General features: G+C 43.5%; 3 protein-coding genes across 4 annotated transcripts; 1 reads left to right on the plus strand and 2 right to left on the minus strand.

The window, feature by feature from the left end:
• Positions 1-14,765: 14,765 nt before the first annotated feature.
• RELL1 (RELT like 1) lies at positions 14,766-40,149 on the minus strand. Of its 2 annotated transcripts, none has more exons than XM_075260905.1 (8): positions 39,957-40,149; positions 29,607-29,828; positions 26,049-26,123; positions 23,405-23,480; positions 20,553-20,792; positions 18,521-18,614; positions 17,432-17,464; positions 14,766-15,926 (listed from the first exon to the last, which is right to left on the minus strand). In XM_075260905.1, exons 1-7 carry the CDS (start codon positions 40,021-40,023, stop codon positions 17,441-17,443), a joined length of 798 nt encoding a protein of 265 aa, XP_075117006.1. In that variant the 5' UTR covers positions 40,024-40,149; the 3' UTR covers positions 14,766-15,926; positions 17,432-17,440. The 2 variants fall into 2 exon arrangements, with proteins under 2 accessions (XP_075117006.1, XP_075116999.1); XM_075260898.1 differs by having other exon boundaries at positions 18,479-18,614.
• A 67,103-nt stretch (positions 40,150-107,252) lies between these two features.
• Positions 107,253-126,118, plus strand: PGM2 (phosphoglucomutase 2). The gene is made up of 14 exons (XM_075260631.1): positions 107,253-107,388; positions 108,745-108,912; positions 111,859-111,965; positions 113,089-113,173; positions 115,974-116,057; positions 117,182-117,375; positions 118,551-118,740; positions 119,646-119,743; positions 120,836-121,016; positions 121,110-121,203; positions 122,045-122,174; positions 122,547-122,736; positions 125,504-125,637; positions 125,798-126,118. The coding sequence occupies exons 1-14, from the start codon at positions 107,314-107,316 to the stop codon at positions 125,898-125,900; spliced, it is 1,833 nt and encodes a 610-aa protein (XP_075116732.1). The 5' UTR covers positions 107,253-107,313; the 3' UTR covers positions 125,901-126,118.
• A 13,418-nt stretch (positions 126,119-139,536) lies between these two features.
• On the minus strand, positions 139,537-210,107 carry EVC (EvC ciliary complex subunit 1). Its single transcript, XM_075260425.1, has 20 exons — positions 209,943-210,107; positions 200,498-200,623; positions 197,345-197,428; positions 193,962-194,194; positions 187,899-187,983; positions 182,429-182,527; positions 179,842-179,979; positions 179,321-179,479; positions 177,781-177,997; positions 170,928-171,076; positions 169,177-169,275; positions 167,624-167,836; positions 151,234-151,343; positions 148,898-149,108; positions 145,718-145,924; positions 143,421-143,565; positions 142,600-142,696; positions 142,220-142,346; positions 141,991-142,084; positions 139,537-139,647 (listed from the first exon to the last, which is right to left on the minus strand). The coding sequence occupies exons 1-20, from the start codon at positions 210,105-210,107 to the stop codon at positions 139,607-139,609; spliced, it is 2,799 nt and encodes a 932-aa protein (XP_075116526.1). The 3' UTR covers positions 139,537-139,606.
• Between the last annotated feature and the right edge of the window lie 13,898 nt (positions 210,108-224,005).

The raw sequence follows: 224,005 nt of genomic DNA on the forward strand, positions 1-224,005 counted from the left end.
TTTGGACTAAAGAATCTGGACTTTTGTGTCTATGCCACCCCACCTAGCAACCCCAGACCCTGACAATATACACACAGTACATAATACATACATAATATGTAAACCACAAAAAATAGTCCATCATAGTTTTATTTTTACACAGAAGGGGCCCGTGCACACGTGTAAAAAACGCATCAACATACGCGTCGCATTTTTTGGCGCGTATTTTGACGCGTTTTTTTACCCGTGTAAAAAATTTCATTGAATTCTATGGGAGTGTTATTTTTACATGTGTATTCTATACACATGTATTATGCTAAAATGTGCTTGCGTTAATCCGTGTGCACGGGCCCAAAGACAAGAGAAAAAAAAAGCAGACCTGTAGACCTGAAGACACATCTTCCTGATAGCTGAGATATCAGGTGCAGATTATTTCTTGCAGACAGGTATTACAGTATATTAGGCTATCTCCAGTAGGATCACTTAAAAAAATAAATAAATAACACACTATATACGGGTTGTTTTTTTTACTTTAACCCTTTACATATCACATAATGTATAGCGTTCCACTGCATTGTTCTATATAGAAACAGAAGTGCTACTGACCCATATGGTAAATAACACCTGGTAATTTGGGACCCTATGGAGACTTTTTGTATAAGCATCAGACATAGTTGACAGAGTCCAGGGCTTGCAAACATGCAAAGCTTATGTGGAGAGCTGGGCTTTCTTTTAAGTGTCTTGTAGTATTAAAACTAACAGCATTAAGTACAATTTCTAAGCAAATAAGGAAGGAGGCAGCTGAAATCCTGAAATAACCTCCAGGTTATACACAATGGAGACTTGCAGGGAAAGCTCCAGCAGGTGTAAGTAGAGATATTAATAGCTCACAAGACTTTAGTACACAGGACTGGAGGAGCGGCTCGCACAATCACTTGGCTGCTACTTGTGACCCTGTGAAAGTGCTCACTTATTAAACCACAAAAACACCATTTACATACTAGATACAATACTGCACGGCTGGAAGCGGACACACGGCTGTAAAAATGCCAGGCTCTACATTGAATTACTATGACATTTCTAGACTACGACCAATGTAGAATTTTATATTGTATGAAGTACAGTACTAGGTTTTCATATCAGGCCACATATATCAGGCAGATGTCTGATTACTGAGCTGTGACAATAACGATCTGTGCACCTGCGTGTAGATCATATGACCATGGACTGTATATCACATGACCATGGACTGTATATCACATGATCATGGACTGTATATCACATGATCATGGACTGTATATCACATGATCATGGACTGTATATCACATGACCATGGACTGTATATCACATGATCATGGACTGTACATTACAAGACCATGGATTGTATATCACATGACCATGTACTTTATATCACATGATCATGGACTGTATATCACAAGACCATGGACTGTATATCACATGACCATGTACTTTATATTACATGATCATGGACTGTATATCACAAGACCATGGACTGTATATCACATGACCATGTGCTTTATATCACATGATCATGGACTGTATATCACAAGACCATGGACTGTATATCACAGTACCATGGACTGTATATCACATTACCATGGACTGTATATCACATGACCATGTACTTTATATCACATGATCATGGACTGTATATCACAAGACCATGGACTGTATATCACATTACCATGGACTGTATATTACATGACCATGGACTGTATATCACATGACCATGGACTGTATATCACATGACCATGGACTGTATATCACATGACCATGGACTGTATATCACATGACCTTGGACTGTACAACACATGACCATGGACTGTACATCACATGACCATGTACTTTATATCACATGATCATGGACTGTATATCACAAGACCATGGACTGTATATCACATGACTATGCATTGTACATTACATGACCATGGGCTGATTTTTATTCACTGGAAGTAAGCAGAATGAATGACACAGGCAGAGATCTAGAAAACTGTGAGGAATTGATACAGAATTATATTGGAGAATTGTACAACTTTTCAGCATACAAACAATAACATTTGTTTCTCAATATTGGTCTGAAAGTGGACAACCCCTGTACTCCATCACTGTACTGTAATCCTGATTTATTCTTGGCTATGACCGTACTGATATCACGCTTCATTCTTGGTCATTACATCACTGTGCATTTGACTTCTGTTCTTTATTATCCCTTTACGGTGACATGACTGTGTGCTTTATACCTATATTACAAGTTGAGTTGACTGTATACACAGTAGGGAATAATCCAAGCAATATATAGAAAGCGTGAGCTGCATGAATAACTTGCAGCAGTAAAATCTTCTAGAATGTCATGCATCTGTAATTCACATATTATATTACATTGTACACATGGATGTTTAAATCCTACAATTATGGAAAAATGAGTCGTAAAGCAATGGCAAATCCATTATATTCTATTCTATTTCACAATAACATAAAGACTACAAACTGCAAGAATGTGAGATAGCTCTATGAATTTATTGGTACCTATAAATCTAATCCAATACATCAAAAGCCCTCAAAATCATCATGGCTGTCACTGGGCTGTTTAGTAAACATAACTTATGTTGGGGTACAGGGGCGTAATTGCAAAGACTGAGCCTCATAACAAATGTTTAACTTGGGCCACCTGAACCACACACAGGTCCTCACACGGTATAACACCTCATTTACAAACACTATAAAGTCCCAAAATAGTCTTCAGACAGTATAATATCACAGGATATCACACATGGTAATATTAATATAATATCACATAGGAGGAAAATAATAATAATAATAATAATAATAATAATAATAATAATAATAATAATAATAATAATAATATAATATCACACAGGATAATGTCACATTCTGGCCCATCCACACAGTATAAAGTACACCCAGGAACTTACCTATATCCGTGGTGGACATGCCCACTCATTGTTCCCTTTTGGAGTGAAGTACTAGAATGTATACAGAATATCACTAACTCAAGGCTATTCCTCACCCCAGCAACTATCTTCTTGTCACTTCCAAAATATACCTATTCCCCTTCCAAGGACCGACTCGCTACACATATGCTGTCTGCAGCTAAACTACTGCTACACCTATATAACTAAGATACCCTATATTCAGCCAGGCTGAATTCCAAGTGGGGGGAAAAAAACCCAGTCCTCAAGCTCAGGGAAGGGGCAGACAGACAACCAAAACACCCCCTCCCCTTCCCCAGCACCCAGCAACTACAGTACAAGCACCCAAAAACTCTGACCCTTTTAATTTTTGAAATTTTCCAGTAGCTGCTGCATTTCCCCCCTCGGCTTATACTCGAGTCAATAAGTTTTCCCAGTTTTTTGTGGTAAAATTAGGGGCCTCGGCTTATATTCAGGTCGGCTTATACTCGAGTATATACGATATATCATATTAACCATCAGAGATAAACAGCCAGGAGTTTAAAAAAAAAAAAAAAAAATTACAGGTATACCTCAACATATGCACATTGTCATGGAGAAAAAGCTAGAAAAATAAAACCTGAACCTTGTACAGTATTTTTCAGTGTCAAAAACTGCTCTTTCTCCAATGTGGATGTAAGTACAGTCCCATTCATTTCTGTGGGCCCAGACACAACTGCAGTTTTTGCAGCAATGTGTCCATGCTGTCAAGGACTGCAAATTATGAAGCGTGTCCTATATTTGGCGGTATTTGCAGCCCAGACCAGGGTAGGGAATTATACAGGATCTGTAATGGTGGATGACATACTGATGCAATGCGGACATGTTTTTGATCAGACTGTGGATCAGTATTTGCGCATCGTAAATCCCCTACGGTGGTCTCCAGGAGGACACAATTTTGCCATGAATAAAGAATGGGATCTAAACATCCTTCAAAAGCAACTTCTCCCAACCATCCAGGAACAATTTGATGATGAACAATGCAGAAGAGATAACAAGGTGGCTCGGTGAACAACACATTGACATTTTGAGTCCATGGCCAAGAAACTCCTCAAATCTCAATCCCATTAAGAATTTGTGGACAAAAAGCGGATGGAGAAACAAATCACAAAAATTCTGATAAACTCCAAGCACTAGCTAGACAAGAATGGGTTGTCTCTAGAGATGAGCGAGTAGTACTCGATCGAGTAGGTATTCGATCGTATACTACGGTATTCGAAATACTCGTACTCGATCGAGTACCACTCGCTGTTCGAATGTAAAAGTTCGATGCAGAACCAGCATTGATTGGCCGAATGCTATACAGTCGGCCAATCAACGCTGGTTCTTCTCCTACCTTTAGAAGTCTTCTCCGTGTAGCTTCCCCGTGGCGTCTTCCGGCTCTTCATTCACTCTGCCAGGCATCGGGCCTGGGCAGAGCCGACTGCGCATGTCTGCTTGTAGTGCGGGCATGCGCAGTCGGCTCTGCCCAGGCCCGATGCCTGGCAGAGTGAATGAAGAGCCGGAAGAGCCGGAAGATGCCGCGGGGACGTTGCACGGAGAAGACTGCACGGAGGATCCAGCCCAACCCTCACTCGTGGACTTGGTAAGTATAATTTGATCAAACGTTGCCTACCCCTGAAACGAGCATTTTTCCCCCCATAGACTATAATAGGGTTCGATATTCGATTCGAGTAGTCGAATATTGAGGGACTACTCGAAACGAATATCGAATCTCGAACATTTTAGGGGGCGTTCACACTACCGTTGGTGTCTGTTATGAAGGTGTCCGTTTAAAAGAAAAAAAACGGACACCTATCATAATGGACATTAACGGACATTAAGAGCTCGTTCACATCTGCGTTGTGAACTCCGTAGTTCAGATTTCCGTTTCCTGCCTAAAACAGAGGCAGGAGACGGAAACCTGCAGGAGTCTCTCTCACCTATTCATTTGAATGGGTGAGAGAGATGTCCGGCCGTGAGCTGCGGTGAGCGTTTTAGGCTCTCCGCCGCGAAACCGGGTTTTATAATCCGGACACAGAGTCGGACATGCAGTACTCTGTGTCCGGATAAAAAAATCCGGTTTCGCGGCGGAGAGCCTAAAACGCTCACCGCCCCTACGGCCGGACCCGGTCTGAGCTTTCCGACTTCTGGCATGCAGAAGACGGAAAGCTCAGAACGGACAGATGAACGCAGGTGTGAACCTAGCGTCACTGATGTTAATGTGTCCGTTTTTTTAACTGATCCATTTAATGGATCAGTTAAAAAAAACGGACACATTAGTATCAGTTAGCATCAGTTAGTGTCCGTTTTTTATACTGTCCGTTTTTTTTTTCTTTTTTGCTGTTTATGCTTTCTGAGCATGTGCAGAAAATAAACGGACAGAAAATAACGGACTGTAACTGATGGCCATCAGTTACTGTCCGTTATATGTCCTTGGCCCATAGACCTCAATGTTAAAAAAAAACAGACACTTTTTCAAACGGACAAAAAAATCCTGCATGTGTGATTTCTCTGTCCGCTTGAAAAAACGGACATGGTTGTTAACGGACCCTTAAGGACACAAACGGACACAAACTGACAACAGATGAAATCCCATTGAAATGAATGGAAATTGTAACGGACACAGCTAAATCTTGAACGGACAGTAGCAACGGACACTGCAATCGGACACCAACGGTAGTGTGAACGCCCCCTTACTGTTCGCTCATCTGTAGTTGTCTCCAGTCAGAATAGGCCAGAACCAATATCCATCATGTCAGGGGGAATTGTAGAAGTCTTCAAAAATAAGGGTCAATACTGTAAATGTGGAGTTTTTGCATAAACGTAATGTATTTGTCAATACAAGTGTAAAAACTTATGAAATGCTTAGAATTGTACGTCAGTAATAAGAGAAACATCTCACAGTGAAGCAGCAAACTTTGCAAAATTTGTACCCATATCCAAATTGTGGGCCATGACTGTACACCAGGCTGTGCGAATAAAATGCAAGCGACTAGCAAGAAGGAATGGGAATAGGCCAGATCAGGGTGTGGATATAGGCTGTGGATATGGAGCGACGGCCTAGGAACTGTATACACAAAATAGTGGGACATATAGGGTCAGGAAGGATGATTTGCAAAGACAATTCCTGTCCATATGCCTTATAAACACCCACTGCGCACTCTTGTGGACCCAACCCGACAACAATGAAAGATCTATATTAGCTGAACATAAGTAAAGCTCCAAGTATCATAGACATGTGAAATACACTTATACTTAGTACATCACCAAAATGTACAGACTCCCACACAACCTTGGAAGGAAGAGGGAGTAAAGTATGTGCACCATACAATGTATGGGAGATAGAACAGCTGCGGAGGTAGGAAGAGACATACAGCATAAGAGACAAGCAGAGGATCTGATGACAACTTGGAAAGAAATGACAAAAGCAACGGATGGTAGTAAAGCTAAAAAAAAAACATTAATTTATTCAAATACCATCCTGAAGCTTCTTTGCTTAAATTGATAACTTGAGGGTTAAAAAAATATATATTTTCTGTCAAGATAATGAGACTTTTCAAGGGCTTTAAGATCTTTGTACATACTGAAGACTCAATTCATTTTGTTGTTCATGAATTTGTCTCCCTCTGCTGGACATCAGGCTTATTACAGTCATTCTTCGTGTTTTAGAAGGTTCTGGACAATTAAAGTAGATTATAAAATCACATTCATATAATTTTTATAAAATATTAGGCTCTTCATTGTAAACAAAGACATATTCACATCTTTCTATGTCCTCCGGGTCAATAGCAGGCAGATATAGTAAGAGCTGATATCTATGGGGGTCAGCACTGCAGCAAGGTTGTATTTTGCTACCCATAGTACCAATAGTGCCATTTTTATAAAACCACGTCTACATTTTCCCTGTCTCCTTCCTCCACTACCAATAGCCTGGGGCTACACAGTGATTTTGGCCATGATATACATCACGTGACCAAAAATCACCAAGTTGCCTGCAATACGACAAGTAGTGTAAGTAGATACCAAAAAAATTGATCGATACTGGATTTGTTTGAGAGATTCACAGTCATGGCAACCTTTGTGCAACACAGTGATCTTGGCCATAGGACAGGAGAAGCAGCCAAAATTGTTGTATATTCCTAACACTACATGAAAGCAGCCAAACAATGGTTATTGCAAGTTAATTCCTCTTCTGGGGTCAATGCACCCCCATATTGTACATTTATGGCCATGCTGAAAGGTGCTGGGGGTTAGCTAGGGTGCTGCTCCTATAAGCATACCTCCCAACTTTTGAAAAGTAGAAAGAGGGACAAAATGTGTGGTGCGCACATTTGGCTCCGCCCACTTTATGTTGACTCCGCCCACATTTATGTTGACTCTGCCTATTCTCATTCATTTTTCATGTGCTCCCACACAGTATAATCCTCCTACAGTTACCCGTAAATTATATGTCCCCCCTCTATCTCTCCCCCAGTTTCATGTCCCCTCCATCTCTGCCCCCAGATTCATGTCCCCCCCATCTCTGCCCCCAGATTCATGCCCCCACATCTCTGCCCCCAGATTCATATCCCCTCCATCTCTGTCCCGTTTCATGTCCCCTCCATCTCTGCCCCCAGATTCATGTCCTCTCCATCTCTGCCCCCAGATTCATTTCCTCACATCTCTGCCCCCAGTTTCATGTCCCCCCAATCTCTGCCCCCAGATTCATGTCCTCTCCATCTCTGCCCCCAGATTCATGTCCCCACATCTCTGCCCCCAGTTTCATGTCCCCCCATCTCTGCCCCCAGATTCATGTCCCTCCATCTCTGCCCACAGTGTCATGCCGTCCCCCCGTTCATCTGCCCCCAGTTTCATGTTCCACCTCAATGTGTACATACATTAAACTCACCTTCCAATGCCCCCCCGACGCTCTCTTTGCAGTCTCGCTAATACTGTTGTAGGCGCGATGTGACATCATCACATTGCGTCTACACAGCCACTAGCTGGAGCAACGTGGCAAAGCAAGGAGAGCTCTGACAGCTCCTTGCTGCAATCGCCTGTATTCCTCCGGACGCAGATCTGAGTTGAAATCGGGACATACCTCCCTCCAACCGGGACCGCGGGACATGTCACCGAAATCGTGAATGTTCCGCGGAAATCGGAACAGTTGGGAGGTATGTATAAGCAGCAAGAAAACCTACATAAAACATACCTGAAATATACATCAGTATAGATTTCAGTTTTTGGCATAGGGTTGGACCAGAGGTGCGACTCATAAAGGGATTTCTGGAACAGAACAGGTCATTACTATGTGATCCCCGGGGGTCCAACAACCAAGACCTCCCCATCAGCCGATTGAGGATGCCACAGTGTTTCATTGAGCACCGTGATCTGCAGGTCAGCCCCATTGCACCATGTGACAGTGAATGTGACATAATTGACAAAGGGTAGAGACCCCAATTTCCCAATACCCCTGTGTATCAGAACCCTACCAATCACTTATCAATCCTATTCTAAGCATAGGCCATGGATTTTCTGTGTTTGTTGCATTGTGCTTTTGGTGGCTGACCCCTATTTTGTTTTGCCCAGTAGAAGGACCAAATCACACATCCAACATGGATGTCAATTTAAAGGGATACTGTACTCACCCAGGATCAGTTAAAAATAACAAATTTATTGTACCCACCGTCATAAAACACACTACGCGTTTCGTGGTCCCCTGCCCCTTTATCAACTGTGGAATTGCTAACATATGGGTGCACTACACTCCCTATTCACTCAGAGGCCACAAGTCCACAGAGAGGAGGACATGATATAGCCAAAATACACATTTGCCCTTAATTTCTAGGAGACCAAGGCCTTAAGAGAGGCAAGTCATTTTAGTGTAGGGACCCACCTAAGAGAGCTCGCCTTGTCGTGGCAGGTGGGCTTACAATTAGGCTAGAGGTACAAACCAGCTATAAAAAAAAATGGATGTTGTCTTGCACCTGTTTTCATTGATCCCCTTTGCATTTCAGTGTATGGAGGTATCCTTGAAAATGGCCATAAACAGGACAGGACATATTTTGATGGTCATAATAACAGTTATGTGAATAACTCCCATTAATGGTGCCAGGTAAAGTCTGTTAAAAAAAAAAAAAAAAAAAAAGCCACCACACGACCATCATTCGCTTGTGTGAATATAGCCTAACAATTTGATCAAAATGTAAAAAGTACCAAGAACCTCATTGTCCTGTATCCTCATATACATAGCCACACTATGTACTTATACAGTAGTTCATAAACTCCAAATAAAAATAATCTCTTCTTATACAACCCTTTGGAAAAATTCTAGAATCACTAGAGGATGGACACTCGTTTATTGTGATACATATATATATACTCTGATGCAAATTCACAAATCACAGCTCTGATGTCTATCAACACTTGTCACATGGCTGAACGTTCTGGATTCATGACAAATAAGTCAAGCACATGAAAGAAAATTATTTTAATTAATGGTATAAGCGATTACACATGAAGTCATTAATGGGAATAATGTTATCACTCAATCTTGAAAAAGTAAATTATTCCGTCACCTTGTTATTTGAATTTCTAAAATATGAAAAATAATCAAATTTAGTTTACAGTTTAACCCCTTCCTGCAGCAGCTATGTATAATTTTTTTTTTAGTTTTTTCTACTCCCTGCCTTCTAAAAGACATAGATGGAAAAAAAAATGGGTGAAATTAGTTTATAATATACTTGAGTATAAGCCGACTTTTTCAGCACATTTGTCATGCTCTCCTCGGCTTATACACGAGTCAGGGTCCATGGAGCACAGAAAACTGGTCATGACATCATCAGAGGTCCTTTAGCACACTAGGATTTAGCATCTACCCTGCAGATGAGTGGCCAGGAGTCATTGTGTTTTATGGAAGATGCCTGTTGTATGGAGGAGAGGAAGCTACAGTAACGTGACACACAGGGACCTTCCTTTAGTTACTCTGCCTATTAATGTCAGGCATTTGGGGTTATTAATTTAGTTTCAGTAACTCCATGTGCCTCACATGAATAGCAATTAACCCCATCATGTCCCTCATATTAACCCCTGTGTGCCCCATATAAGGGTTACTAATATGTGAGACACATGAGGGTACTAATGAAGGACCTTAATTATGAAGATACCTAATTATTACCTCCATATGTCCCACATATCAGTAACTCTTATGTGAGGCACACAGGGGGTTAATGTGAGGGACATGATGGGGTTAACTGCTATTACTATGATCCCCATGGAGTTACTAAGCTGCAATGCACATGACCAGGCTTTTTATCTGCAATGGTGTCATTCCCCCCTCGGCTTATACTCGGGTCAATAAGTTTTCCCAGTTTTTTGTGGTAAAATTAGGGGCCTCGGCTTATATTCGGGTCGGCTTATACTCGAGTATATACGATAGGCATTCTTTTCACTTTTGTTATTAGACCCTACAGGGTGAGATCACCTGTATAATATACTGCCTATGGCAGCCTGTATTAGAAGAACAGCAATGGCAAGAGGCTCCTCCCTGCCACCCATGGATCTCATTCTGGGGGACAGTGATCCAGAATAACATGACGGCACTGGTAATCTGATGCTATGGTCACATTTGCTAGAGGAATCTGAAAAGTCAATGGCCACAACCAGAGAGCACTTTGATCACGGGCATTGCGGCTAGGTGTATACTGAGCTTCCGAGCAGGCGCCATTTTTAAAGCCCCACAATCTGCCATACTGTTATGGAAGATTTGGGAAAGGGTTTTTCCCTTCTCAACAAAGTCACTACTTTAATGGGAATATGTTCATACCTACAGCTCCAGGAGAATGCAATAGGGGATAGCCTATGCCCCCTCATACCCTAATTTACAACACGAAAGGAACCTCACACTCTTACATTGGGTCAAACACTGATTAGATTCTTTAATGGGATCTGTTTGCAGAAAAAGCAATGTTTTTATAAAGGATTTTCATCAGACACAAATACTGCCAAGAATCGGGAGCGCTAGGTAAAGATACCAAACAGGATTTGAATTATTGTGAGAGTGAGTTCTTTTCTTGTTGATTATCAGGTTGGGACCCTATGTCAGCACTTTCATTACTGAGTATGCTGCTATCCTCTGTGGACACTCGTATGCTAATATATCCCTGGGGCTATTGAAGAGGGACTTCTTCCTGGGTGATTGGGATGTCGCAGCGGGCCATATTATTATTTTTTTTTTAGATGTGGTACATTGATGACATCCTGGTCATCCTAACAGTTGGAAGTGTCCATGCAAGAGCTCAACAATAATAATATGAATATTGAGGTAAGATAATGTAGTAAAGACCAACATGGAGTTCATTAATTTTATTTATTTATTTATTCAATGACCAAACATGGGACCCTGCAAAAAGTTTTTTTTTTTTTTTTTTGTTTGTTTTTTTAGGAGTGGGGAGGGAAAATGAGTGATTTGACCCAAACAGTACATACCGCACGCATGGGACAATTTTTACAAATTAGACAAATCTTTTTCAACTAATGAAGGATTAAAAAAGATAAGCCCTGGATTACAAATGCTATTTCTTGGATCAGGGAACAGTCGCGATCAGGGTATCTGGGCAGACCAAGTCAAAGTCATCTTGTACAATGCAAGCCAAAATAAATGTGGACACTTGAGACAATGAGTCCAGTTGGTTAACTGAATTCTTTAATTTTGGTAATTTCCTCTGGTCACTGACTTCTTGTGTTGTCTTGTTTTTACTTTTAGTGCTTTGTATCCAACACACCATTTCAGGCTTCCATGCTAGATTGCAGCATTACTCAGCTCCTGGCCCCTGTATCTTTTGGAAGCAAATGCCAGGGATACCATGATATCGTCATAGGTCACCTATGACATGGTGGGTATAGCTAAGTTTCTGGGTGATTTAGGTTAGCTATAAAAAGGGAGGGGCAATAATGATTGGTCCAGGGGACTGATATATAATGTGCACTCTCTACCTGGATTAGTTGCTCCCCTGATATATAATGTCTTCATTAAACTAACTAAATGATTGATTGATTGATTTAATACAATGGTGTATATGCATACTGATCAGCCCAAAGGAAACATCCCTGGATGGATGTAGGGTGTCCTTTCGATAAACATATCACTCCAGGGTAGGAGATAAATAGGTCAATAAATAAAAGTAGTTTAAAAAAAATATATATATATTACAGCACCTACATATTCCACAGCATTTTGCAGACTCTTACAGTTTGAGGCTAAAACCCCACATAGTGTGTCACAGCCAAAAAACTCCAGCGGAAACGCCTCAGTTTTTTTCTTCAGCACTTTTCAGAGTCTGCAGAGTTTTCCTCTGCAGACTCTCTGCTCCGATACCTATATGGAAAAGAACAGTTTTCTGTAGGTATTAAAGACATGTTAAGACTTTAAAAAAAGAAAAAAAAAAACAAGTTTTTTTTTTTTTTTTTAAAAAAAAAACATTTTCCACTGCAGATTTTTTTCTGCAGCGTGTGGATGGGATTAGCCAGAATCCCATTCACTTTGCATATACTGTACAATACAGCAGTTTTTGCTGTGGTGTTTCCACAACATAGATCCCAAGCCTGAAACAGATTTACAAGCTAAATTCCCTATCAGTCTGTCTTTGCAGGGGTTTCCTCTCACTATTCAAAGAGGAGAACATTTAGGGTCCCATTCACCCAGGTGAAAATGACGCTGGGGAAAAAAAAAAAAAAAGCCTCCCATTGACTTCAATGGATACCGCTAGCCTTTTTTTCCCGCTTGTGTAAAAAAAAAAAAAAAAGCTAGCAGAACCCATTGAAATCAATGGGAGGCTATATGGCTATATCAACTATCCAGTGCAATTGCTGACACACTGAGGGCAAGTTCAAACAGAGTTTTTAGGTGCGGAACCTAAGGCGGAGGCTGCCTCAGGTTCCGGACCAAAATACAGTTAGCTGTGACTGGATGCTGATGCAGTGCACCGGTATCCAGTTGCGAACTCCGCTCCGAATTAGGGTCAAATGAATGGGCCTAGTCAGGAGGGAGTGTCTTCAGGCATATGATGGTAGGCGAATCCGCCTGAAAGAATGAGCATGTTGCTTTTTTTTTTCCGGGAGCCAGAACAAGCGTCTCCCAGAAACAAAGAAAGGACCTGGTTCCTATTGATTTCAATGGGAGCCATCTTTTTACTCAGAATTTTGAGGTGGATACGGCCTCAAAATCCTGCCTAAAATACTCCGTGTGAACTTACCCTTAACTTTTTGGGTTTGGTCATACTTTTTGCAAAGTGAAGCTCTTATTTTTTACCATTATAAAATGTATGCACATTGGATGTGTACAATTCATATACATATACTTTACCACAGCATGATACAAAAATCCACATTCACCAGGTGAGAGTGAAGCTAGAATCCATTTTTTTCCCCTGATACTTTTACAAAAATACCCCTAACGCTAGCTTCACATTAGTGCTTGGGTTTCCATTCTTTGGGTCTGCTTGGGGACCCAAAAAACTGTATATCCTACCTGCTTAAAAAGTGGTTACCCACGGACCCCATAGACTAACCACTGGGTTTCCTACTATTTTATATTGAAATTTGTGAAGAGAAAAGTCGGGCTTGCAGGACTTCTCTCTGCGTATTTTAAACAGAATCTGGGACGTAATGCCTGAACACGAGTGTGAACCTAGAGTAAGGCCAAGTTCACATCTGCATCAGAGTCGCCACCAAAAATCAGTGGAGAGAAGACCTGAATGGAGGAGTTTTCTCTCCCTCAGATTCAGTATAAACAGTGGAAATCCAGCAGACCCCATTATAGACTTCGGGATTCGCAGGTAACCTGTTTTGGTGTAGGGGGCTTTCCGTTGTTTGGGTCCACCGGATGAAATAATGTGAACCTAGCTTAAAGAGGAGCTTTCACTTCCCGGGGCACATGCAGTTTAATACACCTCTAGAAAGCCAACAGTATGCTGAATTCAGTGCACTATCGGCTTTCCCATTCTGTGCCCCTGGTGAGAGCGATCGGTGCCAGTACCGTAGCTCTTCACTGTCAGAAGGGCGTTTCTGAGAGTCAATCAGGGACGCCCTTCCTCACAGTAGCACCTATAGCGCTGTACTGTGAGACGGGTCATTGCTTACCGCCCAGTGGTGACGCTGAGCAACGCGTCCCGCGTCTTCGCCCCCCAGTTCCTCACTGCTCTCACAGTACAGCACTATAGACGTTACTGTGAGGAAGGGCATTCCTGACAGACTGTCAGAAACCCCCTTCTGACAGCGAAGCGCTACGGTACCGTCACCAATAGCTCTTCACCGGGGCACAGACCTGAACAGAGGAAGTGGCGAAACGCGCGTCGGGCGCTCCATAGCTGGGTAGGCTCATTATATTGTGGATTATACTCTGTTCTGGGTCCTTATACATTTCACTATTGGGGTGTATTTTTTACTGTGGTTATATGTTATGTGCTTCACTTTATCACTGGTATTTTTATGGTACTTTGGCTTATTTAGCTGATTGCATGTTGTTTGCACAGTTCTTTATATATGACCCAGCTCAGTCTTACCACCATTATATTATATCATACTAGTCTCCCATACTATGGTTTATATTTTATATTGGTCCTTCCCATATTTAATATATCATTGAATATTGTGTGTTATTGTCTCTATTTCAATAAATATTTGTACTTTATTTACAAGTGATCCTGTCTTTTTGACATTGTTTTTCTATATTGTATAGTGGATTTACTTCTTCAGCCTTATTTGCATTTGTGTTTTGACTCTTTGTAGTGTAAATACACACAAAAACAGCAAAAAAAAAAAAAAAAAAGGCACGGTTATCAAAGTTAATTTATTTTGGGGCAATTCAGTAATGTAAACCAAAAGCAGATAGAATGTAGATTGTTACATATTTTCACCCATCACCAGTCCTTAAAAGGGTTGTCACATTACAGATGCTTGCCCAGTATCCTGTGGATGAGTGATAAGGGCCACATTGCTGCAGGTCTGACAAGTCTCTGTGCACAATTGTTGTGAATGAAGCACTTGTGCAGCAGATGATCCATTCATGGCTATGGAACTGCAATCTCTGTCTGCCCCATAGAAGTGAATGAAGTGCTGGTCATGCAAGCGCACTGGAGCCAGTGGTCAGACCCCCAAAGATATGACACTATGGATAGGGTAAAAGTGTCTAAGAGGGCAACCACTTTAAGGGATAAATAGCAATAGAATGATGCTACATGCTCTGGACATGTTCAAAGAGTGGATTTTTCTGCTACAAAAACCTACCATAGATCTATGGGACAATCCAAAGTTGATAGATTTTCAGCGTAACATATCAAGGATTCACATGTGGATTTAGACCTGTTAAAAGAGGATCTTGTCTCCGTGTGGTCACCCATAGAAAGAATTGAGACGTTACCTTTTTATTTTTTGCAATGTGCTTCTCAAGTCCACGTTGCAAAAAAAAAAAAAAAAAAATCCTGGACAGTAACATGGATTCCCACTGAAAACAAGTCACAGATTTTGGCACTGAAACCTGCATTAAAATTCTACATCCTGAGCATGTCCTCATATTAAATAGCAGCTTTATTCCATAGTTTTCCCGATGAGTGAAATAAAGTCTAACAGCAGTCATTTCACATTGAGAAATTTATTATTGGGAACTGCTGTGTGAATTATACCCACTATATAGAAAAATACTGCACTACACCTTTGTATTAGTACACACTAGTTCAGAGTAATATATTTACATGTAGTGTAGTATATCAATATACAGCTTTTATTTACATACATAAAAATGCCTTCCTCTACAGAAGTATCTTGCTAAAAAACATACAAAAAATTTTTTTCCCCCCCATCATTTTTGTATGTGTAAAAAAGACAAAGGACGCATTTTGAAGGCAAGCCGTGTACCAGGACAACTCTGCTGGAATATGCTAAAATTTCTGCTCCATCGTCTTCTCAGATGAATCGAATGCCGCTGCTCATACGGAAAGACTGTAAGACAAACAAGAGCCATGTTAGCCACAGCACAGCCTGCACATCACATATAAGGCTTCCCACATGTAAAATAAAACATTTCCCCCGGAGCCGCTATCCTACGTACAATAAAATGACACACTATACATTTTCATTACACGCTCACACGAGACCACTGGCATTATTTGCCTCCTGTGAAATTGCTGTAAGAAGTGTCGCAAGCTGCGTGACATATGGGGAATTTGCAGTTTTAGGAGACTGCGGTGCCCGGCTGTGTGCTGTCATATTAACATGCTGTAAACTGCTATGGCTGATAGCGGGATGTGTGAAATGGCCAGACTGCCCAGCACCTATGGGACCAGTTAGATTAACTAGAGCAAAGAAAAGCATGTCAATTCATTTCACAGATGGAAGGGCTCAGACATTCTGCTGACACCAGATGAAGATGTACAAGGAAATAAAGATAAAGATACAGTAGTGCCAATGTACGGAAGGTCAGCGGGCAGCAATACCATGCACTTCTAACCATTGAAAGGTGAAAAGTTTTGGCCTCAAAAGGACACAGCAATTTAATTTTTTTTTACATTTACTTAAAAGGGTTGTTCAGTTTCTGAAAATAAAAGTTAGTTTGTATAATGAAAAGTTGAATAATTTTCTAATATACTTCCTGTATCAAGCAGAGAACTGACGAATTGCCATCATTCATGGTTAACTCCCAGTGGTAAAAACCAGTCCACGGTCGTGTGTCTCCTACAGTCCACGGTTGTGTGTCTCCATCTCATGACCATGGACTGATTTTTATCCACTGGGAGTGTCACACTTGGCTGCAGCCAGGTCGAATATGCAGCAAGGGAAAGGAATCTCCCATTCTTCCCATTTTGCATAAACCCTTTAAATTTATCTTGAATTTAAGTCATGCAATTCTTTTTTATTAACCCAATTCAATACAATGCAGTGATAAGTTAGCAAAACACTTGACAGGCTGTAATTCACAATACCACCACTGGGTGGCACATAGACATGTAGGATATTATAGTGATACATCAAAATAATACAGGCCTAAAGAGTAAGTCATTTTGTGAGGCAAGTCTCTTGTCATGTCTACTAGCTGAAAGAAAATAGAAGGGATGTAGCCTCATGAAAGCTTGTAATACATATATGTTTCCCGACAGGTGGCAGTAGAGGCACAACTTTTTTGGAAAGGGAGCTGATCCGCATATATTTTCTCGTGGAGGAGCATTATATGGCATCTACAACGCCATGCCTACTCCGTGCTTTTCCCAAAGAACCCCTAAGATTTTCCTCATATGGACAAGAGATGTAACAGACGGCTTTAAAAGCATACTTCCCAAGGTTTCTGCCGCACAGGAGGTCTGGTAATGGGATTATATATCAAGAAGATGACTAAGTAGTTCTGATGGTGTCATGAACCTACAGAAGTAGGAAGGAAACTGCCACAGATCTACAAAGCATGGAAGTCTATGTAAGGAGGAGCTAAAGCTGAGGCAGAAAACATCACGTACCCTCACACTTCAGGTATCCACTGTATTCTGAATCTGTAATAAAGACACAAATGTAGTTTATTTTACAGGATCACCACAACAAGAAAACTGATTGCAGAAAATAGGCAAAAAATGGTTCTTTAGGCTACAAGGCCTTATGTACAGGAAATACGGCTCTAGGAAATTTCTCTCTAAAGTGTGTTAAAGATGACCTGCCAGCGGGTTTAAAAAGCCCAATAACAAAAAAAACAAACAAAAAAAAAAAAACAACTTACATCTGAGGTGTCACCCTGAGCAATTTGGCAATTTGTTCAGCCATTCTAAAGATATAAGACCTTTCACTGTTGATGTCCATTAGCCAAATGAGTGGAAACACTGTAGTTTCTCTTGGGGCGGGCTCTCTGTCATGTAGTGTTACCGCCCACTTGGCTAGTACATCCTAAATTGCACCAGTAGTACAAGGGCTTATACCTTTGGAATGACTGAACAGATTTGGATAAACAAAACACCAAAATGCAAGATCAGTGAGTGAAATCTGATGGGCACCATTCTAGCCAAGAGGGTCAGTCAGGCACTATTCAGTAACCGGACACTTCCATTATTTTCACTGCACAGATGTGAATAGAACCTTAAAATGTAGAATCCTGGTCTAATGTATCTGACATCTGCCTGGTCTGATATAGGTGTGATACGATTTACATTGTCTTATCCATGGAAGGCTAGATATAAAGAGTGTAGAGAGCTTATGCGCTGGGAGACAGACCTACATATACATGTTTTTGCATTGCAGCGTGAGGCTAAGAGCACATCCGGGCCAGGTTGTCCACAGTTCTACAGACTATCAGAGAACCAGAACAACCTACAGATGGGCCACTACAAAAGCGGTCATATAAAGAAACCCAAAGGACCCCATTGATTATAAAAGGGTTCCGCTGGGTGTCCATAGTCTTTAATCTGAAAGCAGGAGATGAAAAAGCTGTGTGTGCAGGACTTTTTCCTATGGAGAGTCAGATGCAGATGTGACCGTAGCCTTAGAGTACACTTTATCAGGGCACAGTGTTTCCATACCTCTGTCTCTGTGTTGCTTCGTTGCCTGGTATCCACACTTACTGATGTATGGGGAACTTCATTTGTTGCTTCTCTACCATCTGACATTAAACGTTTCCTTTCTTTAGACTTTGGCTCAACCTTTGTGACTCTGAACCTGCATGTACAGTGAATAAAAACCATAGATTTAGCAAAAAACAAAAACAGCTATATGGATGCAGACAGCATATCTAGTGTTCACCACACACAGGCCTGTACAAGACAATACCATGTGACCTACAGGGCACACTCTGGCCTACCGTATTTTCCGGACTATAAGGCGCACATAAAATCCTACGATTTCCTCAGAAATCGTAAGTGCGCCTCATAGTCCGGTGCACCTTATATATGGAAGCGGCGGCACACGAGGAGTTAAGCGGCGGCCGCCGGCAAAGTCTGCGTGCCGCTTCCATATATTGCAATGGGAGCGCGCTATTCAAATAATTTGCAATGTATGGAAGCGGCAGGCAGACTTTGCCGGCGGCCGCCGCTTCAAACGATTCTACCATTAAAATAAGTTCTTTCCTCAGACCACGTCGGAATAGCCTTAAAGGCTATTCGTCTCCTGTTACCATGGCCAGCCGCCGCCTTCTTCCCGAGCTGCGTCCTCCCCTTCTGCGTTGTCTTCTATGGGCCTCATGGATGACGCATGCGCAGTCGGCTCTGGCTGCGAGAGCCTGTTAGAGCCGACTGCGCATGCGTCATCCATGAGGCCCAAAGAAGACAACACAGAAGGGGCGGACGCAGCTCGGGAAGAAGGCGGCGCTGGTAAAGGTAGGAGACGAATAGCCTTTAAGGCTATTCCGACGTGGTCAAGAGGACAGAACTTTTTAATGGTAGAATCCCTTTAACTCCTCGTGTGCCGAGCGCTTCCATTCATTTCAATGGAAGCGTGCCATTGAAATGAATAGAAGCGGCTGGCACGCGGGGGGTTAAGCGGCCGCCGGCAAAATCGGCGTGCCGCCTCTTTCCATCACATATAAGGCGCACCGGACAGCGCTGCTCATGGGCAATGCGCCTTATAGTCCGGTGCGCCTTATAGTCCGCAAAATACGGTACTTGATCAGAAGGTCTATTACATTACACCCCAATGACTAACAGAACATTTTCTTCTGAATGTCATCTGCTCTGGATTTGCATTTTTTTCTGGCAATGTTCATAGCGACTAATTTGATTAGTATCATCCATAATATATTCACCATTGAATTTGCTCAAAGTAATTGCACACTATACAAATAAAGTTTCACCAAAATTTGCATCTATACATTTATGTTTTCACTGTATGCAGGGCAAGGAGCTTCAAGGGCAACTAGGCATGGGTAGCAGCAGTTTCTGCTGCCGTGAAGCCTCCTTGTACCAACTCTCAACTCTGTCAATATAGGCATAAGCTACAAACCTGAATATAAGGATGCAGACTGTTTTAGGTGACCGCATGACTTGAGGAATCCAATATGTATTATAGGGATTCTACCATTAAAATCAAATTTTGTGTCGATCACACATAGGAATAACCTTAAGAAAGGCTATTCTTCCCCTACCTTTCGTTGTCTTCTCCGCGCCGCCGTTCGGTAGAAATCCCGGTTTTTGTCTGTATGCAAATGAGTTCTCGCGCAGCACTGGGGGCGGTTCCCAATGCTGCGAGAGAACTCTAGCGACGCCTCCATCTTCTTCAGGAACAGCCTCTCTGTACATCTTCTTCCGGCGCTGGGGGTCAAACTTCTAGGCCTCCGGCAGAGCAGACTGCGCATGCCCAAAGGCCACAAGAAAATGGCCGCTTACACAGTAAGTGGCCATTTTCTTCTGGCTCTGTCCGGTTCACATAACCAGTGGTCTATCCTTACTTAAGACCATCAATATCAGATAGGGAGTAAACTTTCCACACCCCTCCCCTTCATTGCTGACATCAGCCTTTGCCGTCTTTACCTGGGCCAAAACCCTTTCAGGACAATATCCCTGCATGTTCCATTGTACACAAATGAATGGCATTGGGTAAAAAGATCCATAACATAGATGTATATATATATAGCATTATTATAGCAGATTATGATCGGATTACCTTCCCACAGAAAGGACTGTGACGGCTCCTGGTTTACTCTTCTTAGGTTCTTTTAGTTTCGGTGGTGACCTCATCAGATTCCAGCGTTTGTTGCTGCATCGACTGCACGCGTTTTTCTCAGCCACTCCCCCGATAGTGTGAAGATGGTGCCCACGACAAGAATGCTTAGACGGTGTGCCACCAGGAGTAGTTGGACTGACCGGAGATGTTGGGCTAAGAGGAGTGTTTGGTGTTGTTGGACTACAAGACAATGAAATGATTGTTGTCTCAGCTATTGTCAACAACTTCACCATTTTTTACTCTTAGTTTACATCTGTGCTGTGTGTCTGCTCCTCTAGTCTGCAAATGAACTACAAAAATAATGAGCACCACCAGGGCAGGTCCAGAAGAACACCATTGACTATAATGGGGTAAGGCAATTTTTTTTTTCCAAGATGAAAAAGGTTAGTGCAAATCAATCATAAATTGCTGAACGGACACCCTGGAGCACATGTGAACCCGGCCTTAGTAAGTACAGTGTAGAATAATGTATGGAAGATTACATATAGGGGAAACAGAGCCAATAGGAGAGACAGTCATCAGATATGGGGACAGAGGCAAGCAATAAAAGTAACCAACACCTATATATTAGGGAACTTTATATACAGAAAGAAATCCAAGTCTTACTGTTTGAGACCATTTTCCACCACCCTGACAATGCAAACCAAATGAACTGGAATGCCAATTTCTAATAAAATTCCCAAACTTTCCACTAGGGGGCAGCAGCTGCTGTTCATTTTCTGTCTGTGCCATGAAGCAGTCCTCCACAATACAACAATATGAGCAACGCTGTACATGGAGCTGGTTACAGACAGAACAAAGTACAATACCATATAGAAACTCAACCCATTTGTATCCCCAGGTTGTTGAAATAAGCATGTTCTATGATACAAGTGTCCTCATGACTCCTTCCCATCCCCTCCAGAAATGAAAGACACTTACCAAGTCTTCCAAAGGAAAAGCAAAGAAAGAACAATCCAAGATTAAAATGTGTTATAATAACCGATACAAATCAATGTACATGCAGCTTGGTTGTACAGTGTATAAATTATATAGATTTGTAATCATCATCACTATGAAACACTCTACACCACTTAGGGAGTGTTCACAAGTTGAAATTTGACACTGAAATTGAGGCAGATTCCGTCTCAAACTTCTCCTGAAATCTGCGCCTTGTTCACTTCTATGGAAGGCAGAAGCCGATTTTTTTTCCAACAGCTGATTCCCCCCCCCCTTTTCCAGCTAGCCACAAAAAGAAGCACCCCACTCGTTTTTCAGCCAGATTCCACAAGAGAACTCCCACTGAAATGAATGGGAGGCAGAAAATACAACTTTTCCATCGGCACAGAATTTAACACTGAAATTCTGCCAAATTCCTCCATGTGAACATACCCTTACTCTAAAGACATAATATAACACAAGCAATTTACAATGGAGAAAAAATAGAGCATCATGTGGTGCAATTTGTGGAAAATCTGAGACAATAACCATTCCAGTTGAAGATTTTTGTTATGGGGCTTCACTTAGTTAAAAGGGTTTTCCATGTTTTTTTAAACAGCGAGGGACAAGCCCTGGTCCCCTACCAATGCCAACAATCAAGGGGTCCTAGCACAAGTATAGTTTACACTGTCAAAACTTTCACCGAGAAGTGCCTGGCTGTAGTGTTCCAAGGCTCCATGCCCAAGTCCGAGTGTGCCATCCAAGGTGGACCACTCCGTTATAAATAGAGCAGGTCCTATGCTACTCCATTTAATCGGAAAAAAATCCCCCATAGGGTTAAGTGCAAGAGAATGTCCTCAGATGTCACGACAAGTCTCATCTAACTGCATTCTGCTGCAAAGTCCACCACAACTCAGATGCACACTCTGCCCTATCCATGGGGTCTAGGAACAAGTCCACATGTGGCAAAATGTTCCACCATGGATTAATGTATTGAAAGGGATCCCATCATTGGATATCCTTTTCTTCTGACCAACACGTAGGAATAGCCGCCTTAGGAAAGATTATTCTTCTCCTACCTTTAGATGTCTTCTCCGCGTCGCCGTTCCCAGGTTTCTTCAGTATGCAAATGAGTTTTCGCGCAGCACTGGAGGCGTTCCCAATGCTGCGAGAGAACTCTCCAGCGGCGACTCCATCTTCTTCTGGAACGCCTCTCGCTGTGTCTTCTTCCGTCCTGGCTTTCAATCGTCTAGGCCTTGGGCAGAGCTGACTGGCATGTCCGGGCCACAAGAAAATGGCCGCTTACACCAGCTTACTGTGTAAGCAGCCATTTTCTTGTGGCCCAGGCATGCAGTCGGTTCTGCCCGAGGCCTGATGGCAGAGCTGACTGCCCATGGCTAGAAGATTGAAACCCAGGACAGAAGAAGACACAAATAGAGGTGTTCCAGAAAAAGATGGAGGCGGCGCTGGAGAGTTCTCTCTCAGCATTGGGGACACCCCCAGTGCTGTGAGAAAACTCGTTTGCGTACCGAAGAAAACCCGGATTTCTATCAAACGGCAGGACAGAGAAGACATCTAAAGGTAGGAGAGGAATAACCTTTAAAGGCTATTCCTACATGTTATCGAGGGAAAAAAAAAAAAAAAAAAAAAACAGAATCCAATGATAGGATCCCTTTAAACCCATACACTGAAATCCATAAGACACCTCAGTAAGCCGGGATTGTCCCCATGTCCTGATGTTAATACTGCCAAACCTTTAGAGTTGTTCAGTCATTTGTATAGCATGGATTCCCTGACCAACCCGAAAAGTCATTTATTTTAATAAAATGTCATTCCGCAGCAAATATACAATGTATATCACATTGGGTAATTACCTTTCTGGATCAAACAGGCTGTTATCTCCCACCACTGAGTTATCTGCGACCATGGCTTTCAGAACATCAGCATTCGCTGCAGAGACAAGTCAGAGTAAAATATAGACAGATAAGTCAGTGTCCAGAACAAACTCCAATATACAGTATGTGTCAGCGGCCATCATGGTGCTAGGAGCACATAATCACATACCAGTCTCTGCTGTAAATGTTGCACACGTGTTCACAGAGTTGACCACAGTGCCTTATAAAGAGCCAGCACATCCAACTATAGATGGCGGGAACATAATTTGTGTGTGGGGCTTCTTTGCTCTATTATAAGATCCAACCACACACAGAAGGGAGAGGCTTCAATAACACACTGGAGAAAGGCTGTAAATGCAGCTACTAAAGCAAATGTTTCCCACATGCCTAAAGGGTTGGACAGACACAGGACAATGTGTCCATATCACTGAGTACACAACAGAGGCAGGGGCGTTCCTCTGGCACATGCCCTCTGCTGTGGGCGCCTTTAAAAATTATTTAGACATGCTGGATGACTGGCAGCGTGGGTGAGGAATCTGCACATCAATGGGCACCCTTCAGCCGTCACATCTCTAGGATTTCTCCTCATCAGAAGTTCAAGCTGCAAAGTTACTCCAGGTACAAAACTTACAGAACAGTTCTCTGGAGCAAAAGGAGCCGCAAAGACTTCAATAGGGGAAGTAGCTAAACTTTGTACAGCGAGTGAGCAGCACAGCTCCGGGCATATACACATTAGTGACCAGGGTCACAGTCTGCGGGGCTCCCAGGTTTCGTATTCTCGCAGATCTAATATTGATGACCTATCCTATAGGATAGGCCATCGATATTAGAAGTGGATAATTCCTTTAAAGAGGACCTTTCACCACCTCCAACAAGTCCAGCTCTTTACATCAATTAACAGCCGCTGCTCCACTGAATCTGGCACAGTTGGAATTTTTTCTCTAGCCCCCGCCGTTCCTGAGCAATCATTGCTGTTAGTTGTGGTGTCTGTATGAGGGGGGAGTCAGGCAGGATCAGACAAGGGGGTGTGATTCTGAGCTCTGACACTGGCTGCCTGTAACTGAAGATCTGAATCACACCCCCTGCCTGACAGGTTTTAGAGATAATCCATCCTCAGCATCTTTGCTATTCTGAAGGGTCTTCGGTTTGAGTCCAGCCTACTGTTTTCTCTGGGGAGTTCTCTACATAGACTATGGACCAATATAATATATCATAAATATAATGTAGGAATCAGAATAAGATGATGTATAACAGCTGGGGCATCATTTTAGCATGATTGCCCCTGTAGTAGCAGAGGTGACGTCCCTGTTTCATAGAGAGTTGAGGCAAATCTGTGCCCTCAGGGAATCCAATAGGACAGTCTCAAGGGTGACTATCCAGAGACTGGCGGGGTATAACATGGAATACTGCACATTCTTCAGTCTCCCTTTAATACTTGGAAACTTAGCCCTCAGTGCTGAAAACTGGGTCTATGGACTCTACCTCCTTCAATAGTGAGATCTGAATGGTCCCTGGCTTTTCAAAGGACAGTGTCCCATCTTTAAAAGAGGATAGCAAACCCACTCTCCCAGCCCTTCAGCACCCTGTGAAATCTAACCATTGGGGACCAGAGGTTTGCATAGACTAATCTCCCCCAGGTATAGTAGTAATGTGAGGATCCATGCGATTGCAGAGGATAAATGGAGAGCGGGGGACCCTGGTCAAAGAGTCTTCCTCACATGGTGGTCAGACCACAGCTCCATCTTTGGACATTTAACCCAATAAAAGATCATTTTTACATGTGAAAATCCTCTCACTATTGGAAATGTTTAACGCTTTCCTGTACTTCGTGCTAAATTATCTCAGAATACAACCGAACATGAAGCTGCGGCTGTCGCTATACTGACCTGTTCATTTCATATTGTATAGTCTCTGCAAAATTTGACCGCCCAGGACCCCTAGCCACACATTTACCCTACTGCATGGAAAATTCAGTATAACAAGGAAGCCAGTGAGAAGAATGGCTGTCATTATACTATGAATGCCTTAAGGCTTCCAGAACAGGAACAGCTATTCATCTGGCTCAAAGGTGGGAAGGGAAGGGGGGTGGAATTGGGAATCACGAGAGACATGAGAGGCTGCCAGATTCATGTCTTTATGGTACTGATGTACCTTATCTAGCACTATATTGTGACACCACCTATTTCTGATGGAACTCTATTGTAGTAATGCAGGATTACATAATTTAATACTGGATGGCAATTTAAGAATCAGCGAGGGGGAGTGATGGGGTTCATCAGGTAATACTGCATTGGGCATTGCATGGCAGAAGTAGATGGGCAGCCATGTCCTGAGAGGTATTAGGATTCATGATACGGTAGGAGCACAGTGGCTGCAGTCCCGGGTTTGCATCCAGCCGAGGACAAAACTGCATGGAGTTTGTATGTCCTAGGCATGTTTGCTTGGGTTTCCTATTTGGGACTGAGTATGATAATATCTGTTAAGACACTATAGAATATATTGGGGCTATAAGCAAAAATATATACCCAAAGGAAAAAAAAAAATTAAAAATGAAATAAAGAAACCTAGTCATAACGCACTGCCATGTACATGTCTGCTTTAACCTGTGTGAAGTGGAGCATACCTTCATTATTCATTATAAAGCTCACAATCTGCCCAACAGTATCATTGTTCGTGTCCACTGCACCTTCTTGCATCTCTGAAAAGAAAGAAAAAAAAAAAAAAAAAAATACGGTCAGGTTGACAAACACAAAAATTTATTGAACACAATTTCTTTAAGGATATATTCCCTCTGAGTTGTCTGTGCCGAAATCGATGAGGACCCAATCCTTTGTTTTCAGTGAGTCCGTTGTTTCAATGACACATTCCCTTTATACCTCACATTAGATATATTGTACATAAAAAAAATTTTTTAATCCCCTTAACAGCAGATCCACCTTGTGATGGCAACAGTTCAGGGTCCTAATTCTATAGCGCAAGACAACACCATACAGAAATATTGCAGTTTTAAAGGGATCCTATCAATCAATTAAACACATTTTTTCCTGGTTGACACGTAGGAATAGCCTTACTAGAAAGAAAGGCTTACTGTGTAAGCGGCTATTTTCTTGTAGCCAGCGGGCATGCGCAGTCGACTTTGCCCTAGGCCTAGAAGTTTGAAGCCAAATCCTGGAAGAAGACACGTCAAAACCCCGTTCCTGTAGAAGATGGAGGTGGCGCTGGAGAGTTCTGTCGCAGCATTGGGGACGTCCCCAGTGCTGCGAGAGAACTCATTTGCATACCGGCGAAAATGGGGATTTCAAGCGAACGGTGGCCCAGAGAAGACATCTAAAAGTAGGAGACTAACATCCTTTCCTAAGGCTATTCCTGCGTGTCAACCAGAAAAAAATAAAATAAGTTTAAATGATAAAATCCCTTTAAAGAAGAAATATCATCCCATAGTAAGAAGAAAAAAAAAAAAAAAAAAAAAAAAAAAAAGAAAAGAATACACTTCTGTATCAACTTCTGGCTGCTTGTGTTAGAGTTGATGGGATGTTAGAGAGAAACATTTTAAAGTTTAAGACTTTGTCAGGGATCTGTTTAGCTGCATCATGCCCTGTATTTGCAGTCCAGTGTCCCTAATCTCCTATATTATGGTCACTTGGGACACCTACTTTACAGTAGTAGTAGTAGTAGTAGTAGTAGTAGTAGTAGTAGTAGTAGTAGTAGTAGTAATGTATACAGGAGGGCAAACTGCTCCTTATTGTACACACCCATAGCCTGAGAGAGAAATGCAAAATTTTTTGCAGTCATAGTGTGGTTATTAACAGCAGAAAAACTCATCAGATGCCAAGTATAAAGATGTATAGACCCCAAGAACAGACAGTCCAGTAACCCTACAGATATTTCACCCTTAAATGGCTGATAATGTTCAGACAAAAGAAGAAAAGCGCCTCTAAGCCAGGAAAACTTCGAATCTATTGCTGTTTCTCTCCCTTGAATAACCAAGTATTATACAATACATAATAATGGACCCTAAAACAGAGTAAATAGCATACAGGTGGTCCCACAAATAACAAGCCCCCATATGTTACAGTTATTGAAAGAAAACAAAACATTTATCAATATAATTGATAACGCCATCAGGGAAAGAGGCTAGCCTACTTATAAGTGAGTCACAAACAAACAAACCCGCTTTCTATATTGAATAAGATGAAGTTGTTTGTTTTTTAAAATATCAGCAGCCATGTGATCACACTAGTTACACAGCAACAAGCAGGAAAGAGCGTAAACGCCAAAAGCTACAACACATCCTCTAATACGTAAAATACTGTGTCACAGGCAAAACACGCTGAACACTGACAAACGTGATAAGAACCAGGTTGCACTATCATTTAAACATACCCCATAGCCACAGGGTAGGTAAAAAGAGTCCATCATTGCTGTGACCCTTACTGATCATGAGAACAGGGGCCGCTTCCTTCAATGAACTGGCGGTTGTACTTACTTCAAAGCTCAAGTCCTTTATACACCAGAACTGCAGTGACTTCCACCTATCTCAGGAGGTCCAAGAAAGATAAACAGCTAAGATGTATTGTATACATTACAGCAAGTCTGTACATACTAGGAGAAGTCTATCAACACCGGCGGGTAGGGTATGGACACATGTAACACGACTCAAAGATGTGACTTTCTCTTGAAATATGGCTCTCAATTCTCATTTTTAACTAAGCACATCCTTGCATCGCCTTTAGAAATGCTATTCCACACCCACCTTTTGTATGTAAATTGCCTCAGTAGTTTTTGAATGAGCCCGTTTATTCATATGCTAATTAGCCTCTTGGTGCACCCTGGAAGTTTCATTGTGCACTCCTCTCTGCTATTCTTTCCTATGTATGTGTACTGCACAGGCTGCTGCTGACTTCCTGCTTGCACACACAGATAGGAAAGAATGGCAGAGACGAGTGCTGCTGGGAACTTCCTGTGCTGGCTGGAAGCTCATTAGCATATGAATAAAAACGGTCTTATTCAAAAACCACTGAGGCAATCTACATACTAAAGGTAAGTGTGAAATAGCCTTTCTAAAGGCTATGCAAGGATGTGATTAGTTAAAAATGACTTTTCCTAATGATAGACCCCCTTTAAGTTTTTTTCTTGGGTCAGAAGGGGTAAGGCCTCCAAACAGGGAGAGGCGGTACAGGGACTTATTAAACCATTAAAACAATTTGGGCTATGGAGTCATGAGGCCCTTCAGTTAGCAGATAAAGTCTTTTATAAGACATCGGCGCTGTTTTCACCATCAGAACTGGAGCATATGATGTGATCATTGCTGGTACCTTGGTCATGAAAACGAAGACACAAGAGGGCTGGCCGGGCTTACAGAATTTGTTATTATTTCTAGTAAAGACATACACTTTGCACAGAAAACACCATGCTGATCTTAAAAATATTATATATATATAAAAAAAAAAAAAAAACACTATATACAGTAAGTTATGAGCTTGGTGAACATTATTTTGTTGCCCTTTAATCTTTCTGGCTCGTGTTTTCTGATTCCCAGCCCACAATTTCATTTCTGTATACAGACCACCTCAGTATAAACCATTCCCACTGTGCTTTCGTAGTATGAGAGACTCCTCCTGCTCTCAGCCGGTCTATCCAAGAGCAGACGGGAGGGTCTCAAAGCACAGGGTACATAGAGATAGCCAGTGAGGTTGGGGCCATATTACAGAAATGAAGTGGGAGCTTAAATTGGGAAGATACACACTAAAAAGAAGAGCACCATGTATTTAACTAAGCAATATAGTGCATAATAGTTTGCATTTGGGTTTTGTTTTGTTTTTATTGTGAACCCATGAGTTATTTGCCATCTGACTGTGCCTGTCCCAGCATAGGCACTGAATTACAGGTCTCACCCCTAAGGAACCAGGTTTGTGAAAGGAAAGATTCCTTTTTACACACCTTAGTCTGAATATCTGGACATTTCTTATTTGTCACATGGAACCCATAAATGCACACAATGTTGTATTTCCTTATGCATCAGATTTCATAAGGCCGAGCTCAGTGCAGGATATCTGGTCTATACACTGACTGTTTTCACACACTGAACTCTGTTGTGTGCATGAGGCCTTAGTCCGAGCACTTCTGAAAGATTAGTGAATAGCTGTCAGATCTAACCAGGCCCTTCTACAGGCCTACGTACCGATTTTCTCTGCAGATACTTTCTCCTCTGGCTCTGCTTCTGTAGTGCACCGATAGCCTTTCTTCTTAAGGATGTGGCAGATGAGTACTCCAAGGAGTCCCATGATAAAGAAGACAGGAACCAAGATGAAGGCAACATATTCAGGATGGCCACCAGAAGAGGAGTCGACCTTGTTAGCTGAACTTGGCAACACAGACAAAGGGTCGCTAGATGGCTGAGACTCTGGCACAAAAAGAATAAGTAAATTAAAAAAAATATATATAAACTGTATATAAATTTTAATTTTATTAAGTAATAATAAAAAACTATATTAATAAATAATAATAATGATGATGATGAAGACACTAAAGATGCCCCCCTTCCAACCAACTTAACCCATTGTGAAAACAACCACCAGCTAATAGCCACCAGGTCTGCTCCAGAACTCCCTATTCAATACCCTCCGGGAGAAATGTTATGCAAGGACACGTTTCCCTTAGAGCACTGGAGGAAATGTAGAATTTCAAGGTGTCCATTAGAATAACTTAGCAGCCACATAAATCACTGATGAAGTTTGCTTATATTCATGTGGATAGAACATCCAATAATGAAACCGCCCACAGATCAGGAATGAATATGAGATAGTATAGCACATGAATTAACAAAAGTGAGAACTGCATAGACACACATTGATGTGTGTGTAAAATAAAGATATAAAATTATATCTAATATCTATCTATCTAATACCCATCTATCTATCGCTGTAGGCCAACTCAGACTATGTTAAATAAGCATCCCTCCCAGGTGGGTTCACCTTCCCCTACCCATAGACAATGTGTACAGAGGCAATATTTCACCAGCATACCATATAAAATATAAAACTTCTACTAAATCATGCTAAAATTCATATCAACATGGATCCATAGTAAAAATATCAGCAGACAAGCTTACACGCGTCGGGCAATACTGCCGATCCCTTACTCATAGCTAAGTAAGCTTCCTACCGATCGGTAGGATTGCCTGAAGCGTGTAAGCTTGTCTGCTGAGGTTTTTACTATGGATCCATGTTGGTATGAATTTTAGCATGATCTAGTAAAAGTTATATTTTATATGGCATGCTGGTGAAGTATTGCCTCTGTTCACATGCAGTCCGGAGTGTCACCTTGGCAGCCCGTTTTTTTCATGCTCATATTTATCTATTCATCTATATAGACTACAGGTAGAGCAACTCGGATGTCTGGAATTTTGCCTAATCTAGCCATAGACAAACCAGTCACGGCCCTGCTTCTTGAGTGCGCCTAGTGTGGCTGCCAGAAAATAAAATCACCTGCATTTACTAAGGTAGACAACATTCGGTACAATGCAGAAAAACACCTATTGCTCAACACAACACTGACGGCAACAGGTTCTTAGGCACACAATAGAGTCACCACACCAGCCTTAGGAAACAATAGGCGCAACTGTGAATGTAGTCCAGATGAAGGAACAAAGGTACGGGACAACTTCCCCTTTAAGAGAGTCTGACCGCCAGGTGTGGCCACAAGGTATATGCCTGTAGCTCATGAATACTATATGTTGAGAGGTACTAAAAGGGACAGCACATTTTGTAAAACCATTGCCTCCTTCTTTCCATAAAGTACCAGAGCGACATAGAAGCAGCAAATACATATCACAGTGTAAGGGTATGTACACACGTGCGGCAGAGTCTCTAACACGGATCTGTCAAACTGCTGATCGAAAAACCTCCGCAGCCCAACTTTTATTTCCCAGTAAAAATAAAATAAAACAAAGATCTGATGGCTATGTAACAGGCCCTTTATAGTCACTGATGTCTCATACTGCGCCCATTACAGGATGCATCTATTTTTTCCGTTCTTCTAGGACGCCAATGATCGCCAAACATATGTGATGATGTGAACGTACAATAACATTGCGCGGTGCGGTGAGTGATCGGTATATTCAATACAATATACATGTCACATACATCAGTCACGTGACTGCTGGAGCCAACCACTGACCTCGGTAATAATCCTATTGGTGATGCCTATACAGTGCTATAGTGTTCAGGAAATAGTCATGACATATACTTTTAAAGAAAGACTCAAATGCTAACTAAGAGTATTTAGGTTATGTTCACACAACAGAATTTTCACGTAGATTTTGACACATACTCTGTAACCCCATACACACAAACTTTTGGGCAGAAGTTTCCAGGTCTGTCACTTATTTGACGTGAGTAATGCACAACAGAGAAACTTGTGCAGGACTGCAAACTGAAAATCCAGGGCGCATAGGCTTAGGAGCCAGGGAGATAACCCGCTGCAGACACTAGTGCGGTGTATTTCAGAGGACGTCCATCACAACACCTTCGGCACTCACTTGTGGGTAAATGGGGCCGTGTGACCTCTTCACCCATTCCCAGATTCTCCCAGAGCCCCAGTAAAGAAGTGTTCACAGACATGTAACTATAGTGTTATAGTGGTGACGCTGATACTTAGAATAATGTGACCTTGCCATATGACAACTCCGAAAGTGTAATGGAAAAGGAGATCCTGTGAATAGTCAGAGGAGGAGGGTGGTGAATCATTCATCATATGTGCATGTGTTGTGCTGCGGAGATTCCTACAGTGTGTAATGGGGTAAAGCCTCCCCTGCTGGTCACTTCCCATCTATACAGCTCAGGATATCTGTTACTTACTGATAAAGCCTCTGATCTAGAGAAAGTCAGTCCAATGAAATATATTGTGCCTGAGTGGGGAATCGGTTTACATTACCCTGGCTGTGGGGCCATCTCCTTACCTATGTGGTGCTTCTCTTTTGTGCCCATTGTTACAGCAGGGAGGGAATTCTCCAGCATTTTGTAAGAAAAGGGAATAATTGAATAACCGGAAAGATATTTCTCAATGTGAAGGAAATTCTCTACTCTCTTCTGTCGGGTACATTCCCCTGTTGTAACAAAATGCGCCTGAATAAAACTAAAAATACAACCACATGAATGCTCCCCAAGGCTGGGTTCACAACTTTGGCACAGTTTTTGTTGCAGTGACCATTGGAGAGAGGAGGTGGGGGAGGATTAAAAAAAAAAAAAAAAAAAAAAACCCGCTGGACAAGAAAAGTGCCGCAAGTCTGACACTATTGTCCAGAGGTTTCGGTTTAAAAGAACGGACACCCAACAAACCCCATTATAATCAATGGAACCTGTAGGGCTTTATCCTGTTGCTGAAGTCTTGACTAAAAGTGACAGAATACCAGGAGCAGCCTATGATGGCGGCACTATCAGGATAACCCTTGTGTAGTGTGAGGTGTGATAGCACGCTGCCATATCTGCACTAGTGTGATAGCAGTCCTCGCACCAATGCCAGAGACAACCAGGACACCAAGTAACCAAAAACATACCATGCAGTGTGCGCCTGGGGTGGTTTTCACTATTTTAGTCCCAAGCAAAAACAAACAATTGGGATTCTGACATAATTGGTACACTATTTAGCCTCATTAAATGTGACCACAAGCCGCGGTTTTCGCAGCGTTTCCATTGCTGAAACCACATCAAGAAAATGCAGGCCATGTCAATACACACTGAAAAATTAGGTGTATATCACAGATTCCCATTAGAAGTGATTGAGGAGATTTCCACACTGATTCTGAGATATACTTGTGTTCAAATGAACGCTATTTTTTTTAATAAAATGTTTTTTGGTTTGGGATAGAGGGATGGGATAGATAGATGGGAGGGATAGATAGATGGGAGGGATAGATAGATGGGAGGGATAGATAGATGGGAGGGATAGATAGATGGGAGGGATAGATAGATGGGAGGGATAGATAGATGGGAGGGATAGATAGATGGGAGGGATAGATAGATGGGAGGGATAGATAGATGGGAGGGATAGATAGATGGGAGGGATAGATAGATGGGAGGGATAGATAGATGGGAGGGATAGATAGATGGGAGGGATAGATAGATGGGAGGGATAGATAGATGGGAGGGATAGATAGATGGGAGGGATAGATAGATGGGAGGGATAGATAGATGGGAGGGATAGATAGATGGGATGGATAGATAGATGGGATGGATAGATAGATGGGATGGATAGATAGATGGGATGGATAGATAGATGGGATGGATAGATAGCCATCAGGCTAAGGCCACTTGTAGCCACCATGATGCATTCGATCTCCCTTGATATGGGTTTGTAGTTACTAATGGTTAGACAACGTACACTAACAGCCTTACAATACAGCCCATGTATGACAGTGGCTGAGGCCAGGCGATAACCGGGGTAACTTTACACTATGTCGTCTACATTTTCATTGAGCCAGAATTTTACGAGACTTTTTGGCACATCATGGTGCATGTAAATCATGTTTTTATTTTTTACAAGAGTCCACACCCACATGTCTAGCAAGCCATAAAATTTCAGCCCATACTAGACACACCACACTACGCCACGTGTTACATCAGTACTGTATCTAGTTGTAACCACAATAGTACATCTGGATCAATGTGTTCACATGAGTCACAATGAAGGAGAACTGCCGAATAACTCCTATCTTGAGGATTAAAAGGGTTGTCCACTTGTATATACTGAGTACAGGTTGTATATAACTACGGTATATAGCTCTGCACATATTTCTCTATAAGAAGCAACATCGCGAAAAACGATGAGGAATTTATTCTCTATTTTCCGCCACCGTATATTCGGCCGCGGTCTAGCCATGATGGGATGTTGATGCAGGGAATACAGTGGCCATTTTTCCGCCGATGATTAGACTAAGGAGAATGGGCCTGATCCGTAGGGAGTCTCAAGCTGTGGACTCCGCAGCAAGATCGAGCAGGACACTTATCGCCATGTCTTGCTGCAGTATCTGCTTCCCATTGAAAAGCATAGGAGGCGGACCCCAGGGAGGGTCTGTCCCAAACTGCTGCACATTCTGCCATGTGAACATACCCTTAGTCTTCTGTGAAGACCGTTCCCTTCCCGAGGCTGGCATAGGCATGTGTAATTGGGAGGTGCTGATGGACAGGCAGGTCACACGGCCCCTCCATAGGTAGTGAAGACGGGGTTGTTGTGACTTTGTAATGCTGTGCAGAACTTCTTCTGCTTATATCCAATTACTGTACATTACAGACCATTAGGGAAATATATGCCAGACGTATGGGTCAGAAGGACTCCCAGATGTATATGTATCTATCATGTTAGCATGTCACCTGTAGAACCTATGGTTAAAAAAACAAAACAAAAACCATTTACCATGTTCTATACAGTTTTCTTTGAGTTGCATCTAAATGCAATAGCACAAAAGAACGCGCTAATTCATAATGCGGAGAAAAAACAAAAAAAGACAAAACAGAAAATGTACATCTATGGATACGAATGACGTCCGCTTCCCTGGGAGGCAACACACACAACTGCACAGGAATTTCCCAAAGACAATGCACACAGAAAGCTACAAGTCACAGACTGCACAGCCAGGTACAGGGGGATCAATACCATTACCAGGGCCTATACTGTGCTGTACATGTATACATCCAGAAGAGCTCGAGGAGGATATACAGGACTGAAGTACGCAGTAGTATATACACAATGGGAGCACGGGTCCTTTCTGCCTTATACACCACGTCTCTGCTCCTCACTGTAGCTGCAGTTGGCAGGAACAGACGACATAATAGGCCGAGCCTACTCCCAAAATGTTCCCAAATAATAGAAGCTGCAAGAAACGAGAGCGTATGAGGACAAGGGAGCTGACAAGCATGGAGGTCAGCAAACTATCAGAGTGTGCTGGAGTCCTGTACACTGGATGGGACAGAGGCGGATTACTACATTACACATACAGGAGTACAGAGGCCACTGAGGACCATATTTAACAATTCCAAGATGGGGTGAAAACTTGCTGTTTGTGATGGTAACTTTGGTCATTTACTGTGTAGCACCCTAGGGCCCCATTCATACTTGGCATCAGTGATATGAACGGTGGGCCCGGCCTAGGGCTTATTCACAGGTCAGTATTTTGTATCAGTGTGATAGACTACACAGAGGTAATGTAGAGTGGACAGATTTGCCCCGTTCTGTGTTTACCGCCGGCTCCTGGTTTCAGGTCACAATCACTAATGCAAAATACTCAGCAAAGCACTTGTGTGAATAAGGACTAAAGCAGCTTTAATCTTGACATTTTTGCTCTGGCCACTGAGCTTGACAATTGTATAATAGTAATGACACACATTCTAAGAGCCATGTATGGTTTCATCTCCTTCCCCCATGGTGACATGGGTGCACAATTCAGAAAGTAAGAATTCAGATTTGCATGTGACATAGCAGGCAGAGATATGACAGGTAAGACCTAGTATAAAGCTGGAGGCAGATGACATGGGATGTGACATTGACAATAGGCGATTGACACTTCCTCCCCCTCCCTCTCCACATGTGACAGAGATACATTTCCGTGTAGTATCTGAGGGTTACAGATACTTTTAGCACTCTTCTATTGACTATGATAGGTGTCTGTGCTCTGATGCAAAGCAAAAAGGTCTCCTCCACCTGAGGCAAAACAAGGAGAAACTCACTTTTGGCCAAGTGTTACCTAAAAGTATAACGTGTATTTGTTATATTCACATGCAATACCCAGCCTTCCTTCTAGTAAGGACCAGATAACAGGTCTAGCAGGCCCAGGTCACAAACATACCACAATGCAATGAGGGCTTGGGGTTGTATAGGATTACACACAAAGATCAATGTCCACACCCTGACTAGAAAGCCGCCAAACCTGAGATAAGCCTGTAAGTACAACGGATGTGCCCATTAGTTTATGGCTCTATGGACATAAGGACCACTCACAGATACGACGACAATCGGCAGCATTAACCAATGATTGACTGCAGAGCCGTACATCAAGAATGATATGTGACATATCCCTGAACACAATGCAGCTCCCGAAATATCAAAGTGTACCAAATGTAGCTCAACTTCCAGCTTGTTGTATCTTCATGTGCAACATGGAAACTATGTTACTTTTAGATGCAGAATTGCTGAGAACTTGCCCTATACTATTTACTAGTGGAAGAAAACAGAGAGAAACGCAGGAAGAGTTCAATGAAAAACTGGCTATTTTTGGGCTGCATTTTGCTACATTGGGATTAAGCCTTAGGCCCCTTGCACATTACCATGCGCAAGCCATTATTCTGCAACCCGATTCAATGAATGGGAGCTGTAGTAGAACGGTCGCAAAAACGGACAGGAATAGGCCCTGTGCTCAGTTGTGCGGCCCAGATAGTACATTGTATAGTACATGGTCGTCTACAATAAGCCTTAAAGGGGTTGTCCCATCACAAGGATCCTATCTCTATTGCTTGTTAATGTGGATGTAAGACTTTTCCTAAATACATTGCTTCAGCAAAACTGCTTTGTTTGTCCACTATTTTACTTTATTCAATTCTTTGTGGCCACAGCCCTGACTTAGCTGCTCATGAGTCAAGTGATGTATCTGCTGCTCTCAGGGGGAGGGAGGAGGGGCTAAGTGCAGGGAGCCAGCCTGTGTTTCTAGCTATTCCTGTGTCTACATCACGTGACCAAGCTCCCTGCTATCAGATAGGGGAGAGGAGCTGCTCTCATTTCTTCTGTTCTCCCAGTTATCAGGCTAGCTAATTCAATTGTGTTCATTATGGCAGAGACAGGCAGTCTCTGTATGTAACACAGAATGGAGTTGCAGCTGCCTGTACTTCATAGTCCAATATGGGTGGGCAGAGCTACACACAAATTTGTGGGCAGAGCTAAACGGCAGGTTGCATGTGAAACCCCGCCCACCAAATGATGCAAGAAACCAGGAAGAAAGAAGATTTTACAGCAGTGAAGACTGGTGAGTATGTGAGGTGGGAATACCCCTTTAAGTAGCTTTTATGTTCTATGCATCGCCATACTCTGATAATATAATGTTGTCTCCCATATAAACCTTGACAGTCACAAAGCACGGGATGAAGAGACAGCCATACATCATGCACCGATACTACTAGAGTGCACAATACTTACTGGGTGACTATGGCGGCCTCCGCAGCACCCAGCATGCAGATAAGTATGTACATGCCTAATGTCAGGTAACAGAGTTCGCCTGCGGGGGACATTTTAAAGAAAAATAGGCAGACAAAGCATCATAGTGATAAAAAAGGTGATGGTAGCTGTAAACTACATATTATGTGTGTGTCACAAGAGTTCCTTCGGGGTCCTGTACATTATATACAGTGTACCCGAAACATAACATGGAACAGCCACAACCTGGGGTCAAATGGATCAGGTCATCCTAGCACAGGCGCAGCAATAGAGGACATGTAGTGCCACACTGTACTGTAGGGTGGCGCTACTACACAGCCAATCAGCACGGGCACTACAGGTAGTGTACCACTCACATATCCATATTGATTAGGGGCCACACAGTGGCTCAGTGGTTAGCACTGCAGCCTTGCAGCACTGGAGTCCTGGTGTTCAAATCCCGCCAAGGGCAAACAACATCTGCAAGGATTTTGTATGTTCTCCCGTGTTTGCATGGATTTCCAGCCCATATTCCAAAAAAGATATACTGATAGGAAAAAAGTACATTGTGAGCTGTATGTGGGGCTCAGAATCTACATAAAAAAAAAAAAACATATCCATATATTGATTCACTGCATAGACTGTCTGTATATACAATGTGCTCTCACATTACAATGATCAGGAAAGACTGGCAATATTGTAACCCAAGGGACCAAAAATAACTTCAGTGGGAAAGTACCAAGGAGACAGAAGACATAGGATGTACATATAGATAGCAATTTATTAAGTCTGTTGCCCTTATCCACCATCGGATGAAAACAATGGACTTAAAGGGGTTGTGCTGTTGGATGGATGAATTTAAAGCAGGGAGATTTAGGACACGAAACCCCTTGTCTATAAGGACCTGAGAGTGGCTCTGTGCCCCAAATCAACCTGACAGCTTCCCTCGGGAGGGGGTTTGCGCTGCCCACGGGACAGAAACCCTGAATGGAAATCAAGTGCTAGTGTGAATCCAGCCTTACAAGACAAGAATGTAGAGAGAAAGACGTGAGACAAACAGAATCAAAACCAGGACACAATAGTGGTCCAACAGAAGTCCCATCCCCTTTTTCCTAGGGGACATTAGAAGATGGGACCCAGAAACTTCAGTCTGAGAGTAAGAGAGACAACTAAGATAGACAGAGCCAAGAAAAACAGACCTCAGGCATATATTGGATAAACAGAGACACCAGAGCTACACACGAGACCGACAGACAGACCTGAGAAAGACATGAGACAGACACCTGAGAAAGACAAGAGACAGACATGAGAGACAGCCAGTTCACACACAGAGCACGTGTTTACATTGGCACCAAACATACCCTCAGTCCTATTCACCTGCCGCAGGGTAATACAGCCTCCTTTTGTCCCCAAACAGGCTGCTGTAACTTTAACTACATAGAAAAGTGCAAAAGTAGAAATGTCTCCTGTAGAGTCGGCCACAGCAATAAAACCGGAACAGTCAGGACACAACTTTGTAGCCAAGGAGCAATGTAGTGTATACAGCGACAAACATCAGAGGGTTGTATGGAATACCCCTGACATTGATCTAAGAAGAGGTGTGAACAGGGTCACGCTAAGTTCACACTAGCGCTTGGGTTTTCATCATTCAGGTCCCAAAAAAGGAGACCCTGTGTGCTTAGAAAGCGGTTACATAGTAGACTAGAATGGGATCCACCATATTTCCACCAATTTTAAGTGGATTTTGTGGTGAGAACTCAATAAGGCGAGATTCACATCTTCTTATAAAAGTTCTCATGTGCAGGAGACTTCTCTCTCCGCTGGTTTCAATATAAAAATGGCAGAAACCTAGCGTAGCCATCCTTACCCATCCATTGGATCACCCATCAGACCTGGAAGACTGAGAGGCCAACACAGGTGTGCGCCAAGCCTATGCCAGCTATGAGGTGTGTACTGAGGTATGTACTGTGCTGTATGATATATAGATTCCACCGCCATGGAATGAGATGTGCTGCTGCTGCTGTGTATATAACCCTGCACAGTCACAGGTAATACTATGACCCCTATGTATATACCCCACATAGCCTTAGAATACACAACTATGGCTATACTGCTGTATATAGAGAACAGCATAGACCGCCCCGGAGCTCCTTCCTCACACCACGCCCTGACCTCAGCCTGTGTACACGTTATCACACCGCACAGATGGGAAGGCTAAGGACGGGTATATACATTATACAGGTGCCCGGGCACAGACCCGGCGCGCATATACAGATGCTCAGCTCCAGCCCGCCCGGGAAGTTTACAGAGTTGCAGCTAAGTACCAGTGGCCGCGGCGGGGCAGTCCACTCACCGACACTGCGGACTATCCTCCATAGTAAGTGCTCGGGGTACGGAGCAGGCTTCTCTACCGGAGACATCTCTGCTCTGCCGCCAGCTGCAAGCAACTTGTCAGTCAGAGCGGCCACCGGGGCAGAAGGTGGGCGGGGTGTGGCTCCGAGGTGGGCGGGGCCGTATACATACACCAACGTCCTGTGTGATCCCGCCCGCCATCTTGTCAGAAGACAGCTGTGGCTGAGAGGAAGGGGGCGGGGCTTGTGAGACGCGTCACTGGATGTGCAGGAGAGGGGGGCTCAGCTGTAGTCACCACAGTGGTTGCTATGGGCAAAGGCGTGCATTTACTTATAAGAAAACGACACAACCTTTATATATATATATATATATATATATATATATATATATATATATATATATAAACATCTTTCAGATGAACACCCAAAATTGCACCAAAAAAGTGTTCTTGTACCATCCTCTTTGTACTGAAGGTTGAAGGGAGTCTGTCAGCAGTTTGGAGCTCGCGTATATTTCCCTCCAGCTGCATATAAATGAAGTGCACCCTCCGCCAGCTAAAGTGTTAGAAGACGGGACTTAGAAACCTCAGTCTTCATATACTTTCCCAATTGAGGTCACTTTTAATGAAAGGACCGATGTAAAAAATCACTTTGGTCCTCACAGGTGCCCTGGAGGCGGAGCCTCATCCTTAAGTGCTCTGGAGATCTAATGACGGGTCCTTATGGATAACCCCTTTAATAATAACTTTATATGGCGCCAATATATTCCGCAGCACTTTACAGAACAGACCATATGAGACATTACAATATGACAAAGAAATAACACTAGATCACATAACTACTATACAATATTACCGAGTAACTTCTTGTCATGACACGCCAGAATTCATTCCAGGAACAGCTAATTATTTTTTTATTGCACTTTTGCTTTTTTTAGTTCGCAGAGATTAAGATATTTGGGAGAGTTCCAATATTTTTCATGTATCATACAATAGCATTACACATCACTACATAAAATACAACCCATACAGTATAGTAGTTACATGTAGGAAACAGGACAATAAGGAACAGGAAGCGCAGCAAACCCCTGGAACAATGCTAATAGTTTTGTTTGTATTTCTGCACTTTGTTCCATATTTTATGCTGCTTTAAGATATTTAATGTGACTTTAAGATGGGCTGGGAGCCCATGTTAGGGAGCTTTCATATTATTTTTCTGCTCTGTCCTGGGAACAGAATATTGGATTAAACAATAAAGATGGATCGGTTTTATAACAGAGAACAACCAATCCCAAGAAACCCCATTGACTATAAGAGGGGCCTTTGGGTATGAATTGCTTTCTACCTGACTTTTCCAGACAAAAAAGTTGTGCCTACCGAAACTTTTTATGTGCAATTTAAGACGAGCTGTGTGCTTACGCTGGGTTCACACTAGCTGTCACTGCACGTCCGACTCTGTGTCCAATTTTAAAAAAACGGTTTCGCGGCAGAGAACATAAAACGCTCACCGGCGCTCATAGCCAGACATCTTTTAAACCCATTCAAATGAATGGGTATGAAAGAGTCCTGCAGGTTTCCGTCTCCTGCTCAGTTTTGTGCATGAACGGAGGCCGGGTGCAGGTGTGAACGAGCCTTTAGTGTCAGTAGGACGGTGATATTTGCGTGGAGATGAGCTCTTCCTGAGCTCTGCTTATTTTTTGACGTCTGTGTGGAGAATTTTCCAAGGGCTTCATAGCCACGACTAACGCCTGGCTCACATCTGTGTTTGATAATCCGTTCGGGGAGTCCGCATGGGGACCCCCCAAACGGACTACTGAACCCACTGGCAAGCGGTGCACAGTGAAAGCACACAGACCCCATCCTATCCTACTAATCCTATCCTTCCTACTAATATTATAAATGTGGAAGTTTGGATGTTTGTTCCTCAATCATGCAAAAAACGGCTGAATGGATTTGCATGAAATCTGCCACATATATAGATAGGAACCCTGATTAAAATATAGGTTACTTTTTATCTCGGTAAACGACGTCACTACACGACCGCAGTGAAGGAATTTAGGTTCACACAATACTAAAGGACCTGTGATAACTTCATCACAGGTCCTTGAGCCATTCTCAGATAGGATTATTCTAGTCAGTGGGCGGAGCTACATGCTATTTTGTGGGCGGAGGTATATAGGATGAAGCTGGACAGTGTGAAAGCTGAAGAAAATGGAGTCTCATAGAAGATCAGGAGACTACAGAACATGCAAGCTGTGTGTGGGCAAGAGGAGTATATCGGGTGTAGAGTTTCAGTGAGTACTACAAGGAATGTGTTGTTCTGCCTCTGATGGGGGAGAACTTTGGCAGATTTCAGCAACATCCGTTCAGCCCTTTCTAACACAGAAGCTGCTCAGACAGTCACATAACAAAACCCCTGAAATCACAATTGCCCAATGTAGCAGAGTTTAGGCAGTGCTGTAGCACACCTCTATAGGCTCTCCATATGCAAACATGTACATACAGCTGGGTATCCTATGCATATGCAGCGATGTAGCAGAGACGCAGGAGCAGGCTGATCGAACTGTGGCAAATTTCTGCAACATCCATTCAACCATTTCCAACACAGAAGCTGCTCAGTCACTGACATTAGAACACCCCTCTAATCCAAATAACCAGATGTAGCAGAGCTTAGGCAGCAGTTTAGCATAGCTGAGTACGCTCTCCTTATGCAGAGATGTAGCAGAACTGAGACGAGGAAGCAGGCTGATGATGCACAACAGCAATTGGCTAAATATAAGCGGCTCAGTGCCAACACCAACCCGCAGACAAAGTCGTGGGCAGATGCTACTAGACTATAATGGGGTCTGTGTGCTTTCCGCACGCTGCCCACATGAATCATGCGGACATGAAAGTAGATCACAAAGTACTTTTCTGTCCGCATGTTCTGTGCGGACACCGCATGGAGAGCACACTGACCCATTTATAGTCTATGGGGTCCATGTGCTTTCACTGCACACCGTTTGACAATGCGGATTACCAAACGCAGATGTGAACCAGGCATAAGGCTTGACCTTTAGGTCAGACTTAGCATCGCCACAGCTGAGCATTGTAAGTAGTTTTGTAGAATTTAGAGGAAGGGAAAATAGAAACTTCAGAACTGGGAACAAGACCTTCTGACTCTTGGATCTTGATCTCTGCCTCTCTGTTCCACTTTTAAAGGGAGTCTATAATTTCATATATCGGTTTTCAACTGACACCACATTGGAATAGCCATTACAAAGGCTATTCATCTCCTACCTTTATTTTCTATGTCCTCGCTGCTGTTATGCCCTTTTTTCCAGTTATGTAAATGATACTCAGGGAGCACGGGGGCATTCCCCCTATACTCTGAGCATAGCCTTGTCATCCCTCACATGTGCTGCGCTCCTGTAGTAATCAAATAAACATGGCAGGCGGAGGCTGGAAACAGAAGCAGGGGGTGAGATAAATACCACACATAGGCTGAGGCCTGACATTGCGGAAACACAGCTTCTTTTGTTGCAGATTTTGATGTGTTTTTTTGAGCCAAACGTAGGAGTGGCTACAAAAGGAATGGGAAATATATATTAAGTACTTATACTTCTAGCCTCTGATTAATCCACTCCTGAATTTGGCTCAAAAAACTGCAACAAAAAAAGCTGTGTTTCCTCAACATGGTGCTTCTGCCATAGGCAGCATACAGGGGCATGTGTAGTAGATACAGCTGAACCATAAACCAAAGGGGGGGGGGGAGTCAATTCAAACAGCTGTATCTCCAGTTTTATACCACCTGTTTTACTGGTATCATAAGAAAGGTGAGAATTTCTGCTTTTATATGATACCAAGCTTTAAAGGGATTCTACCACTAAATATCTATTAAGGTCTGTACAGCCCTCCGACGCGTGAGTGAAGTCATCCGGGCTTCGGAGGCCTGTACAGACCTTACTGAGCATGCGCAGTACACTCTGTTCGGCGAAGACTTCGAGGAGCGTACTGCACATGCGCGCAATTGCAGCCTTGAAAATATGGCCGCCGACCGGCATGCTCAGTCGGCCCTACGAGAGTCTCGTTGGCAGAGCCAACTGCGTAGGCGTCGGAGATGACGCAGATGAAAGACGACGAGAGAAGGGGAAGATGCAGCTGAAGATGGAGGCATCGCTGGAGATAGTTCTCGGGCAGCAGTGGGGACGCCACCATCGCCGTTTGAGCGCTGGGGCCGGCCCTCATTGCTGCAAGAGAACTCATTAGCATACCGGTCAAAACCGGGATTTCTAAGGAACGGCGCCGCGGAGACCATGTCTAAAGGTAAGAGACGAATAACCTTTCTAAAGCTTATTTTGATGTCTAAACCAGAAAAAAAAATAGCTATTTAGTGGTAGAATCCCTTTAAGAACTAGCTATGACAGAATCTGAGATATTACTAGTAAAATATGTACAGTTCATTCTGCATATAAAATCACATTCCCAACTGTGTTTTGAATTAGTGATATCTCAGATTCCGGTATAATTAGTATTTAAAGAGTGAGAATCTCATCTTTCTTATGATACCAGAACCATTTTTCTAGGTGTTATAAAACCAGAGATACAGCCATTTGCAGTGATCATCATCCCCTTTGGTAAATGCTTCAGCTCTACATATTTACAATATAGAGTAACTGTGTACGGACTTTCCCTAGTAACAGCTCAGTTAGATGGAGAATATTACTGCCTGTTTTATAATAAAAAGGAATTTAGAAAATGGAATAAAGTATATTAGAAAATTGGTCACCAAACACCCCTGAAACAATAGCGGAAAGAAAGTGAGAGCTACACTAATGGAACTCATTGAAAATCAGTCTATGGAGGAGTCTTAGTCAAGGGTCTAAAATTACTGTCTAAATCTTAGATAGTAGTTTATCTGTCCCAGTGTGCTAGTTCCTGATGCTTCTGCAGAGACTATAGGAGTAGAGATAGTTTGTAATCTTCTGCATCCTTTGCAGGACTCAATGCATACATGCCAGTATTTTTCTCCTTTACAAATATTTGTTCACATTCATTGCTGGGCAATGTGGGATAGATTATAATAAGTGCTGACAGTTTTCTTTGGTGCCTGTATCCTAAGAAGTAATAACCGAGAACTAACAATAGACCAGAACTTTCTGCACATACCTGCTGTTCAGACCAGCAGAAATAACGTCAGCCTTTTTATGTGCAATTACATTTCTCGTCTCCATTCAAGACAAGGCCCACGCCTTGCATTGCCTAAATTTATCAGCTTTATATTGTGTGTGTAAAATAGTCAAGTCACAATTTTACATCATACACAAACGGTTTGTCTAGTACACCCTACTTACTGTACCTGGCCTTCGGTCCTCAGAACCAGGATATGCTTATATGGTTGCAATATCAAGGTTCCATATACACAGATCACCTCTGTGACCAATCACTTACCTCAGTAGTATACGGCATCATCGCTGGGCTGTCTAAGTCTATGGAATGTGAGAAGGTGATAGGACAGGCAGAGTACTGGAGTCACGGCATATCTCCCCCAGATTCCTGACATATGTGTGGTCCAGGGTGGATCTTGAATAAGCTGAAGCCCCAGGTGTCGGTTCCAGGCTCATTACTGGGCCATAAAAGGCTACAGAGCCCTGCATTTGAGGGCAGCTCCTGGGAGGAGAGGAAGTGCCTGGGTCTGTCCTGATACACTGAGAGTCTGGTGAGACAATACCATGGTACTTTGTTTTGTTCATGTGGTTGGTTGTAAGCCACACTTATAGCTAGTTTTTATTACTGTTTAGTTAGAGCTCGGACGAGCAGGGTTTTCTTTTGCCTGAAGTTAAGGCTGTATTTTATTTTGCTTATCCTGTGCTTGATGTAAAGGTTTATTTATTTTGCTGTTTTTTGTTTTGTTTTTTTAAATAAACTGTTTTTTGCTGCAAGATTTGTGTCCCTGTCTCTGACTGGTTGGGTCTGCATCACTGCTTCTACCAAGCTACCTTCCCCACAGGAAGAATACTGGGGAAAGGGGGTGTTCCTCCTCATCACTGGGCTGTAAGGCCCGCCCTTCTGACAGTGGGGAGACATCGGTGCTGAAATTAGTGGGCCGCACGCTGGGAAAGCTGAAAGATATATTCCCACAGAATAGTTATCACTCTTTTTTTTATATATAAGCAACATATTCCATAGTGCTTTACAAACATTTGACCCAAATTCACAAAAAATTAGCGCAATCTTAGACAGGCCGTCTAAAAATACCCCAGATTTATCACAGTGACTGATGCTGGATAATAAATCTGGGGTATCTTCTGTCTAGTTTTCATTTATTCCACCCTTTAGTTGGCTTTGTGCCAGAAGTGTTTGGCACTGTTTTAGTGCATTTTTGACGCATTTAAGCCATGCACCCTTCTTCTGACAATCCACACCCACATGTCGAAAAATTCTAGCTCATATTAGATGCACCAAGTTACAGTGTTGGTCAAAAGTATTGGCACCCCTGCAATTCTGTCAGATAATACTCAGTTTCTTCCAGAAAATGATTGCAAGCACAAACTCTTTGGTATTAATATCTTCATTTATTTTGCTTGCAATGAAAAAACACAAAAGAGAATGAAAAAAAAAAGTCAAATCATTGATCATTTTACACAAAACTCCAAAAATGGGCCGGACAGAAGTATTGGCACCCTCAGCCTAATACTTGGTAGCACAACCTTTAGACAAAATAACTGCGAACAACCGCTTCCGGTAACCATCAATGAGTTTCTTACAAGGCTCTGCTGGAATTTTAGACCATTCTTCTTTGGCAAACTGCTCCAGGTCCCTGAGATGTGAAGGGGGCCTTCTCCAAACTGCCATCAAGAGATCCCTCCACAGGTGTTCTATGAGATTCAGGGCTGGACTCATTGCTGGCCACTTTAGAAGTCTCCAGTGCTTTCTCTCAAACCATTTTCTAGTACTTTTTGAAGTGTGTTTTGGGTCATTGTCCTGCTGGAAGACCCATGACCTCTGAGGGAGATCCAGCTTTCTCACACTGGGCCCTACATTATGCTGCAAAATTTGTTGATAGTCTTCAGCCTTCATAATGCCATGCACACGGTCAAGCAGTCCAGTGCCAAAGGCAGCAAAGCAACCCCAAAACATCAGGGAACCTCCGCCATGTTTGACTGTAGGGACCGTGTTCTTTTCTTTGAAGACCTCTTTTTTTCCTGTAAACTCTATGTTGATGCCTTTTCCTACTTTTGTCTCATCTGACCAGAGAACATTCTTCCAAAACGTTTTTGGCTTTCTCAGGTAAGTTTTACCAAACTCCAGCCTGGCTTTTGTTTATGTCTCTGGGTAAGAAGTGGGGTCTTTCTGGGTATCCTACCATACAGTCCCTTTTCATTCAGCCACCGACGGATAGTACAGGGTGACACTGTTGTACCCTCGGACTGCAGGGCAGCTTGAACTTGTTTGGATGTTAGTCGAGGATATTTATCCACCATCCGCACAATCTTGCATTGAAATCTCTCGTCAATTTTTCTTTTCCGTCCACATCTAGGGAGGTTAGCCACAGTGCCATGGGCTTTAAACTTCTTGATGACACTGCGCACGGTAGACACAGGAACATTCAGGACTTTGGAGATGGACTTGTAGCCTTGAGATTGCTCATGCTTCCTCACAATTTTGCTTCTCAAGTCCTCAGACAGTTCTTTGGTCTTCTTTATTTTCTCCATGCTCAATGTGATACACACAAGGACACAGGACAGAGGTTGAGTTAACTTTAATCCATTTCAACTGGCTGCAAGTGTGATTTAGTTATTGCCACCACCTGTTAGGTGCCTCAGGTAAGTAACAGGTGCTGTTAATTACACAAATTAGAGAAGCATCACATGATTTTTCAAACAGTGCCAATACTTTTTTTCCACCCCCTTTTTTATGTTTGGTGTGGAATTATATCCAATTTGGCTTTTTGACAATTTTTTTTGTGGTTTTCCTTTGAAGACAAATTAAATGAAGATAATAAAACCAAAGAATTTGTGATTGCAATCATTTTCTGGAAGAACATGAGTATTATCTGACAGAATTGCAGGGGTGCCAATACTTTTGGCCAACACTGTACATCACAGTGTATCAATGTCTATTCTTATCCACAATAGTAAATCTGGGCCATTGTCACTACTGTCCAAAGTAGGGCTCACAATTTATATTTTCTGTCAGTATGTCTTTGGAGTGTGGGAAGAAACCGGAGCACCCAGAGCATATCCACCACCATATCATAACCATTGTCTAATATATCATAATATGAGTCTCTTTTTGGGACTCGCATCTTTCCCAAGAACAGTGGTCCCTGACTCCCGTCTCGTAGCAGCAGTGATTGGAGAGTAGGTAGCGCATGCACAGCTCCTTACTGCGCGACAAATTTTAAGACTCTTCACATATCTCATACATTTTAGGGCCTGTTCAAATCTGGCATAAGCCCTATGCTTATTATATGCCAATACAGGAATACATCGCAGCCTTCCATTGGTGGTAAACATTGGAATATCTCTCAGAAGGCTCTTACCATGGTGTGTACTGTACTATTAGCTTGCCCGTAGCTGTACCATACATTGTTCTTACACCTCTGGATATCTAATAGCTACATAATAAGTAGTCTTACTATGGGTTACATAATAGAATAACCACATGTCTACTACTAAGTGCTAACGAAAATAGACTCCTTCATTCACAAGCCTTATCTGATTATTTATAAGTATTCCAATGGCTGCACCTTCAGACACACCTATATAAAAGAAAGCACATGAGCTGTGAACCGCTTCAACTCAGTTTTTGCAATGTGAACTTAATGGCCAGCTGTCCTAGGATCATTTAAACAACACTGTGGTATATTTTTTGTTTTACATTATGCACGTATTTGCCCAATAAATAGGGTATCATTCAGCTAGTATACCATATTTATATAATTATAAACTTATAATAAATATAATTTTATAATTCAACTAGTATTAGTTATTGCATTTTATCTAAATATTCATGTGATCCTTCTCATCAGGCAAATCATGTGATCTCATTCTGCCTTGCTAAAATTTACTTGGGTTTAGGCTACATGCACGTAGCTGGGTCATGACTGAATGGCACGGCTGGCACATAGATGACATCTGTATGTCGCCCATGCCTCCAAGGCTCCATTCACTTCTATCATAACCCCAGGCTGCAAAATACACAGGAATAGGAATTAGTTTTGCCTCACTGCCACATACATGGGCCTTTGATGATACATGGGGCTATGTATATGGCCATAGAATGAATGGGTCTGTGGTAGCACAGTAATGTGCATGGAACCTGTTACTGTTTAGCCTTAACCCCTGGGTCGCTCCGCACGCTCCTTCCCTGATCTCACAGGTAACTCCACGTGCTATGGGGGGCTCGCTTTACTATAGTCAGTGAGTCCCTATAGCACACATACCTGAGACAATCTACCAGCACCCTATTGAATCACTATCAGCCCATGTAGGTGCTATCTGTGCTGTACACGGTGGTTACTCTGGATATTAGGTGGTGGCCATAATAATATGACTAGACTGTGTAGTATATAAATAAATGATTATTTACTATACAAATATCTTCTAAGCCATCAGCCCCTCCTCCAGGATCTTCAGCGATCCACCATGACTCTCCAGCCAAACTTCCTACTCTGAAACCTCCAGCTCTGACTCTGTTTGTTAAAAAATATGTTCACGTTTAATACTTAGTAATAAACACATTTTTGTACTGAACTGGTAACATCAGGCTTTTCATCACCATAAAATTAATAAACAAATCTATTTTGTTTGGAAGCGGGAGGTGAACTCGGTACAGTTTGATACTCCACCCAAAAACTGTTCCAATTCCCCAGCCCTGAGGCATAGAGCCGCCACTGTGTGGGTGTCTGTGCCTAGCACTGGTACTCTTAATCCCTATGCATCCATGAATTATGCACTTTAATTATTTTAAGGAGTACATGATTGATTTATTTTTATAAGGAATCTGTGTCTTTGTGACGTCAACATAACACGATGGCTGCCAGAAATGGCAAATACAACCTAGCTACTTCTTGGATCTAGTTAAAACATGTCAATAGGCAAGTCTAAGGTTAGATATTCAGTCAACTGTGTGTTATTTCTGTGCCCAGAGTGACAGGACCATGGACCATAGAATTAAAGAATGCTAAGGCTCCACATTGTGGAAATGCAGCTTTTTTGTTGCAGATTTTGCTGTGGTTTTTTCAGCCAAAGCCAGGGGTGGATTGAGCAGAAGGGAGATGTATACATTCAGTACTTCCTATATATTTCCCCTTCCTTCCGTAGCCATCTTGACTTTGGCTCAAAAAACTGCAGCAGTCTACAACAACAAAAAAAAAATTGCATTTCCTAAAGGAATTTTCCAGGACTTTTTATTGGTGGCCTATCGTTTTGATACTTCATCAATTGAAGTTCTCTGGGGGTCCCTCACCTAGGACCCCTGCGGATCAGCTGATTAAAGAGGTAGCAGCACTACCTAAGCTCTGCTTCTTAGGCCATGTGATGTCTTATTTATTGGTCACATAGTCTCATCACAACTCATATGGTTGAATGGGCTGGGCTGTGATACTAAGCACAGTGTTGTGCTTGGTAAGCAGTGAAGAGGCTGCAGTGCTCACACAAATGCTGAAACCTCTACAAACAGCTGATCGGCTGTCAGCCTTGGTGTCAGACCTGCTCATCTTTAATTGTTGACTTATCCTAAGAATAGATCATGAATTAATAAGTCCTGGAAACTTTTTTGTGGCAGGAAACTTTGGGTGTTTCTTTGATTATAGGAAACCTGTTGGGTTCATTTGGGACACTAAATGACCCGAATGTCCTTATAGACCGGGAGTTTAGAATCTCAAGGTGCCCTATTTTAAATCCCTCCATGCCTGTATTTAAAAAAAAATTAAAAAATTCTACACACCTACCTAGAGATGTCATCGGACTCATCTCTGGTGCTCCCAGGGACTGCGCAGTTCTTCAGTAAAGCCAAGGACGTGCACTCTGGCTTCACTTTGCAAGTGCCAGAGGTACGCCGCATGTGTGCTGAAGCCGAGGTGTATTCCTCTGACTTTAGCTGTGAGGAGTAAAGTGGTAGGGTGAGTAAGAAGTGAAAAAGGCCCATCAAATCCTACCTATAACCTTACAGTGTTGACTTTAAGGGGCAGAGAGTTCATAGGCTGATGGACGCTCTTCTACTCCTGACACAAAGCTGATATGAGTAAAGCACTGTTGTGTTGGTTTAGGATGCCGCACAATGGGGTTTGTTTTCTAGTATCTTTTACACACTTCTTATCCAGATGACATTCTTTTGTACTGTTTACTTGAGATACACATAACACTAGCTATGGTCAGGTGGAAAGAATTTGAATCTGAAGTGGCCATATGTCCAAGAATACGGTAAATTCACAATAAAAGGAATATCCAGCACGGCCGAAGTTGTAATATAAAACTTCGTCTTTATTGCAAACTTTCCAAATAAAAGTCAAATCATCACACGTGTCACAGGAAAAAATCACGCCAGACTGATGCGTTTTGGAAACCTTCCTTTTTCAAAGTCTGATTGCAAGTAAGAAAGACCTCATCCATTTGTAGTCCCACTAATTAACAATGCACATGGTGTCAATTGCCAACTACATAATCCTTTTTAGTAGGGAATACAAATGGTGTGAGGTCTACAAACATATTCAAATTACACATGAAAAAACACACTGATTAAAAACCAAAATTACAATGAAAGTTTCATTGTAATTTTGGTTTTTAATCAGTGTGTTTTTTCATGTGTAATGAGGTCTTTCTTACTTGTGATCAGACTTTGAAAAAGGAAGGTTTCCGAAACGCGTCACTCTGGCGTGATTTTTTTCTGTGACACGTGTGATGATTTGACTTTTATTTGGAAAGTTTGCAATAAAGAAGACGTTTTATAATACAACCCGGCTGTGCTGGATAGTCCTTTTATTGTGAATTCATTGTTTTTTGCTCCAGACCGTGAGAGTTCCTATCCGAGCAAGGCCTAACAAAAGAGACATGTCAAGGAGTGAATTTGTGAACATGTGTCTACAAGTGGGCTGAGTAATTTTTCCATTTCCCCTTTACTCAACAATGCAAGAATACGGTAGTTCCCTTAGGGTAAGTTCACATGGGGAGTGGAAGGGCGGATTTTGGCACCGAGAGTGACACGGGGAGCCAAAATTCGCCTGCCACAACTTCCGACAGTTGCGGCTTCCCCCGCCGGAGTAGGCTCAAATGAATGGGCCAACTCCGGAGGTTGCTGCCGCTGATTCAGCCACGGAATCCGTCTGAAGAAAGGGCAGCTCGCTTCTTTTTTCTGCTCTAGCGGAAAAAAGAACGCTAGCGGTCTCCATAGACCACCATTGTGAGGGGGCGGATTATGACGTGGATTCTGTGCCATAATCTGCCCCCTCTGTGCCCCTGTGAACTAGCCCTTACACTAGGTAGTAGAGGTCAGGACTATGAGTTGATGGAAATACAATAGGTAGATGGTTGAACAGCCACTGAACAAATCATCATCTGGTGACCAACCATTACGTAGACTCATACACATTGTAGTCCATATTGGCCATTACAGTTGTTCAAATTGGTCACATGTGTTCAATGACATCAAGAATCTTTCTGGAAAAGCTAGCTTACCGAAAGATCTTTCGTGAGGCCAGCAAACATTCACCCAAATTTCACTGTGCCATTTTCTAGAAGGACTTAAATAACCGTCTAGATACATGTCCTCCCACTCGCCCTGCCATTTTCCTGTCAACATTAGACTAGAGCTCTAGAAATAACAGAAATAATACATGTTATCGTATAACTCAGGTAACAGATACCTTTGTATTGTATAGGCACGATACAATGGGTTTTTTTAATTAAAAAAATATATGATTTAAAAATAATTAAACAAAATGTTCAAAAAAATAAAAAACCTAAGTCAAAGGAGAAAAACTGAGTAACACAATTTTTGATGAACTATTTTTATTGAATAAAAATTGAGGATAAAAAACATAGAATTTGATATAAATGTATTATAGAAGGTGAACAGCAAAATGGTGTAAAATTATAAAATCTTTAAAAAATACTACATATTTAATAGAGATGAGTGAACAGTAAACTGTTCGAGGTTCGATATTCGTTTCGAGTAGCCCCCTCAATATCCGACTACTCGAATCGAATATCGAACCCTATTATAGTCTATGGAGGGAAAATGCTTGTTTCAGGGGTAGGCAACGTTCGATCAAATTATACTTACCAAGTCCACGAGTGAGGGTGGGGCTGGATCCTCCGAGAGGTCTTCCCCGTGCAGCTTCCCTGCGGCATCTTCTGGCTCTGAATTCACTCTGCCAGGCATCGGGCCTGGGCAGAGCCGACTGCGCATGCGCAGTCGGCTCTGCCCAGATCTGATGCCTGGCAGAGTGAATGAAGAGCCGGAAGAAGCTGCGGGGAAGCTGCACGGGGAAGACTTCTAAAGGTAGGAGAAGAACCAGCGTTGATTGGCCGACTGTATAGCATTTGGCCAATCAATGCTGGTTCTGCATCGAACTTTTCCGTTCGAATAGCGAGTGGTACTCGATCGAGTACGAGTATTTCGAATAACGTAGTATTCGATCGAATACCTACTCGATCGAATACTACTCGCTCATCTCTAATATTTAACACTTACTTACATGCACCTTAAAACTATGTATAAAAGCACAAGCTTGTCACATAAGAAACAAGATCTTAACTAGTCAAGCAGCAAAAAGTAGAACAGTCATGGTTGTGGTCCTTATGGGGTATTCCTAAGATAGTCAAAAACTTGGGAAAGGAGGGGAAATGTGATCAAATAAGAAAACACCTGTAGATACATTATTAAGAATGATGTTATACAATGATTAGTTGACGAATATATTATATTTCCAAGAAGAGGGATCTTAGGTCACTTCTGGAGAAATAATGTGACACAATATTAGAGTCAGAGTCATTCAGTTCATGACTTTTTTTATTTTGGGACAGCCACACATCATTTAGGGGAATAAATAGTGTCTGGTTAATGACTTCTTATGGAATATAACAGTGCTATTATCTTCATAATTGTGTATGCTGATTGTAATGTATATAATTACCAAGAATATGTCACCAGGTTCATGCTACGCTATCTGAAGTAGCAATGTGCCTGTTATTTATTTATTTTTTTGTAGATTGTGAGCCCCACATAGAGCTCACAATGTACATTTTTTTTCCCTATCAGTATGCAAAAACGGGGAGAACATACAAACTCCTGGCAGATGGTTTTTTGTGTCAGCGGGATTTGAACACCATGACCCCAGTGCTGCAAGGCTGCAGTGCTAACCACTGAGCCACCGTGTGGCCCCCCAATGTGCCTGTTATTTGTGAAGATGCAGTCACTTAGTAGGTTATCTGGTACTATGATATTGCAAACACCTAAACTCCCTCACCAGCTATGAAGCCAAATGGACTTATGTTGGATTTAGGACCCAAGTTATCACCACAGAAACTGATATAATAAATATACGCTCCACAAACTGACATCAATCCAGAACCCATGATAAACTCATAAGGTAGAGCAAAAGAAGGGGGAGTGAACATGTCCAAGCCAAAAGTCAGTCCAAGAGGTAACATCAGAAACAAAATCAGGAGACAAGCGAAATTCCAGTAACAATCCAAAGGTCAGTTCGAAAGGTAACGTCAGACCCAAAATCAGAAGACAAGCAGATTTCCAATAATAAGCCAAAGGTCAATACAGAGCATTCCAGCACAAATGATCAATATACGACAGCCAAACTAGATACAACCAAATATCAGGCACTTGGCTGAGCAGGAAGAGGGTTGAAATATCCCCCCTCAGCTGCCAATTGAATAAGCCTAGGAGAAATCTGAACACTGCAGAAGCTTCACAGGTCGGCAAGGTAACCTTAAGGGAGCCTTCACACGGAGTTACGCTCCGCTCATTCTGATCGTAAAACTCGTTCAGAATGAGCGCGTAAAAACTAGATCCCATTGATTTCTATGGGTGCCGGCATACGCGCGCTACCCAATGAAATCAATGGGAGGCTTTTTTACCTATTGCTGTCAATGTGATACGCGCGTATGCCAGCACCCATATAAATCAACGGGATCTGTTTTTTACGCGCTCATTCTGAACGAGTTTTACGTTCAGAATGAGCAGAGCGTAACTCCGAGTGAAAGCTCCCTAAGACAACAAATTTCTAACAGATATATGTTGAGTACTGCCATCTCTTCACTACTACCGTATATACTCGATTATAAGCCGACCCGAATATAAGCCGAGGCCCATAATTTTACCACAAAAAAACTGGGAAAACTTATTGTCTCGAGTATAAGCCTGGGGGGGGGGGGGGGGGAATGCAGCAGCTACTGGAAAAATTCAAAAATTAAAATGGTCGGAGTTTTGGGGTCCAGTAGATGCTGGGTACTGGGGAAGGGGAGGGGGTGTTTTGGTTGTCTGTCTGCCCCTTCCCTGAGCTTGAGGACTGAGTTTCTTTCCCCCACTTGGAATTCAGTCTGGCTGAATATAGGGTATGTGCAGTGCTCCTATTAACCCCTTCCCGACGGAACAGGACACTGCAGATACCCTATATTCAGTAGACCGGGCACTTTCAGACACAGGGATACCTAATGTGTTTGTGTTTCGTAGTAATTTTCTACTTTTGTATGTATTCTAGGGAAAGGAGGGATTTAAAACTTTTTATTTTAAAAAAAAAATCTTTCTTTTTTTTTTTTGCACTATTTTATGGGAGATTCTATACATTAATATTGTGGCTGGTCATAGACCCCCCCCCCCCCCCCTAAAAAAAAAATATTTTGTTCTTGGTTACTCGAGTATAAGCCCGCCTCGGTTTATACTCGAGTAACCAAAACTGGGCTGAAAAACTGGGCTGAGAACTGGGCTGAAAAATTCGGCTTATACTCGAGTATATACGGTACTTTTCAAGCACAGCAATGTATATTGTATTGTAGTTGTGTTTAATATTGCAGCTTAGCCCTATTCTTTTGAATATTAAGCTTCCCATACAATTAGTCCAGCACATAAGATTAATGAAACATATTTTGGAGAGTTTGGCTGGTCTTCTAATGTGTATGGCATTACACCCACAAGGAAACAAATGCTTTCTCTCCGCTCCTGATTCTTCTCTCTGGCACGATGCTGCCATTTCTGCTGGAGGGTTACTGTGCGGGAAGTGCTTTGGTGACAGTGGATTTAAAAGGAACAGCGGCTAATCTGGAACCGTCTTGATTGATATTTTCACACTTGCTTCCACCATTTTTGACCAATCTGTGAGCTCAAGTGCCATCCGACTGCAGAGTATCACATTTCATATGAACCGTCACTAGCTGTACCAATCTAGCCACTTGCTATTATCTAGCCACCTGGGGTACATCAGTGTCAATATAGGGATGTGAGTAGGGAGTGATCAAAAAGCACATAGTAGATCAAGCGATATATTCATGTTAACCAATGCAATCCTACCCAACCAAGACACCGTCAAGGTATCCCAATGGCATGGGTTGTCATAAAACTGAGGAGAGAAATGACAGAATAGCCTCATAAAGGGTGGTCACTGATAGGGCCATATAGATACCCAAATAGAGTAATCTTGACTGATTCCACTAAAATTCAACGTTCAGTTTCAAGAGTTTGAGCACCTGTGTAGGTTGAGTAAGAGCTTTAGATTATACAGCATTGAGCTCTAAGACAGATATTGGAGAGCTTTGATATCAGATAGAACAAGTTGGAAAACAAAGTTAGAGAACCTCAACAATAAATTGTCAGCAAACAGAGCACATTTATGTTTGTTCCTTCCCACTATAAAACCTTTAACATTATGGCTGCTACTAGTGGCTCCATTACCAACATGAGTAAAACAGAGAACAGTAGGCATCCATGCCTGGTCCCTCTAGCTATGGGAATAGTAAAATGTGGTCCAAAGCCCCATCTTCTCAGAATGTACCTCCATAGCATTGCATAGGGGCCTTCCCAGTTTAATGTCACCCTCCATCTGCCCCCCTCCATCTGCCCCCCAGTTTAATGTCCCCCCCTTCATCTGCCTTCAGTTTAATTGCTGCCTACATCTGCCCCCAGTTCCATCCTCTTGCTCACACATACTCTCTTCTCTCATCCTTATCTTCCATCAGTCTCCATTCCCGGCAGCTTGCTCTTTTCTGTGTAACACCTACCACACTGTCCTGTACAATCAAGAATAGCTCCGCCCACTAAAGGGTACATCCTAGTGAGCTAAAGGACCTTTGATGACGTAATCAAAGGTCCTTTAGCTGACTTGTCATTCATCATCTACCTTTATCCTGCACTATATGTGGGCCGGTCAGAGGCAGTTACAGAGCTGGATGTGGCCTGTGGGCCGTACAATGCCCAGGTCTGTTCTAAATTATACAAGATAGTGACCCTAACCAATTAATATCTCCCTAACCAGGAAATTGGAATGGGAAACTTCTTTGTGAACTTAGTTATCTGAGGAGGTGCTAGTAACTGTTATAAATAACAGAGATACAAGGAGCAGCAAGTAACAAAGCCAAACATAACCTGAGCAAGGGAACAGTGAGTATTTTGCACTCCTGTGGATGTATTTGCAGATAATTTTTGGAACCTGGATAACCCCTTTAATGCATGGTTTTCAATGAAACCTAAAGCATACTCTGAGAATAATAGCCAAGCCACAATAAGTGACTCCTGTGGTGTAGACCAGGGCCGCACCTCTAATGAAGCGAGGTGAGGCGACGGTATTTTGGAGGGGGCTACAGCTGGACCAATTAGATTTTTTATGTTTTTCTAAACTAGTGTAGGAAAGGGCTGCTCTGAAAACAAACTGAGCAGCCGGGCAGCCCTCTCCTGGGCTGGTTTAGACCTCTGCGGTTCTACTGACCGGTCTCTGCACTCACAGACGGATCCACCGTATTCTCCTCCTTCTGAGGCTCCAGTACCAGATAGATGCAAACATCGCCATGAGTATCACAGCACCAGAACTGGCCACATGCTGCAGTGTGATCCGGACACTTGCTTATGTATATGTATAGATGTGTATATGTGTTTACATTATGTGTTTTATATACTGTGTGAGTCCTGTATGTGTGTAGATAGGTGTGTGTGTCTATGTTGTATATGAATGTACGTGTGTGAATACATGGGTATATGTGTAGGTATATACATCATATCAATGTCTATCTATCTATCTATCTATCTATCTATCTATCTCCTATCTATCTATCTATCTATCTATCTATCTATCTATCTATCTATCGCCTATCTATCTATCTATCTATCTATCGCCTATCTATCTATCTATCTATCTATCTATCTATCTAGTGGCGGATCTAGGCTTTGTGGGGCCCTGGGCAATTGACTTTGGCGGGGCCCTATTTACTGGGGGGGTCTGGGGTTCCCCCCCAGGATTTTTTGTAAAAATTAGCCCTAAAAATGCGTTTTTGAGGCTTTTTTTTTAAATAGTTAGCTGTGTTTGACCAACTTATAAAACTGACCTTTTTGTATACTATTATAGTCGTTTCTGATGTGCATACATGTGCATCGGGAGCGCGCACGCAAGGCCAGCGGCATAGAAGCGACGTCATCTTGCCGCTGGCTTTGCATATGAAACCCCGCCCACCAATTGACGCAAGAAAACCAGGGAGAAAGAAGAGTTTACAGGGCTGGCTCCAGGTTTTTATGGGCCCTTGGGTGACAGAGCCTCAGTGGGCCCCCTTGTGGAGCAAATCATGTAGCGACAGTAAAACAGCAGGTACCACAGAGACCCAAATATTTTACGCTATACACAGATACGCTATATTCAGCCAGGCTGAATTCTAAGTGTGGGGAAAAAACCCCAGTCCTCAAACTCAGGGAAGGGGCAGACAGACAACGAAAACAGGCTGAATATAGCATATCTGCAGTGCTCCTATTAACCCCTTCCCGACAGAATAGGAGCACTGCAGATACGCTATATTCAGTAGACTGGGCACTTTCAGACACAGGGATACCTATTGTATAGTGTATGTATTGTATAGTGTATGTGTTTCACGATAATTTTCTACTTCTAATTTTCACACCAGCGCCCGATCTCTGTTATGCAGGTTTCCGTTTCCTGCCCGAGAAACTCGGCAGGAGACGGAAACCGGCACAGGCAGATTTCAAAGCCATTCATGGGTTTGAAAAGTGTCCGCCGATGTGCCTCTCCTACTCTCTGCAGCGAAACCATTTTTTTTTTTAACCAGACACAAAGCCGGACATGCAAAACTTTGTGTCCCGTAAAAAAACAAAAAAAAAACGGTTTCTCCGCGGAGAGTAGAAGACGCTCATTGGCGCTCACTGGCGGACACTGAATGATGGTTTCTGTCTTCTGCAGACAGAAAACGGAAACCTGCATAACGGAGATCGGGTGCTGATGTGAACCTGCCCTTATATGTATTCTAGGGAAAGGAGTGATTTACAGCTTTTATTTATTTTAAAACTTTTTTTTTTCACTATTTTAATAGCCCCCCCCCCAGGGTACTTGAACATGCAATCATTTGATTAGAAGTCCCATTTCGTCCCACTTTGATTAGAAGTGTATTGCCGAGAGATTCTATACATTACTATTGCGGCTGGTCATAGACCAACCGAAATAGTAATATAGCAGTGACAGGCCTGGGAGCCTTCATTAGGCTCTCGACTGTCATCGGAACAGGTCGGGTGGGGGGGGAAGAGGACATCTCCTGAGGGCATCTCTGCTGTTAACTCTTACAGCGGAGATGATCGACGAAGCTCGTGCCTGCACCGTGGCGGGTGCCGGGGCCTGCAGAACGGCTGCCAGGCATCAGCACAGAACGCTGCACCTGCGTTCTGTGCTGGGGCGGGCAAGTGCTGGGGGGCCGCCAGAGGCTCTGTGTGCCCCGGCACTTGCCCGACTATGCCGTGTGATGACGTTGGCCCTGGGTCCGTGCCGCACCACGGGGGCCCTGCTGGGCGCGGGGCCCCGGGCGTTTGCCCGGCCCTAGATCCGCCCCTGTATCTATCTATCTCCTATCTATCTATCTATCTATCTATCTATCTATGAAGTGGAAAAAATGGCAGCACTCCAACATTTAGAAAAAGGTTGGATTTATTCCAAGCATCGACGTTTCGGTTCTTATCTGAACCTTTTTCAAGCAAAGAAATGAGGAAAACCACCAGTTTAAGTAACAACCACATCATATTAATTACAATTAATTACTCAGCATGTGGAAACAATGTATCACAACATCAAAACACACTTAGGTGGAGTGAAAGATGCAGTGTAACAAAGTGCTATAAATGTACGATGATCTAGTAACAATTTTTAGATCAATATAAGTGACACATATATATAAAAAAATCACACCATATAAAAATATTTATAAATATGAGGAGTAGGAACATCCACTTATTTTCACTAGTATTATGGGCGTTTATTCATACATGGCAGTGTCCACAAGTGACTACTGCGCAAAATCAGAAAAAAACATGCCTTCCCAGGCTGAATATATCAATCATAGTATATCCCTGCACGCACAGAGTAAACTAAAGTCATGTGCGGCATACCAAATGCGAGCATCCACCCAGACTACCCAGTGCGCATGTGTAAACCTGCATGTTGATAAACAAACAGCAGAGACAGCGCATCTACATAGTCAGGTGTTACTATATCCACTAAATAAATAAATAAAATAAATAAATAAATAAATAAATGAGTAAATAAATCAAAAACATATATAGTTTAATCTAAACCATAAATTATAAATATAAATGATAATAGCATTGCCCAAAATCAAAGAAATATTTTTTTTTTAAAACATTTTTTTTAACTATAGTCTAATTAAAGGGTATATTATGGCAGACCTACATCGGCGTTGCACAAACAACCCGAATATATTACTGCTCAAGATTTCATTGTACACCTCGATAGATCATTGTAGAGGTATGGCGGGCGGTGTGGAAAAAATTGGGTTCTTCCAATTATCCCCCAGAGATAAGTGACTTGATCTTGAGATTACTTGAATTGGTATTGACGCACAATTATTTTCTTTTTAGAGATGATTATTTTTTACAGTTAAAAGGGACAGCGATGGGCACTAATATGGCGCCCACGTACGCTAACATTGTTATGTCCGTCCTGGAGGAGGACTTTGCCTATGTGTCCCACCACTTCACACATGTGCTTGGGTGGTGGCGATACATAGACAACGTCTTCCTCCTTTGGACTGGTACAGTATTACAACGATGCATTTCATCAATATCTTAATACTATTGATCCAGACATTAAATTTACGGTGACATATGCAAGAGATCAGTTACAATTTTTGGTTGTGTTAATTGGCTATGATAATGGGAGTTTCTCTACCCATGTCAAAAACCTACAGATAGGAATAACTTATTGAGATACAAAAGTGGCCACCCTCGATCAATGGTCAGGAGCCTTCCCCTGTCACAATTTTTACGTGTGAAGAGGATTGATAGTCAGGTTGAACAACTGCAGGGTGATTTGGATAATATGGCAGTTAAATTCAAAAATAGAGGATATCCCATTGATGTTATTTCTAGAAACAGATGTAGGGCTGAGCAATACAGTAGGGAACTGTCAGGATACGGAGTCGCCGCGGTCTCCTTGCTGCGCAGCGTCTCTCTGGGAGACGTGTTAGGAGTTCTATTGGGTGTGCTTAGGTCATTAAGGGTTAATCTTTTCCTTGCCTTCAGTCTCCATGCCATTAGCCGTCAGGTGTGTTCTCTGCTGCTATTTAAACCCCACCCAGGCATGGATCCTTGCCAGCCATTCACTTTGTGTTTCCTGGTCCCCCTGCTCAGTCAGATTCCCTGTCTGTTCGTCTTCTGTCTGTTTTCTTGGTTTATTTACCCGGCTTGTATTTTTGACTATCCCTTGTCTTTTGATTTGGTACCTTTATTATATCTCCTGGCTCGACCTCTTGCTCGTCTGACCTCGCCTTCTCTTCTGTGTCTTGCTGGGACTTGTGGTCCTCCCTGGTTCCATGCTGTTTAGTCTTTTGTTTTGCATTGCAGTTACACTGTGCTTTCTGTTTAGGTGTGACCTCGTGACTCCAGTCCCTAGGACTTTCAGGGCCTCCTCTCCCCTTATCCTAGCCGCCGGGATAGAAGCGTAAGGAGCCGTGGTAGGCGCACTTCAATTAGGAAGTGCATTGGTCTGCCTCATCTCAGATATTACAGCATAGACATAGCTGCAGGGCCTGCGACCCCTTTTGTCATTAGCTGCACAGTGTTGCTTTCCCAGCTGTGTCACTTTGCACTGCCTGCCCCTGACTCCAATCCTTACATAAAATACAAGCCGGGTAAATAAACCAAGAAAACAGATAGAAGACGAACAGACAGGAATCTGACTGAGCAGAGGACCAGGAAACACAAAGTGAATGGCTGGCAAGGATCCATGCCTGGGTGGGGTTTAAATAGCAGCAGAGAACACACCTGATGGCTAATGACATGGAGACTGAAGGCAAGGAAAAGATTAACCCTTAATGACCTAAGCACACCCAATACAACTCCTAACACGTCTCCCAGGGAGACGCCGCGCAGCAAGGAGACCGCGGCAACTCCGTATCCTGACAGGAACAATTATTAAGGGGATGAGCACTCAGATTTCAGACATTGTACGCAAACATTGGGGAGTCTTACGTATGTGTGCAGTCAATTTGCCAGAATTTCGTGCCCCTCCACTTTTTTCTTATAGGCGAGTGTTAGGATTGTGCAGAAGCTGTGGCCATGAGATGGGCGTCGCTGCCTGTTCTTCTGTACAGTCCAGGGTTGCAGGGGTTAACCTGCCTTGCAACAGCCGGGTGTGGTTGAGTCTTTGATGGACTTATGTGTCAACCAATGGACGCTCGGATTGGGCAGCTGGGCTATTTGCTGGTGATCGCCCCTTGTCTATGTAAGGGGGCTGATCTGGACGCCCGGCGCTCTATGATCACATTCTGAAACCTGAAATAATGTGTGTGTGTGTGAGTGTGTGTGTGTATGTATGGGTTCCAGCCTGTAAACCTTAGTTGCCCTAGCTAGCTAATCTTCCCTGAGTCAGCAATGTCACTATTAGTCAGGCAGCATGCTGCCATGTATGTTGTGTTATAGTACTCAGTGGCTTTAGCTAGCATCCCTTCTCAGTCTGGGGTCACTGGAAGTGGGCTTAGCAGTAGTTGCCTTGGTGGTTGGGTGGAACAACATCACACTGGGTTTAGTTGGTCTCTGGCTAGTCCAGGAGTTCTGGCTAGCCAGTTAGTTTATATGGGCGGCTGCTCTGACTGCACAGGACTTTGTGAATTGTTAACAGAGCACACCTGGTCCTTTAATTTAGCTGGCAGTGACATCAACTGTCAGACAGTGTTCACACTAGGTGTTGGCAGTTCAGAAGCCCAGAGGGCTCCGCAGGGTTTTCATTTGTTTAGTTTTTTTTAAATAAACCCTGCTGACCATAACAGCCAGCTAGAAATCTGAAAGACCAATTGGTCTGTTCAGATGTAGGCAGTTTTAAGAGCAGCAGACAAACAACTTTAACAGGAGTAGTAAGGAAGGGTTGCTACCCTTGCTGTGGGTGTGTGAATTGTTCCCTTATGATTAAGGGGAATAATTTTATACACAATGTGATTCAGACCATGTCATATATATGCTTTCCTGCCATGCGGGTTGGTATATATAGGTGAAACGACTCGATGCAAAGACCAGATTGAATCAACACCGATATACTATTCGGAAACAAAAACAAGACCTGCCAGTTTCCAAACATTTTTCAGATCTTAAACATTCTGAATCTCAACTTAGATTTAGGATCATTGATTGTGTCCCCCCTCTCAGGAGAGGAGGTGATAGAGAAAAGATACTCAAAAGAAAAGAGAACGAGTGGATCTTCAAATTAAAAACTTTAAAACCTCTGTGGAGTTTCTGCAAAAAGTGTTGCAAGAAAAACTGATGTGTGGGCGCCGGGGGTTTTCCCGCAGCGCTTTTTTGCTGTGGGACGCTGTGTTAGGCTTTATCCTTATAGTGTGATGTACAGTATATTGAGATGTTAAAGAGGAGCTTTCACCTCCTGAGACACATGTTTAATACACTGCTAGAGAGCTGACAGTGCGATGATTTCAGTGCACTTTCGGCTTTCCCATTCTGTGCCCCCATAGAGAGCTATTGGTGCTGGTACCGTAGCTCTTCACTGTCAGAAAGGCGTTTCTGACAGTCAGTCGGGAATGCCCTTCCTCACAGCAGCGCCTATAGCCCTGTACTGTGAGAGCGCTATAGGCGCTCAGCGTCTTCGCTGGCTGGTAAGCAACAACCCCTCTCACAGTACAGTGCTATAGACGCTACCGTGAGGAAGGGCGTTCCTGACTGACTGTCTGAAACGCCCTTCTGACGATGAAGATCTACAGTACCGGCACAGAACGTGAAAGCCAATACTGCGCTGAATTCACCGCACTGTTGGCATTCTAGCGGTGTATTAAACCTCATGTGCCCCAGATGGTGAAAGGTCTTCTTTAAGGATTAGGCGCAACAGCGAGATGCAGCTAAAAAAACCATTGTGGGAAAAAAATTGCAGTGAATCTCAATATATTTTTTCCACAGTGTTTTTCATTGAGCTTTTGTCCCCAGCACTCCGTTGTCAGCCTGCATGTGTCTGTTAGGTCTCATGGCCTCATTTCTGGAAATCCTTTATCTAATTGGTTTCAGTGGTCCCATGAGGTGCAGGACTCCCAGCAAGGAGGCGCCGGCGCGAGACTGAATAGACACTGGCAGCAACAGGAACAGGTGAAGGCGCTTTTTATTTATTTTTGTATTTTACACCTCCCTCCCAGCACATGGGTCGCTCCAATTCCTGGACAAATTTTTTAAAGTGTTTATCCATCTTTGTAATATTGATGGTCTGTCCTTGGGATAGACCATCAATATTACATCTGTGATGACACAACAGCCAGGACCTCTGCAGATCAGCTGTTCCAGGACAGCGCGGCTATAGGTAATGGTAACATTTCTAGGAGCCACGCTGTTCCCTTTCCATACAGTGTGTAGCAATAGGTTTACGTAGTGCATTGTTGCATATCGTATGGCGGGTGAGCAGCATGGCTCCTGATATGTTATTACCTTCAGCCGCCCTGTCTTGGTATCGCTGGTTTGCAGGGATCCTGATGGTGGGCCCCTAGAAATAATTCCACTGGTGGGCTCTAGACACCCCAGTCCGACGCTGTCTGTGTTTGTTTCCATACATGTCTACCATTATACATACTATTTTATAATGTGATGTTTCACATCTGCGTTCAGGTTTCCATTCGTGGAGTCTGCTTGAGGACCCCCCCAAACGAAAACCTATATGCATTAAAAAGTGGTAACCTTCAGGAAACCCGCAGACCCCATAGAATATAATGGGGTCTGTGTGGTTTCCGCACAAAAAATGAGGAGAGAAAAGTGTTGCTTGCAGGATTTTCTCTCCACATTTTTCATGCAGATAGGGGAACAGAATGGCCCAAATGCAGATGTGACCCAGGCCTTTGTATATTGAGATGTTAAAGGGGTTAGCCAGGAATTACAGTTTTCTGCAAGAAGGTCAGGGAAGGTGCAAAATAAGAAAGAAAAAACCCGTACTCACCTGTTCCCAATGTCTCCCGCGGCTGTCTGGTCCAGCGGCGGGGTCTTTGTCTGGCAGAAGTCCTTGCTACACGTGACTGCTGAGGCCGATCAGCAGTCAAAGGAAAGGACACGTGACATCACAGGTGACTTATGTGAGACATCCCAGTTCCTTTCTTTAGGCTGCTGTGGCCCCTGATTGGCCTCATTGGTTACGTGTGTCGAGGACTGCCGCTGGAACAAGCCCTCGGGCGCCATTGGACCAGACAGGGGTGGAAGGACCAGGGACAGGTGAGTGTGGGTTTTATTTTTCACCTTCCCCGGCCTCCTTGCTGAAACCTGTAGTTCCTGAACAACCTCTTTAAAGAGAACCTTTCATCAAATCGGGCCCATGCAGTTTTATATACTGCTGGAAAGCTGACAGTGCGCTGAATTCAGCGCACTGTCGGCTTTCCTGATCCGTGCCCGGTGTAAAGCGCTATCGGTCCCGGGACCGTAGCGCTTTAGTGTCAGAACGGCGTTTCTGACTGTTAGCCAGAGACGTCCTTCTGCCTCGCGGCGCCTATCGCGCTGTACTGTGGAGCGGGGAGGAACACCCCCTCCCTCTGCTCACACAGCTGGTCCATAGACGAGTATTATCAGGAGAGGGAGGGGGCGTTCCTCCCGGCTCCACTGTACAGCGCGATAGGCGCCGCGAGGCAGAAGGACGTCTCTGGCTAAGTGTCAGAAACGCCCTTCTGACCATAGAAGAGCTACGGTACCGGGCCGTAAGCTCTTCACACCGGGCACAGATCGGGAAAGCCGACAGTGCGCTGAATTCAGCGCACTGTCAGCTTTCCGGCAGTATATAGAACTGCCTTTGGGAAAAATAGTGAAAGGTCCTCTTTAAGGCCGGGGCCCCACAGGAAAAATCTTGGCATTTTACAGTCAGGGAAAAGTGGATGGAATTCAGAGTCAAGTCACAGCTGGAAGAAGTGGTCATGGCGGTCCAAAGGGAAGAGACGGGAAATGTGGGAAGACGTCTCCTGTGAGTATTACTGCACCAAATATTACTGCATTGTATTTACTGTAATGTTACCACTAGCACTCCCCCCTCTCCCACTGCCTGAGGTGGATGATCAAAAGATGAACACCCCCCCCACACACGGTATTCAGTCCTGGGGGGGGGGCAGGGGGGCGTCTTTTGATCGTCCGCCTCAGGCAGCAGAAAGGCTAGGTTCACCACTGGTGTAGATTATAGAACATCTGCTGCTTATTGACGAAATAATGAGCATGACGTCAATGTGAAAATGCTGATCAGTGCTGATTATTTTCCCTGCTACGTGTTGATGGCATTTTGAAAGCCCCATCCACATGTATTACTTTATATGTACTGTATATTGCCACAAGGTACCAATTCCACATATACAGTACATATGGACCAGGCCTAAGATATCACACTATTATAGAAGGAAGAAGCCTTATAGTGAGAAATGTACTGAAGTACACAAAACATAAAGCAGAGTGACATGTGTAACTGCGCCCAACTATCATGTGCTATTTATAATATACGCTAATCACTTTAGTGTATCAATTTAGTATCACTGCTACCCCTGAATACCCTATAGATAGAAATCTGCCATACAGTGCAGTTTAGTTGTATTGTAGATATGAAAAGTTGTGGCCGACTGTAACTGCTCTATTAACTTTATTTGGGAGTCAGAAAGAACCTAACGAATAAAATGGGACTCCCGTTACACAACCCTCACTCACATCATCTACATTCTGGGTTTAGTTTTAAAATATTTTCACACACACATTTTTCACAAACAAAAATAGAATAAATAATGCAGACACAATAAAGAAAGTTAATGGAAAGTTTATTCTATGTATTTTATTCTATCTATTTTTATATGTGCTGGTTACCTCCCATCACTCACAAAGAGCGTACAGCAACACTCAGGGCAGGAAAAACCCCCAGTGGAGGAAACCTGCAGGGAAACCATGGCCACTGTATTGCCCCTCCTCTGGGCATACTAAGGGAGGCGACCGCTAGAGCATGTATCAGTGTATATGTGTATGCATGTGTGTGATGATTGTGTGTATGTGCAGTGACTGTGTATAGTGATGTAACAAGTATGTGTGTGTGACCATGGAGGATACTTCTCTCCTTGGTTTAGGTCTTCATCCATCCCGTGTTGTTCTTCTCTTTGGACGTGTCCATCGTGTCTTCTTAGTTCTTCTTCTTCTTCTTCTTGTTCTGGTTGCTGTACATTTAAGTAGAAATGATAGAAAACTTTAGTAACACATTTATTATAGAATAGAAGCAGAGCAATGTTACCAAGCTCTTCTACATCAACTTCTTATTGAAAAGGTATTTCAGGTCCTACAATATGCCATAACAATCCCATAGATGTGGTTACCACCCTCCAGTATGAAGAATAAAGGGGTAGGGGTCTCTGCAACATTGCCACAGAACCTCATTCAACTGTTAGGGTTTGGCTTCTAAGATTTGTATGTTAGGATACATTTACATCACATTTTTTTCTTTCAGTTGTGCAGACACGTTTGAATCCAAAAAAAGTAAAAATGTGCTGTTCAACATCCCCATAGACTTCTGTTTGTAAAACAAATGTCGAAAGTGTATACTACTGACTCAATTATAGCTCCAGTACGTCATATTCTGTTGCATTTAATGGACAGAAAAGTGCGGCATACCTCACTTTTCATCATCCTTCAAAATGAACAACGGATAGAAATATATACTGTGTGGACCTCTCAGACCCTAGAGTATAATATGTGGAGCCCAGGGGAGGTGAATGAAAATAACAATCAGCTATTCCTCACTTCTCCAGCAGCCTCCTGGCATATTTGTTGGTGTCTTTTGGTCCCTGGATGATATTATGCACCTCCAGGTCACCACTGAGGCCTGTGATTGGCCCTCATCGGTCACATGGTGTGTGATGTCAGAATGCCCCAAGTCACCACTGAGGCCAAAACACAAGTCTCATCTGGGACCCAGGGGCACGTAATGTCATCCAGCGACCGGATGAGGCCAGAATAAGATGCAAATGGACTGTTTGTTATTTTCATTCACCCCCTTGGTCTTATTATATTTTGGGGTCTGAGGTGACCCAAGAGTATAATAATAGCACTTTTGGAAACCATGTGGGGGAGGGGTGACCCTCACAAATATTTGTCAAAAGAAATCTTTTGAGATTTGTCCATGTCTACACACCAGTATTCATGGCTCTGTTCAATCAAACTGATATGTTTTTTAATGTAAAAACAGATGAATATTTGTATTTCTATCCATTTTTACTATTTAAAAATCATATTTGTTGAACAGATCTGCTGAACGGACAGCAGAAACGTCATGTGAATGGCCCCTTACTTGAAGTTCTCTATCACACAATGGATACACTTACCTGAGATGATTCTAGCTGATGTTCCGGGTTCCTCCTCTGCGTCTGTCTGATGGTGAGTGTCTTCTGCCTCTTCTTCCTTGCTCGAATCTAGAATGGGGTTACAAAGAGAGCAGGTTGGAAGGGCGGTCCATGGGCCTCTTATGCTGAATTCACTAAAATCCCTCCTGAACCAGCGTATAGCCAGGCTGTGATGGTCTTCTCTCTGTCTCTTCCATGCCCAGTGGTCGGGGTCTTGTGCCATGATCTAGAATTTAACATAATATAGAATTATTATAATCATCACAAGCTTTAGTTCAAAGTTTACATCTTTCTGTTTTATGCTACACACCAGATCGCAGGTTTCCTTTTCTACCCAAGCTCTGAAGTCCATCTTGATGAGCATTAGGTCACGAAGGTGAAGCAGCTGGATCCTCTTCATCTCCAATGTCCGTCCAGGGGTCCAGGCGTAGATCTCCTCTCGAAATTCCAGATCCTCTTCAAATTGGTTGGCTAAAAACCTGGAAGGAATAAAAAGTAGGGCAAAGAATATATCATAATAATAATAATATTATGTAAATAATAATGATATAAGTAATGTTAAAGGGGTTCCCAGGCAATTAAAATAATTTTAAAAACAGCTCAGTTTTGTAACAAATAACACAAGACGTACTTACCTTATCGATCCCCTCCTGCTCCAGTTGCAATGCTGCTATGGACCCCACTGGTCTCTGCTGTGCTGCAGCAATGATGTCCTAACACAGGAAGATGTGACCACTGCAGCCAGTCACTGGCCAGAGATAGGGTGTGGTGACATGTTCTGGTGTCCGGATGTCATTGCTAATATACTGCTGTTATGTAGTAGTGTATGAATGGCATGCTATGTTATTAGCATACAGTGCTGTGGTGCGCTACATTAACAGCATGCCGAGTTATGGTTGTACAATTAATGGCTGTTATAAGCCTATAAAGGGAATCTGACGACTGTCTTCTCTGAGACACATACCATAGGTACAGATTGGGCTAATAATAATAGATACTTACAGAGAAGGAAAGAAATACTGGTGATATTCCTCTACACGTAGCTTGGCTCTTCTGAAGTAGGTCAGGACCATCGCCAGGAGATACTAGTGGGATAAAAGGAGAGTTAGAAGTTTGTCATATATTTCCTAATACATAATAGTATGCAGTACAGATATATGAGCTCAGTATATTCTTGTATTTAGTGATATCTAGTTACAACCTGACTGCCGCATAGATTAGGGTTATACTGTATTTCTTTGTATAGCATCTACTACTGACATCAGGTCATAGTTTGCAGAGCTCAGGAATATTTTCTATTCTTTCCCTCTATATAATAATACCTTGTCCGAGATCTTAAGACATCTGTCCCTGTTTAGAAATAACTTGATGTCCTCGTCGTCTATCAAAGTAACAAAAATAAGATAATAGGTTAATGTATTTCATCAATACCTTCTGATATGTTCAGAACACCTTTATATCTACAACAAAGGAACAAACTGCTTTATCATTGTGTATACTTTTACTGATACATTGTATTCTATATACTACACTATATTCTGTATATAAGTATACTAAATCTCTATAATATAACACATTGTAATAATAATAAACTTAATAAATAAACATAATAAACTCCACAGCAGTTCTGCAGGGTGAACAGTAACTTTCCTGAAGAACAGCGGGGGATTTGGCTTCAAATGATATTTATTACAATACGTCAATAAGAGAAATTGTAGAAAAAAGAACAACCTCAATATAATCCTCGGAAATACTCATGTGCAAAATAAGATTTTTTAAAGAGAACCTTTCATGTCCTCAGAGATGTGCGGTAGTACATACCGCTAAAAAGCCGACAGCTGAAATCAGTACACTGCTGGCCTTCTCGGTATGTGCCAGGTACTGGAGATATTAGATATTAGTCATGAGTTTTGGCACCAATATCTCTTTACTGTCAGAAAGTTGGGCCTTACAGCCTATCATCATAGCTGGTCAGTGAGGAACGTCCACCCCCCACCTCCCCGACAGTACAAGGCTACTAAAGAATACCTACCCCGTGTCATTGTTGAAAAAATAAACAAATATTTAATTGAATTAATAATTAATATAAATGACATGGGGGTCCAAGCAGTTTTTCAGCCAGATATGACAAGTAGCAGAAGCCTGAAATTATCAGGGTGGGAAAGGTCATGGTTCAGTACTTCCCAGCCTTATAATAGTAGCCTGCAGCTGTCCCACTATCCAATAGTCTCTTTAGACCAGGGGTTGGCAGCTTTTTTGTATGGTGTGTCGTTTTAGATTAAAAATACAAAGATGAGGTACTTTGGGTGCCGCATAGAGATGAGCGAACACCAAAATGTTCGAAGTTCGAAATCCGATTCGAACAGTCGCTCACTGTTCGACTGGGTTTCGAACCCCATTATAGTCTATGGGGAACATATACTCGTTAAGGGGGAAACCCAAATCCGTCTCTGGAGGGTCACCAAGTCCACTATCACACCACAGGAAATGATGCTTTCACCCTGGAATGACACTGGGACAGCAGGGGAAGCATGTCTGGGGGCATATAAATCACTTTATTTCATGGAAATCCCTGTCAGCTTGCGATTTTCACAAGCTAACTTTTTCCAATAGGAATGCATTGGCCAGCACTGATTGGCCAGTTTACAGAATTCGGCCAATCAACGCTGGCTCTGCCAGAGGAGGCGGAGTCTAAGATCGCTCTACACCAGACTCCATTCAGTTCCGATATTAGACTCCGCCTCCTCCAACAGAGCCAGCGTTGATTGGCCGAATTCTGTAAACTGGCCAATCAGCGCTGGCCAATGCATTCTATTGGCGTGATGAAGCAGAGCTGAATGTGTGTGCTGAGCTCAACTACGCCGGTGGCGTAGCCGGGAGTTCAGTGCACGGCCAGCTCTACTATGCCGGAGATTGAACTCTCAACTACGCCGGTGGTGTAGCCAAGGGTTCAGTGCACGGCCAGCTCTGCTATGCCAGAGATTGAGCAGAGTTGGCTGTGCGCTTCGGTGGTGTAGCAGAGCCGAGGGTGCAGAAGAGTTCAAGTGCACCCTCGGCTCTGATGTAGCAGAGCCGAGTGTGCAGAAGGGTTCAAGTGCACCCTCGGCTCTGATGTAGCAGAGCCGAGAGTGCAGAAGGGTTCAAGTGCACCCTCGGCTCTGATGTAGCAGAGCCGAGGGTGCAGAAGGGTTCAAGTGCACCCGCGGCTCTGATGTAGCAGAGCCGAGGGTGCAGAAGGGTTCAAGTGCACCCTCGGCTCTGATGTAGCAGAGCCGAGGGTGCAGAAGGTTTAAAGCGCACACTCGGCTCTGATATAGCAGAGCCGAGTGTGCACAAGGGTTCAAGTGCACACTCCATCCGGAGATGTAGCCGTGCTGATGCGGTCAACACTGCTACATCTGATATCGGAGCACAATGGAGACTGCTGTGGACTCCACAGCAGTCTCCATTGTGGTCCGATCTGAGATGTAGCAGTGTTGACCGCATCAGCACGGCTACATCTCCGGACGGAGTGTGCGCTTGAATCCTTGTGCACACTCAGCTCTGCTACATCAGAGCCGAGTGTGCGCTTGAACCCTTGTGCAAACTCGGCTCTGCTATATCAGAGCCGAGTGTGCGCTTTAAACCTTCTGCACCCTCGGCTCTGCTACATCAGAGCCGAGGGTGCACTTGAACCCTTCTGCACTCTCGGCTCTGCTACACCACCGGAGCGCACGGCCAACTCTGCTCAATCTCCGGCATAGCAGAGCTGGCCGTGCACTAAACTCTTGGCTACGCCACCAGCGTACTTGAGAGTTCAATCTCCGGCATAGCAGAGCTGGCCGTGCACTGAACTCCCGGCTACGCCACCGGCGTAGTTGAGCTCAGCACACACATTCAGCTCTGCTTCATCACGCCAATAGAATGCATTGGCCAGCGCTGATTGGCCAGTTTACAGAATTCGGCCAATCAACGCTGGCTCTGTCGGAGGAGGCGGAGTCTAAGGTCGGACCTGAATGGAGACTGGTGTGGAGCGATCTTAGACTCCGCCTCCTCCGGCAGAGCCAGCGCTGATTGGCCGAATTCCGTAGACTGGCCAATCAACGCTGCTCAATGCAATCCTATGGGAAAAAGTTTATCTCACAAAAAACACAATTACACACCCGATAGAACCCCAAAAAGTTATTTTTAATAACATTCTCACATAAATAAAGGTTATCCCTAGCTATCCCTGCCTGTACATCTATCCCTGTCTCATAGTCACAAAGTTCACAGTCTCATATGACCCGGAGCTGAAATCCACTATTCGTCTAAAATGGGGGTCACCTGATTTCGGCAGCTAATGACTTTTTCCGATTTTTTTCAATGCCTCCATTGTCGTAGTTCCTGTCCCACCTCCCCTGCGCTATTGGTGCAAAAAAAGCGCCAGGGAAGGTGGGAGGGGAATCAATTTTTTTTGGAGTTTGCCACATGATGTTCGATTCGAATCAAACACATCGAACACCCTGATATCCGATCGAACATGTGTTCGATAGAACACTGTTCGCTCATCTCTAGTGCCGCACAATAATTGTAAGGCTGACGACCCCTATACTAAAGTCATATACCACAATCCATAACACAGAAGTGCTGCCATGAGATGCTTCTGGACGCATGTGCTTTCTGCTATTTCCCGGGATGCACCTGTACTTTCCCATTATAAGCAATGAAAGTCCATGTATAGCCCCCAATTGGTAGTAAATGTATGTGTCCAGGAGCACCGTGTGGCAGCATCCTTAGAGTGGTGACATACTATGTATCTGAATGTAGCTATAGCTGCATACAGTCTTAGGCCACTGGTACTTTCACCTCACTGTAAAGTTGCGTTCACATGGTGCGGTTTTGCACAAAAAATACATGCATTTTTTACTGGAAAACTGTCTGTGTTTTTCTGAGAAAACAAACTGTCATAATCAATAATGTTCCATAGTGGCCCCTCCACACAGAATAATGTTCCATAGTGGCCCCTCCACAGAGAATAATGTTCCATCGTGGCCCCTCCACACAGAATAATGTTCCATAGTGGCCCCTCCACACAGAATAATGTTCCATAGTGGCCCCTCCACACAGAATAATGTTCCATAGTGGCCCCTCCACACAGAATAATGTTCCATAGTGGCCCTTCCACGCAGTATAATGTGATATAGCGGCCTCTTCACACAGTATAATTTTCCATAGTGGCCTCCATACACATTATAATGAACCATAGTGGTCCTTTCACACAGTATAATGTCCCATAGTGGCCGTCTACATGGTATATTGTCCCATAGTGCTCCCCTATATGTTATAATGTCTCATAGTGGCCCCTCCTCACAGTATAATGTCCCATAGTGTCTCCACCACACACTATAATGCCCCATAGTGGCCTCTCCTCACAGAATAATGTCCCATAGTGGCCCTCCCCAACATAGAATAATGTCCCATAGCGGCCTCTCCACACGGTATAATGTCCCATAGTGACCTCACCACACACTATAATGTCCCATAGTGGCCCCCTCATATGGTATAATGTCCCATAGTTGCCTCGCCCACATAGTATAATGTCCCATAGCGGACCTTCCACGTGGTATAATGAACTATAGTAGCCCTTCCACACAGTATAATGTTAAGTAGTGGCCCCTTCACATAGTATAATATCCATTATTGGCCCCCTCCACACAGTATAGAACCCCCTTGTGGCCCCAACAAATTTTCCAAAAATTTCAGGTTCAACTGAACTGGAAATTTTTGGGGTTTGTCACAGGCTGGAAGGAGTATCTTACCCAGGAGTTTGAAGAAAGCAGTCTGTTCTCTCTGCAAGCTGTCATCCATCTTCTGCTTCTTGGATTCCTCCTCGGGGTCAGGCCGTGAACTGTGAGAGAAGAAACAGATATTAATTCCCATATGACCCATTACGGTTTATCCAAGTTGCATAATATGGTAAAAAAGGACATGTATGGGACTATAGTGGGCCACAACATGGCTATGAATTAATATTATGGCATATAGAGGCTTTTACTATTTATTCTTATCATATCTGAGAGATTGTATACAGAGCCATGTGTCATCAGATGCAATATTAAGATTTCTTTCTCTTAAATACACTGCATTCATCTAGGAGAATAATCTCCCATTGTATAAAGGGCCTATTCATAGGTACAAGGAGTGCATATGGCTCTGTAGTTTAGAACCCTACAAACCCCAAGTGACAAAATAGGTGAATCTGTACATAAGTCTGGTTTTTGCAGTATAGTATGTGTAAGGTGCAGACACTTAATAACAAAGGGCAACATTCACCCTGGTCTCCTCATGGGTAAATCTTGTATAAAGTGGCTGTCCAAGATTAGATATTGACGTGCTATCCTTAGGTTAGGTCATTAATATTAAATCAGTAGCTCCAACATCTGACTGCCCCCCTTCCTACATGGATCAGATGATATGGGGACAGAGTTGGCTCCTTAGATGGCTCCTTAAACTGTGTAAGAAAAAATGTCTTTGTACCATGTTAGTCAGTGGATATGAAAAATTTCTTTGAGAGAAGTCCTCAGTAGTTGATACCTTTATTAATGACTAACTTAAAAAAAGATGACAAATAGACAAAGCTCGCAATTTGTCATCTTTTTTTAAACTGTGTAGTGTCTGTGCTATAAGTGAATGGGAGCTGAGCTGCCATAGAACTACAAGGCCACTACATAGTGGATGAAGCCATCTTCTACTGGCTCTGTGTGGAAATTAGATGATAGGTGGTGGTGTCAGTTGGCGGACTCTTACTGATCTGATATTGATGACCTATTCTAAGGACAGGCCACCATTGACAGATCTTTGTAATACAGTGATAAACACTATTGTACTTACGTCTCCTCTTCATACTTCATACGTTGTCTCTTCCTCTTCCGCTTCATCTTCTCTTCCTCCAGGGAAATGTGAAGAAAAAGAAAATTGTACACAAATACTTGGTAATATGACTTAACAAGACCTTACAGAGAAGTTTAAGCATAAACTTAGGAAAATCTGACACCACAACACCGGTCAGTTCACCAATATGGAGGTAGTAGCTTGGTGAGGGGGATGGGACCTACAAGGTCCTGTGGTAGCGTAACATTGATTATTCAGATGACAGACTCCCTTTAAAGATGTCTCATAAACAATATAAGCTTTTATTAGTGACAGACATGAAATGTTAACCAAAAGGATCTGCCTTTTTGGAAACAATATCAGCTAATGGTTTGTCTGTTATCTCAGCTCAGCTCCATGTAGTGGATAGGGAGTAACAGCGTGTCTAATAAAAGAGACTTTTCCTAATCCCATACAATCTCTGTAACAGTTATTATGTCAGGAATGACTGGAATGATCCTCCATGTTTCTCTATATCATCAATAAGCCTCCAATATTCCCCACATTACACTATGAGCACCCAATTCAGTTATGTTTCCCTGTAGTCTCCCAGGCTTATCCATGTACATCCAAGCCATCTACTATATCTCACACAGTGTAAACCATTGCTATTATCTAATTACAGGGGGCCCCTCACTGTCACATTCCAGGGGACATAAATCCGGATTTCACAATAAAGTGATGCTATCTTACCTCTGGTGACTCGCTATTAGCGGTTTTCTTCTTAATCTGCAGGTATCGATCAGGTCTCTGTAGTAAAAAAAACTGTCGCTTTCTCGCAAGTAGGAGCAATAGGGAGCAATAGGGAGCCGGTCTAATCTCTATAAGAGCAATCGCTGACTGGCACCAACTGACGTTTCTTTTCCAGGTTTGTAGCCGCATGCTGGGATTCTATTGCGGCACATGCCAGGATAAGTCATGCGGCATATGCCAGTGCCAGTTATACTGCAGTAAAATATATTACATGTATTCTGTATCATGAGATCTTGCTAATTAATAGAAAAAAACTCAGCATTGAAAGTCACATATAAAAAACAGATCAAAAACATTAATATTAAGGTCATGTCAGAAGAGAAATGTAAAGAGCCTAAAGTATAAATATGTTACACATGGCCGATAGTGTGTGCATCTCCATTCTTATTATACAGTAAGGCTTCATGCACACAACCAGGTGCACAGTCAATGTGCTAGCCGTGTTTTTCATGACCCATTCATTTCTATGGCGCCATAGGCACAACACAGTATTTTCATGGCCTGGTTTTTGGGGTCACAAGTCATGAGCAAAACTCAAGATAGGCCTTATTCCTGTCCATTTTGTGGACTGTGGTCACTGGTCCTAATGAACGGAGCCGTGGAAGTATGGGTGGTGCACATGCACCGTCGTGTTTAAGTTGCCTACAGCTCTGTTCACATTTCCAGCATATTGGGTGCCCCGACTAATACCGGTTGACGCAACGATGTATAATTGATCCATCAATTTGTTCTTTTGGAGACTTTCATTTAGTATGCAGGCCTGGGAGGCTTGACACACCAAAGTATTTATGACTCTATTTTTTCATTGTTAGATTATATTTATTTTTTTATTATTCTTTTATTTTTTATTTTTTCATTATTATTATTATTATTATTTTTTTTTTGTCCGGTCCCTTTATTCATCTAGTTTCATTATATAGCTCTATACTAAGTGTTTTCCCTCTAACTAATAAACTATGGAGTTTTTTAATCATATATAATATACCTTGCTATTTTTTTTAGAGATACAACATCAATTTTAATTTAGTGCTAGTAACTGGCAGTCATCTGCCATTAGTTGGTTATCTATAATTAAAGCACTTACTCAAGCTCTGCCGGCAGGACAATCTGCTCAACTAATTGCAGTTTGCTGATAAATCTATCGCTCTATGTAAACACATAGATAACAGATTACAGTCAGTCAGGTACGTCCTTCTTCACAGCAGCGCCTATCTCGCTGTACAGTGTGTACAGTGTGAGTGGGGAGGAACGCCCCCTCTCTCTATTCACAGTGCTGGTCCATAGACGAGTATTATCAGGAGGGGAGGGGGCGTTCCTCGCCGCTCACATTGTACAGCGCGATAGGCGCTGCTGTGGAGAAGGACGTACCTGACTGACTGTCAAGAGCACCCTTCTGACTGTAAAGAGCTACGGTACCGGCAAAGCCAACAGTGCGCTGAATTCAGCACACTGTCGGCTTTCCAGGAGTATATAGAACTGCCTGTGTCCAAATCGGTGAAAGGTCCTCTTTAAGGTTTTGGACCTCCGTCTCTGTTCCAAGATTAAAAAAAGAATAGAAAGATGATAATAAAGGGCTTGTACATGGACAAATTATTTAGCTTTATCTATAGTTTTAGTTCTCTTTTGTGGAAAGGTTAGCACCATGTGAATTAGAATATATTGAGTTTGTACCCAAACCAGAAGTCCACCTTAAAAATGAAAAAAATGTCAGCATTCCAATGACTGTAATAAAAAAAAAAAAAAAATCTGTTATCATTCAGTGCCGCACGTTGACTATATTATTAAATATATTATCTCTATAGTTATGTTGTCAAATTCATAGTCTTAACTTCAGCATGGCCATATGACCAATGGATGTGATATCACTGAACAGAGAAGATAAAGTGAAGCTCAACTCATAGTCATGGACAACCACACAGTTGAGTCATTGCAGAATGTTACTAGTGCAGGATTCTGATGTATTTGTAATATGTGGATGCCCCTGTCCTTCAACCACTGATAGACAGCCTTCTCACTATGCACAGTAATAAGCAGAATACTATTCAAATAGGGCAGCATAAACTTGGTGACGGATTCCCTTGGAATACATGATGTATTCAAATCAGAAGTTTTATTTGTCACGGTTTATTTTATGGCACCAAAACAACCAATAGTTATCCTAAAACCTCCATAACTGTATCATGAAATGGTCACAAGGGTCTAACAAAAAGCTAACTAAACATTTCAAGGTACACCAATATTGTAGGAAAAAGACATGGTTAAGGTTCCCATTCCTCTGCAACTATGACATCCCACTAGTATGTGATCAATGAAGCCAGGGATTGGCTGCAGCAGCCACATGGGGAGTAAGACACATGACCGGGATATTCCCATGTCATTAAGTTACTGAAATTGAATTAACATGTAACAAAACATCCCACCCAACGGAAAAACAAACTGGACGCACACACCAAAGTACGATGGGATAAAGCGGCCACAACAGCCAATTTATTGATTAATTACACATATCATGAACAACAACACTTTATTAGAGGAAGGTCGAGCAGGGTCAGCATAGTAAAACGGGCAGTCCGTCCGCAATCTCCCAGCCGCAACGCGCCGACACGGGATAGGACAAAACCTGGTACTGCCTTGTACTCCATCTTAAACATTAATAACTTTATTATCGTGATAAACAAAGACATGGCAGAGGTACCCTTCACCATGGGTCCCCCATATTTTACACCGGAACTCGGAATTACAGCATGCCCTGCCTGACCTTCCCACCGCCGGCTGTCGTGACAGAAATGACGGTTGACCTGAAAAAGAAAGAAAAAACAACAAGACACCAAACCAAGACACCAGGGTACAAGAAAGAAAAAACGCCAAAAAGGGAGGGAGGGAGGGAAAGTTCCAGGTGAGGAGTGAACAAGGGGCTGGGAAGGGACAAACACTAAATAGCCCCCCTTATAGTAAACAAACCCACCCCCTGACCGGCCACTAACCCCAAACAAACCCACTCCCGCCAAAATATTAACCCCTGTTGTAAAAAACCTCTACCTGCATGACTTGACAAATCCCTGTCATGCGGGCCTATGCTGAATTCTCCAGCTCCGGCCCTTCCTTGACCGGGATATTCCCATGTCATTAAGTTACTGAAATTGAATTAACATGTAACAAAACATCCCACCCAACGGAAAAACAAACTGGACGCACACACCAAAGTACGATGGGATAAAGCGGCCACAACAGCCAATTTATTGATTAATTACACATATCATGAACAACAACACTTTATTAGAGGAAGGTCGAGCAGGGTCAGCATAGTAAAACGGGCAGTCCGTCCGCAATCTCCCAGCCGCAACGCGCCGACACGGGATAGGACAAAACCTGGTACTGCCTTGTACTCCATCTTAAACATTAATAACTTTATTATCGTGATAAACAAAGACATGGCAGAGGTACCCTTCACCATGGGTCCCCCATATTTTACACCGGAACTCGGAATTACAGCATGCCCTGCCTGACCTTCCCACCGCCAACACTATCATGTGTGATCCCTTACACATGAGAGTCCGCCCAAACGCGCAGAGCTTTTTCGACACCCTCCTGCAAGGCTAAGATCCAAATGTCATACCCCACATCATTGAGGTGAACCCCATCTCGACTCAAGTGGCCGCTGTGTGGAACCTCTAAATCCCTATGGCGAACAATTATACCGCCATTGCGAGCCACAAAGGCCGAAACAGAGGTGTTAACTTTCCGCCTGGCCTTATTCAATTTAGCAACAGATCGCGCATGGCGCCAAGACAATCGTGCGACTATTTCGGACCACACTATCACGACACCCGGGTACATGGACCATATGCGAAGCAGATCATATTTAATATCTCTGATGAGCTCACGGGAGGAACGAACGCCAAGATCATTACCACCCGTATGAATCACCAGGACGTTTGGGGGTCGATCCATCAGGGAATGAAAATGCAAAATAGGTAACAATGCTTGCCACAACATGCCCCTCCTACCTATCCATCTCACTACAGCTTGCGTACGGGGAAAACCCAGTTGCCTACCATTAGGCCTAACTGCGGCTCTGAGGGCTCCCCAATGCACATAAGAGTGCCCCACTATCCAGACCAGGCACGGGGCAGCATCTGAAAGAAAATGCAGGAAAAAGGAACAAGAGTAATACAACAGAAATAATAGGCAACCGAAATACTAAAAAACAAGCAAATCAATCAGCAGAAGCAGACGGGGGGCAGGTCTGCAGCAAATGAGGACGAATGTACAGGCGATAGCGTGTAGAAGCCCAACGGCCAATGCGCATGACCGCAGCTTCCGGCAATCCGCATCTGGCGGCCTCGGTGGCCGCCCCAATGCGAAAAGAATGAGTATTATATTGATCAGGCGACATGCCTAAACTGCTCAAGACTTTACGAAAAAGTGCAACAAATTGAAAGCGAGAAAGGGCTTTACCCGACTCGTGAATCAAAAAGGCCCCGCCGAGGGCGGGCCGCACGGACAAAAACCTCTTAACCGAAGCAACTGGACAAGAAGAGGCACAAGGGACAGGGAACAAACGGACGACGACACCTCTACCCTCCTGATCCGTTTTGCTACGCGAGATCTGACAAGAGACGGAATCCCCGTCCACCGAAACGTGAGACCACAACAAACCATCATGAGCTAGGGTAGAAGAACTGACCAATTCACTAATACGAAACGCCCCAAAAAATGCTAAAGAAAACGCAACCCCAAACAACTGAGCTTCGTAAACATCCCTACATACAACCAACAGTTTGGAAAAAATGGCTTCCAGCAAATCAAAGGACACCGGGCGCCTCGCGTCCGGGGGGTGCGAGGAACGTCTGAAACCCACAAGAGCCCGTCGGACCAAGAAATGCTTGGTGGTATCGGGCAAGCCAAAAAATTTTAGCCAAAAAGAAAGTGCCGACAGGCTCCTGCAAGCGACAGACTTCGACCTACCCTGAGAAAAATAAGAACCCAGCCATGAAAGTACTAATGAAACCGGGGCACCCGAGTAACAGTCATGCCCTACCGTACTGCAAACACACGACCACTCCTGCCAGATCCGGGAATAGGCATTCCACGTGGACGGACAAAGGGAGCGACCCACCAAGGTCAGGGCTGTCCGAACGCCAGATCCCAGAGGTGACCCGGGCAAGGGATTCCATGAAGTTCTGCCTCCGGTGCCAAGGCCCGAAAACGATCCCACTGAAAGCGAGAAAGAGCGTCAGCGATAGAATTAGTCACCCCTGGGACATGCCGAGCGGACAGCCAAACATTAAAAGATAAACAAGTAAGGACCAAGCGACGAACAAGACGAATGACAGGAGGAGAAGAAGCAGTTAAATGGTTCAACACATTCACCACGGAGAGATTGTCGCACCAAAAACGAACACGCTTATTGCAAAACAATGGACCCCAAACTTCTACTGCAGCGACAATAGGAAAGAGTTCGAGTAATGTGAGGTTACGGGTCAAACCGGCCTGTTTCCAAGAAATGGGCCACTCGCCAGCAAACCATTGACCCTGAAAATAAGCTCCAAAGCCAAGACTGCCAGAGGCGTCGGTATGTAAAGAAAGGTCAACATTGTCACACCAGTCTTCTTGCCACACCGACTTGCCATTGAACTGAGCGAGAAAGGAAGACCAAACCCGCAAATCAGACCTGTGTTCGGCCGTAATCCTCACGAAATGGGCAGGGCTAGAAATTCCCTCCGTCGCTTGCGCCAAGCGCCGACAAAATATTCTCCCCATAGGGATGATGCGACATGCGAAATTAAGCTTACCGAGGACAGACTGCAATTGGCGCAACCGAACTTTCCTGTAAGCTACCAACTGATCCACCTCCTTGCGTAACACCTCAACCTTATCCATAGGCAATCTGCATTCCATAGCAATGGAATCGATCTCTATGCCCAGGAATTTAAGGTTGGTGGTCGGTCCCTCCGTCTTTTCAGGAGACAGAGGTATGCCAAAACGTTGGGCTATGTGCTGTAATGTAGAAAGAAGGACCGAGCACACCGGAGAACCTGCCGGACCAATACACAAAAAATCGTCTAGGTAATGTAAAATAGAGTGTAACCTGGACTCCTCCCTGACGACCCACTCAACAAATGTGGCAAAACGCTCAAAATAAGAACACGATATTGCGCAACCCATCGGGAGGCACCTATCTACATAGTAAGAGCCCTCCCAATGGAAACCCAGCAAAAATAAACTGTCAGGGTGAATAGGAAGGAGGCGAAATGCAGATTCCACGTCCGCTTTGGCCAGAAGGGCCCCAGGGCCGCAGCGTCTCACCCAATCCACCGCCCTGTCAAATGACACATATGACACAGAGCACAACTCCTCGTCAATACCGTCATTAACGGACAATCCCTTAGGGAACGACAGGTGGTGGATCAGGCGAAATTTATTCGCCTCCTTCTTGGGAACGACACCTAAAGGTGAAATATGAAGATTACATAAAGGAGGAACAGCAAAAGGCCCTGCAATCCTACCAAGTGACAGCTCTTTATCTAGCTTATCAGACACCACTTCAGGACGCATGCGAGCCGACTTCAGATTACGATAACATGGTACAGAAAACGGAACCTCAGAGGGGATGACAAAACCGTCCCTAAAACCGTCCAACAAAAACTGAGCCGTGCATCGATCAGGATAACTATTTAGATAGGGAAGCATCGGGTCTAGCTGAAGCGGTGTCATCCCTTTTTGTAGCGGCATCAGACTGCTTTGCTCTAAGTTTTTTAAAACAGTGTGACCCTGCATGCGATCCCCCGCAATGAGAGCATTCGTGTTTGAAGCGGCAGGTGCTGCCGAATCTGCACTGACCTTCATTGAATTGCCAACAATAACCGGGACGTTGCACCGTGGAGGACGCCTGTCCCGAAGAAGGCACCCCTGCACCGGATCGAAATGGCTGCGGCGGTAACCTGGCAGCCACCATGAGACTCATCCACAAATTAATGTCTTTGTGATCCCACCGAATTGATGGCCGGACCGCCTTCCTCTGACGAAACTGCTCGTCATATCGAATCCATGCGGTCCCGCCATAAACCCGGTAGGCCTCACCTATAGATTCCTCATAGCAGAATAAAGCCGAACAGTGCTGGGGGGCCTTCTCACCTATGATACTAGCCAATATGTGAAATGCCTGTAACCAATTTGCGAAAGTACGCGGTATCAAGCGATACCGGCGTCTTTCTTCCTCTTCTTTCTTGGACTCAGTGAGTTTGACTCTGTCTAAATTGAACTTCTCAAGAGGCAAAAGAGAAAATATCTCCACATATTCGTCCTTCCATATCTTCTCTCTAACCTCCAGCTTAACATGCGCCCCCAAGGGGCCACTGAAACAAAGGTAGATCTCGCCCTTCGCTGCATCATCTAATCTGACCGGATCAACCGCCACCTCACCCTGCGACGTCCCCGCCGTCTCAGCGCCAGCAACAAACGGCACAAGAGGCGAAGGTGCAGGAACAGCCGCAGGAGGAGGGGCCGAGGCCGGAGTAACCCAAGCAGCAGCAGGAGATGGAGAACTAACTGTTGGTACATAACTATCAATAAACTGCCTCACACTAGCAAATAGGGTAGACAAAGGGTCTGGGGAGGGGGAATAATTAGCTGAAGGGCAAGAAGGGTTCAGGGAGGGGAGAAGCCCTGACCGCAAAGAAGGAAGGGGGTGTCGTGACTCACCAGGCTGGCTCCGGTGGAGCGCCGAGGCAGCCGCAGCTCCGGATTCGTCTGGAACGTGGTCCAAATCCCGGTAGTCGACCTCCTCATCAGAGGAGGAAGGAGGAGACCTGGTGTGATGATGGTGGGAAGCATGGCGGCCGCCGCGGACAGGTCTGCGAAGATCTAGCTCCTGGAGCGTGGCTGTAGTGGACCGCTGTGGGTGACGATGCTGAAGCTCAGACGCCGGATCCTGATGGGCAGCAGGCAGTGCAGAGGAGCGCCGTTCAGCTGGCACTGGGGACAATGCAGGACGAGACTCCGCCCCCCGTGGGCGAGCCGCTGCACGAGACTTCTTTGCAACCCTTCTTTTAATCCTGTGGCTTGGGCCTGCAGAGGGTCGGGATGTGGAGGGAGAGCGCTCTGGAAGGCGGAGCTCGTGATCCTGAGACTCCGCCTCCGTAGCCATGGCGTCAGATCGGCGTCTTCCGGTGGGCGGGGCCATAATTGCAGAGGGCCCGGCTGCATCGCGAGATCCCGACGCAGCCGCTGATGTCACCGCGCCGGGAGTAGGAGGGGCTGGAGCAGCTAGGCCGGAGACAACCGTGGAGGTAGGGGAGCCATGGCGCCATGCGGATGGATTCCGCCGTCTCCGCACTGTCTCACCTCGGGAGGTCTGCGCATCGGAGACAGCTGCAGGAGGCGGCGGGTCCCTTGGGGGGCTCCGGGCACGGCGCCGACGCTTCGGAGAGGCTGATGGGCTGAGGCGCTGCGGCGGTCGTGACGGCCTGGCAGGTCTGGATGAAGCAGCCGGAGGGGGCACCGCTGGAGGGGAAGAGTCATCTGGAGGTGAATCAGGCAAGGCCGCTAACAAAGTGCTGCGCAGCCAAGCCGCTCCATGAATGGCAGAGAGACGCCGGATGGAGTCCTGCAGGATTTGTTCGTCCGACATGACAGCTCTGGGGAAAGTTCCAGGTGAGGAGTGAACAAGGGGCTGGGAAGGGACAAACACTAAATAGCCCCCCTTATAGTAAACAAACCCACCCCCTGACCGGCCACTAACCCCAAACAAACCCACTCCCGCCAAAATATTAACCCCTGTTGTAAAAAACCTCTACCTGCATGACTTGACAAATCCCTGTCATGCGGGCCTATGCTGAATTCTCCAGCTCCGGCCCTTCCTTCATTGGTGTAGCGCCACAACAGAAGACCCCACCCGGGACCTGAGAGCTGCACCTGGGACAGTTATAGGAGAAGTATAGCTTTTTTACTCTTTTAACCCATTCCCTGCCCTCCTTTGACTTTCACTTCTAGTCCAGAAAGCCCCTTAATTATTTTGGCAGTGCTGAATACAACACAAAACAACCAAAAATGTGTAATCTTTATAATGGAAGCTCATGACAGATGTATTCAACTGCTTAGGTCCGGTTCACATCTGCGTTCAGGCCATTTTATTCCCCTGCAAGCAGAGCTTTTCTCTCCGCATTTTTCATGCAGAAACCACACAGACCCCATTATAGTCTATGGGGTCCACGGGTTTCCTAAGGTAACTGCTTTTTTATGTGGATTAGGTTTCTGTTTGGAGCGTCCCCAAGCGGACTCACTGAACGGAAACCCATGCGCAGATGTGAACCGGGTCTTAGTCTTATTCTTGCATATGTGTGTTACTAAAATTCCTTTTTTTTAAAATACTTTTTCTTTTAACAAATGACTACTGTAAAAAACATAGACAAACATAAGCGGTCAGGTCGGTGTAATGTATATCAAACTGACCTTGTTTCGATTGAAGCTTTATTGTAACATGTTTCACAATTTCCTTGCAGGCTTTTATATCTGCCAGAGGGATAGATGCCAAGATTCCTTCCTTTATATTCACTGTAGACAAAAATACAACGTAGTCTAATGCCTCTAACAAAGAAAGAAGCAAAATGTGATATTTTATTCTCAGATCCGTGACACCGTGAATGTGGCAACTGAATACAGCTAAAATCCTGGACGGTGACTAAAAAAGGAGTGAATTTTATTTTGTGAATCTTGTTCAACCTCATTCTGTTTCGTATCATCCATGCCACTTTTTCTAGAAGGCCAGAATTCTGATTATTTGCTCTACAAGCAGGCGTACATGTTAGTGCTGGCTCATTGCATGAAGGAGGTGCACCTGATTTATAACAAAATATGTTCTTCGCCTTTCCATGGTGCAGGAGATATGAACACTGGATGTGAAAGCGCCATTCTTCATAAATCTGCCTCTATATACAGATGTAGCAGAGTTAGGCCTGGTTCACATCGGAGTTCGATATTCCGTTCAGGGAGTTCGCTTGGGGACCTCGTCCGATTAGAACACCGAACGCATTAAAAAGCAGTTAGCTAAGAAACCACACGGACCCCACATGAAACGCGGTGTCCACATGAATCACGCGGAGAGAAAAGTACTTGAAGCATCACCTTTCTCTCCACAAGATACGTGCGGACACCTTTGCAGAAAACACACAAACCCCATTATAGTCTATGTGGTCCTTGTGGTTTCTTAGCTAAACGCTTTTTAATGCGTTCAGTATTCCGTTCGAGGAGTCCCCAAGCTGAATACCAAATGCAGATGTGAACCAGGCCTTAACCTGAACTTCTGCAATTGGCTAACTTGTTGCAATGTGATATCTTATCAAAGATGGCAACAAAAACCAATGAAAAGTCATTGGAAAAACATCTTTCAATGACTTTTCCTTGTTTTTGTTGTATTCTGAGATAAGATATCACACTGCAACAATGTAACCAATTTGAGGAGATTGGGTTAACACTGCTACATCTGTATTCATATTGCACTATGTGTTGAAGGACACAAAAAACTAGTGGAGTTTATAGTGTCCTTCAATTAAAATTGTCTGCAATTGGCTGTCACACAACTATTTAATAGATATGAATTGGTTAGTATAAAAATACAAAATCTATAAATATTGCAATTTGTAGTCATATGATGTCTGAGATGTGTGCTGGCAAAATCACATGCGATTTGAGATCTGCAATAAAAATACAACTGGTCCAGGTTTTTTGTGACGGCCATGTCGCAGTCGCCGTATGTCGCCTCATATTAACAATCATTAGATGCAATGAGGCATTGCGATCTTTATGTTGTGTGACTAAAGTTGCCATGTAGCCCTAGCCTTATGCTTATTTTATTCTGAAACCCATTTTAAGCTCACTCTTCCCCTTTAACAATACTGTGTAAGCGGCCATTTTTTTTTGTGGCCTGTGGGAATATACAGTCGGCTTTGGCCTAGGCCCGAGGCCTAGAAGTTTGAAGCTAACCTCCAGAAGAAGACGCGGTGAAGACCTCGTTGCTGAAGAAGATGGAGGCGGTGCTGGAGAGTTCTCTTAGAGCATTGGGGACACCCCCAGTGTTGTTTGAGCGCTGGGGCCCGCCCCCAGTGCTGCGGGAGAACTCATTTACATACCGACAGAGAAAGGGATTTTAACCAACGGCAGCCCAGAGAAGACATCTAAAGATAGGAGAAGAATAAGCTATTAAGGCTTAAGGCTATTCCATCGTGTCAATGAGAAAAAACAGGTTTTTAATGGTAGAATCCCTTTAATGTAATTTTCTGTAAACTCATTGGCATGACACAAGTCTACCCTAGCACCTCTCTCCATGGCACTTGTGTCATGTTTTTCTCCTTTGTTGCTGTAACTCACATATAATACTGCTGCAAAGTGCTGCAGTAAAATAAATCTGCTGAGTGTGTGTTCTGCTGAGGAATACCAAAAATGCAAACTGGTTTTCTTTGTAATCTTAGCACATAGTTGCTGTCTGGGAATAGGACATGGATTTTCTATTGGTGAGGTTATGGAAAACTATGTACTTAGTTCACTGGAGGACAGAATGACCAGAACTATGTAAGGTCTGATGTTCACACTTAGAAGACTGACTACATGACTCATATACGAAGGGATTATATGACCATATAAAAGTGAATCATGAATAACCTGTGACACTGGTTTATACAGAATACTAAAGTTCACTAACCAAACTATCAAGGCAAAGGTTCAACAACAGGGCTGGGAGTGTTACACTAAATATTCATTGTCCTCCCATAATCCAAAACTAGTAATACATAGAAACGTCATGCATCACCAGTCACGTACTGTCCAGATAAGGATAAGCTCAAAATCTAGCTATTATTGATATATAGCACATAGAAATATTACAAGCACGGGGTGTTATATAGAGATTTTGTGAATGTGGCCTCTTTCAGGAAAGTAACATAAAAACACCATTTGTGACAAATATTTTTCTATGTGGCATTTAAAAAGTTGCAAATCATAGGCTGTAGTGCACCAAACATGGCATAGGGCCGTAATAAATGTGCATCACCCAGTATATCATATAGGAAGGAATCCACATGGGATTATAAGCATCCTTGCAAGTTTTGGTAGGAGTTTTCCTGCTTAGAGTTAGGGCCCCACATTGTGGAAACTCAGCTTTTTTTTTTTTTTTTTACAGATTTTGCTGTGGATTTTTTTTTTAGCTAAATCCAGTGTATTGAGCAGAAGGAAGAAGTATAAGAAGCACCAATTCTGTAGAAATTCTTGCCTTTGGCTCAAAAACACAGAGCAAAATCTGCAACAAAAAAAGCTGCGTTTCCTTAACGTGGGACTTTGGCCTGAGGCAACACTTTGTACGTAAAGTCTGCAAAACCTCTGCTCACAGTGCTCGTCCATAGACGAGTATTATCAGGAGGGGAGGGGGCGTTCCTCCCCACTCACACTGTACAGTGTGATAGGTGCTGCTGTGAAGAAGGACGTTCCTGACTGACTGTCAGAAACGCCCTTCTGACTGTAAAGCGCTACGGTACCGGGACCGATAGCACTTTACCCGGGGCACGGATCGGGAAAGCCGATAGTGCGCTGAATTCAGCATGCTGTCGGCTTTCCAGCAGTATATGGAACTTCCTGTGCCCAATCTGATGAAAGGTCTTCTTTAAGCCGGCCATACATTACATCACAGTCAGCCAAAACAACTGGTATATCACAGAGATGGAATGCGCAGCAGTGGCTTTCTCCCCTTACCCAGTCCAGCACACGTGCACTGCACATGCATTGGCCATATGATAGCGCGGCCAATAGCTGTCTTGGTGTATGACATGCTTTACACTTGCATCCATCCAAGGATTGCAATTGGGGTCTTAAAAGTCAGTCCCCTCCTCATTAACAAGGGATGGTGGCGGCAATACCATTTCTGCAGCTTGGTAAAATCGTGTGTGTGTATAATGCAGTTTTTGCTGGTGCAGCTCTCTGTAGGTGCACCCTTACTAGTATGAGCCACTTACACGCATTTTGCCAATACTGAGCTATGTAAGGCGAAGGCCCACGTAGCGAACCGCAGCCAAAAATAATGAGTTTTTCACAGAAAGTCCGCAGAGTTTTCCTCTACCTCTACTGTATATTACCTATAGGGAAATTGTCAGTGTCTCAGTAAGTATAATTGACCTGCTGCCATTTACAAACACGCAACCATGTTTGAAAACACAGCTTTGGATAGGATTAGCCTAAATCTCATCCACTTTGCAGGTACTGTAAAACACAGCATTTTTTGCAACATGGGGCTCCAGTCTAAACATGTTTTAATTGAATACTACCGTACAGTGTCTTCTTACCTTCACGACTGTATACTTTGAAATAAGCAAAGGAAAACCTGCACTTCAGGAATGTTCACACTATATAAAAATGTACATAATATTTCTACAAATATGTGCACCAGAAGATATGACAAGACACCTGCGCATTCTTGTCTCATAGCATAAACAGGAGCTTAAAAGTGGTCTACAACATTACTAACTCTAGGAATGATCATAGATGGTGCGGTTACTGAAGAGGATTCTTACAGAAGACTTTTCACCACCTCCACCAACATCTACTCTTTGCATCATTCTCCAGGCTCCGCTCCACTGTTCCGACATTGTTGGAATTTTATTCAATCTTCTACCGTTCCTGAGCACCCAATATGCGAATTAGGCTCTCTCTGTCAGGTGGGTGGTCCTGGGCTGGAGAAGACAATGTAGCACCACCTACCTGACAAGAGAGAGCCTAAATGACATATCACCTGCTGAAAGTAACAGAAACTGTGAGAACTACAGAAAAAACTCCAGAGCGGCAGAAATAGAAGAACGGCATCTACTGAAAGATACAAAGGGTTGGTGAAATTGGTGAAAGGTCTTCTTTAATATAATCTAGAGAAGGCAAGAAGGAAAAGGAGAACTGCAGACTGTTGGAAGATGCGCATTATTTGACATGTCTACGTAGTGTATATTCATAAGTACTATAAGTATATGATACACCATATGACACATTTTTACATATCTCGTGAAAAATACATTTCTTGTGTCTTGTGTATTTAGTATTTTTTTCACTTGTGGTTATGTACATAGAGAATATATTAATGGAATACTGACAAAGGACCTTTCACCACCTCCACCAATTCAAGTTCTTAGTATCTGTTAACAGGCGCTGCTGCACTGATTTTGGTGCCTGATGTGCTGATATCAGCTCTGTAATGTCAGGTGGGCGGTGTCAGGCAGGGGATGTGACTCAGAGCTCCAATCAGAGGCAGTCAATGTCAGAGCTCATAGCCACACCCTTTGTCTGCCCCGCCTGGCAGTACAGAGCCTAAGTAATATATCAGGCACCAAAACTAACACCAATGATAGCTCAGGAATGGTAGGGGCTAGAGAACAAATTCCAACTGGTGCTGAAAAGAACATATAAAATACAATACTTCCTTCATATGTGCCATACTCACTTCACAAAACTTCACAAAAACGAGATCTCCCAGCTGTCCCAAATACTCACCTTACCCCTTTCTTGCGGTTCTAGATGCCAGTATTAATAAAGTCCCCAACTGGCCATAACTGTGCCTGAAATATCAAGAGACCCCCAACCTTTTATTATTCAGGAGCTCTGCCCTGCACCAGAATAGAAATCTATACCAGTCAAATGCGCTGATTTTGCTATAGTCGCAGCTTTTTCTTTCCCTCTTCGGAATCTCTATTCCTTCTGATAAGTTAGTAAGTATGATATATCCAGTATGCTGTCTTATAGCTACACACACCTATGCTTGTTTCTACTGTATAATGTTTCTTTCCATACAGTGCCCAGCCTCTATACAGTGGACTTCAGTCATAGTATGTATAGCAATCTGCTGTCATTTCCTTGTGTCTGTGATTCTGGGAACTGTAATGCTCTGCTATGAAACATGAAAATCCCCAGACAATAAATGATTGTGTTGTCATTGTCACAGGGATGAGAATTAGATTCGATTTAATATTAAATTGGTGGATTTGGCACAAATCCTGTACAAAAAAATAGCCAGCTTAACTAAATACCAAATTACATCCAGGCCTCAGCGTCTATCCTTCATGATTATCTGTACCTTCTTGCTGCAGAAAACTCTGCAAATCTAGGGGTGAAGTCACACTGCATTCAGAATAGTGAGGAGCACTGCCATCTAGTGTCCATGTGTTGTACAGACAGGCAAACTTGTAGGTCAGTATTTCCCAACCTCTTCAGGGCACCCCGAGAAAAAATATTTCCTTCATTGCATTACCACTACCAAAAGAGAAAAAAACTACAGTTTTGATATTTGTTTAGCACGGTTTTTGAACTTACAGCTGGAACATAAATTTGTTTCTCTTCACCAAACCACATCAAACCTGTATGCATTTTTGCACTGGAGCTTTGATGGAATTGTTGCTACATCACAACTGCACCATGTGAATGCATCCTCAAAACTACACCATCCAATACTTTCCACCCAGCATATGCAAACATTTACCTTTTACCATCATCAAGTTCCCTTAGTGGTCCTACACGCAGTACATGCTTCCCAGTGCCCCCCCAGACACATAATACTCCCCAGTCAGGGGCGTAACTTGAAGGGTACAGAGGGTGCAATCGCACAGGGGCCCTGGAACCTTAGGAGGCCCATAAGCACTGGCATCAGTATTGAGATTGCAGCTTCCATCTGGCCCATAAACCAAGGAGACCCACAGATTACTCTAACCACACTAAGGTGGATTAAACTCCTTGGCACCGGTAACCATCACTATTAAGAATTTGCTGTAGGGATGAGGAAGGGGGCCCCGGACAAAATATTGCATCGGGGCCCACAAGATTTTAGTTACACCACTTTCCCCACTGCCCCCCAGACACAAAATAACGCTCCCCAGGGTCACTGAAACACATAACACTCTCCAGTGGCCTATAAACACCTAATAATACTCCCCAATGACCCTCAGACACTTAATAATGTACCCCAGTGGCCCCTTCCAGGAGATGTGTTGAAAAGTGATTATCTGTATTTATAAGGGCTCATTTACATCTGCGCCCGGGCCTCCGTTCTGCAGGTTTCCGTTTCCTGCACAAAACTGGGCAGGAGACGGAAACCTGCCGGCATCTTTTCAATCCCATTCATTTGAATGAGATTGAGAAGTGTCTGGTCGTGAGCGCCGGTGAGCGTTTAATGCTCTCCGCGGCGAAACTATTTTTTTTAAACTGGACACAGAGTCGGACATGCAGTACTCTGTGTCCGGTTTAAAAAAAAAAAAAACGGTTTAGTTGCGGAGAGCATAAAACGCTCACCGCCTCTCATGGCCGGACTCTGCATGACAGGTTTCCGTCTTCTGCATGCAGAAGACGGAAACCTGAGAACGGAGTCTGGGCGCTGGTGTGAACCCAGCGTAAGTTAGTACACACCTCCTCTGCGCCTTCATTTATTATACTCTGGGGTCTGAAGAGATACAGAATATAATAACAATTCATTGGTGACAAAACCTAAAAATTTTGGGTATGACTAAAAAATTCATGATGATTTAAGACTCAGTTTGCTGATCTCTATTCAAGAAGGACCTGTATGTCTTTCTAGCAGCCTTTATGTCTGTCTGAAAGGAAACATATTGTATTACAGGTTATAGGTGTTTGATTTTTGGAGGTGACAAGTTGATCCAGAGTTTTATAGTCATTTCTGCATTTGGAGATGGGAAGGATTTTCCCCCCTGACATGGGGCAATTGGCACCAGCGTCATGGGTTTTTACCAGAAGTGGCAAACCTTGTGTCACAATTTAAGGTAACAAGTATCCTGGTACCAATAACCTCGGAACAAAATCGCTACTTGTAACTATTGTAGTCGCAAGTGACGTTACATAGTTGCCACTTTTGAGGCGCAGAGGATTCATTGAATCCCCTCAACAGTGCTTTGAAAAACACGCATGCAGTTTTAACAAAGCAGGTTATTTTAACTGTGAAAATGCTGCATTTTCCTGATAGACTCATTATGGGAGCAAAAATGCATAATATCATGGGATTGCGCTTTCTGTTGTCTTCATGCTCCATTTTTTTCTGCAGCATTTTTTGGCTGTTTCACTCTGTGTGGCCTTAGCTTAAAGAGGACCTTTCATGTCTTCTGACACTAGTGGGGGTATATACTGCATGAAAGCTGACCTACCGCTGATATCAGAGGACATGAAAGATCTTCTTTAACAGTTCTAGTATTCCGGCTCTAAGTTGTGAGCCTATTACAGGGCTGCGTAAGGTAATAGAGTAATGTCAGCTGGGCAGATATGTGTAGCAAACACTGGTCAGATATAGCTCACTGGGAAAAACCTGCAGTAATATTAGTCTACTAGACTAGTACTGAGAACTCCAGGGCTATATATCTCGTAATATCACATATAATCTCACCTTTGGAACGTGACACATGTCTGATAATAGCAAGACTGGAAGTGGCTATCGATTGTATGGAAACTATGTATTCCTCATATTTTATGTAGCTGTCATGTGAGTTGTGAAATTATTATTCCCGCCAGATGTCTGATGATGTTTTATACTCAGTCCAAACATATCAAGTTTTTTATTTTTTGTGCATAGAACATACAGTACATCATAAGAGCTAATGATTCCCATCTAAGACATTATGTTCTCCTCTAGAAACAAAGGCATAAAGAAAGATGCATGTTTCTGCCTTTGTTTCCTACAGAACCTGTGTATATTTGTAAAACTAGGTGTAACGCATATGCCCACAGCAGTACCATATTATGGATACATACAGTACAACATGACTCAATGAGAGACTTTAGCATGCGCCCTAAAATAAGTGAGATATAACTGCTGCCAGCTTTGCTTATATTGAAGATACAAAATAAAAGATATGTAGTGTAGTATTTCCCACTGACTATAATGAATAGTGACCCAGTGGTCCCTTGGTACTAGCTGGCATGTAATACACTGCTCTCCTACCATCTCAAGATTTTATATGTCTTGTAATTGGTTACTTTAGATATTCTTAAAATTTATTATATTCATTATTTTTTTACATTAACATTATTCATATACATAGATATATTGTAAGCCGATGGCTGGTCAGGTAATGGAGGGGGTGTACATCTCACCCAGACTACTCAGGTGAGTGAGATGAGAAAACTCCAGGAATGATTGTTCTCGGTGGACAACTTTCGTCTGCTGAGCATTTTGGCAAATGCTCAGTACTGGGCTGAATTTTTAGGAATGGCAGGTAGGTTGGTAGTGGGACCTGTTATTCCACCCCCCTCCAGTCCACACTTTGGGGATGTTCCGGCAGCGACTCATCTGCATAGAGTCTGCTCATCAAGGAGGTTTAAGAAGCCAGCTCCAGCAGCAACACTTTGGCAGAGTTTGGCTGGACAGCTGACAGAGAGGTCATATTTTTGGAGCTGTGTCCTGAATGATTCTACTGGCTTTTGGATTTCTGTTATTCTAGGTGAGGTAACCTATTCTATGTTTAGTTAGAGCCTAGCCGGGCAGGGATTTATTTTTGTATTGTTTCCTTTTGTTGCTGCACTACTTTTTTGAGTGAAAATAAACTCAAAAACCTTTTTTTTGGACTAAAGAAACTGGACTTGTGTGTCTATGCCACCCCACCTATCAACCCCAGACCTTGACTATATATATATACTATGGGAAGAATATACAAATCTGCCTTCCATGATGTAATTAGGAAGACAGTTGCTGCCTCATTGTTGCAAACCAATAGAGGGCGCTCACTGGAATGTGCAAGCCTGTCTTAAGACAGGATTCCAGTGAAATAACCCAATAATGGCTGCTCCCTTTAGCCTCATGCCCGACCTTCCAAGAGGCCTTTGTTTAGCAATGACACTGGGATTAATGCCAGGTATAGTCTCTCAATCGAGGACAGCTGTTTCGATCTGGTTGGATCTCATCAGCCCGATGTAGAGAGGACTATAACCTGGTAGAGGTGAGAGGCTTAGACAGGGTTCGGGGGATATTGTCACTCCTTAGGGAGAGACCACCATATAGGTGTGTGGAGACTTGTTAAGCCTTTAGCACTCCACTTTGCAAGGAACTATGGGAAGAATATGCAAATCTGCCTTCCATGATGTAATTAGGAAGACAGTTGCTGCCTCATTGTTGCAAACCAATAGAGGGTGCTCACTGGAATGTGCAAGCCTGTCTTAAGACAGGATTCCAGTAAAATAACCCAATAATGGCTGCTCCCTTTAGCCTCATGCCCGACCTTCCAAGAGGCCTTTGTTTAGCAATGACGCTGGGATTAATGCCAGGTATAGTCTCTCAATCGAGGACAGCTGTTTCGATCTGGTTGGATCTCATCAGCCCGATGTAGAGAGGACTATAACCTGGTAGAGGTGAGAGGCTTAGGGTGCATTCACACTAGCTTATTTTGTAGAGTAAAATTACACTTGTAAATTTTGCTATCCCATTGACTTCAATGATATTTTTTTACAAGTGTAAAAATACGCCTGTAAAAAATACACTTGTAAAAATACGCCTGTAAAATGTCATTGAAGTCAATGGGATAGCAAAATTTACAAGTGTAATTTTACTCTACAAAATAAGCTAGCGTTTACTCAGGGTGAATGCACCCTTAGACAGGGTTCGGGGGATATTGTCACTCCTTAGGGAGAGACCACCATATAGGCATATTCTTCCCATAGTTCCTTGCAAAGTGGAGTGCTAAAGGCTTAACAAGTCTCCACACACCTACAGTCCTATGAAAAAGTTTGGGCACCCCTATTAATCTTAATCATTTTTAGTTCTAAATATTTTGGTGTTTGCAGCAGCCATTTCAGTTTGATATATCTAATAACTGATGGACACAGTAATATTTCAGGATTGAAATGAGGTTTATTGTACTAACAGGAAATGTGCAATATGTATTAAATCAAAATTTGACCGGTGCAAAAGTATGGGCACCTCAACAGAAAAGTGACATTAATATTTAGTAGATCCTCCTTTTGCAAAGATAACAGCCTCTAGTCACTTCCTGTAGCTTTTAATCAGTTCCTGGATCCTGGATGAAGATATTTTGGACCATTCCTCTCTACAAAACAATTCAAGTTCAGTTAAGTTTGATGGTCGCCGAGCATGGACAGACTGCTCTCAAATGAACTGAAAACCAAGATTGTTCAACATAGTTGTTCAGAGGAAGGAGACAAAAAGTTGTCTCAGAGATTTAACCTGTCAGTTTCCACTGTGAGGAACATAGTAAGGAAATGGAAGACCACGGGGACAGTTCTTGGTAAGCCCAGAAGTGGCAGGCCAAGAAAAATATCAGAAAGGCAGAGAAGAAGAATGGTGAGAACAGTCAAGGACAATCCACAGACCACCTCCAAAGAGCTGCAGCATCATCTTGCTGCAGATGGTGTCACTGTGCATCGGTCAACTATACAGCGCACTTTGCACAAGAAGAAGCTGTATGGGAGAGTGATGAGAAAGAAGCAGTTTCTGCAAGCACGCCACAAACAGAGGTATGCAAAAGCACATTTGGACAAGCCAGCTTCATTTTGGAAGAAGCTCCTAAACTGATGAAACAAAGATTGAGTTGTTTGGTCATACAAAAAGGCGTTATGCATGGCGTCCAAAAAAAAACTGCATTCCAAGAAAAACACTTGCTACCCACTGTGAAATTTGGTGGAGGTTCCATCATGCTTTGGGGCTGTGTGGCCAATGCCGGCACCGGGAATCTTGTTAAAGTTGAGGGTCGCATGGATTCCACTCAGTATCAGCAGATTCTTGAGAATAATGTTCAAGAATCAGTGACGAAGTTGAAGTTACGCCGGGGATGGATATTTCAGCAAGACAATGATCCAAAACACCGCTCCAAATCGACTCAGGCATTCATGCAGAGGAACAATTACAATGTCCTGGAATGGCCATCCCAGTCCCCAGACCTGAATATCATTGAACATCTGTGGGATGATTTGAAGCGGGCTGTCCATGCTTGGCGAACATCAAACTTAACTGAACTTGAATTGTTTTGTAAAGAGGAATGGTCCAAAATACCTTCATCCAGGATCCAGGAACTGATTAAAAGCTACAGAAAGCAACTAGAGGCTGTTATCTTTGCAAATGGAGGATCTACTAAATATTAATGTCACTTTTCTGTTGAGGTGCCCATACTTTTGCACCGGTCAAATTTTGGTTTAATGCACATTGCACATTTTCTATTAGTACAATAAACCTCATTTCAATCCTGAAATATTACTGTGTCCATCAGTTATTAGGTATCTGAAACTGAAATGGCTGCTGCAAACACCTAAATATTTAGAACTAAAAATGATTAAGATTAATAGGGGTGCCCAAACTTTTTCATAGGACTGTATATGGTGGTCTCTCCCTAAGGAGTGACAATATCCCCCGAACCCTGTCTAAGCCTCTCACCTCTACCAGGTTATAGTCCTCTCTACATCGGGCTGATGAGATCCAACCAGATCGAAACAGCTGTCCTCGATTGAGAGACTATACCTGGCATTAATCCCAGCGTCATTGCTAAACAAAGGCCTCTTGGAAGGTCGGGCATGAGGCTAAAGGGAGCAGCCATTATTGGGTTATTTCACTGGAATCCTGTCTTAAGACAGGCTTGCACATTCCAGTGAGCGCCCTCTATTGGTTTGCAACAATGAGGCAGCAACTGTCTTCCTAATTACATCATGGAAGGCGGATTTGCATATTCTTCCCATAGTTCCTTGCAAAGTGGAGTGCTAAAGGCTTAACAAGTCTCCACACACCTATATGGTGGTCTCTCCCTAAGGAGTGACAATATCCCCCGAACCCTGTCTAAGCCTCTCACCTCTACCAGGTTATAGTCCTCTCTACATCGGGCTGATGAGATCCAATCAGATCGAAACAGCTGTCCTCGATTGAGAGACTATAACCTGGTAATAATCCCAGCGTCATTGCTAAACAAAGGCCTCTTGGAAGGTCGGGCATGAGGCTAAAGGGACCAGCCATTATTGGGTTATTTCACTGGAATCCTGTCTTAAGACAGGCTTGCACATTCCAGTGAGCGCCCTCTATTGGTTTGCAACAATGAGGCAGCAACTGTCTTCCTAATTACATCATGGAAGGCGGATTTGCATATTCTTCCCATAGTTCCTTGCAAAGTGGAGTGCTAAAGGCTTAACAAGTCTCCACACACCTATATGGTGGTCTCTCCGTAAGGAGTGACAATATCCCCCGAACCCTAATTACATCATGGAAGGCAGATTTGCATATTCTTCCCATAGTTCCTTACAAAGTGGAGTGCTAAAGGCTTAACAAGTCTCCACACACCTATATGGTGGTCTCTCCCTAAGGAGTGACAATATCCCCCGAACCCTATATATATATATACATACAGTTAGGGCCAGAAATATTTGGACAGTGACACAATTTTCGCGAGTTGGGCTCTGCATGCCACCACATTGGTTTTGAAATGAAACCTCTACAACAGAATTCAAGTGCAGATTGTAACGTTTAATTTGAAGGGTTGAACAAAAATATCTGATAGAAAATGTAGGAATTGTACACATTTCTTTACAAACACTCCACATTTTAGGAGCTCAAAAGTAATTGGACAAATAAACATAACCCAAACAAAATATTTTTATTTTCAATATTTTGTTGCGAATCCTTTGGAGGCAATCACTGCCTTAAGTCTGGAACCCATGGACATCACCAAACGCTGGGTTTCCTTCTTAATGCTTTGCCAGGCCTTTACAGCCGCAGCCTTCAGGTCTTGCTTGTTTGTGGGTCTTTCCGCCTTAAGTCTGGATTTGAGCAAGTGAAATGCATGCTCAATTGGGTTAAGATCTGGTGATTGACTTGGCCATTGCAGAATGTTCCACTTTTTTGCACTCATGAACTCCTGGGTAGCTTTGGCTGTATGCTTGGGGTCATTGTCCATCTGTACTATGAAGCGCCGTCCGATCAACTTGGCAGCATTTGGCTGAATCTGGGCTGAAAGTATATCCCGGTACACTTCAGAATTCATCCGGCTACTCTTGTCTGCTGTTATGTCATCAATAAACACAAGTGACCCAGTGCCATTGAAAGCCATGCATGCCTATGCCATCACGTTGCCTCCACCATGTTTTACAGAGGATGTGGTGTGCCTTGGATCATGTGCCGTTCCCTTTCTTCTCCAAACTTTTTTCTTCCCATCATTCTGTTACAGGTTGATCTTTGTCTCATCTGTCCATAGAATACTTTTCCAGAACTGAGCTGGCTTCTTGAGGTGTTTTTCAGCAAATTTAATTCTGGCCTGTCTATTTTTGGAATTGATGAATGGTTTGCATCTAGATGTGAACCCTTTGTATTTACTTTCATGGAGTCTTCTCTTTACTGTTGACTTAGAGACAGATACACCTACTTCACTGAGAGTGTTCTGGACTTCAGTTGATGCTGTGAATGGGTTCTTCTTGACCAAAGAAAGTATGCGGCGATCATCCACCACTGTTGTCATCCGTGGACGCCCAGGCCTTTTTGAGTTCCCAAGCTCACCAGTCAATTCCTTTTTTCTTAGAATGTACCCGACTGTTGATTTTGCTACTCCAAGCATGTCTGCTATCTCTCTGATGGATTTTTTCTTTTTTTTCAGCCTCAGGATGTTCTGCTTCACCTCAATTGAGAGTTCCTTTGACCGCATGTTGTCTGGTCACAGCAACAGCTTCCAAATGCAAAACCACACACCTGGAATCAACCCCAGACCTTTTAACTACTTCATTGATTACAGGTTTACGAGGGAGACGCCTTCAGAGTTAATTGCAGCCCTTAGAGTCCATTGTCCAATTACTTTTGGTCCCTTGAAAAAGAGGAGGCTATGCATTACAGAGCTATGATTCCTAAACCCTTTCTCCGATTTGGATGTGGAAACTCTCATATTGCAGCTGGGAGTGTGCACTTTCAGCCCATATTATATATATAATTGTATTTCTGAACAGGTTTTAGTAAACAGCTAAAATAACAAAACTTGTGTCACTGTCCAAATATTTCTGGCCCTAACTGTATATATATATATATATATATATATATATATATATATATATGTCACCTGTGTGTGTGTGCATAAGCGTCATGTGATCATGTGTATCTCAGTTGAAACACCTGCTATCGGCTGTTATAGATACTTGGAGTAAAGCTGTGTGAATGTGACCTTGAGTAACAGTGTTATCTACAGCGCCCTGCTCCTTTAAAGCTGACCTACAGCAATGAAGAAAAATGGCTGGGTTGCTATGGAAACCTGGAGTAAATCTCTGATGTATAATACTGTGTGCTGAGCTGTAAATCTAATCCTCTGATGTGTGATACTGTGTGCTGAGCTGTGTATCTAATCCTCCAGCATGTGATACTGTGCACTGAGCTGTGTATCTATTCCTTTAGCGTGTGATACTGTGCACTGAGCTGTGTATCTAATCCTCTAATGCATGTATCTCAGTTTGGATTTCAGTGTTGGATATACCTGGAGTAATGCTGTGCGCATGTGGAGTAACCGTGTGTATGGCAGTTGGAATATGAGTGAAAGACCTGCAATCTTGTATTGGCTAATGGAGGTCATTGTTTTGGGAATACTGTATCTCAGGAATTGTACATCCGAGAGAGTTGAGGCCCGATCTAAAACCTTCCCAGACACCTGATGAATCTGTGTGCCAAATTTGGTGAAGATCGGTTCAGTCGTTTGGTCACACATAGAGGACAGACAAACAGAAGCTCATTTTTATATATATAAGAGAAATATACTGTACATGTTGGTTATGGAAAACACCCTAAATATTAGCTAGATAGATTGATATGATATGATATAGAGGTAGATAGATAGATAGATAGATAGATAGATAGATAGATAGATAGATGAATTGTAAATGATCTAGATAAGATCTGCACCAGCATTTTTAATATTCCTGTTGCAGGGACTTCCCAATTTGTTTGACATGTAACCTAAGGATATCCAAAAGTGACAAACCCCTATGAACATATCTTTACAACATCCAATACCCTTGTGAACTGATGTGAATATGTATGACATTTATCTGTCAGTTTCACCTCTAGAGACCCCCACCCTGTCCTGTGTATATAGCTTTACATTGGACATTTCCAGTCCCCCAGAGCTGCCAGCCTCATTGGATGTTATAGGATATATAAGATGAATTATTCTTTTACCCCTATGTATGTGCAATCTGAACCTGTCCAGCTACCATGAGCTTTATCAAAGTATGTGTGTTTCTTTATATCTATCGGTAACATCAATGTAAGCCTTATCCGGTGTAACAGGATGAATTACTGTGAAGGGGGTGCATTTATGTACTTGTCAGAAGGGTATGTGAATGATAAACTGGCGACTGGGTGTTGCACTGCTGGGATGTGCAGCAATGAGCTGTAATCTGCATTGGAATCCCGTAGAAAGTGCTCCAAGCCTCTACAGCTCCCCCATGTGTAGTACTGAAGCGTTACACCATTCTCATAGCAATCTATAGGCTATCCATGTCATGTATGTGTAAGGTGGTGCGTAGCTTTTACACAGTACAGTAGTTAAACCTCTGTCCAGACTGCGCCGTAGAGTATAGTGAGAGCACTGTGTTATTGGACTTTATTGCACCACAACATGGTGTAGTGTGGCTCATTGGTTGCATTTTATTATGAAGTCCTTGCACTGTGTATGATGTGTTATACGCATGCTCCTGTTTCCTTGCCCCCACTATGTCTCCTTTGAGGAAAAGCCATGTTGTGTGCAGAATTTAGAAGTCGCAATTTTGGGGCAAAACAATATGACTTGCAAAAAAGGTTGTGACTTTATCATGGCTTGTACGAAATATTTTCTGGAACATAAATCAGACACTGTTTGTCTTCACTTATGGCTTAAGATGAATTTCCTAAATCCTTCCTGGCTGGAAATCATTTTCCTGACACATGAGGGGTTCCTCCCTGTTCATACCAGTCATTGATGTCACTTTGCTGAAATTGTGACTCCCCATTGGTCTTAGTGGATATCTGTCCTGAACGAAGAACCACAAAGTAGCACACTTGTCTCAGGTCTGTTCTCTGCTTATTAAAGTGAGCCAAAAATTGTGAACTCTCAAGATCCTGAATCCTTTAGTAATGAAAATGGTTAATAAGATAAAATTAGAACATCACAGTCAATGGCTCATGATGCATTTAATTCTATTATAACCCATAATAGTATACATGGAGCTAGTAAATGAATCGGATCCATTGCACCATGCAGGTCACATTATGGTGCCTATCAAGGAAACCACTCTGTATTTGTGTAGCTTCAGTGTGTGGCACATGACCCGCTTAAGTAAGAACATGTCCCCAATTTAGTAAGAGATGACCGTGTCTCCAAGATAACTGAATTACCCCATGCGTCCTCTCACAAATTATCTACTGTCGGGGCCAAAAGCTTTAAAACTGAAAAATTTTGGTTTTCACAAAGTTTGCTGCATCAGTGTTTTTAGAATAATTCTAAGAATTTTATAAGTTTTTACACTTTTATTGACGGGTTTATGGAAAGACTCCATATCGAATGTGCTGACCCTAATTTGTCAAGACTTCTGTCACCCAAGCAAACAAACATCATGTACAGACGGACATTCCCTAGTAAGTACAGGGGTTAGACGGCAGAGGACTGGGGTAAAGTTATTTTTTCTGATGAAGCCTCCTTCAGATTGTTTGGGACACCTGCAAAAATGGCTGTGCTGAAACAAATAGGTCAGAGCCAACATGGTTATTCCCCTAAATACATGTAGCTCCTGGGGTGTAGAGGTACATATAGGGGTGGGTGAACATTCAGTTTCTCTGCAGGCTCCTAAGTAGACACTCTAAAGTCCACTCATACAGGCTGTTGTAAGTTATAGCTAGAGATGGGAAAACCTCTCAGGATTCACATACATTTGGATGGCTCAGGTCCAAGTTACTGGTAGACCCCTCCATGTATTATAAATCTTACTAACCTGTCACCTTACTGACTTAGCCACAAGCTCCATCAGATTTAAAGTGAGTTTTTTTTTTCTCACGTCTTCACTTTTCTCTCTCAGTAGTATATTGTTTGTAGATGTATATAGAGAAATATCTTTATTTAAATATATAATTAAGCACACAATGTACTGACAAATAGAGATAAACAGGGAAAGACATATACACTTGCGGCTCAGTCAGTATGGTGATTGGTTAGCATGCTCTATATGCACGATACCTGGGTTCAATCAATAAATCAACCGTGAGGAATTGATAAAGAAAGTATATAGGAATATTGTATATCTTTTTATTGTACATTTGTTTGTCAATACTGATCTGAAACTGGCCAACCCCTTTAAGGCTAAGACCCCACGTTGTGGAAACGCAGCTTTTTTTGTTGCAGATTTTGCTGCAGTTTTTTGAGCCAAAGACAGGTATAGATTGATCAGAATGTAGAAGAACTTCATACTGTATATATTTCCCATTAGTGTCTGCCCGCGACTTCATCTGCGTTTTGTTGGCATCTACAGTGTTGGCCAAAAGTATTGGTACCCCTGCAAGTCTGTCAGATAATACTCATTTTCTTCCAGAAAATGATTGCAATCACAAATTCTTTGGTATTATCTTCATTTAATTTGTCTTCAATGGAAAACCACAAAAAGAATTGTCAAAAAGCCAAATTGGATATAATTCCACAGCAAACATAAAAAGGGGGTGGACAAAAGTATTGGCACTGTTTGAAAAATCATGTGATGCTTCTCTAATTTGCGTAATTAACAGCACCTGTTACTTACCTGAGGCACCTAACAGGTGGTGGCAATAACTAAATCACGCTTGCAGCCAGTTGAAATGGATTAAAGTTGACTCAACCTCTGTCCTGTGTCCTTGTGTGTACCACATTGAGCATGGAGAAAAGAAAGAAGAACAAAGAACTGTCTGAGGACTTGAGAAGCAAAATTGTGAGGAAGCATGAGCAATCTCAAGGCTACAAGTCCATCTCCAAAGACCTGAATGTTCCTGTGTCTACCGTGCGCAGTGTCATCAAGAAGTTTAAAGCCCATGGCACTGTGGCTAACCTCTCTAGATGTGGACGGAAAAGAAAAGTTGACGAGAGATTTCAACGCAAGATTGTGCGGATGGTGGATAAAGAACCCCGACTAACATCCAAACAAGTTCAAGCTGCCCTGCAGTTCGAGGGTACAACAGTGTCACCCCGTACTATCCGCCGGCGTCTGAATGAAAAGAGACTGTATGGTAGGAGACCCAGGAAGACCCCACTTCTTACCCAGAGACATAAAAAAGCCAGGCTGGAGTTTGCCAAAACTTACCTGAGAAAGCCAAAAACGTTTTGGAAGAATGTTCTCTGGTCAGATGAGACAAACGTAGGAAAAGGCATCAACATAGAGTTTACAGGAAAAAAAAGAGGCCTTCAGAGAAAAGAACACGGTCCCTACAGTCAGACATGGCGGAGGTTCCCTAATGTTTTGCCCTTGCTTTGCTGCCTCTGGCACTGGACTGCTTGACCGTGTGCATGGCATTATGAAGTCTGAAGAAGACCAACACATTTTGCACCATAATGTAGGGCCCAGTGTGAGAAAGCTGGGTCTCCCTCAGAGGTCATGGGTCTTCCAGCAGGACAATGACCCAAAACACACTTCAGGTCAGCACTAGAAAATGGTTTTGAGAGAAAGCACTGGAGACTTGTAAAGTGGCCAGCAATGAGTCCAGACCTGAATCCCATAGAACACCTGTGGAGGGATCTCTTGATGGCAGTTTGGAGAAGGCCCCCTTCACATCTCAGGGACCTGGAGCAGTTTGCCAAAGAAGAATGGTCTAAAATTCCAGCAGAGCACTGTCAGAAACTCATTGATGGTTACCGGAAGCGGTTGTTCGCAGTTATTTTGTATATAGGTTGTGCTACCAAGTATTAGGCTGAGGGGGCCAATACTTTTGTCCGGCCCATTTTTGGAGTTTTGTGTAAAATGATCAATGATTTGACTTTTTTTTCATTCTCTTTTGTGTTTTTTCATTGCAAGCAAAATAAATGAAGATATTAATACCAAAGAGTTTGTGCTTGCAATCATTTTCTGGAAGAAACTGAGTATTTTATGACAGAATTGCAGGGGTGCCAATACTTTTGGCCAACACTGTATGATCCGCCAATATTCAGCAAATTGCTGCCGTCGATGCTCTGCCTGCTCCCGCATTTTGGCAGCTCTTGAGCTGTCCTGGTGCTGAACTCGTTCCTCACGCTGTGCCTGTGATTATTCCGGTATCTCAGCAGCTCGCTGGGACACCATATAATGAGTTTGTTGTTGGCGTCGATGATCCCCGTCAGCTCCGCTTGAGAACTCTGTTGACTTATAGCTACCTTCATAGCCGTAATTATTTTAGAATTTTGCGACAAATTCGATTTTCAATTTCCAGGCATGTTTAAAGAGGACCTTTCATCAGATCGGGCACATGCAGTTTTATATACTGCTGGAAAGCTGACAGTGCGCTGAATTCAGCGCACTATCGGCTTTCCCGATCTGTGCCCCGGGTAACGGGCTATCGGTCCCAGTACCATAGTGTCAGAAGGGCGTTTCTGACAGTTAGCCAGGGACGCCCTTCTGCCCAGCAGCGCCTATCGCGCTGTACAGTGGAGCGGGGAGGAACTCCCCCCTCCCTCTGCTCACACAGCTCGTCCATAGATAAGTATTATCAGGAGGGGAGGGGGGAGTTACTCCCCGCTCACATTCTACAGCGCGATAGGCGCTGCTGGGTAGAAGGGCGTCCCTGGCTAAGTGTCAGAAACGCCCTTCTGACTGTAAAGCGCTACTTTACCGGGACCGATAGCGCTTTAAACCGGGCACAGATTGGGAAAGCCGACAGTGCGCTGAATTCAGCACACTGTCAGCTTTCCAGCAGTATATAGAACTGCATGTGACCGATCTGATGAAAGGTCCTCTTTAAAAGTAGCAAACTACCAATTTGGATTAAAGGTGTTTGCCCATGTCAGGTTGTCAGCACTGCCTGGAGCAGATCAGATAATATGCAAATGTTTGTACAGAATGCACTGAGGGTTAGCGGAGTGTTTACACAGAGAGATAACTGACCTGGCTTTATCAGAAGCTGAGATAAGCTGCTGCCAAGAGCAGTATAATATAGTATGTGAACATAGATTCATAACAGTCGTGAAGCCATGTCATTTATTGGGATAAAAAATAGCCTATGTGTTAATCGAGGTTACAATCTATCTATGTGCCAAATTTCATCCAAATCTGTTCAGCCATTTTTGTGTGATTGATAATATTACCGTAGTAGAATAGGTTACTATTAATAGGATAGGATAGGATTCCTTTTGTAACCATTTTTGGCTTTTGCTCAAAAAAACTGCAAAATCTGCAATAAAACAAAAAAGCTGCGTTTCCACAACATGGGGATAAGGATACCGCAGGCGGTAGCTTACATGACAGCAGGTGTGTACAGATGCATACGCATTTTAGTCAGTGGACCGTACACCATCCTCACTGAGTGGCATATGATCGCTCTGGTGTCTCTTCCTATTACATTGAGCATAGTGGGGACACCACTAGTGACACCACACCGCCTGCACGTCACACCTCCTGTTCAGCCTCCTCCTACCGCAGGACAAGGCACTGGTCACGTGGAGCGGTGACGTCACTCTGCCGGAAGTGTCCCCTGGTGATGAGTACGGCGGAGCGGAGAGACGTGACCTGAGAACCGTGACATGGCCGGGAAGGAGGAGAGCTCCGCGGGAGATGTGCTGGACAGAGCCGCGGCCACATGGCTGAGCTGGGATAAGGTGAGGAGGCTGCACTACTGCACACCTACTGGCTGTCCTCATTCATTCCTCCTGGCAGCGCTGAGGGATAGACTCGGGGTACAACAGGACATTGTAAGCAGCAGCCAGCTGTGTCTGCAATCACTATCGGACGATGAGATCGGTGAGAGCAGGAGCACATTCATTCAGTCTATGGCCATTACCCCTGTGCAGTCTGGTGCAGTGCTTGGCTGTGTACTATACTCGTTTTGCAATGCTATTTTTTGCCTGAAGGGAGACTACACCCCTGAATTACAGGAAATGCCTTCCATCACATCCATAGTGTACAGTATACAGAGGTCTATGTGATCCTACAGTGTGACGTGCAGGCTATATACATGTATACAGGACAGATATGGACACATGCCCCATGGTCAGCCCTGTCATGTAGAATATGACTGATGCTTTATGACTCTGTCTCTGGTTCCAGGAAGGTGATCCCCTCACAGATGGCCTGTGTCAGTCACCGACCGATACATAGAGACAAGGTTGTTACTGTATATACCGCCATGTACGCAGGGTGTCCAGGCTGTAACATGGCAGATCTGCACTATGTTATAGGACTGGTCCAATATAAGGCAGCGTTCAGACTGGTCTGTTAGCTACAATCATGATATCTACGATGCAGTTCCAGCAAGACAATGGCTCTACTGTCCTGTACATAAAGAGGACCTTTCATCACCTCTGCCAGATCCAGTACTTTACATCCTTTAATAGACGCCCCTCCACTGATTCTTTCACAGATATAATTTTTTTTTTCTTCTAGCCCCCACCATTCCTGAGCAATCAGTGCTGTCAAGCAGGAGCAGACAAGGGATGTGATTCTGACACTAGCTGCCTGTTTGGAGATCTGAGATCTGGTGGGGGCTAAAGAAACATTTCCAACTGTGCTGGAATCATTGAAGTAGCGCCTATTAAAGGATGCAAAGAGTTGGCGTAAACGGGGATAGATCCTCTGTAAATGATGCTGTGATGCAGAACAGTAGAGCAGCAGTGAAGATAAAAATCAAAGCGTCATAGATCACTCTGTAGTGAGTTTGGCAGTCCAGGAATTAGGAATTGCAGCCACCATTTGAGCCGTTTCCCAGCCCTCACATGGCTGTCTGAATTTGGCCTTAGAAAATAGGGTCAGATATAGAAACTGCGCCACTAGTGTGCTTTGATTCAGACTTACTTGGCAGAGGAAAGCCAGGGGTCCCGGGTGTTAGACCCTCGCAGATCTAAGGATAGGCCATCAGTATTACAAAGTGGATAACCATTTAAAGCAATGTAGTGTCAGTGTATACTGATACATTTCGGATGCGGTACCCTGGATGAGGCTTGCTTGTTTCTTTGCAGAACCCAAAAACATCTGAGCTGGTCAAGAAGCTGGTGTCCGAGGGGAACAAAGAAGAGCTGGAGAAATGTTTTGGTTCCAGAATGGAGTTTGGCACAGCAGGGCTCCGAGCCGCCATGGGTCCTGGTGTATCTCAGATGAACGACCTGACCATTATTCAGACTACTCAGGTAGTGACTCTTTTAGAACCCATTTATCAGATATGTCTGTATGTAGCGTGTGCGTGGAGAGCTGCTACATATGATCACTCACCTCTCCATTTACTTCTGTGGTACCATAAGCTCCAGTATTTCCATACAAGTGGATAGAGCAATGGATGAGCATGCACCCCATCATTCTGTTCACACAGGGCACCTGCAGACTTGAATTTTCATGAATGCTGAGGGTTGGAACCCCAGTGATCATAAAATGTGGGTTTCAAAGCAAGTTTCGCTGTCAGAACCTGTACAATGGTACTTTCTGAACTTGATAGATCTATGGAGCAGCATAGCACCTATACACCTGGTGCAAACTTCGGAATAAGCACTTGAGTATACGGATAACCTGTAATTGTCCATCAGGGAGGTGGCTGGGGGTCCGCTGGGTGCACAACAAGGTGCTACTATTTCACATTGACTTGACAGGGATAGAGGTGGTCTTCTGGAGATAGATAAGTAGGGGGTCTTCTCGTAGAGGTGGTCTTCTGGAGATAGATAAGTAGGGGGTCTTCTCGTAGAGGTGGTCTTCTGGAGATAGATAAGTAGGTGGTCTTCTCGTAGAGGTGGTCTTCTGGAGATAGATAAGTAGGTGGTCTTCTCGTAGAGGTGGTCTTCTGGAGATAGATAAGTAGGTGGTCTTCTCGTAGAGGTGGTCTTCTGGAGATAGATAAGTAGGGGGTCTTCTCGTAGAGGTGGTCTTCTGGAGATACATAAGTAGGGGGTCTTCTCGTAGAGGTGGTCTTCTGGAGATACATAAGTAGGGGGTCTTCTCGTAGAGGTGGTCTTCTGGAGATAGATAAATAGGTGGTCCTTTGGAGAGGCTTCACTGCATTTCCTAATTGTTAGTGAATACCATTAGATCATCTTAGTTACTAGAAATTGTGGTAATACTGGAAATGCGTTTCCTAATCTTATGTAATGAAGTAAAGCTGATGTAATAACAGTCTTAGACAGTGTGAATAAATATCCCGCTCACCAGTCCTTACAGCCAGGAAACCCACACGAGCTTAGACAGGCCAGAGATGAAGTGTGACCGCAATGTGAAACAAGAAGGATCCAAGACTGGGACAGACCCCTAATAATATCCAGAGGTCTATATGCACAATTGTTAAAATCGATAATGGGACCCCCTACAGTGAGGGCTGTAGACACCGTGCTCAGTCATGGTGGGATATGGTGTGTATATGTCTGCGCTCTCAGAGAATAAGGCAGGAAATTGCAAAATTCCTTCAACATTAACTCTTTACATTCTGATAATTTCTATTATGACTAAGACAATCTTTTCTGAGAACAAAAGGAGCAGACATGGAGAAATCCAATAGTTCAATCCATCCAAAAATGGGGAGGCTCCTATTCACATTAGATGGTTAGCAGGTACGACTGACATTTAGAGGGAATCTGTCAGGGTGATTTGGGAAACAAAACCACTTACAGGCGCTTATGGACTGGGGACTTAATGTCTCAAATAGCCTTTATGTAGAGTCATCTGTGCCCACAATAAAATGGAAAAAAACCTTGATTATACTTACCCTGCTGCTGTACTCCTCACGCCGGTGCAGATCTTCCCTGAAGTAAGAGGAGTATACCTCAGTGCACGTACCCCGCACCTCCTGCTCTTACGCAGTGAAGCTGGGATGTACGTCCTTGGCTTCAGGAAAGAACTGTGCAGGTGCTAGAAGCACCAGAGAGGAGTCCGATAATCTCTAGATAAGATTAAAGGAATATTTTTTTTTAAATGTGGATGGATTTAAAACAAGGTGATTTGGGACACTAAACCCCCAGTCTATAAGGACCTGTGGGTGGTTTAGTGTCTTGATTCGACCTGACATGTCCTCTTTAATTTAATGTACATGGGCATTTTTAGTTACAGGTCTAGCATAGCCCATTACTACTATGTGCTGGTTTAGTTATTGGTCACTGACCTTCTACCAAAAAAAAATTAACTGAACTTCACCTCTACAATCCTTTGCTACAATCTCTAAACAGTGATTTATTACCTGCGCTAAGGCATTTTTCAGGCCTTAAGTAAACTGATTGATAGGTCAGAAGCTTAGTGGCCAAAGAAGGTGCATTGCATGTGACACATCCGAAAAAGGTTCTGACCGTGCACAGATCTGTCTGTCCTCAACTTCTATCGGATATAAAAAAAAAAAAAAAAAAAAGGTTTGGGCCATTAAAGAGGACCTTTCATGTCCTCGGGCACTTGCAGTTTTATATACCGCTAGAAAGCCGACAGTGCACTGAATTCAACGCACTGTCGGCTTCCCCATTATGTTCCCTAGGGGAAGAGTTGTCGGTGCAGTTACTAATAGCTCTTCACTGTCAGAAGGGCATTTCTGACAGTCTAGCTGGGAACGCTCCTCCTGACAGTACTGTGTGTAGCGCTATACTGTGAGGGGGCGATACTTGCACCCAGCCATGATGCCCCTTCCCTCTTGACAGTACTCGTCCATAGACTAGTACTGTGGGGCCATTCCTCTCAGCGTCATGGCTGGGCAGTAAGGAACGCCCCCTCTGACAGTAGAGGACATTACTGTCAGGAGGGGCGTTCCCAGCTAGACTGTCAGGAGCGCCATTCTGACAGTGAAGAGCTATCGGTAAATGCACTGATATCTCTTGCTGAATTTAGCGCACTTTCGGCTTTCTAGCGGTATATAAAACTGCATATGCCCGAGGACATGAAAGGTTCTCTTTAAAGGAAGAGGCCAGTGGTCTCCACCACTGATAATGTTTGTTACCACTCTAAACCTCTATTCATATCTGAACAATGGAGGTCCATCGTTCTGCTCCAGTATAGAACAACAAAAATCCTGATCTTGCAGAAACTGGCACAGTGCGGACACACATTTGTGATGCATGCCTCTGACGTTGATGTGAACAGAGTCTAATGAGTTTGTGTCTTTTCTTCTTCTCGCCTAGGGGTTCTGCCAATACCTGGAGAAGAACATCAGTGACCTGAAGGAAAGAGGTGTAGTCATTGGCTATGATGCCCGAGCTCACCCAGCAAGTGGAGGTAGCAGTAAGAGGTGAATGATATGTTAAATTATATTACTTATCAGGGAATAAGATTGGTGGGGGTCCGACTGCTGAGATCCCCATCCATCATGAGAACCGAGCTGCATTATACCAGAATGGAGCAGTGACTGTGCAGGCACTCTACTCATATCTTTGTTCATGCAGCACAATACCACCACACCATAAGAGTAACACTACTTCAATATAGTGTGAGATAGCATTGGAAATAATACAGCCACATAGTGCCCACAGCCAAATAGAACAGTGCTTCCAAACCTAGTCAGTAACTATATAATCCGGAGAATGGCAGCATGGCACGTTTCAGGGCATAGAATTGCCTTGACTGGGAGGTTTTTTTCCGTGCACTTAGGTGATCTGTGGCACAAATGTACAAGCAATCTAGGTTGTGGACAGTTCTGTGTCTTTTTGGAATTGAGTACAAATGGGACCTGCATCTAGCAGATATTAAAGGGATCCTATCATTCAAACACAATTTTTTCTAGGTACCACATCGGAATAGCCATAAGAAAGGCTATTCTGCTCCTACCTTTCGTTGTCTTCTCTGTGCCGCCGTTCGCCTGTTATCCCGTTTTGAAAACCCAGAACGGAAGAAGACGCGCAGAAAGGTGGGTTCCTGAAGAAGATGGAGGCGTCGCCCCCAGTGTTGTTTGAGCACTGGGACCCGCCCCCAGTGCTGCTAGAGAACTCATTTGCATACTGACAAAAACCGGGATTACAGGCGAACGGCGGTGCAGAGAAGACAACGCAAAGGTAGAAGAATAGCCTTTCTTAAGGCTATTCCGATGTGGTACCTAGAAAAAATTGCGTTTGAATGATAGGATCCCTTTAAAGGGGTCCAGTCTAACTTATTCTTAGGATGGTAATAAATTACAGATCAGCAGCGATCTGACACCTGGGCCCTGGCCAAAGAGGTCAGCATTCAGGTAAGGTTGTGAGGTATAGGTTGCATAGTTTTTGCACCTTTTCAGAAGATAGTTGAACTTTAAGTGTATTCATTAACACCATTCCCCATTACCAATCCATCATTTATGACGTGACGTCCCCATTTGTAGACAATGCACATTGTGTTGTCACCAGGTTCTTAGAGATTGAATTCAGCATTTTATTTGTCAGGTTTGCAAGACTTGCTGCTACAACCTTTGTCAGTCGGGGTGTTCCAGTCTACCTCTTCTCCGGCATCACTCCAACACCATTTGTGGTAAGTTTCAGGTTACATTTATAGTTGTTTTCTGCCTGGACAAGCTTTCTTCACCTCTGTCCAAGCTGTCTGCTGTAGTACTTTACCACATCCGACATGTATTTGAAAAGACTTATTGAGTCTACAAGACTTGGCGGATAATGGAGATAAGTATTAGGCTGCCTTCACACGGAGTAACGCCGGGCTTGTAAAAATACAGGTGTAAAATCACTGTCTATAGACTGCAATGGATTTCTTTGGTTTCGTTTTACGCCTGTATTTTTACGGCCGTAAAGTTAATTGCAATGTATTTCAATGGGATGAGTGTGTTTACGCGGCGTATACGCAATGTAAACACACTTAACCCATTGAAATATATTGCAATTAACTTTACGGCCGTAAAAATACAGGCGTAAAATTGCCCTGTTATAATGCTCTCGACGACTGCGATATTCTTCAGTGAAGCAGTAGATGTACACCCCCGTTTATTGCGCATGCACCCAGTGATCAGAACACATGCACTGATGCCAAGCTGCTTCTAAGGTCAGCAAGATATTATCATATATTAAAAGGGGCATGGACTTACAGCACAGAGATGTAATATTACCACTTTATAAGTCTTTGCTGCTGCACAATCTGGATTATACAGTTCAGTTCTGGGCATCCGTTCATAGAAAGGATGTTCTAGAGTTGGAGAAGTTTCAACAGAGGACCACAAAACTGATTTGGGGAATGGAGGACCTCAGTTATGAGCAGAGACTAAAGGAGTTAAATCTGTTTAGTCTGGAGAAGAGGTGTTTAAGAGGAGAGATAAGAAACCTGCAAAAATAATAGGTATTGCATGCCCTAGATCAGTGATGGGGAACCTATGGCACAGGTGCCAGAAGTGGCACTCAGAGCCCTCTCTGTGGGCACCCATCTATGGAGCAGATTGTACTGTGTGGTGGTCCCTGTGGAGCAGAATGGACTAAGTGTGAACTCTTCACGATTTATATCACACAGTATCTGTTTTATAGCAGATATGTGATATTATTACAGGTCATAATAACATTGCATGATCCTATCATTGAAAGCTCTGTAAAGCCCTATTCACACGACTCTATTTTGCGGGTCCATAATTGTCTGTAATTGTGGATCCACACAGTATTAAGGTTAAATTGCCGTGTTGGCACTTTGTGATAATTTAGTGGGTTTTGGGTTGCAGATTGGGCACTCGGTCTCTAAAAGGTTCACCATCACTGCCCTAGATTCATCTGAAATTAAGTAGGTGAGTAACCCTAAATATTGGACGCATTAAAATTACTTCTTTATTAAGAACTATTTAAAACGCCAAACTCCCAAAAACAAATACAAGAGAAGTGTATAGAAAATATAGTGCAAAAAAATACCACCCTCCAATAAGGAGAAATATTTCAAAATTTAGCATAAAAGCTTGCCAACCTTGTGTTACTAATATCGCCCTGTGTGAATACTAATCAGTATGGTACGATACATATGCCCCTGCGTGTATTGTGGTTATATAGTAACACAAGGTTGACAGGCTTTTATGCTAAATTTTAAAATATTTGTATCTGTTTTTAGGACTTTGGAGTTTTAAAGAGTTCTCATTAAAGAAGTAATTTTAATGCGTCCAATATTTAGGGTTACTCACTTAATTTGAGATAAGAAACCTGTATAAATTGATCAACGCCGCTAGGGCTTGTATTCTGGCGCTCTGAAAATCGTTTTGTCCGCCTTCTCTCTGCCACTGGGTCAGATGACATCCAGTTTATAGAACACCATACGGCGTCCCTGAGGGACGCGTGTGAGGCCTTTATGGAGGCTTAGATGCCATGGTTTCTCTTCCAGGGTACTCGACCCTACCGAGGTTTGGTGGGCTGAGGCCGTGCTGTTGACCTTATTCCCACGTCTGAACGCTCATTGACTTCTGTACACCCCTCCCCTAACCCCCTCGACCCCCCCCCCCCCATTTGGTACAATTCTATTTTTGTCTTGGACCCCTTTTTGTCTTGAGGGTCTTGTTTTGTTGTTTGTATATTTTGTTTTGTTGTAAATGAACAGTTTACTTAAGAGGAACCTATATAAATGGACCATACAAGAAATATGGAGAAAAGCCGGAGAAAAAAAGTGTTTAATCTCCAGCTGTGACCAGGTTTCTTCACTGTAAGGACTGTGAATCTGTGGAATAGCCTACCCCAGGAGCTGGTCACAGCAGTCACAACTGGCAGCTTCGAAAAAGAGCAAATTAGCATTGATGCTTATGGACTGTATAGAATGTCATGCACTTTCCTATCCCCTGGGTGAAGTTGATGGACTTATGTCTTTATTCAGCTGTACTAACTATATAAGTATGGCTGCTGCGGATTACAACAGGACATTTATGAACCCCTTCTCCCTTTTCTGACGCAAAAGTGGAATATTTCTGCTGCATAGCCTCTTGTGCCAAAAATGTGCCACTTTGCCCACTTTTTAACCTGCATGGTGGGGATGAAGGCAGGGCGGGGACAGCTTGTCCATACCGATTTACTACAATTCACTCCACTTTATTTTGTGTAGCTACAGCTTATTCCATTGTGTACACTACGTGCAGGATTTATGCAGGACAAGAGGAGACTCGGTGGGTAAGGGTACAGGCTTCTTACTCCAAGAAGGGTCATTTTTGGGCGTACATTTTCTTGTGCTTTTGAAAGTTTGGATGGCAGGAAGGCATTTGATGAATTTGGGGTAGCAAGTTTCAGCTTTAGTAAACTATCCATGAATCTCTTGCTTCCATCTTTTTATCTGTACAGTCAGGTAACCTAAATATTTCTTTGTTTTCTAGCCATATGCCGTGATTCACCTTAATCTATGCGCAGGGATTATGGTTACTGCCTCCCACAATCCAAAACAAGACAATGGGTACAAGGTATGTTCACATTTTATAAACTCACTATACACCTCTGGCTTAATGTCTTGGGGCTACAGAATCCTACAACGCTGGCTTCAACAACCTCTGACCAGTCATATTATAATGCCAGGGACGCAGAAGTCTGTAACCTCTATATTCCATCGAATTATGCCTTAAATCCTATGGTCACCATTGATAAGAAAAAAGTGATTTTTACACTTGTTAGAGGTTACTGTAACCGCTTGGAGAACTTCTGACAAATAATGATTATAGGCTGACCGACAAGCCTTCTCCTCTATGCTGACACTATCTGTATGTGATCTCTTCTCCTCTATGCTGACACTGTCTGTATGTGATCTCCTCTCCTCTGTCCTGACACTGTCTGTATGTGATCTCTTGTCCTCTATGCTGACACTGTCTGTGTGTGATCTCTCCTCCTCTGTCCTGACGCTGTCTGTGTGATCTCTTCTCCTCTGTCCTGACGCTGTCTGTATGTGATCTCTTCTCCTCTGTTCTGACACTGTCTGTGTGTGATCTCTTCTCCTCTGTCCTGACGCTGTCTGTATGTGATCTCCTCTCCTCTGTGCTGACACTGTCTGTGTGTGATCTCCTCTCCTCTGTGCTGACACTGTCTGTGTGTGATCCCCCCCCCCCCCCCTCATCCTCTCAGATTCTGCCGCAGCTGCTGTACTCTACCTCCATTACTACAGCATGTGTGATCTCCTGATCTCCCACACACCCCTGTAGACTTTGCTGTGGGTACTCTTCTTATTGATACCCAGATTCAGCTAGCTCGTCCTGTCCCCATCCCTCCTAGTATATCTTACACTATACTCTGGGGATAGCAGAGAAAGATGGTTGTTAGGAAAGCAGATAAATGACGTTGAGCTGACAGGGTTGTGACCTACGGAGCTTGGCATGGCTCAGTGCAGGGCATAGCTGTTCAGTGCTGCCATGGTGTACCAATAATAATGCAGCAGTCTTAACGTATTCATTATATGCCATGCCTGTTTTCAAAACCAAATCATTGATCTGGAGCTTCAAGTGCGATGACCTCAACACTCCTGTGACAGCTACTTATATGACAAGCTTCAGTTTGCTGATACCAATGCCCTCTAATTTGCTTTTTCTTTTTAATACAGGTTTATTGGGAGAATGGAGCTCAGATCATTCCTCCACATGACAAGGGTATTGCTCTTGCAATTGAAGAGAATCTGGAGCCCTGGTCACAAGCCTGGGATGACTCTCTTATTGATGACAGTCCCCTTCTTAAAGACCCTTACAGCTCAATAAACAAAGATTACTTTTCTGACATACAGACGCTTTGCTACCACAGGTGAGCGGGGAAGAGATTTCTTGCCGGATACGTTATTGTACTTAAAGAGTTTTCCCTCTCATTTGTATGGATGATCTATCCTCTGGATGGGTCATGAGATAGCATGGTAGTTGGCTGGAGTGGACGGGTCAAGGGATGGTCCCTTAGGGTATAGGTGTGTTTAAAAGCAGAAGGGAAGACACCTCTGGTTAGAGAGAGGGTGAAGAGATGGGTTAGGGCAGGAATAAAGACTTCAGTAAGGTTGAGGATCAGGTGCGACTGGATTGGGTCAAGCGCACAGCTGGGGAGGTGGGATTTTGAAAAAGGGGTGGAGAGCTTCTTGGTGGAGAAACAGGTTAAGGATGAAAAATGCTGAAGCGGAGGACAGAAGGGGTGCTGTCATTTATTTCTGAAGTGCATTTAAAGGGATTCTACCACTAAAACCCTTTTTTTTCTAGTTACCACGTCGTAATAGCCTTTAAAAAGGCTATTCGTCTCTTACCTGTGGAAGTGCTCTCCGCCGCGCCGTTCGTTCAAAATACCGGTTTGTACCGGTATGCTAATGAGTTCTCTCGCAGAGATGGGGGCGTCCCCATCGCAGGAGCAGCGATGGGGGCGTCCCCATTGCAGCTCGAAAACTCACCACAGCGCCGCCTCTCTGGTCTTCGGTGTCCTCCCCTTGCCTCTTCAGGGTCTGTCGGACGCCTGCGCAGTATGCTCTCTGTTCGGCGAAGATTGCCGAACGTACTGCGCATGCGCGAAAGTCCGGTGCCCGCACTATGGCTGGGACCGCAATTTCGCGCATGCGCAGTACGTTCGGCAATCTTCGTCGAACAGAGCGTACTGCGCAGGCGTCCGACAGTACGCTGAAGAAGCAAGGGGAGGACACCGAAGACCAGAGAGGCGGCGCTGCGGTGAGTTTTCGAGCTGCAATGGGGACGCCCCCATCGCTGCTCCTGCGATGGGGACGCCCCCATCTCTGCGAGAGAACTCATTAGCATACCGGTACAAACCGGTATTTTGAACGAACGGCGCGGCGGAGAGCACTTCCACAGGTAAGAGACGAATAGCCTTTTTAAAGGCTATTCCGACGTGGTAACTAGAAAAAAAAGGGTTTTAGTGGTAGAATCCCTTTAAAGGAAGCTTGGGACAGGGAGAAGAGGCAGCTATCCGACATGATTTCTTCTTTTTTTTAGGGACTTAAACAAGAAGTCCAAGCTGAAGTTTGTGCACACATCCGTGCACGGCGTGGGCCATGAGTTTGTGCAGTCTGCATTCCTAGCGTTCAGCTTTAACCCCCCACTCGCTGTGGCAGAACAGAAGGACCCAGATCCCGAATTTCCTACAGTCAAATACCCCAATCCTGAAGAGGGCAAAGGAGTTTTGGTACAAGCACTTACTTTATGTCCACACCCTTCTCAATCTGTTCTGTCTATTGTCAACATAAAATGGACAGGTCCTGTGTGTATCAGCCCTCTCGGTCCCATGCACACGAGTGTGCCATTCAAGGAGGGCAGTTTTACAGTGGAATGCACTAGATGACACTTGGATTGACATCTAAGGGCCTTCTGTGATGCATTCACTTCTATAGGGGCTTCCGATCCATTCTGTTCAGTCCAGCCCTCGGCCTCAGCACCTGAAACCCACCAATCACAATATCTGACATGCCATTATATTATGTAGAAAACAATAGGTAAATTGTAAAGACAAATCTGCCATTCTTCCTTGACCTGATCATGTAGCAAAAGTCCTGGTAGGTGATTAAAAAAAAAAAAATATATATATATATATATATATATATATATATATATAATTTCCAGGTCAAAAGGAAAACTAACCTGAAGTAAGAAATAGAAAACGATGTAATAAACAGTCTCTTAGTACCAGTGGATTCAGCTTTCTGAGTATTTTTCACCTGATGTGTTAGAAGGACATAAGATTGGATTCAACTTGATTTTGGCTTGCTGTGTGTCTATTGTAGTCAGAGCAGTGTAGGGCGACTTCTACTTTGTCCTAACCAGATACACAGCATCAGTCCTTCAATGTAGGCAGTGCATGTACAGTATATGTCCACTAGATGGCAGTGTGGAATAGCAGTAAAACCAGCCAATACAGTACATGCACATGCCAATTCATATATACATATACCCATATATACGTATTCCATATGTATATATATGGGTAATCTGATAATTGATCTCAAATGGGCCTTTATTATGGGCCTTTTAAAATCTGATGGTAGTGTTTTGTTTTATTGTAAGCAGTAATTCTCACATTCCGTATTTTTGCAGAAATTATCCTTTGAGTTGGCTGATAAAGAAGGGGCCAGGATTGTCCTGGCAAATGATCCTGATGCTGACCGGCTTGCTGTTGCGGAGAAACAGGAGAGGTGAGAGCATAAATGGCAACTAACTGTGACACTGTAAGGGTGCCTTCACACGATGTAACGTGCAGCGTGATCTGGCACATATACGTCGTGTCAGAGTTTGCGCGCCGTAAAAGCTCCCACTCATTTCAATGGGAGTTAGGATCGTATACGCCACGTTATTTTGCAGCCGTGATTTTGTGGCCGCAAAATAACGCGGCGTATACGATCCTAACTCCCATTGAAATGAGTGGGAGCTTTTACGGCGCGCAAACTCTGACACGACATATACGTGCCAGATCACGCTGCACGTTACATCATGTGAAGGCACCCTAAGGATTTCAGATCATAGTCATTAAGTGAATGAAAGCTGATCTGCAGGATCCTGGTCTGGCCACTACACAGAGAACAGCGCTGTCTGCTTCCTACTCCATTCTTTGTGTATCGGCTGCTGAGAAAAGCCGATTGGTGTGGTTATGCCCAGAAAACCCCTTTATATGTAATCTACATTCCCTACTACTTGTCCGTGGTAAATCACTGGTTCTGCTGTGTATTCCCAGCGCCATCCATTTCTTTCACAGTTTAGAATACACTTCATATAATGTTATGTGATTCATTCCCCTGCCGTTGTTACAGTGATGCCACATTGCAGATGTATCCACTTATGGGGATGAATTATGGGATTCAGCCCCCAGTAGGTGCATGACGCATCAAGTAGTAATGGGATCCTGTTAGTACATCTGAGCCGTAGTCACCAGCTGTAATAGAGGCGAATGCAACCCACTATAAAGCTACAATCCACAGTTTAACACTTGTTTAATACACAACTAGCTCTCCAATATTAGTGCGAGTTATCTAATTCTATGGCTGACAACTTCCCATATTAGGATAAGTTCACTTTTTTGTACAGTTACTGTTTTTACCAGCTCTTCCCTTATGGTCTCTTTACATGCGGTGACAGAAAATCACATTGATGCTAGGTTCACACCTGCGTTCGGGTTTCCGTTCATGGGGTCCAACAAACGGAAACCTAATCTGTGGAAACCCACACAATACAGAAGCAAGTGTGAACCTAGGCTAAGTCCTCAGAGACTGATGCGTATTTTTTGCTTTTAGCGGTGATTGGAAAGTCTTCTCTGGCAATGAGCTTGGTGCACTTCTAGGCTGGTGGATCTTTACCTGCTGGAAAGAGCAGAACCCAGAGCCAAGCGCAGTGAAGAACGTCTACATGCTTGCGAGCACTGTCTCCTCGAAGATACTGCGGGCCATTGCCGTACAGGAAGGCTTTCACTTTGAGGTACTCTATACCCGGCCTTATATCTAGGCCTTATACCTTATATGTAACTACTGTATACTAGTAGACCATATCATACTCTGATCTTCTCTACAGGAAACACTCACCGGGTTCAAATGGATGGGAAACAGAGCTAAAGAACTCATTGACCAAGGGAAGACTGTATTGTTTGCATTTGAGGAGGCAATAGGTAAGAGACCGATATGTGGTATACTGATAAATGGCAGGTCGTGAGTAGTATGGGGTGTAGGGGTGCAGAGAGACCTTGCAGCAAATGTAATAACGCAGCAATACCAGGCAGTCACTGTAAAACGTACCGCACCTCCTGTACTGGGTTCAGGGAACCCCCTGGACCCAGTACAGGTGGTGGGTGACAGAAGGATACTGTCCGTGGTCACTTCCATGCGGGAGAACAAATCCCACCCCATGTATGAGAACTTGATGGCACTTGGCAGCACTGTAAGTGACCGTCTGCTTCACCCGAAGTGTGAGAAGGAGCTTTCGCAGGTCCTTCCTTCCAACCGCGACCAGGCTGTATAATCTACATCAGACCAAGCGAAGATCACTCCGCACAGAGAACTAATGATTATGATTATGAAGTCTTCCTTCTTTCTTCTTCTGTTCCTTAGCTGCTATGGACTCCTAGTATATCTTCTCTTCTCAGTATATGTGTGTCCTGTAATTTATTACTGTATATTATCCTGTATCTGTATTACTATGCTGCTGTAACATGCTGAAATTTCCCCACTGTGGGACTATTAAAGGATTATCTTATCTGATATGATATGTCTGTAGTATAACCTGTGCTTTATTACATATTTCCTGCGTTATGTCTTTTATATAGTTTAGGTGCATATATTGTACTATAGGGGTAACAGGAATTGCCAGGCATAGAAAGGTTCGCAGGTCAGTGGGACATTAGAGAAGATGCGGGCTTAGTAGGGTCTACTAAAGTGACAGGGTGAATGTAATGCAAAAGCCGAGAGCAAGCTCATGTCTGACTATTGATCAGTACACATGTTGTGTTCCAGGTTACATGTGCTGCCCTTTAGTATTGGACAAAGATGGAGTAAGCGCTGCCGTCATCGCTGCAGAAATGGCCAGTTACTTAGCCACAAAAAACCTCACCCTGTCTCAGCAGCTCGAAGCCATTTTTAAAAAGTAAGACTTTATAACCTGATTCCTATATAGCACCAACATATGTGACAGCGCTGTACAAATTATAATCTCTCCCGTCAGTCCTTATGCCTTGTGGAGATAACAATGTAATGTTCCTGTCATCACACACTTTGCCTTTATGGATCCTTTTATCAGTATGTTTTTGGAGTGTAGGAGAGACTATGCATATATGGGGAGAACATACAGTCTCCATCGCTTCTTGGGCCTTTTGGCTAAGATCAAGTGTATCTGTTCTCATCATTGGTTAGTAAATACCACACACACACGGACACTTATATATCTGTCTGTTTCCTGCATTCCTTTTTGGACTGTACATTTATTATCCATTACTACTATTATTGTGCTTGTTGACAGGTATGGCTATCACATAAGCAGGAATTCCTATTTTCTATGCTATGACCAAACTACTATCAAAAACCTGTTTGAAAACCTTCGAAACTACGATGGAGACTCCAAGTACCCCAAACTCTGTGGGAAATTCAAGGTCACCGGTGTACGTGACTTAACCACAGGGTTTGATAACAACCAGCCGGATAACAAAGCTGTGAGTTTCTCTGTGATACAGATGTCTCGTCTTTATTCTCTTTGTATCTAATGTTAATTTTATAGAGTCTTGATCTGTTCTGTGAATTTGTACATAATGCATCTCAAGGGCGCCTTAAGGACGATGTTCATTAGAATACAAGAGGCTAGAGTTCCTGTGTTGTATACAAGCGCTTGCCCTTGTGCTTTCAAGTACATCTCTGTTCCTTGGACGTATTTCTTCTGTCTGATTTGTATATACTGTTTTTTTTCTTCCTTGTAACAAGCAGTGTCAAATATGAACATCAGCATAAGAGAACTGAAGCTTAACCCTTTCACTGCCAAGCACGTAGCTCTACGTCCTCCCAAGGTGGCACATCAGTAGCGGAGGACGTAGCTACTACGTCCTCCCTACTAATGCCGATATCTCTGGCCTGCATCAATATATCTTGATGCTTTCAAATGCGTTTTAAAGAGGAGAATCTTATCTTTAAAATATCAAGAACTTAATGATACAACTTACAGTTGTGGAGCGATTCACTATTGAAAATGCTATTTGGCATTGAGATCCAACTGCAGATTTCAATTCCCGACAGCATTTCAACAGTGAATCGCTCCAAAACTATAAGTTCTATCATCAAGTTCTCCTCTTTAAAATGCATTTTAAAGCATCAAGATATGTTGATGCAGTCCAAAGATATAGGGCTCTAAAGTGTCCCCCCCTCCCCCTCCTGTCTAAGCAAGCAATTTGCGAACTGTAACAGGAAAGGGAGGGGGTACAAGCAGTCCAGCAGCGTGCATAGAGACAGAGAAACAATCTGACTCTGTCCATAACTTGTATGTGACAGCAGGAGGGGGGTGGCAGGGACTCTATTGTTCCTATTAACCCTTCTCCTGCTAATCAGAGAGCATACTATACTTTTGTTTCTGATTGTCACATACAGGTATAATATAATTCCCCCTGAGCCTTACTAGTGGGGTATTCTTATGTAATACCCTCTAAACATAACCAGGAAGTTTATTGGTGCTGTGACCCTGGCATTTACCATTGTTCAGGTCGCAGCGCCAAAAAAAAGTCGCACCAAACACTTATACAACATATACACAAAGTGATGAGTAAGGTTTACATTTCACCCAATCCCTGTCCTGTCCATACCTGAGCTTTCTAGAGTAAAATGCGTCTCTAGTGATGTCCGTTACATACTAAAATAATAGTAATAACGATTATCACTAGAGATGAACGTATAGATTGCTAAAATTTGTATAGGGGAATGGAAAATAAAATTTTTATGTAAAGTCCTATTTAATTTTCATGCCCAAAATGGGATGGCGCATTTCTGCGATTTTTGCGAATCTTTAACACCCGCCCCTGTAAATATATACATGTGTGGTATGTATGAACTCCTCACATATTGCAGTTTTATGTACAGTACATTATGTTTGCAGAAAGGGATTGCTTGAGCCGCACTTTAGTGGCAATTTTGAATTTTTGTGCAATTTTTGCTTGCAATCTCTGTTTGCCGCAACTTTACATGAAGGTGGCTGTATATATGAACTATTAAATTATGTTTTTATATACGGTATGCTGTGTAATCTGAAGAAAGTTAGATTTTGGTGTCACAGTCACAGTTTGCTATGTGTGGTATAGATTTTTAACATATTAGTGAATAACAGAAAAATCCTGCCTGTCTTCTGTATTAGGGTTTTTTGGAGTCCGAGCTCTTGTTGTAGTTGATGTTTGCGGTACATATAGTATATATACACAATGTCTACACCATAAGCTATTATTTTAAATGTATTTTGTATATGAATGTGAGATTGAACATGAATTTTAGGTGCAAATGTGTTTTAGCGCATTTTTTTCAAAAAAATTATGTTTGTCACAAAGTTGCATGAAGGTGGATGTGGCTATTGATGACCCATTAAGACATTTGTAATCTTCAGGTTGTCTACTTTCAAAAAATATATAGGGTTTAGGGGTTCACTTACTTTTCATGGTGTGTAATCCCTACATTTTATAGGATGATACTTTTTTAACATTTCCAGCTTCAAAGCAGATTTTTATTCCTTCCAGTTCTGGTGATTTTCTGAAGACACGTGCATGCGGGTTCAGGCTATAGTGATATGAATGAACGCTGCACATGTTGATCTCTTATTTTTAGGAGGTTTGGTGCATTTAATTTTATGTTTGGTTTCCGCTTTTAGTAACTAATATACATTTATTTGCATTTTTTCATAAAACATTCACTTTAAATCAAAATTGCATGAAGGTGCCTGTTCGTATACAGTACCAAGTGGCATTCTGACAATGCTGCAGGTGTCTACTTTAAGTAAATATATAGGTATGGGGGGGGGGGGGGGGTTGGCTGCTTTTTTAATGTTGCAATTTAGGTTTGATTTGTCCATCTCAAAACTGTGAAAATTGCTCTGGCTACTGGAGGTGCAAAATTTCCAGAGACCCTTGGCAGTGAAAGGGTTAAAGGTGACCTGTCATCTCTCCTGACATGTCTGTTATTATTACCTGTATTTTCCATATTCTCCATGACATAGCAATGCCGGGGCATCATCTCGTTGTGTCTTTCATCTGCAGCCCTCTGTTATTCCTCCATGAAACTGATAAATATATTCATAGCAGGGTGTTACAAGGGGGGTGTCCTTACATGTTCTGATGGCATCCAGTTGCCAGCGCAGGGAAACACCCCTTTAACACGGCCACTAGTAATACCAAATTCAGCATCAAATTCCTACATGTGAACACTCCCTTAACCCGGTTTCTTTCTTCCCTGCAGATTCTCCCTACTAGTAAAAGCAGCCAGATGATCACATTCACATATGCCAATGGTGGAGTGGCAACCATGAGGACCAGCGGCACTGAGCCGAAAATTAAATACTATGCAGAGCTGTGTGCTGCCCCAGGAAACAGGTATATTATGTCCTTGGGTTTTTTTTTTTTATTTCTTGCCGATATGTATATTCTTTTATTATACTGTTTAGATATTTTATCTTGGTAACCAGCAATGACTGCTTTGCTCTGTTTTCGGTGAAGACTTTCTTTAACCCAGGCACTGTTTGTGTGTTTGCAGTGACTACAACCAGCTGAAGAAGGAACTGAACAATCTCGCGGACGCCATCGAAGAACATTTCTTTCAGCCAGAAAAAAATAAATTGCAAAGAAAAGCAGATTAAAAACTCACAATCCCGAGCCTCATCTATCTGGCCTAGAGCAACCAGTCAGAGCTCAGCTTGGAAATATAAGTCTGTACTGTGATTGGTTGCTATATTACAGGTCTGATAGATTTGATAAATGAGGCCAGCTATTTGTGGCCCTAGTAAACTGCTACAAGTGATAGTATATTATTACATCGTAGACCTGTTTTATTACATGGCACAGTTCCATATTTTATTTCTATTAATATGCTTTAATATATTATTATATATGATTTTATATGTATTCTAACATTAAACACAGATGTGAACCAAGGGAAAGCACCGTGACCCCTTAACTGTCGGCCATGTAATGTAACTACAGCCTGGTCCTATACGTGTCTATGTGACAAGACTATAACTACATGATATGGTCACTATAGACAGACAGTGTGTGATATAAACCGACGTCATAGCCCTTTCATACAGCTGATCAGGGGTCACTTATCTCTTATTGAAGATTTATTCTGAGGATAGATCATCAATAAAAATGAGCTAGAAAACTCTTTAAGCCTAAAGCCCACGTGGTGTCCTGCAGCAAAAAAGAGCTGCGGAAAAAACGCAGCTGTGACGTATTGCGTTTCTTCCTGCAGCCCTTGGCACAGATAGTTTGTAGAGCTTTCCTCTGCTTAATTTCTGCTTCAATTATATCTACACCGCTAGCATTTCCATAGGTATGCTGCCATTTCCAAAACTGAGAAATTTTTGGAAATTACAGTGTGTATCTTATTTTACTGCAAAGTGCGGATGGGGCCTCACATATCGAAAACACCATGAGAAAACCCGACATTTTACAATTCTTGCAAATTGAATGGGATTCTAGCAAATCCCATCCACACATTGTGCAAAAGTATGTGCAGTGGACACACTGCAATTACCAAAACCGCTGGGGTTTTGGAAATCGAAGCATATCAACTAAAACACCAGCGGTTTCCCTATACAGTCCTATGAAAAAGTTTGGGCACCCCTATTAATCTTAATCATTTTTAGTTCTAAATATTTTGGTGTTTGCAACAGCCATTTCAGTTTGATATATCTAATAACTGATGGACACAGTAATATTTCAGGATTGAAATGAGGTTTATTGTACTAACAGAAAATGTGCAATATGCATTAAACCAAAATTTGACCGGTGCAAAAGTATGGGCACCTCAACAGAAAAGTGACATTAATATTTAGTAGATCCTCCTTTTGCTTCTAGTCGCTTCCTGTAGCTTTTAATCAGTTCCTGGATCCTGGATGAAGGTATTTTGGACCAATACTCTTTACAAAACAATTCAAGTTCAGTTAAGTTAGATGGTCGCCGAGCATGGACAGCCCGCTCTCAAATCATCCCACAGATGTTCAATGATATTCGGGTCTGTGGACTGGGATGGCCATTCCAGAACATTGTAATTGTTCCTCTGCATGAATGCCTGAGGATTTGGAGCGGTGTTTTGGATCATTGTCTTGCTGAAATATCCATCCCCGGCGTAACTTCAACTTTGTCACTGATTCTTGAACATTATTCTCAAGAACCTGCTGATACTGAGTGGAATCCATGCGACCCTCAACTTTAACAAGATTCCCAGTGCTGGCATTGGCCACACAGCCCCAAAGCATGATGGAACCTCCACCAAATTTTACAGTGGGTAGCAAGTATTTTTCTTGGAATGCTGTTTTTTTGGACGCCATGCATAACGACTTTTTGTATGACCAAACAACTCAATTTTTGTTTCATCAGTCCACAGGACCTTCTTCCAAAATGAAGCTGGCTTCTCCAAATGTGCTTTTGCATACCTCAGGCAACTCTATTTGTGGCGTACGTGCAGAAACGGCTTCTTTCTCATCTCTCTCCCATACAGCTTCTCCTTGTGCAAAGTGCGCTGTATTGTTGACTGATGCACAGTGACACCATCTGCAGCAAGATGATGCTGCAGCTCTTTGGAGGTGGTCTGTGGATTGTCCTTGACTGTTCTCACCATTCTTCTTCTCTGCCTTTCTGATATTTTTCTTGGCCTGCCACTTCTGGGCTTAACAAGAACTGTCCCTGTGGTCTTCCATTTCCTTACTATGTTCCTTACAGTGGAAACTGACAGGTCAAATCTCTGAGACAACTTTTTGTATCCTTCCCCTGAACAACTATGTTGAACAATCTTTGTTTTCAGATCATTTGAGAGCGGGCTGTCCATGTTCGGCGACCATCAAACTTAACTGAACTTGAATTGTTTTGTAAAGAGGAATGGTCCAAAATCCCTTCATCCAGGAACTGATTAAAAGCTGCAGGAAGCGACTAGAGGCAAAAGGAGGATCTACTAAATATTAATGTCACTTTTCTGTTGAGGTGCCCATACTTTTGCACCAGTCAAATTTTGGTTTAATGCATATTGCACATTTTCTGTTACTACAATAAACCTCATTTCAATCCTGAAATATTACTGTGTCCATCAGTTATTAGATATATCAGACTGAAATGGCTGTTGCAAACACCAAAATATTTAGAACTAAAAATGATTAAGATTAATAGGGGTGCCCAAACTTTTTCATAGGACTGTAGGTGTAATGGAAGTAGAAAGTGAAAAGCACTGCAGGAAAAAACCACAATGCGTTACTGCCGCGTTTTTTCTTGCAGCGCTATCTTGTTGCAGATCGCTACATGGGGCCCTAGTGCCACTTTCATTAAATTAATTGCCCCCTTTATAGTATGCCCTTGATTCCCCCTGACATAAATACTGCACCCCTAATGACCCCTTTTTTTAAATTACCCACCCCCTTATGTTCATAATTAGAGATGAGCGAACAGCATTCGATCGAATATCAGGCTATTCGAGATATTTGATTAGAATCAAATATCAAAGGGACGAGGCCAGGGGCGTGGAAATGCAGCTGAGGAGCAAGGTTGCAGTCAAGCTACAGCGCATCCCGTGTCTACTCCTCTGCGGCAGCAAGCATTGCGCTTCCCCACAGTCCCTGGCTTGATGGCGACATTAAGTAGGGTGCAGGGTACAACCCTAACCAGGCCCGAGCACCAGGAACAGGTGTTACAATGGCTAGCGGATAATGCTTGCAGCACATTCTCCACCAGCCAGTCAGCCTCTACCTCAACTCCTCCTCCTACCCAACAGTCTGGTCCTCCTTCCTCACAACATGCCCAATCTTCCCAGCAGAGTAATCCCACCTTTCCCACCTCCTAGGAGCTGTTTTTGGGTCCTTTCACTGTCCCTCTCTCTGTCCCACCACTTCCGAATCCTGGGAGCTAACAGATGAGTTTCTGTGTCCTGATGCCCAAAACACTGAAGCATCCGCCATCTCCTGTTGATTTAGTTGTTGTTGACCAGCAATCGGCCCTCAGTGACGATGAGGAGACACAGTTGCCATCAGGGCAGCCTGTTACCATGGGCGGTGTGCAGGAGGAGGAGCCGAGAGAGGAATTAGAAGATGAGGTGGTGGGCGACGAGGACACTGACCCGACCTGGACAGGGGGGGATATCAAGCGGGGAGAGCAGTGTAGATGTGGAGGGAAGTGCAGCACCAAAGAGGGTGGCTAGAGGCAGAGGTTAGCTGCTTCATCAAAGCCAGGCCACAGCCAGCAAGGCCTAAGATGTTCCCTCTTGTACCCAGCCTAGAAAAACTCCATCGAGGCCACGGTCTTCGGTGGTATGGAGATTTTTCAATGTATGCGCAGAGGACAAATATACTGTGGTTTTGCACACTTTGCAACTTGAAACTGAGTAGGGCCTCTGAAAAGAACAACCTTACGACCACTGCCATGTGCCGTCATTTGGAATGTAAGCACTGGGCTCAGTGGGAGAGAGCAAACGCAGGACAATCGTCTTCCGGCGATGCCACCACTGCCTCTCCCACTGTTGCCAGTGCTGGCGCTGCAGTCCAGACCAGCAGCCAGGACACCCCCACATCTGCCTCCACCACTTTGGAGACTTCTCCCTCATCCTCCCCTTCTCCTGCCTCCGCTCCTTCTCCTGCCTTACCTCCTTCTCCTGTATCATCATGCACCTCTTCCCAGCAACCCACCATCTCCCAGACGTTTGAGCGCAGGCAAAAATACAGCACTACCCACCCACATGCACAAGCCTTAAAAGGGCGCATCTCTAAACTCCAGGCCTAGGAGATGTTGCCGTTTTGGCTTGTGGAAACTCAGGCCTTCCGTGACCTGATGACAAGTGCGGCACCTCGCTATGCCGTCCCTAGCCGTCACTACTTCTCGCGGTGTGCCATCCTCGCCTTGCACCAGCACGTGTCACGCAACATCAGGCGGGCCCTAAGTAGCGCGCTTTGCACAAAAGTCCACTTGGCCACCGACGCATGGACAAGTGCATGCGGCAGGGACGCTACATTTCAGTGACGGCACACTGGGTGAATGTAGTTGAGGCTGGGACTGGGTTACAAACTGAGGCGGTCTACCTCGTCTCCCCGCCCAACATTCCTGGCAGGGGCACCACCCCCTCCTCCTCCTCCACCATCACATTGACCCCAGCTACCTGCTGGAAATGCTGCAGCACTGGCGTGGGGAGACGTCAGAAGGCCATGCTGAAGCTCATCAGCTTGGGGCAAAGACAGCACACTGCCTCCGAGGTGAGGGATGCCCTCCTCGATGAGATGTCAATATGGTTTTCGCCACTGCATCTGGGCCCAGGCATGGTCGTGTCTGATAATGGCCGGAACCTGGTAGCGGCTCTGGAGCTTGCCAACCTCCAACACGTTCCATGCCTGGCCCACAATTTCAATTTAGAGGTGCAACGGTTTTTAAAAATGTGCCCCAATTTACCTGAGCTACTGGTGAAAGTGCGGCACTTGTGCGCCCACTTTCGCAAGTCTACAGTAGCCGCTGCTAGCCTCAAAACACTCCAGCAACACTTCCATCTGCCAGAACACCGGCTGTTAGGTGACGTCCCCACACGCTTTAACTCGACATACCACATGTTGAGTAGAGTGTGTGAGCAGCAGAGACCCTTGATGGAGTATCATCTCCAAAACCCAAGGGTTCCTCAGAGTCAGCTCCCGCAGTTTCTGTACCATGAGTGGCCATGGATGGCAGACTTATGCGAGATCTTGCGTGTCTTTCAGGAGTCAACCATGAGGGTCAGTTGTGACGACGCACTAGTGAGTGTAACAATCCCGCTCCTGTGTGTGATGCGAGAATCCCTCATCGCCATTAGAGATAACACATTGGATGCTGAGGAGTCGGGCATAGGATCACAACCATCCCAGCAGGATAGTCCGTGCACACTCCTGTCCGCTTCACAGCGTATATTGAGGGAGGAGGATGACGAAGTGGCAGATGATCTCATTGTCACACAGGAGGCTAGCGGGGAAGTTCAGTGCGTCCTATTACTGCAGCACGGATGGGGCGAAATGGAAGAGGAGGAAATGGAGAGTGACCATTCCGGTGGGGGCAGTGAAGTCATGCCAAGTAACACTGGCACACATGGCTGAATTCATGTTGGGGCGCTTTTCAAGTGATAAACGCATTATCAAAATCTTGGAGAGCAACCAATACTGGATTTTTGCAATCCTTGACCCCCGGTATAAAAATAATATTTCTACTTTAATTCCGGTAGAGGGGAGGCCCAATTGCATTAATGATTGCCACAAGCAACTGGTGCAGAATATGATGATGTTTCCATCAACTCTCATTGGCAGCAGAGAGGAGAGTTCCTCTAAGAGGCTAACAACTGCCATCCGGTCCATACCCACCAGGGGCACACTCTCCAAGGTCTGGGACACGTTAATGGCACCTCCTCGCCAAACTGCCACCACTGAGGGGCCTAGTGTCACTAGGAGGGACAGGTATAGGCGCATGTTGCGGGAGTACCTGGCCGACCACAGCCCTATCCTCTCTGATCCCTCTGCACCCTATACTTATTGGGTCTCCAAGTTGGATTTGTGGCTGGAGCTTGCACTGTACGCCTTGTATGTCCTTTCCTGCCCTGCTGCCAGCGTGCTATCGGAAAGTGTCTTAAGCGCAGCCAGTGGCATCATCACGGATAAGCGCAGCCGGCTGTCAGCTGACAGTGCTGACCAGCTGACTTTCATCAAAATGAACAGCCACTGGATAGACCCATCATTTTCATGTCCACCAGTGTCAAGCACCCCGACATGAAGTTTCATGTGTGTGCTCAACCTCTACAATTCCTCCTCCTCCTCCATCATCAGCGCTGCACAATTCTGCTCCTACTAGGCTCAATCCACCCTGATTCCCCAAACTCTGCCGATTTCTTAAGTATAGGAGTGACAGTGGCATGTTTGAAGGCGGAAGGGAAGGATCCATTGGTTAGGGATAGGTTGAAGAGATGAGTTAGGGCTGGGGTGATTTATTTAGTGACTTTGGGGATGAGATGTCACTGGATCGGGTCAAGCGCGCTGGAGGTGAGGTAGAATTTAGAGATTAGGGGGGAGAGTTTTTTGCCAGAGATGGTGGAGATCCAGGTTAAGGATGAGCAGTGAGCAGTTGGGTAGAGTGGTTGCTGGGGCTGTAGGGTGAGACTCTCTATGATGGTGTCAATTTTACTTTTGATGTAAGAGGCAAAGTTGTCAGCTAAGATAAGTGATGTCAGAGGGTTTACAGGAGGCCGGAGGAGGGAGTTGAAGGTGGTGAATAGCTGTTTAGGGTTGCAGGATAGGGCACATATGAGTATGGCGAAATAGAGCTGCTTAGCAGAGGTGAGTGCGTTCTTGAATACGAGAACTGCCGCTTTGTAACTGACGAAGTCCTGTCCTCTTGGGAGTGGCTTTTCTTCCAGAGGCGTTCTGCAACCCACGAGGCACCTCTCAGTTTTTTAGTCAGGTCAGTGTGCCTATTGATTAGTTGGGCTCTGATGTTTGTAAAGGGGGCCACAGAGTCCAGGGCTGAAGTAATTGTGGTATTATAGGAGGCAGCAGCGGCATCTGTGTCCTGGAGTGAGGATATGTCAGCGAGTGGTAGGAGAGAGTCAGAGAGCGTGCGGATGTCAAGGCAGTTAAGGTTCCTGCGGGGGTGTGGTGGTTTAGGAGTTGGGTCTATTACAGAGGAGGGGGCAGAGAATGTCTGCAGGTTATGGTCAAGAACTGTGGATGGAGAGTTAGAGAGGCTGCATATGGAACAGAGGCGGTTGAATATGAGGTCTAAGGTGTGTCCTCTTATGTGAGTGGCAGAGGAAGACCATTGCGAGAGACCAAAGGAGGCGGTGAGGGACGGGGGTGGGTCTGTGTTAATGGGGATGTTGCAATCGCCCATGATGATGTTGGGGGTGTCTGTGGATAGGAAGTGTGTGAGCCAGGTGGTGAAATGGTCGATGAAGGTTGGAGGATGATTAGACATGAACAGAGTTCACTTCAAAGGAGTAGGGAGAGGGCAGGTAGTGCTTGGATAGGGGCGAATGAGCAATTGTCTGACAGGAGGATGCCTAAACCTCCACTGGGTTTATTGGGGGGGGGGGGGATTGCAGACCTCCATAGGAGAGGGCATCAGGGGAGGCAGTGTCTGAGGGTGTCAGCCATGTTTCTGTGATGCCGAGAAATGTAAATTCATTAGAAGTGATAAGGTTGTGGTCGAGTTTATTGCATGTGGAGCGAGCGTTCCATAGTGCACCGGAGAGGACAGGGGGAGAAGCAGGAGCAAGTGAGATAGGTTTAAGATTTAAGGGGTTCCGTGCGCTGAAGCCAGGTGTGGGGAGCAAGCCGAAAGTAGGGATTTGCTGGGGGGTTCAGGATTAGGAGACATGTCATCAGAATTAAGTAGTAACAGCGAGAGGGACGGCAGGTGTAGGTAGGATGGGGGGGGGGGTGGCTGGGGCAGAAAGCCTGCAGGATTATGAGAAGCTGTACAGAGAAGGTCAGATGGTGGGGTAGGAGAGATGAGGATTTTGTTACTGACATGACTGGTTTAGGTTGGAAAAGTGTTTTTTTTTTTATAGGAAGAACAAAAGTGATAATAGTGAGAAGCATTTCTGTTAGACAAATGATAACTTTGAAGTAGTTGGCTTGTGTTACCTTCTGTTCCCTTCTGGTCCAATTCTGGCCTAATTCTGAATGCACACTTAGATTTCACACTTTAATTGCTCGCTTGGATTGCACAATGACCTAAGCACTTCCATTAATACAAACTAAGGTTTGTAAAATGATCATCAGGTTTAAATTGGGGTGTAGATACATGCAGATAGACTCAGGGCACAATCAGAGAAAGGGAAGTGCGAAAAGGAGGAGGGGGGGCAGGGTATAGAGATGCAGATATCAAAGCTAATATAATTGCTACAAAGTGGTTAACAACATACCAAACAGAAATATTGATAAAAAGCAGAGATGGAGCAGAGCGGAGTTATGTTGGGAGCAGAAGTGATTGTAGAAGGAGTGCCTTTAGATGAGGAGTTCAGGTGGTGGGAACATACCAACAGAAATACTGATAACAGCAAGCAGAGATGGAGCAGAACTCCAGTTAAAATTTCCCCCTCCAAACAATCCCTTATACTACTAAAATACCCACAATTAAAAAAAAACAAAAAACCCAAAATAAGTTATACTTACCTACCTGGGATCCTGCTGAACGGAGCCACCCCCTCCTTTACTTCCAAGCTCAGGACGTCTGTATATCAGCACAGGGGGCATGATGCTATAACGTGCTCCACAGTGGTCTCCAAACAGTATTATGTGCTCACCAATGACCCTCACACAGTATTATATGCTATCGCCTTAGTAGTTTTTTAGTGAGTCCATTTTTTTATCCATATGCTAATTAGCCTCCAGCGAGCACAGGAAGTGTCTGCTATTAAATAGACAATTGATATTTCCTTTCAGCCAAAATAGCAATTTCTGAAGATTCCACTAGAGAGCGCTGCAGATCTTTCAAACAAATTCTTTTACTTTGAGTATATGAAGTTTTTTTTGACATTTGTTATATGGCCATACAGTATTGCTTCAGATAAATGAAGTTAGGATTCCCATAATCCAGGGCAAAGACTAGTGTATATTGTATATACAGGAATTTGTAGCTCAGCGGCCTAGTCACTAGACTATTCTGTGATGGAGTCCAGTCACTGGGGTGCATTGGGAAAGAATAAAAGGGATAGTATAACATGAGATCGCTGCAGGGTAAGGAAGAATCCACTTATAGGTTTATTTGTATGCTTTTATATTATATAATTATGTCAGTCCGTTCTCTTGGCAAAAAGTTTGCAAATTCCAGAAACCCTTTAAGGCTGTGGTCATACAGGCAGTAATGGCAGCAGAAACAGAGGGGACAGCACTGAGCGGATCCTCGTGTATTACCACTTGTAACAAGGGAAATGTTTGTTCTCATACCGTGTTAGCCAGTGGGTAGGAAATATAAAAAAAACTTGATAGTCTTCAGTAGTTGATACCTTTTTAATGGCTAACTAATAATGATGACAGATTACAACGTTTCGGAACTGTAGGCTCCTAAATTTAAAACCATTTCTGAAGGATGCATATTTATGTACAAAAGGACACATAGGGATAGAATTCCAGGCGGAAGGGGGTAGAGGGTTATTAGTAATTGGTACAATCAATGTAAACATTCCAGGTTTTTATCAGTTCTCAGGTCAGTGATTTCTGTAAGAAATATACCCATGTGACAGATTTAGCCCCTTCTCAAGTGTTTGAAGCAGGGTCATAAGTTTACACTCATAAATCCATCGTTCTTTCTTTGTTTTGAAATTCCCTGTTAAAACCAAAATTTTCATGTCACTGGTGATATTATGATCCTCATTGCAGAACTGTTTTGATACGGGAAGGTCCAGTCTTCGTTCTCTAATTGTATGGTGATGTGAATTCATACGCATTCTAGGCTGCTGTCTGGTTTCTCCAACATACAGATTTTCAGTGGAACATTTGGTGATATTATCAAATACACTACATTAGGTGTGTTACAGGTGCCTGTAACACACATACCTGGGATTTTATATTCCCTGTTTGAGTTTGGTAACAGTAAGAGAAGAAAAGTCAAATGGCTTCTCACCTGGTGAGGTTGTGTCACAACAACCCTTATTGCATGTATCTGTTAAATATCTTGTATTTGCCGGTGAGACTTGTATCCACTGTTAAATATCCGTACCTGGCCTTGAAATTGTGGGATAGACTTGTGTCACATGTTGTAGGCCTTATCCACGATAGGAAGAAGTCAGCTTGTTATAAATCAGTGTAGAGGTTTATTAATATCTTGAAGGAAAACACAGGAACAGGGAAAATGTCCAAATAACACAAATATCAGTCAATTGTCAATAGCTTACATCTTCAGAGAAGTTAAATCATCTGGATATCTTGTAGTTACAGCTTGGTTCATGCTTGTCATCTGGTTGGTGGACTTGGCTGGTTACGACGTCCATGGATGTCCATCTGCCTGGCCACCCACCCTGGTGTTCCCAAAGACAGACCTCCTGGTCTTCCCCTGGTCTTCCCAAAGACAGACCCAGACATGTGTATTTCTTACTCATTTATATTCATGAGAGTGGGTGTTACCTTCCATCTTGTAGCTATGTAAGGAGATTTCTAAAATAGTGTACTCTAACCGCACCCATGTTCCAAGAATATAAGACTATGATGTCAGTAGAGTGTTAACCCCATGTCTGCTAGAGAATATTGTAAATATATAATATTTAACAGTATCACTCAGTGGAATGGTGAAAGATCTGGGCAGCTACTGTATTACATCCGAAGGACAACAGGATAAAGTGGACCTGCCTCTTCAAAAGAAACAGCGCTTGCCTGGAGATGATAAGAAACTTCTTTATTGGAAAGCACAACACGTTTCGGTCCAGTACCGGACCTTTTTCAAGTGTAAATATTCTTAAAAACCTACCACAATGGGCCAGTTTTTAAGTGGGTAGGTTTTTAAGAATATTTGCACTTGAAAAAGGACCAGTACTGGCCCGAAACACGTTGCGATTTCCAATAAAGAAGCTTCTTATCATCTCCGGGTGAGCGCTGTTTCTTTTGAAGAGACCGGTCCACTTTATCCTGTTGTATGGCAGAAGATTAGTTATTATGATTTTTAAAAGTTTCACCCTCATACTATAACCTGCTGTGCAAGTGACCCATGCTGCGGATTTTAAGCCCGCAGCATGTCAGTTATAGTTGCCGGTTTCTCCCATGGCTTCCAAAAGTTGGAAGTTGTAGGAGACCTACAACAATTCCTGTAGGTCAGCAAAATCTACCAAGTTTCGGGTGTTTTCTTGCTGAGATGGTGTTTTCTTCTGACAGGAATTCAGACTATGTTGACATTTGCACCAGAGACTCTGTCGCAGTGTCCGTATCAAAACTGTGGGAGGAAAAAGTCCTGCACGGATTACATTTTCCTCCGCTGATTTCAGTTTCAAAACGATGGATAACAGTATCACACGGAGTCCGATACAGACTGACTATAATGGGGGCCATCGGGACCACGTGTCACAGTTATTATAGCGGTCCGCCTCCTTGTTCCACGAACCAATACAGTGGAGAGGCAACACTAGCATGTCTGTCCTGTGTGGCCTTTTGTTTCCAGGGTTAACCTATTTATGACATACCCAGGTCATCAATATATCAGATCAGTCAGTCAGTCTGACCCCCAGCACCCCCACTGACCAGATGCTATCAGTAGCTGGGGCTACAAGAACTGCACAGTGTAATTTCAGGCTACTGTAGCGCAGCTCCAGCTCTCAATAGCCAGGTCTCCTAGATCTGGAATAAATTCTAGAGACACATATGGCATTTATTGAATGTATACAGAGAGCAGACAAGCACACCCAAAAGGATACACATATATAAATATAGATTTTATAAAAACAAAAAATAAAGTACTTTATACAAACATTAAATATCACTTTTAAAATATGTCAAATAGAAAAAAAAAAACTGCCTCATTTTATCAGGTTTTTAGAGAAATCCTCTAAATATCATTCATCTATACATCACGTACATATACAAATATAATAGAGTTAACCCAAACTTCTGCAATTGGTTAAACTGCTACAGCGTAATATCAGAAGACAACAAAGCCATTGGAAAAACATTTTTAATGACTTCTCCTGTTTTTTGTTGTGTTCTGTGATAAGATATCACACTGCAGAAGTTAAACCCATTGCAGAAGTTCAGGTTGCCGTATATACTTGAGTATAAGCCGAATTTTTCAGCACAGTTTTTGTGCTGAAAAAGCCCCCCCTCGGCTTATACTCGAGTCAGCAAAAAAAAAAAAAAAAAAATTATTTCAAGTGGGGGGAAAAAACCTCAGTCCTCAAGCTCAGGGAAGGGGCAGACAGACAACCAATACTACACCCCCTCCCCTTCCCCAGCACCTACTGCACCCAAAAACTCTGACCATTTTAATTTTTGAAATTTTCCAGTAGCTGCTGCATTCCCCCCCCCCCTCGACTTATATTTGAGTCATACGTTTTCCCATTTTTTTGTGGTAAAATTAGGGGCCTCGGCTTATATTCGGGTCAACTTATACTCGAGTATATACGGTAACTCTTCTACATCTATAGGTTTCTCAGTATTCTCCTACTGAGACAATCAATATGGCCACCATTACATTCCACCAACGCGGCCACCCAGTTTTCTAGTGGGACCTTAGACTAACTAGACAGATATATCATACTGGTCTCACAAACTTGTCACTCAGCTGGTTTAGAGTTAAAATGGTGCCCAGATAGGACACGGGTAGGTAACATTAAAAAGTCAAGGATTTACATGCATTATACATTATTATACATTGAGAATGCTCTTAAAGGGTACCGCTGAATTATTGTTTAATTTAAAAGAAATCTAAATATGTACAATGTAAAAATTTTGTGCTGTGATATCTTCATAGCTGCCACAGTTTCAATATTTTAAGATACACTGTTCCAAACCTCCTGCAGTCACCACTACTACTGAAGACGGATTTATACAACTCCTATTGAACTCAATACAAAATAAATCTTCCATGAGCTCCCCCTAGTGGTGACTGCAAGTAGTCAAAATTCTTTCACTTACTTTTTGACCTTTTCCCATCTTACATACAAAAATTTTATGTATAATATATTACAAAGTCGTATTCCACAAAAATGTGTAGCTAAATAAATGTAGTAGTATAAAGTAAGCAATTTTCATGCCTGTCATCTGTTTCTAAGATATGCATATACACCCATACCTATACATACATACTACATATATATATATATATATATATATATATATATATACATATGCATATTCTTTTGTATTTCGGTCTAGTTCCACATCTTGAACAGAGATGAGCTGTAATACCACTGATGAACAGACTGACCACAGTGCAATTCTTAGGACAGCAAGTGGCTGGAAAGAAACTATGAAAGTTGAGATCTAGGAAGGATGCTGATCCACCATGTTGTCTCCACTTCTGGTTCTCTAGGGATGATGTCAATGGCCACTATGTGGTCTCTGTAGCCTCTGATTTCACTAGTATCATAGTAACAGCTAAACCCATTGCTATATAAAATGCAATTCTTACTGAACACCTTAAAAAGTTGTTCAAGACTACACAGTCAATGATCAGTTGCCGCATCTGCACAGTGTACAGAGCTGGAAATAGACAGCTCTGTACACCGTACAGTGGCCAGGCATGGTACTGCAGCTCAGCTCCCATTCAAATGAAGCTATTCCCAAAAGTACTTATCTGACGGCGACTAGTACCATAGAGAAGCGGGGTTCACTTAAATATTCGTTTCCGATCCTTGTTTACAGCGGACATTTCCATTTTGTCATTTTAGCTTCTTCACAGAGGGAATCCTGCTGGAAGGTTCTAGTGTAAAAAGACAAAGCAACAAGAAGAATTATACCATCTGCATCCAAAATGTTATAGGACAAATATTTCTCCGGAAGACATTGCATGTCAATCCAATCTCATCACTGAAGTCAACACATCTGACTGCATTTACACTAACTCAAGCAGCATCGTCCAACACAGACCTCACTTAACCCCTAGAAATGGCAAAAAGATTATTCATGATCCATGTCAAATATAAAAAAGAGGAAATCAAAACAAATGAAAATAATAAATTCATAAGAAGAATAAAAACGGTGAGTTTAAAAAGGTGGAATCCAGTCAAAATCTCCTGATATGTCATGTTGTAAGGTAATGGATTATGGATCCATTGTGTCACCTATCTGATTTGATGTTGGGCAATCTTAAGGGTGTTGTCTAAGTGGTCCTATGATCTTATATAAACCTCTATGCACTGATCTGGACTTTGCTGCAGACAGACCACCACACTATGGAAAGCACCAGTGGTCAGGTAAGAGAATGAACAGGTACAGGCTGAGGTCAGGGCAAGTGGAGTTTGTGCAGGGTTGGTAGATAGGTAGAGTCAGGTCAGGTAGCACAAGCCGGGGTTAATTATCAAAACAGGATCGAGCGTGGTGAATACATAGATAATTCTAGAGGACACAGGAAGATACTAGTGAAGGGTAAATCTCCCAGGAGTCATTTTGGGATTGAGTGGCTCAGGTCTCTGATTCATTTCGGGTCGAGCAAGTTCGGTTAGCAGCGGAAGTGAAATTGTTTTACTCTGGGGTCTCTTCGGACTCCAGCATATAACAGGAGGAGGAAGTGTGAAAAACAAATTCTCACTGTCCTTACCGCTCTCAATCTCCTTGAAGATCTCATGCACCCAGATTCAATGCTGAGGCCTGTGATTGCGCCTCTGTGGTGGCACTGGCATACCAAATGTCATTACATCGCAAGTACAGTACCAGAGGCTGTGAAGAGACCCTCTGGGCCTCCACCTATTACACTCTGGGGTCTAAAGAGCCACGAGAGTATAGTAAAATCACTTCCAATTCTTCCATCCCCTGACGAATGCAAATAGCAGAAACGCGCGTCAGGCGAGTGACCCATGGATACGTGTATACTCTATTCAGACCATGACTCATGGGTGAGCAGTTGGAAAAATTCATTGGATACTATATGCTTCTAGTATTTATGACTTTATAGCTTCAGTGCTAATTAGCAAAAATATTGACATGGTCTTCATATATATTGATTTAGCTAAGGCACTGGCTTTACATATTGCATCTAGTCATTGTACTATATGTGTGTTTTGATTATGATTGGATTGATTGTGGTCAGTATTTGCCAAAACTACAACAGGCCCATTTCAACACAACATATTCTCTGTAGACATTTAGCATTGCAGGTGCATTATTATGATTTCTTTTATGGATTGTTATAGGACATTCTTTTGGCCTGGGAGCTAATTCACTGCTTAATTACACTGCCCCCATGTGGTAAATGTAACTATTACAATTTTCAGATGAAGCTTTCACTAGCGTCTTTTTGTATATGATTTTCATTAGCAATTTTATTCATCTGGTTGTGATATTGTATCTTTCTAACTCTAATACAGCATTGGTATTTATATGGAAAATTGATTATCCACTTAGTGTCGACCCCTTTGGGAAAATCTTTCTGTATTTATGTGTATTTATTCCTTCTAAAAAAAAATTTTCAATAAAAATTGTTTTAGATTCTTTTCATTATTTTGAGTGTTGTGTATACCTCAATTTGTTTTTTTCTCTGTTATCGCCAGTACAGTACCAGATGCTATGAAGTGACCCTCTGGGCCTCCACCTATTACACTCTGGGGTCTAAAGAGCCACAAGAGTATAATAAAATCACTTCCAATTCTATCCAAACTTGTTCAACTCAAAATGAATCCGGGAACCGAGCCAGAGACCCCAGACTATAATAAATTTACCCCAATGCATGTTGTAGCGTTAAAAACAGAACAATTTAGGATATTCTTGTCAAACGCGCCATGCGACAAAGCGATTCATCCATCGCTAGGAGTTATCCTTGCAGGAATTAACATGATATGAATCTATATTGCTCAGGAGTATGAACAACAAAAAAGATGCTGTTTTTTTATTTTAATATTATACCTAACAAAAAGTTATTTTCTTTGCGGAAACTACTGATTTATGGGAAAAATGTAAATGAGCCATCAAAGGCAGAAGCCTTGATGTGAATGTGGACCTTCGCCTTTGCAACCGGAGAGCTATTGTGAGCATAAACCATACAGTCTCAAGATGTTTCTGTAGAAAATAGAAACTTCCATCTATCAAAATATCTGTTCCAGCTACTGACCAGGATGCATGCTCCTGTTCACTGAAGAGTTGTTGTCACCGAGACGAATCCTAGCCAACGAAGCCAGCTCAGCTATGAACTCCTGTTCTGCATCCTAAAAAGAGAAATGGAAATGAAATACAAACGGTAAATGGGTGGACACAGAGGTCCAAGGTGTGAAAGGAAAGAATATTTTATCATGTTTTTCCAATATGATCATTCACAATGTGAAGAAACCACAAATGACTACCTTCAGCTTGATCTCCAGTTGTCCTCCTAGATGATGTAGAACAGATTTCTTCTGTCTCAAACAATCCAAACGTATCTCTTGAAATAGTCTGAGGTTTTCCAGCAATTGTTTTTGTTGAGAAATTAGTCTAATAAAAGAGAACAACAGTATTACCCGAGGCATCATCTAAAAATTGTAAGGATCTCATAACATAGATATGATGGAGAGAATAAAGCAAGGTGTAGCTGGTTAGGAGGATAACCTATACATAGACCGAACATTGCCCCATATCAATGGCCGACAACCATCTGAAGTCTTTCATCACTCTCTTAGGAGTCCACCATGACTGGAGTAGACTACCATGTATTCTGTTGTAAATGTATGTACGTAGCTTCACAAACCTTTCATGGAGATCATAACTGGATGATGGTTCAGGAAGTTTCTTCATGGGCTTGGTTTTAATAAGTTTGAGGTTACTTCTCAGTTTTGATGCATCATCTGTTTTAAAAAATATATATCATATATTGGATTAAAAAATAAAATCTTAAAGAGTATTCCGGTCACAATAAGGTTCCCCCTACCCACAGCACTGTACTTCGGCAGTATCATTGAGTGAATAGAGCGGGAGCTGCATTTGAGACCTGAAGAAGGAGCAAGTGCCCACCTCCTCCTATGCCTTCTTCATGCACACCTATTATGTTACACATAAAATCAATGTTGGCATCACATCATGCCAAGAAAAAGAACATGTGCTGCTGATAAATGCAAACTATATAACAGCGATAGCTACTTGGAAATCCTCAGTATCCGTTGTTTCATATCCGCGGTTTCACTTAACCGTGGTTAGTAGCAGGAAGGTTATGCAGTATTAAAATTAATATATGATCATTGGGGCCCAACAATGAATAGCCATACCGATCAATGGTTATCTGAGCAGTGTACAAAGCTTTGTACACTGTGCAATGAAGGGGACTGTGACAACATGGTGCAGTCAATACACAATGCATTGGGACATTGCTTCTGGCTCTGTGCATTGTGTGGAATAGTGCTATTCCTGGTTTCAGGTACCCGCCAGAAGGCTTGGAACCTTTTCCCCCGGGTCTTACTGTACCATCAATACTTGAGAATGAATGTTCCCAATAAGTCTCTCACTCATCCGCCCATATAAATGGTCTCTTACTCTTACAAGCTCCACAACTCTCCATTATTACTAAGATCTTACCCTTTATCGCCTTCAGCTGCTTACTCTCCTCCTTTTCATGATCCTTTAGGATTTGTTCTACATTCTGATTGTAGCCTTGGACCAACTTGTTGAGGCTGCTGCCTGTGACATACACACTCTCGACTGCGGCTTCTACAAGACGCTCCTGCCATTCAATAAGGAGAAGAAAAACAACAGTGAAACGCGCTGCATTTAGAATCTGTTCTGGGAAGGTGGAACAGAAAAGTCACGTACAATTCCATCCATAGGAGAAAAAAAAACTGAATTTCATTTTGCCAAGGACAAAAACACCATCTGGACAGCGTTCAATAATTTATTTCCACAACCTTAAACACGTTTAGGGTCTAAAATAGAAAGTGGCGGCCTGCTGGCATTCGGAATGACGTGCAATATGTTTACACGCATGTCATGGCGGTTCACTGTCATTACATATAGATTACATATTTTTAGCATTGATGTCATGTTCGGAGTGTACTGTAATTCCACAGTTTGCTTGACTTGAAGGGGTTGTCCAGGTTTTTAAAATCTATTTCACTCGCAAACAGCTCATCTCTTGTTCACGGCCAAGTCTGGTATTACAGCTCAGCCTCATATAAGTCAATAGGCTTCAGTTTTAAAAGTAGACACAACCCATGGATGAGACTGAAGCTGTTTAAAGGGAAAAAAGTAGATCTTTTGTTCTAATATAATATAACCCCTTTAAGGTTTATTCACATTCAGCAAGTTTGTTGCAGAAATTGAAAATGTTAAATTCATTTGAATGTGATTTCAAAAGTAAGCGTATGGGATTTTGAAAGCCCCACAAATTTGAGGGAATTTATTAAGAATGTTTCCTACACCCGTCTTAATACAGGCCATGACTGGCATGAGACAGACCTCAATTATCCGGCTTCCTAATAAATCAGGTGGACGCCAGTGTGCCAGAACGGAAAACTAGGCCAGAAACCAGTGTACATTTCCTATGTAACGCATGGCAGTTTCCTGGCATATTATAACAAATATGTCTGGCTAAGATGTCCCCACCCCAATCCACCCGTATTGGCAGAAAGAAGGCCTGAATTCCCTTCTTGAATAGAATAATATTACGTGTTATCGATTCTAGATTGATCCAGGGTTTTATACTGACTGCCAGATTGGAGTCGGGAAGGAATTTTTTCCCCTGAAATGGGGCAATTGGCATGAGCCTCATGGGGTTTTTTGCCTTCCTCTAGATCAACACTGTAGGGGATTGTAGGGTTACAGGTTGGACTTGATGGACTGATGTCTTTATCCAACCTCATCTACTATGTAACTATGTAAAGTGGCAAATGAGGCACAAAACAGGGCATGTGACACAGGATTGAGGCTACAAAGGGCCATACGCCAAAGATGTGCTACAGACTGTGATGTCACTTCCTGAAAAGAGGAATGCTCAGGTTCACAGTCTTGGATAAACCCTTTAAGTCTGCATCCCTGGTGGTATAAGGGAGTGTAGGGAATAATGCATGGATTCCAGGTAGTCTAGTAGGGTAGTGAATGAGTTATTATGTTGCATACCTAATGTCCAGTGACTTACTCCAGCGAAGGCTAAGTCTATAGTGGGCAGCCATTCCCCCCGTTATAGAGATGGCTTCTCTATTGACCCCACCACCTCTGTTATACAGGCTGCTCTCATGCTCCCATCTTTATCACAGACTGCTCCCCGTGCTCCCTTCTTTCACGCAGACTGCTCTCTACTCCCCTTCTCACTAACGGCTCCCCATGCACTCACCATAGGCTGCTACCCCATTCCCCTCTCAATCGCATAGACTATTTCTCAGGTCCCTCAGAGTTATTATTTAATTATAAAGTAAAAATCATCCAAAAATATTTTACATTTTTTTTTTATATAAAATCTGTCTAAATAGTAGGTCATTTTCTAATAAAATGGCCAACAAATTTGGACAACAGATGATAACCAGGTGAGATCCTTATTGTCCGCCATATTGGTAGTCACCCTGTTTTGTCAGCAAGCACCTGGACAAATAGAGAGAGCATGATGGGAAACACAAACATGAATGCTATTTTCTAGCAATAGTTCCAGTCTTGTTGCTAGGCTGTCCCTGCTATTATAGCTCGGTCCTATTTGCTGCAGTCCTGACTATATATTTCTCCATATTTGTTCTCCAGTATCTGACACTTCAGTATGTGAAGATTCATTACAACAATATGAGTACGGGGGAGGAGCAGTGAGTAAGACGGTCTCTGGAGAGAAGGGGGTCAGCCATTGAGATGGTTAATTCTCAGATGGTGGAGGAGTGCGGCTAGATTACGGATACCTTAAACTCGCTATTATCTTCCATCATGGTCTTTGCTGCTTCCTGCTGTGCATGGTGTATGAGCATTTGTCCAATTGTTCGCTCCATGTGCTGCCGGATACCATTATTTGCATCTGTCAAATCTAAAAGCAGCTGCTGCTGAAAATCACAGCGTGCCTGCCAGGTCTCTTCTTCCAGTTTGTTCTCTTCTTCTAAGATGTGAGCTTCCTATTAAAAAAAAAATAAAAAATCAGAACATACTAGATTTATTGAAGAAAACAGAGCATACCAATATCCTATATATTTAATACACAATTACAGAGGGGCAGACTATTGAATGTATGTCTTACTAGCTGGTACCCGCGACTTCGTCTGCGGTGATTGTAGAAGTGGGTATATACAGGCGCGGGTAAGGTTTTCGTACTGTGTATAAGGTATGGGATATGAAATGTAACTTTGTATCTTGTTTTTGCTGTAATTCAGAGAATACGTGAGACTTTTGTGTTGAAGTTAATTTGTATTTGAGCTGCTATATGGTGTTGTGAGAAACTTTACATAGTGACTTTGGGACAGAAGTATTTGAAGCAGTGGCGTAACTAGGAATGGCGGGGCCCCGTGGCGAACTTTTGACATGCCCCCCCCCCCCATCCCAACTGACGCCGAAGACCTCGACCGACCCCCTCCTCCGCACTCTATTATGTCCCTTACTTGCTCCTGCACACAGTATTAACCCCAATAGTGTCCCCTGCACACACAGTATTAACCCCAATAGTGTCCCTTGCACACAGTATTAACCCCAATAGTGTCCCCTGCACACAGTATTAACCCCAATAGTGTCCCCTGTACACAGTATTATGTTCCTCTGTGGACACCCATAAACAATTATTATACTCTGGGGTCTTTTCAGACCCCAGAGTATAATAATCGGAGACCCGGGAAATAAAAACATAAAAAAAAAACAAAAAAAAACACTGTTGCTTCTTACCTGTTCCCCGGCTCCTGTGCTGTACTGTCCTCCTCTCGCGTCCTTCATTAATGACGTCGGACGTCACATGACCCGGGAAGCATGCCGGGTTCATGTGACGTCAGAGACGTCAGACAGCAGTAGGACGGAGGCCTGGCAGGATCGCGGAGAGGTAAGTAACAGTTTTTTATGTTCCCTTACCTCTCCGGTCCGCCGGTCATTATACTCGGGGGTCTGCAAAGACCCCCGAGTATAATGATAGCCCTTGTGGGGCCCGCGGTGTCACTTGCCGATCCCGGCCCAGCCAGGATCGGCAAGTGAATAGGGCCCGTAACTGCCTATTGAAAAAAAACCGCAGCGGTAGCGGCTGTCACCGGGCCCCCTAATGGCCCGGGCCCTGTGGCAGCTGCTACTGCTGCTACCACGGTAGTTACGCCACTGATTTGAAGTTAACCCTTTCCTGCCAATGGCATTTTTTGATTTTCGTTTTTGACTCCCCTCCCTCTAAACCCCATAACTTTTTTATTTCTCCGCTCCCAGAGCCATATGAGGTCTTAATTTTTCCTGGGACAAATTTTTCTTCATGATGCCACCATTATTTATTCTATATAATGTACTGGGAAGCAGGGAAAAAATTCAGAATGGGGTGGATTTGAAGAAAAAATGCATTTCTGCGACTTTCTTACGGGCTTTGGTTTTACGGAATTCACTGTGCAACCAAAATGACATGTCCCCTGTATTCTGTGTTTCGTTACGATTCCGGGGATACCAAATTTATATGGTTTTATTTACATTTTGACCCCTTAAAAAAAATCCAAAACTGTGTTTAAAATTTTTTTTTTGAAAAGTTGCCATATTCCGACAGCCGTAACTTTTTTATACGTGCGTGTATGGGGATGTATAGGGCGTCTTTTTTTGCGTGACCGGGTGTACTTTGTAGTTCTACCATTTTCGGGAAATGTTATTGCTTTGATCACTTTTTATTCAAATTTTTATCAGAATCAAAACAGTGAAAAAACAGCGGTTTGGCACTTTTGACCATTTTTCCCGCTACAGCGTTTACCGAACAGGAAAAATATTTGTATAGCTTTGTAGAGCGGGCGATTTCGGACGTGGGGATACCTAATATGTATGTGTTTCACAGTTTTTAAGTACTTTTATATGTGTTCTAGGGAAAGGGGGGTGATTTGAATTTTTAATCCTTTTTATTTTTTTTTATATTTTTTTACTTTTAAAAGAAATTTTTTTTTTGCATTTTTTAGACTGCCTAGGGGTATTGACATGGGTGGGGGGTGTCGCGGATTGTCAGAGCGGTGGGGGTCGGCAAACATGGCTTCTCCGGAGCGTTAAAGAGAGCCTCCTAGAGAATCGTTAAGGTGAGGGGCAAAGTGGTAAAGTATATGTATATGTGATTGTGTGGGGTTAGGGGCGAGGCTGTAGAGGGCAATATGAATTTTGTGGCTTGCTATGGTCCAAAGTGTGTGAGATTGCAGAGATGGTGGTGTGAGTTTGGGTTTTGTGGGGGTCCTGGCACAAACGTATGTGCGCTATTGTGACGAAAAGTAGCCTATTGTGCAATCGGGTGTATTAACTATGTTTGTGGAAAATTTCAGCCGAATCGGTCGAGCGGTTTTTCCGTGATTGAGGAACAAACATCCGAACATGCAAACATCCAAACACACAAACCCACAAACTTTCACATTTATAATATTAATAGGATAGATAGGGATGAGCAAACCGGTTGTAACAAGCCAGGTTTATTACAAATTTTGCAAAAATTTTGGGATTGGGCCACCCATGAACCACTATTATACTCTGGGGTCTCTTGCGTGTAAGTGTCAAGATGCTGACCTTCCCCACAAGACCACTGAGGCCCAATCACAGGCCTGAGAAGCCCATGACGGCCACTAACATCATTCAGGAGGCCCGAAGAGAACATAGAGGGATAGGGCTGACGTCAGCAACGGGCAAGTGCCGGAGCCCCAATCTCTTGAGGGGGCCCACTGCTGACTGTGTTTTTTTTTTTTGTTTCTTTTTTTTAAATAGGCCGTTCCCTGCCGGAGTAACCCCACCACATGCCTAGAGAAGCAAGTTCTAACCCTATGGCTGTAGGCCAGCACTTGTTATGCTGGTTATAATGTATAGGCTGTAGGGTATTACTACAGAGACCATACGTAGGGACCTGAATATATAAAGGACATTGGACCTGGACATCCTGCAGTAACATCCACAATTACCATCTCCTTCTGAGTCTGCCACTGCTCTTCATCTTGTAGATGCCATTTGCATTTCTCCAGGGCATGCTGCTCTTTCAACTCCTGGACAATGACAGTCTTCCTTGACATTCTCATTTGGGTCAAGGTTGCCATAGCAATGTTCCGCAGAGCGAGCGTGCGTAAGACGGATCTCAGCAAGAACTTGTGCCTTTGAAGAGCAAATTTATTGGAACTGAAAGAACATAAATAGGAGAATTGCTCAAGCCCTGAGAACATCACTTTTTCTATCAGCATTAGATGTGCTCAACAACATGAAATACATACAGATGTGTCCACCATTAACATGGCTCAAATTTGGTGCAGAACTCAACATACCCTTGTGACATGCTAGGAAAACCCTTATCAAACTGCAATTTACAATACCACCACTGGGTGGCCACACAAACACACAGCATACCATTTTGTGATACAGTATTGGGGAATCATGTTGAAGGGCAAAGTAAACACCTGTTGTAAGGGACAGTGGATTGGTGACCCACTGTTCTACCCAACTGGTCTACCTCTAAATGCATTGTCAAAGCTAACTCCCCGGTATTCACCCTTTAACCTGCATACCATGATCTAGACATCACTGCGGGGGGTCTGCCAGGTGGCTACTTCCTGAAGTGGTCCCAATGTTGGCAGTAGCTGACCCAGCAGGTCAGGAGATACAGTAAACAAACAAAAATGCAAACATGGTGACAGGAGAAACATGTACACACAGAAATAAATGTGTGTCTACACAGTAGCAAAAATGCACACATGGTAGAAGTCCAAGGTCAATTATACATTATAGACGGACATATACATCCTAACACAAATACTGACAAGTGCATCCACCCAGACAGGGACACACGATAGAAGGACAAATGCATCCACCCAGACAGGGACACACGACAGAAGGACAAATGCATCCACCCAGACAGGGAAATGTAACAGAAGGACAAATGCATCCACCCAGACAGGGACACACGACAGAAGGACAAATGCATCCACCCAGACAGGGAAATGTAACAGAAGGACAAATGCATCCACCCAGACAGGGACACACGACAGAAGGACAAATGCATCCACCCAGACAGGGACACATGACAGAAGGACAAATGCATCCACCCAGACAGGGAAATGTAACAGAAGGACAAATGCATCCACCCAGACAGGGACACACGACAGAAGGACAAATGCATCCACCCAGACAGGGAAACACGACAGAAGGACAAACACATCCACCCAGACAGGGATACACCACAGAAGGACAAACACATCCACCCAGACAGGGAAACACGACAGAAGGACAAACACATCCACCCAGACAGGGACACACGACAGAAGGACAAATGGATACCCCCAGACAGGGACACACGACAGAAGGACAAATGCATCCACCCAGACAGGGACACACGACAGAAGGACAAATAGATATACCCAGAGAGGGACACACGACAAAAGGACAAATGCATCCACCCAGACAGGGACACATGACAAAAGGACAAATGCATCCACCCAGACAGGGACACACGACAGAAGGACAAATGCATAAACACAGACAGGGACACATGACAAAAGGACAAACACATCCACAGAATTACAGTATCTCTCCACCATTAGACAGAAAGATAATTTTGACATAGTGGCAGAAAGGTAGCATGCATCCAAACTAAACATCATGGCACAGACAACTGGGAAACTACAAAGGCAGGATGCTGCCAGAGAAGCAGACAGACAGGGATTGGCAGAAGGAAACTTAGCAAGTTAGCATATTAATCCTTCAAGAGCGAGCAGGGCTTACAGACGTAACCAGGCAGCTAGATCTCCTGGCAGAAGTAGTATGTTAGCAGGTGCAGAGCACGGGATTTACACCTGTATACCCCCAATCTTCAATGACAATGAGCCATATAAGGCTGAGTTCACACAGAGTTTTTTGAGCAAGAATTTGGTCAAGAAAAATCCACTCAGTAAAATTAGTGTGGTTTTTTTGAGGCTTTTTTTGAGGCATTTTCCGCTAGCGGTTCTTCAGCCTCCCATTGACTTGCATTGATTTTTTTATCAGGCGGAAAACACCTGAAGAATGTACATGTCGATTCTTTTTTCCGCTAGCAGAAAATCCTCTAGCGGAAAAAAATTAGAGGCAGATTGAATAGAACTGTATGGTGAAGGGTTTTTATGAAAGAGGATTTTGAGGCGGATTCCGCCTCAAATTCCTGGCCAAAGTACTATAAAACTATTAAAGTAGACATTAAACTAGTGAAACACATTTACAATACCTCGAGAGAATACAATAGTATATAACGTAATTCATCAGATTTGTGCTCACTTACTCCTCGCTGAGACCACTTAGTCGGATTAAGACCCCTTGAACAATCTTTTGCTGAGTCTCACACACATATTTGTCTAGCACAGATGACTGAATTTGTTCCTTTGCCCACAACTGAAATTAAAAAAAATAAAAATTATAATAACAAAAAAATTATATTCATTTCTTACAAAACCGCTATAATAAAATAGAACGTAATATTACAAATAGTTTTTTTTTACTTCCTTTGACATTACAACCAACATATCAAGATGAATAAATGTGCAAAGATTTTGCCTTTATCACATACTAATCTGGAGTCACATCCTTTTTTGCAGCCATATCTACATAATAGTTACTACAGCATTGTACTTAGAGGGGTTTTCCGAGATTATAATATTGATTAGAGATGAGCGAACAGTGTTCTATCGAACACATGTTCGATCGGATATCAGGGTGTTCGCCATGTTCGAATCGAATAGTGGTAAAGTGCGCCAAAATTCGATTCCCCTCCCACCTTCCCTGGCGCCTTTTTTGCACCAATAACAGCGCAGGGGAGGTGGGACAGGAACTACGACACTGGGGGCATTGAAAAAAATTGGAAAAAGTCATTGGCTGCCGAAATCAGGTGACCTCCATTTTAGACGAATAGTGGATTTCAAATCCGGGTCATATGAGAATGTGAACTTTGTGACTATGAGACAGGGATAGCTGTACAGGCAGGGATAGCTAGGGATAACCTTTATTTAGGGGGGAATGTTATTAAAAATAACTTTTTGGGGCTCTATCGGGTGTGTAATTGTGATTTTTGTGAGATAAACTTTTTCCCATAGGGATGCATTGGCCAGCGCTGATTGGCCGAATTCCGTACTCTGGCCAATCAGTGCTGGCCAATGCATTCTATTAGCTTGATGAAGCAGAGTGTGCACAAGGGTTCAAGCGCACCCTCGGCTCTGATGTAGCAGAGCTGAGGCTGCACAAGGGTTCAAGCGCACCCTCGGCTCTGATGTAGGAGAGCCGAGGGTGCACTTGAACCCTTGTGCACCCTCGGCTCTGCTACATCAGAGCCGAGGGTGCGCTTGAACCCTTGTGCACACTCTGCTTCATCAAGCTAATAGAATGCATTGGCCAGCGCTGATTGGCCAATGCATTCTATTAGCCCGATGAAGTAGAGCTGAATGTGTGTGCTAAGCACACACATTCAGCTCTACTTCATCGGGCTAATAGAATGCATTGGCCAGCGCTGATTGGCCAGAGTACGGAATTCGGCCAATCAGCGCTGGCTCTGCTGGAGGAGGCGGAGTCTAAGATCGCTCCACACCAGTCTCCATTCAGGTCCGACCTTAGACTCCGCCTCCTCCAGCAGAGCCAGCGCTGATTGGCCGAATTCCGTACTCTGGCCAATCAGCACTGGCTAATGCATTGTATTGGCGTGATGAAGCAGTGCTGAATGTGTGTGCTTAACACACACATTCAGCTCTACTTCATCGGGCTAATAGAATGCATTGGCCAATCAGCGCTGGCCAATGCATTCTATTAGCGTGAACTGAGTTTGCACAGGGGTTCTAGTGCACCCTCGGCTCTGCTACATCAGATTGCTACATCTGATGTAGCAGTGCCGAGTGTGCATCAGATGTGTAGTTGAGCAAAACTGACTCAGCACTGCTAAGTCTCTGCATTCGCATAGGAATGCATTGGCCAGCCTTCGGCCAATCAGCGCTGGCTCTGCCGGAGGAGGCGGAGTCTAAGGTCGGACCTGAATGGAGACTGGTGTGGAGCGATCTTAGACTCCGCCTCCTCCAGCAGAGCCAGCGCTGATTGGTCGAGTTCCGTACTCTGGCCAATCAGCACTGGCCAATGCATTTCTATGGGGAAAAGTTAGCTTGCGAAAATCGCAAACTGACAGGGATTTCCATGAAATAAAGTGACTTTTATGCCCCCAGACATGCTTCCCCTGCTGTCCCAGTGTCATTCCAGGGTGTTGGTATCATTTCCTGGGGTGTCATAGTGGACTTGGTGACCCTCCAGACACGAATTTGGGTTTCCCCCTTAACGAGTTTATGTTCCCCATAGACTATAATGGGGTTCGAAACCCATTCGAACACTCGAACAGTGAGCGGCTGTTCGAATCGAATTTCGAACCTCGAACATTTTAGTGTTCGCTCATCTCTAATATTGATGGCTTATACATAGCATAATACATCAATATCAAATCTGTGTGGATCAACCTCCCGGCACCTACACCAATCAGCTGTTGAAAGGGCCTTGAGCGGGTCCATTGGTCACATGATCATGCTGCATCTCAGTACCATTGATATGGAAGGGATTGAGTTGCATCACCAAGCACAGCTGCCATACAATGTACAGTGAAGTGCCTGGTAGACGGTGGAGAGGACGCAGCACCAAAGTCATGAAGCCGGTTTGCACTGTTATGTATATTGTAAGCCGATGGCTGGTCAGGTAATGGAGGGGGCGTACATCTCACCCAGACTACTCAGGTAGATGAGATGAGAAAACTCCAGGAATGTTTGTTCTCAGCAGACAACTTTCGTCTGCTGAGCATTTTGGTAAATGCTCAGTTTTGGGCTGGATTTTTAGGAATGGCAGGTAGGTTGGTAGTGGGACCTGTCATTCCAACCCCCTCCAGTCCACACTTTGAGGATGTTCTGGCAGCGACTCAGCTGCAGAGTCTCCTCGTCAAGGGAGCTTAAGAAGCCAGCTCTAGCAGCAACACTTTGGCAGAGCTTGGCTGGAGAGCAAACAGAGAGGTCATATTTTTGGAGCCGTGTCCTGAGTGATTCTACTGGCTTTTTGATTTCTGTTATTCTAGGTGAGGTAACCTATTCTATGTTTAGTTAGAGCCTAGCCGGGCAGGTATTTATTTTTGTATTGTTTCCTTTTGTTGCTGCACTACCTTTTTGAGTGAAAATAAACTCTACTTTTGTTTTGGACTAAAGAAACTGGACTTGTGTGTCTATGCCACCACACCTAGCAACCCCAGACCCTGACTATATGTACGGTATAACTGACTTTATTGGAATAAACCACTTCAGAATGGGTGCAGAGTTGTTAGTATGACCCAGACAGTAGAGCAACTGAGTCTTACCCTGTCGTCAGAATGAAGAGGAAATATTGGGAAAATACGTGGAGAAGCTAAGTGACTGTGCAGAACGTAAGTTAGACTGTGGCAAAACCGGCTAGAACAACCTTGTGTCATTCAACAGTCAGGAGATTAAATTTATCCCTGTTCAACTTGTGGACAAGATAAAAGAGTGCCAGACTGCTATGATCATGCTTGCAACCTTAGGACAGACATGGAAACCTCGAATATCTCCCCCCCCCCCCATTTGGGAACCTGTAGAAAGCTGTGGTCTTTGAATGAGAGTATAGCACACAAGTTAAGTGGAAGACTGCCCACGTGCATCAACCAACACAATCATCAAGCAGCTCAGTCAACAAGCCTTCAGGGGAGCCCAAATGAGAACTGTAAATTCAGAATCTGGATTCTGTTTTACCCTGTTCTACCTCAAGTAAAAAAACATGGAGTCAGGCTAGGTGCACATCTGCCACAGATTCCATCTAAAACTGGTGGAAAGAAAAGTCCTGCAAGGAGGACTTTTCTCTCAGCAGGATTCAGTATGAAACCAGCGGAAACCTGACGGACATCCACCGGACCCCATTATAGTCTATAGTAACTGCTTTCTTAGTGGACAGGCTTTCCTTTCTTCAGGGCCCCATCTGGACCCGAATGACAGAGAGCTTAACTAGTGTGAACCTAGCGTTACATTGTTCTATCCAGTCTCATGGGTCTTATGCAGGGGCATAACTACCGTAGAGGCAGTGGAGGCGGCTGCCACAGGGCCCGGGCCATTAGGGGGCGTTTTTTTTTTTTAATAGGCCATTACGGGCCCTATTTACTTGCCGATCATGGCAGGGCCGAGATCGGTAAGTGACACCGCCCCACAAATACTATCATTATACTCGGGGGTCTTTGCATTAAGGGTATCGTCACACGGAGAAATCTGACGCTGAATTTGTCAGGAAGAAAATTTCTGCTGCAGGAATTTGAAGCAGTGCTGTTGGTGCGGTTTCTGAAATTTTGCTTCAAAACACAGCTCCAAAATCATTAAGAATCTACCTAAAGTACAAGCAGGATGCTTCCTTTTTCTGTTAGATAGAAAAAAAAAAATCAGCCACCCGAAAATTTTTGCTTCTTTCTTCCATTGAAATGAATGGGAGGCAGAGTTCAGGTGGAATATGGAGCTGATTTTGAGGCAGAATATGTTCCAAATTTCTCCATATAAACATACCCTAAGGCTGAGTTCACACAGAAGATTTTTGAAGTGTGTTTTGGGTCATTGTCCTGCTGGAAGACCCATGACCTCTGAGGGAGACCCAGCTTTCTCACACTGGGCTCTACATTATGCTGCAAAATCTGTTGGTAGTCTTCAGACTTCATAATGCCATGCACACGGTCAAGCAGTCCAGTGCCAGAAGCAGCAAAGCAACCCCAAAACATCAGGGAACCTCCGCCACGTTTGACTGTAGGGACCGTGTTCTTTTCTTTGAAGGCCTTTTTTTTTTGTTCCTGTAAACTCCATGTTGATGCCTTTTCCCAAAAATCTCTACTTTTGTCTCATCAGACCAGAAAACATTCTTCGAAAACGTTTTTGGCTTTCTCAGGTAAGTTTTGGCAAACTCCAGCCTGGTTTTTTTATGTCTCTGGGTAAGAAGTGGGGTCTTCCTGGGTCTCCTACCATACAGTCCCTTTTCATTCAGACGCCAACGGATAGTACAGGAGGACGCTTTGTACCCTCGGACTGCAGGGCAGCTTGAACTTGTTTGGATGTTAGTCGAGGTTCTTTATCCACCATCCGCACAATCTTGCGTTGAAATCTCTCCCCAATTTTTCTTTTCTGTCCACATCTAGGGAGGTTAGCCACAGTGCCATGGGCATAAACTTCTTGATGACACTGCGCACGGTAGACACAGGAACATTCAGGTCTTTGGAGATGGACTAGTACACAAGACACAGGTTGAGTCAACTTTAATCCATTTCAACTGAATGCAAGTGTGATTTAGTTATTGCCACCACCTGTTAGGTGCCTCAGGTAAGTAACAGGTGCTGTTAATTACACAAATTAGAGAAGCATCATATGATTTTTCAAACAGTGCCAATACTTTTGTCCATCCCTTTTTTATGTTTGCTGTGGAATTATATCCAATTTGGCTTTTTGACAATTCTTTTTGTGGTTTTCCATTGAAGACAAATTAAATGAAGATAATAATACCAAAGAATTTGTGATTGCAATCATTTTCTGGAAGAACATGAATATTATCTGACAGAATTGCAGGGGTGCCAATACTTTTGGCCAACACTGTATATATCCTTTATCCTGAGACCCCTACTGATCCAGAGAACGAGGGATAATCTAACCCCATTGTACCCATCCTGCAGCCAGGGTGAATGTAGGTTTGTCACCTGGTGGACAGCATGAATCTACACTCATACACTTCAGTGGGAGAATCGGAGGTAGCCGAGTCCTATACTTATTCTTATATATCTAATATTCTTTATGCTTTAAGACCAGTAAAGGGAGGGCCGTAGCTGAATGAAATAAGCGCAGGCCGTCATGACTGGGATTCCTGAGTCGTGCATGAGCCTTCTCTGCAGCATGTTAGGGGTTAACTCCTGATTAGTTTTTTACAGTTCATGGCCTGGTCTCCAGGTGGTGACCGGGCCATGACCCCCCTGGGGATATATATATATCCCCTCTCTCTCCCTATCTTCCCTGTGCCTGCCCTGAAGCAAGATCTTTCACACAAAACTCTGTCTGCCTTACCTGAAAATGGCCAGCTCCTCTGATGATGCGGTTCTTCAGGACTCTATCCGGCGGCTTGCCTCCATTCACGGTGCTGCATGGCTCCGGGACAATTTTCTAGCAGCTCTTTCCTCTCTGGATGAAGATCCCCAAGATGTTCAGCAGCCTCCTCCGTCCCCTGCAGCTCCTTCTGATGCCGGAGTTGTGCCTGCTGCGCCCAGGGTTAGGGCCCGGCCTTCCCGGCCTCCACAGCGCTTAAGCCCTTCAGCTTCTCCCAAGCGCCGCCGCCGCCGGAGCCCTCCTCGGGACCCTCCAGGTACTGCATCCACCTCTGCTGCGGTGCCCCTGTCCTTGGATGGTGTGCAGAGCTCGCACACTCCATCTGCTGGACGCTCTGCTGAACAGCCTGGGAACAGGCCTTCCGACTTCCGGCCCGGCTCCGCCCACTTCTGGCGTGTCATCTCTGACGTCATCATCTGGTGTCCAAGATGGCCGCCGCCACCGGAGATCCAGGCCCCAACCATCTGCCAGCGCCCTGTTTCCAGTGTTAGGGGGCCTGTTCTTGCCCCCCATCCCTCCTGCAGTGTTGCTGCTCCCCTGATGGCGACCTCCAAGGCTTCCAGTCTCCAGGGTGTATCCAGGACACGGCGTTCCAAGAGATCTGCCCCTGCCTCCCTCCAGCCGGCCTTGCTTCAGGAAGAAGCTCCAGGATCTTCTCCAGGACCTATCCGCTGCGGCCGCCCTGCTTGTCGTGGCAGGGTCAGGGACCGGGACGTCGCCACTCTGTCTGCTGCTGATCCTGCTACGGCCCCGGCTATGTCATCAGCCGGTGAGGCCTTCAGCTCCGGGGATGATGAAGTCGTCACGGAGGGACCTGCCACGCCGGCTGCCCCGGTACTTTGCCGGAGCCAGCCTGGTGAGTTAACTCTTTCCCTTCCTTCTGTTAGTTCATCTGTGCGGTTAGGGACCCTCCCATCCCTGAACCCTTCAGGCCATGCAGCTAATATCCCCCATCCCCCTGATCCTATAGCTACTCTGGTTTCCAGTGTACAGGAATTGCTAGATCGTTTTCCTCCTAGGGTTGTTTCCCCTTCACCTGCCGCTGCGTGGGTTGACCCTGGGACGGTTCCTCCGCCTGCAGCGCCACTCTCAACCCTGCCTTCTTTGCCAGTTACTGGGGATGGGTCTGGTGTGTCGCCGCTGGCTGAGGCACCTGTTGATCCGGTTCGCCTGGATGATGCAGCGCGGGGTGAGGTTTATGTCTGTTTTGATGGCCCGTTAGGGGTTCATCTCAAGCAGGAAGTCCGTGAGAAAATTTGGAAGGATGAATATGTTGAAATTTTTGCATTGTTGCCTTTAGAAAAGTTTAATTTGGATAGGGTTAAACTCACTGAGTCTAAAAAAGAGGAGGAAGAAAGGCGCAGGTATCGCCTGATACCTCGCACTTTTGCGAATTGGCTTCAGGCCTTTAACATTTTGGCATGTACTATTTGTGAAAGAGCGCCCCAGCATTCCACAGGTTTGTTTTGTTATCTTGATTCTATCAGTGAGGCCTATAGGGTTTATGGAGGGACTGCCTGGCTTCGTTATGACGAACAGTTTCGCCAGAGGAGGGCAGTCCGGCCATCGATCCGGTGGGATCATAAGGACATCAGTTTGTGGATGCGCCTTATGGTGGCAGCTCGTCTGCCTCCTCAGCCTTTTCGTGCCAGTGCTGGGGTTGCCTCTTCGGGACAAGCATCCTCCTCTGTGGTCCGTCCCGGTTGTTGCTGGCAGTACAATGAGGGACAGTGCCGGTTTGCCGGCACCTGTCGCTTCAAGCATGAGTGCTCCCACTGTGGGGGCACTCATGCAGCCTCTCACTGCTTTAAGAAGCAGCGAGCTAAGCAGGCTGAGTCCGCTGCAAAAAGGGAGGACCCCAGTTCTGTTAGATCCGATGCTGCCGTACCTAAATAGGTATACAGATCAGCGTGCTGCTCAGTTTTTGTTGAATGGTTTCAGGGATGGTTTTGTGATTCCTTCTGTTATTCCAGTGTCTTCTTCCTGTCACCAGAATTTGAAGTCAGCCCGCTTGTGGCCTGAGGTGGTGTCCGATAAGTTGTCAAACGAGTTGGCTTTAGGCTGTATTGCTGGTCCTTTTTCTACTCCCCCGTTGCCCAATCTGCACGTGTCTCCCTTGGGGGTTGTGCCCAAAAAGGAGCCTAATAAATTTCGTCTTATCCACCACCTCTCGTTCCCAAGGTGGCTGTCTGTTAATGACGGCATTGATGTTGATTTATGTTCGGTGTCCTATGTGTCCTTTGATCGAGCTGTGGACATGGTTCGCCTCTGCGGTCCTGGAGCCCTTATGGCTAAAGCGGACGTGGAGGCGGCCTTTCGCTTGCTCCCTATCCATCCGAGTAGTTTGTATCTCCTGGGTTTTCGTTGGGAGGGTGCTTATTACGTAGATCGGTGTCTCCCTATGGGTTGTGCTATTTCTTGTGCGTTCTTTGAGTGTTTTGCTACTTTTGTTGAGTGGGTTGTCAGAGAGGAGTCTGGATTGAGGACTATTTTGCACTATCTAGACGATTTTTTATGTATTGGTCCAGCAGGTTCACGGGTCTGTTCGGTCCTTTTGTCCACTTTGCAGCAGGTGGCACAGCGCTTTGGTATCCCCCTTGCTGCGGATAAGACGGAGGGCCCGACCACGACTCTGAAGTTTTTGGGAATCGAAATTGATTCCGTGGCTATGGAATGCCGTTTGCCCATTGACAAGGTGCGGGATTTGGAGAAAGAAATAGGTCATTTGCTCCTTTACCGGAAAGTTAGGTTGCGTCAACTGCAGTCTGTGTTGGGCAAATTGAATTTTGCCTGCAGAGTCATCCCTATGGGGAGAATTTTTTGCCGCCGTCTAGCTCAGGCCACTGCGGGGGTTATTAACCCTGCTCACTTTATTCGGCTTACGGTAGAGCATAGAGCGGATCTGCAGGTTTGGTCCTCCTTTCTTTCCCAGTATAATGGCAAGTCTGTTTGGCAAGATGCTTGGATGGACAGCTCAGATCTCTCTTTGTCCACAGATGCGTCTGGTAGTTGCGGTTTTGGTGCCTATTTTCAGGGAAGGTGGATGGTTGGTGAGTGGCCGCCTGAATGGCGAGATTTAGGTTGGACACGCAATATGACTTTACTAGAGTTGTTTCCGATTGTTGCAGCTGTGGAGGTTTGGGGTCCTTTGTTGGCCAATAAGAGAGTCCGTTTTTTGTGTGATAATTTGTCTGTGGTGGATGTCCTTACCAGCTTGTCTGCCTCTTCTCCTCCTGTTGTGCGTCTGGTCCGACATTTAGTTCTTTCCTGTTTGTCTTGGAATGTGTGGCTCTCTGCGCGCCATGTCCCTGGGGTTCTCAATTCTATTGCTGACGCCCTCTCTCGCTTTCAGTGGGATCAATTTCGGGCCTTGGCTCCAGAGGCGGAAGTCCATGGAACCCCCTGTCCTGTGCACCTTTGGAATCTGGCGTCCGGACGGCCTTGATGTTATTAGGAAGATCGTTGTGTGACTCCACGTGGAAGGCGTATATCCGGTCTTGGCGAGAATGGTCCATGTTCTGTCACCAGCATGGTCAGGATGCTTATACAGGTGCCTCTGTGTCTATGCTACTGTCATGGCTGGGGGGTTGTTTTTCTGCTGGTATGTCTAAGTCCGGAGCTGGACGGAGCTTAGCCGCTTTATCCTTTTGGTTTAAGTTGTTCAATCTCACTGATCTTACTAAGCATTTTTTGGTTCGCCAGTCTCTTCGGGGGTTTAGTCGTTCTGCCCCTCCCCCTGACGGGAGGCGACCTGTAACTTTTGCTATGCTAGAATCCATTTGTTGCCGGCTGCGGTCCGTTTGCTGGAGCTCATATGAGACTAGGTTGTTCTTGGTGGCTTTTTCGTTGGCCTTTTATGGGGCTTTCCGGGTGGGGGAGTTGGTTAGTTCTTCTGGCCTGGCTCATGACGGTTTGTGGCTGCAGCATGTGCAGTTTTGTGAGACTTCGGTGGTCTGCCAGTTGCGGCGCAGTAAGGTTGATCCGGATGGAAAGGGTGTTGCTGTTCGTTTGTTTCCGGTTCCGGGTGCCGCCTCGTGCCCTGTTGCTGCAGTGCGTGATTTTCTTGTGGTGCGTCCTTCCGGTGGGAAGGCCTTTTTGATACACGAGTCTGGACGGGCTCTGTCCCGTTATCAATTTACTGCTGTTTTTCGTAAGGTTTTAGGGGTGTTGGGTTACACGTCTGATTCTTACAGCTCTCATTCCTTTCGTATAGGGGCGGCAATGGAGGCCGCTCACTGCGGTTTACCCGAGCCGGTGGTTATGAGAGTGGGTCGTTGGGGCTCGCGTCGTTATCAGCTCTATGTTTGCCCTCACTTGGTGTAATGTTGCTGAATTTTCTTTTGATTGTCTGGTTGGTTAGCTGTTTTTCCTTGTATCTTTGTTTTTCTTGCAGGTACTGCGCCTTGCCTTGTCTGGATCCTTAGACATTCTTATGTGCATTGGGGTGTCGTCCGTGCTTCTGTCCGTCCCAACGGTAGGCAGTTGGGTTTCCCCCGTGAGCAGGTTGTGGTTAGATGGATTGGGGTTCGGGGTCTTGTTTGGGGTGGTCTGTTGCCCACTTTGCATTTTTATGTCCGTCTGGACCGTCCACCAGATGTGCTTGTAGTTCATGCAGGAGGCAATGACATGGGTGTGCGTACCTCCCGTGAGCTGATTCGTGACATCAAGTATGACATGCTCAGGTTGTGGTCATTGTATCCGGGTTTAGTTATAGTTTGGTCAGACATTGTGGCCAGGATGTCCTGGCGCGGTGCCCGTTCCGTTGATAAATTAAACAAAGCTAGGAAGAAGGTTAATAGGGCTGTCTCCGCTTTTGTAGCTCGTAATGGCGGTGTGGTGGTGCGCCATCATGACCTGGAGCTTCCTCAGAACGGCCACATGAGCAAGGATGGGGTACACCTTAATGACGTTGGGTATGATTTATGGTCTTTAGCTCTTCAGGATGGTATTGAGCGAGCCCTGCGGGTGTGGGAGGACTCTATTGCATAAGGGGTCATGCAATAGAGTTATGGCGGTTGGAAGGTCTGTCAGGGCACGCTTTGAGGTCATTTTGGGGAGAATATTGGGGGCCCAAGGTGTAGGGTACCCCCCCACTGTTCAGTGATGCACTATGGGAGAAAGTACGTTAAATAATTATTAATGAGTTGTTTTGCACAAGCAGTATTCTGGACTATTGTCTGCTCTCGAGTCGGCGTGTTGCGGCTGGGAGTTATTTACTGCTGTCCTTTTGGTGGGCCCTGCCAGATCTTCCATTTAATAAGTTGTTTACTTTAATTTGTTATACTAATTATTAATAAATTGGCTGTTGTGGCCGTTCTAATCCATCGGAATTTGGTGTCCGCCTGAGTTATTTTAGGTTAAGTGTCAGGGTATTCAATCTGGGGAGGGGGGGTGGGGTTTGGAGGGGGGGTGGGCAGGGGTAACATCCTGGTGTCCTGAGGGACGTAGGGATATCCCGGTCAAGGGAGGGCCGTAGCTGAATGAAATAAGCGCAGGCCGTCATGACTGGGATTCCTGAGTCGTGCATGAGCCTTCTCTGCAGCATGTTAGGGGTTAACTCCTGATTAGTTGTTTACAGTTCATGGCCTGGTCTCCAGGTGGTGACCGGGCCATGACCCCCCTGGGGATATATATATATCCCCTCTCTCTCCCTATCTTCCCTGTGCCTGCCCTGAAGCAAGATCTTTCCCTCCCTCCCGCCCTAATTTTTATTGTCTTGATATTTGGTTGTGTCTTTTTGTTTTTTCTCTTTTGTTTTTCAGGTTACCGTCCTCTCTGTCACGACAGCCGGCGGTTGGAAGGTCTGTCAGGGCACGCTTTGAGGTCATTTTGGGGAGAATATCCTGGTGTCCTGAGGGACGTAGGGATATCCCGGTCATGGTTTGCCTACCATTTCTTTTATATCACCTATATTTGCCATAAAATCTCCAAAAATAACATTTCCTAAGATGTAGACGCTTTGTCCTTGGGCACAGAAAGTGAATATATCAGAAAGAACAAATTACTGTAGAACGGCAAGATCAAGTAAATGAACAGTCACAGCTTATATGGAGACAGTCCTGGAAAGAAAGATTTTTTGTATTCCGCCTGCTGCGGTATAATGTGTTCCTGGCCAGTCACACTGCATCCTTATGCATCATTCATTTCCTGAGTAAAATACATCTTTATGCAATACAATGTGGGACATGACTGCAAAAGTCTATTTGCAATATGCCAGATTATGCAAATCTTTTTCAGCATAGACGGTTAACCCTAATATCGCTCAGGTAATTGCTTTTTCTTCTTGCAATGATTAAGATGCAGGTCATAGCAGTGCGAGATGTTATCATAACCAGTGTCAGTGAAATCAGCCATATTACAAGGATCTATGCAACGGAAGCATGCCGAGAGTCAGAGATCACAATGGGAGGTGTACATCAGTCTGTGACTGTACAGTAACTGGCAGGTGGGAGTCCATCTTTCACTGTCAGCCTCTAACAAAGCCGTACTTTGGGCTCATATATTACTAGAGCTTACATCTAGCATGTCTCTAGGCTTCTATATATTTACATGTACATAAAAGCAGGGAAAAGAAGCCTTCTAGATCATGCCTGAAAAGAAGCACTAAACAAGACATGGATCCAGGCATCCGAACCAGGATCAGAATCATATCTGAGCACCACCAACTCTCTGGCAAAGTAGATGACAATTTATGATAAAATAGTCCACCAGAGTACTAGAAGAACCAGAATTAGCATCATCTCTGAATCCCACCACCACTGTGACAGTGCAAGTGCCATTCAGTGTTGGACCGGCCTATTAGCGTACCAGAAGATCCAGAATTATTACTGAACCCGCCAGCACTCTGGCAGAGGAGACATCAGTCAGTCTTGGACTGATCCACTAGAGTAACATGAGATCTTCATGTAGGACCAGGTTCTATCAAAGTAATGGTACAACAGTGGCACCACAGTGGCAGTGTCGGTGCCAAACACTGCTGGACTGACCCATTAAAGTACCAGAAGGTCCATAATTAGAATCATCTCTGAGCTTGCCAAGTTTCGGGCAGAGGAGATTTCAGTCAGTGTTCGACTGATGCACCAGAGCATCCTCTGGTAGGTCCAGGTTCAAACCCAGTAATGGTACAACAGAAGACATCCAAATCTGAAGGATACAATGGATACTAGGAGTTATTGAACATTGGAACCCCAGATTGATTTTATCTGGTGGGCCCAAGAAAAGTCAGTTCGACATTAGTGTTAATCATAGCCATACTCCCAACGTTGGACTCCCAACTTGTGGCACTCTGACCATCTCATTTCCTAAGATGGCTTTGATGATGGTGTACTCCTTCATTCAGTTTGACCTAGTGACTATTCACAGGATTATTTCCAGCTTGTAAATTGGCATATCGCTAGATATACTATCAGTTATCATCGTCGCTGGGATACGCTATCACTTTGATTGGTGGAGGTCTGGAGGATAAAGTGGCCACAGTCCTGGTTAAGCCCTGCATTCCCATCTAAGTCTTCTCTGTACAGTGGCACACAAGCCACAAGGATGTACAAGGAACTTCTCAGGATACGTTGGGGTCCCAAAGGTTGGATCTGATCATAAACTTATGGCATATCCTAGTGATAAGTCAATCACTTTACAAGGTAGAAATAACCCTTTAATGCTTATATACTAACAGGACTAAATGTTTCGTTATACTGTACATCAGACTCCGACACATCAGGACTAGCGCATGACCGGGCATTGCAGTAGCGAATCTCCCTATATACACGGCTTGCTGTAATATACAGTAAATGTTATTTCTCCAGTAATATGGCTGGTACTTAACATTAACATTTGTATTTAGTCATAGGTCAAGTCACGGCTAATACAGTGTAGACTAAATGACAGGATTAATTACATCTCTCTCGACAATCACATTAATTAGACATTGCAAGGTGCCAGGAGACGTCTGGATCTCTCTGCTTAGTAACACCTGTCATCTTTGTGACGCGCGACGCCACCTGAGAATTAATGTCATCCGCTTCTTAGCGGGGACGGAAAAGCAAAAGCAAATCACCCCTGAAGAATGCAAATGAATGAACAAATTAACAAAGGAAATGTCAATTTATTTGTGACAGGAATGATTTGCAGTTTATCATAAACCGGATCTCCAGAGATTTAGGGTTTATTCTTTTTCCCATAATATATCACCTGTTACTACAGCAACCTGTTAATGGGGCCAATGGTAAGAAATATGGCACAAACCATTATTGTTTAGAAGGATAAAATAAGATTACAAATCAAAATCATATATACCGTACAGGAGGCTCCTGGATATGGGGTCAAGCTTAAAGGGGTTTTCCGGTGTAAAAATACTGATGACCTACTCTTAGGACAGGACATCAGTATTGGCTAGGTGGCGGTCCAACACTCGGTACCCCCATCGGTCAGCTGTTTCCAGCACATTACTGCAATTCAGCTATCATTCAAGTAAATACCAAGTTTCCCCAAATATAAGAAAGGGTTTCATATTTTTGGCTCCGAAAGATGGGTTAGGGCTTATTTTCAGGGAATGTCTTATTTTTTTTCCACGAACAACAATCCACTCACCAAACCCGTTTATACCAAAACAAAGAGTTGGCAAATGCGCACTAACAAACAGATCTCCATCACTCCTGTCAAAGTCATGTTACTGTCAGGTCCCTTGACGTTCCAGTAGTGTTCCACTGCAGCCAGGAATAGAGGTTAATGTTAATGCATTGCAGTGTATTGTAAAATCAGTTGACTTCTATGACTGGCTGCCTAGTTTAGCCTGTAATAGAACTACACTCAGTGGCCAAAAGTCAAGGGAAGGCGTGTCCCAGTCCTGGTTGTGTCGGATATGATGCTCAAACAGTGTGACGCAATGCGCCCTATGGCTCTAATGTCGCCAGGATATCTGAGCAGTCTGATGCAGACAGGAGTCTCGTGAACATGCACGTTGCGAGTTAAGTGAATTTGAATGTGGGATGACAATCGGTGCAAGACGCATGGGGCATAGCATTTTGGAGATTATCTGGGAATATGGATTTCCGAGGTCAACAGTGTCTTGGGTGGACCTGCAATATTGCAGAGACAACATTGGCAGCCACGTAAACTGACGCACTGGTCGACCACGATCGTTCGATGAACGATGTCATGTCACCTCTGCAGAGTATGGGGCCTCTCGACGGTCTACTGTGGGTCAAATCGCCGCTGATTAGAATGTGGGGCACCAGGACCCAATTTCCACCTGGACTGTACGCTGAGAATTGCACCGTATAGGCTTCAACAGTCAACGCCTGACTTGTGTCCCTTTGCTGACACTATAACACAGAGCTCGAAGACTGGCATGGGCCCGTGACCATCGTCATTGGACCATGGAACAGTGGCAGCATGTGGCATGGTCTGATGAATCACGGTTCCAGTTGTACAAAGCTGATGGGTATGTGAGAGTGTGGCGTATGCCCCATGAAGCCATGGATCCTGCATGCCAACAGGAATATGTTCAAGTGGGAGGTGGCTCCGTCATGGTCTGGGCCATGTTCACCATGGTCTCAATTGGGCCCTAGGATCCGGGTGCAGGAATCAATGACCGGTACTCTATACGTGCAACTTATGGCAGACCGTCTGCACCCCATTCTGGTTTTGGAGTACCCTGATGGGGATGCTGTGTACCAACAGGACATTTCAACATGTCATCGCTTGTTGGTGGCACAGAACTGGCTTAATGAACACACCAGTGACCTGACGACCCTCAGTTGGCCTGCCTGCTTGCCCGACCTCAACCCCATAGAGCATTGTGGGCTGCAGTGCCTACTGCGTGGATCAATATCCCTCCAGAATTCTCCCAACACCTTGTGGGGCCATGCCTCGTCGTCTTGCTGCAGTTATCAGGGCTTGCGGAGGTGCGACCTGCTATTCATGGCACATTCGGTACCTTCTCATGAATTTTGACTACTCATGTATACTATACTAATAAATCTGGGAGCTTTCAATGGTCTCCTGCCTGTCATAGTAATGGATTTCTGCCCCGGATCTCGTACTGGGGGGCAGCAACCCCCACAAATACAGCGGCAGCCGGGAAATAGATGCCTTGGTTAGATTTCACCAAAGCAGACTTTGATCGCAGGCATTGTTGCTGTTTAAAGACCTGAATAGTACAGCGGATGTCGGTAAAAGGTTAAGAGAGGGGACCTTAAAGATGAAGCATATTACATTTCTCCTACACAGATGTGAACCTTGGATCCTCTTTTACCTGATTTAGTTCAACAACCCCAGTATTTTAATACAAAGTATGTCTAATATGGTGATCACAGTGTTTTTTAGCGTCAGCACTACATATAGTAGTATTGTTGAGCCACACATATGCTATAAGCTCCCTTTGTAAATACAAACACCTAGTGACATCTATTTTTATTAGCAGCCTGTTATGTGGACAGTTCTTGACTCGTGGCCAGTAACAGTAGATGGCGCTAGACACTTGTATAAATATTAGCTCCTTCCCATCTGTTGCATTACTTTGCTTTGAACATTTACCTGTTTTTCTTGCACCAGCATTTCCTGGAAGAGCTTGATTTTTATCTTCCTTTCATTTTCGGCCTTCTCAAGTTCCACAGATAGGTTATGTCTCAGTTCGTGTTTCATACTTTCACATTCTCCTATTGTTAAGTTAGTAATTTCGGGAAGTGTTTCAAGAAACAGCTTTTTCACCAGCTTCTCAAATGTCTGAGAGGCTCCTGTGTACAGCTCCTGGAAGATATGAAATACACAGGGATTAAGTATACTGTATATCCAATAACCACTATAATAATACGACACACAGAGATTCACATGTAGCCCAATCTTCCATTTAGAATCCTTAAGCTGGAAATACTCTTTAGATATTATTCCTCCTGACCTACCCCAGCCTCATATAACCCAAAAGAAGAGTGGAGTAAGCAGCTGTTAGCCCCCTCGGGAATGCTTTATCTCCTTTAAAGGGGTTGTCCGTATAAATGGAAAGTTCTACAGTTTTCCAATATACTTTCTGTATCAATTCCTCACAGTTTTCTATATCTCTCTTTTGTTGTGATTCTTTGTTTACTTCCAGTGGATAGAAATCAGTACATGGTCATGTGATGTACGGTCCATGGTCATGTGATGTACAGTCCATGGTCATGTGATATACAGTCCATGGTCATGTGATGTACGGTCCATGGTCATGTGATGTACAGTCCATGGTCATGTGATATACAGTCCATGGTCATGTGATGTACGGTCCATGGTCATGTGATGTACGGTCCATGGTCATGTGATATACAGTCCATGGTCATGTGATATACATTGCATGGTCATGTGATGTACGGTCCATGGTCATGTGAAATACAATCCATGGTCATGTGATGTACGGTCCATGGTCATGTGATGTACGGTCCATGGTCATGTGATATACAGTCCATGGTCATGTGATATACATTGCATGGTCATGTGATATACAGTCCATGGTCATGTGATATACATTGCATGGTCATGTGATGTACAGTCCATGGTCATGTGAAATACAGTCCATGGTCATGTGATGCACAGGTGCACAGCTCACAACATTCACAGCACAGTAATCAGACATCTGCCTGGTAACGAGCTGTGCGCCTGTGTGTTCATCACATGACCATGGACTGTATATCACATGACCATGGACTGTACATCACATGACCGTGGACTGTATATCACATGATCATGGACTGTATATCACATGATCATGGACTGTATATCACATGACCATAGACTGTATATTACATGACCATGGACTGCATGGAGAACTTTTCTCTCTAGCAATTTCAGGCGGAAACTCGGCAGACCCCATTATAGTCTATTGTAACCACTTTTTAGGTAAATAGGGTTTTCGAATGTAAGTGTGAACCTAGCCTAAGATACTAACACCCACAGGTTCAGACAGATAATGTATCAGAGATATACAATATAATATTTGATACATTTTGTACAGGAATTCATTTTCTCACCATTTTGGGCCTGAAATTGTCACATGGAAGTTAAGAGATCACCTGTATATTTCTAGGGTTTCATTCTTATATTAGAATATAAAAGATTACCTTGCAGAGTTCAGCCACAGCATCAATGACTTTACAGTCTTCTTCATCTTCTAGTGCACCCTGAAGTTCTCTCTGATCTTCTAGAAGTTTATGATACTCCTGGATAAGTAACAGTATGAAAGAAACTCAGCAATTTACAATATTAGACATTAAACTTTAGTTCCATCATAGATACTCGGAGTTATGTGATCTTCCTCCTCTATTTAATGGGATATCAACCAAGCCGCACAGATAGGCGAGGGTCACCTGAATCAAACGCTGCTTCCGGTGTCTCTATTGCTGAGATATTTCCTTTTTTGTCAATATACAAAAACAATCCTGCAAACAAACCTTCCTTCCAGCTATGTGACATCCCTCACCCCTACGCTGAGGCAACCATTTATCCCTTCTCCTCTTGTCATTTATAGCTGTAATGTCATCTCAGTCCGACCTTTCCTAAGGTTTTTGGAACCTTCACTTCTACATTGAGGCCACCACTTCTTCCCACCACCTCTTGTGGTAGGAATATCTACTTGCATTCTGCAACTTACCAACTTTAAAGGGATTCTACCATTAAAACCTCTTTTTTTGTGGCTAAGACGTTGGAATAGCCTTTAGAAAGGCTATTCGTCTCTTACCTTTAGATCTGATCTCCGCCACGCCGTTCCTTAGAAATACCGTTCTTTACCGGTATGTAAATTAGTTCTCTGGCAGTGATGGGGACGGGCCCCAGTGCTGAAAACGCGATGGGGGCATCCCCACTGCTGCTCGAGAACACAATTCTGTGATGCCTTTATCTTCGGCTGGATCCTCCCCTTCTCTATCGTCTTCCTCCTGCGTCACCTCCGATGCCTGCGCAGTTGGCTCTGCCGGTGAGACACTAGTAGAGCCGACTGCGTATGCCGGCCGGCGGCCATTTTTGGGAGGCCGCTCTTACTCTTGTAGTTCAATGCAGGAGCGGCCTCCCAAAAATGGCCGCCGTCTTCCTCCTGGAGGTGAAGCAGGAGGAAGACGATAGAGAAGGGGAGGATCCAGCCGAAGATAGAGGCGTCACAGGATCGGGTTCTCGAGCTGCAGTGGGGACGCCCTCATCGCATTTTCAGCGCTGGGGCCCGCCCCCATCGCTATGAGAGAACTGATTTGCATACCGGTAAAAAACGGTATTTCTAAGGAACGGTGCGGCGGAGATCACATCTAAAGATAAGAGACAAATAGCCTTTCTAAAGGCTATTCCGACGTGTTATCCACAAAAAAAGAGGTTTTAATGGTAGAATCCCTTTAAAGTTGATAAAATAAGGACGTGTAAGCCCCTCTCATAAATCGGCATGATCCTCGCCTAAGACAGCCAGGTCCACCCACTTTTGGGCGTATCTTTGTATATCATGCCTCCTTTTCTGATCTGTACATGTCAATTTTTCTGGGACTGTTCCTCAAAACTAAGGACATTTAGCAAATATGTCTCCTTGGCCATATACATTACATGGACTTTGATTGAATTAGACAATTTCAGCAGAACCAACCAACCAACCATCTAAATCTATTGCAAACGACAGACAATCTCCCTCAACCTACTGAGGACTGAGTGGAAAGATGGATGTGTATGGGGAAATCAGAAGGAATAACTGTCAGCAGAATGAGGAAATCTGTAAGACCATCATAATGTTGGCTTCTACTGACAGAACCTGACTACAAAGGGGGTGTTTTGTATTCAGGATCGACTAGTAAGTCACAGAATTAGGTCCATAGTTAGTAAATACACCCATCAGTCTTACCGTTATAAAGTGGTCGGAATCTACAGATCCTTCCGCCCTGGCTAAAAAGTTCAGACGCTCTTCTTTTTGCTTTTTCTGTAGGATGTCGACCAGTTTACTACGATGCCCCAAATGTTCAGCGATCACCGATTTACTCTGCTGACTGCAGTCTAGAAAACACACCACAGTAAAAGTATGAGAAAAATATCACTTTATTGTTCTTGTATGTAAATTAGTAAACAATTTGGCTTATTTACTTAAGAGCCCCACTGGGATCTTAAAACGGGTTGTCCAGGAATTACAAATTTCTGCCAGGAGACTGGGAATACCAGTCCCCGATGCTCCGGTGTCCAGCACGGGGGCTTGTTCCTGCAGAAGTAGATATGACTGCAGGGCCCAAACCATGGCCTAAGTAAAGGAACTGGAAAATCACTCACACGTGTCATCTGTGAATGAGGGAACAATTCCCCTGCGGCCAATGGACCAGACAATGGTTGAGGATACTGGGGCATGGGCATAGATGAGTATGTTTTGGGGGGGGGGGGGGGGATCAATTTTTTACCTTCTCCAGCCTCTTGGAAGAAATCTGTAATTCCTGGACAACCCCTGTAAACTTCAGAATTCAAAAAAAGGTCTGTATGTTTTCTGTAAATTTGCCTAAATGCAAAATCTGTAATGGGACTCCTACCTACCTTGTGTCATTTACAATAGTGGTATATTTTAAGTAACCCCCTCAGGGCCAGAAGTGACCGCTTCAACCCCTGTGGCTAAGCCCCCCTTCGTGTGGGTTTCCACCAGGTCTCTTCCCACGTTCCAAAAACATGTTTGTAAAGGTAGAGGAGATTCTTTTGGGATGTTTGGGGAACTGTTTAATCTGGTATGCAACTATACAGAGTACCGAGAACAATTGACAAAGAAGGGGTTGGTTACATAGGAGATAGCCATGTCGCCATGATGACGTAAATTGGGGTTTCGTCAACTAAAGCAAGACTAGTTGGGACTCGGGAGTACTGTGGGATGGTGGGCTTGGTGCAAGACATGTGAAACAACATAAGGCCGGTAATAGAAAGAGTCTCCTTGCAAGTTGGTATTTAGTGAGAGGATCGGGCATAGCTATCTTTTATTAATTTTTTTTTAAAAATTTACAAATTCATTTACTGCCCGGACCTTCTCCAGTATACAAAACTGCACTCAATGTGATTTTACATGTCCTATATAGCTATAGCGGCTATGGCCCTAATCTTTTTATCCATTGATATCCCTGTTACTATTCACAGTCAAACGCTCTACCAGGCGGCCCCATCTCCAGAATGAAATATAGATTCTCAGATACCCCGAGGAGATAGCTATCGGATTAACGCAGTGAACCTTAACAAAATCTCAATGAAACTGCAGGTGACAACTTTTCGTAGCTTGCAGAAATAGCCTTTCTATAAGACGCCTGGTATTATACTCCTCTGCACACATCACCAGAGGTTATATATAAACCTAGAAGAAGAAGTGGAACAAATTGAAAAATATTTGAGCATTGTTTATTCTTTTCCTTCATATTTGTTGGTAAGAAAAGTATATTTTCAGTCCCATTCATGCTGTCACAGCTGCTGGCTCCATATGCCGTGAGAAGCGAAGGATGAATTGACTTGAACTACCCATGATAATAGTGGGTGACGTGAACAATGCCTTAATGTTGTGATGCCGGGAGAGAGGTAGCGGTGCAGTAAGCTGTGCGTCTACCCATCACGGAGATGTCAACAGACCAAGTGAGCTGTCATATGTTATATCAGTAAGTTCAATGCTCTCATCCAGAAAAATGAGCTAAATTAGACATGTCAGGCAATGAATGTATGTTGATCGTCTGAATTCTTATTACCAGGATAAGTATATAGTATAGGGAGACCATTCTGTAAAAATGTAGTGGCTGGAGCAAAATATATAGGCGGAAGGTAATAAAGGGTTATAAGACTGATGCCCATCTTAGGCCTGGTTCACATCTGCATTCAGTATTCGGGGGGATCGAACACATTAAAAAGCGTTACCTAAGAAACCACACGGACCCAATAGACTGTAATGGTGTCCGTGTGTTTTCCGCATGAATCACGCAGAAGAAAAAGTGGTGCTCGCAGGACTTTTCTCTCCGCATGTTTCGTGTGGACACCGCACGGAAAACACATGGACCCCATTATAGTCTATGGGTACCGTGTGGTTGTTTAGGTAACGCTTTTTAATGCGTCCGGTAAAGAGGAACGTCCCACATGGACGTCTGTATAAAAATGGCGGAAACCCGGCATTCCCCGTTATAGGATATAGAGTCTGCCAGTGTCCATGGGTAACCATGGTTATAGTGGTCCAGCTCTCCTTCGTTCGGATCCCTTGGTAGAGAGATCCCAGTACAGGTGTGAACCTAGTCTTAAACATGTGTAGTCTATTCTTCCAGTACTAACTTCTTTCATCTGTCACCTACACCTTGCTAGAATATATTGTGGGCCAAGAAATGCGGGACAAATGGAATAAAATAGGATTTCTTAATCAGACTACACAGTTTGTTTGAAGGTCTGTTACCATGGATAGACAGATAGAAGGATGGATGGATGGATAGATGGATGGACGGATGGACGGACGGATGGACGGACGGATGGATGGATGGATAGACGGATGGATGGATAGATAGATAGAGCTGTACATAGCAGCTGAAGCCATAAAACAACTGCAGACTATTTGAAAAGTGACTTCATTTTTAATTTCTATACATGGGAACAGTAGAAAAAAGTGGGTCAAGTGACCTCTCAAAAATTATTTATTTACAGCGGGTCTGTCACCAGAACCCAGAATTCAAGCCTACATACAGTATAGATAGGTTAGGGTCATCTGAATCAAGCAATGTTTTCCTCTTATAAATTGGTACCTTCATTTTCAAGATCTTGTTGTTTTTGTAAATATGCAAATGTGCACTTAGGAGCAACAAAAGTCTACGTGTTCTAAAGAGCTATTTGTGTAATGACAGATTACACATCTGTGATCTCTGTGGAAATGGAGGGCCATTTGTTTGCTTCTATTTTTTGGATCCAAGAAACAGATCTGCTAAACAGATACAGATATATATATATATATATATATATATATATATATATATATATATATATATATATATATATATATATAAAACTTGATATTATAGCACTCTTTGCTTGAAAATTAAAAATAAAATGGGCTCTTCATCCCTTCACATCATGTTTTTTTAAAACCTATTTAGCAGATTTTAGCAAAAAAAGAAATAAAAAGAAATAAAAATTATATATATATATATATATATATATATATATATATATATATATATATATATATATCCTACTAATATTATAAATGTGAAAGTTTGTGTGTTTGGATGTTTGTGAGTTTGGATGTTTGTTCCTCAATCACGCTAATACGCCTGGACGGATTTGTGTGCAATTTTCCACAAACATAGTTTTCCCTTAGGATTGAGTCGCAGGCTACTTTTGGTGCCACTAAACAACATGGCTTCCTAGCAGGAGACTCACAAAAGCAGGACTCCTAGCCCCAGCTATAGACTCACACACACTGCCTGGCATTTCCTGCCTCAACCTGCCTCCACACTCCTTACTGTCACCTCAGGAGTAGCCCTCACTCTACTCACTGACATTTACATATAGCTTTCCACTATACATACACAATACAACACATCACATTGTAATTACATGTATCTCCTATCACTGCTATATACAGTACCTGATACATATATACTCCTGTACACAGGCTGTATATACTATATATTACATGTATCTCCTATCACTGCTATATACAGTACCTGATACATATATACCCCTGTACACAGGCTGTATATACTATATATTACATGTATCTCCTATCACTGCTATATACAGTACCTGATACATATATACTCCTGTACACAGGCTGTATATACTATATAATTACATGTATCTCCTATCACTGCTATATACAGTACCTGATACATATATACTCCTGTACACAGGCTGTATATACTATATAATTACATGTATCTCCTATCACTGCTATATACAGTACCTGATACATATATACCCCTGTACACAGGCTGTATATACTATATATTACATGTATCTCCTATCACTGCTATATACAGTACCTGATACATATATACCCCTGTACACAGGCTGTATATACTATATATTACATGTATCTCCTATCACTGCTATATACAGTACCTGATACATATATACTCCTGTACACAGGCTGTATATACTATATAATTACATGTATCTCCTATCACTGCTATATACAGTGCCTGATACATATATACTCCTGTACACAGACTGTATATACTATATATTACATGTATTACCTATCACTGCTATATACAGTGCCTGATACATATATACTCCTGTACACAGGCTGTATATACTATATATTACATGTATCTCCTATCACTGCTATATACAGTGCCTGATACATATATACTCCTGTACACAGGCTGTATATACTATATAATTACATGTATCTCCTATCACTGCTATATACAGTACCTGATACATATATACTCCTGTACACAGGCTGTATATACTATATATTACATGTATCTCCTATCACTGCTATATACAGTACCTGATACATATATACTCCTGTACACAGGCTGTATAACACATCACATTGTCTGTATCACAACATACACAATATAACACATCACATCACATTTGCTAGCCCACCAAACTTTTTAAAGCACTTTTACAGTTTCACACGTCTGTGTCCGCCCAATTCTCAACTCACCGCAGACTGAGTCGCGGGTAAAAGCTAATATATATATATATATATATATATATATATATATATATATATTTTAACTTCTTTCTATCCATTTTTTGAAAGACGTAAAAACATAGCTTACTATTCTTGTATGTCCGGCCACAAAAAAAACAAGCATCTGCTTTCTATGACAGGGCTCCGTGCTCCAGGGCTGCCATTACTCTCACTTTTTCTAATTACCAGCCCTCCTATTGCTAAAAGCAAATGCATTCGGTTAATTTTTGAGGCGCGGATTGAAGTCATGTTTGTTATGTATCTTCCTGACAATGTTCCCATCCAATTTCTAGCCTTTAATTAGTTATGATATGGGGCTCGGCGCTGCCTAGACTGATATTAGACCAAGGGCTGTCTCCTTCATGCTTAGTCAGCTATGCGTGTTTAAATTAGCAATTCCACTTAGTCGGCGGAAGATTGTAAACAAATAACAAGACGCTTCTCATCTGTAATTACAGGGGATATATGGCCGAGGAAGTTTTCTTGGAAAGTTCTGAGCGTTTGTCCTCAGCTCTTATGTTTCATCTTATTCTTCTATGATCGCTACTAATGTGCGCTGATAAAGTTTTTGGCGCTTCTACATTCTAATGGAAGTTCCCATGGTTGGAGCGGGGGAGTTCCTCACAGCTTAGTGTCATAGTTGGGTGGTAAGGAACACCCCCTCTGACAGTACAGAGCTATGGACAATACTGTCAGGAAGGGCGTTTCTCACAGCCCAGCTAGACTGTCAGGAACGCCCCTTCTGACAGTGAAGAGATATTGATAACGGTACAGATATCTCTTACCCCAGGGCACATAATGGGAAAGACATCAGTGCGCTGAATTCAGCGCACTGTCGACTTTCTAGCGATATATGAAACCGCATTCAAGAGGACATGAAAGGTCCTCTTTAAAGGAAATGTTATAGCGTATGAGTACCGGTAAAGGGGCTGTTATACCATATGGGGGCCAAGATGGGGGTGTTATTAAGTGTGGGGACCAGGAAAGGGAGCATTATATCATGTGAAGGCCAATAAAGTGGGATTTATGCTACGTGGGTGCGAGTAATGGGGGAGCTTATATACAAAGTTTACTAAAAGAGCTATTTTAACTACAACCGGTAGCGAGTTTAGCAGTGGCAATAGGTGTGTACATTTCACAGCAGGTTCTCCTATTCTCTTCATAGACTTCTATGTTAGAAATAAATAGAAGCATCTTTCTTAAATAAGATATATTACAAAGTTTCCTACATTCACCTTTGTTAATTAACGAAAATAATTTATTACCACTTCTATCTTCAGGAGCATTCTTTGCAACATTATTTCCCATCATCTGCCTGAAACTTTTGCCTGGTAGTGTGCAATATATATATATATATATATATATTTCCTCCACAACAGAAAAGGTTAATAATATTTTTCCCTCTAACTGCACATAATATATAACAGACATTGACCTTGGTTAAATTGAAGTCACTGCACTGAATAGCCCTGGAGCGCTCAGTCTGGCATTCAGCCTTGTTTACAGAGCTTGGCGGTTATATCCACAGATGAGGATACACAATACTGTATATAAACCTTAATATGCATGTCAAGATTGTATAATGTTGTATAGAAGTCACCACATAAAAAAACCTAGAAACAAATCTAAAAGGGAAAGTATTACGCAAATTGTAGTAATACATAGTAACATACATTTCATTCATTCATTCACATGTCCTGTTTGTAGAGAACTAACTGGGGCTGCGGAGGCTGTGTGGGCCATTGACTGGGCAGTGGAAGTCATGTGAAGATTGACTGTGGTATGGAGGCCATGTAGGGCATTACTGGGCAGTAGAAGCCACATGAAGATTGACTGTTATGGAGGCCATGTAGGGCATTGACTGGGCAGTGAAAGCCACATGAAGATTGACTGTGGTATGGAGGCCATGTAGGGCATTGACTGGGCTGTAAAGGCGATGGGAATCATTGGATGGGGAAGTGAGCCAAATTGGGACTGAATGAGAATACTAAAGGAGCACTGCTGTGTGGTTTGTCGCACATTGTATGAAATTTCCCAGTAGTCTCCATCTGACCAAACCACTCACCTTTGTTATATCTTGACACAGTCTCCCAAAACTCTTTGAAGAGCTCTGTGAGGTGTCGCTCCTTCTGTTTCACTGTCAGTTTCTTCTTGATGGTTAGCTGCTCCAGTGTTTTGGAGATGGCATTGAGTCTGCATTCACTTTCCTCCTGTATCTGGTACTTCAAGGATTCCACCACCTTCGCCATGTGCTCCCAGCGGATCATTTTCTCTTGGATTTCCTTTCAGAAAACAATAATACATGTAATGATGGTACACTATTCCAGGAGAAGAACTTTGTACTGTGAGGGCATCTGTAGGGGGGCACTATAAAGTGAGGGCAAATCATGTCAGTACCACAGTAGGAGCAGAATACTGTATGGGGGTACAAAGTCAATTGGATGGGAATGGGCGCAAGTCAAAGTGAAAGTGGGTAGGGCCAAATTCACCACCACACGTTCTGTCCCTCTTTAGAGGAGGTATGGTTTTCTGTAGTACTGATACTGACAATGTTACTGACTAATATGGTAAAGCAGGACATGTAATAAAGTGTCCCACCTACATGACTCCTGCCATCCGAAGAATGGCCGTATCCAATTTGTGCTTTAAGATGTGTATAGACTCTCCATGCACTGACTTCACAATGTGCCTATGATAACAGTGAGCTCTAGAGTGAGTGAGAACCTGAACCAATGATGAGGCGGGGGCGTGTCTCAGACTACAACAGACTCCCTGTGGGCACTAAACTGTAGCCATAGATTACAGCTCTGAGATAATGAAGTGAAGCTAAAAAGAAGAACAGGAAGAAACATCAGGGAAAATAAAGAGCAGGCACGTATATTCTATGGGTCACATACATATGATTTTTAAGCTCATGACAAGACAATCACTTAAAGGGGTAGTGCCATTATGGATGGTTATCCCCTATGCAAAAGATAGGCGATACATGTCCAATTTTTGGGAGCCTGACCACTGGTTCCCCCACTAATCAGGATGACGGGGGATCAAAAGTCCCCTTTGAGTGCTCTTGTGAACGGAGCACTAGTGCACTTGCATGACCGGAGCTCCATTTATTTGTATGGGGCTGCAGGTGCTGGCAGAGATTACAGTCCTGGTAACCCCACTGAAGTAAACTGACCACTGTTTCCATTCACAAGGAAGCTTTTGGGGAACTTTCAGTCTCCAATCCTCTTGATCACTGGGGACCCAACATTTCGGCCCCTGTCCTGTATATAGGGAATAAATGTCCATAACAGCAACAGCTGAACTCTTTAAAGTAACAATCCCACATACAAACATACAGATATTATACATTTATATATATATGTAAGAAAATTCAGACAGCACCTCCCAATGTGAACAGGTACAAGCTACTGTGGCAAAATACATAAAAACAAAAAAAATATAGCAGCACCCTGACACAGCACAAAGGCTAGAAGGAACAAGGAAAAAAAAATAAAATTATATATATATATATATATATATATATATATATATATATATATATATATATATATATATATATACACATACATACACACACACACACACACACTAATACTTACCATTGTCAGTTCTTCCTGGGAATCACTCAGGATGTTTTCGACAACAATCATTTTCAGAATTAGGTTCACCATAATCCTTTCAGCTTCATCATAGGTACATTTCGCTTTGTCATGAAGTAACTGATGGACCGTCTCAATCTGCCTCCAGAATCCTTCTAACTGTAAGGAAACAATGTACATGACACTTCATTGAAGTACTGTATACAGGATATCTGGCAAAAGTATGAGGGTCTTAGGAAATCATAATATATATGCCACTCTTAAAGGGGTTAATCACACTGATTTTGAAAACAGCTCCACACCTGCTTGCAGGTTATGTGTGGTATTGCACCACAAGCTCATGCACTTCATGTTCACCCTGGACACTAAACCACTGATCCATAAGGAGCAGTGGATGGTTTAGTTCTCCAAACAGACTTAAAAGCTTTCCATTAAACAATTATCAATCCAGAACACAGTCAAACTAATGTAGCACTGAGATTCCCAGACAGGAAATATTACATCACACATTCTGAACATACGTTTCGTATGAGGTGGTCAGAATATTCTCTTTCCCTTCTCTCAATGTCTTCCATGGTTTGAGATTCTGAACCCTTTCCAAGGAATGATTTGTTGGACATCAATCTTGACCGGTGGTTCTCTTCAAGCTCTTCCAGCTCCTGGATTAAAGAGAGTGGACTGTAAATACCCAATGACAATGGTTATCCCAGTTCAGAATTTAGTTTTTGGCAATACAAAAGTTGTGGTTTTGCAATATCTGAAGAGTGACAAGTTGGGAGCAACTGCTACACTGCAGACTTAAAGGGAACCTGTCAGGTCGATTTGGGAACTAAACATCCACATGGTCTTATGGACCAATGGTTTAGTCCTAAAACAAGGATCAGGTATAAGAAAATCAAGCATGTCCTCAAGTTGGGCAGTCCTAATAAACATAAGGTCATCAACAGATCCTGTCCAAATCTCACATCTTTAAGGGGTGTGATGAGATGTTTTTCCACTTCCCATTTTACTCAACACAGGGTACCTAAGACAATCCTGACATATAATATCAGGGGAACACAAAACTGCTCAACTAAACTAATAATATTTTATGGTTAGTGGTTTTTATATCCTCACCTTCCAAGAGTCTTGACCTTTATTTTTTCTGTTAACATAAGCAAATCTATTCTCCAGGATGTAATTAGGAGAACAGTGCCTCTGTACGCCACCCTCTAGAGGGCAGCCTCCTTAACATCATGCATGACTTAACAAGCCTACTAACATGATGCAGATTTAATTGCCAAATTAGTATTTCTATTCCAAAAGGAACAGATTCCCAGCTATGGACAGTGCTGTTTCGGTCTTTTGGACCTCCTCAGCATAGCGCAGGGATACTGATTTGGCAGAGTGAGAGACTATAGACCAGGGTCAGGGGATAATCGTACACATTAGGGAGAGTGTGTGCCTATATAGGCGTACGGAGACTTAAAAGTCATTCCTGCTCCGCTAGGGATTCTGGGTAAAAAATATGTAAATCTATTCTCCTGGATGTAATTAGGAGAACAGTGCCTCTGTATGCTGCTCTCTAGGGGCAACCCCCTTAAAGGGATTCTACCATTTAAAAAACTTTTTTTTCTAGGGTAACATGTCGGAATAGCCTTTAGAAAGGCTATTTGTCTCCTACCTTTGGAAGTGATCTCCACCGCGCCGTTCGTTCAAAATACCGGTTTGTACCGGTATGCTAATTAGTTCTCTTGCAGCGATGGGGGCATCCCCCAGCACAGGAGATGCGATGGGGGCGTCCCCATTGCTGCTCAAAAACCGACTCCAGCGCCGCCTCTGTCTTCTTCTGCATGCGGCCCCCTCCTTCTTTGGCTTGACGTCGGATGCCTGCGCAGTACGCTCTGTTCGGCGAACTTCGCCGAACGTACTGCACATGCGCAAAATTGCGGGTGTCGGCAATATGTCCGCGGGCATGCGCAGTACGTTCGGCGAAGTTCACCGAACAGAGCATACTGCGCAGGCGTCCGACGTCAAGCCGAAGAAAGAAGGGGCGGATGCAGAAGAAGACAGAGGCGGCGCTGGAGTCGGTTTTTGAGCAGCAATGGGGACGCCCCCATCGCATCTCCTGCGCTGGGGGACGCCTCCATCGCTGCAAGAAAACTAATTAGCATACTGGTACAAACCGATATTTTGAACGAACGGCGCGGCGGAGATCAGTTCCAAAGGTAGGAGACGAATAGCCTTTCTAAAGGCTATTCCAACGTGTTACCTAGAAAAAAAAGTTTTTTAATGGTAGAATCCCTTTAACATCATGCATGACTCAGTTAACAAGCCTACTAACATGATGCGGATTTAATTGCCAAATTAGTATTTCTATTCCAAAAGGAACAGATTCCCAGCTATGGACAGCGCTGTTTCGGTCTTTTGGACCTCCTCAACATAGCGCAGAGATACTGATTTGACAGAGTGTTAACATAGTCATATTGGAGTTTGTTTTTTGTGGGACAAGTTGTATTATTGAAATGGTGCCAAGTTAAAGAGGACTTCAATTTACTCTCTTTTTTTTCTCATTTTACTCAACAAAGAGTTTCTTAGTACATTATATGGTGTCTTAAAGAGGACCTATCACTAGGTCCGAAAAGCCCAATGACATACATCATGAGATAGGCGCAGTCACCCTGATCATTTGTCTCTTTCAGACACCATATAATATATTGAGAAACTCTGAAAAGTTTGCAAATTCACCAAAGTTTTTTTTTTTCTTGCACGATATTAACTGTCTGGCAAAAATAACATGTTCACATTATTCTGCACCTCCGCATGATTACCAAATTTATATAGATTTACAAACTTTTCTCTTAATTTTTTTTGTTGTGTCATCACTTTCTTTCTGAGAACCATAATTATGAAGTCTTTGAGAGGTTATTTTTATGAGATGAACTGTAGTTTTCATTGGTATTATTTTGGGGTATTTTTTAATTTCCTTATAGACAATTTTGACATTGTCTATAATATGTGTTTGTTACATGCAGGATAATTTCATACACTCGCTTTGTCCATGACCATAAACATATGACAAATGATAGTAAAGGGTTGAAAAAAAATCAAGGCAATGTGATGACTTACAGTCTCTTGTGATGAAATAATGTGTGTGTACACGTCTCCATCAATCTTTTTCTCCAGCAGTAAGTCGGTCAGATTTATTCGGAGAATCTGTACAAACATCTAGAGCACAAGATTATAAAGTGGAAAAATCAATGTTCTAGTAAATATAGGATTCAGGAGCCGTAGCAGAGCAATTTATTCCCAACTAATAGAGACATATGTTGTGACCTATAGTCTGCAGAAACTATTTTATCCCCCACTTTCAACATTAAATTAAAAAGCTGCAGTCACCATGGAAGACAAACTTACCCCAAAAAGATCCATCACCATGTCAGTTCTAAGAAACCATCACAAGGACATTAAAAGAAATTTGTCACCAGTATATCATCCCAGCCACTAGGATAGATAGGTTAGAGTCATCTGTATCACACAGTGTTTTCCCCTTGTGAATTGGTGCCATTTGTTGCTGTGATATCAGATATTCTTGTTATTATGCTCATGCGCTGTTTGAAGCAATGAGGGCATTGCTGGTTACCTCTTTGGAGCAAAGGCAATGTCCTTATTGGTATTGGATCAATGGAGGCAGTGATTCACAAGGAAAAAGCAAAGTTTGATTTAGGTGACCCTAACCTATCTATCTGCAGGGCTGGGTTGATATGGTGGATTTTGATGACAAACTCCCTTTAAAGTGGATGCCCAGGCTTAGGACAGTGCTAGGGATTCATTCAGAGGCTTCGGTTGTGGCTCCACATTCTTTACACTGCAGCAAGAGCAGAAAGTGGCTTACACTTTGGAGGACACAAGTGGTGCCTCCAGGCAAATGATGTCACCAGAAGAGCACCAGACACCACAAGGAGGCCCAAAAAACGTGAGGGAAGGGGAATATGTTTCATTTTTTTAGCAGCTCTAACAGTGTTCTGCGCTGTGTTTTATAGATAGGTTCCTAGGAGCCCTGACACTGTTCTACACTATGTTTTATAGATAGGTTCCTAGGAGCCCTGACAGTGTTCTACACTGTGTTTTATAGATAGGTTCCTAGGAGCCCTGACAGTGTTCTACACTGTGTTTTATAGATAGGTTCCTAGGAGCCCTGACAGTGTTCTACACTATGTTATATAGATAGGGTCCTAGGAGCCCTGACAGTGTTATACACTATGTTATATAGATAGGTTCCTAGGAGCCCTGACAGTGTTATACACTATGTTTTTTAGGTTCCTAGGAGCCCTGACAGTGTTCTACACTGTGTTTTATGGACAGGTTCCTAGGAGCCCTGACAGTGTTCTACACTGTGTTTTATAGATAGGTTCCTAGGAGCCCTGACAGTGTTATACACTATGTTTTTTAGGTTCCTAGGAGCCCTGACAGTGTTCTACACTATGTTTTATGGACAGGTTCCTAGGAGCCCTGACAGTGTTCTACACTGTTTTATAGATAGGTTCCTAGAAGCCCTGACAGTGTTCTACACTATGTTTTATAGATAGGTTCCTAGGAGCCCTGACAGTGTTCTACACTGTGTTTTATAGATAGGTTCCTAGGAGCCCTGACAGTGTTCTACACTATGTTTTATAGATAGGTTCCTAGGAGCCCTGACAGTGTTATACACTATGTTATATAGATAGGTTCCTAGGAGCCCTGACAGTGTTCTACACTATGTTTTATAGATAGGTTCCTAGGAGCCCTGACAGTGTTATACACTATGTTTTATAGATAGGTTCCTAGGAGCCCTGACAGTGTTATACACTATGTTTTTTAGGTTCCTAGGAGCCCTGACTGTGTTCTACACTATGTTATATAGATAGGTTCCTATGATCCCTGACAGTGTTCTACACTGTGTTTTATGGACAGGTTCCTAGGAGCCCTGACAGTGTTCTACACTATGTTATATAGATAGGTTCCTAGGAGCCCTGACAGTGTTATACACTATGTTTTTTAGGTTCCTAGGAGCCCTGACAGTGTTATACACTATGTTTTTTAGGTTCCTAGGAGCCCTGACAGTGTTCTACACTATGTTTTATAGATAGGTTCCTATGAGCCCTGACAGTGTTCTACACTGTGTTTTATGGACAGGTTCCTAGGAGCCCTGACAGTGTTCTACACTGTTTTATAGATAGGTTCCTAGGAGCCCTGACAGTGTTATACACTATGTTATATAGATAGGTTCCTAGGAGCCCTGACAGTGTTCTACACTATGTTTTATAGATAGGTTCCTAGGAGCCCTGACAGTGTTATACACTATGTTATATAGATAGGTTCCTAGGAGCCCTGACAGTGTTATACACTATGTTTTATAGATAGGTTCCTAGGAGCCCTGACAGTGTTCTACACTGTGTTTTATGGACAGGTTCCTAGGAGCCCTGACAGTGTTCTACACTGTTTTATAGATAGGTTCCTAGGAGCCCTGACAGTGTTCTACACTATGTTTTATAGATAGGTTCCTAGGAGCCCTGACAGTGTTCTACACTATGTTTTATAGATAGGTTCCTAGGAGCCCTGACAGTGTTCTACACTATGTTTTATAGATAGGTTCCTAGGAGCCCTGACAGTGTTCTACACTGTGTTTTATGGACAGGTTCCTAGGAGCCCTGACAGTGTTATACACTATGTTTTATAGATAGGTTCCTATGAGCCCTGACAGTGTTCTACACTGTATTTTATGGACAGGTTCCTAGGAGCCCTGACAGTGTTCTACACTATGTTATATAGATAGGTTCCTAGGAGCCCTGACAGTGTTCTACACTATGTTTTATAGATAGGTCTCTAGGAGCCCTGACAGTGTTCTACACTATGTTTTATAGATAGGTTCCTATGAGCCCTGACAGTGTTCTACACTGTGTTTTATGGACAGGTTCCTAGGAGCCCTGACAGTGTTATACACTATGTTTTTTAGGTTCCTAGGAGCCCTGACAGTGTTCTACACTATGTTATATAGATAGGTTCCTAGGAGCCCTGACAGTGTTATACACTATGTTATATAGATAGGTTCCTAGGAGCCCTGACAGTGTTATACACTATGTTTTATAGATAGGTTCCTATGAGCCCTGACAGTGTTCTACACTGTGTTTTATGGACAGGTTCCTAGGAGCCCTGACAGTGTTCTACACTATGTTTTATAGATAGGTTCCTATGAGCCCTGACAGTGTTCTACACTGTGTTTTATAGATAGGTTCCTAGGAGTCCTGACAGTGTTCTACACTATGTTTTATAGATAGGTTCCTAGGAGCCCTGACAGTGTTATACATTATGTTTTTTGGTTCCTAGGAGCCCTGACAGTGTTCTACACTATGTTATATAGATAGGTTCCTAGGAGCCCTGACAGTGTTATACACTATGTTTTATAGATAGGTTCCTATGAGCCCTGACAGTGTTATACACTATGTTTTTTAGGTTCCTAGGAGCCCTGACAGTGTTCTACACTATATTTTATAGATAGGTTCCTATGAGCCCTGACAGTGTTCTACACTGTGTTTTATGGACAGGTTCCTAGGAGCCCTGACAGTGTTCTACACTGTTTTATAGATAGGTTCCTAGGAGCCCTGACAGTGTTCTACACTATGTTTTATAGATAGGTTCCTAGGAGCCCTGACAGTGTTCTACACTATGTTTTATAGATAGGTTCCTATGAGCCCTGACAGTGTTCTACACTGTGTTTTATGGACAGGTTCCTAGGAGCCCTGACAGTGTTCTACACTGTTTTATAGATAGGTTCCTAGGAGTCCTGACAGTGTTCTACACTATGTTTTATAGATAGGTTCCTAGGAGCCCTGACAGTGTTATACATTATGTTTTTTAGGTTCCTAGGAGCCCTGACAGTGTTCTACACTATGTTTTATAGATAGGTTCCTAGGAGCCCTGACAGTGTTATACACTATGTTTTTTAGGTTCCTAGGAGCCCTGACAGTGTTCTACACTATGTTATATAGATAGGTTCCTAGGAGCCCTTACAGTGTTATACACTATGTTATATAGATAGGTTCCTAGGAGCCCTGACAGTGTTATACACTATGTTTTTTAGGTTCCTAGGAGCCCTGACAGTGTTCTACACTATATTTTATAGATAGGTTCCTATGAGCCCTGACAGTGTTCTACACTGTGTTTTATGGACAGGTTCCTAGGAGCCCTGACAGTGTTCTACACTGTTTTATAGATAGGTTCCTAGGAGCCCTGACAGTGTTCTACACTATGTTTTATAGATAGGTTCCTAGGAGCCCTGACAGTGTTCTACACTATGTTTTATAGATAGGTTCCTATGAGCCCTGACAGTGTTCTACACTGTGTTTTATGGACAGGTTCCTAGGAGCCCTGACAGTGTTCTACACTGTTTTATAGATAGGTTCCTAGGAGTCCTGACAGTGTTCTACACTATGTTTTATAGATAGGTTCCTAGGAGCCCTGACAGTGTTATACATTATGTTTTTTAGGTTCCTAGGAGCCCTGACAGTGTTCTACACTATGTTTTATAGATAGGTTCCTAGGAGCCCTGACAGTGTTATACACTATGTTTTTTAGGTTCCTAGGAGCCCTGACAGTGTTCTACACTATGTTATATAGATAGGTTCCTAGGAGCCCTGACAGTGTTATACACTATGTTTTTTAGGTTCCTAGGAGCCCTGACAGTGTTCTACACTATATTTTATAGATAGGTTCCTATGAGCCCTGACAGTGTTCTACACTGTGTTTTATGGACAGGTTCCTAGGAGCCCTGACAGTGTTCTACACTGTTTTATAGATAGGTTCCTAGGAGCCCTGACAGTGTTCTACACTATGTTTTATAGATAGGTTCCTAGGAGCCCTGACAGTGTTCTACACTATGTTTTATAGATAGGTTCCTATGAGCCCTGACAGTGTTCTACACTGTGTTTTATGGACAGGTTCCTAGGAGCCCTGACAGTGTTCTACACTGTTTTATAGATAGGTTCCTAGGAGTCCTGACAGTGTTCTACACTATGTTTTATAGATAGGTTCCTAGGAGCCCTGACAGTGTTATACATTATGTTTTTTAGGTTCCTAGGAGCCCTGACAGTGTTCTACACTATGTTTTATAGATAGGTTCCTAGGAGCCCTGACAGTGTTATACACTATGTTTTTTAGGTTCCTAGGAGCCCTGACAGTGTTCTACACTATGTTATATAGATAGGTTCCTAGGAGCCCTGACAGTGTTATACACTATGTTTTATAGATAGGTTCCTAGTAGTCCTGACAGTGTTATACACTATGTTTTATAGGTAGGTTCCTAGGATTGCTGACAGTATTCCACACTATGTTTTAAGTCGCTTTAAAGGTTTGGTTCATACTGAACTTTTTTGACCAGAAATTAATCTTGGACCCAAGCCAAGGAGGTTTGCCCATGTCTAATGGCTACATCCGTGGTCGTATCCATTGATGCGAAAATATTGTCTTTGTTAGAGAAAATATTTAAAACTACATATTTAACACATATTTTGCTGTAATTCCTGCAATTTCACAGAGAGGCATTTTGCGTTGTCAAACTCACCGTGTATTGCTCCTGTCGAAGTTCCGTATCCAGAAGAGGTAAACTTTGCAAACACAGACTGTACAGACACAGCTTAATGTCACCACTGAAAAGAGAAGTAAGTACAGTGAATTAAAACATGGGCCATAAAACTCTAAAAATCAATACAATCATAAAACTCCAAATGAAGAAAATACACAAGAATAGACCACCAAAGGAGAGTCGTTTTTTACACATCCCAAGACGTCAGTCCATTCTCACTTCTTTACGCTCTACAAGTCTTTCGAGAAGGTTTGCTTCTGGCTGTAAGTCATGTGGCTGCAGCAGGAGCCCTCCCCCATTGCTTTGCCAAAATAGGCAGCAGGTATGTTAATTTCCACTTATTAAGAAAAGAACTACCCCCATTGGCTTCCAGCTAATAGAAGAGATCAGAAAGAAATAGTAGTGGTGATTAGTGTTTTTAAAACTGATAACCCATCAATTATAGATGGGTGGTGATCTCACTATCTGGACCGCCGCTGACCAGCAATTTTGGAGGTGCTGCGGTTTCTTCTTCGAAAAACTACTATTTAAGTTATTCTCTGGGACTATAATATTCATGATTTATCTTTAGGATAGAGGAGCAATAATATGCAGTGGAAGTCCGACACCCAAGACCCCTACAAATAAATTAATAAAAGCAGCAGCATAATTCAGGTAATTTACTTGACCTGGTTACAGCTCAGTCCCATTCAAGTGCTGAACTGCAATACCAGGCACAATCACTGTACAATGCATGGTGCTGTGCTTGGTAAGTAGTGAAGAAACCACAGCACTTGTCTATATGCTTCAGTCTCTTCAAACAATTAATTGATGCGGATGACCTGACCCCTACCAACCTAATATTGACGACCTATCCTAAGGATAGGCCAATAATACTTTACTCCCAGAAACCCCAATTAAAGGGAATGCATCAACAGAAAGGAAACTTTTTTAAACCAAGTTTTTTATGTTACACATATTTTTAAGCAATTTTTGATACATTTGGCTAGTGGCTAGTACACAGAAAATCTTTGGCCTTGCTGCCTCTGGACATGCCTCTGCCTCTAGCCACCTTTTTTCCTGTTTATCTTGCCTTCACATCTACACTGCTTTCCCTGCTAGACATCAACCCTGCCCATGTCAGGTCGATGGCCTCGTTGTCCACCAACTCCTCTTCCAATTGCTCACTCTCCTCTTACTGCAAACCACACATAACCACAGCTTTCCCTGATGGCAACAGTGTCTCGTCATCATCACTGAGGCCCAGAAACTCTGGTTGCGGGTCCACAACCACAAAATTGGTAGGAAATGGCGAATGCTCCAGTATTTGGGCATCAGGACACACAAAGTCGTCTGGTAGCTCCTGCGATTTGGGAATTGGTTCAACAGAGGGAGAGACAGTAAAAGGACCCGAAAAGAGATCCTTGGAGGGGGCAAGGGTGGGATGACTCTGTTGGGAAGATTGGGCATTTTGGGAGTAAGGAGGGGCAAACTCTTGGGTATGAACACGACTGCAGGTAGTGGCTGACTGGCTGGTGGAAAAGCAGCTGGAAGCATTATCCGCTAACGATTGTAACACCTGTTCCTGGTGCTCGGGCCTGGTCTGCATTGTACTCTGCACCCTGCTTAACGCAGCTGTCATATCAGGAATTGCGATGAGCGCATGCTAATGTTGATGAACCCTTGGGTTTTGGAGATGGAACTCCATCAAAGGTCTCTGCTGCTCACACACCCTGCTCAACATATGGTATCTAAGGTTTCAGCATGTGGTGAGCTCGCACAACAGTCGGTGTTCAGGCAGATGGACGTGTTGCTGGAGTGTATTGAGGCTAGCACCAGCTACTGTAGACTTGCCAAAGTGGGCGCACAAGTGCCGCACTTTAACCAGTAGCTCGTGTAAATTGGGGTACATTTTTAAAAACCGTTGCACCAATAATTTGAAAACGTGGACCATGCATGGAGGCTGGCAAGCTCGAGAGCCGCTACCAGGTTCGGTCCATTATCACACACGACAAAAATGCCTGGCCCCAGGTGCAGCGGGGAAAAACACATTGCCATCTCAGCCAGGATGGCATCCCTCACCTTGGAGGCAGTGTGCTATCTGTCCCCCAAGCTGATTAGTTTCAGCACGGCCTGCTGACGTCTCCCCACGCAGCGGTGCAGCATTTCCGGCTCATAGCCGGGGATTGATTTAACGGCGGAGGAGGAAGGTGGTGTTTCAGCACTCCTGCCAGGAATATTGGGTGGGGAGGCAAGGCAGGCCGCCACAATTTGCGACCCAGTCCCAGCCTCAACTACATTCAGCCAGTGTGCCCTGATTGAGATGTAGCGTCCCTGGCTGCATGCACTTGTCCATGCGTCGGTAGTCAAGTGGTACTTTGTGCAACTTAGCGCAGAACTTAGGGCCCGCCTGATGTTTCACGTGCTGGTGCAAGGCTCAACTCATCCAAAGGGCCAAAAACACTGCTGATTAATTTGTGTTCTGTTCCAAAGGACTCTGTGTATAGACTTGGCTCAGTCGCAGCTCTAGAACATGCCTTGGAAGGCAAGGTTCCCTTTAGTGGCTCCATCTCAGCAGGATGATGATGGTGAAGCTTGGTTAAAACTGGTGTCTGAAGGAAAAGTGGTTTCTGATCTACATCTAAAGTACTGAAGCATGTTGTTTGGACAATTAACACCTGATCAGAACCCTGTAGAGGTAATGTAGAGTCCCATATTAGAGGACCATTACCGCTAGTAGTGGTTGCAGCCAATTCTCCACCTTTGCGGTCCTCTAAATAAAAGTTACCCCCAGGACTTGATGCCAAAATGTTTTCAATTTCCCAATCCAAATCAAGGTCAATGTCTGGGTCCTCAGTCCAATCCACTGCATCAATCCAACACAATGAGAGTGATGGTTCTGGAACCACTGTATTAGGGGCTAAGAATTTTAAAGGGGCAAACAGTCTGCTGGTGCAAGGCTTTACTCACTCCAAGGGCCAAAAACACTGCTGGTGCAAGGCTCGACTCATCAAAAGGGCAAAAAACTCTGCTGGTGCAAGGCTGAACTAAGTGAAAGGGCCTAAAACTCTGCTGGTAAGAGGCTGAAGTTACCTAAAGGCCCTCAATCTCTGCTGGTAGCTCAGCTTATGGGCCACATCACATCACATCACACACACACACACAATGACAGTTCAGGGTGGGTACTATTGGATTTCAAGGGGTGCTTGTTAATGTTTCTTTAGCATCAAATTTGGGTTTCTTTCCATCCAATTGGGGAAGAAAGAAGGTTTCCTGGTATTTTCCCACTTTGATAGAGGTTTTTTTGAGTGTAGAAAGTGCGGAGTTCATAGGCTGTGATGGTGGGGTAAAACTGTGACTTGGGCTTGTTAGATGCTTCCCCTGCTGTCCCAGTTGCATTCCAGAGGTGTTGGCATCATTTCCTGAGGTATCATAGTGGACTTGGTGACCCTCCTGAGTCGAATTGTGGGTTCCCCTGAAACAAAGCATTTTTCCCCATAGACTATAATGGGGTTCAATATTCGTTCGAATAGTCGAATACTGAGCGGCTATTCGAAACGAATATCGAAAATTTTACTGTTCGCTCATCTCTATTTGTAACCCCAGAAATCAGACACTAACCCCTGTCCTGTAGATAGGGGATAAGTGCCTATAACGTCACAACCCCTTTAAGGATAGGCCATCGGACTAGATAACCCATCTAATACAAATGTGCTTCCTAGATTTGTACATGGCTGTTTCAAGTGGCAAAACACTGCAAGTTTTTTGTATGTTCATTTCATTCACTTTTGGGTTTGGTGTTCCTTTAAGACTCTGCAGTCATTGGGTTACAGTAATTGTTGCGCTGTTATTACGTTGCTTCTATACGCTAGATGAGTTACATAAGGACTTATAAATAGGCCCAATAACAATCCATAGACCGTGTTATGTCATTACTCCGGCTCCCATTGTCTAACACTACAGTTCGCTGACAGATCACAAAGCGTTTAGTGGAGCAATAATGTAACAACAAGTAAATACTCGGAATATTCCCAGCAGTGAATCTGCAAAGAAAATCAATGTGTTATGTTACACATCTTTTTTGCCATTAACCTTCCCTAAAACATTACAATATGTGTTTGCAATTAATTCAGCAGACACTATAAGAACTGCGGGCAGGATATAGTCCACGCCGCATCCGTCATCCCAAAAGGTTGTGGTCTTTATAAACTTATAAATACACAAGACCCCAGCACGTCCTGAGTGTAGGATCACCATCCATCACTTTGGAGCCCATGTACTACCTTTAGGGGTGGGTTATTTTAATAATACAGGTAATAGATTGAATTTTTTTTTACATCCATGTTATTCCACGAACACTGTTCCTTTTCTTTCTTTATCGCAGGAGAAAGATGCTTGAGTCATACATTCCGGAATTTCAGGTGTCAGTGACATCATCATTCCTCTCCTGATAACCTCCGACCCCTAACTCTGATCTGTCTCTACATCCTTTCTTATCTCAGTCTCTTTTCACCATGATCACCTTTGTCCCTATCTGGTTAGGTGATATGGATGTCATAGAGGTGGGTTTCTTGCTTATGCGGACAGGGACAGGTCCAGGACATATAAGACACAGTATAACACCCCCTTTACTGGCATCTACACAATTTAATCTCCCCTTTGCTGGCCCCCAACACAGTATAATGCTCCCCTTGCTGACCTCCCCCCATACACTCACACGTACTTTATACTGGTCCCCTTATTGGCTGCCTCCTTTACTGGCATCCACACAGAATACTTGTATTGGCCCCCATGCAGTAACTATCCCCTTAAAGGTCCCCATATAATAAGTCCACCCCCCAAATGGTGACTTTAGGCCACTACCTGCCACCATTCACTTACTGATCCCCACACCTGCCCACGGCCTGTACATTATTTGTATATACTGTTTGTATATAGTGTGTGGTTTTCTACCTAAGTGGGCTGTACCACTGTTTGATGGGGTTTGGTATGACCCAGGCAATTGTTTCTGGAAAGAAAAGGAGTCTTCTCTCCTAACCTTTGGAGAGTGAGGAAGCATAGAAGTTACATTGAGTTAGTCCCTCAATGTACTGAAGTTCTACCAGGGACCACCAGACTGCACCAGAGAAATAGAAAAAGGGATGAGATTCACCCCTATGATGACTGAGGAAACCAAGAAGCGTGTGTCAGCCTAGTATCTTAGTGTTATATGGGCCTCAGAGGATCGACCCTGAGTGCATCAATGGACAGACTGGGTAACCTTTAACCCGCACCCTGGAGAGGGTATTGACAAAGACTTTATGGGATTTTTTGTGGTGGAGCTAAGATAGACAGTACCACACTGACCAATAACCCCAGCCTTAGTAAGGAAGGCTCAGACAACCATCCAGGTGTACCAACTGCACCAGTCCAGGAGAAGAGCTGGAGGAATTGTACATTAACACCATGATAAGTTCAAATACTACTCCCAGCCTCCGGGCTTTTTCCAATGGGTTTCTGAATTAAGAACCTCCCATGTGGATATTACAGTCAATCATTCAGGCTTCAGCAGGCCTGTATGGTGGATGCCCAATTTTTATTTTACGCCATTGCATACCCTTTAAAGGGATTTTTCCGGATATTTTAGTATGGAAGAGGGAGACCGGAGAAGGTGAAACAAAAAAATAAATCATAAAACAATAGTCACCTGTCTTAGCTCTCCAGTCCAGCGGAGCATGGGAATTTGTTCCGGCAGAAGTCCTGCTGCACATGACCACAGATGACCCGAGACGTCAGCGGTGCTCTACTGTGACTGCTGAAGCCACCAATTGGCCTCACTAGTCACGTGTGGTGAAGACTTTCCCCGAAGAAGCCCCCAGGACCGGACAGCAGTAGGGGACACCAGTGCGGCGGGGACAAGCGAGTATGATTTTTGTTTTTTTTTAAGATTTCACCTTCTCCAGCCTCCTGTCCCAGTACTAAAATATCCTGGACAACATTTTTACCTAACATTTCTGCCAGAAAACCCCCATTATGGACAATTCAAAAGGTACATCAGACTGTAAAAGCTTATATGTACTTTACCCATTACATTGAAGGACTTCTGGGAAGCTGCTGACTCGAGGAAACATTCTCTCGTAGAATCTGTCCAGGCTGGTATTAGAATGGATTGTGGTGGATGAACTACCATCTTCCTTCTCTCCCTGACTCATGGACTCCATACTACTCTCTGCAGAATCTTCAAAGATCTGGTTAGGTAACTGGGCCCGCTTATGGTTCTCATGTAGTGAAGGGTTTGATGCTCCATCAGCAAGAGGCTGGAACCAGAAAATGACAGAATGCATTGTACGTTATTTTATCTTTTCTATATAAATTGAATTCCTTAAGTTCCTAATAAAAATGACTTCTACAACTATAAGGGAATTCTTCCTTGAATATTAGTGGAAAAGAGGAAAGGAGAAGAAAGGAAGAACATTGTCTGTTCTTAAGGATTGAGGGGATATCATCACTCCATAAGGAGAGAACCACCATTTAGGTGTGTGGAGTCTTATTAAGCCATGAGCGCTCCACTGTGCAAAGGAACATGGGAAGAATATGCAAATATGACTTCCATGATGTAATTAGGAAGCCAGTGCCTCAAGTATGCACACCAATAGAGGGCGCTGACTGATAATGTGCAAGTCTGTCTTCCATAATGTAATTAGGAAGAGCGCCCTCTATAGGTTTGTTTGACTGAGACTCTGTCTTCCTAATTACATCATGGAAGACAGACTTGCACATTCTCAGTCAGCGCCCTCTATTGGTGTGCATACTTATATTGCTGGAAACCATCACCTGGCTCATCCCCACATCCGCAGTGGAACTCCCATTAAAATCTGTACCTCCATCTTGTATTGGAAGCTGTATTTTGGTTAAAATCTTCATCAGTTAAGTTTCAACCTGTTTTCACCTCAGTCTATTCCTGCATTCATCATCACGGGCCCTTCCAAATAAACCCAGACTCATAGAGGCTGAAGACCCTGGGGGACTACTACCACCACCATCAGGTACCCTGCAGACCCCTTCAGCTCTGCACCAGCCCAGGAGGTGAACTGGAGGATTTGATCGAGTTTAAGTCAGCACTTATTTTTCAGACTACTTTTCCCAGGCTCTGGGTTCCTCCAACGGAGACTTCAGAGTTGTATTAAAAGGAACCCGTCACATTGAAAATAAAGTCTGGTCTGGCAGTGGGTTATAGAGCCGGAGGAGCCAAGAAGATTGATATATTATTCGTTATTTAAGAAAATATTAATTCCAACTCTGACCTCATTGACCTAAATCTCAGTTTATATTGAACTTAGGAATCCGGACAGTGGTTCTACTGAGTGACTGATGGTTATGTTTGTATGCACACTCATGGAAGGCTGTCAGTCCCTGTGTAGGACCGCCTACTGGACTACTAAGCCCAACATGAACAGTGATTTACTGTAGATCAATATAACACCCATTATACTGATTCTTTTCTTACAAAACTCTATAGCCATATGACCGGCTCCTCCTGCTCTATAACATACCGCTTACAGTTTTCAATGTGAGAGGTTCTCTTTAATATTTCTTTCTTACTGCTCTTTCCCAGCAAAAGTAAATTTTTATGGGCAAATCCTTCGCTTTACATTTACCCCATATGTCAAAGGGATTGAAAGAAGACCAAGATATTTTTTGTGCTGTTGTCCTCCACTGCAGGCCCCACACTGGGGATAACACTGTATTTAAATTTCCATGGAACATTCCTTTAAAGAGGACCTTTCAAGTCCTGAGGCACACGTGGTTTTTATATACCGCTAGAAAGCTGACAGTGCTCTGAATTCAGCGCACTGTCGGCTTTCCCGTTATGTGCCCCTGGGCCATTTTTAGTTATACAATTTGGGGAATGTCTATTGCTGTCATCACATTTTATTAAGGGGGCTCTATCAGCAAAATTATATTGCTACTGTTATATTAAACTAACCCCCCCCCCCCCCCCAGTTTTAAAATAATACCCTAGAAAAGAATATGATAATCATACAGTATTGTGCATGCTGGGCGGGCATGCACGGTCCGACGTCAGTTGCAGGGGAACTGAGTGTGTGCGGGATTGAAGACGAGGAAGACGGGACCCGAGGAATAGCAGGGGAACAGTAGCAGGGGAACTGTGCATACTCGGTATGCTCAGTTCCCCTGCTACTGCGCCGGATTACAAGCAATGACGCCGGAAGAAGAAGACGAGGAAGACGGGACCCAAGGACATCGCTGCAAGAAGAAAGAAGATGTAGGTGTGGCTAAAGATGACGTCGGATTGTGCATGCCCGCCCAACGTGCACGATACAGTATGATTATCATATTCCTTTTTAGGGTATTATTTTAAATTGGGGGGGATGTTTAATATGACATTAGCAATGCCTGAATGGCCTTTTTAAAGGCTATTCACGCATATGTGGGGCTCTATCAGCATAATTTTGCTGATAGAGCCCCTTTAAAATTTTTATTAGAGGCAAAACAGCAAAAAAATGTCAGCTTGGCACTTTTGATTTTTTTTTTTTAATTTTTAATTCTTCATATTTTTTTTTTTTTTTTTAAATACTTTATTAGACCCCCTAGGGGTCTTGAGCACCCAAGGGGTCTGATGACTAATGCAATGCATTACAATGCTAATTCATTGCAAAATACCGTCATTTACTTGACAGGTTGCATAAAGCACCCTGTCACACAAATGAATGCCAGACAAGCCTCAGAGCCTTCAATAGTCTGCCGGCTATCAAGGTAACAAACTGCCAGCCCCGGATCTCTTCCAGGCGCTAGCAATCCTCATTAAAATGGTACCTCTGTCAACTTTGACTGAACTGCAGGGGTCCTTAATGCCCGTGATCAGTGCGGGCACTGTTGTGGGTATTGGCGCTGGGCCTTTTCTGTATAATACAGCAAAGAACTGGCAGCTATGGAGCTGAGTGGCCACCATATTTAAATATCCAACATCCTCCATGCTATTAATGCCCATGATCAGTGTGGGCACTGTCATGGGCATTGGTGATGGGTGTTTGCTGTATAATACAGCAAAGAACCGGCCGCTGTGGAGCTGAGCGGCCACCATATTTAAATATCCAACATCTGCCGTACAATGGGTTAAAGGGATTCTGTCTCCAGAAGTCAGCATATCAAACTATCCTCAGTGATTTACAAGGAGAAAACACCATTTGATTCAGGTGACCCTAACCTATCTAGCTACGCCTGGGTTCTGGTGACTGACTCCCTTTAAAGTGCATTGCAGATCCATTCATCACCACAGTATACTGCTGGCTGCAATAATGTGCACTTTATATGGATCTATAATGAGTGGGGACCTATTCATAGAAAAATAAAGTAAAAAAATAAATAAATGAATGCAGTATGAAATATGCAATCCCATAGACAAAGGTCCCCAGTGCCTCCGAGCGCGTGTTCAGTATTCTTACCCTAAACTTTTGATTTATTGGATAAACCACTTTGGCTTTTAATGCAAAGGCCGCGACTCCGTTATTTGACAGCTGGTCACCTTCCTGTAGAAAGAACAGAGTGTATATTACCCATAGTTCTCCCGACCTTATAATGGTGAAGGTGGGGGTGGGGGGAAAGACCTTGGGGAACGATATTCAGACCATCAACCACAACAATTTATTTCCCAACACAGCAAATAAATCTCAGCGTATAAAAGAATATAAATAGCAGTTATTTATAGAGATTGCATAAAATATGTGAATGCACCAGTGGGAACGGAAGATAAATAAACCATGAAGCATTATCCAATTATTCACACAAATAAAGCCTAACAGAGCAGAACCTTATTAAGTTGACGAAAGCTGTTCCTCAATTAATTATTCCGCGTCTGATTATCCCCCCGCTCGCCATTAGCCGAAGATTTATGTGGTTGGATCTCAACAAGGTACTCTAAATACCTTTTATGTATGCGCACGGCAAGCCGCCTGCTATTATACCCATATAGAGGTGGATTATATGGTGAAAGATAATTGGGAGATAATCAGAATCTAATCATGCAAATGAGGTCACATGTATCTTATGTGTAGTCACTATCAACCCATGTGTGTAGCCTGGAGACCGCTATAGCCTGGGCCTGAGGACTTTGATGGACTGTGCGTCACCGTTGCACTTCCTCATGGAACAGAACTGTATCCCATTGCATGGCAGACAGAGGTGTAACTTAAAGGGATTCCATCATTAGAATCCTGTTTTTAACTAAGCCCACGTCGGAATAGCCTTAAGATAGGCTATTCTCCCTCTACCTTTAGAAGTCTTCTCTGTGCCGCCGTTCCTTAGACATTCCAGTTTTCATCATTATGCTAATGAGTCTCCAGAAAGCACAGGGGGTGATTCCCGTGCTCAAACAGCACTGGGGGCGTCCCCTGTGCTGCTTGGAAACTCTCCAGCCCCACCTCCATCTTCTTCTCCGCCTCTTCTCCTGCGTCACCGTTACTTCATCCAAAAGTGCCGACTGCACGTGTCTGTCGGCCATTTTCCTGTGGCCGAACGGGAGAGGCCACATTAAAATGGCCGACGGATATGCGCTTTTGGATGAAGACTTAACGGTGACGCAAGAGAAGAGGTGGAAGCGGAAAAGAAGATGGAGGCAGCACCGGAGAGTTTTCAAGCAGCACAGGGGACACCCCCAGTGCTGTTTGAGCACGTGGGATCGTGATGAAAACCGAGATATCTAACGAACGGCGACACGGAGAAAAACTCTAAAGGTAGGGGGAGAATAGCCTGTCTTAAGGCTATTCCGACATGGGCTTAGTTAAAAACAGGATTCTAATGATAGAATCCCTTTAAATCTCCTGGGCCCCAATGTATAATCTATAAAAAGGACCCTTGCCTACACCATATTTATTGTGACAAATTGACTTTTGGGGCACCCTCTGTAACTGCTACCAATGCAACCCCTATGGATAGGTCTTTAACCAGGACTATACTGCAAATTGATGCCAGAGGTCAGAGGAGAATGGCCAGACTGGTTCGAGCTGATAGAAAGGCAACAGTGACTCAAATAGCCACCCGTTACAACCAAGGTAGCCAGAAGAGCATCTCTGAACGCACAGTACGTCGAACTTTGAGGCAGATGGGCTACAGCAGCAGAAGACCACACCGGGTGCCACTCCTTTCAGCTAAGAACAGGAAACTGAGGCTACAATTTGCACAAGCTCATCGAAATTGGACAATTGAAGATTGGAAAAACGTTGCCTGGTCTGATGAGTCTCGATTTCTGCTGCGACATTCAGATGGTAGGGTCAGAATTTGGCGTCAACAACATGAAAGCATGGATCCATCCTGCCTTGTATCAACGGTTCAGGCTGGTGGTGGTGGTGTCATGGTGTGGGGAATATTTTCTTGGCACTCTTTGGGCCCCTTGGTACCAATTGAGCATCGTTGCAACGCCAAAGCCTACCTGAGTATTGTTGCTGACCATGTCCATCCCTTTATGACCACAATGTACCCAACATCTGATGGCTACTTTCAGCAGGATAATGCGCCATGTCATAAAGCTGGAATCATCTCAGACTGGTTTCTTGAACATGACAATGAGTTCACTGTACTCCAATGGCCTCCACAGTCACCAGATCTCAATCCAATAGAGCATCTTTGGGATGTGGTGGAACGGGAGATTCGCATCATGGATGTGCAGCCGACAAATCTGCGGCAACTGTGTGATGCCATCATGTCAATATGGACCAAAATCTCTGAGGAATGCTTCCAGCACCTTGTTGAATCTATGCCACGAAGAATTGAGGCAGTTCTGAAGGCAAAAGGGGGTCCAACCCGTTACTAGCATGGTGTACCTAATAAAGTGGCCGGTGAGTGTATGACAACAAACAAAGACCAACATACAGATGTGATGGAACAGCCAATGTTAGAAGTAACCGCGCTCCCCTTCTAACATCGGCTGTTCCATTACATCTGTATGTTGGTCTTTGTTTGTTGTCATTACCTACACACCCAAGAGGTGTAAGGGGGATTGCAGCTGTACCCACCCTAAGGAGGAACCCTCCGACCTTGGATTGTCTCGCTATCAGGGAGTTGTGACCTAGGTTCGCAACCTTGTAAGGTGAGCCTTTTTCTTTCACTTCCCATTATTGATACTTGAAATACTACACTACGGGTTGCTCGATGTCTTCTTTTGTTTTTGAGAACATATGCATGTCATAAACGGCGGTTCCGTGCCGGGGACACCACCCCTAGGAGAGAAATTAGTACACCACTCTGAAGGCCTGACCACATATGGAATTATGGGTATTAGAAATATTTTTTATTCTCAAGTAAAAATGGCCCATGAAAATATATTTAATATATGATCCCTGGCATCTTGCCATCTTGTAACTCTGATTAAAGAGGTTGTCCAAGACCCCATGTATTTTGGTAATAGGTTATCAGTATCGGTGGAGGCCGGACATCTAGACCCTGCACTGATTCCCTGATCCGGCTGCCGAAAGCTGTATACAGGGTAAATGGCTGGAAGCAGCTCTGCTCTTATTCTAGTGCAGAGCTTACAGTTCACTGGCGCCACCACTACAGATATCCAACCACAATAGCACAATGTCTCCACAACACAACTAACTTACCTCCTCCAGGGGCAATAGTTTGGATTCTTTAATTTTCCGCTTCTTTTTGGCTTTGGAGACCACATTTTGCTTGCCTTGGTTAACATCAGGCTTGATGTTTTCCTGAGTCGCAACTTTTTCCTTTACCTGTAATAATAAAAAATAAAAAAATTGTTCTAAAACATGAATTGCTTCAGAAATTAAACATCTGTATCCAGTCTAGACAATGCTCTGTAAGGCTACAGCTTGGACTTGGAACTTAGGGTACAGACTCACAAATTGGTGGCCAGGCGGATCAGATGAGGCAGTTTCTAGTGTCTGATGCACTGGCACCATGTCATGACATGTATTCTGATACAAGGCGTTAGTGTGGGTAAAATGTAACAAATAAGAGAGATTATTTTACATAGTTACATAGTAGATGAGGTTGGATAAAGACATCAGTCCATCAAGTCCAACCTATAACCCTACAGTCCCCTACAGTGTTGATCCAGGGGAAGGCAAAAAGAGTTTACTGGTTATTATTTTGCTCCCAAGATGCTCATCCCACTGGACCTTTCATCACCTCTGCCAACTCCAACTCCTTGCATCCTTCAATAGGCACCATTACACTGATGACAGCACAGTTGGAATTTTTTCTCTAGACCCCACCATTCCCGAGCAATAATTTTTGTTAGTTTCAGCACAATTATGCTGTCTACTGTCAGGTGGGCGGTCCTAGACTAGTGCAGAAAAACAGGGGCCGCCCATCTGACAGCCATAATTGATGGGTCAGGAACCATGGGAGCTAGAGATAAAAAAACAACTGTACTAGAAGTAGTTCCCACTGAAGGATGCAAAAAGTTGGAGGTGGTGAAAGGTCCCCTTTAAAGCATATCTAATCTTTGCAGTTCAGCCAATGGATGATGCGGCCATGAGACACGACATTAATAAGGACATATCACCAGACTGCAGACCAGGATGGAATATTACAGAAAAATTTACAAAAAAACCCCCCCTGCCATTTCTAACTTTAAAATAAAAACCTCCGTCGTGACCGATATCCAGACGTTACCTTAAAGTTCCTGAGCTGTAAGTCAGTGAAGGACAAAGTTAAGCTTGACACTTAGTTAAATGTGACATTTCTGAAAGTCTCCTCATTTATCGCCACCTCTGCGCTCCCTTCTTCTTGTGCCTCTCTGTCCCTCTTTAATCTTCTCACTTCCACTCCACCAGCAGCCACTTGATCTCTGTCACTCTGTTCCCACATGTTGTTACTCTCACTAATCACTTCAATGCGACATGAAAGGATCGCCATTCAGTATCCTATATGCTGAAGTAGCGGCATATGCTTGAGATTTTCTATCAAGATTTACCAGCAGAGCACAATTGCAAATATCCTCGAATATCCTGGAAGATTCCTGAAATATGGGCGACCTCTTAGAAGAGCCGGCCCCATTGGAAACTGCATCCTTCTGTTATTCTGTATGTAGCAAAGTTATTATTTACAGTCCTATGAAAAAGTTTGGGCACCCCTATTAATCTTAATCATTTTTAGTTCTAAATATTTTGGTGTTTGCAACAGCCATTTCAGTTTGATATATCTAATAACTGATGGACACAGTAATATTTCAGGATTGAAATGAGGTTTATTGTACTAACAGAAAATGCGCAATATGCATTAATCCAAAATTTGACCGGTGCAAAAATATAATGACAAGCGAACGCATTGACAAGCGGTCAGCTTATGAAAGCACATAGACCCCATAGACTATAATGGGGTCCTTGTGTTTTCCGTGCAGTGTCCACACAAGTCATGCGGACATTAAAGCAGTTCATGAAGTGCTTTTCTCTCCGCATCTTCAGGGCGGACACGCACGGAAAACACACAGACCCCATTATAGTCTATGGGGTCTATGTGCTTTCATAAGCTGACCGCTTGTCAATGCGTTCGGTACTCCATTCGGAATTCCGAAGGCAGATGTGAACCTGGTCTTATTTTACCAATCTTTGACTTCTTACCAGTTTTCAACAATATTGTATCAAGGCAATGAAGATAATCTTGGTATCTCTGTTTACAGTAAATACACTTAACCCCATGTATGTCTTATACCTGCATAGAATATAACTTAGGCCATTATTCAGACACAATGCCGCAGTGACCCGAATCCTGAAGAGTCTGCCATGAGCAGCCAATAATGCAGAAGAAATGGGAATACAAGCATGGGCCTCGTGTAATACAAGAGGGTCAGGCTCATTCCCTTCTGGAGAGTGATGACGCTTGTTACCACAGCAATATATAGAAGTATTGTTAGAGATTGTCGTCTGCTTCAGAGATATGACGGCCATAGGCCGTGGGGGGGATTATTCCCTACAGCACCGATAACATTTCAGCAGCATGTTGACGTCTTGTGCGGTCGCCATATGCTGTTCTTCAGACCAGGTTATTAACAGGCTGCCGGCATGTGACAACTGACATCGCTGGTTTTGCTGTTCCCCTCGGTAATATCAACTGTGACATTCTGAATTATCACTGCCATTCAATGTTTATAGATAGTCTTGTCATATTGGAAGGAGATAGCGGGATCGTATATTATCTCTATAAGACATGATATACAAGATCACCTTCCAGGCTCGGGATGACCTTATAATGCTCTAGAATATCTGTTATTAAAAGAAATAAATGTAAAATTCTGCCCGAAAAATTCTTAATATATCTTTATAGAGGCTGGAGTTCAGCTTTTTTTTATGATGCAGAACTTCAAATCCCATGCACAGCCATTACGGTAAGGGTGTGTGTGATATAGAAGCACGGACAATATGGAAATATAGTGAAACCCTTCAGAAGACCACCCTATGGCAAGGGGGGAGGGATCATTGTTACAGATATTACATGTCAGTGACCTCTTACTATACATTCTTCCTGATACCTTTTTGATGTTCGTTATGACTGAGGCACTAAGTTTTCTTTAAAGAGTTATTCCCATCTTGGTAAATCATGACCAAGATGGAAATAAGTGGCCACAAGTCCTGACCACCAAGAAGGACCTAGAGAAACAGCGTTCTCACTGTACATGGTTTCCGTAACTTCTACTGTGCCGCCTAACCAGTTTGACTTTGAGCTACTCCGAACTAAGTAGTTCACCCTTTATCCCCATAATGGGATCTGGACTTCACTACAGGGAGAGTTGCAGGTTGCTTCCTCCCAAAGTGGTCCTGATGTGGGTGGCAGCTACCAACGGGCCATAGAGACACTATTGTGCTGTATTGAAGGACATGAGTTGATGACAGGTATCAGGATGAGCAGACTTGTGCAGAGTCAGGACGAGCCAAGTATCAGACAGATCTGGATTAGAGGCGTTCACATTCCAGAAAGTGACTCCTCTCCAAATTTCAGTCCTGTGTATCCCACGGCAGAGCTCCAGGGGTTTACTCTCTGAGTAGCCCCAGACAAAATGGGGGTGATCAGCAATAGGATCTGCTGGAGAATCCATGGCAAGATCAAGCAGGACATTTCTTTTTTGAGTATCCTCAAAACAAAGAGCATCCACCATTGCCTCTCATTAGGACAAGACCCAGTCGAAGCCTTAGGATGGGTTCACACTACTGTTACTCATTGTCTGTTGCTCTCATCCAATACAGGATGGGAGCAACGAACATTAAATAATGATGCAGATGGAGCATCTGCATTCACCACAATGTAAAGAACATGATGGACACTTTCTTCTATCATAAGTTTTTACATTTTTAGCATAAGGAAAAGATAAGTATGCAGGACTTTTTTTTTTTTTGCTATAAAAGTAAACAAACATGGCGGAAGAAAGCGTCCATTTTGTTCTTTACATGAGAGTCAATGGGAATGGATACAGACTTAAGGGGGCATTCACACAGCCATTGGGTGTCCTTTAAGATGGGGTCTGTTAAACAAAAAAACCCCAGTGTCCATTATGATAGGCGTCCAGCAGACACATTAACACCAGTTAGGGGGCTTTTACACTTGCGCTTGCTCTCCAGTTTGTGCATTCCGCTGGGTTTCCGTCTTCAGCATCGGCGAAACTGGACCGTTGTTGTCTGCCTGCTGCCTGTCCACGGGGAAACCGTTTTTTTTTTTTAGCCAGATACAATCTCCTGCATGTCCAACTTTGTGTGCAGCTAAAAAAAAAAAAAAAAAAAACATTTCCCCGCGGACAGTCAGCAGGCGGACACCGACAGTCAACTTTATAAACCCATTCAAGTGAATGGGTTTTAAATAGGGATGAATGATCGTGTTCGGAAAAGATTGGATTCCGATAGGCGATAGAGAAAATTTCACGATCGCGATCGGAATTCCGAACACGATCTTTTTAGGTGGGATCGAGATCTGTGATTATTTCCCACAATGCTTTGCTACTGGCCAAGCATTGTGGGAAAAGCTAACAATGTTAGCCTTCACACTGAGTATACGCTCCGCTCATTCTGAGCGGAGTGTATACTCAGTGTGAAGGCTTCTCTGTGGTTCCATAGGAATGAGTGGATTCAGCCGGCACACAGCCTTAACCCCCTGCGCGCCGGCTGTGTCCATTCATTCTAATGGGAGACTAGCTAACATCTCTAGTAGCTACTTACCTGCAGAGATGGCTGGTCCGGTGTCCGGTGTTCTCGTTCTTTTTCGCCTCGCTGCCACCGCCTCCCAGGTTAGTGTTAAAGAGCTAGGAAGAAGGCGAGGCTTGTGACTTAGGAGAGTGTGGGCGGGTACAGGGTTGGGAGACATGATATCTCCCTTCCCAGTACCCGCCCACACCCTCTTAACCCGCCCACACTCTCCTAACCTGGGAGGCAGGGGGCAGCGAGGCGAAGAAGAACAAGAACACTGGGCACCAGACCAGCCATCTCTGCAGGTAAGTGGACACCAGGGGAGACTAAGTACCCAGAGGATTAAAAAAAAAAATCCTCTGTCTACTTAGTGATTAAAAAAAAATCACTACACAGCATGGATTCTAACAATCAAAGTGTTCAATTGTTAGATTCCATGCTGTATAGTGAATAGGATTGTTTTTAAAATCCGATCTCCGATTAGTAGAAAAATCCCATTGACTTGCATTGGGATCGAAATTGGGATCGAGATCGGGTTCGAATGAAAAATGATTGGAAATCGGATTTCAAAATCAATCCTGAAAAGTCAAGATCGGCTCAACCCTAGATTTAAAGCTGACCTCCGGGTTTCCGTCCCCTGTCCAGTTTCGCCGGTGCTGAAGACGGAAAGCCGGCTAAATGCACAAACAGGAGAACGAGTGCAAGTGTGAAAGCCCCCTTAGTGTTTGTTAATATCCATTTGTGTTTCTTTGTTCTGCTTTCTGAGGCTAAGCTCACATCTGTGCTGAAGTCTCCACTGCAGAAAGTGACAGAAATTGTCTTGCACGCACAACAGATGGATTGTGCCCCAATGTGAGTCCGAGCATGCACAGAAAAAGACGGATAGTATAACAGACGTCTGCCCATTACCATCCCTCATACGTCACCATTAGTCATAGACATTAACATTAAAAAATAACAGACACTCAACATCTGTCACAAGTCTGTTCTTGTAAATGGACCCAAAAGTCCTGTACCCTGCGTTATTATGTCCGCCATAATAAGGTCCTATGGCAGATTTGTGAAAACTGACACTAACGGAAAACAGATCAAATCCCATTGAAATCTTTGGGATTTTAACCAACCTATTAGTGACCATTGTTAACATTTTCTGATGCTAGCTACGGACACTAACAGCGATAGTGTGAACACCCAATTAGAAGGCTCTACTACCTACTACTCTATTCCCGGTAATGTCCTATAATGATTGACAGTAATGGATATTAATGACAGTAGTGAAGTATAGTCTAAGGACAAGACACAGTCAGTAACAGTTATCAGGTCAAGTTTAAGTCTGATAAGCCTTTGAATAATATATGAAGTGACTGCTGCAAAAATTCTTAAGTGAGAGTCTATTGTTAGGCTTAGTGGCCAGAGTTAATATTGTAGGACATAGTTGTTTTTGTTAGTGCTGAATTTCTGTGAAATTCGGTAATGTGTTCTCCTGCACATTTTTTTCACCTAGGGTCACTTGCAGAAATCACTGCAAGGGAGCATTCACACGATGTAACGCGGCGTTGATTCTGGCACGATAACTCATGTAGGAATCAGCGCTGCAAAACAGAATCCCATTGACTTCAATGGGTTCCATGTAGCGCGTGTAACACATTGAAATCAATGGGAAGCTTTTTAACCCATTGGTTTCCATGTGTTATTCATGCTAAACGGAACCTATTGAAGTCAATGGGATTCTGTTTTGCAGCGCTGATTCTGACATGAGTTATCGTGTCAGAATCAACGCCACGTTACATCGTGTGAATGCCCACTTTGCCTTCACATACATTGACATGCTGCAGGTTCAAACACACACTGTGGGTCACTTTGTGTTGGGAGTTTTAGTCGCAGTATTGTGGATGAGATTTGCTGTGTCTCTCAGCTATACAAATGTTAAAGAGGTTGTTATTAAAGATTCATTTGTGCTGAACATAGGGACAATACAATAGAAATAACCACTCACCTCTCCCGGTTCCACCATTTCCATTGTCGGAAGCTCCTTGGTTCTGGTTACAGGTCTTGGCTAACACCACAAGTGACATGCCGCTTATGTCAAGTAACTGCTGCCGCCAATCTCAGGCCTCAGAACTGACTTCTGTGCAAGTGATATGCTACTGAACAGCCTCAGCAAACCTGGGGGTGGATGTCTAGGAGGGAAAGCAAAGAGCTTCCAATGTTGGAAACAGGGCTTGGGTCTCTGCATTGTTTCTGGTCAAATAAGTTCGGAGAGAACTGGAAGTGAAATGATTATTCTCTGGGGTCTCTCAGGGACCCCAGATTATAATAGGCAGAGGCTCAGGGGAAGCGTAAAAAGTAAAAGACATTTATACTCCCTCACTTCTTTTTGGCCTCCCTGCAGTGTCTGGTGCTCTCTCTGTCTCCCGGAGGCCCAAAAGAAGTGAGTATAAATGTAAAGGAGAGTATAAATGTTTGGGTTTTTTTTTTCCTCCTCCCGTCGGCTACACCTATAATGCTCTGGGGTCTGAAGAAACCCCCAATTTTAATCATTTATCTCAATTACTTTTGCTGTGGCCGTTTTAGTTCATCCAAGACCAGTGGCGTAACTAGGAATGGCGGGCCCCGTGGCGAACTTTTGACAGTTGTTAAAAACCAAACAATTTGGGATATTCGGATCAAACCTGATTGGATTCGGATCTCTGCACATGATAGGGATAAGAATATCATCACAGTCAACGACCTGTCAATCACAGATATGTGTACCCTGATGTCTGGGCAAGGCTGTCATAGGGCTCCCGGACAAAAGAACGGATATGCTCATTCTTCAGGCGGAGTTGCCTCGTGACATCTACCTGAAGACTCTCCCTCCTGCCGACTAGGCCCATTCATTTGGGCCTAATCTGAAGTGGAGTGCACTGCACCGGTATCCAGTTGCAGCTACCCGTATTTTGGACTGGAACCAGAGGTGGCCTCCGCCTCAGGATCCGGACCAAAAAACCCCGGGTGAACCTTGCCTTAGGGGCCAGAAAACCCCTTTAGGCTGAGGCTCCACATTGCAGAAACGCAGCATTTTTTGTTGCAGATTTTGCTGCGGTTTTTTGAGCCAAGGCCAAGAGTGGCTACAAAAGGAATGGGAAATATATAGGAAGCTCTTATTCTTCTACCTTCTGCTCAATCCACTCCTGGCTTTGGCTCAAAAAAACGCAACAAAATCTGCAACAAAAAAAGCTGTGTTTCCGCAATGTGGAGGTTCAGCCTTAGGGTGCATTCACACTGAGTAAACGCTAGCTTATTTTGTAGAGTAAAATTACACTTGTAAATTTTGCTATCCCATTGACTTCAATGACATTTTACAGGCGTATTTTTACAGGCGTATTTTTTACAGGTGTATTTTTTACAGGCGTATTTTTACACTTGTAAAAAAATATCATTGAAGTCAATGGGATAGCAAAATTTACAAGTGTAATTTTACTCTACAAAATAAGCTAGCGTTTACTCAGTGTGAATGCACCCTTAATCTTATTTATGCACATTTGATTACAGATCCAGCTTACATCCGGAATATAGATTGATATTTTATTTTGGAATTATTTTCTATAAATCTTAAACAATTGCTTTTCTTCATTTATTGTATACATGTTACATAGTCACCAGGGCCCCTTGGCGTGGTTATAATTTATCTTTAATTTTTTTCTATCCATTATTGTTTTATTCTATTTTTTTTTATCTCTATATTATATTTTATATTATAATTATATACCTAGCAGGTTGTATATATATATATATATATATATATATATATATATATATATATATATATATAGCTAAAAAAATAAAGGGAACACTCAAATAACACCTCCTAGGTATGAATGAATGAAATATTCTCATTGAATACTTTGTTCTGTACAAAGTTGAATGTGATGACAACAAAATCACACAAAAATCATCAATAGAAATCAAATTTATTAACCAATTGAGCCCTGGATTTGGAGTCACCCCCAAAATTAAAGTGGAAAAACACACTACAGGCTGACCAACTTTGATGTAATATCCGCTTACTGTGTAAGCTGCCATTTTTCTTGTGGCCACAGGCATGCGCAGTAGGCTCTGCCTGAGGCTTACAAGTTTCGCCATCTGCGCCGGAAGAAGACACAGAAAGAGGACGTTCCTGAAGAAGATGGAGGCGTCGCTGGAGAGTTCTCCCACAGCATTGGGGACGCCCCCAGTGCTGTTTGAGCGCTGGGGACCGCCCCCAGTGATGCGAGAGAACTCATTTGCATACTGGCAAAAACCAGGATTTCTACGGCACGGCGATGCAGAGAAGACATCTAAAGGTAGGAGACGAATAGCCATTCTTAAGGTTATTCCGACATGTCAGTAACCAAAAATTCCATCTGAATGATAGGATCCCTTTAAAACATGTCAAAATGAGGCTGAGTAGTGTGTGCGGCCTCCACGTGCCTGTATGACCTCCCTACAACGCCTGGGCATGGTCCTGATGAGGTTGTGGATGGTCTCCTGAGGGATCTCCTACCAGACCTGGACTAAAGCATCTGCCAACTCCTGGACAGTCTGTGGAGTGTGTATATAAATATATATATTATATATGTGACAGGAGTAACTCAGGTTCACAGTATGTCGGGGGCCATAGTAGTTGCCCCCAACTATAGGGAATTATAATTCTGACCTGAAGTCTGAAAAATAGACCCCCTCCATATTGGAAACTGTCAAAATTTAGAAATGAGGTACTTGGCGTGCACACTAGTGGTGCATCATACCTAAGAAACATTGCAATACAATGCTTTGCTATAGAACATTATAGTAAAACAATACAAACATGTAACACATCTAAGTAAACATGATACAGTGAAAACATTCTCCCCACATAGAGATACATGTAATAGTATACAGTATTGTCACCTACCTTCCTAGAGAGCAGAGGCAGGAACACAAACCAACACAGGAGTCCTGCAGCAACCACCCCAGTCACAATGCCCAGCACCACAGCAGTGGCCAGTAGCCCAGGGACCACCTGGAGAGAGTCCACTGAGAAGGTCAGCACTACATCAGAGGAGCAGCTATTAGCCATGGCTAGCTGTATCCTATATACACATCTGTTGTAGTCATGCATGTATAAGAAGCTGCTGCCACCCCATTGTTAGGTGCAGAGCCTCAGGGTAAATATTACAAGTCCTCAACTCAAGAAAAGTTTCCATGGAAGTTTTGCATAAAAACTTCACTACAAATCCCATGATACATACAAGAGGCAGCAAGCACCGAGGAGGAAGCAGAGGCTCACATTACTGCTCCTGCACCAATCTCTGCCAGGAGGAGGGATCTCACATTCCTAAAACTGACTTTTCCCCCTTGTTGTGTCCCAAGTCCTTCCTCCCCTCCTGGAAGTGCTGGGATTTTTCACAACAATGTAACGAGTTCCGTGTAACTTGTAACATTGTATCAGTCAGCCCTGAAGAAGTCTGCAAGGGGGCCACAATGGTGGAGATGCCAAGTACTGAGTGTATGCCAAGCTGATACCCCAACATTAGATCTCGTGGTATGATGGAGGATGGACGCTGTGTGTGGATGGGAGCTGATCTCAGGGGCCGCTCATGTGTTGGACTGCTCATCATGGGGCTATATGTGACTTCTCTGCACTCTGCCAGGGCTTCCTCCATGGCTTCTGGTACCTTCTCAGTAGAGAAAAACACTGACAACAAAATCCTTATTAATGCCAGGCTACAATGTGCCACATCTAAGGAGGAGGTGGACAAGAAGTCTGGGGACATTCTGGTGCTTCAGGTAAGAGGTCTGGAGTCATGGACCCACTGGTCCAATGTGTGTAGAAAAATACCTAAATATTATCCAGGAGAGTACATACATATATATACATGTAGACATAGCTAGATCTACATGTGTGCAAGATAATACATAGCTATATCTACATGTGTGCAAGAGAATACATAGCTATATCCACATGTGTGCAGGCGAATACATAGCTATATCCACATGTGTGCAGGAGAGTACATACTGTACATATATACATGTAGACATAGCTATATCTACTTGTGTGCAGGAGAATACATAGCTATATCTACATGTGTATGAGAGAATACATAGCTATATCTACATGTGTATGAGAGAATACATAGCTATATCTACATGTGTACAAGAGAATACATAGCTATAGCTACATGTGTACAAGAGAGTACATAGCTACTGTATATCTACATGTATACAAGAGAATACATAGCTATATCCACATGTGTGCAGGAGAATACATAGCTATATCTACATGTGTACAAGAGAATACATAGCTATATCTACATGTGTACAAGAGAGTACATAGCTATACAGTATTGTCCAAAAGTATTGGCACCCCTGCAATTCTGTCAGATAATACTCGTGTTCTTCCAGAAAATGATTGCAAGCACAAACTCTTTGGTATTAGTATCTTCATTTATTTTGCAATGAAAAAACACAAAAGAGAATGAAAAAAAAGTCAAATCATTGATCATTTTACACAAAACTCCAAAATTGGGCTGGACAAAAGTATTGGCATATTGGAGATGGACTTGTAGCCTTGAGATTGCTCATGCTTCCTCACAATTTTGCTTCTCAAGTCCTCAGACAGTTCTTTGGTCTTCTTGCTTTTCTCCATGCTCAATGTGGTACACACAGGACAGAGTTTGAGTCAACTTTAATCCATTTCAACTGGCTGCAAGTGTGATTTAGTTATTGCCACCACCTGTTAGGTGCCTCAAGTAAGTAACAGGTGCTGTTAATTACACAAATTAGAGAAGCATCACACAATTTTTCAAACAGTGCCAATACTTTTGTCCACCCCCTTTTTTATGTTTGGTGTGAAATTATATCCAATTTGGCTTTTTGACAATTCTTTTTGTGGTTTTCCATTGAAAACAAATTAAATGAAGATAATAATACCAAAGAGTTTGTGCTTGCAATCATTTTCTGGAAGAAACTGAGTATTATCTGACAGAATTGCAGGGGTGCCAATAATTTTGGCCAACACTGTATATGTACTTTAATAGAATGATCTGGTTAAAAATTAGGTCACTTCTCTAAACACATTGTAATATTTATCCTGTACTGATCTTGAATTGCAGACTCTAAAATATTCCACAACAGCCTGCTGGTTGTTACTGGAAACAGTCAACAAGCTTGTTAGATGCCCCGCTATAGTGCTATGTGACAATTAGTTTTACTTGCGTATCTCTAGGATATGTCATAACATGGGTGGGGGTGTGACCTCTGTTGTGATACAACTCTGAATGAGCGCTGCACCCTCTTCATTCTCACAATTAGTGGGGGTCCCAGAGGTCAGACCCTCACTTGTCAAAAAATTATGCCATCACTTTATAAGATTAGTACACCCCTTTACTAAACTGATATTATTTGCATTGAAGTATTAATACAATATATTTCATTCAACTTGTGTAATCCCATCCACACATTGTGTGGAAAGAAAATTCTGCAGAAAAGCTGCATTTTAATAAATGTTATCATGTTAGTTTACCTGAGGACATGCTGAGTTTTCCCCATATATGTATATAAGTGCTGTAAGGTCAGACCTCTGGCAGTAGGCGAGATATCCTTGTGGCTAAGGCTATCCTACTAATATTAGAAAGGTGAAAGTTTGTGTGTTTAGATGTTTGTTCCTCAATCATGCAAAAACCGCTCAACCGATTCGCATGAAATTTTCCACAAACATAGTTCATAGGCTACTTTTCGTCACAATCACGGACATACATTCTTGGCAGGAGCCGCCGAAATCTAGAACTCATAGCAGCAGGTTTGCAATCCCACACATTTCTTAGCATAGCAAGCCACAAACTTCCTATTGCCGCCTCCGGGCTAGCCCCTAGCCCCAGGCAATAACATTTACATATGCTTTCACACTTCCCCGCTCACATTAAGGTTACTCCAGAGGCCTACCTCTTCCACGCTCCGGACCCGGCATCTTTGCCGAACACTAGCACAATCGGGATCCGTGACACCGCCCGGCCTGCCACAGCAACTACACTGTATTTGCATGCACACATTGCCGACGTACACAACGTCTTCCTGGACGCCACCACTTTGCGGCTGTAGTCTAGGCCGCAACGCTGGAAGTCCTTGGCAGCCCGCTACAGTCCCCGACACCGCACTCAGCTTACTGGTCTTGCGCTTTCCTGACCCTCCAGCTTAGCTATGGTGAGTAGGCTGTGTCATTCGGCAGTGGGACAGTGCATGTGCCGGCAGGAGAGTTAGGGGATTTTGTGGAAGGGGCTAAACAGGGGATTTTGGTGGGGTGCCCCACAGGTGGGGGCCATAGGAGGAGGGGGTCTGCAGAAAAAGGGGGGTGGGGAAGTTGACCCAGGGTGCCGTGGGAGGGAGAGGGGGTCCGGGGCGCTGCGGTGGGGGGCGGAGAGGATGGGGGCGCCTCAGGGGTGTGGCCGGGGCCATGGGAGAGAGAGGGGGGCTGGGGCCGGGGCGTGAAGGGGCTTGAGCACGGAGGACGAGGGTGGCTGCGAGGAACAAGGAGCAGACGGTAGGTAAAAAGTCCGCGGGGACAGGTGAGGAACAAATGGGACAGGGGCGCGCAAGAGTGGACGTGGTGGCACACGGCGGATCATAACCAACAGCCAACTCCAACCCGCAGACGAAGTCGCGGGCAGATGCTAGTATATCTATATTGCTAGCCTATAAAGGCCTCATGAGCTTATATAGGAACCCTATTACAAAACCCAGCTGTGATATAGCTGTGTGTATGAGCGCTTAGTGTCTTTGTGCCACCCTGTGACAGCACTAGCCTTGGCAAGTCAGATTTACTAGCCCAATACTGCAAACCGGCAAATACTGAACTCTTGCATAAGAAAGACATCTGGCTCATATCAATGATCCGGACTTGGGCTCTGAAAACTCCATATTCATTATTTGCAATTTAATATTCAATTCAATCAGTAATAACTTGTGAAATTAGTTTTCGGGTCTGGGGGAAATGACTTTGGCTTTGGGAATTACTGCTGTGTGAATGTGTGGCTGGATATAAGCCTATAACAATACAGGCTTTATTATGTATGCTGAGATTTTATCTACTGTAATTGCAATTCAGCTTCCTGACCTAGTCGGCAAAGGTATCAATCGCAACGTTAAATTAGGAAATATTAGTCAGGGAAGATGGAGCAGATTGTGTTAATGAAGGTCCAACAATTTACATATTAAGCTATGGTGGCCAATGGACGAAAAGAGCTGCGAAATATGGAGTGGGTCCTATACCGGTGCGATTTTGCGTCTCTGTATACTCATTCAATGGATGGGTTGGTGAGTTTTGCGTTCCATTTTCAGTGAGTTGTACACGGTGTGTGTGCATTAGGCCTTACATTGTAATCTGTGTTGTTATCATTGTATGAACATGACATATTATCAGTGAGGTGTAATGGACAAAATGTGAATCCAAAGCTACGTTCACACATCTGCGCCAGACTTTTTTTTTAATACATTATAGTCAGTGGAGTCCGCCGGATGTTTTAGCAGTTCGCTAAAGTTCCCAGTGAGTGGGAACTTGAAGATATCGATAGGTTCTCACTACTACTGTTGGACAAGCAGTATAAGTTGTGCAGGGCCCTCTATACCAGGGGCCACACGAGCTCGCATGGGTCTTCTTTGACCACTTTGTTGGTTTGCCCATGTTCTTGAACTCACTATTAGCTTTTACTTCTCCAAGGAATCTTTTTCTCCAAGGTTACATAATGTACTGCAAGCTTAAGGTTTCAATTCCTTGGGAAATGCGGAGAAGGGCAGCATTGGCCTTTTACCAAAATGATGCCCTCGTCTTCCTCTGCATCCAAGGAGGTGTACTTGCTGAGACAAAACTCTCCCCTTGCCACGTGAATGGTATAACCCTGGGCACAAGCATTGTCACCAAATTGATGAGTTATATGCTATTCTTTGCATGTTCTCCTAGTGGCAATGCATTTCCATGTAGAATTGTGATCTACAATAGCAACAAAATGCACAAAAAGAAAAGCAGTATAATACCGCAACTTTTAGTTTATTATGCAACATTTAAAGGGAGTCTGTCTCCAGAATGCATCATATCAACCCAGCCCCGCAGATAGATAGGAAGCCCCCCACCTGAATCTAACAGAGGTACAGTTTCACTAAGGGAAGACACTGTTTGATTCAGGTGATGCTAAGCCTGGTTGGGTTGATATGTTGGGTTCTGGGGACAGACTCTCTTTAAGGTGTGAGTTGTGAGAATGCTCATGTGTTGGTGCACAGTTTGTGCCATTGTTACTAGCAGATATGTGCACTATATACATACACATTGCAATGCACATTTCCAATTCTAATAGTAAAAACACATTAGGGATTAGTTGCTGCAACCCCATGCTCAGGAATAGGCCTACGTCCATGCCGCTTGTGTTATCCTCACATGTAGATTGCGTGTTTGTTACATGTAAAATGCAATCTACTCCGAAGAGTTCATCAATCCTTTTTCCAGCTGCAGGGTATAACAATATAACGTGTATATATATATCCTATTAATATTATAAATGTGAAAGTTTGTGAGTTTGTGGGTTTGTGTGTTTGGATGTTTGCATGTTCGGATGTTTGTTCCTCAATCACGGAAAAACCGCTCCACCGATTTGGCTGAAATTTTCCACAAACATAGTTAATACACCCGATTAAACAATAGGATACTTTTCGTCACAATAGCGCACATACGTTTGTGCCAGGACCCCCACAAAACCCAAACTCACACCACCATCTCTGCAATCTCACACACTTTGGACCATAGCAAGCCACAAAATTCATATTGCCCTCTACAGCCTTGCCCCTAACCCCACACAATCACATATACATATACTTTACCACTTTGCCCCTCACCTTACCGATACTCCAGGAGGCTCTCTTTAACGCTCCGGAGCAGCCATGTTTGCCGACCCCCACCGCTCTGACAATCCGCAACACCACCCACCCATGTCAATACCCCTAGGAGGTCTAATAAATGCAAAAAAAAAGGTTAAAAAAAGTAAAAATAATATATAAAAAATAAATAAAAAGGATTAAAAATTCAAATCACCCCCCTTTCCCTAGAACACATATAAAAGTAGTTAAAAACTGTGAAACACATACATGTTAGGTATCCCCGCGTCCAAAATCGCCTGCTCTACAAAGCTATACAAATATTTTTCCTGTTCGGTAAACGCCGTAGCGGGAAAAATGGTCAAAAGTACCAAACCGCCATTTTTCACTGTTTTGATTCTGATAAAAATTTGAATAAAAAGTGATCAAAGCAATAACATTTCCCGAAAATGGTAGAACTACAAAGTACACCCAGTCCCGCAAAAAAAGACGCCCTATACATCCCCGTACACGCACGTATAAAAAAGTTAAGGCTGTTGGAATATGGCGACTTTTCAAAAATTAATATTTTAACACAGTTTTGGATTTTTTTTAAGGGGTCAAAATGTAAATAAAACCATATAAATTTGGTATCCCCGGCATCGTAACGAAACACAGAATACAGGGGACATGTCATTTTGGTTGCACAGTGAACGCCGTAAAACCAAAGCCCGTAAGAAAGTCGCAGAAATGCATTTTTTCTTCAAATCCACCCCATTCTGAATTTGTTCCCTGCTTCCCAGTACATTATATAGAATAAATAATGGCGGCATCAGGAAGAAAAATTTGTCCCAGGAAAAATTAAGACCTCATATGTCTCTGGGAGCGGAGAAATAAAAAAGTTATGGGGTTTAGAAGGAGGGGAGTCAAAAACGAAAATCAAAAAATGCCATCGGCGGGAAAGGGTTAACTTCAAATACCTCTGTCCCAAAGTCACTATGTAAAGTTTCTCACAACACCGTATATATAGCAGCTCAAATACAAATTAGCTTCAACACAAAAGTCTCATGTATTCTCTGAATTACAGCAAAAACAAGATACAAAGTTACATTTCATATCCCATACCTGATACACAGTACAAAAACCTTACCCACGCCTGTATATACCCACTGCTACAATCACCGCAGACGAAGTCGCGGGTACCAGCTAGTATATATATATATGTACTAGCTGGTACCCGCGACTTCGTCTGCGGTGATTGTATTAGTGGGTATATACAGGCGTGGGTAAGGTTTTCGTACTGTGTATAAGGGATGGGATATGAAATGTAACTTTGTATCTTGTTTTTGCTGTAATTCAGAGAATTATTGAGACTTTTGTGTTGAAGTTAATTTGTATTTGAGCTGCTATACAGTGTTGGTATAAACTTTACATAGTGACTTTGGGACAGAGGTATTTGAAGTTAACCCTTTCTCGCCGATGGCATTTTTTGATTTTCGTTTTTGACTCCCCTCCTTTACCCCATAACTTTTTTATCTGTCCGCTCCCAGAGCCATATGAGGTCTTAATTTTTCCTGGGACAAATTTTTCTTCATGATGCCACCATTATTTATTCTATATAATGTACTTGGAAGCAGGGAAAAAATTTAGAATGGGATGGATTTCAAGAAAAAATGCATTTCTGCGACTTTCTTACGGGCTTTGGTTTTACGGCGTTCACTGTGCAACCAAAATGACATGTCCCGTCCCCTGTATTCTGTGTTTCGTTACGATGCCGGGGATACCAAATTTATATGGTTTTATTTACATTTTGACCCCTTAAAAATTCCAAAACTGTGTTAAAATATTTTTTTTTGAAAAGTCGCTATATTCCGACAGCCGTAACTTTTTTATATGTGCGTGTACGGGGATGTATAGGGCGTTTTTTTTTTTGCGGGACTGGGTGTACTTTGTAGTTCTACCATTTTCGGGAAATGTTATTGCTTTGATCACTTTTTATTCAAATTTTTATCAGAATCAAAACAGTGAAAAAATGGCGGTTTGGCACTTTTGACCATTTTTCCTGCTACGGCGTTTACCGAACAGGAAAAATATTTGTATAGCTTTGTAGAGCGGGCGATTTCGGACGTGGGGATACCTAACATGTATGTGTTTCACGGTTTTTAACTACTTTTATATGTGTTCTAGGGAAAGGGGGGTGATTTGAATTTTTAATCCTTTTTATTTATTTTTTTATATTTTTTTTTACTTTTTTAACCTTTTTTTTTTTGCATTTATTAGACCTCCTAGGGGTATTGACATGGGTGGGTGGTGTTGCGGATTGTCAGAGCGGTGGGGGTCGGCAAATATGGCTGCTCCGGATCGTTAAAGAGAGCCTCCTGGAGTATCGTTAAGGTGAGGGGCAAAGTGGTAAAGTATATGTATATGTGATTGTGTGGGGTTAGGGGCGAGGCTGTAGAGGGCAATATGAATTTTGTGGCTTGCTATGGTCCAAAGTGTGTGAGATTGCAGAGATGGTGGTGTGAGTTTGGGTTTTGTGGGGGTCCTGGCACAAACGTATGTGCGCTATTGTGACGAAAAGTATCCTATTGTTTAATCGGGTGTATTAACTATGTTTGTGGAAAATTTCAGCCAAATCGGTGGAGCGGTTTTTCCGTGATTGAGGAACAAACATCCGAACATGCAAACATCCAAACACACAAACCCACAAACTCACAAACTTTCACATTTATAATATTAATAGGATAGTCAAAGTAGTCCATTGTCACATATTGTATTGCACAGTGTATTGATGTGGTCATGGCAGAGATGCCTTCCCTGGCATTATTCTCTGTGACTGCCATGTTTTACTTTTCCTCCACTTATATTCTTACTAGCTGTTACCCGCGACTTCGTCTGCGGTGATTGTAGAAGTGGGTATATACAGGCGCGGGTAAGGTTTTCGTAGTGTGTATAAGGGATGGGATATGAAATGTAACTTTGTATCTTGTTGTTTCTGTAATTCAGAGAATACGTGAGACTTTTGTGTTGAAGGTAATTTGTATTTGAGCTGCTATACGGTGTTGTGAGAAACTTTACATAGTGACTTTGGGACAGAAGTATTTGAAGTTAACCCTTTCCCGCCGATGGCATTTTTTGATTTTCATTTTTGACTCCCCTCCTTCTAAACCCCATAACTTTTTTATTTCTCCGCTCCCAGAGCCATATGAGGTCTTAATTTTTCCTGGGACAAATTTTTCTTCATGATGCCGCCATTATTTATTCTATATAATGTACTGGGAAGCAGGGAAAAAATTCTGAATGGGGTGGATTTGAAGAAAAAATGCATTTCTGCGACTTTCTTACGGGCTTTGGTTTGACGGCGTTCACTGTGAAACCAAAATGACATGTCCCCTGTATTCTGTGTTTCGTTACGACTCCGGGGATACCAAATTTATATGGTTTTATTTACATTTTGACCCCTTAAAAAAATCCCAAACTGTGTTAAAAAATTATTTTTTGAAAAGTCGCCACATTCTGACAGCCGTAACTTTTTTATACGTGCGTGTACGGGGATGTATAGGGCGTCTTTTTTTGTGGGGTCGGGTGTACTTTTTAGTTCTACCATTTTCGGGAAATGTTATTGCTTAGATCACTTTTTATTCAATTTTTTATCAGAATCAAAACAGTGAAAAAATGGCGGTTTGGCACTTTTGACCATTTTTCCCGCTACGGCGTTTACCGAACAGGAAAAATATTTGTATAGCTTTGTAGAGCGGGCGATTTCGGACGTGTGGATACCTAACATGAATGTGTTTCACAGTATTTAACTACTTTTATATGTGTTCTAGGGAAAGGGGGATGATTTGAATTTTTAATCCTTTTTATTTATTTTTTTTATATTTTTTAACTTTTTGTAAACTTTTTTTTTTGCATTTATTAGACCTCCTAGGGGTATTGACATGGGTGGGTGGTGTCGCGGATTGTCAGAGCGGTGGGGGTCGGCAAACATGGCTGCTCCGGAGCGTTAAAGAGAGCCTCCTGGAGTATCGTTAAGGTGAGGGGCAAAGTGGTAAAGTATATGTATATGTGATTGTGTGGGGTTAGGGGCAAGGCTGTAGAGGGCAATATGAATTTTGTGGCTTGCTATGGTCCAAAGTGTGTGAGATTGCAGAGATGGTGGTGTGAGTTTGGGTTTTGTGGGGGTCCTGGCACAAACGTATGTGCGCTATTGTGACGAAAAGTAGCCTATTGTTTAATCGGGTGTATTAACTATGTTTGTGGAAAATTTCAGCCAAATCGGTGGAGCGGTTTTTCCGTGATTGAGGAACAAACATCCGAACATCCAAACTCACAAACCCACAAACTTTCACATTTATAATATTAATAGGATTGTCTTCTTATTTTTTCTTTGTAGAGATCGGATAATAGACAAGTGAGGGCTGAAGACTTACCCGCATATAATAAAGGTTTGTATCCTCTTATGTTCTCTGTGGTTCCTTTGTGAATTTTGTGGTTCATGCTTCGCCGTGTAAGGGCTGCAGGGAATCGCTCCTTGGAGTATTCATCTCACAACTGTCCAGCTATGACAGATAGTTCAGGACTCTTTACGTGTTCACTTCAGCACACAAACACTGTGTACAATTGAATTACTACCACATATAAAGCAATATCTATATACATTTGTGTTTTGTACCCCCCCATCCCTACTGCATACCTCCCAACCGTCCCAATTTCCGCGGGACATTCTCGATTCCGGTGACGTGTCCTGTGGTCCCGGTTGGTGGGAGGTATGTCCCGATTTCAACTCAGATCAGCTCCTTGCTTTGCCGCGTCCTTCAGCTACTGGCTGTGTAGATGCGATGTGATGATGTCACATCCCGCCAACAACAGTATTAGCGAGAAAGAGAGAGAGAGGCGCGGAGAGAGCGGCGGGGGAGTGAGGAGAAGGTAAGTGTAATGTGTGTACACTGAGGTGGAACGTGAAACTGGGGGCAGATGAAGGAGAGGACGGCATGACATTGGGGGCAGTGCTGGAGAGGACAAGAATCTGGGGGCAGAGATGGGGACATGAATCTGGGGGCAGAGATGGAGGACATGAATCTGGGAGCAGAGATGGGGGGACATGAATCTGAGGGCAGAGATGGGAGGGACATGAATCGGGGGGCAGAGATGGGGGGACATGAATCTGGGGGCAGAGATGGAGGACATGAATCTGGGGGTAGAGATGGAGGGGACATGAATCTGGGGGCAGAGATGGAGGACATGAATCTGGGGGCAGAGATGGAGGGACATAAATCTGGGGGCAGAGATGGAGGGACATAAATCTGGGGGCAGAGATGGAGGGACATGAATCTGGGGGCAGAGATGGAGGGGACATGAATCTGGGGGCAGAGATGGAGGAGGGACATGAAACTGGGGGCAGAGATGGAGGGGACATGAATCTGGGGGCAGAGATGGGAGGGACATGAATCTGGGGGAAGAGATGGGAGGGACTTGAATTTGGGGGCAGAGATGGGGGACATGAATCTGGGGGCACAGATGGGGGGACATGAATCTGGAGGAAGAGATGGGGGGACATGAATCTGGGGGCAGAGATGGGGGGACATGAATCTGGGGACAGAGATGGAGGGGGGACATATTATTTACGGGTGAGCGAGGAGAAGGTAAGTGTAATGTGTGTACACTGAGGTGGAACGTGAAACTGGGGGCAGATGAAGGAGAGGACGGCATGACACTGGGGGCAATGCTGGAGAGGACATGAATCTGGGGCAGAGATGGGGACATGAATCTGGGGGCAGAGATGGAGGACATGAATCTGGGAGCAGAGATGGGGGGACATGAATCTGGGGGCAGAGATGGGAGGGACATGAATCTGGGGGCAGAGATGGAGGGGGGACATGAAACTGGGGGCAGATTAAGGGTGTATATGAAACTGGGGGAGAGATAGAGGGGGGACATATTATTTACGGGTGACTGTAGGAGGATTATAATGTGTGGGGGCACGTGAAAAATGAATGAGAATGGGCGGAGTCAACATAAAAGTGCCGTATATTTTGTCCCTCTTTCTACTTTTCAAAAGTTGGGAGGTATGCTACTGACTCATGAGCAAATGAAATGCTTAGTAAAAAGGTACAGTCATGTGAATGTGATGAAAGCTGAGGATATGACAGGTGCATGTAGGTTGTGGTCTAGTATAGAGACCTAATACACGGAGCACATGATAAATGCCACAGCTGCTGCTCCACCTCACATAAAGACGTTTTCCCATAATGGACATTTATGACATTTTGTATAGACTGAATATACCATAAGAGTCTGATGGCATTCTGATCACTGTATACCGCACTGTATATGGGTACTCAGTCAGGGGCAGTCTGGCCATGATGCAACCTATGCTATTGCTTGGGGCCCCAGGAATCAGGAGGGCCCTGCACTGGTGGATTGCTTTATGACCTGTATTTTATATATTTTTTTATATCGATCGTTATCTATTGAATTATTCCACCAGGTAATATTTTACTCATTGATCCCCGCTCCTGCTCAGGCCTTCCTCACTTCGGCCTCCAGGGGGCGCTGCGCATTATGTCCCGACACTAAGGGACATTCAAGTATCATGTGCTGAAGTTGCTGTAGTGTGTGATGCCCCCTGGAGGTGGTAGCAGAGACAGGCTTGAGAAGAAGCGGGGATCAGTGAGTAAAATGGCTTAATGGGTTACTGTGTAAGGGTCAGTAAAGGCAGCATTATACAGTGTGGGGGCCAAAAGAGGGAGCAATATACAGTTTGGGTGCCAAAAAGGGTGTAATATACAGTGTGGGGGTCAGTAAAGACATGCTGCATTTTCTTAGTGATTGTTTTCCCGTTATGTTGTGTGTGTTTATAATCCAAATTGCGTATTGTTGCGCTTTATAGAACACGTCAGGGCAGAAAGTTGGTTGTACCTAGGAGTAATGTCATGCAACAGTGTGGAGTAAGAGTCATGGAGTCAGAATCCAGACCAATTTGGGATGGAATCGGGTAAAAAAAAAAGGGTGACTCTGGTTTCAAAATTTAATGACAAAATATTGTATACAATTATTAATATTGTGTAATAATTAGATACATAGCTTGTTACATATTTCCCTCCATAGCAATTCAATCACTTGATTTTTCATGAATTAGAGGAACGTTATGGCTTCTATCTGGCCATGGCATCTGTTTACGAAGGAGTTGGAGTTGGGTTGTGTTAAAATGGAGGATTGCGGTGTGATCCTTGGGTTATGCTGCGGCAGGGGCGTTCTATGTTCTTTGCTCCATTCTAGGAAACTAGTTCAGAGTCCATGTAGGATGGTTGGTCCACATCATTCTAGAAAGCAGTGACTGCGTCACAAGAGTAACACTGGTAAGAAAATAAGGGGATACTAGATAGATCATGTGAGTGCGTATCTAGAGGTTGCAGTTACGGATCCTGGGAGCCATATTACCATGTGTGCTCTTACTTCTGTCTTGTAAACTGCAGTCAAGAAAAGTAAAGTCTTGGTTCTGGTAGTTTGTCTCCTTCTAGTACGAATATATTGCACAGTCTACGTTGCCCACAGACCATAGAATCCATTATATTTCATCATATATGATATACTCAATATTATCTTTTATAATGTGTGATGTACGGGGGATTCAGAAGCTCTGGTTTCTTTCCCAACAGCAGTCTTTATTGCAGCAGACAAGCTTACAGGTACAGATAGTGCTGCTCAGCAGCTCAGGATGTCAAAACAAACAAATGAAAATAAAGACCTACGCCTCTCCGGCGGCTTACTAAACAAGTTATTCCCTCACTAACCAGGGGGTTAACCTACTGCTGACCTCCTAACAAACAAGGTTCACAAGTAAACAAGGGGTACACATACCCGGCCCTTTAACAGCGTCCTTTTTGGCAGAGCTTTCCCAGACTGGTTGAGTGTGTGTTTCAGTCTCTCTCCTCTCTCTCACCAGCACACCTGTGCTACTTACAGAGCTCTGCTGGTCCGTTTCCAAGTCTGGAATGGATTGCCCTGCAGGACTGGCCCGAACTTTTACTCGAGACCTACAAGCTAAACGCCTGTGTATACTGCAACAGTCTTGGGGAAAAATAGCGGTTCTCCAACACTATACCCCTCTCCACTTCACAAATGTTAAATTGTAGG

The sequence above is a fragment of the Leptodactylus fuscus genome, chromosome 1 (genome assembly GCF_031893055.1).
Source record: "Leptodactylus fuscus isolate aLepFus1 chromosome 1, aLepFus1.hap2, whole genome shotgun sequence".
Taxonomy (NCBI): Eukaryota; Metazoa; Chordata; class Amphibia; order Anura; family Leptodactylidae; genus Leptodactylus; species Leptodactylus fuscus.

Excerpts from the sequence above, each read along its gene's own strand:
- RELL1 (XM_075260898.1), bottom strand. The coding sequence starts at position 40,023 with ATGTCTCCGGTAGAGAAGCCTGCTCCGTACCCCGAGCACTTACTATGG. Across the intron at positions 18,615-20,552 it reads ACAGTCCTTTCTGTGGGAAG|GTTCAGAGTCACAAAGGTTG; the intron begins GTAATCCGATCA and ends CTGTACATGCAG. Across the intron at positions 17,465-18,478 it reads GAAGCAACACAGAGACAGAG|ATTCAGAATACAGTGGATAC; the intron begins GTATGGAAACAC and ends TCTTTATTACAG.
- PGM2 (XM_075260631.1), top strand. The coding sequence starts at position 107,314 with ATGGCCGGGAAGGAGGAGAGCTCCGCGGGAGATGTGCTGGACAGAGCC. Across the intron at positions 108,913-111,858 it reads CCATTATTCAGACTACTCAG|GGGTTCTGCCAATACCTGGA; the intron begins GTAGTGACTCTT and ends CTTCTCGCCTAG. Across the intron at positions 122,175-122,546 it reads CTCGAAGCCATTTTTAAAAA|GTATGGCTATCACATAAGCA; the intron begins GTAAGACTTTAT and ends GCTTGTTGACAG.
- EVC (XM_075260425.1), bottom strand. The coding sequence starts at position 210,107 with ATGGCTAATAGCTGCTCCTCTGATGTAGTGCTGACCTTCTCAGTGGAC. Across the intron at positions 194,195-197,344 it reads CAATAAATCAAAAGTTTAGG|CCTCTTGCTGATGGAGCATC; the intron begins GTAAGAATACTG and ends TTCTGGTTCCAG. Across the intron at positions 143,566-145,717 it reads AAGATAATAGCGAGTTTAAG|GAGCGTCTTGTAGAAGCCGC; the intron begins GTATCCGTAATC and ends ATTGAATGGCAG.